Below are 288,358 nucleotides of genomic sequence, written 5' to 3'. Positions count from 1 at the left end.
GCACCGCTTGTCAGGCCATGCTGAGGTGGTGTCCCACACAGCACAACCACAGGCACTCACGGCTAGAATACACAACTGTGTACTGGGGAGCTTTGGGGAGAAGGAAAAAAACCAAACGAAATTGGCAACAGATGTTAGCGCAGGTGCCAATCTTTAAAAAAAAAAAAAAGAAAAAGAGAGGCCCCTGCAGTCTGAGATAACCTGGGGAAGCCTTCTGAAAGGGGTAGCCCTTGGCTAGACCTTAAGGAATGAGCAAAAATGCACTGCTGAGGATGCTCAAGGCGTGACCGAGGAGGGAAAGAATGTGCACATTCTGGAGACTCCGATGCACAGGGTGTCTCTAAGGTCAGTCTCTAAACCAAACCCACCGCAGCAGAGGCTGCAGGCGAAGCAATCAGGGATCAGAGGCCAGCATCTCCAACTCCCTGCACAGACGCAGTACCTCCCCCAGGCGCCCTTGAACGGTGCTGCTCCTTGAGTAAATCTGGAAAACCGGAACGCTGCGAAGTACAAGAGACCTGGAAAAAAGAAAGACAGACTCCAATTTAATCAGATTTAAAATTCTTTAGACTTTTTATTGGATAATATGGTACACAATTAACTGTAAGGTTGGAACTGCTCTGAATTAGGCACTGTTTTACATAAATCATTATCAGCGTGCGGAAGTTTTACTGCATTTTCTGTGCAGCCAGGCAGTCTGAGTTATTGCTGTCAATCAGGGCCCACCCGGTGCCCAGGTGATGCCCAGCCAAGCGAAGATCGAGCTCCTCTCCAAGCTTTACACCGTCGTGGTACAAACAGTTGTGCCACGTGCAGGCTCCAGCCAAGAAAGGGGGCACTGGCCATACGAACGGGATATTTCTTGAGGGGGCTGTGGGTGAAGTGCTACGTGATCTCTTCTTGGGTGGCCTGGAAAATATGTGCCACTGGGGGCACATATGTGTTCCTGAAGGGATGTCTCTGCAAACCAGACTGAACGGGTTAGGAGAGCTAGGCTCCACTGTCTGAATGGTACCTCCTGTCCTGTTTAATCTTTGCTCTTATTGTCACCTTTCTTCTAGGAGAATGATAGGAACACAAGGAATATATCAATATTACTTTCAACAGATGTCTAACAAAGAAAAGCTCTCCCCTATTCCGCAGAAGACCCCAGACCCCTCATAACTTCCTTGAGGGGGGTGAGAGAGGCCCCTTGCCCCCAGCTGCCTGCCCATCACTAATGAGAATCAAATACAGGCAGGAAGGTGTCATCACATGCGAAAAATCTTTCTTTTTACTTCTACGTATTTGCCCTAGATTCTTTACAAATAAAAATAGAACAACATTTCATTGGCGCTTCTGCATCTACAAATTCACTTAATGACCGTGATCTCATTTAAACTCATTTTGCAAACGAGCAAACATTGTTCCGTGAGTTTTATTGATTGCCTGAGATTGCAAAGTTGCTAAGTAATGAAGTCAGGCCCCAGTCTAGGACTTCTGCGTCCAACTCTGTCCCCCTTCAGAGCAAACACGTTACAACATAGTCACATTCCACAGAATATATAAATTTTCGCTGTATAATTTTTATAATTCCAATTTGGAGTTTTCATATAACTTATAAATGTTTTCCTGTGACTCAAACTGTCACATTTTTATGCAATCATACGTGGTTTGAGTTGAGTAGAAACTGGCTCATTGAGATCACGTTACATTTCACAGACGCTTAATTAAATATTTATTTCAATTTCAACGGTTTATTTTCATGTTTGGGAGCCAAAACATTTTTCTCAGGTCTGAAATATTGTCATGGGTCCTTGAGAGGTCACAGGCCCAGAGCACCAAGCCAAGAATGCCTTGTGGCAGAAAGAGCCATGGTCTGGCTGCTGCACCACCCAGCCTCCAGCACCAGGTTGTGAGCACAGGTTTAGCGGCTGGAATACAGAAGGCAGGTAAAGGTGGCTGTCCCAGACTCGGCTGGCTGCAGCACGAAGGACAGCATCCAGTCAGCCTCTGTCCTTCTAACAGCAAAGTCTATCTCCGTGGATCTTCTCTGGGGCAATCTGTTGCCTGCATTCTGGAACAGGCTGCGCCCTTATGGTAACCACGCTACTAACCCACAGACTTAAGCAGCATCCAGGACAACTTCAAAGACGATCAAAGGAAGAGTTTATTCTATATGTTAGCAGAGCTCTCCCTACATCAAACCTCACGGGATTCAGGGATACTGGTCCTGACTGACCTCATCACCCAAAAGTCCCAACCCCAGAGAGAGCTGGGATTGGAGAGGAACTCGGAGAGAGCAGAAGGGTGCCCCCCCTCTGTTGCCATGGGGACACCCAGACCCGCCCGCGCTTCCATCAAGCTCTGGATTAAAGCCGTTTCTCTTGAACCTCCCTCTGGCCAGCCTTGCTTTGTAGACAACATGTTCCCAACAATTCTAAGTTGAGTTTTTGTAAAATGCATTTTAAATGCACAGGCCAGGGAAACCTAACCATATAAGGGCATACTGCTCCAAATCCTTTTAGGGAAAAAACATCTCTAATAGTGTAATTTTTAATAATGTAACTCCCTAAATTCTCTCTTTGGATGTCCATATTTTTATGTTCGGCAGAGTTTTATTAAGTTAGAATATATTACCACAGTACTTGCTAAAAGTATATTGCATCAGGCCTTGGAATTTAAAAAGAAAACTGAGTTGTTTATGCCATGCCACTTTTCTTCCATAATTGAAACAAACGTGAAGATACAGAGAAACCTGGGGATTTGGGCAAAGCTCTGCACTAATCTATTCCTCTCGTTGCCATGGAGAATAACAGTTCTAAAGGCATCTTTAAATACAGTCAGACCTGAGCTGAAACCTCTCCTCTGGAGTAGAAAGAACACTAAGGGGGTGGGGGACAATCTGAGGAAGACGCAACTGAACCTTGCACTTATTCAGAAGAGAAATTCATGTGGGAGATGATGAGTCGTTCTGGGGCAGTGTACCCGTCAGAACTTTCCAGGGCCTCTTTGTCACACTCAGAATCCCGTTTCTTTTTTTTGATGAGAAAGATTGACCCCGAGCTAACATCTGTTAGCCGATCTTCCTCTTTTTCCTTGAGGAAGATTGTCGCTGAGCCAATGTCTTTGCCAATCTTCCTCTATTTTGTATGTGGGACGCCACTGCAGTGTGGCTTGATGAGTGGTGTGTAGGTCCATGCCTGGGATCCAACCCTGCGAAACCCAGGTTGCCAAAGCAGAGCACACAAACATAACCACTATGCCACCGAGCCAGCCCCTAGAATCCAGTTTCTGGTCCTCAGAGCTACCGGCTTCTGAGAACTGGTTCTCTTTCCACGTTCATCAGGCTTCCTTTACCAAATATTCTGGTTCTTCGTGACTATCGGTCCTGGAACTCCCAAGAACATGGTCCACCTTTTCCCATTGCCTACAAATAACTTCTTTTTGCCCATCTGTCCAACTTCTCCCTCTCCTGCTCTAAATTTCTCCTCGGATCCCTCATCCCCGGGGAGCCTCCTTTGCTCTGTTCACCTTAAGGAAGGCAGGGACTAGCTAATAATAACAATAGACATTCATTGAGCATCTATGGAACACTTCACATGGATTCTCGCATTTTATCTTCCAGCAACGTTAAGCTAGGTCCTATTTCTACCCTCATTTTACAGAGGAGGAAACAGTCTCAGGAAGCATGAATGACCTCGTCACACAGTTGGCAAGCGGCAGAGTGTCCACCTCGACAGCTCCACTCGTACTGTCTCTCCATCTAATCCTTCACTCACTTATCCAGTCAAGGTTTACAGAGGCTCGCTATGTGCCAGGCACTGTTGAGGGATTATAGCAATGATCAAGGCAAAAGAAGCTTCCGCCTTCATTGTTCTTTGATTCTAGTAATGGGGCGTAGATAAGAAATGAGCAAATAAGTCAGATAACTTCTGTGTGAGAGGAGCTCGGGAGAAAATACTTCAAGGATGGGGACTGAGCAGTGGTCTTCAAACTTGAGCATGCATGAGCTCACCTGGGGGCCTTGTTGAATCACAAATTGCTGGGCCACATTCTCGGAGTTCCTGGTCCAGTAGGTCTGGGGTGGGGCTTGGGAATTTGCATTTCTAACAAGCTCCCAGGTGAGGCTGATGTTGCTGGTCTGGGACCACACTGGGAGAACCACTGGGAAGGGGAGTGACGGGGATGGAAGCAGAATGGGGGAACCTCTCTGAGGATGTGTGGCATTTGAGTTGAGACCTGAGTGATGAAAATGAATAAGCCACTAGAAGATATGAGGAAAAAGGATTCCAAGCGGAGCATACAGAAAGTGCAAAGTCCTCAAGGTTGACATGAGCTGTGGGTATTGGAAGGACAAAACAAAGCCCCACTGGGTGTTGAATGAGGGGAAGAAGAGAGACAGGTGAGGGCCAGTTTAGACCCAACTCAGCTCAGTTCTTTCTTTTCCTCCTGCTCCACTGGGCTGTGTTGTTTTAACATGAAAATCAGAATGTCTTTAACCAACAAAATAGTGGCAGTTAGTTGATTTAAAAAGTAAAGACCTAGGGCTGGCCCTGTGGCTTAGAGTTTAAGTTCGGCGAGCTCCGCTTCACCAGCCCAGGTTTGGTTCCTGGGCACAGACCTATACCACTCGTAGGTGGCCATGGTGTGGTGGTGACCCACATACAGAATAGAAGAAGATTGGCATGGATGTTAGGGTGACTCTTCCTCAGCAAAAATAAAAATAAAGATCTAATACAAGATCACTTTAAATGAGTACCTCCTATGACATGTTTAAAAAATGATTCCAGCTGCCCTTCACTCCAATGCCATTTTCAATCGCATTTTTTCGAGTAAAAATTATCTGTTGTGTTATATGCAGCGTACACTGGTGTTGCATATCCTTTAATTATATATGTTTTTATCTGGGCAATTTGTCAGATCTGCAAGTTGTTACAAAAGATCGGATTTCATACCTTTTCTTTCCTCCTTCTGCTTTAGTGCTTTCCAATTACGAATGTGCCTAGAACTGAACTCACTTCACAGGCTCCCTGGAGAGGGCCGTTTAAAGGAAGAGTGATCTGGGCGAAACTCTTGTGCCTGCCAGAGCCCCTTGTCCAGCCCTGGCCCCTGAGGGGCAGGAGTGCCAAGCCAGGAGAGGATAAGGTCTAGGCTTCCTTTGGGTTCTCCACCAAGGCAAGCCTCGTCTGCGCAGGATGATTGGCTTCTCTCTTGCTCTCAGCAAACACAGCTGAGGCTGCTTCTGCAGCAAGGTAGTTATTGTCTTCCTCTGCTTTGATCTGCTCTGATGAAGCAATGATGTTCTGCATGATTGATGAAGAGAGCCTGTTCACCTCATTCTCAAAAGAAATGGGGGCCATCAAGCATTCTGAATCTCCTAAACATTGCACAATCGATAGTGGGCTGGAGCATCCAGAAATTTATTGTGGGTGAGCGTTGTGGACTGAATCGTGTCTTTTCAGAATTCATATGTCGAAGTCCTAGCCCTTGGTGCCTCAGAGATAGGGTCTTTACAGATGCAACTAAGATTAAATGAGGTCAGTGGGGTGGGCCCTGATCCAGGGACTGGGGACCCTAAAGAAGAGGAGATGAGGACACAGTTACACCCAGAGGTAAGACCACGTGAAGGCACAGCGAGGCAGCCATCCACAAGCCAAGAAGAATGGCCTCAGAAGAAACCAACCCTGCTGACACCTTGATCTTGGACTTCTGGCCTCCAGAACCGTGAGGAAATAAATCTCTGTTGTTTAAACCGCCCAGTCTGCAGTCCTTTGTTATGGCAGCCCGAGCAGAAGAATAGAGTGAGTATTTGTGTCTCAGATTCTTAAAAAAATTGTGCTATATTTTTCATTCCATGCTTTAAAATTTTTTATTCCTTTTATAAACTGTAAATTAAGAAAATCATGTCCCTCCTCTGGGCACATTTTAAGGTTTCTGTTCAGCAGGAAGCCTGTGGGCCAGAGGCAGAGGGAGGAGTTGGAACTCACGGGCCTCCCCCCTGGGGGCCTGGCCGCCCCTCGCCCTCCGCCACAACTTGAGTGCCTGCCTCTCCAGCCCTAAGACAGCACTATCGTTTGACTTCTGTTTACTGACTCCGCCCTGGTCAGCTGACAGGGCATTTCCAGGTTGTTGCTTCTACTTTGTATTTCATATTTGGTTGAAATACACCCAGACCCAGAGTAGTTCATTCAGGTTCTGAGGAGTGCTGAGAGGCAACAGGCCTTCTATATGCCAACAACAATGCAGCGCTGGGCACCCACCAGAGGGCAGCCAGGGTGTGGAGGGAACACCAAAGTTAGTCCCGTGAGTCCTTTGGGGGAACTTCCTCCCCGGATAAGTCAGGATGCTTTTGGTTGCAGGTGACAGACAACCAACTTAGGGGCTGGCCCGGTGATGCAGCAGTTAAGCTCACACGTTCCGCTTCTTGGTGGCCTGGGGTTTGCCAGTTCGGATCCCGGGTGCAGACACGGCACCGCTTGGCAAAAGCCATGCTGTGGTAGGTGTCCCAGGTATAAAGTAGAGGAAGATGGGCACGGATGTTAGCTCAGGGCCAGGCTTCCTCAGCAAAAAGAGGAGGATTGGCAGTAGTTAGCTCAGGGCTAGTCTTTCTCAAAAAAAAAAAAGAAAAGAAAACCAACTCAGTATAGCTTAAAACAGAAAAAGGGAGGGATGGATTTAAGTCAATATAACTGGGATGTTTAAGATATGAAGGCTTCAGGTACAGTTTGATCCTGGCTGCAGAGTCTGTCATCAGAATGCTGTCTGCCTCTCTCTAACTGGAGACTCTGCTTCCCTGTGTCTGGGTCTATTCTAAGACAAGAACACCTAGTGTGTTGGCAAAGATGGCCACAGATTTATCAGCCAAAGAGACAATGATCCCAAAGAAAAGAACATGTCTCTTTTCCCAGAGTTATAGCAAAATTCTAGGGTAGGCCCCTGAATGGTCCAGTTTGGGTTGCCTGCTAATATCTAAAGCTATCATTGTAGCCAGGATGATAGAGCACTCTGGGCTACTTGCCCACCTCTGGGATTGAGAAGTGGGGTGGAGGTGGTTGGCCCCATCCAAACTGCTGAGGAGTCAGAGGGTTGATTCCTCAGTGAGGTGCCTGAAGAAAAAAGTAAACACATAAAACATTAATCTAGTACTACATTAGGCTGGCTTATAAAAACGTCCGCACTGGGGCTGGCCCTGTGACCAAGTGGTTAAGTTCACTCACTCCGCTGCGGTGGCCCAGGGTTTCGCCGGTGCAAATCCTGGGCATGGACATGGCACTGCTCGTCAGGCCACAGTGAGGCGGCGTCCCACATGCCGCAGCTGGAAGGACCTGCAGCTAAGATATACAACTATGTATGGGGGGGATTTGGGGAGATAAAGCAGAAAAAAAAAAAAATTGGCAACAGTTGTTAGCTCAGGTGCCAATCTTTAAAAAAAAAAAGCGTCTACACTGGCTGGCTTACATAAAGTACTTAAATGACTAATAAAAAAGGGAAAAGTGCCTTTTCAAAAATTTGGAAGATTGTCACATGGACTGGAAAGAGGATGAAGCTCAAGATTACACAGAGAAGTTATAAAAGAGGCAGAGTTCAGTTCAATGCAAGGAAAAACCCCTGGAGAAGCAAGGACAAGAAGGGGTGCTTCTCGAAGCGGCGAACCCCTTTCCTAGACGCCCCTAGTGGGGACGAACGGCCGTCCGCCGTGGTGCAGAAGAGGGGGCTCTGAGTCAGGTGGGCTGAGGGACAGACCGATCTCAAAGACCTCTGCCAAGCTCAGGCTCCGATGATTTCCCAACCAGTTTCCACCGTAGAAAACACCAGAGCAGCAAAGAAGGGGCAGCCCAGAGGGAAGCAGGGCGGGCAGCACTGAGGTTTGGGGGTTTGAAGGTGACATTCCCGAGGCCTTTCTGTGTGCCAGGCACTGGGTAAGTCCTTGCGCCCCTTGCCCCATTTAGCCCTCACAGCAAGTCTCGAAATAAGTTTTAGGGACCCCCATTTAATGAATAAGGAAACTAGGGTACAAAGAGGTGGAGTAACTTGCCAACAGTGACACAGTAAGGAGTGAGGCTGGGCCCTGAATCTAGGCCAATTGTAATTGAAGCCCAAGCTCTGAGCCCCTTCGCTCTTGGGGTGCAGGCAGGCCCGCTTCTTTCCAGAGCAGTGTCCTACACCTCCCTCCGCTCACCTGCTCCCTCCTCCCTGCTCAGGATCAAGGTTGACAGGGTCCAGATGGCGGCAGGTGGGTCTAATGAGATGTGAAGGGTATTACTCACAGGGAGCCAAGAGTGGCTGGGAGAGAATCCCAGATTCACATCTCCCCACTTGAGATGTCAAGAGCACAGCTTATGGTCATGCATTAAGAACAAACACAGCAACAACAAACCCAGTGGTACCGCGAGCCCTTCCAACTCCAGTCCCTCCAGTTCCTTTGCTCAGCACATCAGTTAAGCTGGGCAGGCCCTGCAGTAGCTTTTATCTTCCTTCTTCATTTTCAGAACCAATAACATCGTCTTTCTAAGTTTTCTCCTTATTTCTCTCTTTTAAAAAACTAATTTCATCGCATGCTTAAAGAGATACCGGGGAAAAAACAGGTGTCAGGAAGAAAGTGGAATTATTTTCTGTTTTCGTTGACCTATTTGCTCACCAAGAATTTCTTTAGCACCTATTATGGTGCAAGGTTCCAGGTTTTGCAGCAAAGATAGATAATTGTTTTACGTAGCTGTTGAAAATACAAGTCTTCTCGAGTAAATAATAAAAGAATCCATAATCAAAAACCATCCTATTCATCTTGACCATTCCTGGCGGGCATCAGTAACTGAACCACCAGAATTCATACTCAAAGCTGTGAAGGTGCCCTGCCATTCTTTGAAAGGGCCTTCCCCAGACACATTCAGCATGGGGACCTTACAGCTGGCTCCTCAAATTGCAGGCATAAATGACGAGTCTTGAGCCTGCCTTCAGCCCTCACGACCCTTTAGCTGTCTATTACATTCTTTAACACACAGATCCATGCGCCTCACTAGTTTGCCCTGGAGCCAAACCGAGTAAGCAAGACAGCCTCCCGTATTCCACGCTGAACCGGCTCCCGTCCAGGCTTTCTCTAGGGAGCACAGCAAGGAGCCTCTCAGACACGGAGGGACAGCAGACCAGGACTGCTCCTCAAGTCCGCCCCTGGCCCGTCCCACTGTTGTCACCGCGCCTGGCGCCTGAGCCCAGCCGTGCCTCCAGCCCCAGCACCAGTGCCGTCCTTTGCGTCCCTCTGTGGCCCCGAGATTACCGACACTGGCAAACTCTTTAAGAACCACTTCACACACTAACTAGTAGGAAAGACTAAGAAGTAAACAGATAAAGAAAATACAAGAAGCATAAAACCATCCAAGCTTAGAGAGGACCACTTCCAGTCCTACTGCAAAGTTACTCATGGACCAGGCTCATAAGGTTTACCCCAACTGTTCTCTACCCTGGAAGCACATTAGAAGCACCTAGAAAGGGTGTGTGTGTGTGTGTGTGTGTGTGTGTGTGTGTGTGTGTGAGATACCTGTCTCCTGGGCCTCATTCTCCAGAGGTTTTGGAACTTGGCTGGCTGCCCTACAGATGGCTAAACACACTCCCACAGACTCTGATTTGCCTGTTCAGAGGTGTGACCTAGACACAGGTATTTTTAAAAGCTCCCAAGTGACCTCATGTCCCGCGAGGATGGGAACCACTGCCCTGGACCAAATGAAACAGAATGAAGGTAGACGCTGTTTAAAAACTTCCCAGGTACAGCTGACCGCATTTCTAAAGATGGTGCAGCAGCACCTCCTGGCCCTCACGCTCGTCCACAACGTGACCTTGACAATGCCTTCCTTTAAAGGCGGAGGCTGATTCCCGTCCCCTTTCACTGAGTGGGCTTGTGTGCTTCAACCAACAGAGCGTGGCAAAGGGAAGGCCATGTGACTGACTTCCCAGGCTGCATCATAAAGGCCACGCATGTCTGCCAGCTTTGCTCTGGACTCTGATGCAGTCCAACAACCGTGAGACTGCTGTGCTGGAAAGGCCACATGTAGGCACTCAGGTCATCAGGCCCAGGTCCTCCCCTCCAAGACACTACACAAGCGGTAAAGCCATCTAGGACCCTGCACACCAGCCCATCCAGCACCTGATATCACTGAGGAACTGCCACTGGAGCCAAAGAGCCACCAGCTGAGCTCTACTCGGATTCCAATCCGCAGACTCCACGGGTGTAGCAAAATGGTGGCTGTTTTACACCACTAAGTCTCGGTGGATTTATTATGCACGGTAATATTAACTCGAATACCAGTTAACTCTAATGTGCAGCCAGGGTGAAGAACCAGCCTCTCATTCTGTGGCCATTTGCCTATGTAAATGGCAGATCGTGGTCTGTGGGCAGGCCTCATCCATGGTCATCATTGCAAGGGCCTCAAGCCCCTGGGTGTGGCATGGGTCCCATCTGTCACAGGTCCCAAATTTTCACTCTCAGATCTCCACGTATGCTGTCCCAGTGTCCACACAGCCAACATTACCCACAGGCCCAGCTTCCACAGCAATTAGCAATATGTCTACTCCTAATAGAGTAACTCGGAAAAAACAGAAACCAGATCTTCTCAAGCCTGCGCGCTCAGCGACACTGACCCGTCAGCTCACTGCAGGCCCACTCTGGATGGTTTTACCCTTCTTTTCAGAGGACTTTTTCTGGATACCACTTGTTGTTTCCTCTCAAACTGGTGGCAAACCTCTGCTAAGACACTGAGACTTACCTAGGAATTTATATTGCCCTTTCTGAGAGAAGGCAAACCTTGAAACAAGACACAGACGACATGGAGGCCCATGGAGGACAATGGGCCCAAGTGTGTACTGTCTGTTAGAAAGGAGTGAGCAGAGCTGGCGCACCTCTGGATGCAAACAAGCACGCCGCGGCTGCTGCTCTGGGAGGGTCTGTTGTTTTCTTCTCCCACACTCGTGTTTCTCTTCCCCTCTGGGCCTGATGCTGATCATCAGATTTCCAGGTTGGTCACGGCTCCAGAAGTGTCACCGAAGCATGTGGCGGTCTGAGTTTGGAGTCCTTATTTCCTTTTTCATCAGAAGGCTCTGCAGTTAATGAGGAACACTTTAGCAGCCAGCTTCTCAAATCCTTGCTTCTGAAAGACAGCCTGCAATTGACAGGAGAGCTTGACAAAGGCCAAGGACACGGGCCTTTTCAGGTGAGCATGTGATGGCTCTGACAGGAGTACGTTTTGCAAGGTTAATTTCGTACCAAAGAGAAAGACAGTTTATTTCAAGGGCAGGTCTTACCTCAGGCCCACCAGCTTGGAGACTTGAACACAACAAAAGGCAACCAAGCTTGGCTCTTTGCAGGAGCCATTTGAAAGCCCCCTCCTGTAGATGTGAGCTATGTCCTGGCGGTCTTAAAGGGTGGATTCTGAAGAGACAACATCTCGTTACCGTGACTTTGAGCTGTGTTGGGGAAAATTGTGCAGGCACATTCTTAGAATATATCAATTAAATATAATAACGTGAATACTAGAGTTAAAATGAAATTCAAATTCCTTGCCAGTAGCAACAATAGCAATGACTCATCCTATTTGTCTTGAATAAAAGTTATATTTCAGTAAAACTGCATATTTTAAAACCACAGAATCAAGGGCTTGCTTTTTCATTCAGTCACCTAAAAAGTACATCAACACTATCCAGGAATAATAACATTGCACTTCAGAGACCTAACGTGATATTGTTAGCATGGGTTAGAGGGGTGGGGGGGTGTCACTGCCTCCTGATTTGTTCTTTGCTCAAAGCTGCTGCCAATAAGCTACTGCTAGAGGAGACTGAAAGATGCTTTTCTGTTTTTAAAAGAACTAACATGTTTTATCAAGAACTATTATGATTATTGGAAGGAGGCTTTACTGCAGCATCTCCATCTCTTTTTCTCCCATTTTCCCGAGTAAAAAACGCAGTTCTATAATTCAAGATCTAGTCACAAGAAAAAAGGACCTAAGATAGAGCGTGCTGTGCCAGCAATCAGGCAAATAGACACAATGCTGTCTTGAGTTTCTAAGCTTGGCTCAGTTAAAGAATAAAACTGTCGTGTAACATCCACAGGATACTTAAGGTGTGATTAAGGCGTGATTCCTACATGCGTCTAATATTTAAAAAAAATTTTTTAAACAAGATAAAATAAATCTTAGGTTGTTACCTGTTGTTTCTGCAGGCACCACTCTGTGTTAGAAGAAATAGCTGTGCATCTTCACAAGTTAAATACAGCTGAGAAATGGAGGCATCAGAACGCACTTGGACAAAGCCAGCTCCATCAGTTGTGGCTTTTTAAAAAAATTTTCAGTGAAGGTAATATATATAAAGAAAAATGCACATATCATAGGTGTTTGGCTGAATGAATTTTCACAAACTGAACACACCTGTTGAGCCAGCACTCAGGTTAAAAAAACAGTATATAACCAGCACCCCAGACACCCCCTCCTTCTCTCACCCCTAGGGTAACCAGTGTCCTCATTCTAACACCGTAGATTAGTTTTGCCTGTTCTTGTGCTTTGTATAAATGGAGTCCTACTGTGTGTTCTCTTTTGTGTCTGGCTTCTTTCACATAAGGTCATGTCTACGAGATTTGCCCATATTGCCACATGTGCCTAGAGATGGTTCACTCTCTTTGTTGGTGGATATTCCATTGTGTGAATACACCACGATTTATTTGTCTATTCTACAGCTGATGGACATTTGGGTAGCTTCCACTGGGGGCTGTTCTAAAGAGCCAGCTGCACGGGTTTTTACATCGGTGGCAATATGCTGGCACCCAGGACTCCTCCTAATTTGCATGAACACTTTGTGGAGCTGTTTGGAACAGCACCGGCTTCAGAGCTCCTGACGGCATTGTCAGTCTTGTCCTCCCACTGGCAGATGCAGACCTCAGAAGAGAAAGGCCACAGCTCCCCACCTGTGAAAACTGACTCTTGTTTTCATGAAAAAAGTTTTAAAAAAAGATCAGCAACTGAGAACAGAAGTAAGTATTGTTTGCATTATCATAGAGACTTGAGCAGCTGGCCACAGGGAATTTGGATCAGAGATAATAAGGTGACTTATCTTATTGAAACAGGATACAGCCTAACAATTCTTGAACAGGGAATAGAGCATGCCCAGAAGATAGTATAAGCTGAGAGTGAAATGCTGCCAAGAAAACTTAACTGAACCATCTCATCTCAACGGGTTATGAGTTTAAAACAAGGGCAAAAAGCCAAGAGTCTTCATAAACAAAATCGCTAGCTTAGCTCTTCCCTGAGAAAGCAGGGCTTGCATCTTGGCCCTGGGCCACCCAGGGGACGCTGCCCAAGCTCTCTGTAGAGTTCCTCCTCCATCTGTAAACAGGGGTCAAGGCAGCACCCTCACGGGGCTCTGGGGCCACGAGACATCAGGTGAAAGTCCTGGGAACGTCCGAGAAGTGCTGATCAAATGCCCTGTTCCCTCTTGGCCCCCAAGTGCTATGGTTTAGACAAGACTTATGGGGCACAACCAAGAGCTCGCACGCTTAAATGGGCTAGAATGTGGTCAGTTGGAGGAAAATCAAAAGATCGACAGTTTGCTCCTTTTGAAAATGTGAAAGAAAATCAGCGAGAAGACCATGGCGGTGCCAGGCCAGAGCAGGAGAGTGAGGAGGAGACCAGGGCTCTCTGAGGAGAGCGAGTGGTGGCCGAGAGGCAGGGTCAAGGGGAGAGGGTGTGACCAGGCTGTCCGCCTTTTTATTCTGCTTGGCTTGACTCTATGTGTATCAGACTGGTTACCAAAAGAAAGGCCTCTAGAGTTATTTGAATCTTGGAATATTCTCTCCTGTCCAGACAAATCCATCTTCTTCCGCACTCAACCATTTGGCCAGGTTAGCAAAGTGGGGCCTGAAGTCTCAGGATTCAGGGCAGCTCCAGGCGGCCGCTTCCCAGACCTTCTCTGTGTGGGCCTCAAGTTGGTGGCTCCAAGACAGCCCTTCATTTCCACTGCCAGTGGTAATGACAAGTTTGGTGAAATCCAAACTTGGACAAAAGACAATATTATCTTTGGAAATAAATGGCAGGCAACACAATGATGCTTTGGGGTCCTGGCGCCTGGCTGAGGCTGTGCGCAGGTTTCCACCAGGCTTGGAGATGCCTCACCAAGCTTTCCCCACAGAACAGTGGCTGCAGCAAACAGAAAGAGCGAGTGCCCTCGAGTCAGGCCGGCTGACTCCAACTCCAGCTCCAGCTCTGTTGGCTTCCCCACCTTAACATGAGCCAGAGGCTCCCTTTGCCTGTTGGAATACCAGCCCCTGGCCTGACAATACTTCACACTTACTCATGGATGCGATGCTCTCTGGTCCTCAAAGCTACTTATTTTATCCCAACATGAAAGAGATAAGGCAAATATCACTACACTTGTTTTACAAATCAGCTCAAACAAACCCAGAGATAGTAAACGATCGGCCAGTGTATGAAGAGCCATAGGCCATGGGTCCAGTTTTCCTAGGCATGCTCCCAGACCACACCCTCCAGAAGGATGAATGTGAGCCTCTGACACAGGCAGAAATGAACCCCTTTCACGTTCTGAATGACCAGACCCTGGATTCAGGAGTCACAGACAGTAGTGACTCTGATGCCAGTGTGGAGAGGTTTAGCTTGCTACTTCCTATGTAAGAATGCGAGGGAACAGACTGGAGAGATGTTTAGGTGGTGGAGCGGACAGGATTTGGTGACAAACTGCTGAGGAAGAGGAAAGTCACGATACCCCTAGATATCCGGTCTGTGGATCTGCACGGATGGAGACACACTCACTGGGCCAGCGACCCTGGTGGTCACCCTTGATTAGAGAGAATAACAAACTGGATTTCAAGAATTGTCACTCATTTACTGCAGCAACATGTGTTAATCGAGTGCCTCTATGTGACAAGCACACTGTTGGTTGCAGAATCACGTGGGGCTGGAGGAATTGGTATGAGTAATCAATTCCCCTGGGAGCTGATGGATCTGCTTAAAAGCCATCCATGGCCTCCTGTTGCATTTAGAATAAAATTCAAACTCCTTCCCGAGGTCTCTAAAACCACACAAGAGCTGACCTGTGTGGACCTGCCCACCTCATCTCCCCATTCTTTCTCTTACCTCCAGCCTGTGATCGCCTCCAACCCTTAAACCCTTCAAGCTTACTCTCATCTCAGGACCTGTGAATCTGAAGCAGGCCTGGAGTCCTCTTCCTCAAGATCCTCGAACATCGCCTCCTCAGAAGCCGCTCCCAACCACCCCGGGTCACTCTCTAGCCTACTTCCCTGGTATTTTTTCTTCACAGCAGTTAACATTATGAGAAACTACCTAATTGGTTTGTCAGTGTGTTTGTTAACCATTTCCCCCATCGCATTTTGTGTTAGAAGTTAGAAGACAACGGCCAAGCAGGAGAATCAGCCTGGGGTCATCCTGGCGGAGATGGAGAGACACGAGCAAACGCGTTTGAAAGGTGCCTAGGAGGCAAAGCTGACAGGGCTTGTGGGTAAAATGGATGGGAAAGAGGAATGTGAAGACACCTCCTAGGTCTGCATGGAGCATCGTGCCAGTCGCTGAACCAGGTTGCCCCGGAAGGGGGTCAGCTGTGGGTGTATAGGCATGAGTTGGGCTTTTCGCTTGCTGAGTCTGCGGTGCCTCTGAGCCATCCAGGAGGACCTGTCAAGAGTGCAGTTGATGCCTGGGTCTGGAGCTCAGCCCAGAGGTCTGAGCTGGAGATGTGATTTTGTGCGCCGTTTGTGTGTCGCTGGCAGTGGACACGGTGGGTGTGGATGAGATAGCCTAGTGAGAAGAGAAGAGGGAAACAGGAGAGGGCCTTGCAGCAACCCTGGAGGAGCTTCACAGGGAAGAGCTGAGCAGACGGGGGTGAGCTTGGAAAGGAATCAGAGGGGTGGAGAAAGAAAACCGGGTCACAGGAGCCGAAGATAGAAGAGTATGTGGAGGGGTGGATGGACGTGCTCGGCTCCCAGGCTGGACTCCCAGACAGCCAGTGCCTGACACATACATGTGTGTTGCACTGGACGTTCAGTCTCTCCAAGTGACCGTTACACAGCCTTTCCAAGTACTAAATCACCTAGGCCTTACAAGGATCCTACCCATTACTTTCCTCCATTCTTCAGAGGAAACCAAGACATACGGAGGGTAAATGACTCACCCAAGTCACACAGCCCGCAAGTAGCGGTCTCAGGATTTGACCCCAGAGTCCCCGGTCTGTATTACCACACATGCTAACACATTCCTCCATTTTTTTCAGCCTCCCCTTTTGACACCACTGATACATTATCAGATGATTTGCAATTGCCAAACTTCAACTTTAGTAATGAAAACACTAGCTTTGAATGCAAACACAAGGTATGAGCCAATCTCTTCTTAAGCATTTGGTTAAGATGAGGCAATCTTGATTCTCGAGTCTTTCTTTTTTTTTTTCCTTCCTCTATCTCCCTGAAGAATTGCTTTGTCACAGTCTGGAGGAGTTCCTGAGCTCTGGGAGGCTTCAGAAAAGCCTCTGAGGTCAGGACCCCTGCACAGGGACACTGGGTCATTCAGGCCTTCCCCTCCCCCTGGGGGTGGCTGGAACACCAGAGCCAGAGCACACTGGGGCCATTCACAGTGAGAGGGGCCGCTGGCTAGCCCGCCCGCCTCAGAAATCTGCACAGGGCGTCTCTCCCATGGCAGCTGGGCTTCCTGACTGGAGTCTAATTTGGGTCTCTTTCAGTTATGACCTGAGTCAGATGCCCTAAGTTATGGAGGACCTCGCTGGCTTGTGTGAGAGTTCCTCTTCTTCACAAGCTGCCCTCAGCATCACTCAGCCAGGCTTCCTTTCCTGTAATGGTGACGACCACCCCTTCTTTACCGCCATTCTCCTCACAAATGAGTCTCTTTAAACGTTCGAAAAACTGCATTTTCTTGATAAGCAACTAATCTTTCACAAGACTAAGCAGGAGTTTCTCTTTGGCTTCATAAGATCCCAGAGCAGCCAAGCTTGGGGTATATTTTAGTCACTTCGTATCCCAAGAACACCGTATGATCTGGAGAAAAGCCGTGTGTTTACTATCATGAACCATAAATGTGTTGAAAACATCAAACTGCTATTGTGCAGGCTCTTTGAGCAGCCTGTGGGAACTTCCCTCACTTCAGAAATGACACACTTTGGGGTAGAACTTCCTATTTTAAAAACCACATAAACTCCCCCACCCGTTTCCCTTCTAGCCCTTCAGCAACCCGATTAGGTTGCATTTTTGTTTTCCCACTGCGGCTGATGCTTTACGTCAAACGTTGCCGAGCTCGGAGGAACGCTGGGACTGCAGGCGCACGAAGGCAGAGTCACTTTGGTTACTGTTCTTGCTTTCAAGGTCATATATTCAGTATTTGGTCCCCAATTTGGCTCATTGCAATCAGGAGCTATCTGGAAAATATAGTATTGCCCCACGACCAGAACCCAGAGGGAACACGCCTGCCTTTGCAGTGATGTGACATTATGTGGATTTTGTAGTTTAAAAACAAAGCAACTTGGGGCTGGCCTGGTGGTGCAGCGGTTAAGCGTGCACGTTCCGCTTTGGTAGCCCAGGGTTTGCTGGTTCAGATCCCGGGTGCGGACATGGCACCGCTTGGCAAGCCATGCTGTGGTAGGCGTCCCACATATAAACTGGAGGCAGATGGACATGGATGTTAGCTCAGGGCCAGTCTTCCTCAGCAAAAAGAGGACGATTGGTGGCAGATGTTAGCTCAGGGCTAATCTTCCTCAAAAGAAAAAAAAAAAAGCAACTCGATTCTGCAACTGCATTCTTCATAGAAATCCGACCTTTGGCTTGGCTGACAAATCTCATCAACCCGTTAATCTCACACTGATGACCCTGCTCGTTCATTCCCAGCAACCAGCTGTAAGCAACACTTCCACGAAGGGTGGCCCACTCTCACCTGGGCTCTGCCTGGCTTCAGATCCTTCCTAGGATCTATGTGCATGATGACAGTTCTCGACCACAGGTCTGATTTGTTGGCTCTTCCTCTCTTAGCGCCAGTCTGAAGGGCTATGGAAGCAGAGAGACCCGGGCTCAAATTCTTGCTAAAAGCCCGCCATCTGAGCCAGAAACTTCTGTGCAGGGGCTTCCTTGACTTCTCCCTCTCCTTTGTCCCGCCAGACCCAGCCCATCACCAAGTCCTGTCACTTCTGCCTCTTCAATATCACTCGATATCGCTTTCCTCTCGCATCTCCACTGCTGCTCCCGGGCTCAGCCTCCATTGCCCTAGCCTCATAATAGTCCCGGAAGTGGTCCCCCTGCCCCCATACATGGGGTTCATCCATATAGAGGGTCTTGTAAAAACGCGAATTCGACTGCAGCACCCTCCTGCTTAAAACACCTCGACTGCCCACCATTTATCACCTCTGGATTAGAGACGAGCCACCTCTTTCTTACCTCGAAGCCCTCCTCCAAGACATGACCTGGCACTGCCTGCCTCCCCCGCTAGTCTCCCACACTCCTGTTACCGAGCCCTAAGGGACTGGTGACCCGCAAGTGGGTCCTTTTGCCGGGAGCTGCCCGCGCCAGTAGAACCAGAGCAGGATCGGAACAGCAGAGCAGAAACGCTATTCACTGATCAACGAACGGAGGAGGGAGAGCTCGCGTTCTCAACACCTTCTCCCCAAGGGAAGGCGAGCAGGCGTCTTATAGGATGTGGAGGTGGAGGCTTCTCTGCATCATTGCTCGGGGTGGGGGCTTGGGGGCATGCGCAGATCTTCCCTCCTAGCGCGAGGCACCTCCTGCAATGGCACCCCATCGCCATCTTCTATTTTTCTGGTTTGGGTTGGTTCTGCCATTTGGCCACCCAGCATGCTTCTGCCTTGGTACCTATAAGTGAGCACAACTTAAAAACAAAGCACGAGACAAGGAAAATGTTTTAGGGACTTCCCTGGGTGACACTCCCACTGTCACTTCCAGCCACCTCTCACAGCTTGAGACCCACACAATGTGTTAGTCCACAGTTCCATGTCATGTCTCTTGGCGTTACTTCTGAGGGACTTCTTTCTGCCCCTCTTCACCTGATTTCTGACGATCCCCAGCACAGACCGCTGGAAACCTGCTCTGCACCCTTGCCCTGCACCGCAGCCCATCCCCGTTCACTCCGCCGGGCCCCCAAGTGGCTGTCTCCTGAGCAACCTGAACACTCTACATTTGATGGAATTTCCCTCTGCGTCTACCTCATCTTCCAGGCCAAAGTCCTTGTGGCTGAGGGCCAGCTGTGTTCTCTTCTGCATCTCCAGCCCAGTACAGAATCCATCACAAAGCAGATATTCAGTAAATGTTTGTTGATGATGGGGTTGGGGCTCAAGGCAGTTGTTAGGATACTGGACTTCCATCTATATCCCAGAGAAAGCTCCATATAGGTTTCCACAAATATTTGATTCAAATTTCATTTTTAAAAGATTGTTTGGGGCTGGCCCTGTGGTGTAGTGGTTAAGTTTGGCACACTATGCTTCAGGTGCCCGGGTTCATGGGTTCGGATCCTAGGCACAGAACTATACCGCTACTCAACCATGCTGTGGTGGTGACACATATATAAAGTGGAGAAAGACTGGCACAGATGTTAGCTCAGGGCTAATCTTCCTCAGCAAAAAGAAGAAGAAGAAGAAGAAGATTGTTAAATTATTTTGCACATTGTAGTATAATAGATTCAAATATGTTATTTACAAACATATGACAGTGCAGATCAGCAAGCCAAGTGTGTTGCAAAGATAAATCATTTTGTAAAGACTCAGCATATCATTTGCTGGTTCCTTTAAAGAATATGCCAAAGTTATAAGGCTGCTTAGTTAAAAAAAACTGTTACAGTTTACAACCATTTATCTGTGAATTAGGAACTTTCTTATTACAATGTGACCAAAGCAAATGGCAGAAATAGACTAGACGCTGAGGCTGGCATCGGCTTGTAGTGATTTCCCATAACCCCAGTTTCTATTTTTTCCATTTATTAAAACAACTTGTAGTTCTCATTGTTTGGCTTTACAATGCAAGAGTATAATAAGTTTGAAGTTATAATGGAAATGTATGCTAATAAAATGTACCTTTCGCCATTTGATATTTTAGCAATTTCTCTAAGATGTTTGAAAGATGGGCTTAGCCATTTCTTTAAAAGTTTGAAAACTGCTGGCCAAGGGGAAGCAGCGCCCTGGGGCTGGGGCTGCCCAGAGATTCAGCACCCAGTTCCCAAGAAACCAAGGCAACCTCCCAGGGCCCGGGCCCAGGAGGGCCGTGAAAGAGCTGCAGGAGCTGGGAAGAACATTTCAGAGTTCTGCCGAGGAACGGGGAAGCGCAGGCAGCAGCTGTGGGTACCCTCTGCACATCCAGGACCCCTAATCTCAAAGGGCTGTAGGCCGGTCTCCTTGCCTACCTCACAGCGGCGTCTCTGCTCTGCTGGTGGGGAAGCCCTGGAGGAACAGATGCACACGCGCCTGTGTGCCAACCCCGGGGAGGACAGTCCCTCTGCCTCCGAATCTGCAAGGGGAATTCTGGTGGGACAGAGGTGAAGGGAAGCCAGGCCTCGGCTCTTTACAGGAACCTGGTGGAGCTAAACAGAGAGGGGCAGTCCAGGGGCTGCTGGAATTAGAGGGCAGCTCAAACGCCCCTTCCTTCTCTTTCCCCGGACATCATGGCAGGCCAGTGCTGTGCATTAGCTGTCCACCTGGGCTTTGTGCCCTTCCTCCTGGTGCCTGTGAGGTTCCTTCCTGCTCATGTAACAGATGGAGACTGGGCCCCCTGTCTGGGATTTCTCCAGCCACGCTTACCCGGGGCTTCCTAAATCTCATCCTAAAAAAAATCCTTCCTGCCTTTGATTCTGGTTGCTCCTCAAGCTGCTGTCCTGTGTCATCCCTACCCTTCAGACTTAAACTTCTGAATAATGAGGATTCTCTGCCCTAGATCATCACGTCACATCCCTGCAGCTTAACTGCATCTGGTTTTCCCCTGTGGCGCCAATGACATCGTTCTCTCAAAGGTCACCACTGACTTCCTGATGTTAAAATCCAGCAGCTTTCTGTAAGCCCTGCATCCTCACCGACAACGGGCAAGCGCCCTTCCTCCCTGAGATTCTCTTCGCTTCCGAGCCTTCACCTCCTGCTTCTCCCTCCGCCTCCCTGACCGTCTAGCCTGTCTCCAAGGGCTTTTCTCCCTCTTCTTGTTCTTCTCGAGGAAGACGGTCGTGTTCGCTTGCTAGAGCTGCTGTAACAAGGTACCACAGGCTGGCTGCTTAAACAACAGAAATTTGTTTTCTCACGGTCTTGGAGGCTGGAAGTCCAAGATCAAGGTGTGGGCAGGGCTGGTTCTCCCGAGGCCTCTCTCCTCGGCTTGTAGACGGCCGTCTTCTCCCTGTGTCTTCACGTGGTCTTCCCTCTGCGTGCGTCTGTGCCCTGACCTCCTCTTCTTATAAGGACTCAGTTGTATTGGATTAGGTCCCACCCTGATGACCTCATTTTAGCGTAATTACCTCTGTACTGTCCCTAACTCCAAACACAGTCACAGTCTGAGGTACTGAGCATTAAGACTTCAACATACGAGTTGGGGGGGGGGGTGGGGAGAGGTCACAATTTAGCCCATAACGTGATCTTCCAGATTCAGTTCTTGACCTTTTTTAAAATTTCTTTCCTACACCCACTTCTAAAGCTTCACATATTATTACTGAGTAAATGATTTTGTCAATTTCGTTGTTTCGAAACTACAAACGTAATATATCTCATTAAAACAAAGTGCATCATCCTTTAGTGTTTGAAGAAAAGGTTAATAGCAGGATACACTTGCCAAATAAATAACTATATTTCCAAGTTCTTTCCTGAGCTCTAAGACCAAATTCCCCACGTGTTTTGGAACACCTCCCCAGGATGGCTGGTGTATCACACACAGCATGTTCTCTCCACAAACACCATCTTACCTCTCACTCCTCATCTGTTCACCTAAATTCCCCACAACTCCCTCAGTTCCTTCTCTCCTCTGCTGAACTCCAAGCCAAACATTTTGTTGGGCTTATAGGTCCCCCTTTCAAGACTGGCTACACAATTTGGGAGACCCAGTTCAAAATCTGGGAGCTCTTTGTTCAAAATGTTAAGAATTTCAAGGCAGTGACAGAAGAGGATCAAACCAAGCAGAGGGCCCTTCAGAACATGGGCCCTATGGTACTGTGAAGGTCACAAGCCCTTGAAGCTGGCCAGGCCCCCTCTCCGTTATCGCTCCCACATCACCCTTCACTCCATCCCCACTGATGCCCTGGATTTCCACAGTGGCCTCCTGTGACCCCACATCTGTCTCTCCTCCCCCATCCCATCCCATCTGCCTGGTAGCTCCTACTCTATAGCGTCTGCACCTGGCATCCTCTGCTCAAAGCCTTTGGAATTTCCTCATTTCCTACCAAACTGGGCACGGACTCTTTAGGCCAGCATTTCAGGCCCTCATTTCCTGACTTGACTCCTACTCATGCCTCAACCGGACACAAAGCTCGAGGCAGATGTTCTAGTCACTTTCCCCTGACTCTTCTTCAAACAGCTTGACTTCCGAGCCTTGTCTTTCTGAAATCCTACCCTCTCCATCTGTGTCATCGGAACCTCTCCAAAGATCAAGGCGTACCTCTTCCAAGAAGTGTTTTCCGGCCTCTAACCCAGGTCTGATCACTTCTTTCCAGTCAGCCCCACACATTCAGGAACCCAGATAAGCACGCACTGCATGCTGCTCCTTGCCCAGGGCTTGTGTACTTCATCCTTTAAATCTTCAACACCCCCAGAAGCAGGTTCTATCATTATCCCCTTAGGGGCTTAGAGGGGCTGGCTGTGTTGCACAAGGTCACTTGCATTGGCAACTGGTAGACCAGGGTTCAAACCCAACAGTCTGGCTCAGAGTCTGTGCCTGTCTTGTGCTTGTGTGGCTGATATTTGTGCATTTCTCCTATCCCCACGCTAGACAATGGGCCCTTTGAAGAAAATAGATCTTTTTCATCTTACTTTTTCCTTGAGGCACTTTCTTTGTCTCCACATTCAGCCCATATTGCTTGTGTGATGGAGCAGGAAGTTTTGAAACACTGGGTTAGCCCAGGAAGATGCAGTGATCAAATATATTACCTTACATTTCCGAAAACGCCACCAATTAAGGATTCTTTGGAGTGACAACAACCCCTTTCAAAAGCAATGTACTTTGGGGGCCATTTAGGGAATGTGTGTTTGTCAGTCACACTTTTATGAATTGGGAGATTCAGCCCCACGTTGGCTTCCCTCCTTCCTTCCGACTGAGAGCCGTCCCCAGGGGATCTTTGACTGGAGGGTGGCAGCCCAGCTCCCCCACACTTACACTTTTGTTTGGTTTTGTGTTAACTTCTGTCTCCACCTCAAACTCCCTGCTCACCCAGGCTAGGCTATCAAAGGGGAAAGGAGGAAGCCATATTCCTCAGTCTCCCAATATTTCTTTTCTTCCCGCTGGCGCTGGGAGCCAACTTCTTCCAGAACGTCCGTGGGGCCAAATGTAAATGGTTCTCTTCTCTTCTTCTCAGTCCCTTTCCTGCCCAAGAACCAGTGCTTCAGAGCAAAAACTGAGGCAGGTTTCAGAGAGAGAGGCTCGTGGTCAACGAAAAGTTAGAGAACGTGCAACCATTAAATACATCGTAAAATAATAGTTAATGACATGGAAAATGTTCATCATATATTACTGAGGGGAAAACAGATTACAAAGCAATATGTGTAACAGGATCACATTCTTATATTTTTATATTTAAACAAATGTGTGTCTATTATACTTTATCCATAGACATTTGAGAAAATATGTATTGTAAAAAGGAAGATATACTTTCCAAAGATATTTGCCAAAGTATTTTCAGTGGTTGTATCTGGGTGGCAAATTTTGGGTGAAATTGTCTTACTTTTTTAAAACTTATTTTAAAATTTTTTCTACAGTTAAGGTGTATTACTCTGGGACGTGTGTGTTTTGTATTGAGTTGGAACCTTAGAAGCAAAGCTGCGTGTGACATTTAGGCACCACTCCTCTGGCGTCCATCTCCTCACCTTGCACAGTTCCCACCCTGGACGCTATCGGGAGAAGCAGGAGGAACTAGGTGTCACCAAAGGTCCTTTGCCCTCGGTCTGCAGGCGTGTGAGTGCCTTGCTGGGCAGCAGCTTGGTCAGGAGCATACCACTTCCCCTTCAGGCGGGAATTCCAGGGCCAAAATGGTGATGCGATTTGACCTAAGAGGGTGTAACAAGCCCAGAGGAAAAGGGAATTGAGCAGAGCGCTCCTGATTCACCGTCTTGTGTTTTCACCACAGTGCTCCACTTCCTGGGGTTGCTTTTTGCCACACTTGGGGACAATGTTGGCCTAGAACTCATTGGTGGTTTTCTTTCTGGGACCATGTGAGGTAGGGGCAGAGAATGACGGCTCAGGGGGGGTCCTTCCACCCCGCCAGCCAATGTCCCCTCTCTCTCCTTCGTGCCCCCTCCTTCAAAAATCTATCACCTGCTCTGCTCCTGACCTCTTCTCAGCTCACTGCAGTCTCCCACCGCAAGCTGGCACATTGTTGGCATTCTAGAAGTGCTGGTTGAGCAGCCAGATCTTCACACTCTCCGCACTCCACCCTGATTCCACTTTGCCCCTCACAGCTCTGCTTACAGAGAGACCTCTTAATAACTCCAGCCCTCTTCCATCCCATGATGGAAATCCAGCCTAAGGGAACAGAAAGGATATCATGTCAAAGAACACCACATTCCCCCACCTCATTCCCCAGCTTCAGAGAAAAAGAATGGGAGAGAAAAAGCATGAACACAATGAAAACAAGCCGAGAGTGTCTGAAAAGTTGGACACTGAGTCCTGTTTGCTCCTGACAGCACCATCAGAACTGAGACCTGCCTGGGTCCATGCTCTTCCACTTGTCTGACGTGGATGCTCTCCCTCCCACTTCCTCTGGCCTAGCCTTCTTTCCAAAGACTTCTCAGCCCATTTCAGCCCACAAAAGCTGTTTGTGACAGAGCTGGCATTATAATTTCACTGTTCAATTGTTTATATCTTAGCTCCTCTCAGACACCAAGCTCTTTGAGGACTGAAACCACATTCCTGGCCACAGCAAAGTGCATTGGTCTTGGACTGAGACCTGGGCAAAATGCCGGGCTCAGTTCCTTGGTGGTTATGAGTTGCTTGAACTGCTTTGAGGCTTCATTCTCTCATCTGTCAATCAGGCAACAATAATCTCTACCTCACAGGACTGGCGGAATGATGAAACGAGACAACGTATGCAAGAGTTCTGGTGATTTCCTTATTTCCCCAACATTGAACATCTGTCCATCCTTCACATCGTCTGCGAAGGGCCTTTCATGTAGTAGCTGTTCAACAAATGTTTGTTGATTGATTGACAGACAGTGAGTTACACTCCATTCCGCCCCGAATCTCATCCGTGTATCTCAGACAGTTGGCCCTTAAGAATGTGTTACGGGAGGGTTTCGATGTATACCTGGACAGCCACAAGAAATTAGAGATAAATATTACTGATTTTTATGTAACAATCTATCTATAAAGTAGTCTAAATATTTTTTATGCCATAGGCTTCCTATACCCAGAGAAAAATAACAAGAAAATAACGTGTTGGAGAAAAAGTCTGTGCCTACCAATCCAAATGGAGGACTTATATGAGCGAATGGTAATGTCTTCCAAAAGAGAGATTTAAGAAAACGTGATCTATCCAACAGAAGGTAGGTGTATGGCTCAGGGATCTGGCCAGAGACAGATGACATTCTCAAAAGAAGTAAGTGAAAGAGTTTGTTGAAGGGGCTTTTTATTTACAAAGGGTTGGAGGAGACCGATAAGGAAAGGAGAAATACTGTGGGTTAGCAACAATGGGGAGCTTTAGCTCTGCTAGACCTGAAGGATCAAAGGAAGCAGGAGTTACTGGTAAGCAGCAAGAGCTGTACCTGTCAGAGAAAGGCCACTTGACATAGGCTGCGGTCTCCACTAGAGGAACGCAGACCTGCAGAGAGCGAGCTGCTGGAACCAACAGCCTGACTTCCCTCTCCAGTGGTTCTTCAGTATCCTGCTGGGGCTTCCATTGGCTCAACCCAATGAAAAGCCAAAGGGGAGGGGGCTATATTGGTAGTCTATTGAGGTGAGCCCTTGGGCACAAAGTCGGTGGACAGTGGACCTGAAAGGCAAGTTAAGAGTATCCAGCATGATAGGAAAGGAGAAAGAGAAGTCAAGAGAAATTATCATAAATAAGAATAACAGCAAAAAATAAATGCTTGAAATAAATTCAAATATTTTGGTAATCACAATAAAGATAAATAGGTTAAAGAGAATCTCAGAATGAAAAGTAAAAAGATAAATTATCACAATTTTCATTTAAAGGAGACAGATCTTGAGCATAAATATAATGATAGGTAGAAAATAAATAGAAAAAGATATACCATGTAAATACTAACCAAAGGCAGCCTTCTCTAATCTCAAATGTGATATAATTTAAGGTGAAAAGTTTTGATGTAAATAAAGAAACCAATACACCACGAAGACATAAAAATCATGAAATCATACCTACTTAGTAATATAATCTTAAAATACACAACGCCAAAACTGATGGATTTACATGAGGAAATTGACAAATCTACAATCACAGCAGGAGATTTTAAAGCATATATCTCAGAAACTGACAGATAAAGCAGACCAAAAATTATAGAAAATTAAGATCCTCCAAGTATGAACAAAATATTTAAAACACGCTAACTCCGGTAGATAACACACAGACTCCCGCGCCTGTCAAATAAATAACACACATTTTTTTCAAGCACAAACGGAACATTTTCACACCTTGATCACACTAGGCCGCAAAGGAAGTCTCAACAAATTTCAATGAATCAATATCATAAAGGCCACATTCTCCGAAAGCAAGGTGATATTAGTGACGGTTAGAAATCACCACCAAAAAGATCTCTAAACCGCTTCTCACGTGTACTTTGAAACTAAATGGCATATTTCTAAATAGTTCATAATTTAACAATGAAATTCAAGGGAAATTATAAAATATTTAAAACTAATAGCTGTGAAAACTCAACATATCAACTCTTTTGGAATGCAGCTAAAGATGTACTTAGAGGGGAAATTAAAGCCTTAAATAGGTATACTAGAAAACAAAAAAGATGATAAAATAATGAGCTTGGAGTTAAATTCATGAAACTAGGAAAAAACAACAGTGAATTTAATTTTTATCTTAAAGAGTGCTACGTTTCAATGAGATGACATGTATGTAAATATATATCTATATTTTTTTCATCCATTGCGAGGCAAATCTATAAATGCTCTTTTTTTGTTGCTGTGGCTGTTTTGCTTACTCTGTATAATGAGTGAGTGGATGAGTGAAGGCAAGAAATTTCCTATTTTCTAGTAGCTACATTAAAAAATGTAAAGACACAAAACCAGTAAAATTAATTTTAATATTTATTTAATTCACTATATCAACATATTATTACTTCAACATATACTCAATATAAAAAAAACTGAGATATTTTACAGTCTTCTTTCCATACTAAGCCTTAGAAAGGCAGTGTGTATTTCACACTTGAAGCCTGTCTCCATTCAGGTGCCAAATTTTCATCAGAAACATTTGATTGGTTATTAGATTTCATAAAATTTACTGTTGAAAAGTATTTTCACATACTCAAGTTGTTTTAAACTTACTGAAAAGTTCTCTAGTAACTGAGTTGTCCATTTTTAAATTTAAATATTAAAATTAAATGAAAGTAGAAACTCAGTTTTTTGGGCACATTGTAAACGCTCGATATCCACATGTGGCTGGAGGCTGTGGGACTGGACAGTGTAGTCCTAGTCCAGATAGATATTCATGCAGCAAGGAACTGCCCTTTCCAGACTATTCCACCTTGACTTGTGTGCTAGCCTATGTTAGGATGTGGAACTTTCCATTCTGATCTCAGTATAAAGCAACTTTCCTGCCTAAACGTCTATGTAGAAGTAAGGTGGCCTTGGACTATCAAAGCACACCCTCCCCCGACAGCCCACAAAAATTTTTATTTAACAATAGCACTAATCATGCTGTTTTCTCTCTTGGTCAAGGATCAGTAAATTATACTTCAAAAAATATTCAAGTCTTTTGTAACGGAAGCATAGGGTAGTTTGCAAATGAATTCACAGCACTAGATCTCAGAGGGCCCCAGCAAGAAAGCGGTGAGAATTCCCCGGGTCTCTTCTCTCCCCAGTCTCTGAATTGGGTGTTTCTGAGAGTGAAATGGAAGGACAGCTCACGGCAACATTCTCATTGAGCTTGAACTCCCACCCTCCACCCTCCAGAGCTTCGGACAGGCCTGAGGCCAGCACGCCAGGCCACCTGTCTCCTCTCCCCGACTTGGATTGGTCACAAGGAGGACTTATTTCAGCTAAAGAAATTGAACACCCCAGTCAGGTGGTTCTTTGCACTTTGGCATAAATTCAAGACTTGCAGAACCTGGGGAGGCTCCTCACCACGTGGCTGCGCCCTCTTTGCCTCTCAAGGCTGGTCCTTCCAGCTTGCGGAAGGAGAAACTCAGAAAAGCAGCTTAAGGGCTCTGCTTGTATTGCCACTGAGTTGCAGTGAAACCTGGGCAAGTCTTTTTGGCTGAGCTCCTAAAATGGGATAAGAAGCTCTTTCCTACTTATACCACAGACTACGGTCAGGCGTTGCTTAACGGTGGGGATACGTTCTGAGAAATGAGTCCCTAGGTGGTGATTTGTCATCATGCAAACATCATAGAGTGTACTTACGCAAACTTAGATGGTATAGTAGGCTACACCACTAGGCGATATGGTACTAACCTTATGGGACCACTGTCGTGTGTGTGGTCCATCGTTGACTGAAACATCATTTTGTGGTGCATGACTGTACTTTATGCAACTAAGTATCATTTTTAAATCACTGGCTGCAAGTCTTCCAACATATGCCCAGGAAACACTGAAAAGGTAGGGAAGCCCAGCAGGCTTTCTTGGTTCTTGTTGGAGATACAAATTGGAAAAAAACATTTTGGAGGGAAATTTGGCCGTAGCAATCAAAACGTTAAATATTCATACCCTTGGAACCATAAATCCCACGTCTAAGAGTAACCAGAGAAATACTCACCTGTCGAAGATGTATGTACAAGGAGTTCGCTGCAGCATTGTTTGCAACACTAAAAATCGAAACCTGCCTGAAGTTCCAGCCACAGGAGGCAGAGGAGACCTGTGTGTATCTATGCAAATAAGGCCCTAAGGTGTTGATAGTTTATAAAAGCAGATTGCAGATGAAATGTATAAAATATAGCATAAATATATTGTTCATATTGCATTAAAACTATGGAAAACATCAGTAAATAACCTCTTAGGAGACGGACCTACGTAGACCTTTCACTTTTTACTTTTTGTTTCTATATTGTTTAAACTTTACATTGAACCTATGTCACTTTTTGATAAGCAAGAGCAGTAAAGATGTTTCCATCTTAAAAAACAATGAAAGAAAAAATTGTGACAAAAATGTGCTAGGCAGTGGGGATTTGAAATTATTTTAAAATGTGGTCCCATTTCCCTGAGGGATTCATAAATTGCCCAGGCGTGTTTAAAGAAAAGAGCACCGTCTTACTCTCCAAATCATTTCAGTTTTCCAAATCACTTTGTAAATTTTTATTTTTATGTGATTACGTGAGACCTTCCTTCCACTATTTTTTAAGTTTTTTGTAGCTTTTGAAGTCTCGGTATATACTTTACTTCACGTTTTCCTTTGTTCATTCAAGAAATATTTATGATACACCCCACAGCCAAGGCACTGTGCTGTGTGCAATGGAGGAACCAGAGGATTTCTCCATCTGACCTTGGGGAGTTGGCAATCTGATGGGAAACACAAGAGATTTGTACATAAAAGAGTAATGATGCGAGGGAGAAAATGACGATAAGTGCCCAAAGAGATGAACCAGACAAAGGGTTCTGGGGCCTCAGGGAGCACGCCCCAGGGAATGGAACAGGCAAGAAGACGGCGAAGGATTTGTAAGAAGAGTGCTGGACCTGGGCTGTGGAGGAGTGGTGGGATTTAGAAAAGTGAATACCACTTTCCAAATTTAGAAATGAAGTGAGAAATGTATAGTAGCTAAAGCAAGTGTTAAAGCTTATTCTGTCATTTGTATTTCCAATGAGTAAACCAACCCTCTTGCCACACCCCGCTCCTTTGTGTTATTCAAACAAAGGGGGAGTACACGGACTTGGTGCCCACTGATGGTCTACCACTCTCCCTCCTGGCAGGAGCGTGACCCGGGGACGGGCCTTTGGAGCTTTGGCTGAGTTTTGGCTATGCTGGTTCAGGGTTACCACCCCTCACCCCATAAAAGCAGCTCTTGGATAGATCTTTCTCGTAATTGGAAACCTCTCAGCAAACCTGATCTCTGAACTGAGTCAAAAGCCACGTCTGTGTGCAACCCACACTCCACCTTCTGCATATCAGGAGGCAGCTCATGTTCCCCGGGGCCCTGACACACAACCAGTGTGACTGGTGTGTGGAGCCAGTCACTGCCACGCTCCATGGAACCACACCCTTGAGCAAAATGCTCCTCTGTGAGACAGCAATTCTAATTATTTCCTCCGAAATCCTTATTTCAACATTCTAGAATGTCCCTCCATGAAAACACTCGTTTTCTTCTTTCTTTCTTTGTTCTCATGGCAGTTTAAGGAAAGCTTGCATGAAGGTCACCCCATCCTCTAGTAACAGTGTTGAGTCCTGGTAACCAAGTGGAGCCAGTCATATGGCTAGTGGCTTTGGTTGAGTAAAACATTATTCTAGGAAACATTTTGAGAATCACTGAGACTGTGAGCCACAGATGTTTGTAGACACAGTTAACCAGGATGGTTCTCTTCCATTCTGTCCTATAGACATTTATTAAGCAGTGAATTTGTCCCAGGCACAGGGGATGCAAAAATGAATGACCTGGTCCTTAACCTCTAGGCACCTGCAGTCCCGTGGAAGAGACATTGCTACAAATCATATTAACAACTACCATTATTTGGGGCCTCCTCTGGGTCAGACGCCATGCCAGTTTGGTTTCAATCATACTCTGCAACCCTGCAAAATAGGTTTCGTTAGTTTCTTTCCACAGACGAAGAAGCAGAGGCCTCAGGGAGCCCAGAGCTCAGGAGAGCCCAGGTAGAGGCTGGGATAGGAACTGTCCCACAGATGAGCTGGAAGTGCACACAAGGCCCACAGTGAGGAGCAAGCGAGTGCACAGAGGCTGGGAGTTCTGATGAAGCAGAAAGGACCAGAAGAGGTAGGCAAGCAGCCCTGATACCAGAGAGGTCTACAAGGATAGTCCCAAATCCATGAAGCTTGGAGAGACAGAGATGGCAGTGCTTGTGACCAGGAAACATGCAAGGGCTCTGCTTCCAGAGCAGAGATGGCTTGAGCTGTGTCTTCTTTCTTTCAGCAACTCCCTTCCCCTCGGTAGCCAGCTGTACCTCAGTCAGCCATCTTGGAGATTCAGGAGGACAAACACAAGAGAGACGTAAAAGGAGCATTGCTAATCTACTTTCCTGGAAGGGTGATGCTCCACTGGGAGTGACTTGGCAGAATCACCTCACATCAAGCAGAGTGCATTGGGTGTCTGCCACAGACCAAATACCCCAGTGGGAGGGAGTGGGCCCACGGGCTAGTCGAATTTGCACTGGTCCCAGAGATTTATTTATCTTTTCCCCCATTTCCCCAAAGCTCTGCTGGTAGTAGTCAAACTTGACCTGTGACGTTGGGCAAGACACACTTCCTGTAGATGCTTGTTGAATCATTAGTATAATGTGCAGGGTTGGACTTGATGGTTTGCAAGGTCCCTCCCTGCTCTCAACATCCACAAGCCCAAGTCAGCATTTTGAGAAGTAAGATGAAGTCTCACACCTCTCCATCTCTATTTGATGAGATGTTTTTACTGCAATAATCAAACTTTACACGTGAAAGGAAGTATCCTAAGTCTAAGAATATTGACAGAATACGGAAAGGTGGGTTTTGAAGAGTCTAAAAGCAGCTGTTGTCAGAGAATGCAGGTTTTCATCTAGGTTCTATCACCTTTTGGCTACTGAGCTTTAGACTCACTCTGCCCAAACCCCAATTTCTACACCTGCCACTTGTAGGAAAGCATCTTAAAGTGCAGAGCTGTTGCAAGGATCAAATAAGATGATGGATATAAAAGAGTTTTTGGAAAGATAAGAAACCAGACAAATGTATGTTAGGAATAGAATTTCCAGTATTAAATTCCTAATGATCCAAGATTTGGCTGGCAGGCAAAAGACAAGAGGAAATGTATTATGGGTGAATTTTGGCAACTACGGATCAGGGCCCATAAAGCAGAGAAAATAGCTTGTTGACGAAATGAGAATCGGGAAAAAGGTGATTTGATTTCAGCTGGGAGAAGGCAGAGAGCTATTGTGAGCATACGGAGTACTTCAGAGGAAGGATAGAAATCCATTAGGTGGTTCTCCTTTATGTAAATGTATCTCCTCCCACGGGAAACCAAGCACCTGGGTCGGAGAGGGCTGGAGTTCACGTTGCTTCTCAGATTGCTCACCTTGGGATCATCTGGCTGCCCCAACCATGGCATTTAAGGATGAGGAAACAGACCAGGGAAGGTGAGATGTTTTACCTGAGGTCACAGGAGTGGAAGCAAATTAAAAGGACTCTCCATCAGAAAGTGAGGGGGGCAATCATCTCCTGAGCTGGATCTCAGCTGGATTCTAAAGGATTGGAAAGGATCCCACCAGGAAAGGATTTTAACCTCAAAGATTGGAGTTAAGAGGGGGCTTGCCCAGTGGCGTAGCAGTTAAGTTCACATGTTCTGCTTTGGCAGCCCAGGGCTCACCGGTTTGGATCCTGGGTGCAGACCTACGCTCTGCTTCTCAAGCCATGCTGTGGCAGGAGTCCCACATAGAGAGGAAGATGGGCATGGATGTTAGCTCAGGGCCAGTCTTCCTCAGCAAAAAGAGGAGGATTGGCAGCAGATGTTAGCTCAGGGCTAATCTTCCTCAAAAAAAAAAAAAAAAGATTGGAGTTACGAGTCAACCTCTTGTGTGAGAGGCAGGCCAGAACCAACAGGGCACAGATATGTATCTTAAGCTGTGTCAAGCCAGCTTCAATGATAAAATGTAAGTTTATACATTACTTACCTCTATGCAGTACGAGTAGATTCTTCATGTTATCATGAAGTAACTTTGTATTCTACGTGGCTTCCTTGGACATAGGATACGCAAATGAGCCACTAACAACTGGTTCGTTGTTGTCATCCCCCCCATTAAAATGGTGGAAATTATTATTTTGTTATATTATTGTGGCTATTATTTACTCAGGGCTTTCCCTGTGTCCCATGCTGTGCTATTATCTGTATAACCGCCAATCTGCACAATGACCCAGTCACTTAGACACTGGCAGATGAGTAAACTGATGTTCAGGAAAGTTAGGTAATTTGCCTGAGGTCACACAGCTGGTAAATGGCAGAGCCAAGGTTTAAACCCAGTTATGTCCGGTTCCAGAGGCCAGCCAATGTTCTCCCCACCAGTGCATGTTGCTCTGGGCCACAGCTCTAGGCAGAGAAGCAATTGCAGATCCCAAACTCTGGACAGTCCCTGAATCAAAATCATTAAACCAGTCAAAAATTGAAACTTCGGTCGGCAATAGAAATCATCATTTCCACACTGTACTTAACCACTGTTCCGTTTAGGTCAAGACACCGCTTTCCAGGTTTGGTATAGAGAGCAAGTATGCCATGGTTGCAGGTAGTCCCGTTCACATAGGATCTCAAAGAAGATGAGGACCCACGTTTGTGGGGCGTTGAGCACACCACAGGAAAATATTTATTCTCGGGTAACAACAGCTGAGTCAATTCAACAGGCACTTTTTGAGCTTCGACACTTACTAAATCCTGTGTACCTGGGAAGGAGTGGCTTCTTCATAAGACCTACAGGTGACATGTAAGAAGACAACATCATTATATTTGACTAATACCTATTAAGTGTCTTTGGACTCTTTTTAAAGATAATCTCTATTAGCTGAGTCAATAATTTCATCCAGCTGGGCCACGTTAGAGAAATGATTAAAAGAGGCTCTCTTTTTATAACATGGTTTAGAGGCTAGAAGAGAAATGAAGAAAGAATTAAATTCAAGTGCTAAGTTTGGAGGCGTGAATCGGTGTCTTAGGCAAGATGAAGGGGAGTGTAGTGACCCAAGCAGAGCGCTAGTAACAGTGCCTCCCTGATGCTGCTGTGGGGGTGGCTGGCGCACTGCCATGGATGGCGGCCGCCTGCACCCCTTGTGTCTCCAGGGCACTCCTGTTATCCCTTCACGAATGTCAGGAAGCTGGGAAGAAAGATGGTAGGCAAGCCAAGCTGGAAACATTCTGGTGATGGTAGTACTGAGTCTAAGGGGTGACTGACCCTATTTCAGGAACCTCCCCTCTAAAAGTATCCATTAATAAAAACAATAACATTTATTAAATACCTACTAAGAGCCAGGACTGCAGCAATGTCTACAGATGCTATTTTTCTTTTTACCTACTATCTTGTAAAGTAGGTTTTAATACCTGATTTTGGGAAATGAAGAAAACAGAAACTCGGTGAGGTGAACTCGCCCAAGTTTACACATCCAGAAATTGTCACACTTGCTTTTCTAATTCCAGGACCCAAGCATTTCCCTCCATCTCATACAACCTTCCTCTCTTCAAGCCAACCAACATTTACTGACCCTTCACTCTGAATAGTCAGAAACTATCAGGGAGGAATTGAAGAAAGCGAAAAACATACTTTTGGAGAGCAGGGAGCTTGAAATCTAGAAGTGCAAACAGATTCTCGTAAGAAGATAACTCACACTACAACAGGACAACAAAGAGATAAACAAACGTATGAAAAGAGGGGCTGGCGGCTTACAGATGGAGAGCGTTACCCTCGGCAAAGAGGGAGCTGTGCAGGTTGTCCCTGAGTTGGTCTCGGAGGATTGAGTAGAAATTAGACAGGAAGAGAGGCAGGGAAGACTTTCCACAGTAAACGTCCCTGCTCCGGAGAAAGGAAGGACAAAACTCTTGGTGCTTCTGAAGTTTGGGGGAGAAACAATGTGAGCATTCTGGAGGCATTTTGAAAGTCTGATAAATATGATAAATATGAACACTTACGTGATCACCACTCCAATCAAAGTATAAAACATTTATGTTACTCCAGAAAATTCCTTCATGCCCCTTCTCAGTCAGTCTCCATGCCCCGTCCCTACTGGCGACCATCGTTCTGATTTCTATATCCACAGATTAGAACTTCTTGTGAAGAGAATTGTATAGCGTGCATTATTTTGCATCGGACTCCTTTTGTGCTGCATAATGCTCTTGAGATTAGCTCATGTTGTTGCATGTGTTAGTAGTTTATTTCCTTTATTTCTGAGTATTAGTCCACGTGTGGATGTTTTGTTTATTCAGTGTTCTTCCGTTGATGGACATTTGGGTTATTTCCAGTTTTGGGCTTCTGTGAACAAAGTTGCTGTGAACATGGTTGTTTACCCCAATAGTATAATAGTATTAAAATCCATTTTCTAGTCTCTTCTTTTTCTCTCCTTTGTTTATTTTCCGAGAATTCAGACGACATCCTGCTATAGACACCAAAAGTCCTAGAGCCAAAGTGCCTTGCCTGTTAGCACAATCACACACACGCGCCTTCTGTTCACACGTACCCACACCACATAGGAAAAGTCAATAATTTATGTTCACTTTGTTGTACTTATAAAGAGTTTTGATGAACTCAGATGAAATTATTTGCAAGAAACTTTGGAAATGTTTTACAGCTCACAATCCATGGAAGTTTTTAGCTGCCCCACATTTTAACTACTCTGCTTCTTCCTGAGCAATGTTGTAGTAACAATTTCCCCTATATTTATAGAAGGATGTCCCACCCCCACCCCCATCTATGAACCCATGCTGTTAAGGATGAAGGAGGTAAAAAAGCAGATGGTACTTACATTTCTCTTTCTCTTTCCTCCATTTGCAACAAATTAAGAGTCACTGAGGTCAATAAACTAGTTAAGTAACAAGAAGAAATTTGCCCCAGAATCACTTCTCTGTCCATATACCACTTCAGTCTTCCTTCTCCATCCCCCTCTACTCAAGCCACTAGTACCCTGCAGATTGGGAGTGCTCCATAAATGCTGAAGACTGACCACCTTTGGATGTGGCCATCATCCCACCCCTCAGCCACTCACATCCAAGGTGACTTTTTCTGTCAATAAACATCCATGTTTGAAGACCTTTCTCATTACTAGAATTTCTGATTCATTTAGGAAGGCCTCTAGAGGGATAGCTAGTCAAATACGGTCGACTGAGTCATGTATTTTCTTCCACTCCCTCCAAAACCCTCAATAAAATAATGGGCATGATAATTTTAAAAACGAAAAAGAAACCCACAAGGACACAGAAGAAGAAAGGAAACGACAGCAACAAAATTTTGGAGCCTGGAAATCATATGGGCTTGTGCTAACAGACTCAGCACTCTTGAGAAAGCTGAAATCTAACTAGTGGGAGACGAAACTCAGAAGTAGGCTGACTTGTGCAGCAGAAAGTCAGAAAGACTCAAGGATTCCCACTTTAAAAGTGGGAAGCCAAGTGAGACTGAAAACAGGTATATATGGCTGAAAGTCGTTTAAAGAACCAGTTACACCTGAATTTCCACTCTACCCTAAACAACCAGGCAACTGTTCCAGCCCCCCTGGGATAAGACCAGAGGTTTACTCTCTGGAGAGGAGGAGCTAGAGAGACTCTGGCCCCAAGGACAGCAGGAATGGTGGAGAATGGGGTTATCATACTGAAAAGAGGGTATTAAGTAAAGGTCAACACTTGGGAGAGTGACGTCTCTCATCCTGTCTCCAACTTGTCTCCAAGGACACAGACAGCCATGCTTATGTCTCCCAGGAGAAGGGGGACTTCCTTCCTTGTAGAAATAACTCGCCCGAGAGAAAACACCTACTATTTACAGCTGGGGATTTCCCAACAAAACATCTCAGCCAGATCACCCAACAATGAGGTCCGCCAATCAATAAGCGTCACATACCCACACAGAATTTCCACTCTTAGTTGTGAGTGGATCATGAGACATTTGAAGAAGGCCTCTAACATGAACCACAAGGGTGGAAACAAAAGGAACATGGGGTGGGAGGTGGAGATAAATAGGTAAAGAAAAGAAAAAAACATATATAATTAATATCCTTAAAGAGATATGTAAAGATAGTGCATCCAAGAGACAAGAACACGAGGTTATAAAAGAAATTTTTAAGAAGAGGGCTCTTAGGAATTAAAGATATGAGAGCAGATATTCAATAAAAGGGTTAGAAAATAAAGTTAGAAAGTATCCCAGGCACAAAACAGAAGGAGAAAGAAAAAAAAGCTGGAAAAAAATGTTAAATAGTGAATAAATGGAGATGGTCTAATCTGGAAAGGAACTCAAGAATGAACAAACAGCGCCGGCCCGGTGGCTGAGTGTTTAAGTTCACACACTCTGCTTTGGTGGCCCAGGGTTTCGCCAGTTCAGATCCTGGGCACGGACCTAGCACTGCTCATCAAGCCATGCTGAGACGGCATCCCACACAGCAGAGCCAGAAGGACCTACGACTAGAGTATACAACTATGTCCTGGGGGGCTTTGGAGAGAAGAAGAAGAAGAAGAAAAAAAAAGAAGATTGGCAACAGATGTTAGCTCAGGGGCCAATCTTTAAAAAAAAATTTTTTTAAAAAAGCATGAATGAACAGAGAAGAGCAAGGAGAAGAAATGAAGCAAACAATTTCCTGGGATGGAAGGATGTGCGTTTGTAGATGGAAAGAGTTCACCAAGTACCCAGAGCAAGGAAGGAACAGCAATGCACAGGACACATGAAGTTTCAAACAGCGAGGACAAACAGAACATCTTAAAGATTTCCGATGACTGAGAAAAAAAGACAGTCAAAGCCTTAGGAAAAGACTGGGAATCAGAGTAGATCAGACTCCTCATACGTGACATTGGAAACTAGAAATCAGTGATTATACACCTTCAAAGTTCTAGGGGAAATTATTTCAAAACCAAAATTCTACCAAACATCAGTGGAGGGTGGGGGAAGAAAAAAATTTCTGAAACTTAGCCTTACTTTCCACCTCCCCATTTTTTTTTTTTTTAAAGGAAAGCTGTGCTCTACCAAAATGAGAAAGTGATCCAAACAGAGGCAAACACAGGGTCCGGGAATGGGTACTCCAACTCAGGGGAGAGGAAGGGCACCCCCCGATGAAGGCCACGGTGTCCTTCCATGACTACAGGCCTGGAGCGCTACCGGTTCAAGTAGAAACAGGAAGACAGAGAGTTACAGGAGGGGTGGCCCCAAGGGGAAAATAAAAAAATGAAACTGATAAATTAGCTACTATATTTGAATATATTGAGAGGTAATTTACATTTTAGGAGATTAATTAGTGATGGGCACATAAAAATCTAAATAGAAAAATTAAGACAGTTGCTGTTCCCTTAGGAAAGCAAAGAAAAAAAAAGATTGAACGAGAAATAAAACATAGTTAATTACAGTACTTGACATGGCTAAACTTTAAGTAATATTCCCATAGTCGTACTAATATAAAAACTGGATACTGATTTCTACTGGACACAGGAGTGGAATACATTTATATTGGGAGGGAAAGGGTAACGTGTGAGAGCTAATTCTTCTCTCCCACAGAAGGAAGACAAAGCATAACATCAAAGCAGAAAAAGAAAGAACAGCCTAAGCAGGTTATTTTAAAAATATGGAGGAAAATTAAAAATAAACAGCTAAACTAATTGGAACTGGGAACCTCTTAAAGTGGCCGCCAAGAGTGGGGAGGCAGGCATAGGGCTGCTGCGCTTGTTACAAGCTTGTAAAACGACTTCACTTTTTATGTTTGTACATAACCTAAAAAATTAGAATTTTCTAAAGAAAAGAAAAAAGGTAGGCTTCTGGACATCTTTAGGTGCCTAGAGACATGAGCACATTGAGTAATGCAGGATCTGACGAATGTCAAAAACCCCCATCCAGCCGGACGCAGCCACCCACGAGTCCCCAGGGTGGTGTCTAAACCTATTCAAGGACTCTGACCTGCCTCTGGTTCCTCCTTCAAAGTTGTTTTACAGGTCACTAAAGGCAGATTGACTTCTCTTTGGCGGTTTACACCCAGTGACCAGAATGCATGCTATAGCCCCAGTATCGTCTTTTTTAGCATGTGAAAGAAATGCATAGGTTGCCAGGCGAATGAACTAAATGTTATATTTAGCTGGGAAGATAACATATCCCTAATGTTTGGATTTATCAAAACAAATTCCAGATGGCAAGCAAGCCAGAGAAAGAGGGGCCATCTGGTAGGTTAAAACAGGGCCCATTTTTTAAAAGGTGAAAGGTAGTAAATGTCAAAACTTCTTATGGGGAAACTGTATCTATCTGTTGCTACTACTGGAGAAGCAATCCCGAGTCCCACATCCTATACGTGCTAATTTAAATAAGTGTAACACTACGCTCTTTCAAATACCTGAACGATTAACTACTTTCAAAAAACACTTAGTGAATATAGTAAGGTTTCAACGTATACCTGCTAAATGTGTCTTGTATGGTGACAGCTGTAGGCATTAATAAAACCATTTAACAGACTCGACAATTACACAAATTCTTTGAGAGTATAAACGAATAAAAACTGAAACAATATTTTTCAAAATGATTTAAGATGTTGCTGCCATTTTTGATTCAGTTCAGCAGTGATATTTTTAGTCCGTCTTCTCTTTGACAAGATGTTTCTTGCACATATTTTCTCCTCTGCCCGTTCCCACTGCTCCCTCTGAAACTAATCATTACATGCCTGTATTTATTCACCAATTTCCCAGCCCCTCCCTTCGCCCCCCACCCCCACCCTGGCCCCACTTGCACACAACTGCCAGCTTAATCTTCTTTAAACATTGCTCTGTTTACATAACTTGCCGGCTCAAAAAAACAGTCAATACCTCTCCAATGTCCAGATAATGTGTAGGCTTCTGCTTACCAACACCCCCCACTTCCCCACCTTACCCCCTGCTTGTGAATCCTGCTCGTCTCCCCAGGCTGCAGCCAGGCTATCGTCCCCAAGAACTGGAGCTCTGTCCCCAGCCTCAGTGCATCTGGCAGGGCCCCTGATTCTCCCTGCTGGGCCTAATAGCCTTCTCCCCAAGGAGTATGGACACTACTCCCTCCACCACATACTAAATCCAACATGCTACTTCCAGCTTGAAGGCGGGAATTGCTCCAGTAGAGGCTTCTGTGGCTGAGCCCAACTCTGAGTCAGCTTCCAGGGGTGATGCCATTAGCCCAAATCTTATGTGATCGGAAATGTCACCCTCAGTGGTAGTCTCAATAATGACCCCCAAAGATGTCTATGTTCCAATTCCAGTGAATGTGGCAAAAGGGACTTGGCAGATGTGTTTAAATAAAGGAATCTGAGATGAGGAGATTATCTCAGTGGGCCCAGTGGGATCACAAGGGTCCTTACAAGAGGGAGGCAGGACGGTCGGGGTCAGAGAAGGGGGTATGATGGAAGAAGCAGAGGTCAGACAGAAAGAGAAATTTTGAAGAGGCTAAACTGTTGGCTTTGAGGCTAGAGGGAAGAGACCGGGGACCAAAGAATGGAGGCGGCCTCCTTAAGATGGGAAAGGCAGGGGATGGATTCTCACCCAGATCCTCCAGAAGGAATGGGAAGTCCTGCCCACGCCTTGACTTTACGCTAATAAGACTGGGTTGGACTTTCGACCTCCAGATCCGTGAGATAACAAATGTGTGTTCTTTTCAGCCACTAAAAGTGTGGTAATTTGTTCTGGCATCAATAGGAAACTAATACAGCCCCTGTGCAGGCTTTCCTGGTTCCAGCCCTGATCATCCCGGCTAGCTCTTGTCTCTCTGTTGGCCCCGAGTCAGGTCCCAGCAGGTTTAGGCTGAGATTGACATAGATTAAAACCTGCACTGTCCAATATATTAATCACTAGTCACATGTGGCTATTGTACTCAAACTTAACTTCATTAAAATAAAATAAAACATGCAGTTCTTCTGTTACTCTAGCTATGTTTCAAGTGTTCAGTAGCCACATGTGGCTGATGACTACCACCCTGGATAGAAGATACAGAATAACTCCATCATCACAGGAAGTTCTACTGGACAGTGCTGGTTATAATGACATGCTGTGCAACACTCGTTTTCATAAGCCACTGAGCCCTTGACTGAATCTGGTTTTACCTTTCCCCCGTGGGCTATGGGGTAGACGATATAAGTTCCTTGGGGACCTTCCAGGCTGGGAACACAGGGCTTAGAAGTGAAGGAAGTGAGCACACGTGGGCGAGTGTGCATCCTGGAACGCTCCCAGTTCCAGGGAGTGGGGGTGGATGTGGGGGCCTCGAATAAAGCCAGGGAGGTCCTTCCAGAACAACCCACAGTGCTGGGTCTTTAAGTTTCTTTAATTCATCTGAAATTTATTTTTGTGTATGATGTGAGGTAGTGGTCTAAGTTTCTTTTCCCCAATGGATAGCAAATGTCCTATCATTTTTTCCCCCGACTAATTTGAAATGCCACTTTGGTCATGTAATAAATTCCCACGTACCCACAGTGTTTTCCTATTTCTCTCTCCCTGGATGACTATCATCCTACTTTAACTGCTATAGCTTTGCAGTTCATTTTGCTGTCAAGTAGGGCAATTACCCTCTCATTGTCCTTATTTTTCAATATTTTGCTTAATCTTGTCATTTTCTCTTCCTGATGCGCTTCAGAATCAGTTTGCCAAGTTTCACTAAAATATCCGGTTTGAATTTTTTTTGAAATTATTTTGAATTTAGACTAATGACAACAATGACATCTTGAAAACATCAAGTCTCTCAATTTAAGAACAAGATTTGCTGTTCCATTTACTTTGGTGCTTTTTTTTTTTTTTTAAGATTTTATTTTTCCTTTTTCTCCCCAAAGCCCCCCGGGACATAGTTGCATATTTTTTTTAGTTGTGGGTCCTTCTAGTTGTGGCATGTGGGACACCACCTCAGCGTGGCCTGACGAGTGGTGCCATGTCCGCGCCCAGGATCCAAACTGGAGAACCCTTGGCCGCCAAAGCGGAGCACGCAAACCCAACCACTCGGCCATAGGGCTGGCCCCTTAGGCGCTTTTTTTTTTTTAAAAAGTTTTATACTTGTCTTCATTTCATTGCAAGTCAATTCTTTTCCCCATGGATTTTTTAAATTACTTAATATTAGTATATAGAAAACCGCTGATTTTTGTGTATGGCTTTCTGAATGAATCTTCTTTCTATTTTAGTAGTTTTTCTATTGAGTCTCTGGGATTTTTTAGATAATCATACCATCTACAAACCAAGACAGTTTTTCCTCTTTTGTTCTTGGTCTCTGTGTCCCTCACTTCTTTTCTGGGCTTAACTCATTGGGATATCCAGCATGATGGTGAATAGTGTGGTAACAGCTAGTCTCCCCTATCTTCCTGACTTTTTAATGGGACTACCACTATTATCTCACCATTAAGTGTGATGTTTACTGAAGGAAATTTCTTTTTCTCATTTACTCAGAAAGAGATGTCAAAATTTAACCAAAATATTGTTTTACATTTGAGATGATTATATTGTTTTTTCTTCTTTAAATTGTAAATATTGAATTACCATACCAGATTTCTTAATGTTGAACTAGCCTTATACACCTGGAATAAACCCTACTTGGCCAGTCACATTAGAGTTAGCCTTTAAATACACTGACCCATTTCATTTGCTGGTGTTTTATTTGTACTCCCATTTTAGGATTTTTGCATCTATATTTTCAAATGAAGTTCTTTTACAGTTTGTTTATTATTTATTATTTGAGTTTTGTCCAGGCAGGTTTCTGTTAGCCTTGTAGATGATTTGGGAAACTTTCCATCTTTTTCTAGCTTCTGGAATGCTCATATGTCCTAAAGGTCTGGGAGAAGGTTGCTGTCACTGTGTGAGATAGACCTTTCACTACCTTTCATTTCTTCTATAGTGATTGGTCTATTCTGTGTTTCTACTTCTTTAAAAGTCACTTTGGCTCCCATGTTCATTGCAGCATTCTTCACAGTAACCAAAATGTGGAGACAAACCAAGTGTCCATCAACAGATGAATGGATAAACAAAATGTGGCATTTACGTACAATGCGATATTATTCACCCATAAAAAGGAATGAAGTTGTGATACATGCTACCACATGGATAAACCTTGAAAACATGTTAAGTGAAATAAACCAGTTACAAAAAGACAAACACTGTATGATTCTACTTTTATGAAGTATCTAGAATAGGCAAATCAGAGACAGAAAGTAGATTAGAGCTTACCAGGGGCTGGGAGAAGAGGGGAAATGGGGAGTTATTTCTTAGTGGTTATAGAGCTTCTGTGCGGAGTGATGGAAGAGTTTGGGAAACAGATAGTGGTGAGGGTTGCACAGCAGCGTGCATGTAATCATGTCACTGAGTTGTGCACTTAAAATGGTTAAAACGACATATTTTAGTTATAATATTTTATCACAATAAAAAAATTTTGACCCACACAAGGTGCTTTTTGTTTCAAAAAATAGTTACTTTTGGTAATTTATGTTTTCCTAGAATGTCTTCCATTTCCTCTAGATGTTTAAATTTATTGCGAATTTACAGTTTCATCCTTTTCTTAATTTTATTTTTTCCTATGTCTTTCCTTTTTTGTTGTTCAGGCTTGCCAAAAACTCATCTATTTTATTGTCCTCCTCTCCACCTCAAGAAATAGGCTTTTGTTTTATTGATGAAATACGTTAGTTTTTTTCTTTTCTATTAATTCCTCCTATTATCTTGATAAATTTCTTTTTCAGGAGTTATTTCAATGTCTTTTTCAGCTTTCGGTTTTGTTTTGTTTGTTTTTCCTCACTGTCCTTTATTTCAAAATAACTCACAATTTTAATTTTAAAAGACTTTTATCCTAGGGAGTAAACATTTTAAAAAATTTGTTCTCTGCTACCCTTTTGTTGTTGCTCATTTCTGAATTGACTGCCTTGAGACTGGACAATGTCTTCCGCATGTGTGATTTGTACTTGTTGAACTATGTTGAGATTTTCTATGTGCCCTAATTCATGGTGGCTTTTGTGAGTGTTCTGAAGTCACCTGAAAAGAATGTATGTGAATATATATGTATGTATGTGCAAATGTATATACATATATGTGTGTGTGTGTTATTCAGTAGTTAATTTTATTATTCAAAGCTTCCACATACATACAGAATTAAGTTTTTGTCTGTCTAACCTTTCAGTTTCTGAGAAAGTATGTTAAAATGTCCCACTAGATTTTTGATTGTCAATATTTTTGCATATTTGTATATATATTAAAGCTTCATTATTAAGAGGGCAAAGGTTCATGACAATATGTTTTCTTGGCAGATAGTACTCTTTATCATTATGAAAGGTCTTTTCTCATTCTATCTAATATGTTAGCCTTAAATCCTATTTTGTCTCATATTAATATTGGCATACTTACTATCTTTAAACTATTTTCTAATCTGCATACATTTTAATTTATATGGGTATATGGTTTTAAAAATAAAATAATTTTACAAGACTTACAACAAAATGAATTCCTTGCTTCCTCTCTCCCACTTGATTTTCTCTCCCTAGAGACAACCACTAACTACTCTTTTTATTGTTTCTTCTGATAATTGCTTCCACATTTCCAAGTAATAACCTTCCCACTGTTATCTCATGAGGTTTCAGTTTTTATCTATTTCCTTTTGTGCAAAATTATTATTTAGCTCCCTTCCATGACTCCACCATATTCCCATTTTCATTCCCCACGTCCTCCCAAAATAGTTACAATTTTTGGTTAAATCAATATTCAATATTCATTATTATGTCTATGAAAATATGGTTGTCAGCCGAGTTACTTAGTATGTTATGATTATATATCCTTTGAGGTGTAACTTTCTATTTTCCCTGGAGTTAATACATTTTCCCCTTTGCCTGGTTGTTTAGATACCCATCACTAATTCATCCCTAACCCTTCACCAGCAGTCTAAATCTCCCAGCCACATCCAGGCTTCTCTCTGCCCCCTTGTGCCACTGCTGGATCTCAAGACCTCCTGCATGAGAGTCCTCCTCGGACTTCTTGGCATCCTCATCCTGGCCATTCCCTTGATTGTTCTCCTGTGTTTTTATTCGCTATCTTAATCCCCTGTCTTTTTTTTTGTTTGTTTTGTTTACTCCCTTGTTTTGGTATACCCAAAGCTTCTTCGGACAGTGTACATAAGGGTGGCCTGTGTGAAATGTCCTTATTCTACTCTTCCATCTGATTGACAGTTTGGGTTTCCAAATTTCCCAAATTGCTAGTTTCCAGCCTTGCTCTTGAGACACATGATGCCAGTCTGATTCTCGCTCCTTTGTCTGCGGTCTGTTTTGTTTCCTGGAAGCATTTAGGATCTTCCCTTTGTCCTGAGCGCTCTGAAATTTCACAAGGAGTTGCCTTGGTATGGATCTCTTTTCATCCTCTGTGCTGGGCATTAGCTTTCCATCTAGAAACTCACATCTTTTATTTCTGGCGGATCTCCTGAGTTGATGACTTGATAATTTCTTCTTCGTTTTCTGTCTGGAGTGCCAATTTCTCAGGATAATGAGCCTGCTAAACTGATACCCTGATCTTCTATCATTTCTAGTCCATTTTCATCCTCCTTCTTACTCATGCTCTTTATTTCTTCTACTTCCTGGGAGACTTTCTCAAATTTATCTTCTTATCCTTTCATCAAATTTTTCCTATGTGCTATTGTTTTTAATTTCCAAGACAATTTTTGAATGTTCCTTTGCTCATAGTCTACTGGTCTCTTTTTTTGTAGATACAACTAGCTTCTTTTACTTGTCTGAAAATATTGCTTTATTTTGCTTTCTGAGTTTTTTGTACTTCTGCATTGTTTCTATCTCCCCCAAATTTCGTTTTTCTCTTTTGTTGGTTTTTTGTTTTGTTTTCTGCTTTCCTGTGGAAGCTTTCTTCAAATATCTGGTGATCCTTAGATGATCTTTCACAGTCAGGAGTCACTTAAAAGTTTACTGGAAGGTCTCTTTGAGTCGCTGTGGCTTCTTTCCTGGTGGGTACGCTATGAGGAGATCTGGCTGGGCAGCACAGTTGGAGAACCCCAACCATCAATATTTGAAGGTCTTTTCTCTCAGCTTCCTGAGGGACATCGTGTCCAAAGCCTGGCAGTAATAGTGTAGACCACCAGCATTCCTGGGGCCAAACGGAGGAAGGAGACCAGCGGTCTCACTCTTCACACCACGTGGCATTTCCCTTAACCCTGCTTTGTTCAGTATGGTCCCTCATTCCTTGCATGAGCGCTGAGTTGTGTCACTCTAGTTCATTCTCTCTCTAGTCTTCTGTGGAGGTCGGAAGCACAACTGGAGAACTAACACATCATATACAGACTTGAATCAATCACCTCATTTTTAGCCTCACACACACCCCACTTTCCATACTCAGAGCGGTGCCCCCTGCTTTTGAGCCTTTCTGGTGGTTTGTGGCACAAAGCTGCCTACTTCCGGTTTTCCCCTACTGCCAAACAGTTATCAGCTTTTTCTGTTGTTTTTCTTTAATCATTTACTAATTAGATGTCTTACTACTTTCCTTTTCTCAAGATACTGTTGCATCTCTTTGTCCTTATGAGTCTATGCCTCCATATATTAAAAAAGAATTCCCCTCACTGTATCGTTAGTGGGCTTTTGAATGGGAATGGGAGCAACTTCACTCCATCATATTTAACTCAATTCTCCGTTTATTTTTATTAGTATTTGGTGGCTCTATCTTTGCTTGTTTTTGTGTTTTTAAACTTTAAACTTGTCGTTTTGTTTCAGCCATCTCCTGTAGTAATAATAAGAGCTAACATCTATTGGGCACTAATTGCTAGGCACTTTACATGGACTGTACACGTCTTGGAGCACAGGTACTGTGCACGCATTGTCTCAGTTATTACTCATGACAACACGGTGAAGTTCTCACGCTCACTTTACACGTACCTAGTGAGCAGTGTGTCCCAAATGGAAATCCAGAGCCTGTACTGCTGTACTAATCACTGTAGTACTACTAATGACATCTAGATTTTTTCTCTAATCCATTAGAGTTTTTGTTTTTTAATAGGGGAATTTCAACTCATCACATTTATTGGGATAAATGATACGTATGATTGTATTCTTACTATCTGCGGTAAATTGTATTATTACTAGTGAATATTCACTCTCTTTTCCATCTGCACGATGGTTATATTTCAGTGCCCCTTTGACAATGGGTTTAGACACGTGCTTTGTTTTCGCCAATTGAATGTAGACGGCTTCTCTCTCCTTTCTCCTCTGCCATGAACACAAGTATCTCTCAGTTAAGGGTACTCCTTCATTCCAAGTCTCAGAATGAGAAAACGCATGGAACAGACCCTCAGCCTAGAGTAGAGACATAGCAAACCCATGACCTCATGTAATAGGAGCTGGAAATAAATGTTTACTGTCACAAGCTACTGAAATTTTTGAATTGTTTGATACAGCGTCCTTTATCTTCTAATTTCTACAAAAACTTGTTTTCTTTTGCTGAAGTCCATTCTTGAATATTATCTCTCTCAGAAACCCTATGGGATATAAACTTCTTAATCTTTGAATGTCTAAGACTGTCTTTATTTTGACCTCCCACTTGAATGTTAGTTTGGCTGAGTATAAAATTTGAGGTTTGAAGTAATTCTCACTTGGAATTTTGAAGTTTTTTCTTTCTTTTTTTCCCTTCTCCTGTCTTTGCTTTCTAATCATTCCTTTCTAGATAACCTGTTTTAGTCTTTTGGAAGTTTTTGGAATTTGTCTTTATCCTTGGAGCTTTAAATATTTTTTTCCCAAGGAAGATTCACTCTGAGCTAACATCCGTTGCCTACCTTCCTCTTTTTTTCTTTTTTTATGTGAGCTGCCGCCACAGCATGGCCACTAACCAACGAGTGTTGTGATTCCATGCCTGGGAACTGAACCTGGGCCACTGAAGTGGAGTGTGCCGAACTTTAACTACTAGGCGATCAGGTCTGGCCCTAAATTTTTTTTTTCACATTGTATATACAGTTGCAATGGTGACCTCTTTCACTTTTTTTTTTACTAAGGTGTAATTGACATATAACATTATATTAATTTCAGGCGAACAACATAATGATTTGATATTTGTATACATTGTGAAATGATCACAACAGTAAGTCTAGTTAATATCCTTATAGTTACAAAAAAATTTTTTGTGATGAAAACTTAAGATTTACTCTTTTAGCAACTTTCATATATGTAATACAGTGTTATTAACTATAGTCACCATATTGTACATTATATCTCCATAACATTTATTTTACAACTGGAAGTTTGTACCTTTTGAACCCCTTTACCCCTCCCCCCCACCCCCCACTTTGCTTTGGGCAACCACCAATCTTTTCTCTGTATCTATGAGCTTAGTGTTTTGGTTCTTTGTTATTGTTTTTTAGATTCCACATGTAAATGAGATCATACAGTATTTGTCTTTCTGTGTCCGACTTATTTTACTTAGAATAATGCCCTCAAGGTCTCTCCATGTTGTCACAAATGGCAAGATTTTCTCTTTTTTTATGGCTGAATAATAGCCCATTGTATATATATATATATACACCACATTGTCTATCCATTTATCCATCAACAGACACTTAGGTGGTTTCCATGTCTTGGCTATTGTAAATAATGCAGTGATGAACATGGGGGTGCAGATATCTTTACAAGTTAGTGTTTTCATTTTCTTAAGGTAAATACCCAGAAGTGGAATTGCTAGATCATATGGTATTTCTATTTTTAATTTTTGGAGCAACTTTCATACTATTTTTCATAGTTGCTTCACTAATTTACATTCCCACCAACAGTGCACGAGGGTTCCCTTTTCTCCACATCCTCATCAATGCCTGCTATTTCTTGTCTTTTTGATAATAGCCATTCTAACAGGTGTGAGGTGATGGAGGTTTAAACTTAAGATGACATTTTGGAATTATTTTTCGTTTTTTTTGCTCAACATACAGTGGACTCTTAATTTTGAAAATTCATATTTTCCATCAGTTCTGGGAAATTTTCTTCAATTATTGATTTGACTATTTCTTCCCTTCTTTTGTCTCTGTTACTTAGGAAAAATGTTAATTTCCATGTCTTCCATGTCTTGTACTTTCTGTCTTATAACTGATAACTGTCATTACTTTATTCTTTAGCACTATATTGAGGGAGAATTTCTTGGGTCAATCTTACATTTTCAGCTGAATCCATTCTTCTATCTAGCCCAGTTATTTTAGTTTTTATTGCATAAATCATTAGGTGTTGGAGCCAGGATTCAAATCCAGGGTCTGTGCTATTAACTACTACACTACCAGTAAATGGTATAAAGACTTTTTTCTTTAACCCAATTAGAGTCTTTGTACTTTAATAAAGAATTTTTAACCCATGTACATTTATTGGGAAAATTGGTATGTATGAATGTACTCTTACCACCTTGATTTAAGGACATGAAAACTTTAAAAATTTCTCTGATGATATCACTTACAACGTATTTTTTTCCTTTCCTTTATTAAGGCTATTTACTCAGGGTTTATTTTTTCAATTTGATAATTTTTGATGCCTTTCTTTTCTCAGTGTTGCTTTTCCATAAATACTAGGTTAATCTTGGCTTTCTGTGTTCACATTTGAGATTTCCTCTTCACCTGTCATTGAATGTTTTGATTAGAATAGTCTGTCTCCTTCTGATTGTGGAGAAAGATGAGGATTTGGGATTATGTTGGTGTGGGAAGCTTGTCTTCTGGGTCTGCCTCTCCCCTATAGTTTGATAGTTCTCTGGAGGCCCAGCCTCACTACCTATTCTGTGGGTCTCCTCTGCCAATTTCCCACTTGGGAGGAACATTCTTGTGCTTTGGAAGAAAATACTGAGTCAGCTCTTTCCACCTCTATCTTCTGTCCTCCAATGTCTCTGTGAAGGTCTGGAGACACTTCAGAGTCCTCCTGTATCTGTCTTTAACCCCAAACTAGTGAATATTTCTCTTTTGAAAGCAGTTCTAAGGGTTTTAACCTGGGGACATGCTGCTGTCACCACTGGTGCACAGTGAAAGAAGGGGAAGGGGAAAGACTGCTCCAAATATAGTAGTTTAACTAACTGCCCTGACATTTGCTTGAAAGTCCAGGCCTGTGCTTTGTAATCAGTTACACTGAGTGTGGGGGAATTTTAGAACTGCTTCTATGGCCCTGAATTTTAAACAGGACTTTTGCTGTTCTCATTTTGGCACCAATGCAGTCCTATTCACTCTTTGTCTTCTAGGAATTCCTAAAATTTCTGGACCATGAAGATTTCTTTCATATTTTTTGTATTGTTGCTATTCTGCTTTAGTTATTTCTTTAATGGAGAGAGGGATAAAACATGTCTTCAGTTCTTCAGTTAGCAACTTGATTCAGTTGCTCTACTTCATTTCATTTAACTTGAATATTCAGAGTTGTCTAGTAGTCTACTTTCTCCTATATAGAAAATCATCTAAGACACTAATTTGCATTAAAAAGTTAGGAATTTAATATATTTTCCCTACCAGTAATATGTGTATATACTTTGAAAATGATGAAGGCAAGCAATGCTCACCTTAAGAGGTTGCTATGGACTGAATGTTTGTGCCTCCCAAATACTCACGGGGGTATGCACATGAAACAGGTTAATCATTTCTGATAATTCCCCCCAATCATTGGATTCCTCTTACATTGGGTGGCCAGATTCCATACCTCTCCTGCTACTTTTCGGTTTTTAACAACTCACTTCATTTTCATTTAATTGCTTTGATAAGCTTAGACTGGAGACCTCCAATCTACCGTCCTCTAATTTGAGGTTCTTTCCACTTTACCATTTTGATTCCTGTCAAACACAGCAGTGTTTGTTTGTTTTTAATTGAGATATAACACACAGTAACATGCTCTAATCTTAAAGTGTACACCATGATGAAGTTTTACATTCATACACAACCAGATTAAGTTATGGAACACACTAGCCATGACTGGGTAACCTAATGGTTTTACTTTATTAAGTTGAGAATGAGTAGGCGTACCACTGTAGTGTGACATAATATAAAATGAAAGAAAGCTTTGGAATTCCAATACAATTTGGAATCAGAAAGATCAAGATAACAGATTTGTTCTAATATTACTATTTTTGCATGATCTTTCCAGAACCATCTATGTAGGAACATCGTGACAAAAAACATTTTTAATGTTAATTAAACATGTTTTATTATATGCAAATTAAAATATAAAATATTAAAGCCCCTGTGTCAGCCACATTTTACTACTCATCCCCCCATCAGAGTCAGTTTCAGGGTTCAACATGCTATTCTCCTCTCCCGGGTGCTGGTCACGGTGACTTCCAAGATGCAGAGGCACCAAAACCCAAATAGCAGCCAGGTTTCTGCAGAGCTACAGCTACACTCACTCCTTTCACAAATCGTCTCATGCTTCCCATTCCAGCCCCACTTTAACACTGTGTAAGAGAAGTAGGTATTCGGTAAAGTTTAAATCGTGCCTCTGTGTGTATAACACATTAAATACATCTGAAATGAATAGGCAAATCTGAGACTACTCTCTAACGTTTCATTTTTCTTTGTCTTTAGTGAATTTAAGTTCACATCACACATAACGATCCGTGGCTTTCTTGTTTCAGCATTCCAAAATGGCGCACAGAATCACAGTTGGGGTTGAGCCTGTTTGCCTTTGTTCAAACCAACAAACTGGGCATTGTCTTTGCACAGTCAGTCAAAGCTCTAAATAGTTGTCAAGAATGTATAACCAGACATGTAATTACCCAAAGTGCCCTTTTACAGACCCCATTTTAAGTAAGCGCATTCCCCTCATTTCTTACATTTGCCAGGCTTGTTGGTTTCTCAGGATTGCAAGCCCAAAGGCTCAGGACCATCTGTGTCTAGGACAGCACCTATTATGTGGCTAGAATTCAGCAAATGTTGAAAAATAACAATAATTACTTGTAGAGCAAGTTCGAGGGTCCTTTAACATAATGCCAAGTATTTCCACTTGTCAAGTGATGGAATCTTTGACATAGAGGCCTTTTTCTTGAGAAGCAGCAGGCTGATGTAGGAAAGTAGGACAAGACAGATGTGGTCTGGGCTTCTCTGCATAGAGTGGTATGATCGTAAGTCACTTACCTTGCCTAAATCTGACCATGATTCTGTGCAAAATGCTGATGGTCATAAAGCTGCATCATTCCAGGGCTGTGATGAGGATCGGAGGAAACAGTGGGCAGGAAAACCCTCTGTAAACTAGTTAATGTCCCACCATCTTTACTACTCTTTGCTTACTCAGAGGCGGTAGTCTCATGCTTCTGAAAGACCAGTGAACTTATAGCCTTGAGCTGGGTAGGTAGCGCAGAGCCCTGATGTAACATCCTGTACTTCAGCCCTTCTCTGATGGACAAAGGGTTCTTCTTGGACCCCATGGGAGACGTCAGGTGGCTAGCCATAAGGTATGTCTTGAGAAGTGATGGATAATCTACATTCCCCATGATATGTCCCTTGAGAGCTTGCATTAGAACTTGAAATATCCACCTTTGAACCTCGCCCTCTGAGAACTTGCCAGAGCCTCTTTGGAGGGAGTTTGACAAAATACACCAAGAAATTTACAAACGTTCAAAGTCTTTGATTTTGCAGTTTCATGACTAGAAATTTATTTTAATGAAATTACTAGCATATGTGGTATTTAAAACAGTGACTGATTAGAAACAATCTAGCTACCCAACACCATAGGATTGGTTAAATAAATTATATCACAGTCAACATAGCCATTAAAAATTAGGTTGTAACAGGGTATTAAATGATGTGAAACTGTTCACAATATATGAAGTGAAAAGAAGCAGGTCACCAAACAGCACAACTCTGATTACATTAAAACACACACACACACACACACACACACACACACTCATGCTTAGGAAAAAAGACAAAGGAAATATATTGTGTTAATGATTGTTGGTAAGGATTAGGTGAATTTTATTTTTTATTTGACACTTCTCTGTATTTTCTTCAATTAATATGTATTATTTTAATTATCAGAAGACTGTATTTTTTTTTTTTAAAGTCCCTCTTTTGTGTTAGGGAATTGGATCTTCCAAGACTTGGTTAAAATTCACAAGTTACCTAAAACTTACTGGTCAAAAGCATGGGTTGTCCACATGAATCTGGTTTTTAATCCTGGATTTGCTCCTTTCTAAAGGTGAAATTATGGCCAAATTATTTAACGTCTTGTCTTGGTTTTCTCATCTGTGAAATAAGGATAGCACAGGGTTGTGTGACGATTAACTGAAATAAGGCAGGTAGGGTGCTGAATAGAGTGCCTGGCACATGGTTAATACCCAGTTAATGGTGGCTACTACTACTAGTAGCACTCGTGCTGAGAGGCTACCAATTCGGCTGCAAACTACCCATGTCACATCAGCACAGGCAGTTCATCGGGTCAATTTGTGGCCGCCATCTTGTAGAGTAGAGGGGACGGGAGTGGAAGAGGGTGAGCACCTAGCAGATCCAGAGCTGGTGGGTGCCCTCTGCCCATCCGGTCAGGTCAGCCCTGCCCACGGTGCTGTGCAGAGTGGGGAGAAGTATATTCTTTTGTAGCCCAATAAAATTCCTATGAGGACAAACTGTCCTACTTTGACTTTTCTGACATGTAATGTTCAGAGTAGCCGAATATCAGCTGCTGAGAAAAACAACAAATTCTGATTTCCTGACTTGTATGTAGTAAAGTTTCACTGTACTGACATAGCTTTGTATTTAATTTCCTTAGCTTTTTAGACACAAAGCATTCTTAACAAGAAAATGGAAATAAAAGGGAATAGCTACACAATGGAACAGACACGCTGATTTGAAGATGTCACTGAGGGTCTCATAATTACTCATTAAAATAGAAGCATGCGTGTAACAACTGAAATAAATATTTTTGCTTCCAAAGGCTTGCAGCAGCAATATAAGCATATTTTGAGAATATAAAGTCATGCTTGTCTTATCCATGCCACATTATATTCCCTTATTTATATTCTTATGTCAACCAACTCTGTCAAACTTAGCAAAAGACAGTATTCTTTCGAAAAATTAAATAAACACCCTTAAATTTCAATTAAAAAATGAAACTATTTCCAGCAACGCAGTGAGAAAAAGTCACAAAGAATGGTTCAAAGCTTGTAAGACGCTATTTTAAAACATTTAGCTAATTTACAAATATCCCAACCAAACTGCAGATTACTCAATGCTGAAAAAATATTCCTTTTGTCTTTAGAATAAGCAAAATTAATTTCTATTTGGATCTATTTCTACTTCAGTTGTTTCCCCCTTTTTTCCTATCATCTGTTATATGTTTGTAAAAAGGTCTAAGAAATTTTTTTACAATTTAAGTTAAAGATAATTCTTCATAGTGATTTGCAAACTGAAGTTATTCATTATAGTCAGTCTACTCAAAAATAACAATGTAAATGAAAGAAAGCAACTTGTAGCTAATGGTTAGAAGAGTTTTGTGTGATTTTTAAAAAAATTTTTGATAGATTAACACAGTGCTACAAACTCAGTATGTCCTAATAAATACATGTTAGATAACCAGAGGGGTGGCAAGAGAGAAGGTGAGGAAGTCATAGCAAAAACTATCAAACCACCACTTTCCTAAACTGTCCACGTGCTAAAACGTGGAAACCACTACATTGTAACGGTAAGAAAGAATAATGGTCTTCAACTTCTGTAAGAAACATCAAAATGGTTAAATTACTGTTATGGGTTGAATTGTGTCTGCCCCATCCCCCCCCAAAAAAAAGATATGTTGAATTTCTAACCCTCAGTACCTCACAATGTGTTCTTATCTGAAAATAGGGTCATTGCAGATATAAGTAGTTAAGGTAAGGTCATACCGGAGCAGGATGGGCCCTTAATCTGATATGACTGGAGTCCTCATCAGAAGACGGCCATGTGAAGACAGCCAGGCCAGAAGAACAACTTGCGATTGGAGCTATGCAGCTGCCTGCAAAAGCACGTCAAAGGCAGTGGCAACCCCCGGAAGCTGGCGGAGGCGAGGGAGGACTGACTCCCCCACAGGCTTCAGAGCGGGCATGGCCCGCCCGCACCTTGACTTCAGACTTCAGGCCTCCAGAACTGTGAGACAATACATCCCTGTTGTTTCAAGCCACCGGGTTTGGGGTACTCTGTTAGGGCAACCTTCGGAAACGAATACAATTATTTTATTCATTTTATTTTAATATTTGAGTTTATATTATAAAATAAGACGCTACAGAGGAAATTTATAGAACCACACGTCTTGAAAGAAGGAAAAAAATCACTCACAGTTTCATCGTCGAAAACCACTAAAATTTGATGTATTTCTTCCCAATTTTTCCTATGAATAGTTTTCTTTTTTTAGAGATTGGCACCTGAGCTAACAACTGCGGTCAATCTTTTTCTTTTCCCCCTGCTTTTTCTCTCCAAATCCCCCCAGTACATAGTTGTATATCCTAGTTGCGGGTCCTTCTAGGTGTGGCACTATGAATAGTTTTTAAAGTTTATGTAGCTTTGACTATAATCTCATACCCATTTTGTATAGATATTACATTTCTATATTATTACAAACTTTTTATAACAGCTTTTAAATTTTTTAATGTAAGCGATGCTGTCCAGATTATTATTGGGCAATTCTGTTTTATAATTCTACTATTTTCATTATTTCAATCAGTCTTTTGGATCAAACTCTGAGGAATTAAAAATGTTTTTGATTATCTCAGCAATTCTCTCTAAAATGTGCTGTGAGAAATACTAGGTAGGTTATCTAGTGAAAAACAGGCCATCAAATAGACTCTAATATACCATGGTCACGCTTAAATAGACAGGAACGGGGACACAGCTCATCCTCAGAGCTATGGATGGGGTCTAGCATGAGAGTGGAGCATTTGATAGTTAACGAACCAGCAGTTAGTGAATACTTGGTCCGGTGACACCAGGCTGGGTGATCTAACATTGCAACAGTGTAGGTTCTGCTAGAACTGAATCCAGAGGCCAGGTTTCCTGATTCCCACTCCTGCATCATTTCTACTTCTTTACTCAGGTCATGGCAAGGATTAAAAAAATGCCTAAAATGCTCCTTAGTTTTGAACTCAGCACAAATATGTGTAATAGATATCTCTGTCATATGATCACAGAAATCTTGGTTCTAAGAGCTTGTGACTTGCAAACTTTTCTTTGCAGTGGAAATCTTTCCTAATAAACTATTACTCATATTCCCACTTTAAAAAAACATATAAAAGCAGAACTTGTGTGCTGGAAGGAGAGAGGCCAGGCAGCGAGCTCAGCAGTTGTGTTACTAACTCCCTAGATCTCCCTTGGGAAATCCAGGAAGCCCCTGAACGACTCCAGGGAACCCTAGGGCTCTGAGGAACACAGTTTGTAAAACAGAACATACACCCTAGTTCTTCAACCCCTCTGTGTAGAATGGCTGTGCAGAAAGGGACTTTCTTAAGGTCTGATGTGTGCAAAGAATTAATAGTTATGAAAAATAGCTTTTCAATTTTTCCTAGGCCGCTGGTTCTCTCTTCTGAGTGACTGCTTTGTTCCCAGTTCCTGGAAATTTCAAAATAGATGGTGACATTTACAAGCTGGTGTACGCTGAGTCCATATCCAGAGCATTCCCTCTCCAGTTCCTCTTGCCATCTACTGGCATCCCACTTCCTCTGCTTTTTCTCCTCTCTCTATAACTGAAGAGCTAAGCTGTGATTCTAAAGACCATTTTTGTGTAGCACTTCTCCACAAGTACTATTTTAAATCTTAATACATTTTTTACAAGCAAAGCAGCTAATAGTGCTAAGTTATAATGCAATGAAACATAATTCTGTGAGAATAAGTGGTCCTTCCTTTTTGTGACTCTGAGTTGCATTTCCAGGAGTGGTAAAGACTTGTGCTGATCCAGACTCACTTTCTTGTCCAACTCTTCCTCTCCCCCGACACCTCCCCACTCTGCAATTCCCAATTAACCTCCAAGAGCTGTCTGTAGCTAAGTATTAGGACAAATCCAGGTGATCCATGTCAGTCACAGCTGGCCTCTCGACCTGGTCCTGACCATATTTTCTAAACTAGTTGGCCACAGAATATAGACTATAGATACAGAGAAGAAAATGGAGATAATTATCTTTGTTCAAAAGAAAGGAAAGGCCTCACATTTTATAATTCATAAATACGGCTTTTTCAGTTCACAGTTTATTGTTGGTATGTCATCACTTAATCTTTTATTACAGGGCATATTTTAGAAGATTTTGAGACTGGAATCACTATAATTAACAGAGAACAGCAAATCAATAGGACTGGCCAGCTTGCAGTATCACTAATGGAAGCCTGTGGTTCATTCATTTTTAAAGGGATAAACTTGATTATGATTGAACTCCTCTTCAATAGGGGTCCTCATGCATATTGGCCAGTATCTGATGCATTGTATTCAAACTCATAATTCTATTTCACTTGCGACACATTAAACGGCTGAGCATAAGAGGGGCCCACTGGTCTGGTCACTTCCTGAGATTTAGCTACACAGGCTTAGGACACAAGTATGTGATAAAGTGTAAATAAAGAAGTCTGTTATCTCTTTATCTAACAGGCCCAGAGTGGCCTTCCCTTGGCAGAGATCCTGATTCCCTTGTCCAACAACCTATAAAAATCAGACACACACAACAACAATTCAAGGTCCCCAAACAGCTTCTCCCAACCACTTCGTATGGCTCTCATCTTGATTTCCAAAGCTAGGGCTATCTCTGATCTCATTTCTGAGGCCTCTTGAGGATTTTGCAGATAAAGGACTTTTCATAGCTGAATTCAATGTAAGCAATCCTGATGTATGAAATATAAATTTACAAAAAGGATAAGTTAATGGCCAGTAATTCCCTTTACAAAAGATTTCAAATAGGTCTTTTATAAATAGCAAGTTCCTCTACATTTAAAATACTATTCTGTTTTTTTTAAAAAAATGTTTACAAAAACCTCTTCTGTGAACACAGGTACACATAAAGTAAGGTAAATTTATGTTTTCTCGCTAGAGAGGTACATCGAGCCCAGGGGCCCACAGTGATGACCTGCTCATGAACACACTCCTCACGGGTTCCTCTCCACTGCAGGTTTCACTTCCTCTTCTCCTTCACTTGTGCTTCCTGGGATCAGCTCCCAAATCCTTGTCTCAGGATCTGATCTGGGGAGACCCGAACTAAAGACAACTTCCTCATCACAGAAGTGACAACATCCACAGCCCTGGTAGCTAGGGTAGGATGTCTGTCTTGCCTTTGGTCTGCTTCTTCTTTTGTTGCCCTTTGATATGCTTCTGCACCCCACACCTTCCATCCTGTTGTGCACTAGAATATGTAGTTGCTTCCTTTTAATTCAACTGATACACTAGTTAAGAAAGGTTCTGAATGTCTCTACCAGTGCTCAAAGATGGCCTTCAAAGGGCTGAGCTTTGCTACTGAATCTACAGCACTCCTCATGTTCCATTAAATTCCATTGCTTTTGTCAACCCTCTTCCACTCTCGCTAAGAGGTCTGAACAGTTATAGGGCTGAGGCCAAGGTTATATAAATTAGAGTCTCTAAGGCCCTAAGAGGCCCTTTGATCATTTCCATCCAATCTCCTAAGCTTACGTGTTAGAACACTGAGGAGCAGAGAGGGTAAGCATTTGCTCAACACCTTGTCCTTGAGAGAAGAAGGACTGAGATCTCTGACCCCTAAGCCTATGCTTTTCCCTTTCTGAGCTTTATCTGAACACATCTCACCACTGTTTCCTTTGTTTGACTCAACTCCCCTTGCTCGTCACTACTTCCATCATTTATTTCTGGTTGACCTAAGTCCTCAGTGACCCTGAGCCTTTAAATTATATGGATGTAGTCCAGTTTCACAGCTCTGTGGCCCTCCTTGCCCTGCCCCATTCTAAGGCTGAAATCAGTTTCCATCAAGATTTTTGCAACAAAGAAACAACTAGGAAATAAGTAAAATGATGTACAGGGAGTTGTCATTATTGGCCTCTTGCACAATTAAGCTCCCCCTGGAATTTCTGTGACTAGGACATAAAATTTCCACAGCTGGGTGTGAGATGAGTGCCAGTCTGGCCCATCCTACCCTGGGAGGACGCACATATATGTAGCCCATGGCCTGCTGAACTCATGGCATCTTACCTCCCATCCAAGCTTTTGAAAGCCACGGCTAGGCTGTTTCTCCCTTGACTTAATTGATAATCTGGGTTCTGTTTTTAACCCCCATATTGCCCATGCTCAATTTTGTGTTCTTGTCCCACTTAACCTGTCTAGCTTTATCTCTCAGGGTCCTCCGAACTGAGTCCTCTGACCCAGCGTGGCCAGTTTCCTCATTATTTTAACTTCTCCTTCTTTGCCCAAGAGAGCTATTTTTTCCTCCAGCCTAAAATGCCAAATTAGTATTTATTTTCCAAATTGTTATCTTGATTATCTTTTTGGGTGGGTTTATTTTGTATTTTCTTTTTTTTTTAGATTTTTAATTTTTTTCCTTTTTCTCCCCAAGCCCCCCCAGGACATAGTTGTATATTCTTAGTTGTGGGTCCTTCTAGTTGTGGCATATGGGACGCTGCCTCAGCATGTCTTGATGAGTGGTGCCATGTCCACCCAGGATCCGGACCGGTGAAACCCTGGGCTGCTGCAGCAGAGTGCACGAACTTAACCACTTGGCCACGGGGCTGGCCCTATTTTGTATTTTCAAATAGATTTTGGAGGACAATGGCCATGACTTCGGTCTGCTTCCTGACATCACGTATTGCATAGGGCTTGTAATGGACTGAATGTTTGTGTCCCCTGATATGTGGAAACCCTAACCCCCAGTGTGGCTGTATGCTCCCAGAGATGGGGCCTCTAAGGAAATAATTAAGGTTAAGTTCATAAGGTCATAATAGAGGGGCCCTGATGCGATAGGATAGGTGTCTTTATAAGAAGAGACACTGGAGAGCTTGTTCTTTCTCTCTGTACTAGCACTGGGGAAAGCCCATGTTGAGCACACAGTAAGAAAGTGGCTGTCTGCAAGCCAGGAAGAGAGCTCTCACCAGAAACCAAATCAGCTGGAATCTTGATCTCGGACTTCTAGCCTCCAGAACTGTGAGAAAATACATTTCTGTTATTTAAGCCACCCAATCTATGGTATTTTGTTATGGAGCCTGAGCTAACACACGCGTGTTGATTGAGAACGTGGCCCCTACCCCTGGAGCTCAAGCAGAGTTGCAAGCTGGGCAGGTGTACACTGCTTCTGCATGACAAGTTAACCAACTTTGCACAGAGGCCAAAACCAAACCTCCCTCCGACACCACTCAGGCAACTCCTTTCCTTTCCTCTGTTCATGACAGCAGTCCCCTAATTGTGAACAAGGCTTTGAACCACAAGCACATCTTTTATCTCCTTGTCTACACTGCCTCTGGTATCCCATCAAATGCTAAGCCTTAAGAGAGTCTACTGGCCCAAGACCTCTTGCATCTCCTTTCTCCAGGCCTTGTTACCCTGGCCTGTGCTCTTGAGACTGACTCTTAACTGTTCTCTTTACCTCTAGTCTTCATCGAGTATATAGAAGAGGAAACAGAGGCTCAGAAGTTAAGCAACATATGCAAGGTTGCACAACTAATAAGTAATAGAACTAGGTTCAAACTCAGTTCAGCTTTGCCCCCAATCCAGGATACTCTCCACTAGAACTGTTTAGTGCTCTTTCCATCCAGCTAGAATTTACAATGTTCTCCCTTTAACTATGGCTATTTAGGAAACTCGTCCACCTATTGTCAGACTGTAAGCTCTTTGAGGGGAGGCTGTCAGAATCTTCCTTATATCCTGGGCGACGGCTAAGCCAGTGCCTTGCGCTGGGTAGGCACTTCAAGAAATGGTACTGAACTGACAGTAGGAAATGACAGTCACGAGGGTGATACGGGAAACAGCAGCATAGGAGGGAGATTTAGAGAAAGCTTGGAGGAGAAGGAAGAGACGGTTTCTGAGTTGAGCTGGAGGTGATGGAGAGAATTTGGCTAGGCAGAGGAGAAGGGTGGTCTGAGCTCGGCCTCAATGTCATGAGTTTAGAGCTGAGGCTACAAACCTGTGGAGGGACGCTGACTTGAGGGGCCTTGGCATTCCTGCGTTGAGTTAAGCTGTGCACACCTTAAGCTGTGAAGTCACTTAACTTCTTTAGATGTTGGTTTCCTAATGCACAAAGTGGGAAAAATAGGAGTACCTATGATTCGAGGTTAATGTGAAGAACAATGAGATCATATATGTAAAGAACTCAGCGTGTTGTCTGGACCCAACACATGTTATCTATTGTTAATAATAAACCGCTACTAGGGCCAGCCACGAGGCGGAGTGGTTAAGTTCATGCACTCTGCTTCAGCGGCCCCGGGTTTTGCCAGTTCAGATCCTGGGTGTGGACCTAGCACCGCTCATCAAGCCGTGCTGAAGTGGTGTCCCACATGCCACAACTAGAAGGACCCACAGCCAAAATATACAAGTATGTACTGGGGGGCTTTGCGGAGAAGAAAGAAAAATTTTTTAAAAAATTAAAAAAAAAATAAACCACTACTAAAATATTATTAGTAGCATTATGGTCTGAAGTTCACATGTGTACCAATCTAGCTCTGAGTAAACTGTTTAATTTACACTCATAGATAATGCCATTGCTGTTGATAAATTAAAAAACAAAAGCATTTAAAAACACTGCTAAATTCATAGGAACACTTTGGTTACTGTGATTTTCCTAATCAATGGATTCCAGGAGTCCCTGAATATATTTAGCCTCACAAAAGATTCTCAGAGTCGAAAATCTTGGAAACCAAACTGTTGGGAGGCAGGCGAGTGCTAACATGTTCGGGTAGAAGACTAACTTGGGGCATCAGAGACTGGGATTTTGGGAACAGGCTGACCTGGTGAGAGTCCCTGCTCCACCTCCAGGCTGTGCTTTAAGGAACTTAGTCACAGTCCGCATCTTCCAGTCCTTTGGTTTCCTCATCCCTAAAATGAGGACAGCATCACTCCAGGGCTACCGGAGGGATTAGACTGAATACTGTATTAAAGCAAGAATCGGTAGGTAATGATGACGGTGATGTGTGTGGAGCCTAATTGTGAAGGAACTGGATTTTCTTCCTGGGAGGCTCCTGTTCTCAAAGTGCGATCCCTTTATCAGCAGTGTTAGCACCATCCGAGAATTTGTTAGAAATGCAGATTCTCAGGCCTATCCGAGGCCTGAGGAATCGGAAACTCAGCAGCCCGGATGGGCAGTCAGTCCCTCCTGGTAATTCCCATGCACTCAGGTTTGAGAACCTGCTGTGAGGCAATAGCGAGCCATTCAAAGTTTTTGTCCAGTGAGTGATGTGATAAAAATGATTGTTGTGCACAGACGGCATATTCTTGTTCAATAGGATTAATCTGCCTAACTACTGACTAGCTTCCAAAGTTGCTGGACCTGTTGTTTACCAATTCTTAGTGATCTCTAGGCACAAAACTTGGGTTACTACTTATGGCCCCAAACACAGGGCTCACCTACTGAGCGAGGTAAGGAACTCAGCACAAGGCAATCAGAGAAGCTGTTTTGGATTCTGTTTCCACTGCAAGTGGACCGGGCAGCCAAGTGATGCTCAGCAAATCCCGCAACGACAACCGTGCCACAAATTTAGCTCGGAAAAGAAGAGAAAGGAAAAGAAGAGCCGGGAGAGAAACCGGAAATGAGGGTCTTAAGGGTGCAGAATCTGGTGGTGGGGGATGGGAATGAGACGAAGCGGGGCGAGAAGAAAGGGCGGACCCTCCTCTGCGAGGATACAGCCTCTTCGGAAGCGTCCCCTCGGAGCGGGGCGCGGCGGGCCGCCGGGGAGGGACACAGCCTCTCCCCGCGGGCCGGGCGGCCGGCCTCCGTGCGCTGGGGGCCAGGTCAATTTTCCTTCCTTTATTGTCAGCGCGAGGCGGGGCGTGTCCGTCCCTCGGCACCTGGCCGGGGACAGCCCCTGCGCGTCCCCTCTCCCCGGGCCGTCTCGGCGAGCGCCGCGCGGCCGCGCCCGCCGCCCGGCCATTGTTCGGGCCCCACCCCTGATGAATATTCACGCCGCGCGCCGCCCGCCGCCCGCCGCCCTCCCCCGGGCTTCGGCGGGGAGCGCGTTTCCGCCCGCTTTTCCTGCCCGGGAAGGCGAGGGGGAGCTGTTCGCCCTCCCCGGCGTCGGTTGGGGTGTCCCGTTTCTCCTCCCCGCGCCGCGCCCCCGCCCGCGCCCGCGCCCCGCCCCCGCCGCCCGGGTTATCTTTGTCTCGCAGCCTCGCGCTCGGCGCTCAGCTCTCGGCGCCGCCGCGGCCCCTCGCTCCGGGCCGTCCTCGAGGCGCGGCGCGGGCGCCGGGGCCGAGGCGGCGGGCGACGCCCGGGGGCCTGCCGGCCGCCCGCGCCATGGTGTGAGCGCGCCGTCCCGCGCACGCCCCGCGCGCCCCCGCGCCGCCCGGGCCGCCGAGCCCGCAGCCCGCCGCCCGCCGCCCCCGGCCTCGCGAGGCGGAGTCGGGCCGCCCGGCTCCCTGCGAGGCGGCGCCGCCGGCGGCCTGGCCTGGGACTGAGAGAGAGAGAGAGAGAGATTTATTGTGACTCTTTTCTTTTGGTGGAAAAAGGGAAAATGGCGAACGACTCCCCTGCAAAAAGTCTGGTGGACATCGACCTCTCCTCCCTGCGGGTGAGTGGCCGCGGCGGGCCCGGCGCGGGCAGCGGGCAGCGGGGCCGCGCCCTGGCCGCCGGGCGCTCGGGCGCCGCCGCGGGGGCCCCTTTGTCTGCCGGTGGCGGCGTGTGGGGGACGCGGGGCGACCCTCCGCCGCGCGCCCTCCCGAGCCCCGAGTGCCGAGCCCCGGAGCCCCGAGCGCGGCGCGGCCCTCGGGCGCTGGGGACCGCGCGGCAGAGCGCCCCTCCTTTGTAACCGCCCCGCTGGCTGGATTCATTGTTGTGCTGCCTTTCGATTCTAACCCTCCCTCCTTCTTCTCCAGGATCCTGCTGGGATTTTCGAGCTGGTGGAAGTGGTGGGAAATGGCACCTATGGACAAGTCTATAAGGTCGGTGCGGGGCGCCGTCTTTGTTTCCCGGGGCCTGCTGAAACTTCTTGCGGGGGGACGAGGACGGGGTGATGAACGCGCTGCTGACTGGAGGCCACGCCGCTGGGCCGGAGTTGGGATGGGGGTCTCGCCTTGCAGTCCCTGTGTTTTTCAACAGTTTATGTTCAGACTGGCCTTAGGAGACCTTGTTTCCTGGCTTTGAGATAAGGAAATAAGCTACGCTCTTAGGCATGCACTTTTTTCAGTAAAATGGGAGAGCATTTTTTCATAAGACAACCTTAATTTTGTATTTTCCCCCAAATCTGACCTCTGAGTTTGAGTGTTAATTATAGTTCAGTAGAGGCAGGCCTTGCTTTTGATGATCCTAAAGCTCTGCCTTGGCCGTCTTGAAAATTGTCATCGTGTTTCCTCGTTTGAATGCTTGCCAAGTGCTCACGGTGCGGAGTTTGGTGTTACCTGGGACTCCTTTATAACTCGATCATACGTTCTAGGCATGGATACGTATTTTGGGGAAGCAGGGAGGGGTATGTGTTTGGGCAACAGGAGCAGGAAGAATTACAGTGTGAGGATTATAAAGTCTGAATTCCAGGAATAACCTGTTTGACAGGTGTGTAATTGAAACAGAAATGGAGGAGAGCTGGGAGTAAAGAGGATGTCCAGATTGCACATCCACCCCGGGTCTTTCTCTCTTCTTTTACCCCCCGCTCCCCCTCCCCCCCCCCGCCTCCCCCTCGCCCCTCCCCCCCGTAAATGAACCTAACAAATCTGGAGACTTAGGAGTCCGCCCTGAGTAGCGGACATCTGATGTGACTGCTGTTCATTTTATCCACTGCACATTCTGGGGATTATGAAAGAGCTGTAGGCAGTGGAGGCGCAGGCCTTGAAAATTTGAAACAGAATATTAAATTCTCCTTGTCTTGATTTGTTTCTTATTACTGAACGTTTTCTAAAAGTTATCTGCACTGGGGGTGTTTTCTGGTTGTTAGAGTCGGTACAAGGTTGGGATGGAAGAAAAGAGCTTATGAAGCAGGGCTTTGTGGTTTCCCATGAAGAACTGTCATTGTCTCATTAAAAAATGGAGGGGAGGGGGTTGGAAGCTGACTGTAGATATTTTCTTAGGCTAAATTAAGTGTGGATCCTATTGTCTCTTTTCTACTTTGTGACTAGCGTTTATCTGTCACTTGAACGCCTGTGCCCTGCCCCAGCTTCCCCTGGCCTGGGCTGTGTACTGGCCTGTGGTCTGAACTTGAGTCAGTATTCTTAGGTGATCTCAAGTGAATTAGCCTGTGTTTTGTTGGTTAACTGTTGGGGCCGGGGCCAGATTTTTGAATTTGAAAGGGAGCCCTGTTAACTCAGCCTGCTGGGCTCAACTGAATTTGGAAGGCTTTGGAAAATTTTGGAAAAGCTTGTGTTGCAACTCTCTTGAGTGGCCTGGTAACTGGCTTAAAGGCATTCTCCTCGGCCCCAGTGTTTGTTTAAGCACCAGTGGGTTTTTTGTAACCCAGTTTTTCTGGCCAAATCTAAGTGGCAAGTGTGGTCTTCCAAGTGAGTTAGCCAAAGCTTGTTTTTGACCTGGTTACACAGTAGTTGGACTGTTTGTACCTTCTTCAGTCTGCATGGATGTGAAGGGCAGTGAAGTCAACTGGAAGCCAACAGGCTGTTTTTAAACTGTAAGAGAAAAGAAAGAATGAAACCTGAATGTATATTAGTTGGTTTGAGAGGTGGGAGCTCTTGATGGTAACACTTTGGGCACATTGGTTGTTAAGTGTTCCCCTCCTCGTTTCCTCTCGGGTTCCATCCTCTCCTTCCCCCAAGCTTTAGAAGTAGATGTGCTGAGCACTACAATTGGGCAGCCTTCGGGAGACTGGCAGCGACACAGCTCTCTGACTGCAAAGTCTGTACAGTTGAGGAGAAATTCTCAAATTATGCAAACCTAAGGAATTAAGAAATCTGTGCAAAGATGGCATATGATCATGAACAAAATAGTGCCTGAGATGTTGCTCGCCAGCTGTTCCATTTTATTATTATGGAAAATGTCAGACATACACAAGGAGGGAGACTAGATCACCCAGCTTAACAGTTAGCAGCACATGACTGATCTGCCTTCATCTGCAGTCTCCCGCTCCTCCATTATCTTACTGGAAAGCCTGGACAACCATCTCCCCCGTAAATACTTGACTGTGTCTCTTTTTTGTTTTTTAGATAATCACAATGCCATTCTCACACCTAAAAATTAATTCCTTAGTATCACATAGTCGGTGTTAACATTTTCCTGATTGTTTCTTACGTTTCCTTACTGTTGCACGAAATTCTTTAAGATTTGTGAACCGATGCTGGGAACTTTAGTCTTAGAGATGATGGAAATAGTAGGGGCAGTTAACCTCTGCATTTTCTTCTCCCTTTAAACATGTGATTTCTAGAACCATTTGCATTATGCTTAGGAGTTTTGTTGGCATGATTTGCATATACCGATTTGGGGATTAGATTATTAACACTCTAGTATTTGTTTATTGCTGCTAAACATCCATTAGTGTGAACAGCATCAGGGTTTGTAAATATTTGTGACTAATTTGTTATTTATAAAGATTTTTTTTTAAAAACATAATTTCAGGTAAAACAGCTGTAAGCTGAACAGCCTGTAGTCCCAATTTACTTCATTGTTATATTTTCTTTTTTTTCTATGAACTTTTCATTTTTTAGTGATAGTGGTTGCTTATTTTGAGGAGACTATATTTCTGTGAAGTGGATGAGTAGAAAGAGGGAGTTTTCTGAGTTTTGATATGTTCTATGAAAATGGCTTTTTTAAGGGATAGTTTATGATTTTCTATATCTCTGATAAAAATGGTAAATAGTCTGGGTATTGTTGAACGGTATATAGCTTTGTCTTAAAAAAAGGGAGTTTGAAACACAGGGTATATTGTATTTAGAGAAATCTGTTTTTTGCCTCAGGTTTTTGAGAGATCTTAAGGGAAGGATGCTCATAAATTAAAACTTAAAAACATTGTGAATTTCTGTTCACAAGGTTGCCTTCAGATTACCTTATAGTATTTATAAGAAAAGAAGTGTCTATGAGATAATCTTTTGCATGTTGAATAAATATGGTGAATTTGAATTATTTTCATCAAAGGGGGACAGTGATAGTGTGAAAAATCGAAACCAGAGAGAATAAAAGTTTGTTTTTGTGTTATTGGACTTTATTATTTTTAAGATTTGACCGTTTTTGTTTTTTTCTTGGGGCAGCTGCTGTTGTTTTGTGTTTTGTGAGCATGCAGTGGCTGGCGTTGGAAAACCACTTCCCTAGGAGGAGGGAGATCGTGCGTCTGGAAGGGCCCAGTGAGGAGTGAGAGGGGTTAGAATCCAGGAGGTGCAGTGTCTGGAGTCAGGGCTTACTGACGGGAGGGATGCAGCCTCCCTGAGGACTGAGCGCCTTGACCCTATCTGACCCTGTTCTTGGAGGAAGGGTAGGCTGTAGACCTGGGAGGCTGAGGAGGAGAGTACTCTAGGCCCAAAGATGGCAGGCAGAACCGACACTGAGAGTTTGCCACCTGTTGGGCACTGTGCTATGCTGTCCCCTCATTCATTGAAGAAGGCTGAGGGTGACCTTTGGGAATGGCAGGGGGTTTAGGGAGTAGTGGGCATCTCTGGGAGAGCTTATTTGCACACGAGTTGAGGAGGGACCTCATTCTTTGAACATTGAGGAGCCGGTGAAAGTTTTGTTGGGATTGGCAATCCCTGGGGGTAGGAGATGTGCTGGAAGATGTTGCTCTTCCTCGGAAGATGTTTACGGAGGAGCAGGTGAGATGACTGGCCCAGGACAGTGGTCCTGAAGAGAGGGGGTGAAGGGTGAGCGAGGCAGGGTAGAGGTGGTGATGGTAGAGAGGAAGAGGGGTGGGCTGGATTCTTGGGCATTCCTCCTTGCTAAGTTTGATGTGTTGAATTCACTTATTCCTTGCAGCTTTGGTGTGGCCCTTTAAATGGGTACACTGTTTGCCCACTGGCTTAGGAGGAGCCTGGGGATTTGTGAAAGTGCTAAAATTACCTTTGATTGCTCAGCAATCAAGTGCCATATAAATCGTGTAGCTTTTAAAAATCGTTAGTCTAACATTTTGGAGTAAGCACTTAAACTTGTGTGAGGGCTTCTCTAAATGTTATCGTCTAAGAGTAGCATCTCTTATTCTTAACTGGAGGTAAAGACGTCCCGTGGGGCACAATGAATTCTGTAGGGCTAGATGTTTTCATTCTGAAGAGGGTTGATCTGCTGCCGAGGGGCATGTACAGACTTGTTCTCAGATGGAGTTCCTTCATGCTCGAGGCATTCTGGCCTTGGGTGATGTGGGAGGAGGCCAGCCCTCTGGAACACATATTGGCGTGTAGCTCTCTTAAAAAATATCAACCCCAACCTTCGGAAAACTGTTGTGAAACTGAACAAAGTCGGGAAAATAAAAAACCTTACAGAAGTTCCAGCCACTGTTGGTCTGGGTGCTGAAGCCAGCTGTTGACTAGAGGGCAGCACTAATACGAGACAGCCGGGGAGGCTCGCTCCCCAGTGTAAGTACAGGTCTGTTACCAGCACGGAGGTAAAACGTACAAAAGTGCAGACTGTCTGACAGTTGATATTAGAGGCAAGGGCTTATTCCACAGTAAGGTCTCACAATCAAACACCGCTTATTTAGAATTTTAAGGGTTGAAACAATTTTAGGTCACAACCTTACCTTTTAAAATTGGTGTTTTAAAAACTTTGTTTCTCTCACAAGTAGATAGATATATAGTTAGTGGATCACAGGTCATCCTGTGAAGAACTTGCAAGTAATTGCTTTGAATATTTACTACAGATGTTTTTCATGAATTCAAGTTGGTTTCTGTAATACTAGTCTGAATTACCAGTGTTAAAATATTAAGATATATTTAATATTTAATTTAGGGCCAATTACTAGATTATCAGGCATTAGAGATTCCCAAGTACTTATTTAACTTTTGGAAGGTTTGGTTGACAGTTATTTTGTCTGATAATGTGATAACCCAAGAATTGAATCGGGGTAAATTTTTTGGATATTTGGAGGGATGGCTCGGAAGAGAACAGAGAAGGCCAGGGTAGTGTTACCAGTGAGCAGTGGGGCAGCTGTGTGCTCTTAGGTTTTATAATGTCATACAACTGTTCGCCAGACAGAATCTGACACTGTTAGGAGGCCGGGTCAGTAATGAAAGTCTGCTGGCGTTATTCAGAAGAGAAGTGATGTGTCGGAGGTAATGAGTTGGGAGGCACTTTTTTTCCATAAGAATTTCAAAAAGAAGGGCAGAAAAAGTTTTAGGACTTCCCAAGTTTTAAAAACTGGGATCTTAGACATTCTCACATCTATGTAGCATTATGAGGAACTTAGAACTCAGTTGGGGAGACAAGCTGTAAAATGATGAACCACACGGGCGGTCTCCTGCCACTTAACTGCTCACTGTGCTAGTACCCAGCTGGTACTGGCCCCGTTCTGTGTGTTAGGTAGACAGACAGAAGTGAAGGAAGCAGGCAATACTCAGGAAAGCCTGATGTGTGGGCACGAAATGCCAAACTGTGTAACAACTATCAGTCCTGTGATGTCAGCCTCCCCATGTGCTCCACCAGCGCGCTTGCTGCAGACACAGCACGTGCGTGGCACCCCGTGCTTTCTCAGCCTCGGCAGCGCTTCTCTGTGCTGTGAAGTAGAGTACAGACAGATGACTGGAAAAGTAAAGTGAAAAGTCAGACGTATAAAGAACCAGCCCAGATCTTTTTATTAATAGAGTCAAAGGAGAGAGTGTTAACCTGAATTTACTATGGAAGTTTTTAGACAGTTATTCTCAGGGGCTGCAATGATCTTGTTGAGGACCCCAGTGAGCGGGGCACTTGGAGGAGCACTGAACTGGCTTGAGTGGATCCTGTGCAGGGCTCTTCATGTGTTGCGTTAGCAAGCTGCGGAGCTGGGGGCCGCTGACCCCGCCCAGCACTTCTCCCACCTGGGGAAGTAGGGAGCCAGGGCACGAGCTGCTTAAAGCTTTGTGCTTAATTTGCTTTTGATCCCTGGGGCGTTGTAACTGTCTTAAGTTTGGCCAAATATTGACAAATTAGCCTATCAAATTTAAATAATTAAGAGAAAAAACCCCTACTTTTATGATAATGTCTTAAAAACTTTATTGTTATTATATGATAAATAGGGCCTTAAAAAACTTATCAAAGTTATAAATGCACATAGTAACAATCAAGTGATACTGAAATTCTTATATCAAACTTGGAGTTATCCTAGTCCCAAGAGGCATCAATTTTCGGTGTGTTTAGTTTCTATGTCTGAAATTTACTGCCATATTTTTAAATTATCTGCTTATGTCGCTATTTCTTATTTATCAGTTTTCTGCATTTATTGACTTCTTGTAGCAGTAGTTAAAAGTAGTTCTAGTTGTTGAATTACTAGTGTAGCTCTACAGCAGTTGAATACTTAGCTCTTATACTCGCCCGCTCCCTTAAATGAGTATATCATAGTTTTGGGTTAAAGTGTTAATTTTTTATATTATTGTGACTATGTAAATGCCATTGATCTCTGAGGCAAGCAGTCTAAAAAGATTACATTTCGTTTTTTAAACACTCCTTCCCCTTTGCATTGTCTTACTTTTTCATTTGAGTGGTTTTCTGTGTACCTGTCATACTTCTCCCCTCAAACGCCTGGCAAAGGTAAGCCTTTATCAGCAGTTTTTCCAAATGCTTAAGTACGTCAGATAATTTATTGTTTCAGATAACCTATTGATTCCACTTTTTTTCTCCTCGGGAGGTAGCTCAGAGCTGGCCAGGTATGGTCGCTGCCTAGACCTGGTGCATTGCTGTTGTCCTGGAACGTCTCTGTTTCCTGGATATTGCAGTCTTCTTTTTTAGTTTACTACCTTATTTTCCTGAAGCACATCCTTCAGTAGCTTTATAAGAAAGGGTGTAAGTGTAAAGATTTCCTAGGATGGCTGAAAATGTCTTTATTCTTCCTTCACATGAGATTTATGCCAGCTGGTGGAAAATATTCTAGGTTGAATATTCATTTTTCCCTTGGAATTTTGAAGACATTGCTCATTTGTTTGAGTGTGACCTGTTTTAAACTTCTTTGGGGAAGCTTTTAGGATATTCTCTTTATTCCTGATGTTCTTAGATTTTCTAAGTGTCTTTTGTTGTCATTCACCGTTCTAAGTACTTATTTCTTTTTATCTGGAGATGCCCTTTTTTTCCTGGGAGATTTTTTTGTTCTCGCCTCCAACTTTTCTGCTTTCTATTTCTTGAAGTCTCATTAGTCACCTCTTCAATTTCTTTTCTTCTACTATTAGGTATTTTATTTTTTGTCTTTTTGCTCTATTATGAGGTGTCTTTGACTTTATATTTCACTATTTCTATTGAATTTTTAAGTTTATCATATTTTTTAATTTATAAGAGCAGCTCTCTTTCACACTGTTTTTTTTGTTTTTAAAGATTTTTTTATTTTCCCTTTTTCTCCCCAAAGCCCCCTGGTACATAGTTGTATATTCTAGTTGTAGATCCTTCTAGTTCTGCTATGTGGGACGCCACCTCAGCATGGCTTGATGAGTGGTGCTAGGTCCATGCCAGGATCCAAATTGGTGAAACCTTGGGCCACCATAGTGGAGCATGCAAACTTAACCACTCAGCCACGGGGCCCGCCCCTGCGTTTATCATCTATTCTTTCATGGATATATCTCTTATCTCTCTAAGGATATTGAGTGTAGATTTTTCTGTTTGGTTCGCTTTCTTGTGCTCCTGCATTTTTTCCCTGTTTCCTCCAGATTTCATTTTTCCTGTTTGTGTATTTTGGCCTTTATCTCTAATGCTGAAAATTTTCCTTAAATGCCTGGAGATTTGTGGCTCTGCTCATATTTACGAGTAAGGAACTGGAAATGAATTGGAGGCTGAGTGTATATGGTCAGGAGGTTGTTGACTGGTGGTTACTTCAGTGTAAGGAGGACAGGCGGCCATCAGTATGTTCTCGTGGATGGGGAACCCCACTTCTAAATAGCTGTAGGTCTTTTCTTTGGGGTCAGTTTCACTAAGAAGAAGGCTCAGGCTTTTTCTATGTAGGGCCTATAGTATGTCTCTTTATTGGAGTTCTGGGGTTCAGGGTGAAAGAAGGAGGCTGCGATCCTACGGTCTTAATATCTTAACTTTTCAACCCACCAAAGTGTCCCACCACTTTGCCTCATGTCCCTTCATCTGGAGCGTTTCTCCTTCAGTTTCTTCAGGCACTAAACCTCTGGTTTCTTATGGGTGTGGAGTGATGTAGGATAGTCACCAGACTGTGTGAGCTAGAGAACGGGGACCTGGGGCATTCAGTCACTAAATACCAATTCTCCTGATTTTAGGTATTAGTTGCTTCCAAATGATAATCTTCTCAGGATTCTGTGTGGCAAATTGCCTGACATTTGGTGTCCTTCTCAGTAGGCACTTAGGTTGTACCATTTTCCTCTTTACTAAGTGAATTACCGCTCTATCCTTTTTTGGCTGTCAAAACCTGATAGAAATGATCTCTGCTGTCCTCACTTCCCCTTTGTCTCTTTATTATTCTGTTTACCTTAGATCATTTGTTATGAGAATTAACCCTTGTGACTCATGCTACCCCTTTACCAGACTAGAAGTTGTATCTTTGATTTTAAACTTATGGTTTTGCTCAGGTGTTTGTTACTTTTCATACAGATCAGTAACAATCACAAAAATAACAGCAACACAAAAGATGAAAACAGGAATAAAGCAGTGCCTTAGTGCGTGACCTCTGGGCTGATCCTTCATTTGGGAGATAGGAGCCCAGGGAGATGAGGACGAGGAGAAGGAAGAGTGAGACAGGATGCCTCGCAGTGCGATGTTCTGTGTTAGCAGGCTAGCTGCTCTAAACAAGCCTTCAGGAGAGAGAGATTTGTTCAACAGGTGTTTTTTTTAACAGGTTTATTGAGGTAAATTTTGTGTATCATGCAGTTCACCCATTTCAAGCCTACATTTCAATGATTTTTAGTAAATTTAGTGAGTGGTGTAACCATCACCACAAATCAGTGCTAGAACGCTTTCATCACCCTGGCAAGATCCCTCATACACCCCTTGACAGTTAATCCCTGTTCCAGCCCAGAGCCCCAGACAACCACTGATCTATTTTCTGTCTCTCTAAATTTGCCTTTTTTGAACAGTTCACGTAAATAGAATCATACAGTGCGTGGTCTCTGGTGTCTGGTTTCTTTCACTTTGCATGTTTTTGGGGTTCATCTGCACTGTAGGTGTGGTAGTTAGTTCCTTTTTGGTGCCGAGTAGCTTTCCAGTGTGTGGATGTGCTGCGTCTGTCTCTCTGTTCACCAGTTGGTGGATGGGGTATTTGTTTCTAGTGTTTGGCTCTTGTGAATACTGCTTTCAGCAGGTGTTTTGGGCTGGTATCCTGGACGTATTCAGAAGAGCTGCCTGATGGAACTGCACTTGGAGTCTTACAGAGGCAGGAGAAAAGAGTGGGGATTTACCTGCCTAGGTCTTCCCATTTCTCGGCAGTGTGACCAAACACCTCCCAGTTCTGATGACCCTGAATGCGTGTCTGCTTCCCTGAAGCCTTTACCTTCCCCACTCTCATTATTAGTCATCGCTGTGACTTTAAGTCATTTCTTTAAACATGAATACGGTTTCTTATCGCTGTAACGGCAAATGGTTCACTATCTGTGAGGTCACAGCTATCAGGAACTAGGCCAAACCTGTTTTTCCTTCTCACTGTTTTTTTGGGGGATTCCACTGTGTAATAGCCACTCATTCGCCATGTGATGCTAAAGACTGGAGTTTTGCTTTATCCCAGGCAGAAGCTGTTGACTCGCCGGGATTTAAGAAACAAAACAAAATCTATTGTATTTGGTCAGAAGGATATATACCAAGTTAAATACATGATTTGTTATAAGAGGGAATATGATTACTCATTTGATTTGCTTCAAGTGTGCCTTTTAGAGTATTTTTCTCATTTTTTTATTCTGAACTACTTTTATGATGTCATAATTTTATTAGGGATTTATTGCATTCAGATCAATTTAATAATTTACTAGTTAAATTTAATAATAGTATACTTTTTAAAAATTCTCATTCTTAGAGCTTTCATTCTTGCCTGCTTCTGATAGTAAGAGAATTCTGTTGATGACCAGAACCGTCCCCCCATCAGTTTGTCTGAGACCCTCTTTATGTAATTGCTGTGTAGTTTTATGACTATTTAGTTTGGAGATCTCAAGTCAGAGACGAAATATTCCCTGAGTTAGGGCTGTACATCCAGTGGCCATAGGATTTATTGGGGAGCCCAAGTTGGGCACCGAGCGTTGCCTGAAGTTGAGGATGTGTGCTCAGGTGATTCACTGGTGTGTTCACTCACCTGCTGGGACATGCCTTAAATCCTAGGGCCTTTCCTGTTTGACTTGGCTTTTTAGGGTATCTCTCCTCTCTCTCTGTACATATGTTCTCTCCTCTGTTCTTGTTGCTCCTTCCCTTAGTTCCCAGGGAAGATTTGTGGATGTTCAACTCTGCTCTTTAGTGGTTTGAGGGCTTAGTATCTGTTTTGTGTTTTCACTGTTTGTAGTAGATGTTTTGAGCCTGCTCTGCTAGGCAAGGTCATTTATTACTCAGCTACTTAATGCATACATGATATGTGCCAGGCACCATGCGGGGCTTGCTCACTGCTGACGATGACCAAGAAGAACAGTTAGCTCGTGCCTTTGTAGAGCACACAGCGAGCAATTTTAAGAGGATGATACTGCAGATGGGAAGAGCAGGGTCTATGGGAGAGTAGAACTAAGCTGGATCTGATAAAGTAGATATGGTGGTATGTACAGTGAAGCTTTATGATTTGAATTCAGATTCTCTGGATGAGGCATAGATAGGTGTGGATCAGTGAACAGCCGGCCTGTAGTTAATACAAGCCAGTGAGCTGACGACTAGTCGCCTTGGTTAATAGAACTTTGAATAAAGATAGGAGGGGTGTGTTCCATTGATTATGGTAATTGCTGGCCTCTTTCAGTTGCCTTGAGCCGTCCATCTCTTGGGAGGCCTTGCGTCTGACATCTGGTGCTGTTTTGGTGTTCGTTACTGTTTTGAATCTCTTGCATCAGTTGGGAGTTATCAGCTTATCCATTTAGAACCCTCAGCATCCTCTTAGAGAGGTAGCCCCTCTCAGAGTGTCCTGTGAGCAACGTCTGGAGTGTTTTGGTGAATAGATGGTCCAAAGTAGGCCACAGGCTGCCCTGCACTTAGGAGAGACCTCTTTATTCAGCTTCTTGCCCCTTGACCTTAGGGCTGGAAGAGATCTCTGTAAAATGGGAACAATGGTGTACAGCTTTGTGGTAGTCAGATAGTTCTTAATCACTTTCTGGAGTTCAGATTGTACAAGGAAATGACTTAAAAGATGAAGTTTTGCGTTTCTTTTCAGGCGCTGTGTGTTTGCCTTTTGATAATGCAGACAAAAGATAGTTTTGTTTTCTTGACCCTATTGAGTGAAATGGTTTTGTGGGCTTTTTTGAAAAAATTTGGTATTGAGTGAAATATTTCTACCCTTTCTCTAATTGTACTGGAAAGAAGGCCTTTTTAATTACCAGTGCTAGCCATCAAAGTGTGAAATTCTTTGTGTTTTAATTTTGTTTAAACAAGGCCTCTGTCATTCATCATCCCCAATTTGCTACTCAGTTGGCTGAAAATATATATTCTCCTTTTTACTTATATGAAAAAAGTGATTTGAAATGCTAAATTTTACAGGGGATGTTGATTTTTTTTCTCTTGACCTTTATTCTGTGTTTCGTTTCTTTCTGGCGCTCTGCCGAGGACTAGGTATCATTGGTAGTTTGTCTTTTTGCCTTTTTTTCTGCTTTGTTTTACATTAATTGTTTTTATGATTCAATTTTCTGCCTTATTAGCTATAATGTCTACTTATATTTTGTAGGTTGCTTTAGGGTTTATAGTACACACTTAACCTGTTACAGTTTACCTTCAGGTGATATATACTTCATGTATATATACATATATGTATATGAACATTAGATCATAGTATTACTTCCATTTCTTCTTACTTGGCCTTATAATATTTTTGTTATACATTTTACTTTTATATGTGTTACAAATATTGAAATGTATTGGTGTTATTTTTGTTTAAACAGTCAACTATCTTTTAAAAAGATGTAAATAGTAAGGAATAAAAACCTAATACATCTACCCATGTGTTTAGAGCACCTCTGGTGCTCTTCACTCCTTGTAAAGATCCGTATTTCTCTCTGGAACCATTTTCCTTTTTCCTGAAGAATTTTATCATTTTTTTGTAGGATAGGTCTGCTGGTGATGATTTCTTTCAGCTTTTGTATGTGTGAAAACTTTGTGCTTTCATTTTTGAATGATACTTTTGCTGAGTATAGAATTCTAGGTTGCTAGGTTTTTTTCTTTCGATATTTTAAAGATGTTATTCCACTCTCTTCTTACTTGCATTGTTTCCACTGAGAAAGCTGTCTTTATTTTGTTCCTTTGTATCTGTATATGTCATTTTTTTCTGACTGCTTTTAAGATTTTGCCTTTGTCCCTAGTTTGGAGCAGTTCGATTATGATGTGTCTTGGTGTACTTTTCTTCATGTTTCTTGTACTTGGGGTTTGTGAGCTTCTTGGATCTTTGCCTTTGGAGGTTGCCTCAAATTTGGAAAAGTTTTGGCCACTATTTCTTCAATTTTTTTTCCCTCACCTCCCTTTCCCCTTCTTAGGCTTGGAGACTCCCATTGCGTGTTTGTTAGGCCACATGAAGTTGTCTCACAGCTCAGTGATGCATCTTTAATTTTCCTTTTGGGCTTCACTTTGGCTAGTTTCTTTTGCTGTGCCTTCATGTTAACTTATCTTTTCTTCTTCAGCGTTAATTCTGCCCTTAATCCATCCAGTGTACTTTTCATCTCAGACATTGTATTTTTTAATTTCTAGAAGATTTAGGTCTTTTAAAATATTTTCTGGGTCTCTACTTAACTTTTTGAACTTATGGAATACAGTTAAAATAGCTGTTTTGTCTGTAATTCTGATATCTCTGTCAGTACTGGGTTGGTTTTGGTAGATTATTTTCATCGCTGGTTGTTTCCTGTCTGGTAATCTTTGAGTGGATGCCAGACATTATGAGTGTTACCTTCTTGGGTGCTGAGTACCTTTGTGTTCCTATAAGTATCCTTGAACTTTGTTCTGGGGTACAGTTAAGTTACATGGATCCTTTTGTGTCTTGCTTTTATGAGTTTTGTTAAGGAGGTCTGGAGGACTGGTCAGTCTAGTGCTGATTATGCCCTACTGCTCAGGCAAGACCATTCTGGGTACTCAATTCCCCGTGATTTCTGAGTTTTTCGTTTGTGTGGTGGGAACAGGCACTCTTCCCATCCCTGTGTGAGCACCTCTACTGTTCCTTCCAATCATTTTGGATTTGAATTTCCCCCAGCCTTGGGTAGTTTCCTCACATGCCTGTGGTGATCGTTACTTGGCTGGATACACAGAGGTCCCTCTGCAGAGCTTGGGAGTTCTTCTCTTTGTGCACCTCTCTTCTCTGGTACTCTCTCACCTAGAACTCCAGCTACTTTGGTATATCTGGACTCTCAGCTCCTTCTCCTCAACTAAGGGAGTATGCCAGACTCTGGGTTTTCTCTCCCTGTGTCATGCCCAAAAATTTTGAAAAGGGAGTAAGTCCAGGCAGTTGTGTGGCTCACCTCATTTGTGTCTTATCTCTCAGAGATCCCTCACTACTTGATCTCTGTTTTCTTGAAAACCTTTGTTTTGTAAATTTTGTATGGATTTGTTTTGGTTGTTTCAAGTGGGAGGGTAAATCCAGCCCTGTTTACTCCGTCTTGGCAAGAAGTAGAAGTCTAATAGTATATCCAGTCTTTCTTCTTTATTCACCATTCATTCGTTATGAGACATCAGCAACACGGCAAACTGAAAACAACCCTCCTCCCTTTTTGATGAGCGTGGTGGGGAATAGGAGGAGAAAAACCTTGGATTGTAAAAACACCGTTTTTTAAAAAATAGTTTATTGAGAAGTAATTCAAACACCATAGCATTCACCCATTTACAGTCTACAGTTCAGTGGCTTTTAGTATATTCCTAGAGTTCTGCAGTCATAGTCACATTTTAGAACATACTCATCACTCCAGAAAAGAAACCCCATACCCCAGTCCTCCTGTCACTGCCTCTCTCGCTTCCCTCACCTCAGCTGTGGGCTACCACTCATCTGCTTTCTGTGTCTCCGGATTTGCCTCTTCATGTAAAAGGAATCAAACAATACGTGTTTTATGACTGGCTTATTTCACTTAGCATGTTTTCAAGGTTCATCCATGTTGTGTGTGTTGGTACTTCATTTCTTTGTGTTGCAGAGTAATATTCCATTATATGGATATACCACATTTTGTGTGTTAATCAGTTGATGGGCATGTGGGTTGTTTCTACTTTTGGGCTATTAGGAATAACACTGCTATGAACATTTGTGTACAAGTTTTTGTGTGGACTGTGTTTCCATTTCTCTTGAGTATATATCTAGGAGTAGAATTGCTTGGCTGTAGGGTAACTCTGTGTCTCACCTTTGGTGTACCTGCTAGACTGTTTTCCAAAGCAGCTCTACCATTTTACATTCCTACCAGCAGTATATGAAGATTTCATTTTCTCCACATCTTTGCCAATACCTGTAATTATGTGTCTTTTTGATTATAACCATCATAGTGATATTTTATTTTAGTGGTTTTGATTTGCATTTCTCTGATGACTAATGATGTTGAGCATCTTTTCATATGCTTGTTGGCCATTTGAATATCTTCTTTGGAGAAATGTTATCCAGAGCCTTTGCCCATTTTTAAATTGTGTTTGTTTTTTAAAAATTTTTGAGTTGTAAGAGATCTTTATGTATTCTAGATTCAAGTCTTTTGCCAAATATATATATGTCTTGCAAAATTTTTGTCCCATTCTGTGGGTTGACTTTTCACTTTCTGTTTTGCTGGGAAAGATTTGCCCCCAGCTGACATCTGTTGTCAACCTTCCTTCCTCTTTTGTTTGTTTTTTCCCCCTCCCCAAAGCCCAACCCCAGTATATAGTTGTATATTCTAGTTGTGAGTCTTTCTAGTTTTTCTATGTGAGCTGCTGCCACAGCATGGCTACTGACAGACGAGTGGTGTGGTTCTCCACCTAGGAACCGAACCTGGGCTGCCAAATGGGAGCACGCTGAACTTTAACCACTGGGCCAGCAGGGCTGGCTCGTGACTTTTCACTTTCTTGATGGTGTACTTTGAAGCACAAAAGCGTTTAGTTTTGATGAAGTCCAACTTATCTGTTTCTTTTGTTACTTGTGCTTTTCTAAGAAACCCCTGCCTAAGCCAAGGTTATAAAGATTTATTCCTGTGTTCTCTTCTAAGTTTTATGGTTTTAGCTCTTATTTAGTTCTTTGACCCATGTTGAATTAATTTTTATAGATGATGTTGAGTAGGAGTGCAGCTTCCTTCATTTGCTTGGGGGCTATCCAGTACTCCTAGCACCATTTGTTGAAAGCACTATTCTTTTCCCATTCAGTTGCCTTGGGGCACTTGTTGAAAACCAATTGATCTTAAATATGAGAGCTTCTGAACTTTTTATTCCTTTTGAAACTTCTGGACTCTTAACCCTATTCCATTGATCTCTCTGTTTATCCTGTGTCCCATACCATGCTATCTTGATTGCTGTAGCTTTGTAGTAAGTTTTGAAATTGGGACGTGTGACTCCTCCAACTTCGTTCTTCAGAAGAACCTATTGACGTTACTAATCTTTTTACTAATGACTGACCCTAGCATATACTTCCGGAGAAGCTTTTTTTGCAGTTGCCAAAAGTTTTGTGAATTGGAACTTACTCCTCTCATGATTAAAAGCCCTACTATTTTGCAGACTAATATCTGTTCATACATATGTACATATGACAGTAGACACACTCCCCCATATTTGTGAGACAGTGTCTAGAGATATTCCTGAATCCTCTTCCCCCTGCAAATGCATTAGAGAATAATTTAATAATGTCTCTGATTCTTTCAGAATCTGATATCCCTGTAAGTTAAGTACCAGGTAGCACAGAAGAGGGACAATAAAAGATCTAAGGAAACGGAACCAAGTCACGATATCTAGATGCAGAATAGCTCTGCCTAGATTGTTTTGCCATTTCTTATAAAAATTTCACTGTAAAAAGTCTAGGGGGATCACAGACTCTGGCCCTGAACCACTAAGAAATAGTTTGCCTTGAACTTCAAGAGTTGATTAATCAAAAATTGCTGTTAAACCAAAATCTTTGCTATGCTTAAAATACTTCATCTAAGAGGAAAAATGTGCTTTGCTAACACAGTATTCCAGTTTGACAATGATAAATGACAAAGTTCCTAATCTCCCATCACCCTGACCTCAGGAAGAGTAACAAATACCCAGGGAGCTTTCCATTCCAATTACAGTCTGGAAACTCAGCTGGCCTTGTGACAAGAGCAGGTTGTTCACTATCTTTAAGAAGCTCCCTCACACGATACAGATAAATCTTGATCTAATCCAGAGCGTTCAAGAAACAAGGGGACTTGAATGCACTTTGGAAGCCTGACGGTACCACATAAATGCTAGATAATCAAGTCTTGTCAGGTGTAGTTTAACTTTGATTATTCTCATACTCAAAACATAGTTTTCATTTAACTTTTTCAACTGCTTGTTTATAAGCAAAAGAGGAACTACCCAGAACACAGATTTCATTCAGGCAACTTGTTCTGACTAAATTACAGGAAAGGAAGATTTTGCTAAAATGCGTTTTCTCTATGTATGAAGAAATTTCTGTTGAGAAATGAACTTTAACTCTGAGAAAATTATGCCATCTCTATGCAACATATTTATACTTGAGAGACATAATCGTCTTTTATTTCAAAAGAGCTTCTTTGAAGAAAGCTCCTCTCCTCCAAAAAAGAGTATAAAAAATATATTCTACGACTGTCTTAGATAACTAATCATAAGAACTCTGTCTTCTGTTTCATAAACAAACTATGGGAAAACGGTTCTTTCTGTGCAGTTCAACACTGGCATCAACCAATGCTGGATGAAAATGGCAAGTAAAACTCCTCCTTCAGTCATTTGCAGAACTCCTCTGCACATCCCGATCATTATTTCCATGTGTGCTCATTAAACCTTAGGGCTGGGAGGAGGCTTGACGATTATCTGGTTCAGACTCCGAGAAAGAGTAGATCTGAGGTCTGTTCTGCAGAGGCTGCAGGCCCCTTCCAAAATCACAGAGCTCATCAGTCACAGACGTGGGCCCGAAACCGACCTCCTCCTACTTAAAAATCAGTTCAAAAGATTACTTGCCATCCAACATTTCTTCTGTGAATCCCTCAATAATTTTTCATTTTTCAGAGATTGTGGTAAAAATATGGGGCCACGAGAACAAATGTGTGTGAACTCCACACCTGTATTGCTTTGCTTGAGCTCCTCTACCAGAATGCCACAGACCGGGGGCCTTAAACCACAGAAATTGATTTCTCACCGTACTAGTGGCTGGAAGTCCAACATCAAGGTGTTGGCAGGTTTGGGTCCTCCTGAGGCCTCTCTCCTTGGCTTGCAGATAGATTGCTGCTGCCTTGCTATGCCCTCGAGTGGTCTTTCCTCCCTGCATGTGCATCCCTGGTGACTTGATATGTCCAAATTTCCTCCTCCTGTAAGGATACCAGTCAATCCGAACAACCTCAGTTTAACTTAATCAACTCTTTTTTTTTTTTGAGGAAGATTAGCCCCGAGCTAACATCTGCTGCCAGTCCTCCTCCTTTTGCTGAGGAAGACGGGCCCTGAGCTAACATCCCTGCCCATCTTCCTCTACTTTATATGTGGGGCGCCTGCCACAGCATGGCTTGCCCAGCTGTGCCATGTCTGCACTCGGGATCTGAACTGGTGAACCCCGGGCGGCCAAAGTGGAACGTGCATGTTTAACCACTGCGTCACTGGGCTGGTCCCCTTAATCAACTCTTTAAAAGGTCCTGTCTCCAAATACAGTCACATTCTGAGGTATGGGGGGCTAGGGCTTCGACATACACATTTTTTGGGGAGAGGGGACACAGTTCAATCCATGACAATACTATGAAATTTTCTTCACAGTAAAGACAAAAAATAACTGTGTTCTTAAGTACTGAAGATTTATTAACTGATAAATTAAGAACTTCATTGTTTAAAATGAAATATATGTGGTCGTCTGTTCAGATAGATAGCATATTTTATTCAACGCAAAAATTCTACAGACTCGATTGTAGGTGGTGGAGATACAGAATTGGCAAAGAGACACAGCTCGTGCTTTCGTGGAGTTTAAGAAGACGGAAAATAAACATATCAGTTGGCCTTTTCTGGGTGACACACCGCCCCCAAGACTGTAATGGCTTAAAGCAGCCATCGTTTTGCTTGCTGGCGGTTCTGTGGGTGAGCAGTTTGGCCTGGCGCAGGTTCTGCGTGGTGGTTGCTGGTTTCCCCCCGGGACCTTCAGGCAGCTGCAGTCACCTGCCCGCTCCCCGGGAGCTGCGCGCTGTGAGATGGGCTGGCAGACTTCAAACACCCTGTCCTTTCCTTTGACCACTGTTTTCTTTGTCACATCTCACTTCTCTCTTTCTCTTCCTTTTGTTCTTCATTAAGGAATATTAAACAGGTTTTGGATATTGTGCAAGATTCTGTTTTTGGGGATTGAGATGGAGATATAATGCTGATCTTTTTTAGTATCTTCATTTTACAAAAAAAGTCTAATCATCATTAGTTGTGGTGTTAACACATGTCCTGTTTTACAAGTAGGATTTTTTAATCTATCTATTTGGATAGGGTGATAATAGCAAAATATACGTACGTCGTCAGTTGCTTTGGTTTAGGTGTTCGAGTGCCTGGATTCTCGGATGGCAGCACTAGAACTGCTTTTCTTGGCTCAGCAGGAAATGAGAGTGGGGCGCGGGCCAGAGGAAGCTTTCAGTCTGCAGGCTCCTCGTTGGTTGTTTAGGAGAGTAAGCGAACTTTGTTTCCTTCCCTAAAGTGTTGGTTAGAAGGAGAAATGAGATTGTCTCCAGGTAAACTCACCAGATTGTATCTGCTGCTTATGTGTCAAAAGATGAAGTTTGAAGATGAGTTTCCGTTCTTAGGCAGAATAAAACAGATGGTGAGATTTGAGGGTTAAGTGCCTGAGGTTAAGGCTCTCATACGGTAACTGTTAATTTCTTTATATGTAGGGAAAAGAACAAACTCTCGGCTTGAATTAATCAGTTATTTTTAAAATTGGTAGCCTCTTCTCGTTAGAGGAAAAGTTGACATGGGCTCCATTACCAGGTGATTTTTAGCTTCACTGGGTTGGGTACATGGGGAATGTCTGGGGTATCTGTCTACAGCGCACAAGCCATTTGTTTGACAGTTGAGGGTATTCACACACAGTGATTATGGTGGGTTTAGAAAAGAATCAAGATGTGCTAAGCTCAGTGAGAACTCATTAGCCTTTGATAATGTGATTATATAAATTAATGGAAATGGAGAGGTGAAGACTCAGAAGAGGAAAAAATGCTGACGTTGAGGGCTGGACTGATTTGTGGGAGTTTTGGAACCAACATGCTTTGTTTGAATTAGTAGAGCGCTCTCGGGTAGGATCCTAGGATCCTCTCTAGGATACCTTGAAAACATGATCGCCAACCTGAGTACTGACTCCATGAGATCTTTTATATACATTTCCTCACTTTTATCCTTATTTTACGTATGCATAGAGAGGTTAAGTAATTTGCCTAAAGTCACATAGCTGGTAAGCAGTGGAGAAACCAGATCTTGAGGACTTTCAGTCTTGACTTTCCAGTTTAGCACTTAACCTGTCAATACCCTGGGTTGCAGTCTGGCCAACAGTCGAGTTCACAGACAAGATGTGACTAGGAAGAGAGAAGCTAGGAGGGCTTGGGGCCCTGGATGACAATGGGAAGCCGGAGCAGGTGGCAAGTATAGGTGGGGTTGAGAGGCAAATGAGGGCAGCCCGCAAGTTTTCCTTTTTGCCTAGTTTTCTGTGCCTAGTTCAGTGCTTCTCAGACTTGAATGTACGCCTGGATCAGCGGGGGCACTTTTTAACATGCCGGTTCTGATTCAGCAGCTCTGCGGTGGGGCCTGAGATCCTGCATTTCTCATATGCTCCCAGGTGATGTAAATCAATTTTACACTTTGAATACTGAGGACCCAGGTGGGCAAAGAAGTTAGAGCAAGAAGTGTGGGTAGTTAGCAGCTGATTTAGACATTTCATTGGAGCGTGTCTGTTAGGGTGGCTTATTTGGGCAAGGATTATGTTTTATCTGTGTGGTGTAAAGTGTCTTGGGTATGTGTCAAAATTGATTTTGTGAATGCGCTGTCACTTTCAGTTGGGATTCTAATCTCTGAGAACCACAGGATGTTTATGTAGGGAAGACTGTTAGAGACTATGCATCTGGCTGCTTAGGTTACAGATGTGGCCTGGTCAGGTCCAGGGTCACAGAGGTCTGGGGGTTCCCCTGCCTCAGCCTCGAGAGCTTTCTGTCTGTCTGGGTTGAAGGCAGTGCAGTGGAGTGCTACCCCTCCCACCATATTTGATGACTTGGTGACATGACAAAAGTTAGAATAAGAAACTGATTATGAGTCTCATATTCTGTTTGTGTTTGTAGCGCACTTCCTGGCTCAAAAGTAAGTGTTTGAGAGAGTGAGTGAATAAAGGAATGAGCACATGGACGCCAAGGTTTCTGGGTGAGGCCATCATGGTGTAGGTCAGGGGCCAGGGATGGTATGCAAGCCATGGCAGTAAGTTTCTAGTGAAAATAGATGATGCCATTGTGGTGTTGTGGAGAAGGTTGCAGACCAAAACAGTGGCAGGCCTTTCAGACGACAGTTCTGTTGGGAGTTGAGAGAGGGAGAAAATGGGCAGGTGTAAATATAATCAAGTGGATAACTCAAGAAGGACTTTTAGGCATGCTTTTTGCTTCTTGATTACATGCTTTCTCTTGTTCCTAGGAAAACAGGCAGAGGAATAGTCATTGTTGGAATAGAAAATTCAAAAGCCTGATTGTGAGAATAAGGAAGTTCCAAAAGGGGCATCAAAGGATGGAAAGTAGAAAGAGCTTGAAGATTTAAAGTACTGTTGAGAAAGGAGTAAGGAACAAAATTGGTCTGGGGAGGGATTTGTATATCACAGTTGTACTTGTGTGCGGTCTTTTGAGGGGATAGTGGGTGAGGCCAGTGGTTTCTCTGTTGAAGTCTTGGAATCGTAGAATGGTAGTTTTGGAAAGAACTTCAGAGAACCTGTGCTTCACCTGCCCGCATTTTGCCTAGAAAAAGCCCCAAGGACCCAGAGAGATGGAGGGACCCAACGGCTTAAGATATTTGTCAGCTCTGTAGTAGACTGCCAAATGGACCTTTACATTTTTGCCTGAAATGACTTGTTGACACTCTGGCTTTCTCTCCTCTTACTCATTTTTTAAAAATACGCTTTTACTGAGCGCATTTTACTGTGCAGGCACTGTAATAAACATTACTCTTTTTATCATTTTCCTTTGAGTTTTAGATTGTGCTTTCTGAAAATTCAGATATTTAAGCTAATCAATTCAGTAATCTTTTGTTACTCTTTTCCTAATATGGGAATAGTTACTAGACTTATCTGTATTAGGCTTTAATTTAATGTGGAAAGCAAGTGAAATTATTGCTGAATTTCTGGCTTTTGCAGAATTGATATATTTTTGCAGTTTCTTGCATCAGGTTGATCTTTAGAGAACATTTTTAATGCTCGAGTTTTCTATGCGTCACATTAATAAATTAAACCACATTTAAAAATTTGTCCTTTAAAAGCACTACTCTGTAGCTGAATTGCCTTTAGCACTGCTCCTAGGAGTTTCACTAGTGTTAACTCAGATCTCTCGGTCATCTGAAAAGTGCAGAAATAACATTCCTGTTTTGTATGCCTTTGAAATTTAATTTCCATTCTAGAATATGTTAGTAGGCTCTGAGGTAAAAAAAATAAATAAAACCCGGAAGGTTTCAATACGTCAGGGGAGACATTGATATAAAAGTAATCCCTAAAACAGCCTTGAGAATCCAGCATCCACGTCTGAACGGCTTTGGCGAAGGGCGCTGTTTCCCTCTAGGCCAGTGAAAAACTGGTTCCTGAGAGGAGGCTGCCGGACTTCGACTTCGTGAAGTAGGGAAGAAAGGCCCCAGGAAGTAATCTGGATGCGCATTGTCTTTGAGCTGGGCGTGAAGAATGGGGGTGTTGTGTTGTTTTTCATCTTTTGTTTTTCGTGGTAATTTGTATAAAATACAAGAGTCGTCATAAAGCTGGCGTGATGCTTCCTTCAGCTTTCCCTGGCAATCGCCCAGCAGGCAGAGCCCTTCTCGCCTTCTCCTCTTCCCTCAAAAACCAGTAGAAGTCAGCAAGACAGTAGTAGGTCTGCCTTTAGCTGATGGCAGCTTCTTTGGCTAGTTTTGTTCCTTAACTCTTGCTGCACCCGGTAAACAGAGGTCCTGCTGAGACCTCCTTGTGGCCCTGAAGCACCTGACTACTGTTTCCAGCAAGAGAGAGATAGCAGTCATAGGAATCTGAAGGAGAAGCCAGGAGCTGAGGTTCTCAACCCTTGTGCAGCTGGGAATCTCCTTGGGGAGCTTTAAAGCCTCACCCTAAACCAGTATCCTTGTCTGCATCGATGTCACCTGAGGAGCTAAGAAGGAGTTGGTCACCGTTCTGAAACCCCAGAGACTAAGACTTGATTGTCTGGGGGTGCCACCTGGGCAGTGGGAGTTTCAAAATTTCCCCAGATTATTGTGATGTGCATTTGTGCTTCTAAACCGCTGAGCTTGGTCAGAATCCATCTGCTGGAATTGCTCAGTTTCTGCCCTGAGGCTCTGAGGGAAGATGAGTTTGGAAGTCCATGTGCATCTTTACCTTTCCTTGCTTTTGTTCCTTTTATCTTTGTTTACAGTAACCCTGTTTTGCGGAACACAGGTTCACTTGCTTGTGGAAATTTGCTCTTTAGCTAGTTTTATATTTGAGGGAAAAAGGTAAATCAAATTCTTTTTTTTTATTTTCACTTCCATCTCCAGAATGGAAAGGTCGTGAATTACTATTGATTTTTTGGACTGGCTAAAAATTTTCAACTAGGTATTATGTTGGAGCTTCTTCCTTTGGGAGTTTGTCTTTAATTTTCATGGTTTGTAAAGACTTTTTCTCACAGATGTGACTTTACTAGAGGAAGTTCCCTAGGGGATGCCTGCACTGTTTTTGGAGGAAGGCTGTTGAGGTAAGGCCTACAAGGGTTTCAGGATCATCTGTGTTTCTTACCCACGTCTCCATGTTCTGCAGAATCACACATGGTTGAGTTGATCCTGCATATATCAAACATTGACACTGTAGTTGGTGTGTACAGCATCTTGTCTGAGGATGTTTCCCCTAATTTTTTTTGCATATAATACAAACATCTTGTATAAACTAATACACTAGTAATGTTTTTTGTAAATACGTGTAGTAAACATAAGAGAGAGTTGCTGAAGATGTTTAATTGTATATAGTAAAAGTAAGAATAGGCTTTGGATAAGTACAGAATGTGGATAGAGCAGATTATAATGTGCTTTTTGCACAACCGCCGGAAAACTCTTAGAGTCACTGTTTCTGTTCTGTGAGGTTAGGCTTAAGAAAGCCCTCTCCCTTGTGTAGCTTGCCTGCCTTGTGTAGCTGAGACCCTGGGTCAGTCACCTGCTAAACAGAGGCTGTAGATTTCCCCTTGAGGAGCTTGGAAATGGTCTTTTGAAGGTTCAAAGGTCTAACTACTTATTTTAAAATTCTTTGTCGCCAGCCTCGTTTTGTTCTCTCACCTTTGTTAAGAGAAATTGAGAAGAAACCATAAACTGGCCTGGCGGAATTAAGTGAGCTCTTGATCATGGACTTGGAGAAGGAGCCGTAGGTTAACTAGTCTGTGCTTCCTCCTGCCCACATTCAGGAATCTCCCTGATTCCCACAGCACAGCATCTCTGGCCAGTCCTTTGTCCTTGTCTCTTGCAAACTCCTGGGGACAGGAGCTCAGGGCTACCATTATTTACATCACTCACAGTTAGAAATGTTGGCTGGCATTTTCTTCCCTACAGTTTCTGCCCTAGTGAGTGATGACCAGCCAGATACTGAAGACCTCACTCATTTTCCCTCAGGCTTCTTAGCTTTAGACTGAGCATCCTTGGTCCTTTCAGTGTTGTTTTCATGTTTGACACATCTCTTTGTGTTTGACGTGATACCTATGGGTGTGTTCTGGTTTGATAACGACCTATTTAAAAACAGCGGTGCTTAGGAATCGACCCAGTGTTGGTGCTGTCCAACCGGTGTGCAGTGTAGCGTTACACTTGCTTGCCAGGCTCTGGACACTGAAACGGTCTTAGGGGACTAGGAAAACGACAAAGCCATGACAAGGCTCAGTGAGTGACAGAGCCTTGAGGGACCAGGAGGGATTTCCTTCAGTGCTGCAGCGATAGGCTCAGTTATCTTGGGCTGGTCATTTCATCTCTTTGGGCCTCAGATTGCTTTTCCACAAAAGGAAGGGGTGGGCCAGTGTGAGCCCATTCATCTCAAATTTTGAATGCTTTCAAAAGGCAGCCCTTTGAAACCTCTAGTACCGGGATTCATTAGAAGGTGATTGAGATTTGTAGGTTCCACTCACAGGATGTCCCCAGACAGTGTTTTCTGTCTAAATCGGTTTCTTGGTTTGGTATTTCTGCCACGTTTTCCACATTCAGAAGATTCTCTTTTGGTAGAGAATGAAACAAAGTCAGCTTCAAGTCTAGAATTTATGGAATAGTTTTCTCCCAACTGTGCAAGATTTACCCTGAGAGATGACTGTTAACACACTGATTCCAGTATCCTACCCAGGCCTATGGCTGAGGCCCAGAAATGCTATTTTTTTTAAAGCTCTGCAAATGACTCTCCACAGCCAGGTTTGGGAAATACTAGTTTCAAGGGCATTTGCTTCTTATACACAGTGAAGTATTTGCATATGAAATGACACGTGTCTGGGATTTACTTCAAAATAGCCCAGCGCAAGAAGGGAGGCGGTAGGATTAAAGATGCAATAAGGTTGCCCATGCGTTGATAATTATTAAAGCTGGTGATAGATGCACAGGGCTTCATTCCACTACACTCTCCACTTTGGTGGTGTGTTTGAAGTTTTCCAGACTAAAAAGGTAAGCAAAAAAAAGTTTTAGTTTTTGAAACGGTTTACTCTTGCCTGTTGTGTTTGTTCTGTAGTCACAAAAGGTAAATGGCGAGGTATGTGCCATGCTCATCTCATCCAAGACTTACTTGAATTAGATTTCTCGGGTAATCGGACTTTTTCCTCAGCCTGTGCCTCAGCCTCTGCAAGCACACGAGAGCTGTTGGGTGTGTTAACCAGTGTAAGGTTGGAGAAAAAACTACTCATCACCATTTTGCTTCGAAGACAACATAACATGGAAAGAGACATTCTCTCACATAGTGCTCCTATGCCAAAATCAGCGTCTCAACACTGTTGGGTGTGAAAGGAAAACTCTGGTGGGTGGCACTTGTGGTTGATGATTTGGGGTGGAGCCAGGACACCTGTGGTCGTGTGCATTCGCAGATGGCATTCGGCATTCTGCAGGACTTGTAGTTTACGTTGTGGATTTCATCTTTTTCAATCTTGGCTTCTCCTTATAACTTGCTTCTTGGTGCCCACCTCATATTTCTTCTTGTGTAAGTCTGGATAAAAGCGAAGTGTCTTGATGAGTCCACTGACTGTCCAGTGACCTGTGCAGGGAATCTTTGACCTGTCCTTTTTTAACTTCACACCTTCCTCAGCTTTGGGTTTTGCTGTTAGAATTAACTGGGACTCTGGCTTGGGATAACTCATTTGGCCATTTCATCTCTTACACTTTGACTATGAAGATAAACCAATCACATCTATTTATATGTTCGAGAGTTGCAAATTTAAGAGTTTTGAAACGTCTTTATTATGTTTGAGGATTCGGAATTGTAAAGGGTCTTTGGGGCTTGCATTTATGTCTTGTGATTCAAGGACTTTGAAGGAATTATGAAAACTCTTGAATTAGTGTGGGGTTTAAACCCTGCTGTAACCATCGCTTCACTGTCACAGATTACATGGTCTGTTGTGGGTAGACAGGTGGATAGGGGTGCTTTGCCACAGAGAACTACCAGCAATTAGCTACTTTATGAGCCATTCCTCTTTAGTTTTTAAATTTTGATTTTATTGTTGACTAAAACCCCATTAGTGGGGCTGGCCCGGTGGCGCAGCGGTTAAGTGCGCACGTTCCGCTTCTCTGCGGCCCAGGGGTCACTGGTTCAGATCCCGGGTGCGGACATGGCAACGCTTGGCACGCCATGCTGTGGCAGGCATCCCACATATAAAGTAGAGGAAGATGGGCACGGATGTTAGCTCAGGGCCAGTCTTCCTCAGCGAAAAGAGGAGGATTGGTGGCAGATGTTAACTCAGGACTAATCTTCCTCAAAAAAAGCTCCCTTGGTTTTAGTTAAATATCAGTGAAATATTTAGTTAGCTAATCATTTTTGAGTGAGTTGTGGGCCTTTAGTGGTTGTTAGCGTCTTCTGTCCACTTTTCCGCTCTGCAGTTGGCCCAGCTGATGCTTTCAGTGCCATCATCAAGCCTTCAGGTTTACTTAGAACACAAATAACTTTATTTTGGAGTTAAAGGGGCTTAGTGGACAGAGTTATGGAACGTGTTCCTTAAACTACATGGGGAAGAGCAGAACGTTCCTGTGATTGGTGTGGCTTGGTTGTTTTACGTGAGACAGAAGAGGAATTCAGTTCCATCCTCTCATGACGTTCTAATAATATATGTTCGAATAGTCTGCAAATGATCTATAGAAGCACAAACAGAATAGCTACCGTTTTCAAAAAGAAAAGGATTTATTTCTGTATAACTCAGTGGCGTGTATTTTAAAGGTCCTGTGAGAGTTGACAAAAAAATATTGTTTCAACAAATATTGTTATCTCAAAATACCCAGAAGTATAAAGAACCTTGTATAGTCAGTAAGGTTGTCTTTTGATTATAATTGTGGGGCTCCTTAAAGATAAAGCCAATTTTATTTATTTTATTGAAGTAAATATTTTTGTCAGACAGCTTGCAAAATAAATGGCCTGGGTTTTAGATTCTAAATTTTTTTTTGCAAGCATAGATTGATATAAAAATGAAAGAAATAGGAAGCACTTAATTGTTTGTTGATTTGGCAGTTAGCTCTTGTGCTAAAAATTGTAAAATGAAAAGACAACGGTGAGACCAAATAAAGAGCACATTTCGGACTCCATGTCGAAAGTGTGTGGAACCAAAGAGCGAGAAGATTGTCAGGTTCCACTTGCTCTCATTTAATAACTGAGGAAACACTCAGGGTTGGTAACTTTAAGATTACTGCCCAGATAATCTCCTGATTTCCCAGTCTAGAACACTGTTGGGCTTTTGATTCAGAAGAACTGACTGTGGCAGCAGGTAGCAAGGTCATGATCAGTGGTTCTCCTCCCGTGGAGTGCTTGTTAGGCCCAGATTGCTGGGCTCTACCCCCAGGGTCTGGTCGAGTAGGTCTGGAGTAGTGGGACTGAGAGTCTGCGTTTCTAACCAGCTAATGGCCTCTGTGGAAGCTGCTGATTCAGGGTCCACACTTTGAGGTGATGTCTCTATATTATCACCTGGGGAGCTTTCCTCCCAATATTTATTATGAAAAATTTAAAACTTACAGAAAAGTTAAAACTATAAAAATGTATACCCATGTATATCCACCTCCTAGATTTTTTAATGAACATTTTATTATATTTACTTTCTGACATAATTATCTACCTGTCCATCCATCAGTACATCATATTTTTTAGACTTTATTTTCTTATTTTTTTTGCTCAGTTTTATGCTCACAACAAAATTAAAAGAAGATACAGATATGTACCATACCTGCTGCCCCCACACATCCATAGCCTCCCTTGTTGTCAACATCCCCCCAAAGTGGTTCATTTGTTACAGTTGATGAACCTGTATGGACACGTCCTTATCACCCAGAGTCCATTATTTAAATTGGGGTTCACTCTTGGTGTACGTTCTATGGGTTTGGACAAAGTATAATGACATGTATCCACCATTATAGGATCATACGGAGAGTTTTCACTGCCCTTAAATCCTCTGTGCTCTGCCTGTTCTTTCCTTCTGCCTGCAGCCCCTGACAAGCACTGATCTTTTCACTTCTTTTTTATCTTTTGCTGGGAAAGATCCTCTCTGAGCTAACAGCTGTTTCCAGTCTTCTTTGCTCTCTCTCTTTTTTTTTCCCCTCCCCAAAGCCCCAGTACATAGTTGTATATTCTGGTTGTAAGTCCTTCTAGTTCTTCTGCGTGAGCCACCACCACAGCATGGCTACTGACAGATGAGTGGTGTGGTTCTCCACCTGGAAACTGGACCTGGGCTGCCAAAGCGGAGTGTGCTAAACTTTACTGCTAGGCTGTCAGGGCTGGCACTCTTTTCACTTTTTTAAAGTTTTACCTTTTCCAGAATGTCATATATTGGAATTAGATAGTATGTAGCTGTTTTATTTTTAAGGCATTTCAAAATAAGTTGCTGAAATCAGTGAAAGATTTTAGCTTGCATATCATTAAAGGGAGTGCAGTGTTTGCTTACAGTTTTTTTTTTTTCCTTTTAGGGAAAATTTACATGTAATGAAACGCACAAATCTTAATGAGTTTTGAGTTTGTAGAAGACAGTGCAAACACCTGTTTAACTCAAACCCTCTATCAAAGTATAGAACATCACCATCATACCTGGGAGTTTTTAAAAACTCAGCTGTTTCCACGGCCCTGTTGATTAATCTGGAGTGGGGCCCAGGCACGATATTTTTAAAAACAAATCCACCTGTTGATTTTAATGTGCAGCCGTGTTTGGAGACCACTGCTCTACATTCTTCTGTATCTTGTATGTGAAAAAAGTGATTCATATTTGAAAATCTGGCAAAATTAAGAAATAAATCAATCTGTGACATGAAGAAAACTGATGAGTGTTGCACAAATGCTCTTAGGAATCTGTGAAGGTACTAAAAATGAAGCAACAGATGAAAGCAGAAGCAACTCAAGCGTTATGGCTCAAAAAATGATTTGTTGATTTTACGTTTGTATCCCTCTCTCTCTACCCTTTTTTTCTTCAGGATTTTCTCTGAAAATACTCTGTTTGACATAGGAGACATTGCATTCAGAAAATATAGTTTTTGTTTAGTATTTGTTTAGTATAAAGGCTTATAATGTCTTGTCCTCAGTTTCTGCTTGCTTCCCATAAAATGGCAAAGTACGACTATGTTTCTCTAGTTATGGGGTACAGCCCATTAGTGGGTGGTGCAACCAATTCAGTTGGTTAAGACTGTTATCTTTCTTTTAGTTGAATAGAAAAGAGTGCATCACATATTCTCAGGGTGAGTGTTTCGTGGAACGTTTAAAACCCTTTATTTTGATTAAAAATGTGTGTTATGTATGTATTGAGTGGTGGTTTTAAATGTATTTTTTGTGATAGGTTGCAGTCAAGATGGTTTGAAAGCTAATGAACTGGGAGATGCTAGGTTCCTTTTAGCAAAAGTGGGAAATGGTTAAAAAAAAACTTTTTAATGACTGGATAGACGTTTCTATGGAAATGAAATCCAGCCACGTTGCCACACATTGTTCTTTGCGCTGCGATCCGCATTTTGTTCTGTTCTACCCTGGCCCAGGACTGCACTGTGCCTACACCTATCAAGATGACTTTCTCTTACCCACCTTTGTTTGGCTGCTCCGCAGCCCCACTGAAAACCCAGCACCACCTCCTCCACTAGTGTTCCCTGTCACTCCAAGTCACAGGTGTCTTTCATGAAGTCCCAGCTCCTGTCTCCTCCATTGCCTTACTCTCTTTTGGTACTCATGGTGTTTCCTGGCTTGAGGGTTATCTTAACTAGTGTTGAGGGCATTTCCTGCATGCCTCAGCCTTAGATGGTATGCCGAAGATGACTGACAGAGGTGGCCGGAACCTGTCCTTGTTTCTCCTCCCACAGCTCCACAGGCCTTTGTGGATGTCCTGGCACGTCTTCCCTGGGGAGACAGACTGGGAGCTGGACTGGATCCAGGGGACTCGCCCTTTAAAGTGTGTGTGGACCTAGGGTAGGCAAAAGAGGAAAGGCTTATTTGGTTTGGATTGTGCTTTCTTCATGTACTTTGCATCTGCACCATTTTTTCATGGTTCTTGTTAGTCTTCCTTATCATTTGAAATGGTTGCATGGCATTCTGCAGATTTCCACTGGTGTGATATTATAGAACAGTTGGGTAGATGGTTTATTTGGGGATTAGGGTCATAGTTTAAAACTACTTTTCTTGTTTTTCCTCTGTTTGTGAGAGATTTTGTGATGATATAATATTGAGTCTGGGGTAGAGGGGTGTGCAAAGTTGAATAGTAGGCCAGCTCTCCATGACTGAAGGGCCCACCCTTCTCTTTCCTCCACTTTTTAATGATGGGGGGAACAGTCTTTTAGACCATATGTTGGTTTATAGCATAAGAGAGCAGGAGTAAAACTCATGGCTGGTTAGTACAACTGCAGAGAAGTCCTTGTTTAAGAAGATTAGGTGGGGGAAGGAGCTGGTCCTGCTGGCTTAGCCTTTGTGGTCCCAGGGGGTCACTGTTGCGTGTCACAGACTCCTGATCGCTGACTCCAGGATTCTGGTGGGACAAGTGCCCATGAGCACTGGACATGGCTTCAGTAGGGGCTGTTCCAGTAATATTCAGAATGAATTGAAATGGTTCTAGTATGGTTGAAGTTACTTTTTTTCCCCTGAAAGATATCATAACTTATTAGAACTTAATTCCTGTCGATTCACTTCAACTGAGAAATATGTTGAAGAGTACATTTACATTGATTTGAATGGGACAGTAAGTTTTTTAAAATTATAAAGCATAGAACAGAAAATAACCTCTTTTACAAATGAAATGACGTATGGAGGCTGGGGGAAAGGAAAGGATTTTGAACATGAACCTGACGTTGCACCTTGTTCCTGTTTTTTTTTTCACTCGAGATTCCTTTGAAATGCAGTAAGTTTTGGTTCCTTTTGGTGGATTTCACCTTTCTTCCCTTCCTCCAGAAATGACTGGAAAATTATTCAAAGTCCCGTAATCTTCTGTGACTTAAGAATGTAGTGACTCCTCCCCTTAATTTTGAATTACGCTTCAGAATTGGGGAGGGGAAGCTGGTTCTGCTAGTTTCTGTGGTAACATGTATGGTAAAACCGACATTGAAGGAGTAGGTGTAGATTTTAATATAATTTATTATTAATTTTAAACTCAGTGGGAGATGAAATGGGCTCGGAAAGCCCACATAAGTAGCTGGTGTGTAATTTACTGTGGCCCTGGGGCTGAAGTAACCCACACACCCTTCCTTCATAAACTTTCCAGGATTTATTTGTTTTATGTTGATTTTATTCCTTTGAGAGCTGATTACCCCTCAGGAGTGTAATCAGGATGGGCTTGTGTTGGGTGGGGCTGAAGGGAAAATGGCAGGCCAACCATCTCAGAAAAAGTGGTTTTACCGTCTTGAGATTAGTAATGTTTAAAGTTTAGCTACTCAGAAGTGGGATGTTATACAATTCAGGGGGAGTTTTCCTCTGCCTAGTCTCCTGTCCCCTCCCAACCCCATGCAACTGCATTTCGCCCTTCTCTGGCTGTGTTGAAACAAAGCAGAGGGTGGTCTGTCCTTCCTGGGTGTTGTAGAGTGATTGCCATCAGCCCTTAGTTGTCTCCCCCCCCACCCCCACCCCTTACACGCTGCTGGGTGGGGAAAGGCGAAAGTGCAGTCTCTTAGAGCCATCGTCCTTGGTTTGTTTAGGATTTAGCAGCCATCGGTCTTCCCTGCCCCGGGCCTTGTGTCTTGTGACCTCTGAGTCAGCGGTACAGCATCCCAGAGAAGCCTTTCGGGTGACTTTCTTTCGGGACTGTGGATCGGAACTGATGGATGCTTGTGTGGTGAAATACCCCACTCAGTGAGCCCCAGGGATCTGAAAGCCAGCTCCGTCCTCACAGGCTTTCAGAGTGCCCCTGCCCCGGCGTATTCGGCATCTGCACGGTTGTACCTGACCCTCTTTGATTGAGGAAGGAAGTGACTCTTGCTGGTGACAGTCAGGGATGGTCAGGAAAGGCCTTACTCTTTAGAGGAATGATGAAAGGAAAGGGATGTCAGGAAACCACTGAGCATAAGGCTTGTAGAAGACACTCATGGCCATCTGGTCCATTAGCCTCATGGGGGGTTAAACTGCTTTCATGAGGTCACCAGCAAGTTGGTGTCAAGTCTTGAATTAGAACTTGGGTCTCTTTGAAGGCTGGCAGTAGAGGGATGAGGACTAGGCATTAGGTGTTGACGGTTGTTGTAGGAGCAGGAGCAGGTACTCTGATGTTGAGGGAGAAGAGAGGAGTCGGGGAGGTGTAGGTGGTTGGCCTGTCAGCCCTGTGGCTCTCACCTTATCAGGCCAAAGGGCAAATGTACGGAGAGCTCATGGGGCAGTGGGAAGAACAGGAGTTCTGGAGCCAGACAGACCGAGATTTGACTATCCTTTCCACCTTACTAGCTTGGAAACCTTGGACAAGTTCCATAGACATTCCTTGAACTTTCATTTTTCTTCCGTTAAAAATAGAGATAATAATGCCCTGCCCATCAGGCTTTACTTTGGAGATGAAAGGCGCACAGGCAGGTGCCCTTGTACGATGCCAGCCTGTGGTAGTGATCAGTACTTAGTAGTCTGTTCAGGGCTCACCAGCTCTAGGATGGCCAGTCCCCTGGACAAGTGATGAGCTCTGCTATAGAAAGAGCAAAGATTTGGAGCGATGTTTCTAAGCCACTACCATTTCTTTCACAAACCCACTATGTGACCTTAAAAACGTCACTGGCCTCCTGGAGCTTTATTCCTGAACTGCAGCCTGGGAATGGTAATACTGGCCTCAGAGGGCTGCAGACTAAAGGACGGACCTGGCACAGCGTGTGGCATGTGGCGGCGTTTCATAAATTTGCCCAGTCTGTTCCTCAGATTCAGCTCTTTCCAAGAACTTCCGAGGTCACGTTACTGCACACACACCACTGACTCTTGGGCTCTTTAAGTGCAAGTTCAGATGAAGCCTTAGAGAAACTTGCTTCTCCCCAAAGACAGCTCTTCCCCATCTTTAGGCGATAAATAATGTTTACTGAAGAAACTTCTTACAAAGTCTAACTGCAAGTTTAACCAGACACTAGACTGGGATGCCAAAAGGACTGTCAAGAACTTAAAAGGAGTTCTGAAAGACCTCTTGCCCTCAAAGGTGTCTGGTAAGAATTTCTTTATCTTTTTTCCTTTGTTATTATTGAGACTGTTGGTAGAAGAGAGATCCTGTGAGTGAGGAGATTCGTTATCCATTATATAGGGAATCATGCTATAGTTTCTTTAATAATAGAGAAGATTGAAATATTGAAATTACTAGCCTGAAAATCTGTGCAAAATGAAAAAAATGAGCTCGTAAAATGTTATGCCCACCTCCACTCCCTTGTTTTTTCTTTTACATTGTAGCAGCTGATTGTTACATGTACAAAGTTTACTATTGTATTAAAAAAAAACCTATCAAAAAATTTGCAAGATAAATCTGAGTCACGTTAAGTATCTATATGATGGCTATTATGCTGAGTGGTAATTTAGTACAAATATCAGGTAGTTTACTTAAAAGATTGCAATTAGCCTTATTTATAATGGCAAGCCAAGATTTATATATATATATATTTTTCCATTTCCATTCTTTTGTGTAATCATGCACCAGTTCATCCATCATTAGTTTGCCAGGTGGACAGTGTTTGGTTGTTATACCTTCACCTGTGCAACAATGGCCAACTCAAGGACCTGGGTGTTGCTTTCTGAGGACTGGCTTGCCTTCCCCATGCTCCCATGGCCTTGCAGCTGGAGGGCTGGCTGCTGTGACTCTGTGCGGCCAACTCTTCTTCCCTGCCTGCCCTCTCGTCCTGCTTCCTAGGGAGAGGTTCTGGGTCTGTGCACTGGTCGTGCTCTCCAGGGAGCAGCATGGTCTCCACGCTGTGGTCTGGCTGGAGCTGAAGCTGGGGTGGTTATGGAGAAGAGAAGGCTCCTGAGAACATGGGCTCAGAGTTCCTTCGCATTCAAGATTCTTAGAACAGATACTGCCGATGAGATGACTTCAGCATCTCTGGACCTGGAGGAAAGAGGGTGGTGGGAGCCAGAAGGGGCTCAGCCCAGTTAGCTTATGTTTTGACTTGTGTTTGTGGGCAGGGTGTTGTTCAGAAAAAGAGAGAAGACGAAATTATACCACCTCCCCTCTCACTGGCTAGAACTTAAGATTTTTTCCTTCGGCACCAAAGCCCTTTGTTTTCCTTTTATATAAGGTAAAGGCTTAAGATGCAGATTGTCCAGTGTAGTGAATTCCAGTTGCTGTATGAATGAGACCCTGTTAAGATGGCAAGGAGGGGTTAGGCTGCAAAGCGGGAAGGTTCTAGGGCAGAAAGGGGGAGTCGAGAGGGACGTGGGGGACAGTTTTGCAGGGACGCATAGGGTCACCCGTGGCAAACATTTCAGAGTAATAATTTTTGCCAGGGCCAGCCTTGTTTATTTTCATCTCTGTACTTGTCAGAGGGCGAAGGTCTTTATTTCTCGGACAGTGTCTGAGCAAAAGGCTTCTTGAACAGCGCAGCCAGGGCAGCAGCTCGGCCCTACCTGCTTTATTTTATTTCTCGGACAGTGTCTGAGCAAAAGGCTTCTTGAACAGCCCAGCCAGGGCAGCAGCTCGGCACTACCTGCTTTATTTTATTTCTCGGACAGTGTCTGAGCAAAAGGCTTCTTGAACAGCCCAGCCAGGGCAGCAGCTCGGCACTACCTGCTTTATTTTTGTGCCGGGGTTTCCTGCTGAGATGAAATGAAAAGTCTCTAGGTTTTGGAGTAAACATTTCCTAGAATACGCTAAATTACTCTTCTCTGTCATCTGCTGGGGGAGGGACAGGACCAAGGCAAAAAGGCAGGCAGCCAGGGGCCAGCTGGCCCATAGGAGGACCTGTGCGTCAGGCCAGGGAATTCAGGCTTCATCCTGAAGCTACAAGGAGAGTTTGAAGCAGGAGAGGGATGCTGTTGGAATAGGAGCCAGAAGTGGAAGTAGAAATGGAGGTAGATAGAAGGGTGTAAATTTGAGAGTTGCATGAATATGATCAGTGAGTTCTGGCTGGACAGGTCAAGTTGTGATAGTGACACTAAAGTCTCTGAGCAGCTTTGAATGGTCGCTGACAGATCTCTTGGGATGAGTGATGCTGCTTCTGCAGTCCACTTTTTCAACCTTCTATTTACTAATGATGTTCTCCCTGTTACACTTCTCAGAAGTCTATCATTTACAGGTGTTTTATTCCACCAAAAGCAAGTTGCCATCAAATACTTTTAAAGCTGAAAATTCTAGAGCTGCTGCTGCTGCAGTCAGAATTCTTTCTAACTTGTTTTCACATAGTCCCTGGCAATAGCCTTCATCCTAACCGGTCTCTCTACATCTGATCTCTTCGTTATAGTTCAAATGACCTGTTCAAAATGAGAACCTGATCATGTCACCCTCCTTCAGTGGTTGCCCAGTGCTCATAGGATAAAGGCCAAACTCTTTAATATGACTTTAGGTCCAGGCTGGTCCAGTCCCTGACTTGGTCTAGGTCTGGTCCAGGCCCCACCAACGTGCCATGATCCCCCTTCGTCTTTGTGTTGCCATCATACTGGCCTTCTGTCAGCTGCTGCTTCTTGTCCCACTCCCACCTGCCAGGCACGTAAGGCTTCTGGAAGTCCCTCCCTGATGTAACCAGCTGGTGTCTTGTCACAAATAATAGGCACTTTTAGCACTGTCTCTTGCTGTCATAGCACTTGGCACAGTTGATTTTACATTGGTTTGTATAATCTTTGATGAGTGCTAGAGAAGGATCACCAGTGTGTGCCTGGCTCACGACTGCTCTTGATGTGTTTTGAATTCAGCTCTGGTGCATTGTAGTAACTCATTCTGTTGTAGACCCTCCATCATTCAGAAAAGTCATATTCAGTGTGTTTTTTCTGATTGTCCTATATAAGATAAACCCCTTTGCAGTGTGTCCCTTCGGACCCTGTTCTAGCTTTGTCAGCCTCCTCGCATTTACTCTGATGAATTGTTGGTCCCTCCTGCTAGGATGTACACTCTGTGAGGGCTGCACAGTTAGGGCTCTGACACTGACAGTACTTGGCACCTGGTAGGTACTTGGTGAATGAAGGTTTGTTGACTGAAAAAACACTTTAGAAACATATCCATTAAAAGTAATGAAAGCTCTGGTATCAGAAGGCTAACCAATTCCTCTCTTCCTTTCCTCTCCCTCTTTTGCCCTCCCTCCTCTTGTGACAGCTCATTTTTACTTTCACAGTAGTACGTGCTTGCTGCGCTATCATGAGCTGTCCACACACAGGAAAAAGGGGCTCTTGGGCAATTTGGAGTTTTGATTATGAAAAGTTAGTCATTATGACAAATCCGTGAAACACAGATGATAAAGCTGCTAATAAAATGTAGTCTTGTAAAATTATCTGTCACCTGGAAGGGCTGCCCTTCTGACATTAGTGCCTTTTCTCTTCTCTGGGGTGTGTGTATTTCTGTTGGTCAGACACTGAATGGTATTTAGTTTCTGGGTGATGGGAAAGTGGGGCCCAGGCTGTTGATTTACTCTGCAGTGAGAAGTTGTCACCCTTATTTGGTAATGAGGGTTGTGCCCTCTTTTTAATTCTTGGATTAAATTAGGTTGGTTACATGGTTCCAAAGAACTTATGAATGTATGTTGTTGTTCCAGATTACTTAAGTTAGTTAGGACTTACCTAAGGTGAGGTTTTTTTCCCTACTACTTATTGTTGTCTCTTTGATGGATCTGAGTATAAGATTGGGAAATGTTCAGTGGTAATATGTGGAAAAAAGACAGGTCTGGAGTAGTCTGGATGTCGGGCTGCTTCATGTTTTATTAAACACGCTGATGAGTGCACACATTAAAGATAATGGGCGTTTCTTTTCCTTTCTCTGCCACTCCTTTTGAATTGCTCAAGGCCAGGAGCCTGTGTCTGGAACAGGTGACTCAGATGAAAGAAAGTTTAAAAAGGAGAAAAGCTGTCATTTTCTGGTTACTCACTATCATTCAGGCCCAAATTATGCGTTTTCTCTCTCCTCTCTCCTCCCTTCTTGCTCCTTCATTTAGATTTCTTTTTTTGTTTGTTTTTGGTGAGGAAGATTTGCCACAAGCTGACATTCATTGCCAATCTTCTTCTTTTTTTGCTTGAGGAAGATTAGCCCTGAGCTAACATCTGTGCCAGAATTCCTCTGCTTTGTCTGTGGGTTGCTGCCACAGCAAGGCCGATGAGTAGAGTAGCTCCATGCCCGAGACCTGAACCTGTGAACCCGGGCCACTGAAGTGGAGCATGCGAACTTGATCGCTACACCACGGGGCCAGCCCCCATTTATATTTCTGTCTTGTTAACCTTCTCTACCCTTTTTTTCAAGTTTGCTAGGAATGAATGGAAATGGAAAGGAATGCCATGAATTGATATTTTTGATCTCCTGCTCTGTGGCAGGCTCTGGAGATAGGAAATTCAGGGAGGTTACCTTCCATGCCAACGTCGTGTGCCTCATAGGTGGCAGAACTGTGCCTGAACCAGGGTTTGACTCAGACCTCACTTCTGGGCCATGTTGTCTCTACTGCCTTCTCCCTACTAGGGGAGGTGGGCCTAGAAGCCAACAGTGACAGCCACCTTGGCGTGCCCCCAACCCCCCCATAAATAAATTTTTAAAAAATGAGAAAGCCCTTTTTAACTTTTTCTTCCTTGAAGTTACTAAAATACATTCCCAGATAAAGACTGGGATACTTCAAACACCAAGGAGTATCTACTTAAACTTGGATCCTCTCTTAATCCGTTGAACAAAAGAAATTAGAAAAACAGCTCCTGACCAGAAACTCACTTGGACTCTTAATGAACACAGGAACCTGAGGGATAAAAGTGTGTTATGCTCAGTATACTGAGAAAGAGATGCCTTCAGTCAATACTAGAAGTAACTTACATGCAGATTTCTTTTAAAAAGCAGTAGGATGTCTTTTTTTATACAGGGCAATTAAAGTCAGTTTCAGCTGAAGGAAATTGATAGTAGTTGCCTCTGGGAGGCGATTTAGTGCTTTGAGATTTGTGGAGTGAAAGAAATAGGATAATGATCTGCAGAAGGCTTTATCGGTTCAGTGATTTTTTTTTTTTGTAGACATCTTGAATCTGTCTTATTCCCCCACGAGTCTTCTGTGCTTTTGAAGGGCCCTGGGGACCTAGACTGAGGCACTGTCTTATTGCAGTGTCTTTGACCTCCCTTTCCTTTCTTGGCCCTGTTGCTCTGCCTTGTTTCCGGGTTCTCCTGTCCTTGGGCCGATGTGGTTTAAAGGGAAGTACCAGTGGTGGAAAGATCACTGTCTGCCTGGGCTGCCACCAAATGGGTGATGACCTTGGGAAAGTGACTGAACCTAACAACCCATGTTTTCAGCTGTAAATTAGGGCTAATCACAATAGTGCCTGTTTCATCAGGCGGTGGTGAGGAATGCCACAGGTGAACAAAGCCGGACACTGAAGTGGTAAGGACGGATTTTAATCTGTAATAACTGGTGAAGTTGGGAAAAGAGTGAGGCATGAACTGAACTCAACCTCGATTTGTGCAGAAGTGACTGGGCATTTTAAAGGGAGAATGAGGAAGGGAGTGGGGTGAGCAAGGCCTCAGTGAGGCAGGGAAGTAGGGGTTGGTCCACGTGAAACCCGTCTGGGCTTGCTAACTAGTACTTATTGGAGTTAAGCTCCTGCCCTCCCACGACCCTGGGAGACAGGGCCTGTCTTCATTCAAGCAGTGGCTGGAACAGTAAATTCTTTTGGCAGTTTGAGTTTTCTCAAGCTTTAAGGGGGCTAGGGTCATGGTAGGGATGTGGCCTTGGGCTGTTAGAAACTGTGTGTGTGTTCAAGTCTTTCTAGGCCAAGGTTTAAGGCCTAGTTGAGAAGAGGGCTCAGAGGAACCTGGCTGGAGTTTAGTCAAGAAGAGAATCTTTGTCAGGGTTAAGTAAGAGTGTGTTCATGAAGTGACACATGTAGGTGATTGCTGCTGGCTGTCATATTCCTCGGAACCTCTGGGAGGGCAGTTGCCTTCTTGTTCTTGTTATCATGTTGTCTCCGGTTACGTTGTCGTTCCTGGGTGGCAGGATCGTGGCTTAGAGATGGTGCAGGGCCTGTCGGCAGGGAAGGCGCTGAAGCCACTCTAGTAGGCCCGCGACAGGTTTCACCTGTATCTGCAGTTGACTGCTCGAGTCACGCTGGCGTTCAACATAGTACTCTTCTTCCTTGCACATAGTTGATGTTCTGTAAATAAACAGACACATTCAATGAGGATGGTAGTGCCTTTTAAAAATGTCAGTGAGGGGTATAGATTTCTGTGTGGCACCAAATCCAGCCCCCAGGACTCTCCCTGTACTTATCAGTGCTGTTGCTTCTGTTGGCTGGGTGTCATTCCTTTTGCCTTCAGTTGCAGCATGGATGACCCAAAAGGGAAAACATTTATGAAGACATTTCATATAGGATATAAATGAAAACGTTATCTTCTCCATGGACAGGAGTGCTAAAGTGTTTTTCCCCTGAACTATCGTTTGATTTTGCAGGTTTTCTCCCCATTTACTTTTGTAATAGTTAAGTACAACTTAAGAAATATAAAGCAGAGGATGCTTCTGTAATAGTTGCTGTGCTGTGCTTTGCGTCCTTAGTGGTTGTAATTTCAGTTCCCTGGAGTTTGCTCCCTCCCTTCTCAGCTGAGCACTCTATGCGTTACTGAATTAGAGTTTATTGTATAGATGTACTTTTCCTAAACTCTGTTGACTAGAGAAAGGTTAAAAAAATAAGTAAAGAAAGCTGACTCTGAAAACTTGTTTCCTTTACAACATGCGGGTAGGAGAACTTCCAGTGACTCTCTAAACTCCAGAAGCGAGTTCAGAATTTACTCAGGTAGATGAGACTTGTCAGTTCCTTGTTTGGCCAGCTTTATTGGAGAAGTCAAGGGTGGAAGTATTGCGGGAACAGCCTTGGCACTGTCCCAGTGCCTTCTGCTTCTTAACCTGTCGGTGGAGAGGGGCCTCTGACTCTCCTGTTAGCAGGGGCACTCCTCTCCTCCCTCCTTTCGACTGAGGCTCCGGCCTTCCTTTGCTGTGTGTGGATTGTGGGCCCCAGGCCACGGACATCCGGGGAGGATGGAAAACACTTCTGAGCCTTCTGTGGAGCACCTGCCTAGGTCTTTGGCTTCAGAGGTGATTTGTATCACCTTAATTTACTTTCCCCTAACCATCATAATCTAAGGCCTCCTTTATTGTCTTGTGCCTCTAATTTATTGTATGAATCGAAGCTCCACACAATTAAGGTCATTTACTATCTCTAGCAGAATCCAGACTTGAAGCCATGCCTTTTGGCCTTGCTGTCTGCAGTAACTGTTCTCTCCAAGCTTGCTGTGAAGACAGAAAGGGATGTTGACATTCAAATGGGAAAAGAAATATTTGAAGATGGGTTTTCGTCTTCTCGGTTTGCATTGTCAGCATAAGCAAAGCCCCTTCTCTTATTTGCTTTGAAAAGAACCTTATTTTTAGAGTAAAGGAAGGAAACATGTCTGTTCAGAAAACCTTGCTAAGTTTTGTGGAAGTGGAAAATTCTCTCCTTAGTCCTTCTCTCCTTTTCTCTAGCTAATAATAACAGCAGCGATTACCGTCAGCATTTGAGGGTTTTTGAGCCGGGCCCCGTACTGAGTGTTCTACCCTGAAAATACCCACGTTAGTTGTTATTCCCGTAGCCACACATGTTGAGACTGAGGCCTTGAGGTTATTTCTCCCATCTAAGATCATCAAGAGCATTTTAAAAAAAGAAGGATCTGAGAGTCAAATCCAACTTTGTGGCTTGAGGACTCGACACTATTCTATTATAAACTTTGTAATTTTGATTCTCCTTCATTTTATAAGGGGAAGTGTGGAGGGCCGTGGATCTTTTCCTGCCTTGAGCACGTGTATCACAGATTCCATGTTAATGAGGGATCCCTTGCCTGTTTGCTAAGTTAGGTCAAGGGAGTTTGACTGTTTCTCTCCCTTCTCCCCTACTTTAATTACTCAGTTTTAATTTCTAATGTGGCAAATATTGATGTAAGTCACCTAAACAAAACCTCTTTGGAGTTTTTACTTTTTATGAGTGTAGAGAGATCCTGAGACTAAAAAGTTTGAGAATGCCTGGCCTAGTGGTTACAAGTGTTGGCTTTGGGTCGGCTGTTCCTCTTCTAGCCTTTACTAGCTGTGGGCCATTGTGAAAGTTATTTTTCTGAATCTCAGTGTCCTTAGTTGAAAAATGGGGCCGGTGGTAGTAACTAATAGGGTTGTGCGGATTGCATAAAATAATACTGCGTGCCAGATGTTTGCCTTAGGGGCCTTAGTAAGTGCTGCCACTGCTGTGCTGGTGGTAGGGATACGGAGATGAGCGTCGGTCTGCCGGTCTTTAAGGAGTTTACAGTCTTTGTTTGGAGGGAGACAGACGTGTAAACAGATGAGTAAACGTGTGGGTGGTGCAGCGAGGGCTCGAAGTGAAAAGCGTGCTGTTTGTATTGATCTTTGGCTTGGAAAAGAATGTTACCAAATGCATAGGGGAGTTGCTGAAATGGCTCAGGGCCTCTCGCCCCAGTGGGTTTGCCATCTGGGCAGTAGGAAGGTTATTAAGTATCCTTCCAAGTCCTGCACTCTTGGGCTGGGCTCAGCCTGACTCGTGAGGTGCCGCCCAGCAGTGAGTCTGAGCCCTCACTTCCGGCATGTGGGATTTCGTTTGGACGCCTTGCAGGCCGGTACGGACAGGTTCTGGCCTTGATTATTTTTGGCAGACTGAGGAGGCCGCAGCCCAAGCCCGTGGAGCTGTGGACTGGAAGCTGACAGGTGACCTAGGGAGTGCCTCTTCTCTTCAGGGACCTCTTCGGACTGCTGCTGTTTCCTTAAGCCTTTACAATAATTGTTTCTTTCCTAGTCCTGGGTTCCACCTGCCCACCCTCCCCGGCCCTTTGCTTTCTTCTCTCTGTCTCTGTCTTCGCCCTCCCTCAAGGATGTTTATGATAAATAAGTGTGTGCCAAAGAGAGTGAAACCCCCTTTAATTTAGTGCTAACTTTGGCCTGAATAAAGTGAGTGAGAGCTAAAGCAGTTGAGTACTCCTTCCCCGTTTCCTCCGCCCCTGCCTTCTTTTCGGGGAGATGTCCTGGCCCTGGTTGTCTTTGAGCAGCTGGCGCTGGGCGTGCTCAGCGGCCTTGCTCACCAGCCTTCTTCCTGCAGTGGTTTCATTGTAAGAGATTCTGACTGATGGGGAGACGTTAGGGTTTGGCAGGTAAAAGAGAGGGGACACTTTGTGACTTCTTAGGGCACACAGATGTGCTGCTGCGAATTGTATCTTCTGAAATGGATGAAGGAAGTCTTAGGAATTATTAGTCTCCATGAGTGGGGTGGTGAGAACTAGCTTCCACCTTTACCCCCGTAGTATGTAAGTTATATTTTAGAAGCCAGATTTTAAATCTAAAGTGAAACGAGAGGCTTTCCTCCAGCCCAGCATCCCGCTCCCATTTTTTTAAAGGAGTTTTTACTCACTTAGATAGATTCTTAAAAATAGAAATCTGTTTACATTCAGTTTTAACTTGGCCTCAAGTGTTCTGCCTGAGTGGGCTGGTAAGACTAGAGCAAGGTAAACTCCATCTTTGTGAAATTCGACGAGTCTTAGGGATGCGTGGTGGTGATCTGTAGTAACCTGCTGTTAGCGTATCTTAGGGACAGTTGTAAAGGGAAGGCTGCCTTAATTTTTAGGGCTATAAGGTCACGTGCCTCCAAAATGTGTATACTGATCTGAGAGGCTCTTTTAGGGTTTTCATTTGGTCAGCAGTATTCCTAAGATGGTGAAAGCGACAAAACAAAGAGTTCTTTGTAGGAGAACTGTGGACTTTGTCTCAGTCAGTGACTTGTAGTAAGGAATAGTGTTGATTGGGTTGTTTTTGGATCTAGTGTTTGTTAAGGCCCCAGCTCTCAGCAGCAGTGATCCTTTCCAACAACTGTGTGTCTGTTCCCTGCCATGTGACAGGACTGCGTGTTGAGCTCTTCCTGGGGACTTGGCATTTGCCTGACAAGATGCTCTGACCCTTTCTTTCTACTCTACCCTGCCACTGGACAGGATAACCGTTTCTACCAGGGATAACAACACCCCCCATTTTAAACCACTCTCAGAAATGGATAATACTTGAAAGAAGAAAACCTCGAGGAAGGGGAAGGGACTGCCTGTGTTTCTTAAGGTGTTTCTGGCTCTTTTTTTCTTTGCCACTCTGCTAAGACCTATGAAGAATCTGGCTGTTAGACTGTGTAAAATTTGTCAGTGGAATTTGTCTTAGCATATTGGAACAAAAGAACATAGAGGTCTTGAAGTGGCTCCTGAAATTGCCAGAGCAGATTCAGAGCATTTCATCTTTTTATCACTCAATGAAATTTAGTTTAGTTTTCTTTGTCTTACTGAACTGTAGATGTTAGATTTGCAGAGCCTGTCTTTTGACCAACACCAGAGGGTGCTGATGTCTCCTGCCCCTGGGAGGTGTAGCTTTCTGTGAGGAGTGAGGAGGCCTGAGCTGGGCCGTGGCCCCCTCCTTGGGCTGGGGGTGCACGGGGAGTGGGTGCTAGTGCACCTCGTGGCAGAGCCTTGGCCGGTGGGCCTCCCCTCCCCTTGCAGAGGCCTGCTGCCTCTTGCCTCACTTTGAAGACACAGGGGCACAGGGGCATTTCTGGTCATCTGCTCTTTGCTGATCTCTTCCTGAGAATCAAGTTGGGTGGTTTAAAACTTGAGTGCAGTTCTTAGCATGTGGTTCTGAACCTCCGTAAGCATTTGAAAAAGGCAAGAAATGAGTTATTCTGAGTAGTCAGTTTCCCAGAGAGCAATTCTTTAAGCACCAGAGGTTTATTTAGTAGCTTTTATGGTGGGAAGACTTCTAGCTACTTTCGTCATCTATACGGGGGTAGAAAATTTTAATTTCACTTTATTGATAGTGCAGTAGTACCTTTTTAATATTTTACTATTTCACTGGATGAGTAGCCACTATAGCAGGTTTAAATAGTGTGAAACCAAGAGTTGAACCTAGATATAATAGTGGCATTGGGACTTGATTTGTTGAAAAAGCATTTGATGATATGTTCTTTTGGTTATTTGCATCTTTTTCAAAGATGAAATACAGCATATGCAGCCTGTGTTTCTAGATTAGGTATCACAATATTTCTTCTATAATAAGATTTCATATTATTAAATAGATTGAATCAGAGAAATATTAAAAGATAGAAAAAAGTGAAAATACCCCCCCACCCCAATACTACTCCCTTCTTTCCCCCCAAATAGTACTACTTAAGCAGAGTGGTTGCTCTGTGGTTGTTTCACACACACAGTGCATAGTATCATTTGCCCCCAGGTAAAAAACAAAAGTAATAGAACCCACGTCTTCTGACTATGAATCCTGAATTTCTGCTATATTGCATAGCTATCTTTGGGCCGTGAGTTCTGAGCTTTTTCTCATTGCATATGTAACTCTCTGATGTGTCTACATTTGAAATGCCAAACACACGTGCGTGCACACACACATATACACATGCACACCAGGCTTTTTAGAGTACTGGGTCTGAAGCGCATTCCAGACATGAGCATAGAATGTGTGCAGACACTTAGCCATCCATAGCTAAGTGCCCAGCTGAACACCTGTGTGCTAAAGTCTGGTTAAAACTACCTTTTAAATTGATTTCTGGAGCCAATAGCTTGGGAAACAGCCCTAGAGTGTAAATAAACCCTCTGCCCACTTTTATTTTGTTGCCTACTTTTTTTTTTTGAGGAAGATTAGCCCTGAGCTAACATCTGCTGCCAATCCTCCTCTTTTTGTTGAGGAAGACTGGCTTTAGGTAACATCTGTGCCAATCTTCCTCTACTTTATATGTGGGACACCTACCACAGCATGGCTTGCCAAGTGGTGCCACGTGTCTGCACCCAGGATCTGAACCGGAGAACCCGGGGCCACCGAAGCAGAATGTACAAACTTAACCACCGTGCCACCCGGCTGGCCCCTTTTTTTCCTTTTAAGTGGGTCTGCTCCTCAGAGTCTTACTTGTATTGGCCCCCACCTGGTTTCTTTGCCTTTGTTGCTGCCGGTCACCTACACTCATACTAGAGTATTTGAAATCCCATTTTCATGTGTCCTTTGATTTTTTTTTCTTTTTAAATAAAAGTGTATGCTGATATGTTTACTCTAGTTGTGATGAATGAATACAGTTTTCATTGCTTTAGAGCACTTGTGAGAAATGTACTTCAAATTTTTTTATTGTTTTAGAGCACTTGTGAGAAACTTCCTATTTTCTAAGTCTAAGAAGTGGCTTTTATTGTGGCTTAATTGGTTGATCTGCCACAGTAATGTATGTTATATTCATGCTGCTCACACCTGAATCACACGCAGGGAGCTGATTTCTACATCCTGTCCTCTGGAATTTTAATTTTGTGGGATTACGTTTCTCATTGCAGGATGAGAGCTTGCTATAAAAATGCTGTTTTGGGGATCTTGTACATTTTGGACTGTGCCTTTAACTATAAATATTTATTTAAGGAGACTTAAAATCATATTAAAACTGAATTACATTTCACATCTGAGAGCAGTGCAGACCTTTGGGGAAAAAATTTTTAGGCCAAATGAGGACCTGTTTCCTTAAGTATTTTTACCCTTTCTCTGGGAATTTCTATTTTTAGATCCATCTCATCTTGTTTTTTTTCTTTCTCCAGTTCTTTATAGAACCTGAGATTTCTAGCATAGAGTGTATTGTTGCTAACATAGGCAATATTGAGGAATGCAGGTTTTACTCAAAGGGTTATTAGCAACTACCTTAGGTAAACAAAACATAATACCCTTATGTGCCCACCCTTTTTTCCTCAAACCCTTTTTGAGGTTGGCATCCAAAGATAGAGTTAACTGTGAGAGGTTAGTATGAGACTAGGGGAGAAGTCGTAAGGCTTGTCCTGGGGCTGCTTTTGTGTACACACCTGGGACGAGGTTGGAGTTTGTTTGTGCCAGGTTTGAGAAGGGGAGGGAAGGGATATGACCCTGGTTCCCATAGCAGGGGTGGGCATTCCAAGGGTGGAGTAATTAAAGGCTTCTTTAAAGGAACAGATATTCTCCCTTCTAATTAGAGGTCTGCACTGCAGGTGGGCGCAAATTAAAGCAGCTCAGTTGGGACAGAAGATTCGATGCCATGTTCCAACAGCCTTATTCGTCTCTTCTTCCTTCCAAGGGAGTTGTTTTCCTTCTCAGCCTTCAATAAGGGATTAGGAAAGTTGTCTGAGGAAATGAACTAACTAACCAACAAACACAAAATTCCCAAAATGTCGTTTCAGTACTGGTTGTGTTCACTCAGGTACAAGAAGTGGGCTTGGTGAATTTCACAGCAGCCTTTGAAAGTGACTGGAAACACTAAGGAGGTGAATTGCTTGCATTTGTTATTCTAGTGGGAAGATGCTTTGGATGCACTCAAGAAACTGGAGCGGTGATTAATAGTCCTGTCAAAGCTGAGGGTAGAGTGATTTCCTTCAGAGAAGCATGAGGACTTTTAATGTCTTTTTAGTACGTTGATATCTTGGGTATATTATAGTGTGTTTTCCAGATCACATAGTTCAAAGGAGCAGCCACACCCGAGTCTTTGGTGTAAAACAGTATCTTAGTATTTTATGGGGTTTTCCAGAGAAAGTTGGTGGGTACTGTATGTGGAACAGTTCCCACTGTTCTGCTTTGGGTTTGAAATCAGAGTTATTTACTATCAGATGATGAATTTATTGAAGAGGTTTCATGTGTTCACTTAATTTTTTTTTACTGTTTCTTGACTCTGAACTTGGAATACATGAGACTGCTTTTAGAAGTAGGGAATGAAGAGAAGCAAGTGTCAGCAGGATGGTCTCAGTGAGCGGAGGGGTCCAGGGCTGGTCTCTTCTGCTGTAAGCCCTCTGCCCTTTGATCTTTTCCTTTCGCTTCCTCCAGGCCCGCAGCCTGGGAGCAGCTCTGGGCTGACGCTGATGCCTGCTGCCGCGGGAGGTAGCTCTTCTCGTTGGGTTTGTCTGCCACTTGCACCTCCCTGTTGGTGTGTTGGAAAGTATGACAGAGTTTTAATAACAGTGTTTCAGTGGTGAATTAGCATTTCTGCAAAGAATTCAGTGTTCTGCAGTTGTACACGTAAACGTTCTTATCAGGTAAAGGGGCATGAAGTCATCTAAAAAAGGAAACGAGAAAACAGACTTCAGAAATTGGTAAAGTTTAAGTAGAATATAATAAAAGGCTACCAACTTTGTAGAAATGCTCTTCCCCTTTTATTTTTGTACAACTGAGAGGCAGAATAGTTGGACAAGACAGATTTTCTCTGGCTTCCCAGTGCTGCTTCCAAGTCCCAGCTTGGTGATAAGAGAAAACGTAGAGCTGAACTCCTGGAGTCTGACATGGCTCATCTGCAAGATGGGGCTCAGACCAAAGCCCAGAGGGGGTGTCATTCAGCAGATACTTATTGAGGACCGCTGAGTGCAAGGCACTGTGTCTGCAGCTATTCAAATCTAAGTTAACAATTGGAACAGATAGTTTGGTACGGAAAACGGACATTAGACAACTTCAAACTCAATGATTACGTGACATGTAGGTCGAGAGTCTGGTAGGAGGGGCTGAAACTGAAACTGGGACTGACTTTTATTAAAAGACAGGTGAATTGCCCTTAGTTAGGGGCCTGACTACAGGCAGCTCTAGATAAAAATGACTAGAAGCAGAATCTGGAAGCTTTGATGAGTATCAGCACCCGTGGAATGTGTGTGTGTTATCCTGGTCGGGTGCCCAGTGTTGGCATGCATCTGAAGTTTCTGTGTAAGCTGCTGTTAAAATGGAGGTGTTGCTGGAGTTCTCAAGGTTGGTCAGTCCTAGTCAGTCTCTTACTTCTGTCTGGGTCACTTTGGAAGGTTCCTCTTTTCCTAAATGGCAGGCCAGTTAGTTTTAGCTGTTGGACGGACTTCTTTTTGTAGACTTTTGTTGTTGTTGGTTTGAGACTTGATGTACAACTTGGGGAAAAAATATTCACAGCTTCAAGGAGAGTTCTAGCCTGGGAGAGTTGTGTTGAGGTCATAAAAGTTGTGCTTTGAAGTGAAAATGCTGCAATCTGTAGAGCTAAATCCGCTTCTGTAAAAGGGTTTTCTTGTCAGAAGTCTGCAGACAGTTGTTTGTGAAGTATCTGCATAGATGGAGGGCTGTGCTGGTAGCCTGTGGGAAGGCCCCACCAGTGTGACAGGACTGGGCCAGGCATCTGTGGGCCAGGTTCTTGTCTTAGGAGTCTTGGGGTAAATGACAACCTCATAAGTCTCAGTTTGTACATTGGACATGGTGAAGATGAAAACACTTGACTTGTGTGCCTCTCAAGGATGACCAAGGGACGCAAGGGACATCAAGTGGAGGAGCTGTGTAAGGAGCATCGATGTGTGAAAGTGATCATTGTTATCTGGAGCCAGCCTCTTCCCTATCCTGGGGTTGGTGGTAGTGGTGGTCTGGTAGTTCTCTTCATTGTCACAAAAGCACAGTGATTCCCTCTGGGTCCGGGCCTGGCAGTATCAGCAGTTATATGTATGGGTTGTGTTCATGTGTTGTGTTTTTAAGTCTTTAAGTAGCACAGGTACAAAGCATATTTCTGAGGAATAACCTGTGGTTTGGTGGAGTTGGGGGAGGGTACCATTTGTCTGGCTTGAGTGGACTGTGGTCAGGACATCACCCAAAGCGTCTGTTCTTCTGACTCTTGTCCTGTAAGCACGGGCTCCCTGGCCTGGTACTTCTGTGATGCGCACTTCTCAAAGCGTGTTCCTTTCTTTTTCGTGTCCCTGCTTGGAGAACATGGGAGAAATGGTCAATGGAATAGGCAAGTCATCCTTTTTTTTTTCCCAGCGTCTTTTGTTGTTTTTTAAAAATGTATTTTCTTACCTACCTTCTCCAAACTGGGTTAGGCTGGAGTTGGGTGAAGTTTGGGCAATGAAGGGGTAGAATAGAGCAGAGGGGGGCACATTTATAGCTTATTTAAGAAGTGCCCTTTAAATTGCCTTTTCATACACTGAACGTTTAACACCCTCAGATGTATGAATCTTGACAGTGGTGTGGCCGGTGTGTATCACAGGTGCTTATACCCTTGGGTTGCTGTCCATTTGTACTGGGTGCTACCTCAGTCTGGTCACAAAGGAGCTAGCACAGGGGGAGGTGTCAGCGCTTAGTCAGTCTTTCCTTCTCAGGGCTGTTTACTGCCTCCTCACAGGACAGGTGACCTCAGGGTCTGGAGAGTGAGCCATGGGGATGTTCCCTGAGGGTGCTGGAGAACAGCACTTTCTAACTTTTATGGTGTTCCCTTCCGTTTGATTTCATTATCTTTTTCTTCTGAGCCTCCCTTCCTTCCAGGGTTGTAAAGTGGATTAAAATTAATTTTACATTGAAGTTGGAAATTTTATGATATGTCCGAGGGTAAATGAAGTCACTCCAAGGTATTGAAACCTTGATCTGTGAATGAAAGGTTGCTCTAAAGTCAGTAAAAATAAAATGGCGTAGGAATCCCACAGCCACACAGGTTGAAATTTCTTAGGCTGTGTTCACCGTGCACTAGCTTGTCTTTTATTGAACAGTTAGTTTCTCAGTGATTCATGTTCTTATCTGGAAGCTGGCGTTATCTCTATCTCATTAGTCCAACTGTGTGTTGTTTGATTTTTGGCTCTGGAGAGAATGCCACTCCCTATGTCAACCTACATTTTCTCATGTCCTTATTCAGATAAAACCCAGCCCATTTTCTGATTATCACAGTTGACAAGTTTACGCCTTATGCCAGAAGGCACTTAGGAAGTTACAAGATAAAAGAGGAAGGAAAGAAAGGATGATATTTATGGTGCACTGAGCCAGGCACTGTGCTAGTCCTTTCACCTGCAAGGACTAATTCAGATAATGTAATATACCCATTTAGCTGAAGAGCAAACTGGAGGCTTAGCAAGGTTAGTTAGCTGTCTGTAGTCGTACAGCTTGAAGGTGTGCTGAGTTGGAATTCAAGCTCATCCCACTGAACTGCACTAAGCGTTTTACCAGCCGTGTCCACATCATTATCACTGCCGGCCACTGCCCCACATTCACTTAGGAAACCACGTCGGTCTCAGGACACCCAGTCCTGTTCTTTACTGGTGCCAGGCTCCAACTGCAGGGAGTGTCGGCAGCCTTCCAGAGTCATGGCATTCGAGGGTAGCAGCAGACCGTAGGACAGTGCCAGCTCTGTGCTTGCTGCAAAGTGAATGATGATGATACCATAGCCAGTGCTTATTGTGTGTTTCATGCATGCCAGGGGTTACTTCACCTAGCTCCGGGAGTGCAGTGTACTTGTACTCACACTCTCTCTAACCCTTCAGATGACTGCCATGAGACAAGCACCGTTGTTTCCACTTTTTAGATGATGAAATTGAAGTTTAGAGATGCTTTTACTATTTGCCTGAGATTGTATAGAGGTAGTCAGTGTGGCTGACCTATGATTTGACTTCCTTCCTGAGCTTAAAAGCCTTCTCAAATTTGCCTTTGATTAAAACAGTTAAATCACTTTCTACAGTGCACCCCCCCAAACGATTTTTCAAAGACAGTCTTTGTTTGAAATAAAAGTTTTTGAAATGTGCCTTTGGCATTTTGAACATAAACATTCTCATTGTGCTGCTTACAGGAGACTGTGGAAAATGCATTCCCTGGAGGACTTAGAAAAATGGGGTAGATATTCATCTTTTTATTGAGGTCCTGGAGTCTGGGAAATCAAGGCACTGGTATCCTAAGGTCCCATCTAGCTCTGATTTATGAAACAGTGATATGGATTTTAGCAAGTTTGTGCACCGCTTTTGGCATTTCTCTGTATTATCCTTCCAAACAGTTTTGTCTGCAAGGATCCACTGAGTTTTGTTTAATCCAAATGCATGACTCTAGACACCCAGTGAAAACATTTCCAAGCTCCAGTCTGAAAGATTATCCGTTTGTTTCAAGCAATACTCAATTATAGAAATTACTAACACGCTATGGGATTTTGGTGATTCCTTTGGATTTAATCATTTCTGCACCTTTTAAACAGTTACGTCAACCTTTTGTGGTTTAAAGAGTTAAGGACCATTCATACCAAGATGGTTTAACTCTTTAAACCACAGAAGCTTGAGGCAAAATGTTACTGTGGGCATCTTAGCTCCTGCTGCTTGGGGATTTCTCTCTGGGCCTTGCAGGAGCCGTTGAAGCACAGCCCCCAGAAGGGTGGACTGCAGCCCTTGGGTGGGGGGTGTCTTTATTATTAGTTCCTATTTCCAGTGAAACCAAGAGGAGGGGATAATTGACCAGCCAAGGGTATATGGCACTTTGTTTTCTTTCTGTTAGTTGGGAAGGCTCAATCAAAGAATTAATTGTGTTTGTTTTTCAGATGTTAACATCTAACACTGTTGGCATCTTCTGTTTGTGTGAATGTGAAATGCTTTCACGGGGAGAGAGAATCTGCAGGGCATCTCTAGCGCTAAATGAGTTTTCATGTCTCTGACCAGAGTCAGGATCTGGTTGCTGCCCTGTTGTGTGGGAAATCCCTTTCTAGTGTAGGTTAAGACATGGTTCTAGTCACAGTACATTGGAGGCTCTGAGTGGGGAGAAAGCATTGTTGGTGCTTAGTGAAGTTTTCACTGAGCGGAGTGAATTAAAACAAAGCCCAGAAGAGTGTATGGTGGCATATTGGCTTGTACTAAAAGTGTCACAACTTCTCAGTCCTCAAGAGCTCCTTGCTGGAAAGGGAAAGCCTGATGATTTTTTTGGTTTATGAGGTCTTATGAGGGAAAGGTACGGAGATGGAAGGAGGAGAACGTGAGGATGAGGGGAGAGGTCCGGGATACTGTTTATAATGGCTGCAAAACCCAGTGAGTCATGTGCTGTCTCAAGATAGTGAACTAAGGTGGCGTGGGTAAGTTTGCATTTATTTATGCCTTGCTCCAGGAAGAATTTAAGGTGACTGTTTACTACTCAGGTGAACCTGTTGAGGTAGTGAAACGCTTATGGATATGAGCAGCTGCTCCCTTTGGAGTATTGTGTTAGCTAAGAAAACTTAATGAGCAATTGACCTCCTTTGCTGGATTGGGAGTCACTAATGAGTAAGAGAGTGTCACGGTTTGTAAATGCTTTTTTAAATTTTATTTGCTGTTTTGATATCTTTTCCTCTTTTTTTCTAGGCAGAGTGAAAACTTCTTGTATTCTAGGCTGAAATTCTTAAAGGTTTTCTTGTGAACTTCCTGGTAAAGGCCCTTTGTGTGTTCTGCAGACGCTGAATTCACATGACGGGTGCTGGGGCATAAATAACTGCTTAGACAGAGCGAAGGGAAAGGCTGGCCCAGCTTCCCGCTCCTTTCATACTTGTTTATTCTCCATCCCTCGCCCTGCGCACATCTCCAATTATCCCCGTCCCCAAGTCAGACTCTTGTGGAAGGAAAACTTTACTCATATTATTAGTAGGCGGCCAGAGACAACTGTTGAAGGAACAGAAACTCCAAAAGATGATGCTTTGAGTATCTTCTCTGTGTGTACAAATTAAAAGTTTTTGGTCTCTCTGTCTCTTTCTCTCCCAGCTACCCACTTTTTGTTTTCTTTTTTTTCATTAATCTCTTCTTCCTCACTTCCTCCTCATCTGCCTCTTAAATTTCTCCATTAAACAGGGTAGACCGTTTCTGTCCTTGAAATTGAGAGCTGATCTGGGCCTGTGTCTCAGGCTCTTTTGCGGTTTGTATGAACAAGTGCCTGTGTTTACTGCCTTTTCTTTTACTAGATGACTTCAGTAAGTGAATATCTGTCTGTAGAAGCTTTTGTCATATTTCTGTGTATTGCAGGGAAACTATTCGTAGCGTGAAATCTTGCGTTGCCCGTTCTCTGTATTATTTTCCTTTTTTTGTGGGCCACTCTTCTGCTCACTTTATCCAAGTTGTATGTTAGCAGAGTCTGTGGCTCTAGGACTAGACTTCCAGCTAATGAGTTTTCCAGACACATTTTCTTTGCATCACCCTTCTAGTTTTCAACAGTTTTAGATAAAGTGTTTATTTCTAAATAAGAAATAAAGTGTTTATTTTTAATTTAGACCTTCTGATAGATCAATTTGCTTTTTTTGAGGCAGATTCTTTAAATTTATCAGGAGAGTGATATGAAAGCACGTAAAACTTAATTGTGTCCCTTAAATCTGTGAGCTTTGTCACTAATCTTTGAGAAGGATTTGATTTTAGCACGTTCTTAACTTAGACCCCTTTTCTATAGTAGGAAAGAGGTATTAAAATACAATTCAGCATTTTTTGTTGGAAGGAAAAATATTTGTCCATACGGACACCTTGGAGCTTTGAACCGTAAGTGCCTGCATGAAGTAACAATTCTTGGCACTCTTCCTTAGTTCGTTGACTGAGGCAGACGTGAAGCAATTCCACCTGGCATTGCTTTTCTCCTCGCTGTGCTGTGAGGTGGATTTGGTAGTGTGCCTTCTTGGTGCCAGGGCTAGAATTACACATGGTGAGGGGGTGGGAGTGGGGTGTGGATTCACTTTCTTTTTACTGTGCTGAGTTGGATTATGTGCCTAGGCTTTTGGGGAACATAAAAGTAATTTCCTGGGTTTTGCTTGCCTTGGAGATTTTGTTTAGTTTGTTTTTGGTTGGGGTGGGGTGAGGAAAGGCAGTGTCGTTGTGTTGATGAGGTTTAAAGTAGGCTTGCTAGAGTGAACAGTTTTGAGGAGAAAGGGATGCTCAGGTTCAGCCTAAGTTATAAGCAGAGGAATGCACACCACCTTTACCTGTTTCTGAGTCAGCGGTGTTTCAGGAAGTCATGGAGACACCTTGATTTTAATGAAACCATGGGACCTCAAGTGCTGCTGCTTAGTCCTGTAAGATTTCAATGTGAGCCTTAGTAAAAATCTAATCAAGCCAGGAGGGAATCCGGGAGCTGAGTAGATGCTATCTGGTCCAAACTGCTCCTATTTTGCAGCTGGGAATACCAGCACTTGCCTCATGGCAGTTGAAAAATATTGTGGAAATATTGTTGAAAGTCAGGGATAAAGAGGTGGTTATTGACAGGATCAGAATCGAGTTTGTATTTTCTGGGTCCCAGTTCATCTTTACCCCAGGTGCATTTTATTATCAAATGGCCTGCATCCCTTACAAATGAATTATCCTGCTCTGCTCTGAAAAATGTCCACCCAGGTATTTATTTGGTGGGTTGTGTTTGGGTAAGGTCCTTCATGCCGCTGCTATTTCTTCTCCCATTTTACTTCATTTAGAGTGCAGCGGCACAGGGTTTGTTGAACTTTTAAGATCTCATTCAACTCTTGAGACCTCTTCAGAAGTATGTGTGTCTCCCTTTGGGGTAAGGGATAAACAGGAGGGGAACTTCTTTCCTTTGGAAAACTTACAGCATGAAGAGCCCCGGGACTTTGTTTTATATGATTACAGTGCCATTAAAAATGCATTGAAATAATTACAAATGCCTTTTGAAATAATGATATATTAACCTTATTATTTTTAGATCACCCTCTGTTGGTAACCGCAGAATACTTTGTACACGTTTTTAAAAATACTACATATAATCTTTGTTTATGTCTCTGTCTTTGTCTCTCTATAAAATGTGACAACGCCTTACTGGTAAATAATAAGTAAATAAGAGTAAGTGAATAGATTGGATCTACAGAAAAATAATCTTTAGCTTGCAGATGGTAGAAATCAAGACTTGGACCCAGTCCAAAAATTTTTTTCAGTACATCAGATGTATAGTAGTATTCATAGATCATATAATACAGGCTTCATGGGAAAGCAAAACTTTAAACATAAGTTTTTATAGTAATGAATATAGTCATGGAGCCCTCTATTCTTGGAGGATGATAAATCAGAGATATATTTGTGTGTCAAAATTGTAGTAACTAACTATTTTATATCCTTTGTTTGAAAAGGGGTGCTGCAGAGGGACGTATTGAACATTGTCAGGGACATCTTATTCTGCGTTTGTTTATGGCTGAGATCAGGTCAGTGATCAAGGACAAAGTTCATTATTTACTAAAATTCTCCCAGTTTTGCTGTAGATGCTCATCCTCTTAAGAGGAAAAATGTGGCCTGAAGAAAGGAGAGAAAACCTTTGAGAAGGTTGGCAGAGGTCAGGAATATAAGCATTGGAAATAATCACACAACACTTCACGGGACATGTTGTCTTGCAGTTAAATTGACCTCTCTTGGGAGTTTGACACTGTGAAAAAGGATTGCCGTTTTCACTTTAGAGATTTTAGAGTTCTTGCTTTAGTGTTCAGTAGATCGTAACGGCTTATAAAATTAGGTTAGGCTTCTCTCTATTTGAATAAAGTTTGTTTCCTTGGGCATTTTTCTTCTAGAAAGAGGTCTTATCTATTTCCCTTTTCCTTAAGGAGTTTGGTATGACACCATCTCTTTGGCATTTCCTTTGAGTTTGCTGTCCTGAATTCTCCAACTAGGAGGAAGGGTTTGTTTGTGAAGGGGAGCTGGAATATAAGTGAAAATTAACTGAGCTTTTTCTTTAATTCCTTTGTTAAAAAAAATTAGACTCTTTCACTTAGGCCTTTACGAAATTTCTGGGTTTTCATACTATCTGGGTTCTTAAGCTGGCTCCTGGGCATGCCGAGACATCTGTACATGAACTAGAGAAGATGTTCTACTGAAAAAATAAAAGCGGTGGAGAGGCAGATGTAAAATACTCTTTGTTAGAATAATACAAAATTTCTTTTTTTTTAAGCTCAAAACTGGGTCTTTTAACTTGTTGGCAGTTGCATAATAAAGACTGGCTTGAATCCAACCAGTGGACTTTTTGTCTTTGGGATTGTAAGTTCTCTGGGAACAAAGTAGTGTTTAAGCAATAATCACTAGAGTTTTAAAGTGAAGCGTTTGTGTTTGATGAACTTGCTGTAGAAGTTAAAGGTACTTTTCACTTGGTTTTGGTATAAATCAGGTGTTATTTCATATTTAAGATTATATAAAATAAGGTTTTGAAGTTTGCTAGTATTAGACATTTTTTCCTCCTCTTTCTTTCTTTTATGGCTGTGTAGATTATGTAGACAGTGATGATGCTGGACCTTTTCCAGTGACTTGCCTGAGATTTTGCGTGGGCCCAGCACCCAGCAAACGTAGATCCAGTGTGCTTTGTGTGTCTGGCATCATGCTGGGTGCTGGGGGTATAGAAATGAGCAAGAGAGTCAGCCTTTTTGCTCGAGATCCTCCTGTTTTGTAGACAGATAAATTACAGTGAGCATGAGAGCTCTGAGGAGGAAGCAGCGCTTTAATCCTCTGTTCAGCTCTGATCCCCCCTCCGTCACCAGGTTGCGTGCAGCACCTGCACAGAGCCAGGGCCTGCGCATGCCATCGTCCTAGGGAAAGGTAGGTGACGGAGGAAGCGTGGCTGGAGAGCAGCAAGGAGACAGACTGTGATGCAGAGACCTGGGTTGACCCTCAGGTCAGCAGCTCAGTGGGTCTGTATGCCCGGGCAGGGTAATTAACCCCTCTCAACCTGTTTCCTTGGCTGAAAAAATTGGGCCAGGAGTGCCTGCCAAGTAAGGTTGTTTTCAGGACTAGAAAGGGTATGGAGAGTGGATTGACTTTCAGTTAAGCAATCAGTAAATGGTGTTAGGATTCAGGTGATGACCCGTGCATCAGGAATCGTGTAGCCCGTATCGAGAGGTGCCTCATTTTATGCGCCTGGAAGAGATCCTCCTCACTGAGAGAATATGGAGTCTGGCAAATTGCCACACCTTGATAAAATGCTAAGTCTAGCCTGGCTTCACGTGGTGACAGATCCACGACTGGCACAGGTAGCACAGTTGGTCGTGTCCCCTGCCCCCGTACCCTTTGGGATGTGGAGGTTTTCCCTCGCAGTGACTTGAATTCCTGGGCTTTAGAATGTCAGAGGAGTTTTCAAAGGAGGTCCTTCTGAATAGAACCTCTGTCCGGCCCAGGCCCTCATACTCCCATTCAGGCCTGAGTACAGAAGTACTTTTGATACCATCTGCTGAGTTGTCAGCTCTTGTGGAGGTAAAACAGCTAAAGTGGCACAGGGGAAGATTATTAAGGGCATGGCCGTCTAAATGGGAGCTCTTTAACAAAAGTCTGGCAGCAAACGGGATTTCCTCATTCTAAATTGCTGTGAAGAAACCCCCCAAGCGTGTGTTGCACAAAGCTTTACTGTTGTCTCACTGGGGCTAGCAGAGGGCTGTGAGGCTCCCTCTGACTTGATAAAAATCCCCTCCTCCTTGGCTTTTCAGTGGTTGGCCCTCCCTTTGTGGGTGTCACTGGAACTGAGAGAAGAAAGGATTATGGAAAGCAATAGTCTGCTTTCTGCTAGTTTCCAGCAGCTGTTTTGGGCTGGTGGGGGCTGGGGTGTTGTGGAGAATTTGAGTGGCTGCCATTTGTGGAAACGTGAGATCTAATCAACAGTTGATAGGTAGCGAGATGAGTTTCTCATGGCAGCCTGTCTGTCCATCTCCTGGGGATGTGAATGTGAAGCCAGAGTAGTGTAGTGGCTAAGGGCCCAGACTCTGTAGCCCCAGACGGCTGGGTTGGAACTTACTAGTTGTGTAACCTGGGTGGGTTGCCTGGCAGTGTAGGGAGCAGTAGGTTTTGGTGGCCAAATTGGTGGGCTTGTAAATTTTCAATTAATTTCTTTTAGATTGAAAAAATGACCATAGTTGTTAGAAGAATGTGAAATGTTAAATAAGTCCTTCTTTGCATCCTCTAGCTAAAGAAGATGTGGGTAAAGTAACCATTTTGAGAAGAGTTTAAATCCACCAGTAGTTTTGGCAGAGAAGGCCTTAGAGTGGGTGGACTCCAGCAGCTAGTGAGGCGAACTGACTTGAGAAATGTCTTATCAAAATTTCTATGAGAAGCAAAGGAGAGGAATTAATAGAATTCTTATATTTCTGTATAAAATAGGGTTATTTTCTGATTTTGGGAACTCCCTTAACTTAAAAAGAACTCTTGCTATATTTAACACATAATCTGGCTTAAAAAAAATCAGTGCCAGGCAGAGTGTGCCAGCATCAGGTTGTAGGTGGAGAGAGGGCTGGAGAGAGCTGGACGCAGAGAGGCTGGGCTGTTTTGCCTGAGCGAATGGGAATTGATTACAGCAGCACTGTCACATCTTTTATTCTTTGGGGCTATAGTGATACAAATTTACTTATGTGGGAGCTCTGTGTTCCGTAAAGAGGATTTAACATTTTATAAATACTGTTTACTCAAGTAAAGGAACACCAAGACTAAAAGAACCGTATATTGTACATGTGTATGTGTATATGGATAAAACTGTACCTTACATAGATAAACCACGAACGTTGTGCCTGGATAGCATTGCACTGTAGTATTTTTCAGAAACACACACATAAAGGAGTTTCTGAAAAATTGCACCCAAATTGAACCTTGCGTTAAATCATAACTCATTTTATTAGAAAGGTCATTATACTGAGTGTCAGATGACTTGAATTTAACCTGAGTTTTAACACTTAGTTTGACACTGTGATCTGCTGAATCCTTGTCTTGGAGCTCAGATTCCCATTGGTAAAATGAGCATGAGAACATTCCTGCCCTGCTTACCTCCCTGGGGATGTTATAATCACCCATTGTGTGAATATCTATATGGACAGGCGGGTTTGGAAAGTATGTGTTGACTTGGAACATGGTATGCCATACAAAATGCATTTTAAAACATATTTTAATGGTCCCTGAGGAATTAGTTATGTGGGTAGTTTTGCACTGTTAGTAATCACCTAATAATTGTGTCTGCTTTAAAGCTCTTAGGTTTTTCTAAAGCAGATTGTACCTGAATACTACAAACCCTTCACTTTCTGGTCACGTTTGTCACTCGTAACTGAGGCTAATTTAGTTGAAGTAAATCAAGACCCTGACCTCTTCCGTATTTTGGCTTATCTATTTGCCTTATTTTGTTAATTATTCTCCTTTTCTTTCTCCTGCATTCTCCCTTACTGATAATGTCTGTAGAGATCCTAAATGCTTTTAAGTGAAGTAATTTCAGATTAAAATATTTATTTCACTACTTAAGTGATCAAATTTAGGATTACAAATAGTTGGACAAGCTGACATTGTGTAATCCCTTGCAATTCTGTAGAAGTATAAAGTGTCATCCATGAGCTATTGTTCCAAAAAAATGTTAATCAGAATCTAAGTAAGGTAGAATGGGGATAGAGGAACAAGTTAACAACACGAGTAATATAAAAGAATAATCAGATAAATCTAAAATGAGAACCTTCTAGGAGGCAGCTGGCCTAGTTTCTTCAAAAGGTCAATGCCATGGCTATCAAAGGGGTGAGCGGAGGGATTGTAGAAATGAGCTAAAAAATGGGGAGAGGGCATTAGGAATATTTGAATGTGGACTGGGTATTGGATAATATGGGGATTGTTGTTTTTCTTAGTTCTATGATAATGGCGTATGATAAGGGCGAGAGGATACTCTTACCTGTACTTACTTCATTTATTTTTAAGTAATCTCTTGTATGCTTTTTTGGGGGGGGAAGGGGGGCGAGGAAGATTGGCCCTGAGCTAACATCTGTTGCCAATCTTCCTTCTTTTTTCTTCTCCCCAAACCCCAGTACATAGTTGTTTATCCTATTTGTAGGTCATTCTAGTTCTTTTATGTAGGATGCTGCCACAGTGTGGCTTGATGAGTGGTGTGTAGGTCTGCACCCAGGATATGAACCGGCAAACTCTGGGCCGCCATAGTGGAGCACATGAACCTAACCACTTGGCTGCTGGGCCGACCCCCTTACCTGTATTTAGAAATGAGGTCTTCTGACATCTACAACTTATTTTGAAATGGTTCAGTGGGGAAATCTGTCTTATTAAGAGAAACAGATAAATATGTGAAAATGTTAACAAATGTTGACTCTAGGTATTGGACAATCAGATATTCATTATATTTAGGACCATTCCTTCCACTTTTCTATATGTTTAGAAATTTCACAATTAAAAGTTAAAAAAGAGTATTTTCATTTTTGAGGCAGTTACTCTACAGGCTCTATGTTAAAATGTAGACTCACGTGAATTCTTCTAAAGGTTTTTCTTTTCCATAGCAACTTTTTGCTTCTTTTTGGCTTAATTTTTAATTTAATTTTTTCTTTTTGAGGAAGATTAGCCATGAGCTAACATCTGCTGCTGATCCTCCTCTTTTTTGCTGAGGAAGACTGGCCCTGAGCTAACATCCGTGCCCATTTTCCTCTACTTTATATGTGGGACGCCTACCACAGCATGGCTTGCCAAGTTGTGCCATGCGTGCACCCGGGATCCAAACCGGCGAACCCCAGGCCGCCAAAGTGGAACGTGCGCACTTGACCACTGCGCTACTGGGCCGGCCCCTTCTTTAATCTTTGGTAATGAAAGATTGCACGCCCTACTCCAAGGCATGGGAGGCTGTGGAGGCTGGGGAAGTGCTGGTAAATGCTCTTGATAGCTCTTGGCTCTGGCACTGGCCCTGCAGGCTGCCTCCCAGACCCATCTTTGCTGTCACCAAGGGCAGTGGGCCCTTTTTACCCTCCACTTCTTCTGGGAAAACTTTCTCCCTTACCCAATACATTAAACTAAGGTGAGCACCCGGCCCTTAGGCTCTAAGAGTCTTTGAAATTACAGAAAAGTGAAGTTACTGGACTGGTCGTTCCTCCCCTTTTGAGTGAGTAGGGGCTGGACAGGAGGGAAGCTGGTTGTGGTCACACAGGCTTAGTGGGAAGGAAGTCACATGTGAGGTTTGTAAATTAGGAAAGTTGTTGTGATTTTTGCATAATGATAAGAATTATCATAAATGTCTTAAAGTTGGACTGCGGGAAGGCCCTGGAGGCCTGGAGCAGCGCCTGGCTCACATAGTCTTTGGGTTGTGGCTCCAGTCTCTTTAAAGTTACTTACTTCTCAGCAGTGTAAATCTACATGCAATTTGAATTGATTGAGTAGCTTTGAAGGAGATTAACCTTAAGCCTCCAATTTCTAGCCATAATCAGGTTTAGAGCCTTATTGTCTAAGAACTGGGTGTTTTTTTCTTTTTCATTTCAAAGTTTTCTTAAAAAAAAAATTTAAACATTTCATGTTTTTTCCTAACTTGTTTCCGGCTTCAGGATCTCTAAGCTCATTTCCCTTTGTTTCCTGTGTTAGGAAATAATTCTTTCAAACTCTGTCTGGTTGCATAGGTTGAGGCAACTTCTTTCCACTGGAGAGGTTTGTTGATGATAAAAGGGGATGGCTGGGTGGAACAATGGGGAAGTGAGCCAGTCTGGTGAGACAAGGCCACAGGGACAGATCTGGGAGACTCCTGTAGGAAGACTCAACCAAGAACCATGCTACTCTGCAAACAAGTGACTCCCTGGGAGTTGGGTGGAGAGCTCCTATAATTTAACCTGGTTTTTATAGAAATTTTTAAAATTTAAAATAGTGAGGACTTCTCCCCCCAGTCTGGTTTTTCAGAAGCTCTTCAGTTTGGAATTCAGAAGGAGGTGGCTCTGTTTTGGATGCTGAGGTTCTCCTTGGGCAGCTTGCTTTGGCCTGTCTTTGGCTTTCACTTGTACTGTAATGGGTTGTCTCCACAGTGACCTTGTCCTTGAACCCTCAGAGCTCGGGGAAGAATGCCAGAACTAAGCATTTCGCGTGAAGAAGCATCTCACCTTTGGAGATGCTTCTGCCTGTTTTTATCCCCAGGCAGAGTTCCTGGGCTGCTGGCTCCAGCCTGGTCTCGCAGACAGAGGTGCTCCCTGCCGGGTGGCGCTGTCCTCACCATGCGCTGCATGGCAGGTCACCTTGGCCTTTAATCAGGTGGGAAATTGATTTTAGTAATCGCTGGGATAGCTTGGCTGGCCAATGACTAGGTTGGAACGAGCTGTAATATTCTGTTGCTTGCACTCAGATTTACTTTTTTTCCTTTTTCTTACTTTCCCACAAAACCACCTTTTTGATTTGGCGGCTTACTATAAAGCAGTATGGTTCCAATAAAAGACTGGATTTCAGACTTTTTTGGAGTAGCTAATTGAAACAGGTTTTCTTTATTTTTTTCTTAGTTGTTACTTACGTGTGTGCTTCTTCACACGTGGCTTATTATTGCAATTACTTAAGCTGCCTCTCTAAGTATGTGATTATCTTGCATCATGATCATAGTGATATTTTAATATCCTAAAGTGACTTTCTGTTTGCATTTCCGCATCCAATTGAGGGGTATCCTTTGTCCTTTTCAGTAAGATTTTGATCTGTTTCCTCTAAAATTGACCAGTGGGCTTGAGATATAGATATAGAGAATGTTAGTATATTTAAAGTCTTGTTTGTTCTTGTGTTATCTTTTAAACAAAAAGTAGAGTGAGTTTCAGCTTCTTTTAGCAAATATTTACTGAGTATGCGCTGGGTGCTGGAGTTGTATAGTGAAAATTCAGCAAGGTAAGGTCCCTGCCCTCCGGTGCTTACAGACGCTTGAGTCTGTTCTTAACTGAAGGGGAGGATGGTCACGGCGGATAGAATTTTGAGAAGAAATAAGGATAAGTTAATGGGAGTGGGGTAGGGTGGGAAAATCAAGATTTTGTGCTCTGTGCTTCTACATTATATTGAAATGAATCGAGTTTTCATGCTTGAATATTAGTAATATAGTGTGATTATGGTATTATACTCATCAAGAAATGTGTTGAGATTTTGCGTCATGATTTTGAGCCATTTGGGGATTGTATATTTAAAGGAGTGTCTGGAAGGAAATAGGGGATGACTGACAACTCTAACAACTGATTGGTATCAGTGAGATAAAGTTTTCTGGCTTTTATTAATTTATCAGCAAAATTATATTCCGTAAACTAATTTACCAGGAGGATGAACTAGCTTCATTCACATCTCTTAGTGACTGTTGGTGTATCATATCACTTGTTCTCCTTCAACAGATAAGTTTTGTCCTTTAGAAAGGTGCTGGCTGTTTATTTCATATTAACAAGATGTTAACATGTATGTAGTTGGAAGCCCTCAAAGGTGACGGTTAAAAAATATGTTTTAGGTCTAAATTTCACAAAACGTTATATTTTGTTCATTCTTATTTTTGTAACTGCATCTTTCAAGATTGAATATTTGAGCCCCACTTACAGCATTGTGGCAGGGGTTTACTATTGTTAAACAACTAGAAAAAATACCTTTAAAAAGTGATTAAATAGTAGTTGGCTATGTCACCATATTCACATAAATAGGAGGTCTTAATGTTATCACACTGAGCTTTCCAAGCTGGTTTTCTCTTTGGCGTGTTTAAGACTCGAAGCTCTGAACCTATCCCCAGGCTGGAGCATGGTGGAGGAGTCATTCCTAATATCTGGAAAGTCTTTGATCTACACTAAGGAGGAGATGCTGATACTGAATTGGGTGAGCAAAATGGGGAAAGGAGCAAAAGCAAACCTTGCTCCTTCCTGGAGTCATGATTAACTTAGTGGGGAGAACTTTTTCTGGAGCCCTAGGATCTGCAGTGAGATGAGGAGATGGCGTGGCCGTTTTGGTAAGTTACATCCCTTTGCTGTATCACTTACACTTAGGCCCAGGTCTTATTTAAACATCCCTGAACCATCCCTTTCGTGCTGTTGAGTTGTGTAAGCCATGTTTTCCTCTGAGCCAGCTGCTCAATCTTCACTTAGTTTCATGTTCCTGCTGGAAAGAAGGGGGAGCATTTTTCCACCTACCATTGTTCCTAGCCCTTGACCTCTTTGCCTGAATTTCATTCCTCCCTCTGTATTTGAAACTGCACGGAGGCTGTGCAGATGGCAGACGAGTAGTTTAGCTGTGCTGTGGCTCTGGTTAATGAGGCCAGACCCACCATTTCTGTTCCCTCATTCACATGGTGATTTGAGAGGCACAGTATTTCAGGATGGACACGATCATTTGAAGAATTGGAAACTATAATGAGAAGATGCCTGACTGACCCCACTCACTGTCATTCTTTAAGTAGAAGCAAAATCTCTACGTAATTTACTAGAGTTCTAAGAGTGAAACGCAGTATGTTGCTGCAGGATTGATGGTTTGGAAAGCTGATTGCTGGTGGTCCTGACACTGTGGTCCATGTGGGTCAGCAGGGCTTTTCTGTGGGCCTTTCATGTTTCCCTCAGCCTGGTAAGGCGAGGCCTCCGGCGAGACCTGCCCTCCCTGTGCTGTGTGATTGCTCTGCTGGGGTTCATAGTTCTGTTGGCCAAGTGTGTGTTCAAGGACATTGCCCAAATAAGCAGTGTGGCGTTTGGCCTCTGCTTTGGTGTGACCCCTGATGGAGAGGACTGGGGGAGAGGCCCACACATTTGTACTCAGCATCTCAAACCCCTGAAAATCATTTGGAAACAAATTCCATGTTTTTTTATTCCCTGAGAGTGCAAATTGTCTCCCCTGGGCTTAGAGTCAGGTGTCCCCCATTTTAAACATACTCTGTATCTGAAGTTGTAGTTCACATGCATAAAACAGGACACCCAGGGGCCGGCCTGGTGGCTCAGCAGTTAAGTGCACCCATTCTGCTTTGGCGGCCTGGGGTTTGCCGGTTTGGATCCCGGGTGTGGACATGGCACCGCTTGGCAAGCCATGCTGTGGCAGGCATCCCACATATAAAGTAGAGGAAGATGGGCATGGAGGTTGGCTCAGGGCCAGTCTTCCTCAGCAAAAAGAGGAGGATTGCCAGCAGTTAGCTCAGGGCTAATCTTCCTCAAAAAAAGGATACCTAATAAAATTTCTTTGAACTGTAGTGAATGTCGCAAAAAATTCTTTACTCTAAGTACCAGCTTTAGGAACACACCTACTGACTGAGAAGAGGCATAGCTATAGAAATATTTGTCTCTAAATGAATTTTGTTCCTTTTGAATTGTGGACTGTTGTGACTCCCCTTCCAAAGATCCGGATGAGATTGTTTTGTGTGTCTCCATCCAAGAAAGGACGAGAAAGAAAAGTTTTCTCAGTTGGCCCCTAGTCTCGAACAATAGCATGCTTCACTTTCAGCGCTAGATGGGAAAAGTGTATGAAACAAAAATGTGTGATGAAATAAACAAAACAAAAAAGTGTATGAAACAAAACTAGTGAATGAAGTCCTGTTGGCATTCATGTGGCATAGTGTTTCATCGGTTTCATATAATGCAGAGAATTGCTCGGGCAATCGTGATAATTAATGTTTCTTTATCTTGGCATGTGCCTGGCCCTGTGCGGGGCTTCCCACACACATCCTTTCTCTGTCCTTGTCTTCACTCTGAGCTGTAGGTGCTGAGGAGGGGGTTGGGCTCCCCAGGTTGCTAACACTGCTCACTGCTTTGTGTGTTTACTCTGCTTTGCTGTATCTGGGTCGGCAAGGTTCAGTTTTTTTGCACTGGGTTTTCAGAAACTGAGTACACCTTCACTTTGGGGCAGAGTAGTGCTTTGTCAATGCTGCAGAATCTGAGACTCCTTTTTTTGTGATCCTCTGTCCTAATGGGCCCTTGGTGACCTGGGGTAGGAATTATACCTGTCCTGGCTTTGATATTTGCCCACACCCAGACGCTGAATCACAACTTTGTTGCATGACAATGTCATAAGAATAGGAAAAGTGAGGGCCAGGAGGGGGAGGGAGCAAAGACAGTGCCAACAAAGCAAAATCCCTCAGCGGATGTGTCTGTGTGAAAGGCCCCTCACTGAGCAAACAGGAAGAGAGGCCAAAGGGCCCAGAGGTGTCCTGGGTTTTGAATCATTCCTGCTTCCCTTCAGTTTTTTAATTTTATTTTAAAAACCATCATGAAGTAAAGTTGACTTTTGTACTGGTGTACACGTCTGTGAATTTTTTTTTTAAGATTGTATTTCTTTTTTCCTTTTTCTCCCCAAAGCCCCCCCGGTACATAGTTGTATATTCTTCGTTGTGGGTCCTTCTAGTTGTGGCATGTGGGACGCTGCCTCAGCGTGGTTTGATGAGCAGTGCCATGTCCGCGCTCAGGATTCGAACCAACGAAACACTGGGCTGCCTGCAGTGGAGCGCGCGAACTCAACCACTCGGCCACGGGGCCAGCCCCCACGTCTGTGAATTTTAACACATGTATAGGTTCGTGTAACCACAGTCAGACGTGGAACAGTCCGTCAACCCCCTCGTGCTGTGCCTTTCAGTTCAGATTTTGAGTTCAGTCTGTGTGCTGAAGAGACTCACACTCTTCCTAGGCAGCACTCCTTGGTGGGACCCAGGAAGGGTTGTGGAGGGACACAGGTGCGGCGGAGTCTGGGCAGCCCCCAGGGCTTCTCCAGGGGCCTGGAGTTTACTGTCAGCAGGCTCCAGGCCTCCCCCGGGAGTCAGCGATGGTGTGTGGCCATCCTAGGTCTCGTTGCTCGTTTTATCACATTTCGATTTTGCTTAGTTCTAATGAACTAGGGTTTCCTCTTTTCTTTTCTTTTTTTAAAAAAAGGTCTGGACGATGGTTGTTGGCATTCATGGGTTTTGTGGTCGTATTTCAGGACTTCCTTCATCAGTCTTAACTCTTCAGGCTTCCTGCATGTTGTTGTTGCATGGCTTTCCAGGGCTGTTGTCAGGTACAGCTTTGGAGGGTAAGCTCCTGGGGGCAACTGGTTTATCTGTAAAGAACAACGTGGGGCACCTGGCCCCAGAAAAGGGCGAGCCTTGTCTACCCAAGAGGCAGGTCGGAGAGAGCTCTGCCCCTCAGAAGTGTGTCAGCTCTTGGGTCATTGGCCTCCTCCATTTGATTGTATTTCTTGTGAAGAATTTGTGTATCACCAAGTTTGCTCCTGGATGGTCTGTTGAAGTGGGAGAGTCCTCTGGTGGACTTGCCAGGAAGCCTCTGAGGAGAGCTCACCCGAGAGATTTGAAGGTTGTGCCTTCTGTTAGAGATTGTTTGTAAAGGTTGTGTTTACAAATCACTGAATAGATTCATCCTGCGAGTGTCTGCACCTACACTCATAACTTGGTCTTCATTGGCCTCCTGATTATTCATTGGAAAACCATTTACTGGGGCCAGTCCGGGTTAAGTTTGCGTGGTCTGCTTCCGTGGCCTGGGATTTGCCGGTTTGGATCCCGGCTGCGGACCTAGGCACGACTTGTCAAACCATGCTGTGGCAGGTGTCTCACATATAAAGTAGAGGAAGATGGGCACGGATGTTAGCTCAGGGCCAGCCTTCCTCAAAAAAAATATTGGTGGATGTTAGCTCAGGGCTAATCTTCCTTAAAAGAAGAAAAGCCGATTTACTGAGGACCTGCTCTGTGCAGGCAGTAGCCTAGGTGCTGGGGGTGTTAGTTTCCTTGCCTCTAACTTAGAATCTAATAATTAATGATTCGCCATCTGGGTAGTGTTTTTTTTCCTCTCCTTAAAACAAAAATTCTTGAAGCGCAGTGAAGGGAGGGTGACCATCCTTCTGTTTGCCTGAGGCAGTCCTGGTTCACACCTGCTGTCCTGGCATAGTTATTACCATGCCTCGTTCATTCTCAAGTGTCCTGTTTGGATGATAAATGGCTGTGGTCACCTCAGTGCAGGGGAAGGAGGCGGGGTGCTCGGCTGGTTGGTTACCAGTTGGTATTTCTGTTGGAGTGTTAGGTGGCGTCTGCTCCTGGGCTTCTCCACGCCATCGGGCTGCACTGGTTTGTTTTACATGTCCAGGAGGTAACAGCCATGCATTTATCAGCTACAGTATGGGCCTTCACTTATTATAACGTGCGATCCAGGGTGATGGTGTTTTGGGGGATTTTTCATTTCTTATTAAGAACGTGGGTTTTGGTGGTGCATACTGGAGTCTTTCTGACATTATTCCTCATGGGGCCATAGTTGCAGCTATTCTGAATTATTTAGGGCAGATGACAAAATACGGATGCTCAGGCCCCGCTCCTAGGGATTTTGATCCAGTAGATCTGGGTGAGGCCCAAGCATGTGTACTTATACACAAAAGGAAAAACAACCAGCAAGGATAACAAAAATCTCTTCCCGTAACTAATTGTCAGCTATAGCCCCTGATCCAGGACACTTGGCCCATGCCAGTGGGCCGTATACAGTACTATGTGAGTATTCCTAGAGGCGAGAGGCGTGGGGATTGCTGGAGGGCTCCTGCCCGTCCAAGGGCGGCAGCCTCTGCTCAGCTCAGCTTCACACATTGTTTCCTTGGGCGTAGGGACCCAGCTTTAACAAATCTGTTTTTCAAGAGAAACAACGGGCGGTCTCTTAATTTTTGAAATGTTCAATTAAAAAAGAGACAAAAAACAACACCCTCTGCCCCTCGTCACACACATACAAACCACTGTAGGAAAGGTGATGTCCAGTTTAGTCAAGGAATTGCCAGGGAGAAGAACCTCGCTGTTAGCATGGTTACTGGCCTTTGAACTCACCAGAATTGCCTTAATAAGATGCCAGGGTAATCCGAAATGGGTGCAGTGCAGCCATGACAAGACAACACACAGAGGCTGTTTTTAATGGTCCATTCATAGGCTTTTGTCATTATTCACTAATTGAGTTTTGTGAGCTCACAGGCCAAGGTGCTGCTCACCAAATATTAATATGCAGCGATCTGCACCAGAAATTTAGGGATTTATTTGTCAATTAAATACATTTTTTTCCCCTCTGACTGTTGTCTTTACAGAAGAAAGGGAGACTTTGTTTCAGTGCTTGGTTCGAACATTGTAGCCTGGCTCTGTCAATAGAGAGAGGCCTCAGACCTCAACCTAGAGGAGGAATTTTGCTGAAGAGAAGCCATGTCGTCAGGTGGTGAATCTTGAAGAAATCTTGTAGCTTTTTTTGGCCAGAGCCTCTGGTTTTCCTCTTGCAGCCCCCTCTCTATAACCCAAGCTTGAGCTTTGCGTGAGGCAGTGGTCAGTGTTGAGAGTGGCTTGGCTTGCCCAGAGGAGTCCTGCTCTTGATGTGTGCTGGGCCGTGCCTGTTTTCACAGAGACACGCTGGGGCGCTGTGTCTGCTGTGACAAGAGGGAGCGGAGCAAGTCACCATTGTTGAGGCTGACTAGAACCAAGCTGCAGAGGATGATGCCCTGGCCAAGGCGGTGGGAGTGCAGCGCACCCTGTGGCGCCTGCGAGCTTTTGTGTAGATGAATTGTGGCTCGCGAGGCCCTGCAGGGCAAGTCATTCACCTCCTCCTTCAGCTTTCTGCCCAAATGACAGGGTACCAGAGAGGGCTCCCTGACCACCCAGTATAAAATAGCAGCCTCTCCCAGCCTGGCACTCCCTCTCCTCTTTGCTCTACTAGGTTTTTCCCTGTAGCTTTTGTTTTTTCCCCCAGACCATCAGGATGTATTCACAACAGCAGCAAGTGTCTTCACCTGTTTATTGCTGTGTTCCTCTTTTAGAATGAGAGCACAGACTTCATCTGCTTTGTGCAGGTGTGTACAAAGCACCTGGTCTGTAAAGCAGCACCTGGTAAATCAAAGTGCTGGCCTGGTGGTAGACCTCAGAGCTGGGAACGTTTTATAGTGAGATGGCCACACTTCTGAGAAGTTGAGCCATTCATTCAAGGTCATAAAAATGTTTAGTGGCAGAGTGAGCAGTTGACTCAGATGATCAAAATTTCTTTTTACCTTTTTTTTGAGGAAGATTAGCCCTGAGCTAACATCTGCTACCAATCCTCTTTTGCCGAGGAAGATTGGCCCTGAGCTACTATCTGTGCCCATCTTCCTCTATTTTATATGTGGGATGCCTCCACAGCTTGTGTTGATAAATAGCACGTAGGTCTGCACCTGGGATCTGACCCAGTGAACCCCGGCCGCCGAAGCAGAGCACGTGAACTTAACTGCTGTACCACTGGGCCGGCCCCTCTTTTTACTTTTAATGTCATGAGTTTATTTTAGGAGGTTAAATTTTGGTGTATTTGTGGCTTCAAGAGTTTGAATTCTGTGTTCTCTTTCTACCTACCGTTCCGTCTGGTAATTGCAGATGCTTGTGGTTGTAGGTTGAAGAGGGTGACTTCCCTGGAGCAGCAAGCCCATTGACAGACTTTTTCTCATCAGGGGTTTGATGAAAGGGACCTGGTGGGATTGGGCTGATCCACAAGGCAGACTCTCTGTTCCTGGGAAGAAAGAGTGACACTGGGCCTTTTTCCTGCCATCCCAGTTAAGTCTGTTGAAAGACAGAGCTAATTAGGCAATTACAGAGATTTGTAAGTGCTCTCGATCGCTTCTCCCTGATTTGCTTGGCCAGCACACTGTGTGGGGCCACGGCTTCTGCTCCCCCAGGCAGTTGCAAAATCTTAGTTCTTTCTCTGTTGTATCATTTTCTGAGTGGTGCCCTTTTGTACTAAGAGCCCCAGCTTTGCCTAGACCCCAATAACCGTCCTTAGGAGTTCTGCAGGGTGGGCGCTGGATAGGAAGTGTTTGTGGGGGTAGCACCAGCGCTTAGGGGTGGTTTCTTGGCAGCTCTCAGGTTTCTTAAGGTGCCTTGGTTGCGACAGCCGAGGCTGTGGAACAAGTCAGGGGTTGACTGAAAGGTGGAGCTAGGGTTAAGAGGAGAGGCCTTTCATAAAACAGCCCACTGAAGTATCCCCTTGCCCGAGGGGCAGGCAGGGAAGCAGATGAACTTGTATGAAGAGACCTACCATCCCCTGACCGACCCGAAGTGCTTCTTACTCAAAGGTTCTGCAACCTGACTCCCACCGGCCCGCTGTCGACAGTTGCTGAGTGGGCTGGGACAGGTTTTGGAATGCACATCTTTAGCTTTCAGTCCCTGGGGCCTGTAAGGAAATGTACAAATCCACATCAGGGATTCAGGTACCTGGAGCTTTGAAGACAGACACATCTGAGCTAGAATTCCATCTTCCCTCTTTCTAGCTCTGTGACTTGAGGCTAGTTTTTTAATCTCATGGAACCTTCACTTCCTCTCTGTAAAGTAGGGATGCTTGTCTTCTCTGTAAGGTTGTTGTGAGAACTTGCTGGTTTACGTATTAGTCGTACACTTGTGTGTGCAAGGCACAAAACTAAGTAAATATTAAAAATAGTTGTTGAAAGAATGGACACCCAGTGGGTGCTTCTTTATCCTCTTTTCTTTGTAGGGTGGGAGAGGGGTTTATTTGTTGGCAGGAAGGAGGAGCAAAAGAGGAGACAAAAGTAGAGGGAAGCATGCATTTCATCACACTTTCACTTCATTCAGTTATGTAATGTGATCCCTGCACGGCCTCATCTTACAGAGTGGTCCGGGAAGGTGGTTAGAACACTGACTTTATTGGCTCCACTAGGTTTATTTAAGCCTTAGTACAGTTATAAAACTGTTCTTTTATTTTATTTACTTATTCACAAAGTCTTTCATTGTGATTCTTACTGTGAGAAAGCTGTAATGAGTGTGTACAACTCAAGAAGAAATGTTATGTAACACTGAGGGAAACTCTTCTGTTTTTATAATGTAGTTCTTTGTAGTAGATCATGATTTTTAACAAGGGATGCTTTGGGGAGAGAATTTTCTTTTTCAGATTTTTTTTCATGGAAATACCTTTTAAGACATCAATTATCTTTTTTTATTTTGACCAAGTTAACTTTTATATGGACTTGATATTAGTTTGCATGAGGATGCTTTGACTTTGAAAACTTCACTCGATGGCATGGACGCATCATTTCTGGTGAGAGTACTATCAGATGGAGCCGCAAAGGGAAACTCTACAGGCGGGTTTTCTCTTTCACCTCTTTTTTAGTAGGAATAGGGGAATTATGAGTAATGAATGAGATGTCTTATGATTCAGCACAGGCAAATTAAGAGTTTATACAGAACAACTCTTTCACCTCCTTTTAAAGGAAAAATAGTGGAATTATAAATAATGAAATATCTTATGAATATTCAGCACAGGCAAATTAAGAGTTGTGTACAGACTTTGAAAACCAGAAGGAAAACAAATACTGCCCTTCAAGACCACATGCCAGGGAAGAATTATACCCTTAAACGGTGCCAGTGCCGAGGACACAACAGCAGAAGTAGGTTAGGTTCAAAAACCAGATTATACTTGCATTTAGAAATTGTTCAGGGAGACACCAACTTGCTTACAGTTTGACTTTATATAAATATTGTAAATATATCCAGGTTCAAGGCAGTGTTATTTTAGGGTCAACTTCTTAAGGTGCTGAGAAAAAGGAAAGAACAATTTGAAAACCTTAATTGAAGGTCGGGTTGGTGATGAGTAGGAAGGCCCCTGGGTGCATCCAGAGGGGAATCTCATCCTTTGCATCACCTGGTCTCTTGCCTTTTGATTTGTCTCTGAACTTCTCACGTTTTTCTCTAAGCCAGTGAGAAGAGTTCAGTTTGAGTGCTTTAGTGATACTTTAAATGATATTTCAATATTGAAATTACACCGTGGGTATAATTCTAAAAATAGAGTGTACTGTGAAGTCCCGAGGGAGAAAGGTAGGAAAACTTCTTGGTGGGAGAGGGGTTAGTGAGAGCTGAGAGGAGGACGAAGGGAACCCTCGGAATTGTGTGTTTCATCTTTTGCTCTGGGCAAATGTTTAGCCGTTAGAATAAACAAACTTTTTATTAAAATTCACTGTGTTTTGTATTCATAGGTGGAATCAGAGGATCGTAGGACTCTTGGTTCCAGTTCTGTGTCTGCTCTGGCTTCACAGTGGGTGGTGTAGTTTACCCTGTGGATTATGTTGGGTTCTAACACTGGGTTCCCCAGCTGGGCAGTCATGAGGCCCCGGCTCCCTTCCTTGATTCTTTCTTACCTCTTCATGGAGAAACTCAAAAGTTAAAACTGTATATAAAAAAAATAAAGAGAGGTTTCCCTGCTTTGCAGTAGGGGCCTGTGGTTACCTTACATATTTACAAGTGAAGGCTGAAGCGAGGAGTTCAGAGTGAGAATTATATTATAGATTTACATTGATCATTAATCTTACAATAGTAAAAAACAATGTAACGTGGTATATGAATTGGTTTTAAGTGAATAAGAAAACATATCTGTTAGTAGTTACAGGTGGTTTTAATTTGTATGAGGTCTCGAGAAAAATTCTGGTTATATATTTTGTTTGAAATCTGAATGAATAGACATCTATTATTTTGTGATTGTGTTTGTATAACTAGGTTTATCTCCTCCCTCCCCCCTTGGTGATATCTCACATTGGAGGGAATCACGGAGCCACTCAGGGTAGTTTTGAACTTAGGCAGGTTTGACCGGGGAGGACTCTCTCTCTCCTGCTTTTAAAGCTGGTCTCTCGGATAGCAGACCTGTGGTAAGTTGTGCCCGTCCTTCCCTGTTGGTGCCTCTGTTGCACTCCCTGCACTCCCAGTCATGATGCTGTCTGCTAGGGCCAGGTCTGCTACCTTGGTGTGTGTTTTTTATGGTTAACAGGACCTACTGCAGAGGGTTGTTTTGTCACCATTGTACAGAGTAAGAAAATGATGTCTAGACAATCTGGTGAAGTAACTGGCCTGAGGGAGCTCTCCTAGTGTATGGTGGAACTGAGCTCCTGATCCAGGGCTCATAATAGAGAAAAGCGGAGAAAGGTCAACTCACTATCTTTAGGAGCTTCAGACAGTCAGTATATAAATATGAAAAAATATATTTTATGTGCAGTTCTTGCTGTGAGCGCAGTGAAGTGGGGAATGTGTGTTTTATGAGTTGTGTGTGTATCTCCATTGGTCAGTTGTCTTTTATCCAGTGCTGACTTAAATTACCTTCAGGTGTATAGTATTTTAATGTATCTTGACAGAGGCATATGATTGAATTTCAAGTCTAGTATTACCAGATTACTTCAGCCTTTGAATGTGGTATGCCTTGTAGGGGAGAAAGACAATTTCCTCTGCCCTCTAGGTCCTTCTGGTTGATCTAAGAATTAAATTGACATGAGACAGAGTAACAGGAGAAAATCAAACAGAGCTTTATAACGTGTATACATGGGAGAAACTCGGGAAAACTGAGCAACTCACCAGAATGGCTGGAGCCACCACCTTAAATACCATCTTAGCTAAAGACAGAGGAGGATGTTGGGGGTAGTGGTTTGGGACCTCAGAGGGGAGGAAGGCAATTCACAGGGAGATGGAAATGCAGATGTGTTTGCTGGGCCATCTATGGACAATGTGACCTGAGAGAGAGAACTGTGATAAAAATGGGCGTAGCAAGGACTCTCCTGTTTTCCCAATACCCAGAGTTATCTATGGTGATGGCCTGTCCTGGAACAGGCCTTCTATCCTGTGTTCTTTTAGGCAGTTTGGAGGAAGGTCAAAGTTTCTTTCAGAATCTTTGTTCTTAAAAATCAAGCTAAAGAGACACACTTTGGGGTGGGACACACATTCTGATCCCGCATAGCCTTATCTTGTAGTGGCTAAGGTAGAAGAATAACTTTATACGTATGTTTGCCTGTAGTAAAGGATTTGGAGTTTTACGTGCTATTAAACGTTCTTTTGTTATTTTAAACAAAAATTGCAGAATCAGAGTCAGTTGGGTTTTTCAAGTGAGTAGAGGAAAAGGCAATTGCAAATGAGTGATAGCTGCTTGCAGAATCTGAATTCTCCGTTGTTTCGGGTGACATGAAGGTGATATGAAGACTTGCCAGTGCCTTTTCTTTTGCTATTAATATAAGAATAGATATGCTAATATTTTCCCTTCCTTGTATTTTCCAGATCCTTTACTGTTGGTGCTTTTTAATTTGCCTGTCTCCTTCCTAAAATGTAATTCCTCATGCTTGATACTGTAGTCCAGACACCGGCTCACATGGGTACCATACAGCAGGGCTGCTGCCTCCCTTGAAAGGGGCACCATCCCATGGCAGCATTTCTTCCCTTGCACCTTTCGCTTACGTGTTCATCCACTTTTTCTCCACTTCTCAACATAAAGGTGGTTTTTGCTACAGTGATAGCTCACCTAACTGGAACTTAGCTTGCTGTCTGGCCGTCCCCCCCCCGCCCCCGGTCTGTTCTAGAACACAGCTGAAAGTGATGCAACCAGCGTGCAGAGCCCAGATGACTGGGCCCTTTCTTGTAGGAGTCAGAATATTACTGCCTGATGTAATGTTCCCTGAGGCTGTCACCTAATTGCAAGGACAGGATAGTAATTGATGTTCATAATGATTTCCCTGAGACATTAAGAAAAGCATCTTTAATGTACTCAAGGTTTCAGGGTTTAGAAAGATTTCCATCCAGATTGGTCTCTTAAAGAAAAAAGATGTAGTGCATAAATTACTTTACTTTTAGCTGTCTGCTAACTCAACTATGCAAAATGACTCATTTATTGGGGGCTGGGCACTAGGTAATTAGTCTTTACCATGCTGTTTTGACTGTTTTTTTATTCTTAAGAGAAGTTTGGGCAGTAGGTAGTTAGTCTTTACCATGCTGTCTGTTTTGACTGTTTTATTCTTAAGAGAAGTTAAGTGTACACATTCTTTGCTATTGAAGCATAATTTTCCTTAAAGGGAGTGTTGTTCCAAATAAGGTAGCTCCAACCTGAGAACGGCATAATTCTATATTGAGGCCTTTAATTTTAAACTTCAGGGAATAGAAGCACTGTCTTATTAAATTGCAAGTCGTGACTGATCTCATAACACTTACATGTTCCTGTGCTGCTTCTCTCTTCCTGCTCATCCACAGCCCTGATCATGGGAGAGAGGAGGAGGTAGACAAACAGATGTTGATTATAGTAAGAAATAGTAGTTGCAGAAGTAAAATGTGCAGAAATATGAGCCTGCTCCCCTCACCTTGGTTTGGGCTTTAGAGGAGTGTGTCAGCTGGGTCGTGTTGCCGATATTCCTGCTCTGTTTTGAGGAGCTGTTGAGGAGGCGGCGGTGTTTCCTGAAGTGCTCTGAGCCATCTCTCTCCCAAGGTAATTATGTGGTTCCTTATCTTAGATGGCTCCCGGAGTGCTGTCTGGGTAATATGCCCTCCCGCTTTGCTTGAATTCTGGTTTTTTCGCAGACGGTTCCTGGAAGAGAGCACTCACAAGTGGGGCCTGTGGTTTTGGGGATTACAGTGCAGGATCACTTAAGCTGGCCTTTGCCTTTGGGGTAGATGGATGTAGAACCTTAGAAAGAGTGGTCAGTGGATTGCCCTGGGCCTAGCCCCTGCCTTTTCCCACATGGTCCTGTAGGTTCCATATTTGCTCTTAAAAATAAGGAAATTTACAGGGGAGTGGATTGTAATTAAAAACATTTTGTTTGAAGACAGTTTTTTCAGAGTAGTTTTAGATTCATAGCAAAATTGAGAGGAAGGTACAGGGATTTCCCATATACCCCTTGCCTCCAATATATGCATAACCTCCCCCATTATCAGCATACCCCACCGGAGTGTGGTACATTTGTTAAAATTGATAAACCTGCATTGACACATCATGATCACTCAAAGTTGGAATTTTACATTTAGGGTTCACTCTTGGTGTTATGCATTCCAAGAGTCTGGACAAATGTATAATGATGTGTATCTATCATTATAGTATGATGCAAAGTATTTTCCCTGCCCTAAAAATCCTCTGTGCTCTGGCTGTTCATTTCCTTTCCCCAGTTGGAATTTTTAAGTTAAATGATGAGTGACATGAATGAGCTATCCTGGGGAGAGAGTTGACACACCAGGTTTGGCTTAGCCACTGAATATGTGTCCTTATAGCTCTCTGGGTTTACTTTCTCATCTGTAAAATCACCTGTTGTGTTAAAGTGGGCTTGCCTGTCCTTTCAACTCTTGAACATTTCAGAACATAAGTTACATGTCTTTATGATAAACATAATTGACATAATTGACATTTGTTAGAATTTACTTGTTACAAATCTAACCTTCATATACCAAAAGCCCCAGCTAAGACAATGAGTGCATATATTATTGTAATAAATACTATATAGTCCAAAAGGCATGTGAAGGATCGAATTTGGGCTTTTTAATAAAACCTTGGAAAAGTGGTTTCCAAACTTGAGAATGCATAAGAATCACCAGAAACTGAATTAAAAAGTCATGGATTTCTGTAGCTCACTTAAGGAATTCTCCTGTTTGGATGGGGTAAACCCTGGAAGTCTGCAGATCATGGGTGAAAGTCAGTAACTGAACTTGCTTAATAGAAAAACTTAACCATGCCCCCCCACCCCCGCCACATCCAAAATATCACATCTCCAAAACGGCAAAACACCACTAAGAAAATCATTAAGATAAAGGGACAAAACTTTCAAGTTGGATGGGAATGAGGAACAGCCAGATCATTGCCCCTTCTGCAGCAGAGACACACACCATGTCACGATGGAATGCCCTCTTCCTACTTAGTGGCAGACTGGCATCTTCTTGGGCAGGTGCAGTGTATGATGAGCTCCTGTTGTCCTTACATGTCTGGAGAGAGGTGACGGCAGTTTTGTGACACAGCTTCTAGTCCTGGGTGAATCATTGAGTTCTCCCCTTTTCTCCTGGCCTGTTCATACCTGCATACCTGTCCTTTCTGTGGTTTGGTAGGGACTATTTGCAGCTCAGATCTGAAGGGATCCACATCCTGTCCTTTGATAATCTTCAAGGCTATCAAGACAATCTTTGAAGGCTCTGCCGCAGCCTCCTTGGTGGGTCTACACTGCTAGCCCCACAGAGATGTTCGCTTTAACAGCGCCTTCAGCATTTCATACCAAAGCCGAGCAATTGGTTTCACCCTGTCCTGTTTCCTAAGTGTTTCTGCTAGAGAGTACACTGTTTCTCTGCCACCATGTAATGCTCCTTCTTGTGAATTTTTTTTTACACTCCTCTAAAGTATAAGCTCCCTGAAGGCAGGTGTGGTGTTTTATCCCCTAGGCAGTGTATGGTGTGTCCTGGGCACTGGTTAAATGTAGTGTCTTCAGCTTGCTGAGATTTGCATTGATGGGCTTTGCTTAAGCAAATAGAAAGCCAATTTCAGGCAGTTAATCTCTAAAGTTTTTGTTTTAGATTAAACTCAGCAGAAAGGAAAAGCATTCTGATCTCCAATATTTATTGAAAGAAAATTTATGATGAGATGAAGGAAGAAACAAAAGCACATTATCGGTTTCAGAAAGTCATGGATGAGGGCCTCTGAATGTGCTCACACATTTCTTCAGATGCCCTAAAGAACTTCTTTGAGATGTTCTTTCCTTGACTTTTTCTGATTTATCATAGGAGAGAAAAGCCCGAGGACTGGAAATAAGTTCTTATTATTGGTTACTGTATTGCCATGTTGATTTATGTTGTAGAATAGTATACTTGGCAGTCCCTATGTAAGTTGATTAAAAAGGACATTTGTGGTCGTTTCTATTTTAAAGTCCACAATTTGGTGTAGGGAACAAGTCTGGGTGTGAATCTTGAGCTGGTTATCTTAACCTTCTCAAAGCTTCAGTTTCTCCGTCTGTAAAAGGGCATAATGAAAGATGTGTTGGGTTGTGTGAGGAGTAAATGATAATGCATACAAAGCGCTTTGTTCACTAAATGTCCCAGGAGTGAGGACATCATGGTGCCTGTGTCCTCCTCTCACTGCCTTATCTCCAGGACTGGAATGCTCCCCAGGTGTCACAAGGGCTGTGCTTGCTGGAGTTCAGGCTCTCAGTGTGCACTCCTGGGTTGTTGAGGGAAGAAAATATTTGTCATTCCTAAATTGTGATTACTCACCTTACATAGTGTCATAAAGTTAATGGAATTTCTTCTCTAATATTCTGTCCACTCTCTCTCAGCCTGAGTGAGCACAAAAGCTTTATGATTTGGTGAAGAAAGGGGAGATTTCAATAGAAAGTACTATGAGCAGAAGAGGTGCTGTCAAGTTGCACTGCCCTTCCTCGTTAAGGGATGAGCTGGTGGTACCCTGTAATAGTGAGGATATGCGAGGGAAGGTTGGAGGAGGAGTGGTGTTGAAGTAATTTTGATCGAGTAATTGGTGTTGAACAGGGACGGGACTATCCCTTAGGATTGGAGTCCTAAGTTAAGGGCTCTATCTTTCATTTCTTTGATTCATTCGCACCCCGTCTAAGTTTCCTCTTGTGAATGAGACCACCAGAACTTGCCTCTCAATGAACATACTTATTCATCACTTTTATTTTAATGGAGTTATTGGGGTTCTAGGTAAAGATTGTGAAACCTGAGTTAGTGAGCTAGAACTTGGTGATAGTAGAAAATTTAGGAAGATAGGAACATTGCCATCTTTTTCTCTTGGGATTTAAAAGCTTCCCTTAAATGCTGTTCCTTCTCCTGCTGGGCTCCTCTCTGGGCGTCAGGGACAGACTTCATCAGAGGCAGGTAGACAGGCTACCACACTGCCCTGCATTTTACAACCATGTGGTGCGATTTTTTTTTCTTGGAATGTGTGTCAAAGGTAATTCATATTTACAAATACAGGGTGGCAATTTTGACTCTGTAAGAAATGTGAAGGAGAGTTGAAAATTAGGGTATTTTCCTTAGCTTGGACATCTGCCAAGAATTGTTTAAGTTTTCCTTTTAAAAGAAGAAATGCATTTTCCTCATTTAAAGACTAAGCATGAATCAAGTGCCGTGACGGTTACTGTGCTGAGCGGGACAGTTCTGGGTAGTGTGAGCCCGTCTAACTTTGCGTGAAGTAATATCAATTGCAGTAACCATTTTAATTCTAAATCATGCTCTGTCTGCTAACATTTTGAGAGCATTGAGGGGAAATAATTTAAGCTGTTTCCTTAAAAACAAGAGACTTCAGTAGCAGGAATTTGTCAAGTTGGTGGGAACAGTGGGAGTCCATCTCTTGCATGTGGAAAGAAATCATTGTGGCAAGCGGATCCTGCTGCCGTGGGTGATAACTGAATAATAAATTTCCATCAAAGTTCTTCGTCTGTGGAATAGGATGAGGACCTGCTTTGCTGCCCTCACAGGATTTTTCAGGATCTATCGAGAAAATAGCTGGGAATAGTATTTGGGTGCTTTTCATCATTGGATGTCTCATAAGTGCAGTAATGTTTACATGGTGCTTCATAAATAAAGCAAGCCATAGACCTTTCATCTCTGCCTTCTGGCAGTTTATAAGCCTGTATGGGACGCCAAATCCAAAATGTAGGCAGTGGGACAAGAGAGTCAAGTTCGTAACTGGATGTTAGGTATGTATATTTAATACTGAGCAAGTCATTTACTGAGGTGTTTTAAGAGTGGATGATCCAGTGGAAAGAAAGGTCCTATTAATATTAAGTTTCACGTCTCTCCATGTGCAGGTCAGGCATTTCAGTGATCCGGCATGCTGGGTCCAGAGTCAGGTGAAGGAGGGTGTCATCTTGTTCATCTATCGTGAGCAGACTGCATGAAGCAGCCTTTAAGAGACAAGCACAGAGGTCAAAATGGAACGATACAGTAGAGATCTCAGACCGCAGTGAACGATGCCTTTCCTGGGTCCTTGGGTCCCTAGCACAGTGCAGTTGGTTACAATTGTGTGTATTTTCTCTTCACTTACTACTGAGGCCATATGAAGGAGGGCTGTTTGTTCCAGCTGAAGCGATGCCAAGGGAGCATAGATGGAGCCTCCCTCATGGGTTGGGGCACCTGGCTTTCACAGACTTAAGCTTGCACTCACTTTGAGAGGTGAGTCATTAATATAGTGTCTCTTGGGTAGTGTTGAGTAAATCACAGACAAATTTCTATCCTGTCAAAAAACTCTCCATGTAACTGCTTTAGCACAAGATTACACGCATATTAACGTTCAGTACATTCAGTCCCAGCTTTAGGTTTCTTCCCTCAGGCTGTTTCGCTGGTGATTTTGGTTCCTTTACACAAAGATGGCCCATCTCAGCAGATAATTACTTTTGTACGTTTCAAATTTAGAGATTTTCTTTCTTTTTAAATAATTAGAGAAGTACATTACTTCACCCCCGCCCCATATTGGCCATGCCTTTTGAAAATGCGAACGGGCCTCAATCGACTGAGTTTGAGGTAGTTGCAAGCTGAATTAGGGAGAAAGGCTTGGGAATGCATTGGCTTCTCATGGGAGTGGAGAGAGAAGACTCTCATCCGAGGGCCCCCCATACGCCAGGTATGATGGCCAGGGCTTTATGTACTCTGCACTTTGTTTATCACCTGTCTTGTTCTAGAAAGACTTGAGGTGCCTTAACACAGTGGATCCTACAGCAATCTTGAGAAGCTCGTAGAAGTTAAGCAACTTTCTCAAGGAAGTACAGTAATGAGGTGGCAGCGGCGGAATCAGAGCCCAAGGCTGCCTGAATACCAGATTCATTTCTTCCAGTATGTTGTCTTGTTTCTCAGAAAGGAGGGAGGCAGAATTCTTAGACCGTTTTCTGATTTAAAGCTAAAATGGACATAATTTTGGAAGACCTAATATGTGTGAATGAAGACTAATGCCTTTGCGTGGTCTGTCCTCTGACACAAAAATAATTGATTAGTTGTTAGGTCCTGATTCTATAACCCCTGAGTAAGAGAAAATTATCTTCTATATAAAACAAATACTGAGTGAATTCACAACCCTCAGCTTTTATGCCACTGTCAAACTGCAAAGTCTTGAGAATACACTTGTGGTCTTAAGTTCAGGCATAGAGGGAACAAAGGAAGATGCTGCTGTTATATAGCCATCTGGAGAGTTTTTTCATAGACTCATGGATTTTTCTTGATATATAGGAATCTTAAGTGTTACCATATCAGATACTCAGAAGACCCCCCCATCTCACCTAACACATTCCCAACACAATACTGCTTATCTCTTGAAAAGAGGGAAATCTCGTGACTTTCTCGCATCACTTGGTTCTGTCAGCAAGAAATTTGCTTTAGTAATTTGGAAGTAACTTCACTGCAGGAAGAGTAATAGGTGTGTGTTTCCATATTTGAGGGCTGACAGGGTACAAAGGGATGATCTTTGTGTCCCTTACATGGAAGGTATTGGAGGATTACTTAATACTCTGTCCTCTTGAATTCTACTCTTTGTTCTTGGATTCGGGTAAATCATCATTTGGCTTCATGATTGTGTTACCAGTCATAGTCATGGGGATTGCTTGATACTGTGCTAATAAATTAATTTTCTGTCATCAATTGAAGGGAACAAGATCCAGTGTATTTTATTACCAGAGTTGTGCCTGACCACGTGCCATGCACTGTTCTTTGCACCTCGGTTATTCTTCATAATAAACTTTTGAAGTGGGCACTGCTATTACCCCGTCTTTGACAGGCGGGAGACTGAGACACTGTTGTGTGCCCAGGTCTCAGTTACCGAGCGGAGGAGGTGAAGTATGAATATAAGTCTTAGACCAGAGTCCATGCTCTGGATCACTATCTGTAGCTGTAGGATCCTGCCAACGCCCAAGACATGAAGGATAGCTCCGTTTCCCGTCTATTAATGCTTAGCACAGAGCTGTGGGTTACAAAGCTAAAAGAAAGCTGAGGTTACAGGGCCTGTAATACACACAGGTAGAAATTTTAAATGAGCAGTTCAGAGGTGGACACCATCAAAGGATACTGAATCTTGGACAGACAAGTAGTAAAAAATGGCAGTAAGAAACAGAAATATGGGAGCCCTTAGAGTGTCCACAAATTACTATTTTCCTGACACAAGAGTTGTATTCTACTCTATGCATCCCTGCGATGGAGCGCGTAAAGATTTCACGTGGCTTCTTAGCTTGTTTAGCGTGCTGTGTGGTAACATATAGAGTGGACAACTCTTTCAGGATTGTGGGTTAACCAGCTGTGAATGCAGAAAGAGTGCCAAACTGTTCACCAGGGCTCCGTGGAGATGTTAGAGACGGGGTGATAATGGTGCACTGAGGTGGCAGTTGAGGTCTGTTGAGGCTGGGCATTCTAGAAAAGCATACTTGTGGAATGGTAGCTGGGAAATAACTGACAGGGCAGGAGGGCAGAGTTCCTTGGCACACGGACCAATGTGGGATAGCCCTACCTGCCTCAGACGCGGAGCTTTAGACTGTTTGAACTGTGATATATGTGATGTGGGAGGTATGCCCACACTCACATGGCAGCACTTTTGAAGACTAGGAAGGTAGTTCACGTTGGAAACAGTGGAGGGAGGTGGTGGTGTCTGTAGAGAGTTGTAGAGAGGTCTCTTTAGGTGCTTGTCCTGTGGATTTTATTTGTCTTAGTTTCCTGTAGGGTAAGTTGTTGCACGGTTCCTGCTTGTGAACTGCTGGCCCATTGCTGTACTCCATCTCACTACAACCACACATAATTGAGACATAATTGTAATACAGTGTCATTTTCATGGAGCCGTTTAGTCCAAGTTGTAACTTGAGTTCCTGCATAACCTTTCTGGAGTATGTGGAGAGCTTTCCTCAGGTTTCACGTTCTAAAGTTCATAACTCTTTTCATCATGAGACCGCAAGGGATGCAGGCTCTTGGAAACTATGGGAACGTTCTTTCTGTTTTAATGGGTTGCAGAAGGACCATTTTTCATGGTCCTTAAGTAGTAGATCATGTTTAGGGTATCTGGGTAGCTCTTTGTTACTTGCATGAGAAATGACCAGCAGAGCATTGCAAAGAGTGGATAGAGAGGAACTAGACTGACAAGAATTAAATCCAATACTCCTCATCTAGATGAGAAGAGAAATGACATCAAATTTGTTTGAAATACCTAGGGATATAAATGGATAACAGATCTTTAGATCCTAGGTCAGGAGTTACAAAGTGACTGTGAGAAAGTATGCACGTGCGTGCCCTCTGTTACCACGTGCAGGCGCTCTGTCACCCCAGTCTCTGTACACTCCCTTTATTCTGGCTAATTATTCTCCCTCTTCCCTGCATTGGGACTTCAAGAAAGCGTCAGAGAAGACTCTCAGTGTAACTCTTTTAAAGTCAAGTAATGGATATTGAGAGTACACCAGGGAAAAATGACTATTATCCATTTTTGACAATAAATATCTAGAGTTTTTTTGGGGTCATTTCCTTTAGGTGGAATGTTTAAGAAAGAGTGGTCAACCTGATGTGTAGAAGAAAACATTATTTAAGTTGCTTAATGGGGTAGTGATGCATCAGTTAAACTTGGGAAAGAAAGAGAGAATTGATGCTTTGTCAAAATTCATTTGTTCTGCTAATAGTTTTGTTTATTAAGTGTGGTTCATGGTATTACAAACCATATTCTGTTTTATCATCACTTTTGGGAAGAAGTATAGAAGAGATGATGGTTTGAAACTTGAGCCGTTCCGTTTCAGTGATTGTGTGAAACAGTGGTGCTGATTATTGTTCTTTTCTCTGTTTTTCAGGGTCGACATGTTAAAACAGGTCAGCTGGCGGCCATCAAAGTTATGGATGTCACTGAGGTAAGGTTGGACCACAGATGTTTTTAAAGAAATCATTAGATAAGACACAAGGATCCCCCTGTCCCTCTAACCCCCAATGTAAGAGTATTATTCTGTTTGGAGAATCGATCTTGAACAAATTGCCCTCCTGTGACATTGTAGGTTCATAAGGTCCAGTCGACTAGTTGGCTTAAATTGTTGCAGATGGTCCCCAAGTAACTAAGAATCAGTAGCATTTTCTTTAAAAAAAAGCACATCTGAGTGATGTCATCCTTGGCAACATAATGGACCATAATTGGAAACATCTTCTCTAATGGGAAAGAAAAGATTTGAGAAGGGATCATGGAGGTCACATGAGCAGGGAGACTGAGGGGTGTGGGGTGGGGAAAAGCTTCTCTAGGGTATTAGGCCACATTTGGGCCATTTCTTTTATTTTTAACATGAGGAAAGAAAGCAGATCCAGCCAAGTTCCCAGAGGTTTGAAAGCAGAAACATCTGCTAGAATGCTGAGCAGATTGTTGGCAAATTTAGTAGCAAAAAATAGTTCTCGAAATGGTCACATGAGGATTTACTGTGTAGCTTTAGATGGGAAACAGGAGAGATGAACTCAGACAAAAAGTGTATGTGTGCCTGTGTGCGTGCATGAACATATATGCGTGAATCCATATTTAATATTTAAAAAATAGCCATAGAGGGGCTGGCCCGGTGGCCGAGTGGTTAAGTTCTCGCGCTCCGCTGCAGGCGGCCCAGTGTTTCATTCGTTCGAATCCTGGGCGCGGACATGGCACTGCTCATCAAACCACGCTGAGGCAGCATCCCACATACCACAACTAGAAGAACCCACAACGAAGAATATACAACTATGTACCAGGGGGCTTTGGGGAGAAAAAGGAAAAAAAAATAAAATCTTTAAAAAAAAAATAGCCATAGATTATAATGAACTAAATCCATCTAATTTTAAATTATTTTCATCTGAAATTTTACTTTGTACTTTCATAGTTGCTTCTAACTTGCCTAATGACGAATAAGACTTAGCATCATATATCAACAGATCCTAGAGAGGGTTAAGCAGCAGCCTCGGAGATTTGGGATATCTTTAAGTCAAGCCATAATCTCCCCAAATCTGGGGTCTGTCGAGGGAGATGATGGCTAAACTGATCTCAGGTCTACAGTTGAGTAATGGAGAGATGTCTCTGCTGCCCTGTCCTCTCCTTGGTCTCTGAGAACCCGCTCATCTCCACTGTGCACTTTTGTCAGTAAGAATTACCAACCATTGTTGTCTCTGGACCACAGGACAACTGATAGAGCTTTATGCAAGCGTTCGAAGATGTGACGTTTTATGAGATGACTGCTCTCTTTTCTCTGTCAATGAGATAATGGAGACTTTCTAATGAAAAAGTACCATTGCTTGGTTGAATGACCAAAAGATTCTTGTAACATACTGTGATACGGACTATTCTGTTGTGTTGTAGTGATCCTCTCTTGGTGTCCAACTCAGTGGGAAACTAGATGCTTCAGTTAAATATTATTTTTAGGGTTCTTTTAAAGAGTAGTTAAGGAGCAGCGAATTCTAACTTACTGTAATTTAAATACAATAGTCGAGTTATTTTTGAAGTGCCTCCTGTGAATGGAATGACCAGCGGCACCTTCCTACCGAGTCCCCGTTAATGCTGCTCTGCATTTTGCTGGTGCTGCATTGGGAAATGATACAGCTGGAGCCTGCATTCTTTGACATTTATTAGCACACTTCCTGACTTATTTACTGACAGACTTGTGGATGCCATCTTAAATGTAATCTTTTGGAATTTTGTGAAGCATTTGGAAGTCCTGAGAGTTGAGTTTCTCTCCTCACTTCAGCCTGTGCTGCCCTGGCTGACACAGCTGTTGTGGCTAGCCAGACTGTTCCCTTTCACATCTCAAATGGAATCTAAATGACGTTTGTCTTCTCCAAAGAGGTCATCTTCATCTAAACCTGGCTCTGATTATAAGTATGCAATATATGATCACTGTTTTAAAAAAGTGTAAAATATGGAAAAATATTTTAAAAAGTTAAATCCTTCCACTTCCACCACCTTAAAATAACCATTGTTGGTGCTTTGGTGTATTTCCTTTCAATCATCTCTCTATGAGCATAGCTATAAAATGGATATCTATTTGTATAATAGGTGCTTTTGTATTCCACTTTTGTTGAGTTGTATACCAAAGGTATTTCCTTGCTGGAAAAATCAGGCAATGTTGGACAAATGCATTTTCACGACTCCTTTAAAAATAATTATGCAAAACCCATGTGTTCAAGTAAAATGAAAACCATATGGTGAGTCTTCAGAACAAATACAAACCCAATCAACCAGTGACCGTGTTGGCCTCTCAGTAATGTTTCTTGTGTGCTCTTTTCATACAGTGTCCTCAACATTGTGTGACCTCTGTGCTGTAGCTGGGGGCATAGTCAGGACGAGAGCAGGTGTCGATTACGAATAGAGGGCGTTTTGCAGCTGCCACCCCAGAAAACATGTGCTTGCCTACCCCTCACATCAAGGGCGTCTCAGCTCTTCTTGTAAAGTTGTAGGCATTGGCCTGGGTGGGACCCGGGAGCAGGAGGGACCAGGCTGGCATGAGGGAGAATTTGGAACTGATGTTTCTGGTTTCAACTCCAGCAGGAAGGGCTGTTGGAGAGAGGATTCTGTTGAGGAGAGCAGGATTCTGCCTGGTTTTTGACTTCTGCTCAATTTCGTCTTAGGAGCAAAAAGGTGTGAATGCTTATTCTTGGGAAAATCACAGACTCGTCTTAACTCTCGAGCCTACTCTTTAGGTGACATTGAGGGGCAGTTACCAGGCTGCTAGGTCTTCCTCAGGCTCAGAAGGCCAGAAGAGCAGCAGGTGTGGGAAGGTAAATGGTGTGGCTGCTCTTCCTCCCAGACGTCAATTATGGGCAGCCCTGAATGAATTGCTCTAGGCTGGCTGCTCTAAGTCCACTTGACCTACTTTTATTTGATTATGTGACCCCGGAAAATAAAGCCAACTGAGAATTCAGATTTCACCCTAGGATGAGGTGGCAGGGACTATGTAGGAAACTAAGGGGTCTGGAAGGGAGGCATTTATTTGCAAGAGATGTACAGGTCTGTATATTTCTTCTGGGACTTTAACCAATCTTTACAGTTTTGCAGGGCTTTTTTGTTCCCCCCTGAGGAAGATAAGTGCTGAGCTAACATCTGTTGCCAGTCCTCTTTTTTTTTTTTTTCGCTTGAGGAAGATTAGCCCTGAGCTAACATCTGTGCCAGTCTTCCTCCACTTTATATGTGGGTCACCACCACAGCATGGCTGATGAGTGGTATAGGTCCACAAACCTGGGCCACCAAAGCGAAACACGTGAAACTTAACCACTATGCTACAGGACCATCTCCTGCAGGGTTCTTTTTAAAAAAAGCTTGTCATTTATCTGATTGGTTGTAGGAAGAGTTTAAGGAGCAGGTTAAGAATAGGTTCACACTGGACGAGACCAGCACATGAGATCTATAATGTGTTGTTCTTGTTTTTGAAATAATTACAGATTCAAATGAATTTTCAGAAAAGCATATAGGGTAGTCCCATATACCCTGCACCCAGTTTTCTGTAGTGGTGACATCTTGTATTAGTGTAGTACAGTATTAAAGTCCATGCATAAAACAAAGCAAGGCAGTGATTGCTTTGACAAGCTAAGGATTTGACGTGCACCTCCGTGTTAGATTATAGCAGATGAGACTGCACCGTTAGACTGTGTCTGCTTGCATGGCTTAGCACCAAGGCAGGCCCCTGGAAACTGCGATTGATACAGTCTGCAGAGCTTATTCAGATTTCCCAGTGTGACATACACTCATTTGTGTGTGTGTGTGTGTGGTGTGTTTTGAAGGCTACCTGAATTGGTAGTTTGAATTCTTGATAGCCCCTTCATTTCACTCTTTGTGTCTTAATGTCAAACTTGCATTATTGCTCTTATACATGAGAAACTGATAGTTTGTTTCTGCAGTTTTGGGGTGTCCCATTATTCTGAGTTAACACTTTGGAAGGTAAAAAGGTAAATAAGCGAAATCAGGAAGTAATTCTCAACTTGGAGTCCATAAACTCTATGAGTAAGATTTGTCTCAGAATTAAATTTTATGCTTTAACTTTAATAATTTCCCCCAAACTTTTTATTATGAAAATGTTCATAATTGCAGAACTGTTGAAAGAATGAACACTCTCTACCCTTTGCTGAGATTCACTAGTTGGTAACATTTTGTGCATGTGTTGTATGTGTATTGTTGGCACCCCATGACACTTCACTGGTAAATACTTGAGTATGCTTCTCTTAAAATAAAGACAGTCTTCTGCATAATGACGATCCCACCCAGGAGAATTAATTAATAATTCCAGAATTTTACCTAATGTTCATCTATATTCACATATCCTCAGTTGTGCCAAGAATATTTTTATAACCATTTTTTCAAGTCATAGTCCAGTCGAGGTTTTTGCAGTATGTTTGATTATCTTTTAACTCACTTTTCATCTAGATCATTTCCTCTGCACCCTCTTTGCGCCCCGACTGTTTTTGTTTTTTTTCCTTAAGAGATTGACTTTTGGAAGAATCTAGCCAATTGTTTTATAAAATATCCCACGTTCTGGATTTGTCTGATAGTTTCCTTGTGTTGTGCTTTAATTTATTCCTCCCTGCTATATTTCCTATAACTGGAAATTAGGTTGAGAGGCTTAATTAGATGCAGATTAAATAGTTTTTGGCAAGACCACCTCATTGGTGGTATTAGGTACTTCATATTGCATCACAGCAAGGGCCACATTCATTCCAGTTGTCCCACTATTGGTGAAGCCAAATTTGGTCTTTTGATTAAAGAGGTGACTGCTAGAGTTCTCTGCTATAAAGATGCACTGTTAGCTTTGCACTTTGTAAATAATCTCGAGGGTGGTACTTTGGCACTGTGAATATTCTGTTCACAACACTTTTTTGTTTTTCTGAGGAAGACTAGCCCTGAGCTAACATCTGTGCCCATCTTCCTATTTTATATGTGAGATGCCTGCCACAGCATGGCTTGACAGGAGGCCCGTAGGTCCACACCTGGGGATCTGGACCAGTGGACCCTGGGCTGCTGAGGCGGAGTGTGCAAACTTAACTACTGTGCCGCCGGGCCAGCCCCTCACCAACACTTTTTTAACCAATGGTTTTGGCATTCATTTGATGATCCTTGGCTGAGTTAGTTATTACTGTGAAATGATGAGTTTCAGATTTTACCTTCTATATTTATTAGTTAGCGTTAGTCTACAAAGAAGAATTTGCTTTCTTACCTGCTCCCACCCTTCTTTGTCTTCTCTCTTTTTCTGGCTATTGCTGTAGACATGGGTGATTTTATGTAGTCAATGTCTTTCCCTCAGTTAAAGCTGCTGTCGTTATTATTATTATTATTATAATAATATAAACAAATTGTGCCAAATTTGGCCATGGGAGCTCTTTCAGACTGGCTTCTGTAGCCCTTTGACGTGACTCCATTACTTTTTAGCACAAGTGGATATTTGGAGCTCACCTGCGTGAGTGTGGAGTCCATTCCTCTGGGGAGCCTTGGTTCCTTTCAGTGGGAGATGTATTTGGAAACCAGTACCTGGGTGCCGAGTGTGCTCGTTGCCGCTGAGGTCTTGTTGCTTCCAGACCCTTTCAGCAGCCAGAGCATGGAAATGTATCTTTCAACAATCAGTTTTTCCTTAATTTCTTTTATCTAGTGTATTTTATATTTCCTTCTCTTTTCTCCTAGACTGAAGAATCTTCTTCCTAGTAAAATAATACATTTATTTACTTGCTTTTTTAACTTTTTTTAAATTTACTTATTTCCTTTCAGTGAACATAAAGTCATCTCGACTACAGTAACAATGTTATCATTTAACAGGAGACATGGAGGGAGGTTTAAGATTTCTCTGAAGTTCTTTTGTCGTAGAATATATCTGTTAGGGATCTACAGTCAGTGTGCTGGGTTCAGAAGTTACTTGAAGTAATCCTTTTCTCTGTATGGTTTATTAATTTGATATGTAGCTAGATTCAGTTTGTATTTTAATTCATTTAATAGGGTTTCTTTTTATCCTGATTAAATTTAATTTTTGGATGTGTAAATCATTTACCTGGTTCACAAGTCAAAACTATATAAATAGGTGTACATTTTGATGAGGAATTTTAAAAAGCTTAGGCTAGATCGTCTGGATGATGGGCCACCTGGTGCCCGAGTGTTGCCGTGCAGTCTCAGTGCCCTTAGTTGTGTTTGTTAGTGCTTTGGGCAGAGTGGACCTAAACATTTCTTTGGTGACTGCAGAGAGAATAGAGGCAAACTTAGCACGCGGTGGTGGTTGTTGAACAGAGATGAAATGGTGCTCTGTGGAATGCTGTTTCACTGCGGCTCGTCACCACAGAGTGGAGGAGCTGCGTTCAGTCCAGCCGTCTCTGGCTGGTCCATGTCTTTCCTCCGCTCGGCCTTCTGGCATAGGATGGAGATAAAGTAGTAGGTTCTCCAAATGTGGTCTCTGGACCCACAGTGGCACTTGGGAGCTTGCTGGAAGTACAGTGTCTCAGGTTCCGTCCCAGACGACTGCATTAGAAATCCTGGGCTGGGGCCCAGCAGTCTGGGTTTTAACAAGCCCTCCAGGGGACTCTGCTGTACTCTCAAGTTTGAAAACCCTGTCTTTAATGGAACCTTAGGAAAGAAGCTGCCCCCTCATGTCGACGAGTGAAGAATTCCAGTTCAGAGACACTGACACTTCCTCCTCAGGACTACATTGCTAGTTAGATCTCAGAGATTAGAACCCAGATCTTTGATTCTCAGCTTACTGAACCTTTGAAAGAATTAACAGTTTCGAACATCAGGTTCTAAGTAGGCTTCCTGAGAGAGCTGATTTGATTTGGACCTTAGAGAATGGATGGATCTTGACTCTTTTTCTTCATTCTGAAGTTTGTTTTTAGCAGATTAGCCAGAGCAGACTTTCTTTTAGTCTTACAATCAAAATGTTTGTGATTGGTAATTGTGGCCTATTCCTTGGAGGGCAAGAGGATGCTGGCCCTGATGCCCATTGGGGTGTAGGAAGCCAGTTAGCAGATTTTATTGATTACCCTCCATATTCTTTGCAATGTGCTTCTAGTTATGTGAGAATAAAAGCAGTGTAGAAACTTGGCCTTGCCTAGAACAGGCAGTAAAAACCTGTCCTCTGTCTATCATCAAATTGGAGAGACAAGAACGACAGAAGAGACGATCCCTTGCTAAGCAGTGTGTATCACATCTAGGGGCAGGTGTTTGAGCCAGCTGAGCTAGGTCCACGGAAGAGGGGGACAAATTTCTTCCTCTCCGGGAGTTCATGCTCTGACGAGAGGGGACAAAACAGGCTTACTCCAGTGACAAAGCAAGGCCCTGTGAGGCTGAACCGTTTCACCACTTTTCACTTGGATGGCGGCACAATGTAATGAATGTGCTGTTCTTGTCTAGACTGAAAATAAGAACAAAAGGAAGGGAGGGAGAGATCTCTGTGGTCTGTGACCTGTTGTTCCATCCTCTTGTTCCTCAGAGGCCACTTAAATGCTGCAGGCCTTACAGCTTGGTACAGGCTTCTTCCATTTCAGGCAGCTGGTGGCACTTTGTCCCCGCCCGTCCGTGGCTCTGGCGGCCTCAGTGCAGGCTCAGGCAGGGTTGTCGGGGAGAACAGGAGACCACACTCAGCTGTCTGTGTTTGACAGCGGTCCTCTGTCCTCCCTGCCCCCAAATATTCTTTCTCGCCTTATCTTCTTCTGCTTTTTACCCTTCTTAACAAACTGCCTTCTCTCTCTTAGCGACTGAGAGAGAAACTGGTGAGCCAACGCTGCTGGATGCTACCTCTCCTTATCTAACGTCTTCTTACCTGAGATAGTGTCTAACTTCATTTAAATGGTCTTGATCTTAGATTTCAGCTTCCTAATTTGGATTGTTTTCTTTCTCCCTTTCTGTAGAGTAAAGGTGACAAGTTGTACCTCTGTATTTTTAAAAAATATTGATACAAGAGAAGTCCTTGAAGAAAAGCTCTTAAAATCAGTTAGAAATTGATTAAATTTTGATTTATTTTAATGAAAAAGTATGGCAATGATTTTTGGAATAGTTCCACTGAATCCTCATGGCACACAGCAGTGTTTCTCTACCTTATTTTCGTTACCACCTTCCTAAGAAGCCTTTTAAGATCTTTTTTCCTCATCACCCCTATGAAATTTTATAATCTGTGTGTATATATATATATGTTCAGGTACTGTATGTATATCTTTATGCTTTATACGTAAAAGTGGTAATTCCCCCCCACCCCCACCTCCAGGAAACACTTTTCATCCCTGTGGGGGTGGTGGTGATATCACCCCCATTGAGAACACCTGGTATAGAGTCAGATAAACGACTTTTTATAGGAGTAAGCTTTGTCCTATTTCTAATATTTTCCTTTTTTAAAAAGTTCACTAGATATTAGAATTAGTCTCCAGTGATGAAGAAGCCCTGCTAGCTGGGAAAGTGTAGCGTGGCTGGAGTGCACTTCTGTGTTTTTAAGGACTGTGCCAGGCATGGCGCTGGGTAGGGTACAGGCAGTGGCTTGAGTTGGTGCAGCCGCCTTTGAGACAGCTGTGGTCATCCCCTCCCTCTAGATGAGAGGACACAGGCTGGGGCTCAGACCCAAGCTTTTCTGATTGTAAAGCTTGCTTCTCTTTCTCTGATCCATTTCTCCTTCTTTTCTCCAAAGTAATGGAAAGTTAAATCAGGGTAAGGTTCAACTGCTCAACAAAGAGGCACCTGTTGAAGGGTTTTAAAGATAAGTATGCTGGGGATGATGTGACAGTGACATTTTTTAAAGGGTTAGTTTTTTTGTTTTTGGCAGGAATAGAATGTGTTTCTATTTTGGATTAATTCATTCTAATTTAAGAGTGCGACTGGGAATTTACAAAATAAAATTCTCCTGGTTTATTCTTGTCTATTTAATAAGTAAGCAGAGGAAAGTTAAGACTAAGTTAGCTGTATACCTCAGACATTTTATGCTTTTCTTGTTGAAAGCCTTCATTTTATTTATGGATGACAGCAGTTAATGTTCCGAAAGGTGATTGACCTGCCCAAAGTTCTGTAGCGCGTTGCGAGACTAGCATCCCAGTGTTTTCATTGCACCGTGATGTCTTCTAGTTCATTCTAGGAGCAGAGCAGTGGTATTCTGTAGTTGGGTTCTAATGTTGTGGCACGTAACAAGTTGCACCGCCCTGTGAATTGTGGGTACTCAAATCTTGTATGAATTCAGCAAGTTGTACTATTTTTGGTGGATACTTGGAGAAACATGTAACAGATAGACATTATTGGTTTCATTGTCTAAGAAAACTATAATATATTATTGCAATTGAGGACTGTTGATGGTATGATCATGTTTTATAGCTTTCTCAACTTTTTGTAATAAAAAATATTAAAAATAATCGTAGATGTACGTTAATCATAAGTAAATAATAGTAAGATCTGCTCTTCACACTTAAATTTCATCCCTCTAGGAAAGAAAATAAAGGAGCCCTTTAAAATTATTAGTGGTTAGATAGAGAGTACATTTATGGGTTTTGTTTTTAGAATTGTCACTGAAATAATAAAAATGATTTATCTTTTTTTTCCTCTTTCCTGTGAACATAAATTTGAGGCCTATAAATATTTTTAAGGTGAATTTATAGTTTATGAGTCTCATAGAAAGTTGGCTTCGTTATTTAATAGTCGTGTCCTGGCATTTACCCCAAGACAGTATTAATACTCTTTGTTAGACCACGACCTAGAATTAAATTTAATAAAGCTTCAGTTTCCTCATCTGTAACATGGAATAATAATTCCTACCTCATACGCTTTTGTCAAAATTAAAATTATATAATGAATGTGAAGTGTCCAGCACATTAATTTTTACATGGTAAATGAGGGTTTCTTTGTTCCTTTCTCCTCATTAAAGATATTAGAATAAAATAACGCTTTTCCTAAAGACTTTTTAGCACCCCCGGGTGCCGTGCCCTCCCTAGCAGCTGTTCTCATGACCTCTCCCGGGCGCCTCTCCTCTGTCTTTCATCCCTCCAGGCTTCTGCATCGGGTCACTTCTTTGTCTCCTCTGGTTGTGGCCATCACTGTCTGGTCCTTGGCAACTTCTTTTCTCCTGCCCTGTGAGCTGTTTTAATGACTAGCTAGAGGATAGGTTTCCGCATGTTCATTTCATGCTTGTGCTATTCTGTACTAGATCATAAACTCTGTGGGTAGGAACTCTTCAGGGCTCTCCTAGCCCTTCCTGGCTGGTGACAGAGCCCTGCACGTGGGTGGTGCTCACCTTGTATATATTGTTTCTAAAGCAGGTCCTGGCAATTTCAAAGGAGAATTTCCAAAAGTGTTTGGAGTATTGGTAAAAAATATATATATAGATCCCCTTGATAAAATTAGTCCACCCTTATTTTATTATGTATATGTTAGTATATTTTTTATTATATTACTTTATAATCATACATTTTCTCTATTGCTTTGTGCAATAGTTTTAATTAAAAAGGAATAGAGAAAAATAGTATCATTCATTCATACTGAAAATATGACCAAGTTCTGATTGCTTTGCAGATGCAGTTTTGGTTCATTGGAGCTAGAAATGGCAAATGTCAACCATGGTTTGCAGGTTTTTTAAAAAAAATGCTATTCATTAAGTTGCACTAATTCATTCATTTAAACAATTACTGAACACTTACTCTTTTTAATACATACTGTTCTGAGATCTGGGGTGGAATAAAAAGATTAGTTCTGCTCTAGAAGGAGCTATTCTTGATTCTCTTGGTAAAATAAAACTTGCTGTGAAAGGATGCTCGTTGTAATTGTTAATGAGCACTCTCCAGGCAAAGCTTCCACAATTTCTTAGTTTCATTCCATCCCTTCATGAATCAAAGCATTTTTCTAAGTAAAATAAATAGTTGAATAAAAAAAATTTTGTCTAACCTAAACTGCTATTTTTTTCAAATATGGACACTGTTCTGTAACAGTCTCATCCCCTCTCCCTCCCAGGTGGTTCTTTTTTTTTTGGGCTATAAATGCAAAATTTTGTTTGTCATCCTGACACCGCCTTTCTTGCTTGCATTCCCAGCAAATTTATTGAAAAGGATGTGCATTGCAGGTTCTCAAGGCCATACTCGGATTCACTGATTCACCAGGAGGACTCAGAAGACTTAGCATGTAGTTGTACCCTTAGCTGTGATTTGTAAGACAGTGGAAGGACACAGGCAAAATCAGCAAAGGGAGAAGGCACAGGGATGAAGTCCGAAGGAACTCGGGCACAAACTCCCAGGAGTCCTATCCCAGTGGGGTCATATAGGACATGCTTAATTCCTCCAGCAGTGAGTTGTCACCACACATGTGAAATGTTGTTGACCAGGGAAGCTCATTAGAAACTCAGTGCCCGGAGTTTTTATTTGGAGCTGGTCACATAAGTACTCTGATGTTCCCAAAATTTCAGACTCCCACCAAGAAAGTAGGTGTGCAGCATAAACCACATTGGTTGTCCAAACAGTCTAGGAGCAGAGAGTCACTCTGATCAGGTCTTGGAGTGTTGGAAACCCTCCCAAAATCCGAGTTCTAGGTGCAAGCCGAGGGCCAACCTTACAGGCAGGCCTTTCTAGGGATCGCAGTCTCAGGCCTTGGGACCAGACTCTTCTCCTGAACCCTGCATTTGTTTATCATCTGCCTGTTCAGCATCCCTAGTTGGATGTCTGATAACCCAAACTGAGCATATCTCATGTGAGTTGCTAGTCTTCCCCCATAAACCTGTTCCGCCTGCAGCCTTGCCCTTTCTCACTTGGTGGCAACTCCAACCTGCTATTTGCTCAGGTCAGAAAAGCCTTGGAGTTCTCTGTGACTACTCTTCTTTCTATCGGATGCCACTCATCTCATCTGTTAGGAAATCCTGTTAGTGCTACCTTCACACAGTATCCAATTTGTGTCAAAATAATCTTGGCCAGTGAGGGGAGTAGGCCAGTTAGCAGTTGACAGTCTGGATTATAGGTGCAAGTGAGTTATACTCCTTTCTCTGCTTTTGTTATTTGAAATTCACAGCAAGTTGTAATAGTCTGTGAATCTGTAAGAAAATATCACACACATGAATCTGACCGCATCTCACCACAATCTCTACTGCTCATACCTACCACTCTGGTTTCAACTGCCATCTTCTCTTGCTTAGATGTCTACAGGAGCTCCTGACGCTTCTTCCTGCTTCCTTGCTTGTTCTCTAGTCTTTTCTCAGAACAGCAGCCCAGTGATCCTTTTGAAACAAAGTCAGATCAGAACCTTTCCTTGCTCCCTACTTAGAGTAAAAGCCCAGGTTCTTACAGCACCCTACTTGACTGGCTTCCCACTCTGTTGTTTCTCAGACCTCCTCCCCTACTCCCCCCACCCTCATTCTCACCACACAGGCCTGCTCACTGTTCCTCCGGCCTGCCAGGGTCTCCTGCCTGAAGATCTCTCCCTTGTTTGTGCCCTCCTCTGGAATGCCACTCCCTCATGACTGTGTGGCTTGCTCCCTCACCACCTTCATGCCTTGACACGATGAATGGTAACTTCTTACTCCTAATGTTCTTACCTTGTTCTCCACTTTTCATTTCTATACCACAGTATGTAACTGGCTTATTTATTATACTTAGTGTGTATCACCTGCCTCTACCGTTGTTCCACTCATCCCCTTTTCCCCAGGAATGCTCCATGATGACAGGGATCTTTGTCTGTTTTTTGTGATGCATCGTCCCAAGCACCAGTGCAGTATCTGGTGCATAGAAGGCATTTCATGAATATTTGCTGAATGAATGTGTACTATGAGTGCTGGAAGGCATATTGGAAGTCTGCTAGAGTGCTCCTTCTTTCTTTGTATATGTGAAGAACTCAAAGAAGTTATAATGGTTGGTTGATGGTTTGTGTGATCATGTGTGTATATGCACAGGTGTTTTTGTTCATGAAACAATTTGAAAATTAAATTTTTAGTAATCTTTAAATTAGGTACGATGAGATACCCTTTGAAATGTGGTAAATGGTGAAGCGGTCCAGTTGGAAAGAAAAGGTTTCAAATATCCTATGCCCATTCCATTGAAACACTTCACCTTTTTAAATGGGAAAGCCTTTTAAAGGATTTCATTAGTACTCCTACCCATGTTTTTCTAAATATAATTCCAGTAACTTCCAGTAATTATGGGACCTGAGTATAAATTCATAGCCTAAACTAAACTGCCCATATGATGAAACTTACTGGAATTGCTCACTTTATTAGTCTCTAGATGTCCAGTGAAAATCTATCATCAGAACATACACAGTATCTTAAGTTTATACGACAATGAAAGAGCTTTTAGAATAAGAGCTTTGATTGTTTAATTGGAGAAACCTTACCCCTCCGTCTCGCATCAGCGTCGCATTCTGAGAGAAGGAAAGTGAGAAATCTGTAGTGACAGAATCCCTATCTTCTAATTATTCTGATTTTTGTACTAACCCTATAGACAAGAGGGTTGACTTTAGTGAGATTGCTCTAAAACAGGTTTAGAGAGCCAGCTGGTTGATGGGCTCAGCTGTCAGCTTCCACATCTGCAACGTTGTGGGTGCACTGTGAATCCAGAGATGGCCCTTATGCAGTGCAGGCAGCTGGGCTCTCTCTTCCCGTCATTCCCCGTTAGTGCCCCATGACGGCTCGGCTGTGCCATGGCCTAGACTCTATCCCGTAGATTTTAACTCTGCACGCTAACACGGCACGACGAAGTCTGAGTTATATTCTGACCGTCATCCTGCCCCAAAGCTCCTGTTTGTTTTAATTGTTAACTTTTACGGGTTCACACTTGGCTCTGGGAACCTTGGCCATTGTATGTAATGCAGTATGTGTTAGAGGTTTCAAATGATCTTTAGAATCGTTAAATTATTTCTCTTTTATTTAAAACCATGGTGAGGTGAAAGGAATTGATCTCCTGGCTCCGAATTGGTCTCCCACTCTGATGCACAGGGCAGGCCCTGACTAGATGGAAACTTCCTCCGAGCCCAGACTGCTGCTCTGATCTGATGGGGCCCTGGAGTCCCGGGGGCTTTTCTCCTGGCCTGGGGACCCTGTGCCAGTTCTCCTTTACCCTCGCTTATGTCTAAACGTTCTCAGGCACTTTTTTTGTCTCTCCTAAACATATCTGTGGTGTAGCAACAGAGCCGACAGGTTTGGAAGAAACCACTTCTCAAGGGTATCTGTGTCTACTTAGCTTTGTCTGTATGTGAAGTTTAACATGTATATAGAAAAGTGCACAAATTATAAGTTCAGTAAATTGCCAAAAACTTAACACACCCTACAAGTGAACCAGCACCTAGATCAAGAAACAGAACATCGCCAGCACCCCAGGAGTGCCCTTGGTGCCAACCTTCCAGTCACTAACTCCTCCTGCCAAGAGTAACCACCATCCTAACTTCTAACCTGATAGATTATTTTCGCTTCGTTTATACTTGATGTAAATGGAACCATATGGTACTCTTACGCCTGGCTTCTTTCACTTAACATTGGGTTTGTGAGATCCATTCATATTGCTGCGTATAGAGAGAGTTTATTTATTCTCATTGCTTTTAGTATCCTCTCGTGTCCTACTAGCTTCCAGGTGAGTGCCTCTCTCCTGTAGAGTGTAGAGCTGGCCATGCAGCCTAGCACTGTCTGCTAGGTGCTGAGCTGAATTGCTGGAGAAGTAGAAGGAAATGTGCTGAGTGTAGGAACTTCTCATTTAATGGATAAGAGGTACTGAGGTGCCTGTTTTAGGGAAAACCTTCCCTTTATTTCTCGTGTTTTGGGCATGATTAAATATTTCTTTGCTGATTTAATTTTATTTGCTTAACTGCCAGAGTCATGAGAAGGAGTAGGTAATGTTGCTAACTTTTGACGATTAAAGTATTACTTAGGAACTTCTTTCAGAACTCCCATCTTCGTTGGCTTCAGAGCTTTTCCCACTGTTACTGGCCTTCAGCAAAGAGTTTTTACGCAGCGCCCTGGGGGATTCTTGTGTGGCACGCATCTTAGCAGTGACGTCACACTGCTGTTGAGTTTTCATCCTGTTTGTGCCACTAGTTAGCTTTCCTGCTGAGCCTGCTGCACGGACAGCGTGTCCTCCCCCTCCTCCCTTAAGGTGTTAGAGGTTTGGAGTGAACTACGGAGGGAGAAATGGAACCAAACAAATAAAATTCCAAGAAGCCTGTGTTCTTGCCCCACCCTGCGCCACTCACCGGCCCGTGCTCCCCTCTCACCGTGGTACCTCACAGACCTTCCCTGAGGCCTCTCGCAGGTCTGCTTTCTTGTTTCCAATGACAGGGATGTTTTAGAACAACCAAGTCTTTGGTCTGACATTTTGTCTTAACTAGGAGAGCCACAGTAACAGTCGTAACTGTTAGGTTGAGGGAATCTGTCATTTTCTGGTATTTCCTGATGATGAATCACCTTCCCATGAGGCCCCTTGGTGAACACTTCTTGTGAAGGAGTGAGAGAAGGTGTTTGTACAAGGGAAGGGTGGACACCTTCTTTGTCGCTGTTCCACTTTCAGTGTGCCTGCGGGACTCGGCAACTTGGAGTCTCCTCTCACTGTTGTTCATTACTGAAGATGCTGGATTTTTTCCCCTGAGGCTTCAACTACAGAAGACTCCCTGATTATTTGTTCCTCCTTAAAACAGTATATTTGGAAAATGACCGCACAGATGTTTTTGTTCAAAAAGGGAAAGGAAGAGAAGGCTGTTGAGGAAGAAGAGGTTACTGTTTGGAGCTGCAGGGTGGAGCAGCGGCGTCCGTCTGAGTCTGTGAGGACGGTGCGCTGACTGACCTGATGGATGTGTGTGATTCGGCACACGCGGAGCGGTGCTGCTCACACCGCGCCGGCAGCCTTTTCTCATCTTCTCCCCTCGCCTTTCTTTTAACCAGACATGGCGCTTCCTTATGATAGTTTGAGTAGATTGACTAACGTCGTGTCTTGCTATGTTTGTCTAAGTGCTTTATAATATACCGTGGTTTCAGGATATCTGTGTGTAGGGAGAATGTTAGGGTAACTGCCAATTTCGTTTAGTGATTCCAGAGACAAAAGGAACAAGAAAGTGGTGACACTGATGATCAGAGATGCTTCTTCATAATGAATTCCCACAAAGTGAGTTGTTATTTTCCTCAAGATAAACCCACTGCCTTACTAGTGACCACCAGTTCTAGTTATTTTCCTCTGTGTGTTTTTGTTTTCCTTGCTAGGAGGATGGGAAGTAGATACTCATTTCCCCTTACTTTGCTGGTGGGGTTGGGGATAACTAGAGATGAGTACTGAATGGTGTGGGTACGTTATGTGTGGGGGTTGTGGCCAGGGAGCTCGTCACGAGCGATTGCTGGCCTCGTACAGATGCAAGGACTCTGCATCTTCTCTTAACCCGTGGAGCCCGTGGCTGGGCCCTACCCTTGGTCCTGATAACAGCAAAATTCATAGCTGGTGCTGCTTCGGGTAACGCTGAGGTCATCACAGATGGTGAATGTTTTCTTAACTGCTCTTGTCATGATAGCTTAGAAGTACGAGGTCTTTGGGGCCTTTGAATCTTACTGGTTATTTCTGCTTATCTCGATGGTAAGAAAATTAAAATTTATCTCCTCCTTCCCCCAAGAAAAGTTTAGTACACTTATAATGGTGAGTTTTATGGGATATAAATTATAGCTGTTGAAACAAAAAGTTTAAATGACTTCTGGAGTATTGTTTTTGTTTTTTTAATTAATGAAATGTAGATATTCTAGGGAGAAAATATAGAGAAATAAAAAGTTAAAAACGCCTTTCATAATTCTGTTATGTTGGCTTAATTACTGTAGCCTTGTCTAGTCTCAAACGTAGACTTTGTATAACTGATAACCGCCTCACAATACTCTCCCGCCTTTAAGCTTGTTAATAGTGTGTTCACACTCTTTCTGTTGCTGTAGTGGTTACTTCTTCTGTCCGTATGCTTTGTTTGGGCAGTGTGGCCTTCAGATTGGTAAACTGCTGCACAACAGGCCAGTTGAAGTCACTTCATAATACTGTGTAACTAGAAGCACTTTTTGTTTTTATTGTTTTTCCGGTTGGCCTACAAGATCTTGAAAGGTGGACGCTAATTGACACTGTACATAATTAGTTGTTACTTAATCAATATTTTCCTTGACACCTGCTCCTTAAATGACAAGATATTTGTCATTACCTTTATTATTTCAACTCATCTGAATATAGAGAAAACTGAAGTTAGGGAATGGAAGTAGTGTATGACTTACAAAAAGTCTGTGACTGTTTGAAACTGATATACTGTTTGAAACCTCTTTGATAGATTTTGTGTATTTCTGCTGATACTCAACTTAAATCTTCCATCAGTTGCTTAATTGAGTTGGTTCAGTCTCAGTATTTGTTTACATATCATCTTCAGCATCTGTTGCTGCATTTGTGTGGAAGGGAAGATAGCCGGCTGCCAGCCTGTCTGTAAGCTGGACTGTGACATCATGTCTGTGATCGATGGACACAGCTGTGGGGTTTCCATGTATGCTTGGCGGCACCAACACCCAAAAACATCTGGTCTAAGAATGCAGTTCTCTTGTCTTGCAACTATATGAAAATTATTTGGTGCATAATGGAATAATGCCAATATATATAGATATAGAAGACACAAGTGACTCACGAGCCCAAATGGTTTTCTGTGCAGACTTGAAGATTTCGGTGATTTGAAAGTATCATTGTCTTATCGTGTACCTATAAATCACTTAGTCCAGTGCCAATGAATGCATGCTAATTTTCTTCATTCTAAGTTTAAGAAATGGCCATTTTGGTATAACAGGTAGCAAAAACATCAGTGAAGACATTGGCCAATCAATCAGTGAATTTAGTTTGATTCAAAGCTCACAAGAATTCCTGTGTCTGAGATGCATTTCTTAGCAGCTCCTGTACATTTTTAGAAGGACTGTTTAGGGAAGATTCCATAGTACCACTGTGGGGTTTTCTCTTTATATAGATATTTAATGTGTACATTAATTTATTATATTTATATTATATATTATGAATTTATACATATGATAATTTATACACATAATTAATATGTAATTAACCTCCATAGCTCTTGCACTGGCACTTGTAGGGAAGTGCTTTATCTGGATTGACACTTGTATTTATAATATCTGAAAAAGTTCACAATACCATTTAAAAACTCAAAGGTCAGGCCGGCCCGGTGGCTCAGCATTTAAGTGTGCATGTTCCATGTCACTGGCCCAGGGTTCGCCAGTTCGGATCCCGGGTGCGGACATGGCACAACTTGGCAAAAGCCATGCTGTGGTAGGCGTCCCACATATAAAGTAGGGGAAGATGGGCATGGATGTTAGCTCAGGGCCAGTCTTCTTCAGCAAAAAGAAGAGGATTGGCAGTAGTTAGCTCAGGGCTAATCTTCTTCTTCTTCTTCTTCTTCTCAAAAAAACCACAAACAAAAAAACCCAAAGGTCTCCAGAATTTATTTATTATATTCCTAAGATTTTATGATTTTTTTTCCCCTAAGTAATTAAGGATATCATTGTTGTCAGTTAAAATTAACCATTGAGGGGATCTTAGCTCTGAATAGCAAGCCCCAAGTTAACTTTTATTTACTCTGGACTCTTAAGAGACATTTCTTTTTCTTTCCTTTGATTTTGAGGTTTTCTTTTTAAAATTGTAAGCCTTAGAGAACCTTAGATTTTATTTATTTAATTTTTTTTGAGGAAGGTCAGCCTTGAGCTAACATCTACCATTCCTCCTCTTTTTGCTGAGGAACACTGGCCCTGAGCTAACATCCGTGCCCATCTTCCCCTACTTTATATGTAGGACACCTACCACAGCATGGCTTGCCAAGTGGTGCCATGTCCGCACCCGGGATCCAAACCGGCGAACCCCAGGCCGCCAAAGCAGAACGTGTGCACTTAACTGCTGCACCACCGGGCCGGCCCCAACCTTCAATTTTAAACTCAGTCTTTCCCCCTGTTCTGTATCTGTGCTCTAGTTAGATAGATGGATCAACCTGATTAATTCTGCACACACAGGCTGCAGTACTCTTGTGTGCCGGTCTTTGGCACGAAGCTTAGTACTCAATAGAAAGACTACCCATTGCATGTACACAAGTGTGTAAACATCCATGCACAGTGAACGAGCACTGTTGATGGACTCGTGAGGTTGCCAGTTTGTGCTGAGCCTGTCAGGAAAAGGGGATTTTCTTGATTTCTCTTACAGACTTGTTTTGTTTTATTGATAACTTAGTCTAGGCTCTAGGAGTGTGAAAGTAGTTGTGCTGGCCTCTGAGTGTTCTTGCTTCATCCTGTATACTGCCTGATTCCTCTCGTCTGGATTTCTTTTATCCTGGCTCTTCCCAGCCCCCTTACTCTGTAAGATCTGCCCACATGCACCTCAGGAGGTCTTTCCTCGCTCTCCAGGGCAGCTAGTTAGTTGCCCTTTCCTGACTCTGTCACCAGCCATCCATCTCCGAGTCCTGTTCCTGCGTTCGCTCTTTCCAGCACCTGCACAGTGTCTGTTAAGAAGAGGGCTCTCAGAATGCTGGTTGAATGCACGTGCATCAGTGGATGGGCATCTGCAGCGACGGGATTCTTGCTAAAAGGCTGTCAAGAAAAGTGACATAGCAACTTCTCAGCCTTCATTTTTCGGGTCATGGCAGATGGTAAATTTGGTGGATTGTGTTGCTGGTTGGAGGTGGATGAGTTGGGCAGGTTCCAACATGATAATATCCTGCTTTGGGTTTATGAGTTTGGGTTGGTGAGTGACCTTTCAGGTCTTCATTGGAGGAATTTGTTTGAACGTGTAACTAAGAGGTTTGCATTTTGGCCTCTATAAATCAGTGTGTACTCTCAGAGAAGGAGATAGCATGGTATGTGTGTTCGCGATAGTGATGGTTTACTTTCCTTCCTTCCTTTTTCCTTTCCTTTTGTGCAGAAATCCAGCCCCCTGTTACCTTGACTGTAGGCTTGGGGTAGTTTGTGTTCCTTTTTCTTGCCCTCTGTGCGAATTCCACTTTTAAAACAATTACTGTGACTTGGCCAGCCTGACTCAGGAGGCACCACACAAGCTCTCTCCATGTGTTTTGCTTCGTAGTCATTCAGAATGCAGGGAGGACTGTAAGGGAGGGTAGCGTTGTTCTTGAGGGAGTGGCATTGTTTGACTGTTGCCAGACGGATGGCATCTGTAGTGTCCCCAGGGCTGCCTTTCTGATCTCTCTTCCAGGGACTCGAGCCTGCAGTTTATTGTCTTGCTCTGTGTGTGTGTGTAGAAGGAGGAAAAATGGATTAAGGGATATGATCTCAAGTTAATGAGCTATTTTTATACCAATATGGGTTCTTACAATTTTGTGAAATGTAGTAGGTAGTAGACTGCCCTGAAGTTTTATATAAAGTGATTAATAACAAAAAGTTTGCTAATCACTTATCTTTTTGGTGATGTAAAAAAAGAAATTTACACCTTTCCTTTCTTTCCATAATTGCTCTGCAGCTGGCTGGCTGCTGATTGGGGCGATGGGGGACTGCAGGAGGTAAAAGGGGCAAGGTTAAGATAGGATATGGACTGGTGTCTGCAAAATGCGTGGAAACTTTATTTTTGTTTGCCTGTTTAAATTGGGTTACTTTAATCCTATATTATTGCCTTCCACTCTAAAATTAAAGATTTATTTTCTGGAAAATAGTTTTTAATTCCTGCATGCAATAAAATTCACATTTTAAACAATAACCCTTGTGTATCTTTTAAAATCATATTCAAAAGAAAAATTATTTTCTGATAAAAGACAAATAGTACTATCAGCAGTAATATGTATTGTGTTCAGAGCATGTCTCGGAATGAAGACACTAGAAATGAAGCTGTAGCAGCAGAGTGAGTAGGAGCCCGTGGGAGCGATAACATTCCTTAAGGCTTCAGAATACAGTTTATTGACATCACTCTCAGCAACGAATCTTCCTATTTCTAATTGATTCACGTATTGAAGATAATTGGTTGTCCGTCCCCTCCAATCTTTTTGGCATCTGAATTTTTGGCATCTTTTCACGTTTTTCCAAGAGGAGCGCCCGCAGTTTATCACTGAGTCTTTGTGTGAGCAGCGGTAACAGCATATATAGTTCAGGACGCAATTGCTAGTTATTCTTCAGCGACACAGCTAACCTCACTATAGCAGCCAGGAAGGAATAGGTTACGGTGGTGTTGACGGTTTTGGTGGCTGGCTGTTGGTTTAATTGATGGCTGGCATCCTTGCTTTGGTCTTCTTAGCCCATCACAGCAGTGAGTTGATAAGCCTGGCATAATGTGTGCTGATTGCCTGTCCACGTCCTTGCTCCCAGAGGGCAAGTGATGCCAGAGTCACGTGGTCCGAGTTTACCAGGGCTGCTTCAGGAATTCTTTGTGTTCAGAATTGTATTAAAGGCTCAGTTTATAAAGCTAAAGATAATTATAGTTCATTTTCCAAACATCATATTTGAGTACCTACTATGTGCTTGGTACTATGAGGGTCTTTGCATGTTACCTAAGTTTTTCATTCACCCTCTCTAGATTGTGACTCATGAGCCGAGAATGGATTAGAGCTTCCTCATCTTGCGTGTAAGGAAACTGAGGCTCAAGGATTTACTTTCTTTTTCTTTTCTTGAAGATCACCTATCTTACCAGTATCCAGCTGTAAACGGTTGTACACATCTAGTGTGGTGGGCACTGTCAGGGGTACGGAGATGAACAAGATAGAGTCCCTGCCTTCCTGGGGCTTATGTTCTCATAGAGAAGGTAGATTTTGAACTACTCATTGTAGGACGATGTGTGCTGTGAAAGACAGTACCTGTCTGTCTGCAGAGCATGTGACTTTTATGCTACTGAATGTTTCTCTTTGCCTTTCTGGGTTCTTCTGGAGCTTGAGATGTGCGGTTGGCATGGCTGTGGTGCAGAGGTGGAGGGAGGCTTTTGGAGAGGAGGGGGTTTCTCCAGCTTGGGGGCAGGGGACACATCTTGATGAATTTCTGTGGCAGAGTGTAAACCATCCAACAGGACTTTTCCCAAGAAGGCCCAATGACCCAGTGGGCTGTAGCCGAATATACTGGTTTGGTTTCAGAACAAAACTTCTCTTTTGGGTTTTTTTAAGTGATAGGAGGTCAGTTTACATATCTGGTCTAGTGCAGATGGTGCCCTGTAGAACCAGATCCCTCGTAGGCGGATTCCGTGGGGTAGGTTTCCTGTTGGGACGTTGAAGCTTCTGATTCTGTAGTCCTCTCATTTTCTCTCTTCACATGATTTATGTTTCTAAAAAGTAGAGAAAATTGGGAGGGAAAGATTTTAAGTTATTTTCCTACTTGGAATTGAAAAATAAGCAGGTGAGGTTTAATTACTGCAGTCACTATTGCTGGTGCCATCCTATAGCTTTCCTCTGCGCCGCAGTAGTGAGAAAAGAAGTGTTGGAGTGGTCTACACTTGCGTGCTAAATCCCCTTCCCAGAATATCGAGTAGACGCCATGTGACACTGCCAAATGAAGGCTCTTACGTGAGTTTGTCACCTAAAATCTCTTAAATGGGTGTGTCTGTCAGGAGTTGGAATATCTTGATTCTGTTTTCTGTTTTATGCAAAGATATGTGAAACTTAGTCATGTCTTCTTGAATGACTTCTGTGGAAAGCATCTTTGAATACTCAGAGCTGAGGGAACGGTTCTTCATTTGTGGTTTTCATGAGAATCTTCCAGAGACTTCTCCAGCACGTGAAATATGTTCAGAGGTCACTCAGTTGTATTTGAGTGGAGATGTCCATTTCAGAACAAAGAGGGGGATTTCTCTCCAGAAATGCGAATTATCCAGAATGAATAGAATTATTTGAGAGTAACAAAATGGCAGTGTACATACATTTAAACTACAGCTTATCTCCTTGTTGTCATAACTGGCACACCATAGCAAATTCCAGTTATGCGGCAAGCACCAAGAGCCAGGGTGGAAGTTTTTGGTATAACACTATGACATTTGAAAGATAGTTTGCCGAGGGAAGATTTTATTGCTTTTCTCTAGGTGATCATTGGTTGATTTCTTCTTTTTCCTTTTTTCACTCACTTACTGTGGTGTATCATGAAACATGTCAGCGTAATATAAGCAGAAATTAGGATAGTTTATGAATTAGGGGGAAGTGGGGCAGACAGGAAGAGTGAGAGAAAGATTAAGGTAAAACTATGAGACATTCCAAGAATCTTTGCGTGGCCGCTAAATATCCTCAAGGTCAGAATTAGAAACTCACTGAGCTAGGTAAATACTGACCGTTAGACACCGTGCGCTGCTAACCTGGCGGTGAGCACTTCTCCACGTGTGCTCTAAAGAGTAGTTGCTTGCTTCACTCTGGCAGCTTCTGTACTTTTGATTCTGATTCAGGCATAAGCTAATAGCTTCCTGATAGCAGTTGAGATCAAACAAAAATTGTTTTAATGATCTCATCAAAAGTAGGGTGATTTTGCACATTAGCTTCGTTCAGGTTTTTTCCTATGAGTGATTTAAGTTTTTTTAAAAAATTATGATTATATTCTTTTAGTGATGAGAAAGTGGAGCAGATGGTCTGTGTGATGTGTGGCGTTTTTACTTTGCCGCCCTGGTTGAGGAATTGGAACATTTGTAAATCCACGTTGTTGCTTTCTAAATGCTCTGGGTTCTCATTTAGTGGACCATATGAAACACACCGAGTGTCACATTCCTTCAGAGGCCAGTGCCCGAAGCGTGTGGTGGGGACTGCCTCCTGAGGCGCAGGCACAGGGATAGGGGGTCTAGAGTTGTCCGCTACTTGTGTCATCTGTGTCAGTTCTGGTTGATCTCCCCGCCCCGTATTTGTTTCTGCTCTCCTGCTCCTTGCAGGCCTGGTAATTTTTAATTGGATGCCAGACGTGTGAGTTTTACTTATTGGGTATTGGATATTTTATATTCTTATAATTTTCTTGAGCCTTGCTCTGGGATGCAGTTAGTTACTTGGAAACGGTTTCATCCTTGTAAGATTTGTTTGTTGGGATCAGATCAGAATTTAATCTGGGGCTGATTCTGCCCCACTGTTGAGGCAGGAGCCTGCTGAAGGCTGTACCCAAATTCCCGTGAGTGGTGAGATTTTCCAGTCTGGCCAGTGCAGCAGGCACTATTCCCTGTCCTTGTGAGCACGGGGTGTGGCTCCCCCTGCTCCTTTTGGGGGGTTCTCTCCCTGACCTCAGGTAGTTTCCTAATGAGGATGTGTGGAGCCGTGCCTGCAGAGTATTCAAGGGGCATCTCATCTCCAGAGCTCGCTCATGCTTTCTGTGCAGCTCTCTCATCTCTGGTCTTCTGTCCTGCAAGCTTCTAGCCGCCCTGGACTCCCCAGCTTCTCAGCTCTGTATCCTCAACTCTCAGACTCTTCTGGGCTCTGATTGGGTTTCCTCTCCCTTTGCTGCAGCTGGGAAAATCTCTCAAGGCAGTATGCTTGGGCAATTGTAGGGCTTTCCTCACAGTTCCCATCTCAGGCGTCACTGTCCTTCATTCCTTGATGGCCAGTGTCTTAAAATTTTTTCATTTGTTTAATTTTAGTTCACATGGGAGACTAAATCTGGTCTTTTTTTTGAGGAAGATTAGCCCTGAGCTAATATCTGCCGCCAATCCTCCTCTTTTTGCTGAGGAAGACTGGTCCTGAGCTAACACCTGTGCCCATCTTCCTCTATTTTATGTGATGCCTGCCACAGCATGGCTTGACAAGCAGTGCATAGGTCCACACGGGGGATCTTAACCGGCGAACTCCGGGCCACTGAAACGGAATGTGTGAATTTAACCGCTGCGCCACCGGGCCGGCCCCCACTTCATTCTTTTTAATTGAAGACTTTTTCCGGAGCTCAGCTTTGTCTGACTTGCCATGTCAGATTTGTAAGCAGGAGCTCTTGTGCATGTGAGCACACAAATGGATTCAGAAGAAACGCACAAACATATGCTGTTTACCACATTCATACCTTCTTCAGAGCCCTGTCCCTTGTTGCCATTCCTTACTTGGGCCTGATTTTAAGGTTTTAAGCAAGACTATTCACTGTGCAAGTATTCTTTCCCTGCTTGCACTATGGGAAACTTCATGGGGTTTGCCACTGGCTTAGGGCAGGGTAGGAGTGGACTGAGGCAAGATTCTCTTTAAGGGATCCTCTGGCAGGGCGGGAAGTGAAGACAGCATGATGGGTGATCCTGGGCTCCATTTACCTTCTCCTTTGCTCCAGGAAAAACTGTAGCTTGGAAATTTCCGATCTCAAGAAGTTACGGGTCTGGATGGGTACCATTTAGCAAACAGGAAGAAATGATCATGAAAGCCAGAGCTCTGTGGTGCCACTGGCTCAGCAGAAGGCAGATTAGCCAGTAAGCTTCTAGTTCTTCAACCTCCCTGCACAGCTAACCGTTGGTGGACAGCAGGGAGATGGGCAGTGACTCGAGAATGGCAAGGACGGGCTGAGGACCCTCAGTCCAGGGAGACGGGGAGCTGGACCATATGAGTTGCCAGAGAGAAACTCATTTTGAATTCTTATGGAGCCAACTCCTTTATCCTAAACTCTTAAGTTTTTTTTCCTAATTAGAAAAATAGTACATGTCAATTGTAGAAAATGAGTTAAGGTAAAGAAGAAAGTATCTATAACCCAGAGATAATCTTTGGTAACATTTCTTCTTCTTTTTTCTTTCTGTATACTCATTAAAACATGTATGTAGTTATCTAAATATTCTTGCATGCTTGTGTTTGAATGGCAAAATGTTGATGTCAAGAACATATTATTTTGTTCCCTTCTGAGTATTTTGGATTACTGATCTTCTTTTGGTCTTATAATATGATTTCAAGTTTGATTATGTAGGGAGGAAAAAGTCTTTCTACCCTTCTAGTTCTTGACCAGGGGCTCTGTAACAAGACAGGTTAGATAGGAAAACAAACAGAAGTTTGTTAACGTGTGTATTTCATATATACGCAGGAGCCTTCACAAGAAAAATGGAGAGCCAAAGAAGTGGCAAACCCAAATGCTTTTACAGTAGGTTGGACAAAGAGAGGCAATTGTGGAAGAGCAAATAAAATATATGGGGAGGCTAAAGGGAGCTAAGAGTTATTTTAACAAGGTTTGCTTGTACAGAATTCTCTTGGCCTTGACTCCCAGTCTCTGATAAGAATGTTTTTTTCCAACTGGTGCAGGAAGGACATCTTTCACAGGGGAGTTTTATCTCTTGCTTTCAGGAAAAAAAGGGGAGGTCAGAGCACTCTTCTTGCACCTGCTATTTTTCAGGTGCTTTTAGTTCAAAATAATCCTCATGTCAAAGAAGCACATTTTGGGGTGACATATTCTAGTTTCCTTCAATTACAATCAAGTGTTTTGGTGGAGGATTTGATTTTGGTCACACTGGCCCTTACCTGGTAGATCTGCTTTTCATTTCAGTCAGGATCTAGGTTTCAGGTCCTTGCTTTATTTAGGGTCCCCAATAGCAAGTACTCTGTGTGTGTAACTAATTCCCTAATGGAGGAGGAAGATGGATGGATTCTAAAATTGAGTAGTAACGTGAACTATTTCCAGTTACAATATCGAAGCCACTCGTTCCCATGGTATTGTGTCCTGTAGATTGGAGCTTGACAAGGCAACTGTCAAGGCAACTTAAGGCAAAATATATCCCATTGCTAAGTGACACATGATTGTATTTTCATTCTAAGTGTATATTCATCTATACATTTTAGTGGTGAAATCTGCCAGGGATATTTGCATATCTCATTTTGTCAGTCCTCTCTTCAACTAACAAAGATAGAGTGAGTAATGAATTGCCCTTCCTTTTTTGTTCAACTCTGAGTGATTAGACTTGATTCTGTAAAGAGAGTACGCTGGGAACAAAGATGATGTAGTTCAGAACATTTCCCAATCCTCTTGGATCCTCCCAGGTAGCTTACTTAAGGTTGGCCTGTCTCCTTACGTAGTTACGGCCATCAGTTGAAGGATAGAGAATTTAGGTAACAAGAGTTTAAACAACATTTTAAGGAGTCATTACAAAAAAAACCCCCACTAATAATATGCACTCTTGTATGTTCAGGTGGTAGAGTGGGCAGGGCTTGTCATATGACTCATTTACAAACCCATAGCTGCTTTTGAAAATTACCACTATTCAGATGTTCTCCCCTCCCCCATCCCCTAGCAGCCAAGGAAGGCAACAGAAGACTCCTGGCCGAGTCACATCCCAGCCTGAGACAAAGACCTTTTCTGTGGGAGTTCACTCCCACTGGTTGGAATCCAAAATGCTAATTGGCATCAGCTGCATTAAATCACTAAGTAGAGGCTAGCAGCTGCCTCATCTTTGGAGAAAACCAGGAGGGAGCCTTCCCTTTCTTAGCAAAAGGTCCTCTCTCCTCTGTTGTTACCCTTAATTTTTTTTTATTTGTATATGATTGTGGCCTCCTAAAGAGGAGAGTGAAGGGCAAAGTCATTTGGACTTGGCCTAGACACATGGGATATAAAAACTTGTGTGATGTGGTTTTGCCAATTCCACTTTCTTTTCATAAGTGGGATTTATCGTTGTTTTTAAATTTCAGTTATAGCCTGCTGCCAGGTCTGTTTCTGCTGTATCTTCTCAGGTTAGAGGAGGTATTTGTTTTTGGTGGTGGTGGTGGGTGTGATGTGTATGTATTTAAATGTTAGAGTGAGACCACCAAACTTGTTTTTTAATGACCAAAGGGAGATTTGAACTCAGAAGTTGGTTCATTATTACTGTACCCTAAAGACAACATAAAACACTGTATTATAAACATCAGTCATAATTAGGGTTCCAGTTGTAGTTGGCCCAAAGCCGTTGGCAGATTCTGCACTTCTGATGCTTTTTCTCCAAGGTGGGCACTCTTAATTAGACAATAAAGGACAATTAGTGCTGCTAAATCCCTTTTTATTTTATAAGATGTGTAATAGTTACCTATTTTAAAATCATAGAAGCAGGAGAGGAATGTTCAAGTGTATATGAATTTTACCCTAAAAAGTAATTTGAGAGGACAGTATGCTTTCCTCTCAGTATCTTTTGTAGTTCAGTTTCATACGCTTCCAGGATTTGGCTACTTAAGACCTCGGAAATAATTCTGGTAAGCAGCATTGATCTGATTGCTGTATTTCTGGAAGATATTTGGATGGTTCAGTCATATTAGAAAAGGTATTGCCAAACTTGATTGTATTTAAGTTATTATAATATTTCGTTGATTCTAATATGCAGCCCAATTTCAAGGATGTAACGATGTGTGTCTTATGGTTGATGGTGAATCATAATTTCATTACGTAAAGTAATTGTGTGTCTCTATCTAGCACATCTTAGATTTCAGGGAAGTACATTGTGCCATGATAATCAGCCAGCAGTGTTTACCAATATGCAGAGTAAGTGTTCTTCACACCAGTGTACAGTACTGAATTTAAGCCTATAAGAATTTTTAAATGTATAACATGTATAAGGATTTTAACTCAATGGGCTCTAAAAACATCAAGTGCCTGTGGAAGCTCTTGATTCTTTTTATAAAGAGTGGTGAACAAGTTAGGTTCTAGAAGACATTGGTTTGTGTCACTAAAAGAAAAAAAATATTGAAACTAGTCAAAATATGTCATGATCCTTAACTCTACCTCAAGAAACTTCTCACGGGAGAATTGTAGGTAGCATTTGCTTTCTGTCAAGAAGTGAGAAGTACTGGCAAGATTGTAGGGAATAATGACCCTTGGAGGAATGTAGCGGGTCTGAGGAGGGCGAGGGCTGGAGTTCGGGACCAATCCATACAGCGGAGTCTGTGCCATCCAGTAGGACGCAAAGTGATTCGCTGCTCTTAGCAAAAAACAAAATTAAAATCAATATTTTCATTTTTCCCTATTTAGTTCAACATTGTTCTTTGTGTTTCTGTGTAGTCCTTATACCCCAGGTCCTTGTTGGTTTACTGATTTGGGACAAAAGGAAAAAATCAAACCTTTAGTTCACTCTGTAAACACCTGGTTGCAGTCCAGTGTATGGAAAGTGTCTGTTTGACTTTTTGGGGCCCAATATGTTAAACTGTGGGCCTCGTCCCAGGAGTAACACCACGTGCCTTTCTAACAGCAGCATGTTTATGACCATAGGCACGTGTCGGTTTTTGTTAGGAACCTGTAAGTCTTGACAAGCCTCATTAGGCCTGTCCCGGGCTGCTCAGGACCCAGAGATAACTGTCGGGACCGACTCAAGAAAGAGCAGGCTCCGTGTGCCCTGTCCCAGCACGTTGTGGTCACTACACACGATGAGCACGAATGTGATCGTGTGGAAACAGCATAAGATAAAGCTTTTGATGAACTGGGCTTTCCAGTTCTCTTTGGGGCATGCCTCCTTGTGCCTTCTGTTTTACATTTTAGTATTTTAAAGTTCCTGTGAAGAAAGGTTCCAAGTAGAAGTGTGTTATCCTGTAATACTAGCCAGGCTAATCACTCGCTTTGTTTAGAATTAAGATAGTTATCCTATATCTCATTTTTTATTACTACTTTAAACACGCCCATGTTTAAATCACAGATTGAAATGATACTCATTTGGTGTGATTTTCGTATATACAGGGTTTGAATGAGAATTATTACACAGACCATTGTATAGACTGTACTTGGCCATGTGGCTGTGCTCTGTTTGCGGTCATCCTCTGCCAAAGTCCCATGACAACTGTGCCTGCAGCATGCGGGCTGACGTTCTAATACTTACGTCTCGGGGCCAGGCTGGGCACCACCACCTGGAGAATCACTGTTCTAAGATGATTACATTTTTTGTTATCTATTTGGTTTCTAAAGCAGTAATGTACAACTAAGGCTTGTATTTTAAAAGACGATTTCTTGTTTTATTTGGTCTCATCATTAATATTAACATAGTGAATGGTGTTGCTGCCTTTGTCTTAAAGAACAGTGTTCGTAAACCAAACTTACGTTAGGCCTGTGAGGCCTTATGTGCAGGTTTTGAAGATGCTAGGCTGCAACAGCAGGTTTCTTCAGTGTGTGTGTGTGTGCGCGTGCACGCGCGCGTGTGTGTGCGTGCGCGTGTGTCCTGTGCGCTCGCTTCACCTTCTCTTCTCTGTTAACGTCTTCCTTATTCCCCTCCCATGGTGTGTGTGTGCCCGCACACCTGGACACTGACAACGCAGTCTCTTTTTCCTGTGTGTGTACACACGCGCACCTAGACTGCTCAGAAGCCCTCAGCCTTTCCTGGAGAGGGAAGAACAGTCAGATGTGGAATGAGGATGTGACTGTAGGGAAGTCAGGAAGTGTTAGGAGCCAGTCATCGTTTCCTTTTGAAAATGTATGTAGTAAAGGGAATTCTAGAGATCTGCGTATCAGATTTTTCTCAAAGATGCTCTTTGTCTTGCCTCGAACACTGCTTTCCTAACCAAGCCTGACAGTCTCTTTTCCTGCACATTTTCTCTTTTTTCTCCCTTTAATTCTGCTTTTCCCTCATTCTCATGCTACCTGTAAGTCTTCCTCAGCATCACTCTTTACAGGTAGTTTGGCAGCATCCTCTCTTTGTGCTGTGTTTATGCAACAAGGGACAGGATGCCCGTGTGGGTGCTGCTTCTCCCAGGGGTGTGGGAGCGAGAAAGGCACAGACTGGCAGCCTTCAGCCTTCACGAGGGAAGCTTATTTTTGTTTTCCAGACCTGTGTCACCATCTGTTTCCTTCATTCCCCCTCTGATCTTCTCACACAAACTCTGTGTTTCTTCCTCTGCTCATCTTATGTTAATAAAGCAGGAGGCTGGGGGATGAGCCAAGTCTGAAGCAGCCCGCTGTCACCGAGTGATGTTTTGTTACTGGGGCTTGCTGGACTCACCTGAGTCTCTTCGGGTAGCAGCTTCTCGTGGAGCACGCTGCCATCCAGGGCCCACCGGCCGGTCTGTGGTCCATTCCCTTGCCCAGGCCTCGCCAGAGGGCGCTGCTCTTGTGCGAGGCTGTTAGAGGCGAGCCTTCTCTGCCTCGGGTCTCCCAGAGGATTTCTGTTGACAGATGTTTTCTAGACAAGAAACCGCCTTTCCTGGTAATTAGTTGAAATAGTAACAGTAAGTCTTCTCCCCCCATTTTTACAGGTGAGCAAATTGAGGCCCAGAGAAGTGGAGCAAATTCCCTGAGGTCACATAGTGGAATAGCTGGGATCCCAAATGCTCTGTGCTTCCTGCTGCTTCCTTTTTACCTTTTATACTTCATGCATTTCTTGCATAGCTTGTAATCACCTTTCCAACAATGAGTCGCGTTAAAGTTCCCAGTTCTTGGCATAAGGATGAAATGAATGTCTCTCTCTACCTTACTGGAGGGACTGGACATTTCTATTATTGCCTGTGTGGGGAAAATAAAATGATGTATGTCATTCAAAAGCCACACATTTTATTTTTATTTTTATTTTTTCTTAAGGATGAAGAGGAGGAAATCAAACTGGAGATAAATATGCTGAAGAAATATTCTCATCATAGAAATATTGCAACATACTACGGTGCTTTTATTAAAAAGAGCCCTCCAGGACATGATGACCAACTCTGGGTAGGCAAATGTTTCCTGAGTGTTTTGGGGGTTTTCTCTGGTTATATTAAAAGAGCATTCAGGACCTTCCAGAGGGAGGGGAGAGAAAGGCAAAGAAAAAGGAGTTAGTGTTAGGGACCTTCCTTGGCCCTCTTGGTTGAAGGTGTACTCAATGTTTATTTTCATGTTGATTTCACATTGTATGGAAAGAGTTAACTTTGTGTTTCAGGAATCAAATGTCATGTTTTAAAAGGAGTATAACCAAATAGCAAGGAAATTAGAAGCTTGAAAATAAAAGCAGTAGAATAAAAGCTTTTCTTTATGAAAAACATGGAAGCTCAGCTACCACTTGGAAGTGAGGGACAAATCACAAGGATACCAACTTACGTCAGTAATTTGTTAATAATATTAATGACAATGGTTAATTAAAAACCGTAAATTCTAGAGAAATTTCTAGAATTGAAACATTCAGCTTCATCTCTGTTGAACACGTTTCTATTCAAGATGATGACACTGAGATACTGTCAGATCTGTGGTTATCACATCAGTTGTGCCAAAGGTGCTGAACTTATAAAGCTGGAAGATAGATTAATACTTAAATTTTTTTTTAAAAGCCATTGTAGAAAATTTGCAAAATTAAGAAGGTAAAAGGGAAACAATTACCTTTATCTTCATTGCCCAAATCCAATCGTAGTTAAAATTTTAGAAAGTTCAATTTGTTTTCTAGGCACTTTAAAAAATATACTTGTGTTCATATTGTTCATTTAGATATTATAAATGATAATATTTTTAAAAATTATGTACTGCTTAAAAATAGCATTTCTCTTTTGTACTAAACTCAGTTAACATAAAATAGTTTGAGAATGACAGTGTGTGAAAAATAGGACATCTTTGACTGGCAAATGAAGAAGAATGTTAGAGAGTATTTCTATCAGATTTCTGATAGTTGGGCATTAATTAAGAACAAAATGGTCCTCCCATAGGCGTGTGTTTATGAGGGAGAGGGAGCGCTTCAGAGCCTCCACGTGGGTGATGTGCTGTAAAATCTCAGAGACTCTCAGTCTCCTGGAGTGAATAGACATAGTGGACAAGCTGGATGGTGAAATGAGCGCTCAGTAATTTGGATGCCTCCAGAATGATCATGTGTTCCTGTCTTTAGGAAAGGTGGAAGGGCTTGGGCTGCTCTCCCGACTTCTCTGGGGTGTGTACTGAATCTGTATGCTCTCACTAGCTGCCGGGATGTGTTAGTCACAGTGTCTTGTCTGCCCTATAGCTTGTGATGGAGTTCTGTGGGGCTGGGTCCATTACAGACCTCGTGAAGAACACCAAAGGGAACACGCTGAAGGAAGACTGGATAGCTTACATCTCCAGAGAGATACTGAGGGTAAGGAGAGGGCGCCGCTTTGGTGCCCCACACGTAGTCTTGTGTTTCTGTTTACATCCTAGTCACAGGTGTTTCTTGGCATTAGTTGTAACTGTACAGATTATTCTTTTTGTGACATCCAGGGGCTCTGTATAGCTAGTTAGCTTTGATAGTTTAAGCTGCATCACAGTTTTGACTCTGGCAAGCACCTGAAGAAAGTAGACTTAAACAAAAAATGGTTTTTCTGTATTTCCCTGAATTCATCCTCCAGGCATTAAAAAGAAAATCAGAGTGGAGGGGAAAAGAAATAATCTCTAACTATTGTTTTTATAGGAATCCTGTGTCTAAGCTTTTAAATCAATATTGATGGTGCTGAATGCTGGCTTTCAAAATCATTTTGTGGACTTTGGCGTTAACTGTTAAAATCTGTTGTAATATTTTTGAGGAGAAGTTCTAATGTTTAATGTTATTTCCAGCCAGTTGGAAAGCTGGCTTATGATCTTAAGAGTAAGTTTCTGAACTACTGTTTTAGCAGCTTCTAAATAATTCCTTCTAGTAGTAGAGCCATCCTGACAGCACGGGCAGAGGGTTTTAATATTTACTATTTGAGAAGTGCATGTGAGTGGCCAGGGGGCCTCTGTCCTTTGGTCAACCATCACGGTTTTTCTCTCTACTGCTAAATTACGCACTTAAATTATTTGGTTGGATTTCATTTACACAACATATTTTAAAAATAAAGACTATGGAGTTAAACTGGAGTTTAATTCTTATGCTTCCCTCACTAATGAAAAAATATATTGTTACTTTATTTTTCATTTATGGGTAAATTTGCCCCAATTTTTATATTTAAGTTTCATAGACAACTGTAGGTTTGAAAAATGCCATGTAGAATTCATAGAGATAAGTTTTAATTTCTTTTTTATTATTTTATGAAGCCCTTGAAAATAGGCAATTCCCTTAAGGCAGCTAGTTGTAGGAGGTGAGGTGTAGAACCGTCTTTTTATGGTCATACTCAAATTTCATTATTGAAGTATCAGGATCCTATCTTTTTATGATTGTTATAGGAAACAGACCCTAAAAATGGGAAACTAGGTATCTTGGCCTACACTGCTGTGATGGAGGCGAATTAATGGAAAGATGTATTTGTTATATTCATAACTTAAGACTGTTAGCGTGGCAGGCAGGAGAGAGCAGTGGCTAAGAGTGTGGACGCTGGAGTTGGTCAGAGTTGGTTTTGAGGCCTGCCTCTGCTACTTCTCTCCTACACATCCCTGGCAAAGTCAACTTTCAGAACTTATTTTCTTTATCTGCAAAATTTAGGTACCAATCCTATGAAGGAATCACCACCGTTATTATGAGAATTAAATGGGTTATTGTATATGAATCATTTAATGTAATGAGTGAGTACATGACTAATTCTCAGTAAATGTTAGTTGTCATTCTCTCTTCTAAACATACACTGGCACATGCTTTTCCTATATATAATTCCAGTGTAGGGTTTCTCAAGCAAAGAACTAAGTTTCAGTATACAGTCATGCATCGTTTAACGACGGGATGCGTTCTGAGAAATGCATTGTTAGGCAATTTTGTCATTGTGCGAACATCATCGTGTGCACTTAGACAAACCTAGAAGGTATAGGCTGCTACACACTTAGGCTATATGGTGCTCGTCTTATGAGACCACCATCACATATGTGGTCTGTTGTTGACCAAAACATCATTGTGCGGTGCATGACTATGAATGTCCTAGGTGTCAAATGTATTTCAGCCATCAAAGGCAATTATACATGTTTTTATGTACACAGGCAGCATTGTTTACCTGTCGTATGCAATAAGTATATTTAGCTGTTTTACCACCACTGGTCTCAGGCAACGTTTAAAAGAATCCCAGGTTGTTTAAAGCGCCTGATTGACTTAAATATAGTAGCTTAATGGACATCTTTTTGAGATGTAGCAGATATTTTCCATCTGAGTGGGTACCTGAAATGAGAGTTTCCTTTATTTACGTTTCATCTAGAATGGTCTGGAAGAGTCAGTGTATTATATGCTAGTGTGTGTTTATCATGGGAGTTACTAAGGGTCAGTTTTGGTAAAGAGAAAGCAGTGGGAAGGAGATGAGCTCTCCTGGGAAAGGGAGGCAGCTGCCCCCAGCCGATAACCTCGGTTCTCCAAGACATGGCTGGGCGCAGCTCATTTCTGTAGTGGGAAGACTTGTCCTGACTTTTTGATAGATGTTAGGTTCAGATGCCGCTATGTTAAGATCCTCAAAAGGTTGAGAGTCTTGAGCATGTAGGCCTCAGACACCAGTAGAAAAGCCCTCTTGGGCCGGCCCAGTGAAACCCTTGAGACCGAAAGGTTTACCAACAAAGCCAGCATGTTCATTCCAGCCCCCTTGCATGTTCAGAGTATGTTGCAGTTTATGCATTTTGGTAGAAACCCATATTTCATATTCAGTATGGGCACTCAGAGCCTTTCATAACCAGTACTGAAGGACACCTTTCTCCTTTGTTGTGAATGAGACAGAGTTACAGGAACAGTATTTCCCAGGTTTGAAACGTAGATTCATTGCTCTAGGATGGGTATTTACTGTGTATTTGGACTCGTCTCTGCTAATCAGGAGTAATTGTGGCTTAACTTTTGGCGTGGGAGTAGTAATGCACACACATATCTCCTCCCTCCCTCCTAGGTACTTCATCTAGGGAAAATGTAGTCATTGTTGAGGACAGGCGCACCTCAGGTTACCGTGGTTCAGGAGCTGTTCGCCGCCCCTTCCGCAGGTTCTCGTGCAGAAGCAGCAGTCCTAGGGCAGTGGGACGGGGTGGACATTACTGTTTACTGCTCCTCAGGAACAAGGGAGCCTGCGGGTCACATTGGAGAAGATGTGGATATGCATGTTTGCTAAGATAATCCTGTCAAGTGTGAGAAGGGGGTTTGTGAAAGCTAGAGAGTAAACAATGAACTGAGGTAGTGAAAGTAGGCATTATGGAAGAATTAGGGAAGCTACATGTTCTGGTCTCTTCTTTTGCTTTTCAAAGTTATACCATGCAGAAAGGAGGGACTTTTCTTCCTAACTATAGCCCTAAGATACCGTATATTTTTGGTACTTTTTCCCCTAGTCAGTGCTTTGTGGCATAACCCTGCACATCCTGTGCGGTGGGAGAATAAACAGTCATCACATCAGCTCTGTTCTGTTTCACAGGCAGACCAGTAGATGATTGTTTAGAAACCCCCTGTGTTAGAAAAATTGGTGTTCTAGACCAACTGTTGTATTCAACTCATATCCTACAAACTAATAACAATAAAATCCTACAAAAATCAAACAATCCCCTTATTTCTAATCTGCTTTTTTTGAGTTGAGGCATTTCACAGTAAGTGGGTTGCTTTTAAGGAGGCAGGCTATAGATCGGGCTTCTCTAGCTGAAGATGGAACAAGTTAATAAGTTGTGAGAATGGTGCATTTTTGTCGTCAGACCGTATTTGGATGCAAAATGTGTTTTTGTTCTTCTAGCACCTCTCATAAGAGACACGCACTTTCTTGGGCTTCATTCCAGATAGAAGGTCATCAAAAGTGCTATATGCCCAGTCGGGTTTATTTCCTTAGGAAAGAAGGGTATTTTATTTGACCATAAAGCTCTTTGGATGGCAGAAGTGTTTTACACTTGGGGTGGAGTGGGGTTGATCAGCAGTCAGCACTTTGTCTCTGGGCGGGGGGGCAACTAGGCGGTGTTCCAAAGCCGAACTTGAAACCCTGCTCTAGCCCTTCGCTTTTCCCCTGGGATGTGTCTAGTTCAAATATACCCTCGGGGTCACCCACTGAAAGACAGACGTGTAGCGTGGGAAAGGAACCACCCTGTACACAAATAGCACAAATTACAGCGGAGAAACTGCAGATGGTAATCTGAAGTGTGTCTTCAGGGAGCAGCTAGAAAGTGGTAAAGTTGCTCACGTGGGGGACCTAACCCGCTGGAACGGGGGCGTGAGTGCTCTTTCCTGCCTGTGTGGTATTATTGGTGATGTCTTGCTGGAAATGCACTAAGATTAAATTATATATTCTAAAAATCGTTCACAAAAACTTTTGGCATACATGTGCACTTAGTTATACAAGGTGTGTTTGTGGCTATTTACTTACAGCGACAAAGACCTAAAGTTCGGATGTGTCTTTCCTATTCAGGGACTGGCACATCTTCACATCCATCACGTGATTCACCGGGACATCAAGGGCCAGAATGTACTGCTGACCGAGAATGCAGAGGTGAAACTGGGTATGTGATGAATGTGCCACGGAATCCAATACTTGCCCTGTGCAGACCAGCAGTACCCCTGCCCCATTTGCATTTAGCTAAAAGTTCAGTCTCTTACCCATGTTTTCTGTTTCTGTTCTATTTAAGAAGTGGGAGCTGGGCTTATTGCTTAGCCTGGCTCCCATCTCCCTTAGCCCTTGCTCCTCCCCTCTGCTCTGTTCTCCATATAGTAGACAGAATGATGTTTAAATCAGATCTTGTCACTTTCCTGCTTAAAGACCATTAATGGCTTCCTATTTCACTTTGAATAAACCCACATTTCTTAGCATGGCCCATAAAAAGCCGTGGCCCCTGCTACTTTCCAGCCTCATTTTGTGACCCTCCTCACTTCTCCATTCTTTCTCAGTCACTCATTTTTAACTTTGTTGATAATTGCCTCAGGGCCTTTGCACCTCCTCTTCTCCATTAGGAACACTTGCCCTCAGTTTCAAAGTTTCAATTTTTTCCTCATCCTCAGAGGTCTTCTCTGACCCTCTGATCTGTATTGGGTGTCCCACTGCTTGTTTCCTCCAAAATACTGATCACAATTTATAATTATATAGCTATTTGTTTACTTATATTTCTGACTCCTTTATCAGAGTATAAGTTCTGGGAATGCAGCTGGTAGGATTGTTTTACTTACCAAAGTGTTCTTACCCTGCGCCTAGCAGAGTACCTTGAAGGTAGTAGGTACCCAGTAAACTTATGCATGGATGGGTAGATGGAACCCATGGGATCTTCCTGGAGATGATTTTACACTGGTTCTTTTATATTTCTTGTTTCTCTTACCTGGATCTGATCATATTCCCACCCCATTTTCATATAATGGTTCTGTCAAATGTTTAAACAGAATTAGCAGTGAGTTTTCTTCTACTAAGGTATCACACACACACAAAGTTCTTTATGCTTATAAGAATCTAGTCCACCTCTCAAAAATCTTAGGCGCAGTAGTTACGCTTTAAAAATACAATCTTCATCATTGCTTTCTGGCGTCCTGCCCGCAGTTGTTGGTGTCTGTGGAGAAGTAGTCTGCCCAGCTGGAAAATCCCCTCAAAGCTCAGATAGGAGGCACTCAAATTGTCCTCATCCCTAACGACTCAGCAAGCTTGTGTGTTCCCTGCATTGACCCCCATGGTGCTAGCCTAGGGTAGACCCTTGGGAATCCCTTGGTGATCGGTCCTGCTGCTGTCCAAGTTGCCATGAACCGCCCTGACTGCCTGGCCTGTGTGTCTTTGTCTCAGGAGCATTCACACGTGGCCCACTTCCAGGCCAGGTGGTTTTCAGAGCATGTTCTGCATACACACATTGAACCTCTGACCCTGCGGGTGATCTCAGCCCTCTGTAAGCTCTTGCGCATGAGCTCCTCCACTGTTGTGCGCTCCTGCTGGGGGTGATGGCCGTGCGTGTAGTGATGATGTGGCAAGCCCTCATTAGAAATGGTGGTCTTCTTGCCAGCTCTGCCTCCCGTCCTTGGACTTTCCTGAGACCACCACCATCATCAATGGGGTGGGATGTAGGAGTCACTTTGAAATGTCAGTAGGTGTCTCAGGTACTTTGGGGGTGTTTCTTAGTGATTTAGCTTGATTCTCTTTATTTAATTCAGTGCTGTGTTCTTTCCAGAAAACCTTTGTGGTTTCTTCTCTTTCTGTGGTTAGTGCTGCTTTGGAAGCTGAGTCACATGGGTCTCAGTCAGTTCTCTTGAACTTGGGGCTTTCTCTGACATGATCTTGTTTGTGGCAGACATGTTCCTGAAAGCACTGACGATCCCTGCTTGTCCAGAAGTCCCTCTGGTGGCGCTGTCAGGGAAGCTCAGGCGGGTGGCCAGGGCCAGGCTTCCCAGGAGCTTCCAGACTGGTGGAGGATCTTGCTGTCTTGGTGGCCTTGCTCTGGAAGGGGTACTCCTTATCAACGGTGGTGGCCTGGAGGAGGTTGTGTCCATGGAGGGTTGCTGTTTCAGTTTGCTCTGAAGACACGGCCTCCTCACGTTTCTTTGTCGTGTGTGCGTGTTTGTTAATTTTGTTTCCCTTTTCCTTCCTTTCTCTTCCTCCCACAGTTGATTTTGGTGTGAGTGCTCAGCTGGACAGGACGGTTGGGAGGAGAAATACCTTCATAGGCACCCCCTACTGGATGGCTCCTGAGGTCATCGCCTGTGACGAGAACCCAGATGCCACCTATGATTACAGAGTAAGAGGCGCCTGCTGGCTGGGCCTTGACCGGGTTCCTGACATTCCTGAGGGATGGGGGCTTTGATTACAAACCACACACCACTTATCCCTTCTCGCTTTTTCAGTGAGGATGACATGCACCCTGTTGCAGGTACAAATTTGCCAGGATAGTATTTAGATGCTGTCTTTTTTTGGTCCACTCTGCACCACCTCTGTTCCCCTTACTAAGCAGTATACTGCTTTCAGGGTGGTGCAGCTCACTTCATTGTGCATGGGGGAAATTAAATGCTTTTGCCCTGCTTGCTCTCCCACTTAACTTGAAGAATGTATTATAATTAGATATTTATTCTTCTGAAAATATTGTCAGAATCATAGCTTCATCTATGTGAAGCTGTAAAGTGTTGGTAAAGGGCTTTGCAGCTGTAATTTGGTACACAAATATATGTAAGTTATTAGAGTGACCTCTAGGGACTTGTATCAATAATGCGCTCTTTTGGTCTCAATATAAAATCCATGTTTGATCAAGTTGAATTCAGGTTGAATATGTTTACAAAAACTATCTTTAAAAAAAATTCCCTTGCCTTAATTAAATGATTCAAAGTGGTTAATGTACCTTAATGATATTCCAAATTGAGTACATATCTTAACACTCTCTAGTGTATTTCAGTATTCATTGCAAATACCAAATTAATGAAACTCAATTTAAGCCTATGGCGCAGAGGAATTTTATTTTTTTATATACTTAAGTATTTTAAAATAGATTATAGACTTTATGACTTTTCACTCTTTAATACATCATTACATATCTCCAAAATTTGAAAGCGTTTTCCAGCATACCCAAAATATTATCATACCTAAGTAAATTAAAAATATTTCCTTAATGCAAAGTCTGTAATTAGACTCAGCTAGTTTACACTTGATTTGTCCAAATTAGTATTCCGTATAGGATAAAACATTGTATTTTGTTGTTTGGCCATTGAGTATCTTTTAATTGAAAATATCCCCTCTCCCCTTTTTTTTTTCATGACACTGACTTGCTGAAGAGGCATTGGTGTACCCTCCAGATTTATCTTACCATTTCTGAATTTAACTTTACGATCTTTGTAACGTCATTTAGCTTGTTCCCTATAAACTGGAGAGGCTCAGTACCAAGAAAAACCTTCTTAGCAAGGTCACCTCAGAGGAGATGGATGTGGTTCATGTTGTATCACCTGTGGGGGCACAGAACATCTGCTTTTCTCACCACTGATGCTGCTAAGATTTGTCACTGGGTTAAGGTGGTGAACCCCTCCTTTGTGCTCCTACAGCATAGAAAACTCCTTAAGAGTAAGGGAGAAACTCATGGGCTTATCCTTATTCTAATAATCAAACATGCGTTTGAACTCTGTAAAATACTTATAGGTTATTTAGAAAACCCTTAAACTGAGCAATTTTAATTCCTTCACTAGGATAGCATATAAACAAAAGAATGCTAATGACAATAACCATCCATTATCTGCTTTCAAAAAAATCTTGTTTGGATTTTAAGAAATGGGTGATAAGTATTCATTCGTTCATCAGCCAATGTTTATTGAGTGCCTACCACATGCTAATCACAATTCCAGAGATTCAAAGGTGAATAAAAGAGACAAAAATGCCTGCCCTTGTGGAACTTATATTTGAGTGGGCTGTAAGTTAAAATTCAAATTTTAAAATTCATATTTCAGGGGGATCAGAAAGGAAAGAGTCCGTGCACTTTGCTTACCCCTTGCCTTCTTGTATTGCTCGCCCTGATTGAGTTGCAGGGAGGGTGCGAGGCTCAGCAGCGTGGTGCGGGGCTGTGGGCTAGGCTGGGCTGGAGCAGTTCACTTGTGGACCTTCTGTAAAGGGCACTTCCCAGCCTTTCAACTTTCAGCAGTTAAATTGGAGAAGTGAACATATAAATGAATATAAATCTGAGCCAGGCGTCTAAATTGTTGACTATTTGTAAAGAAATGGAGAAGCACATTGAAGAGCGGAGCATGCGGTAGACAGACAGAAGCTTTTACGTGGACCGTTTCCAGTTCGTTCACAGAAGTGAGTGAAAGGTTCTAGTGAACAGATCAATTTTATCTTTATTTTATTATGCATTCATTCGTTGGGAATGCATTCTTAGAAATGTGTTTGTGCTTTTAATATCCTGCAAACGTCCTTTCAGTTTATACAACAAAGAACACTTTTATATCATTTGCATGAATAACCAGCAATGGTAAGTTAGTGGTTTTATAGCTAATACAGTACTCGTAACATACTGTTTTATTTTTGCAGAGTGACCTTTGGTCTTGTGGCATTACGGCCATTGAGATGGCAGAAGGTGCTCCCCGTAAGTAACATTTTTTCCTTTTTAGCCCAGTTATTATATGTACCTTATGCCTAGTTTCAAGGCTTCAAAAAGAACAGTTTCATACATACAGCCATTCCTGGTGGGGCATTTAGATGAAGGAATCATAAATACAGTGACATTTTCGATATAAAAGGAATTCTTGGCATCCGCTATTCCTTTTAGAGCTCTCACTGAGGTCAATAGGCACATTATCTTTTATTTAAGTTGTGTTCAGATATGTGTCCTGAAATTAGGCTGACATCACGTAAGAGGCAGTAATTTTTATTTTTACAATTTAAACTTAATATTCAGTGAAAGTGGTCCTCAACTTTGAAATTTTAATTTTACCTGTGTTTGACTTCACATATAGAGGTGTAACTTTTTATTTGTATAATAATTTTTGTGTGTGTTACCTATGAAGTTTCACTTCTTTGGGTTAAATCAATGACAACTTCATACAGTCGATTTTTGATCAGGGACAGGGGTAGAATTGCAGAGAACAAAGGAAAAAAGCAGCGTTTTCTGCTGGTCCTTCTAAAAAAAAAAACCACAAAGAATGTATAACTGTCTGGTGCATAGTTACTGCTCAATAAATATTTGTTGAATGAATGAAAAAAATTACCAACAGCTAAAAATTAGTTTGAAATGCAGAAATGGATGTCTGTCTTGAACACCTATGTTCCTGCGTGTTTCCCCTGAGGAACTGAGACAGGGAAGTACTGCCTGATACTTTGTCTCAGCTTTCTTTCACAATGGGAATAGCATTGTCTTCTTGGGCCCCCATTTCCCAGCTGCCTTGTAAGATTCTCGAGAAGGTAAACAAACACATGAAAATGCACATTGCCTGTTGTGACATACTAATGTGTACGTGTGCACCCAACATGTCTTTATTGGGCAAGTGATAGGAATATAAACAGTAATTGCACAGAATTAAACAGTTCCACTTTACTCTCACATTTTTGCTCTTTCCTAGTAGTACTAGCTATAACAGTGAACAATTAACATTGCTGGAGGGCCAGCCTGTGCGTGCACAGTGTTGCAGGCATAGTGGGAAGGCCGTTACAGGTCGGGTCTAATATAATCCTCACTACAACCCTCTGAAAATAAAGTGATCTTCATTGTAATCTTATTGATGGTTTGGAAACTTAAGCTGTTAACTCCTTTAAAGGCTTTGAATCAGTATTTATCTTTGATTTATGAGAACTTTTCAATGTCTATTTGAAATTGTGTATTCTTCTTGTTGCTCTCGTCCTCCTTATATTTTGCTAAATGGGAAATTCAAAGTATGCCCTAGGATTCGTAACGAGATGTCTAAACTGCTTGACATGATACGGCACAGCAGTCAGATGCTGGGCAGAGCGTTGGATATTATGAGTGAGCCCTAGAAATGGAGCATGAGTAACATAAGTGCCATACTGATCCGCCCGTCTCCTCTCCCCAGCTCTCTGTGACATGCATCCAATGAGAGCACTGTTTCTCATTCCCAGAAACCCTCCTCCCCGGCTGAAGTCAAAAAAATGGTAAGCATGTATGGTTTTTTTTGTTGTTGTTGTTTTCCTTTTTTTTTTTTTTAATTGTTTCTTTTTAGTTTTACTCTGAGACAAAATTCTGGCCACTCTAACTCCAGAAGAACACAAGAGCCAGTGCCCCAAAACACCAGTGAAAAAGTGTATTGATTTTTTTTAATGTTTTTTTCTTGATAATTCTCTTTGAATTACAAAATAGTGACAAGTGACCATATGAAACACCATAACATGGTTAAAGAAAAAAGTTCCATTTGAATATCTAAACGCACTTTTATGTGTAATATATTTCTGAACATTTTCACCTTAAAAAAGCAAAGCTGTATTTACTTCCAGTTCCTCAGGTGAAATAGGATTTTAAAATTAATGGAGGCATTTACTGTAATTACTGCAGAATATTGAAGTCAGACTTACCCCTTTTCATTCCAGAAGAACACATTAAAGGAATGGTCCTCTCTGGGCTGCCACCTTCCCTTCTTCCTGCAGCCCTCATAGATTTGCTAAACAAAAACTGACATTCACGGGGGCCGGCCCGGTGGCACAGCGGTTAAGTGTACACGTTCTGCTTTGGCGGCCCGGGGTTCACTGGTTTGGATCCCGGGTGCGGACATGGCACCACTTGGCAAGCCATTCTGTCGCAGCCGTCCCACAGATAAAGTAGAGGAAGATGGGCATGGATGTTAGCTCAGGACCAGTCTTCCTCAGCAAAAGAGGAGGATTGGCGGTGGATGTTAGCTGAGGGCTAATCTTCCAAAAAAAAAATTTTAAAAAATGATATCCATGGAGGGAGATGATGATAACCGTCACTGTCCAAAGAGGGAGATGATGATAACCATCACTGTCCAAAGCCTCAAGCATTGCAGCAGTGTGGGAAATGCTGGTGTGGTTTAGTTTTAAAATCTTTAGAGGGCAGTGCTTTGTTTTTTGCCTGAGAATTTTGCCCACTTGTTCCCTCTTGAACTTTTTTCTGAGTCCTTTTCTATCTGTTCTCGTTTGCACCCAGTCTCCTCATGGATGGGGGCCCTTGCTCCTTTTTCTGTTCCTGTTTCCCTGGGCTCATCTGTCTTATTAATGTCTACGTACTGTGGGTTTTTTTTCCCGTTCTGAAACTGTTCTCACTAGTTTTCCAATTAATGTTGTCTCCTTTTAGGTTCTTGGCTCTAATTTTGAAATACGCAGAAGATCTCAATTTTAAGCCTTCTATCTGGCTTTCGTGTTTTAGCTGTTGTATCTACTCTTTTCTTCTTGGTTGCTCATCTTCTGATGTTCTTCAGTTTTCTTCCCCCGTCTACGGGTATATACATGCTCACACAAATTTTCACTAGAGTTTCTTTCATACTCTTCCCTGTTTCTCCCTCTCCCTTTCCCCTAACACGTTTCCCCGTCCTTTCTCCACCTTTGTCCGCTGGTAAGATTTTTCTCATTCTTTTTTATAGTGTCTTTAACCACATTCAACGCTAGAGAACTGAGGTTGTCTAACACCACTTAGCATTTCTTGGAGAGGTTCTGTAAAGCTGTACAGTTGCTAAGCTTTTAGCCCCAGTTGGTCTTCTGTATTAACACATAAAACTCTGGGCATCCATGGGTGGCCAACCCTAGGGAACCAAATGCATATAATGGACATCACCAAGGAGTAACTGTGGGACTTGGGTAACACTTTGAATTATGCTGAACAATACTCCATTATTCCGGTTGGAGTTTATTAAAGGGGGTTTATGCTTTATTCTTCAGGGTACCTCAGAATTTACAACTGGCCCACTCCAATTATTCTGTCCACTACTCGAGGTTTTGGATTAAGCACTCTGCGCATAGCACAGTGATGCAGAGAGACAGATGCAGATGACAATACACCAAACTTTGTCTCACTAAACTTGATTAGATGCATTTTCATCTGTTTACAGCATTATTCCCGTTTTACCAAAGTATTCTCAAGGGACAAGATGAATGCATAGTTCTTCTTCCTTTGTGACTGCTGTCTTCCTGTCCACCAGGTGTAAATTTCTACTACTGTTTTTGGAGAAGTGGCTTTCAAAAGATGATCAGTGAACTCTCTTCCAGCAGAACTTTTTAAAAGAATATATGTAGATCGTTGATTCCCACATGTTCATCTGTAGTCATGGTACATGAGAATCCCTTTGGAATCTTTTAATTTAGGGCCCCAACCTCTGTTTCTGGCTTGTTAGGTCTGAAGAGTGATCCAGGTATTTGTATTTTTAATAAGCTCCCAAAATGATCCTTGTGGGCAGTGGGGTTTGGGAATCTCTGTGTTAGAGCATTCAACTACAGCTGTCTGTAGAGTCTGCCACGTTCCTCATTAACCACAGAATACAGGAACAGCTTCTTTGAGTGACTCTGATGCCCTTCTCAGAGCTAACCCTGACTGAGTCTTCCATTCTTTTCTACTTGTCGTGCTAGCATTAGTAAACAATTCATCCTTCCCTGATACTTTCCTACCTTTGTTCATGTTTGTCCTTTCACTCTGGAATGATGTCTTCTCTCTCCCATCAACCTACTTTTTCTTGCTGTCTCACCTACTGTTAACAGTTGTTCTTTTTCCTTCCTGAGTTTGATTATACATCTGCTATTGTGTGTACATAAATTTCCTCCACTTTATTTCCTATGTCTGTTTCTTATAGAGCCTAGCATAAACGAATGTAAATCATTGATACATAAATATTTGTTGAATTGAAAAAATAGTAAGTTTGAATGGAAATAGAAGACTATACAAATCGTTCTTAAAAGCAGTGAAGTAACTGGAAAAAACTGAACTAATTTTCTGCATCACATTTTTAAAGACTGAATAACTCATTCATTCAACAAAAATTTATTACATTCCTATTGTTGTCTGCCATGCTTAGTGTTGGGCATTGCTGGCAAATTGAAAAGTAGGAACCTGTACCATTTCAAACCAGCAGGGGGGACAGAAACATGGAGTGTACAGTCTGCTAAATGCAGACAACCCCAGAAGAAGGGCTCCTAGCTGGGGGCACGTGGTGGTGGAGTGTTGCCAGGAAAGGCTTAGCAAAAGAGACGATTCCTGAGCCGAGACTCAAGGTACTACTGTATTGAGTGGGTAAGAGTGTCTCGGCTAAAGCTAGAGATCGATCGTCATGGACCGGGCATGGAGGAACAGGCGAGAGTGAAAGAGCCTCGCAGGGTAAATGTTGGTGACCGAGTCATGCCCCTCTCCAAACTGTAATTTCTACCCCTGTACATTAAGCCTGGAGAACTGATAGCTAAACCAGTGTGATCTCTGATTGAAATGTCATGTTAACAGGTTCAAGAGCCCCTGGCGTTTGGTCACTGACTGCCTCCTTATCTCTTTGTCTGTCCTTGTCTCCTAGGTTCCAGTCATCTATCCTCTGTCTGCCCTTGTTTTAGGAGAAACCTCCCTCAATCCTCTTGCTTCCTCCACCTCATGATTAAATGATTAATAAGCAATATTAGATTTAAACCCACTTCATTTAGATCTCGTCCCTTCCTAGCTCTCTATTTGTGGTATGTTGTCAGCGATGTGGTATGACTCGTAAACCGTGTTTAAGTAATGCTTCTGATCCCCAGTGGCCCTGAGTGCCTATTTATGTTCCTTAGAATATTCCTATGCCTTTTAGAATGTTCACAGTGAATTCTGAAGCTCTTCTTTGTTTTTAGGCTTATAAGTTACTGATATTTTAGAGCTTTGCTCTTTGTGGTAGAAATTTGATGATCTTTTTTTGCTTCCTCTTATAGGTCAAAGAAATTTTTTAGTTTTATAGAAGGGTGCCTGGTGAAGAATTACATGCAGCGGCCCTCCACAGAGCAGCTTTTGAAACATCCTTTTATAAGGGATCAGCCAAACGAAAGGCAAGTTAGAATCCAGCTTAAGGACCATATAGACCGGACCAGAAAGAAGAGAGGAGAGAAAGGTATTAAACCGGTTTTTATTTTCATCTTCAAATAATATTTTTTTTAGGTTTTTGCCAAGTGGAATAGGTTACTCCTTTCCCAGCCATGGGCTTGTGCCCGTCTGGCCAGTGCTGGAGTAGTGTGTCTGCTGTGCACAGGCTCCAGCCTGGCTCCGGGCGGAGCTCACCTGAGCTGTGTGGTATGTCACCAAGCTGACGCTGTTAGACAGACACCACGGCCGGTCAGCGTGGCGGGACGTTTTTCCTGTCCTCTTCTGGAGACAACTTTGTCGCTATGCTTTTTACTTCATGGTGGACGTTGTGTTTGTATGTGTCACTCTGGGTTTATCGAGCACCAGCTATGAACGTTGTCATTAGCATGTGCGTCGTGTTACTCTCCTGCTCCAGAGCCCCGGGCTTTCTTAGCACTCACTGCTGCTGCAGGTGCTGTGGTCCGGCCTGGGCCACACGTGTGAGCTGACTGCTCCACATGGATGTGCTCTGAGGAGAATCACTTCGGGTTCCTTTCTGTTCCCAGTATTGGTTTCATGTCTTTACACGTTCCGCGTCCGCCTGCCTGGAGTGTCCTCTGTTTCCTTCTGTCCAGCAAGGTTCATCACTGTCCTCGCTAAAGCTGCTTCTCCAGCTCACATTGATCTTTCTGTTGTGTGACTTCTTACAGTAAATTTACAGAACAAGATTTGGCTAACTGCCATCCCATTAGTGAATTTTTTTGACAATGAAATTTCAGAGACAAAGAAGCAGCTAAGAAGAGTAAGTTCAAGGCAGTAAAAGTCAGTCATCTTTGGAGACCTATACTGAGCTTTTCACATGTTTATTTGAGTCTTAACACGACTTTGGTACTCTGAGTTAAATCATCGCTGGTGTTTACAATAAATCCTTTGCCCTCTGATATAGTCTGTCATTAAAGTAATTAAGTTTTGTATGTTAAGCTATGCAGTTGTAACGAAGTGCGCTAAAGTTTGAAAGTAAAATGAGACTTTTTTTTTTTTAAAAAAAGCTATTTGTACAGTGGATCATTTCCCCATTACTTTGCTAATAGTAGCCAACAGTCATGGGACATCTGCACTGCGCCAGGCGTTTCCTCGGTGGTTAACCTGGAGCGCCTCACGTATTCCTCATCCTCCACCTTGTGCAGATGATAACAGTGGAGCACTTGACCTGCGTTTCTCTTATCTACAAGTCACAGTGCTGTCTTGTTTTTCCTCCTTGCATCTACTTTCCCCATACCTTCAGCCTCTCGTCAGTAGCTTAGTAGTTCACAGTACGATATTTTAAACATAGCAGAGTACCTGTTTAAAAGATTTCAAAGATTATTCAGTTTGCAATTTCCCTTGCAAGCCAGCATGTATCTATATGATCGTTAAAATTAGAGTTTTGATTGTCTAGCCTAGAAAAGAACTAAAGTCACATATATATGTGTATGTATATGGGGGCGGGGGAGAGAGGTTGTGATGAATTTGTCCTGAACCATATTTTACGTCCTCAGACCTGTTTTTCTTACTGGTAAACTGGTTTTCAATTTGTATATCTCTGCAAAATGTTAGAAATGTATTTTTATTTGTGAATAGACTTTGTTTTAGAAATGTCTTCTTCAAACTTTCTACTTTTGATTGCTCTCTCGAGTGAAATTGCTTACTGAAAGTCAGGTGCTGACGTTAAAGTGCAGGGCTTAACAAAATGGACTGTTACTTTTGGGAAAATGGTATAAAACCTGTTGAAGTGAAGATAAGTTATTCATGTTGAGACTTTTGCTTAGTCTGGTCTAAGTAGAGCAACTTTTGTCTCTTGCTGTGTGGTTTCATCAGTTTTTCCCTGGCTTCACCTTTATAATTTGTGGGAACATTTGATTTTGTTTTTTCTGCTCTAAGTACCTACCTAATGTTTCACTTTTTGTCAGTCCAGCGTACTTTTCTCTCTACTCCACTCTGTGGATCCCCGAGTGCTAAAAATAACCAAATAAATTCTTTCAGTTGATCCCACAACTAGAAGGACCTGCAACTAAGATATACATCTATGTACAGGGGGTGATTGGGGAGATAAAGCATTAAAAAAAAAAAAATTCTTTCAGTTGCCTTAGCTAGTTGGGGCAGTTAAATCTCTTTCTTTTGAATTTTGGCACCGAGGTGGCTTTCTGAATTTGCTGACGCCCTTGAGCCACTTTTGTGTGTCAAGGACTCTGGAGCCCCTCTCACAGCCCTGCTACTCCCTTAGCATTTCATCCCGTAAGGAATTGTCTTGAATGCAGTGGAATCTGCTCTTCCATGGAGAGTGAGCCCAGCCCAGGACATTGCCACCGTTCACTGTGGGAATTTGCTGTCGCACTCCTCCTTCCCCCAAGTCCTCTGTACGTGTGTTATTTTCACAAGGAACGTATTGTTTAGTTTCTGCTGTAATGCGCTTGGAGATGCTTGCCTGTACATGCACGTGTCATGATTTGTGAGCTGTCCCATTCATCTTGTCCTTTTCTTTATAGATGAAACGGAATATGAGTACAGTGGGAGTGAGGAAGAAGAGGAGGAAGTGCCTGAACAGGAGGGAGAGCCAAGGTAATGGGAAAGCCACTGGTCAGCTCCCTCTTTATGAAGTTTCCTGTTGATGCCAGGGTTTCAGAAGATCCTTGTGTAGTATGAAGGAAGCTTAAATTATTTCGAAAGTGCCTTAATATCTTCCATTCTTTTTTTCTTTGAAAGATTCCTATAAATGTTTTCCCCCTGTGGATCCCCTTTCCCAGTGGTTCTTTACCAGGATTGCGTTGTTTCCCTTCCCCTAGTTGTTTGGTTGGGTCCTGGGGATGGGGAGCTTGCCGCTGGCATTTGTTGCTCCAGGAAGCATGGATGGTTAATGTCTTGTGGTATATAGAACAGGCCTGCTCATCGGCCAGTGGGGCCTCCATTGAAAAACATTTCAGTGCTACCCAAAACGTGTTTGTTTGTTTTGGTTTTCCCACAAGTGTGGTTTCCAGCCTTTCATTTCCTCTATTAGGGTATATTCTGTCCTGATCCATTTTATATTCTTTTTTTTTTTTTTTAAGATTGGCACTTGAGCTAACAACTATTGCCAATCTTTTTCTTCTTCTTTTCTTCTCCCCAAAGCCCCCCAGTACATAGTTGTATATTCTAGTTATGAGTGCCTCTGGTTGTGCCATGTGGGACGCCGCCTCGGTGTGGCCTGATGAGCGGTGCCATGTCCGTCCCCAGGGTCCGGGCCCGCCAAACCCTGGGCCGCTGAAGCAGAGCATGCGAACTTAACCAATCGGCCACGGGGCCAGCCCCATTTTGTAGTCTATGTTTTGGTTATCTCTGGCTCCCCAAGGTACAGTGAAGTGGAAGGTTGAAGATTTGGTAGTGTGAACCTCATGGTAACTAATTAGTCAGGGGATAGAGGAATTTAAAATTTTGCTGACGGCCTTGCCTGCCGTCGTTCATGCTGCAGCTCCACGTAACTGACTGAACAGGAGACGGAGGGGAGTAGGGAAAGGCCTGTGGGGACCCATGTGCAGAGAATGGGAGTTTGAAGACAGCATGTGAAGAGATGAGAATTTATTGAAAAAACTATAATACCTGTTTCTTCTTGCATAGGAGAAAATTTGAATCCCTTTGAGACTAAAAATTTTAGAGTAATTTGAACTGGTTTCATGAGCCATGTAGTTGTTTTTGAGTAGGAGCGTGATATAATGACAGAGGCGATTTAAGGAGATTTATTTCCCACATTATTCTGGGTGTTCTTGGAAGTGGAGAAGTGACTCAGCAGGGGGAGCAGCTAGGAATGATGCTGTTTAACGAGCGTGCAGTGGCTAATGCGTGGGGCCCACGTGGGCTCAGCTGCTGACCCTGGAAGTAAAGTAGGAGGGAATACATGACAAGACTGGCGGACCAGATGAAGAGGAAGTAACGGTGAGTCCTGAAGATTGCTCTGAGCTTTCTGTCCTGGCAGGCTGGGAACATGATGGTGCTTTTACTGATAGGAAATCAGTGATCAGAGAGGGACTAATGACGTGGGAGACGGTGATTTCAGCTTCTCGTTTGACAGTTTGAGTTGATGTGCGAATCCTTAGTAGAGATGTCTTGTCCAGCAGACATCCAGGACAGACTTTGAAGATATTTGTGAAGTGGATAAGAGAAGATACAGTACTGTTGAGTTGTAACTGTAGTTATTCCCGCGGATTATTAGCTGAATCCCCGAGTGGGCGCACTCGGTAGGAGAGTGACTGTGGACACGGACTGGCGAGCTGGGGCTGCCGTCTCAGTTAGGGGACCTGACGCGCCCTGAAAGCCCTCTTTCTCCCACAGTTCCATTGTCAACGTGCCTGGTGAATCGACTCTGCGGCGGGATTTCTTGAGACTGCAGCAGGAGAACAAGGAACGTTCGGAGGCTCTTCGGAGACAACAGCTCCTGCAGGAGCAGCAGCTCCGCGAGCAGGAAGAATACAAAAGGCAGCTGCTGGCCGAGAGGCAGAAACGGATCGAGCAGCAGAAGGAACAGAGGCGGCGGCTAGAAGAGGTAAAAAGGACCATGTCCAAGTTGGTTTTCTCTGTCTTTCTTCACGTTGGTGGCTGGACCCTCAGAGGAACATTCTCAGTAGCCTCCTGAGGTAACACCCTCCCCCGGCGCAGCTCTTCAAGTAGCTTCTGAGGGAAAGCGGGTGCTCTCGGACTGGCAGGCCTTCACGTTCCTGGAGGTCTTAGAAAGGTTTTCTTTGCTTGTAAAAACTTTAAGGACCTGCCCCCCAGTTCCTCGTCCTCACGTTGTGTTAGCTGAGGAGCGGCAGGGCCCCAAAGACGGCCTCCTCCTGGCCTGCGAGGGCCGGTCCCACTGCGGGTCGGGTTGGCCGGTGCAGACTTGGCCTGATTGCTTTTCCACTCATGGCCTGTACGTTCAAGTTGATGTGTACCTATTTTTCTGAAACTTCAAAATTTTCACAGGAAAAACGTTTTTCTACAAGTGCCTTAACTTCAGATATTTTTTATAAATGCCTTAACTTTAGGTACATTTAAGAGTAAGGGATGAAGAAAAGAAGTATCTTGGGCGTAGAACAAATGCTGTTCTGGAATCTAGTTGTTGGTATGGGCTTAGTTAGGTCCTGTGGGGGGGAAATGGGTTTTGTGCTGCCTGCTCATTGACCTCATCAATAATGTCAATGTTGATACTGTGCAAACGAACAGCTTTTCATTTTTACTTCACAGAAACATTATCTCCCTGTATTTTACTTGGGATTCAAAAGAGTCTGCTAATTGTCTTTTCTGATTGCCTTTTGCTATGTATTTCACAGCTCCAAATTTTTCATTTATAATAGTTTCCATTTCACTTAATTCATGCACCTTATCGTTTCACCTTTATCTTTCTGGCCAGAAAAGGCACCCAGAGCACTCACAAAGCCCTGGACTGATACTGTACAGTAGAGTTTAATTTAAACAACGCCACGCGCTGGCACCCAAGTTACTTAAGAGCACATCATGGGGGGAATCTTTGTGTCGTTTTGTGTGTTTGTAGTCTAAATTTTGAAAACTGTAGTTTGCCCCTAGTTTAGAAAACCAGTCCCTGTCTAACTAAGGAGACTAGAAACATTCAGCCAGGACTCATGGAGGAAAGCATCACCCTCCTCTGTAGGGACAGCACTGCTGTTCATGGAACTCTTTTTGCGGTTTATTTGCAAACTCTTTTTGTGCTGTTTTTAAGACTGTTCTCAGTGCTCTTTGAACATGACTGGAACCCCGAGTGGGTACTGAGGTTTGTTCCAGTTGCATGTTGGCCATTTGGACTTAATGAGAATGCTTAAGTTCTGAGGCTTTGGCTGTTTCTGGTTGTTTCTTTATGCAGTATTCTCCATTGTCCTTCTAGCCCTGGGTTCTAGTTTCCTTAAGCATGTAGTACAGGTTGGTTTGGTGGTTTATAACTTGGAAGTGCCAAGGACCGGGTCAGCTAGAGCTCGTTTGTAACACAGGCCATGGAAACTGCTTTCAGGCCAAGTGGCAGTGAGGTGAGCGTCCATTTTCCTGTCTGTACCCGGTAGGGAGTGAGAATTGCAAAGTGAATGGCTCTAGGTGAGGAACTGAAGTTTTAAAGCCATTTTGTTTCATTAGCTAAGTAGAGGCAAGAGAATTAGGGATGCCTGTTAAATGAGAACTTTCACTTCCCTTGATTCAATTAGCCTTTTAATTTCAGCTTCTCAGTAAAAGTTCAAATCCAGAGTCACCTCTTTGAACCTCTTCATCAGGAAAGATGGAGCTGGGTACTGAAACGGGGAACGTTTGCATGAGTAGAATCCACTGATCTGGATTCTTCATGATCTGCTCCTTTTTACTAGCCTGGGTAATTGGGCGTTGTTTGCACTCTGGCTCCCAGAAGGTCGCTGGGGAGTATTTGAGCCATGAGTGGTTTGTACCCTCTATTGCCATTACAGGTTCAGTCAGAACCTGTTCAGGGAACAGCATTCCTTTTGTTATTAACAGACGAAGTAGATAAAGATGGTCAGCCTCACTCCTAAGATGAATGACAGTTAAAGCTGAAAGGAGATAACAATTGGCAAAAAAAATAGTGCAAAAGTCAAGGTTGTGGGAGACACGGTGCAGATATTCCTTTCTTTGCAACTGCCACCACCAGGCCCGGGGGCTCGGGACTCCTCTTGCCACCCGGCTCCTGTTTCTGAACGCTGTTCCTGAAGGTCCTTGTCTTTAAGAGCAGTCTGTGTGTGGACACTCCCCCCTGCCTTTCGTGCTCTTTGGAATTTGCTGCTGCTCGGATCTCTCTCCTTTGTTTTTCTCTGCTTCCTCCTCCTTGCCTCCTGTGTGAACTGGAGATCTTGAAAGTCCTTGAAGGTATTTTCGAATCTTTCTCCCAGTTTTGCTGAAAATGAGGTTTATGTTTGTTTTTTCCATTTTCCTTGTTTCTTCTGGACGCTCCCAGGACAAAGAGGGGAGAATGCTGAGCCCATGCGGCCAAGTTCTTACCGGGCATTTCATCTCCTCTGCCTGCCCTCATGGCTCTTCAGATGTCTGAGTGTGCCCCTCAGTCTGTCTCTCCTCGACTCTCTCCACGTTTTCTCAGCTTGCTCTGAGGGAGGCATCCAGGTTCAGAACCGTGTAGGATAGCGATCTCCCCGCGTCAGAAGTTTGATCGTCACTGTATTATAGATGCCTCCTCACACCTTGGGCTCGTGTAGAACTTTGCCTCTCACTAATTTTTTTCCAAGAAATTGTACACAAGACAGCTTTTTCACCCATTCTGTTCTTACTCATTCTTCATTTTTTCTGCCCCCCCCCCCAAATTTAATTGTGTTGTCACTTTATCCTCCTGGTTTTGTCTTCTGTTTTCATTGAATCTTGATTTGGTACCTATTAACTGTTTTTCCCTGCTCCCGTGACATCCACGTATTTGATTAGCGTGTCTTCTCGTTCTTCATCTAAGTTTAATAAAAATATTGAATGACATGTAATCTAAGTTGATTACTATGTTAGTTGGTGTACTCTGGATATGTTTTTGGACGTGTTACATATTTAACTAAGTTTCCTGTCTCCTAGTCAGTACTTCTTCATTTTGATCTCATGGGTACTGTCAAATTATTGGTAAAAACAAGATATATTTGTCTGTGGTTTGGTGTGCTACTTTAGTAAACTTCAAAAGAAGAGAGAATTTCTTAGTGAAGATTTGTTTTTGGCAAGCCTAAAGTGCCATCATAACAACAGCACATTCTTCTTCTTCTTTTTTTGGTGAAGAAGATTGGTCCTGAGATAACGTCTGTTGCCAGTCCTCCTCTTTTTGCTTAAGGAAGATTGTCACTGAGCTAACATCTGTGCCAAACTTCCTCTACTTTATGTGGGATGCCACTGCAGCATGGCTTGATGAGCAGTAGGTCTATGCCTGGGATCTGAACCTGCAAACTCTGGGCTGCCAAAGCAGAGCGCATGAATTTAACTGCTACGCCGTGGGCCAGCCCCTCACATTCTTGTTTTTTAAACCATGAGAAAATGATCTTTTTACTATAGATAGGAGTCAAAATTAAACTTTTCTTTTAAGGTTAGAACTTAACCTTTTCTTAAAAAAGGAAAAGGAAGAACCCTTCCCCTCTCCTCCCAGTCTCCCCTTTTGCAAAGATGACCGTGGTGCTTGTGCTCAGTAGACTTAGACACTTGCCCTCAGATCCAGTCACGGACTTCACTTCCAGGCTAGTCCCTGGCTCTCCCTCTCTGTTCTTGGAGACTTCTGATAGGATGTTCAAGGCATCCCCATCTCAGAATCTTCCTGAAGGTTTTTAAAAATAATCTCCTACTTTACCATCTCTCCTTTCAGAGTTTTTAGCCCTGGAGTTGCACTTGCCACTTTGTGGTTTGGGCTTCTGCTTCCTTTGAGTGAGTGTGTCCCCACTCTTGTTAGTGTGCTCCCCAGTGGTGTCTTTTCTTTGCCTTTTCTCACCAAGAAGGCACATGGTTACATTCATTTCTTTCATTTCTACAAATTCCATAGTGACTAAAAGTTTAGAGAGGTGAGTGGAAGAAATTGCAAACAAAGGAAAGCAAGAGAAGAACTATTTTCTGTGTGAACCTGGATTGGTACTGAAGCTAAATTGTAACACTAGGAAAACAGAAGTTTCCAGGAAAAAAATTAGTAAACCGTACATGTGTTTGTTGTGGATTTCTTGGCTCTGAGATCTTAGAAGGAAGGCACAGTGAACTCCTTCACCCCAGCATGTTCCCATGCATTTTAAAGAAATGGGAACCGTTTCCTCACACTTCTTTGCCTACACAAAGCCCTTTGTTTGGCAGATACTAGTATCTATCATCAAGAGTACATGTTAGCACAGTGCTGCCTTCTTATAGTTGCAACTTAGTGCATGCGGTGATGATGGCGTCGGGGTGGCGAGGACCCCTGCGGCTGGGCCTGGCTTCTGTGAAGTCGGCAGCTCCATTGCTTTGCAGAGGGTAGCTGTCTTGTCTTGTGGAACTCCTAAGGTCTTAAACGTTCTTTTGGCATCCCAGTGTAGTATCTGGTTGTACTTATAGTTAAGATTTTGTAAGAATTTTATTCAACGTTATTTCTTACCTAAAGATGAGGAAGAGCTGTCTTTGGGGAGAAGCAAACAGTTTCTCTACTAAGGCTTCATCTGAACTTGCACTTAAAACACTCAAGTCAGTGGTGTGTGTGCAGTAACATGACCTCAGAAGTTCTTGGAAAGAGCTGAATCTGAAGAATAGACTGGTTTATTAAAGTCAGTTTCTACTAAAACCAGTAAGCCCAGTGGAGTGTGTTTAAATGGACCTCACTATTATCAGTATGACCTGTTTAGAAAAGTTTCTAGAATTGTGAGATGAAAGCACTGCTTTTAAGTACCAAACTAGAAAGGGAACTTAAAGGTAATTAAAGCGTAGTTGGAAAAGTGCATGTTTACTCAGGCGTGCTTGGAGAAATGTAGGTAATAAGGAAATCTCTTTTTAATTTGACAGGTTTGGAAATCACTTTACAGCATCGTGCAGTTTTCAATTTGTTTGACTTTGTTTTTGAAGAAAGAATGATTTAAGGAAATAACGATGACATTAGTTTGCAAACATTTTAAAGGATTATATCATGTTTATATTCTTAGCAGGGTGAGCCTGGAAAGGCACACTCGTTAGAGTCTCTTGGGTTTCGTGATTTGAAATCACAGGCATAAGGTTAATCCAGTAGGGACTGATGGGACGTAGTTGATGGGTGATGGTCTATGTGTTTTATTTTTGTCCATTTTCTTTTGAGGTTCTATTGCAGGAGGCCAGCTTTTCACATTCATCATCTATTAAGATGTGTTTACTAAGAGCTTTCTTTAACTCCTCCAGCTCACCCCCGCAATTGAGGGCCTGTTCTGACCCTAGCGGTTTTGATGGTTGGTAGCTTAAGTTCTTGCTCTTGGTCCAGTTTACAATTTCAAGTATTAGAGCATAATGTGGAGGAGGGATTGGTAACTGCCTTGCTCTTGCCTTGGCTGTTGGTCTCCCAACCAGGACTAGCTTAGTTGACTAGTTCTAGTAAACTTACTACTTTCCACATTGTCTTGTGGAGTTTTTAAAAGTATATGACTGGGGGTCCAGCCTGGTGGTGCAGTGGTTAAGTTCGCGTGCTCCCCTTCAGTGGCCTGGGGTTCACAGGTTCAGATCCTGGGTGCGGACCCACACACCGCTCATTAAGCCATGCTGTGGCAGGCGTCCCACATATAAAATAGAGGAAGATGGGCATGGATGTTAGCTCAGGGCCAATCTTCCTCAGCAAAAATTAAAAAAGGGAGGAGCATTGGCAGCGGATGTTAGCTCAGAGCTAGTCTTCCTCAAAAAAATAAAAGTACATGACTTATCTTACCTACAAGAATAGGGGGAGAGGGGCTGTGTCTAACTCATCTTTGTGTGCCCATGGTGCCTAATAGATATTTCTCAAGTAGATGAATCAGACATTTGTAGTCCTAGGTGTATCTCGGGGAAGAAAGGGCTTGTTCTTGAGATTTATGCCATTCTTAAGTGGACCTTTGGCCTGAGATCTCTCATTTGAGTTCCAGTGCCACCGTAAAGGACTGTAAAGGGCCTTGTAGAATGTCCTGAGGCATAGAGAGTGTGTTGTGTAAAGTGTGAGGCACTATCCAAGTGGAAGACTTCCTGTTGAGCCTTTCCGTACTTACTAGGTGACCTTGCAGAGATGAGATGACTTTGTGATGTGGTTGGACCGTGTAGGCCCTGGAGACATGAGTGGATTCTTTAGTCTTTCGTTACTCTAAATGCTGTTTGGAGATCAGATCAGATCACAGCACTTTTGGCTTGGACGTCATGTGCTGGGTGTGAGGCTTAGATGTAACTAAAAAAGGGATTTATTGTGATATTTACTACAGGGGGGAAAAGATGAGTGAAGCATGATTCCTGCTCTCAAGGAGCTTATGGTCCTTTTTTGTGTGTCAATCAAGTAACCAGGAGCGTGTACTTACACAGGAAACGGAGGAGAAGTTGTCTTTCAGAGGCCTCAGTGGTAGCCGGTGCCTGTTAGTGAGATGTTTGCTTAATGTTATTTAATCATGTTATTTTATGACTTACTATAATAATTTTTAATTATTGTAATTAAATAATTACATAATAATTTAATTATTTTGACTTTGGAAAACAGTTGAACACAAACAACTTGATGCTTACCTCACTTTCATTGAGAAATCCCAGTGAAATGCCTGAAGAAACAAAAATGGTGTAAACAACAAGGCCAGGGAGAACAGGAAAGGAAACCAACTTGTGGAAGTTCGGTAGTGCATGAAGGGTGAAGACTGTACTGCCCGTCCTGGAAGGGAGGCAGGAATGGGAGGTAACAAGTGGGGCTAAGATGTGTCTGTGCAGCACTCAGCCCCCCTCCTGTGCGGCCAGGCTGCTGTGCCCACTCCTCGGCAGGCGCCGACGTGGAGGCCTAGACAAAGCTAAGGCAGAGACGGAGACGTGGAGAGATCAGGCGCAACTGAGTGTGTGGAGGGAGAGGTACTGAAGACAGGGGCGTGAAGTGGAAATCCGCACACCAGTCCGTGGGACTGCGGGCGTGCTCGCCTCACTAGGCCCCGCAGGGCCGGCAGCCACGCTCATTACAAACACCATCTCCTCTTCCTACACCCTCTCCTCAGCCCAGGCAGGGTATTGGGAGGATTCCCAGGATATTGCAAAGAGTCCTCTCTGGAGATACTGGTGGTGGTTCCTTAGAAGTTAGGCGGCGCTGAGTGTCTCAGTAAAAATGGTGGAATAGGAAGCCACGCTCGCCCCTCAGGACAGAAGCTTCCGTGGTCACCTCTTCAGGGAGAACGCTCCTGTGGTTTAAGCTTTAAAACTGATTGACTGAGAGACTCTACTTGGCATTTCAGCTTCAGGTGTATCAGAAGGCTTTTTGTTTTATCTTATTTTTAATGTATTTTTACTCAACAAAAAAGTTCAAAAGATGTTTTCCTTTGGAAAACGTGGCTAGTCAGGAATAGCTGAAGGAATTAAATAATTTCTACTTAAAGCAAAGAAACCTATGTTTCCCAGTTGCAAAATGTAATGATTTTATTACCAGTGTTAGAGAAATGGTCATGTTCTTAGCTATTGTACACTTATTGTAAGTGATGTACTGGGGAAATCCAGTCTGTTCTTTTTGCTCCTGTATAGAAAAAACAAAAGATACAAACTAAAAGATCTGAGCTTACTTTGCTTTGAAGAGGAAAGGCTCCAGTAACACTGCTTGGGTGTGATTCTCAGGTTTCTGTGTAAGGTTGTTACGGAGGCCCGGGGGGGTGGGGAAGGTGGTTTTCTTTGTTTTCTTTCCCGGTAGCTAATTTTTATACGGAAAACCCTCCTTCCTCCGAGGGTGGAGGGCAGGTGCCTGTGCGCGCTCCCTCCTGGCCCTGGGCGCACACCACCCATGGCGGAAGACGGTGGCATCAGCGCAGAAAGCCCCAGCTTTCCAGGCCTTTGGTGCACAGACAGTTGCTCTCAGTTGTTCTCCCTAGATTTGGTTTTGAACAGACTCTAGTGTCTTATTTTTCTCTTTTCTTAAAACTTAAAAAAAGAAGTGTAAAGACATTAGGCCAGCAAGCGACAGGCAGCACGTGCATCATATGGGGACAGTGTTGGTGTTGGGATTTAATAAAGAGACCTCGGCCGTTTAAGTTGTAGTTTCTAAACATCAGGACAGGAACTCAGCTCTTTTTATGACCCCATCCCGTGGGAAACTTATGAGTACTGTGCACTGAATTCTAAAGGTAGACAATGGGAAAACACAAAAACGGAGTAAGACAGGAGGTGGGATCCAAAACTGGCTCAAAATGTCATTGAGCATAGTGGTGATGTAGCACTCAGCTAAGAGAGACCAGATACCAAGTAGTCGTTTCTCTCAGTTATTCCACATGTGAGACATTTCTTTACGTTTCCCAGAAAGCCGTTTTTAAGTGTCTACCTTCAGATTGAATGTTAGTCGAGAGTGGGGGGAAGGCCCAGAAGGAATACTTAAACTGTAATAAATAACCTACTTTGTATACCCACTATAAATATTTGTGTCTAATATCCCAATAGCTTTACCCCAAACTTTCTTGTTTGTTTAATAATCTCAGTGTCACATTAAACTTTGCGGTAATAGTATCGGCTTCCTGTATCTTGAGAAATTTGATGACTGTTGTATTCCCCAGAGCTGTGCCATCCAATACAGGACCCGCTAGCCACGTGTGACTATTTAAACTTAAATGAACGTCAATGAAATAAAATTAAAAACTCAGTGCCTCGGTCATACTGGTCACATCTCAGGTGCTCAGCAGCAGTATGTGTCTAACGGCTACTGTTCTGAACAGTGCTGAGATGGAACATTTTATCATGCAGGCGAGCTCCGTTGGACAGCGCCAGTCTCAGAGGCCTGTGTTTTTCATATTCATGGGAAGAACTGGTTAATTTTATGCCCTGCACTGCATGAGTGCTTTATTGACAGACGGATGTCTGGGACTGGATGAGACAAGCAGCCAGATGAGTGTCCAGTGTGTCGCACGGCTTTATGTTGTGGAGTTACATCGAGCAGCCTGGATTAGGAAAGGCTGTCAGAGCAGGTCTCCTGATTCAGTATCATCTTTTGCACCTGTTGCTGGGATACAGGATGGTGTCTGATTAATAGTATAGGCTTTAGAGGTAAAGGGGCCCTTCCAGCTGGGGGCTTGCCAGCTGAGTGACGCTTGGCAAGTCATTTAACTTTTCTGAACCTGTTTTTTCATCTGTAGGGTGGGAATGAAATACCTACTTCCTAGGCTTGTTATGAGAATTATATTAGGTAAAGTAAATGGAATGAAGAATATCAAATACTTAGCACAGTGCTAGACACATAATAAGTATGTGCTCCATGGCAGATTTTTATATTCATAGTAATAATAATGGCATGTTTTATTTTTGTTGATGTTAATTCCTCTTTTCTTGATGTGTGCTTCTTTTTTTTCCTGTTGATAATTATCCCTCTCTTTTCTTTGCCCTATTTCTGTTCTCCTTTATTCCTTTCTCTTCTGTCTTAAGGGCCTTGGGTAACTCTGTTAGTGATACTCAAGGATAAAGAATTCCCTGTCTGCTAATTGCTGTGGTACAATGAAGAATGGGGAATAACTGACCTCAGAATGAAACTAAACTTGGTAAGGAGTCACAGAAATGCAGCACCTTTGACCAGTACTTTTGAGGAAGCTAGTCTTTATGGGCCTCGGGGGCCCCGTGGAAATAATTGGCCAGTAGAGATGGGTCCATGAACTCTGCCTCCTTTGCATCTACCTGAAACTGGTGGGCAGACTGTCGTGAGAGCTGTAGCCAGAAGATGCCTGCTGATTGTATGTCTGTACTTATGCAGCAACAAAGGAGAGAGCGTGAAGCTAGACGGCAGCAGGAACGTGAACAGCGAAGGCGAGAACAAGAAGAGAAGAGGCGTCTAGAGGAATTGGAGAGAAGGCGTAAAGAAGAAGAAGAGAGGAGACGGGCAGAAGAAGAAAAAAGAAGAGTTGAAAGAGAACAGGTTAGTTCACAAACAGTCTTCCAACCCTGAATTTGTGAAGTTTGGTACTTTGTAGAGTTGGGAAGTTGGGAGCAAAAAGTATATACCCATTTGCGTGCACATATGTATTCAGGACTTTAGAGGTTTAAAAATGCTGAAACACAGTTGGAAGCACGCCAGTAGATCAAGTCTCTTGGCTTTACAAAGGGATATATAAATCAGAAACAAGCTAAGTGATCTCCAAACAGTAGGACACCTAGAAGATCTCTGAATGTGGCTTCTCGGGTTTGGCTTACATGCTTCTAACCCCAAATATCTGGATGATAGGTAACCCTTTTTTAATGAAATTAAAAACCAGCCATAAGAAATTACTTATGAGAAATGTTTGAAGTATCCAGTGGCTAAATGAATATTATAATATATATTTGCATATAATTCAGTATATACATGTGTGACATTAGAAAAATGAGTAACACTGTTTTGTTTTGCCAAAAAAGGATCAGGTTTTAGTAATATTCATAGCATTTTATTAATGCCAGATAGAGTTGTCTTTAGAAATCTCTTTTTTTCCTGAACCACCAAATGAAAACCGACTGCTTTTTGTTGTCTGTATTGTCAGTGCGAATGCCATCACTAGCTTCTTCGCCTTTCGTGTCTTTGAATTGATCATTCTTCATTATGAACTCTGAATAAAGAAGAAAGATATGCATGGGGACCAATTTAAATGATACTTGAAATTCATACTTAAAATATTTATAAACAATGGTATTAACTTCCAAATATGGTTAGTTATCTACTACGCTTGATACTAATCATATGCCTTGGGTTTTTCTGAGACTTGGGTCTGCATACTTACCAGTTTTTCCTAGAAATTTAAGTGATACTTTTTATACCTTTTTGACATTATTGGCCAGTTAACTATGATGTGTTTTGTTTTGTTTTGTTTATGTTCTAATTTCTGCTTTGGGACTGCGAAGAGGAGAAAGCCTGTAAGCTTTTAAAAATGAAATCATCCAGGGATAATTCTCACTGTTTGATTGCAAGAGGAGGGTGTGAAAGTAATACTTAATTTTTAATGTTCTGATGGCAGTTATTAGCTTTTGTGTATAGCAAGTATTCTTCACCTCTTCTTTTAAAGAAAATAGCTTCAAAAATCAGTTTTATTCTACTTTCCCTATTCCTTAAAGTAATTTTTCCCCATGTTAAAACAGTGTTGTAAGAAACATGTCATTTCTGCATAAGTGTACATGTTTGTGTACATGTATATTTGTGTTCTGTGTGTTCAGTGACTGTATGTTGGGACTTCTGTGATTTGGATAAATGTGAATTTTCTGGTTGTCCCCGTGTTTTGAAGGCAGAAAATAAATGAGTGTACTAACTTGATCTTTCAAATTATGGTTTAATTCTGTGTAGTTCAAAGAAGAGATGAGTTGGGAGTCAGATTCCTTTCTCTGCCATTGCTGGGGAAGGCCACACACCATGCTAGGGCAGCTCTTGGCACAACTTGTGTCATGGAGGGTTAGACCTAAATACATGGGACTTGAGCCCAGGCTGGAATCGGGGTACCTTTGCCAATGGCCTTATGGATATGCTTTTCCCCAGACTGACTTTTTTGGGCAAAATTTGCTCTGTAAGATAAAGGTTTCTAAGGAAATTTGTATGTCATGATTTCTCTTATTCAGCATTCTCTCAACCAGAATTATTGGTTAAAACTGCTCAGCCTGGATATATGGCTGTTTTTATTTTAAGGTGTGTGCTATGGTTCAAGTGGATGGTCAGCAGTAGACACTGTAAAGGAATAATCTGAATTTCAGAAGCAAATTTCTCATAGACTCCTTAGTCTGTTCCCCTTCTAGAGTAGTTGGCTTTTCCTCTGCTGAAAAGCAAGGAAACTTCTTTTTGTTTGTCAGATGTTCGTACTTTTTGAAGTTATCTTATATCTATCTTTCTCATATTTGAGCCTCACAAAACGTCCTGAGTGTTGGGAGAAAATATTCCTGATACTCATTTCTCAAACGAGGAGACTGGAAAATGAGAAATTGAGGGCCTGCTAGAGGTCATAGATAAGGTTTCTTGATTTCCTAGCCCATGAAATATGCATGTAACTTGAAGGTTGGATTTTTCCTCTTTACATATTTTGGATGTGTTTACCTGTTTTCATTGTTACAGAGGTTTATCCTCTTCTCACTGAGAACAAATCATCCTCACCCCCTCTTCTTTCTCTCTCTCTGAGACACACACACACAGCCTCATCATGAAGAGTCTGGGCCTGTTCATTTGTGAGATGTGGCCTGAGTCTGGTGTTCCCAGACCATGGCTTTCAGAAAGTAATCATTCTAAGTCCCTTCTGTATCATCAGAGAAAACACAAGTCATGTTTGTTTTATTTTAATATTAAACAGGTTTTGGGTTAAAAAATTGGCAATCCATGCTTGTTATAAATAATGACTAATAACCAGACGTTTATTAATGAGAGCCCTCTGGTTACCTATCTAATTAAACTCTTGATTTCCCTGGCATCTACCATGCTTAAGAGGAATATCATGGTCCATTAAAATGCTGCATTTGTATATAACAGCTGTGTTCTAACAGAAAAGCTCTGAATACCTTTAAGTATATCATTAGAGTGCATGTCATTGTTTATGAGACTCTTTAGATCTTAGTGGCCAATTTGAAGTCCTTGGGAAAAACCTTAGCATAGATTTTTTAGATATTCATCACTGAGTGAATTACCACTAGAGATGATGGGGCAGGTGGTTCTCGGTGCTCCATTCAGGTGCTTCTGATGCTCTCCTTTGGGATAAATTGATTGCTGGGTGATTTCTGTGTGACAGGAGTATATCAGGCGACAGCTAGAAGAGGAGCAGCGGCACTTGGAAATCCTTCAGCAGCAGCTGCTCCAGGAGCAGGCCATGTTACTGGTAACGCCCCGCGTCTGTCTTGTTCTGTAGTGTCAGCACTCGTTCATCTGTCCCTCCCCTGAGTTGGGCATAGCTGTGGTGATCACCAGACCATTTTGGTTAGTGTCGTGGGCCAACAGGCTCAAATCGAGACGTCCTCTGTGGTCAGACTGCTTTGGGCACATTTCGAGGTGGCTTTTATTTATTTCCCATTAATGAGTTCACTGTTCTCATTTGGTAGATAGACAAGGTTTTGAACAGAACTTGGCATTCACTGAACCAGCTAGAATGCTAAGGGCTGAGGTTCAAAGCACACGCCATGGGATTTTTACCTGGGATACTCTAAGTATCTTTTGAAACCACCGAAACCAACATGTAATGGAATTCTCTCTTACTCTGTCCAGTGATATTATGGTTAGCAACAAGCTGTCAGATTTTTCCACAGGTAATATGCTATTTAAAATCCCAGCCATTTTGCTTTGTTATAAAACAAGGGGGGAAGAAACATTGTCTTTAAAAGAAGTTGAGAATGAATCCAGAGAGGGGGCGAGCTCTCCAGTGTCCCGTAGATTTAGTGTTCTCTCCCTCTCCAAGGAGTGCCGATGGCGGGAGATGGAGGAGCACCGGCAGGCAGAGAGGCTCCAGAGGCAGTTGCAACAAGAACAAGCATATCTCCTGTCTCTACAGCATGACCACAGGAGGCCGCACCCGCAGCAGCCGCCACCACCGCAGCAGGAAAGGAGCAAGCCCAGCTATCACGCTCCAGAGCCCAAGCCCCACTACGAACCCGCTGACAGAGCTCGAGAGGTATCTCCTTCCCTGTGTTGCCTAGACATCCATCCTGTGGACTGTTCCCTGGAAAGTGGTTTCAGGACTCTTAAGAACTGTATGATGTTAACGCTAGAGGGGGGCCTGGAGGTCACCTGACGAGCCGCCCTCTCGGTTTCCTAGCTGAGAAATGGAGCTTGAGAGACGTTAAGGGGCTGGCCCATGGTCTCTTATCTACTTAGTGTCTTTTCTATAAAGGACCAGTGTGCCTGTGTTAACAAATCTCAGATCGGTTGAACACTAAGATAAATAGAAAGGGAGATGGTGGAATCGTTGTTTAAAATGTAAATGAGGGGGATGGCGGCCTGGGTAACTAATTTTCCAAAACTGCCATGAGGATGAAGTGTGCCTATGGCCCGATTTACTGGCTTTTCACTGATCATGATTTGTTACTGAATTAGTGCATTTGGGCTACCCAGAGGCTTAGTAAGGATGTGGCGAAGCAGTAACGTTCGGGAATACCAGGAAGATAGCGAGCGAGCTGGTTGGCCTCCAGAGGATGTTGAATCCTGGCCTCTAGGTGGCACCCTTCCACTGTGTTCAGCCCTCACACTGAGCAGATTCTCAGAACAAGTGTTCTACTTGTTCTGGAATGTCTTTATTTTTGGTGGAATAAAATGTGTTTTGGATTTCCGATGATCTTTTAATCTGTTGGTGTAGTTGGTTGTGACAGGTTAATTTTTTTTTCCTTGTTTATCTTCATGTACAATCCTAGAATTCTTGCCAGGAGGAGATTTTAAAGGCTGACTCTTAATTTTTGTCTCCATAAGTGTTTCTTTATCCTGAATCGAATCCTAGTCCTGCTTTATTTGCCTCCTCCCTTTTTAATCTACTCCTCTCTTTTCTTGTAGTTGAAGAAAGCAGAGAATTCTCTTTGGAGTCCTTCCACTTTCAGGCTTTCTTCAGTATCTCCGCTTTTCCCCTACTAACACTGAGTTGTATCTTCAATTCTCTGATGCAGGTGGAAGATAGATTTAGGAAAACTAATCACAGCTCCCCTGAAGCCCAGTCTAAGCAGACAGGCAGAGTATTGGAGCCACCAGTGCCTTCCAGATCAGAGTCCTTTTCCAATGGCAACTCCGAGTCTGTGCATCCTGCCCTGCAGAGACCAGCCGAGCCACAGGTAGCAACAGCCAGCTGGCCGCGGGTTGAGGAGACTCACGCGAGAGCTCGCTGAGCCATGGGCCTGCTTGTGATACTCAGTTTGGTTGGTTACCGCATTTAGGAAGAGAAGAGACTAGCAGGAGTGATTTTAGACAAACTTAAAGAGAACGTACGCTGAGTTGATAGGGAAGAATAGGATTTTTTTGGTTAAGATTTTTGTTATACTTAGTAAGAATGTCTAGATGCAGTGATTTCTCCTTTTAGTCTAACTTTTTGCCCTCCCTAACTCAGATGTTCCAAACAAGTGCCTGCTTACTCTCGTACAAAGATTTTTCAGTTTAGTTTTCAGGAAGTTAGTATCACAAGTGTATAGAGGGAGAACCAGAACCTTTTCTTAGCCTGTGGTCCTCGGCTCCTGGCCAGTTCCATGTGTGGGCCTTAGAGAGCCAGGGAATGCCCTGAAATTCCATGTGGAAGTTTTTAGTTTGTCAAAATGTACATATTTTTCTGGGAAAAGGGCCTTTTACCAGATTCTCAACAAGTTCAAGATCCAAAAAAGGTTGTGATTCAATGGGTTAGGTGTGGATTTCCCTGAAGTAGGTCAGGGTAAAGATCATGGCCTCTTATTGGGTTGGCCACAGCATTCTGCCCTGTCTAGGTGAGGGAGCACCTCTGGGCTGAGTGCTGTGTGGTTAAGAGAGAACCATCTGCTCTCTGGAGAAGAAACTAGATAGCAGAGATTACCCATATCAAAGATCTTACAGGTCCTTAAGACACTAATTCCCACTCTCTCACTGAAAGTAATTGACTTTTAGATGTTTTGCTCCTTGCAGTTGTTAATCAAGAATATTGGGAGCAAGTTATTAAGCCGGAGGTTACTTGTCACTGATGTTTGCTTGTGTTGGGGGACAAAAGTTCATATTCTTGTGATAGAAGTAGCTGTGGTGTTCTAAAAAACAAATTCAAATGAGGATTTGAATGTACTTTACAATAAATAATCCCAGTATGGAGGAATTAAAAAAAAAAACCAGGACCTAAACAAAGGGTGTGGGAGGAGAGAGTATTTACCTGGCATCGGCAGTTGCTTGATTCACAGAAGAGCTGGCCCACAAGCAAACCGGCAATTCTAGAGAGTGGGGAATGGAAAGACAAGTAAGCAGAGGAGAGCAGCGTACAGGGGAGGGGCGGGAAGAGGGCCCAGGAATAGGTTCGATGACACTTGTACGAAGAGTCCAGGGTTGAAGTTTTTATTCTGAAAGTTAAACAACCATAAATAGAAAATCTTTATCTATTTGGCCACAGCAGTTTAGAAAATAGGAATTCCTGAATTAGGTAGCCTACTTTTTATATTAGTTAATTAATGTAGTGCCTGGAAATAGTCTCCCTCCTCCTCTTTCTATCTAAACTGAGTTTTGGCTGAAAAATAGAGGTATGACAACATTCTTTTTTTCATGTAGGAATCTATTTTAAAGCCCACTTTTCGTTGCAGTTACAGATCATACTTTCAGTTATTACATGCTTTTCCCTCTGAAAATTTTAAACATTTTAGAGGTCCGGGCATATACCAATAACTGGAATAATAACCCTGACCTAGAAATCATAGACCTGGCACTAATTCTGAATCTTGCATTTGGAAAGGTTGAACCCATTATGATTTGGTACTTCCATTTTTCATTCAATACGTTGATGTAATAAGTATATAGCTAGAATTATGGAAATTGCAGTATTGGACAGTTATTTTTGAAAGATAAAATTAATTTAAAGAAAATCCAGATTATTTCAGAGATTGTTTTCCCAGTTTTAGAGCAACCAGATAAACTCAGTTGACAAGTAATTGTCGTATTTCTATAATTGTCAGTAGAAGGAATACCCCAGCAGCAGTCAATTTAGGGAATCGTAGTACTGAATATTTCTAAGAAATTCAAAGTGCTTTTTTTCATATCTAGTATGAAGACTTCTGGAGACATGTAGGGTTTGAGTGTTTTAAGACTTGGGAGAAGAAAGAAGGAAAATTGTTGGTGTGTTTGAAAAGTTGATTGCTTTTAAGTTATACTGTTGCAGTCTGTCAAAACATGAGGGGTTTGTCTTTGCTCATTAAATGTGTTGTTTTGTTGTTACTTGGTCTGAAATCTTACACTGCCAGGTAACGTGAGGATGGAGACAGAGGTTTGCATGTATGGCTATGTCTGCCTTGTGGTTTTTCTCCCTCTCTGCCTGTCCAGTCTCTGCTTTGACATGGATGTGCATGTGGCACGTTGTCCCCCCTTTCAGGACAGGAAGGCTATAAGGCTTCTTCTGTTGTTTTTAATCTTCATGTTTACTGCTATCTGTAATGTTTGTCTGGATATTAAAAGAGTTTTCCTTGTAAATGTACATTTGTTCTTTTCTACATATTGTTTTCCCCAGGCCATTTCTTCACTTAAAAGTATAACTGTTTTACTGCTTGGCTTACCTAATACTGTACCTCCCCAGTTTGCATTCCCCCAGTTCCTGCTTTGGATTTGGTATTGACCAGAAAAGCATTTTATGCAGAACGCATTGAATGTTTTGTGTTTTGTTTTCTTGTAAGGTACAGTGGTCCCACCTGGCATCTCTCAAGAACAATGTTTCCCCTGTCTCGCGATCCCATTCCTTCAGTGACCCTTCTCCTCCCAAATTTGCACACCACCATCTTCGCTCTCAGGACCCATGTCCACCTTCCCGCAGTGAGGTGCTAAGTCAGAGTTCTGACTCTAAGTCGGAGGTACCTGACCCCACCCAAAAGGCTTGGTCTAGATCAGACAGTGACGAGGTGCCTCCAAGGGTAAGAAGCAGAAAGACAGACGTGTGCTTCTTTTTCCTTTTTGTTATTTTTTAAAAAATTATTTATCTTAATTAAGGGTATGGTGACTTCACCAGAATTAAGGGGCAATGAATTTCTAAGGAACTTTTTACAGCGGGGAGAGAGTTCCGTAGTAAGGCAGTTACCGTCAGCCATTGGCCAGTTAGCTTGTCATTGTTGGTGTTAACTCTGTACTTAAACACGAGGTAACAAAACGATGTGAGAGTAAGTCTGTAAAGAATGTGCTTTTAGGACAAATAGAATTAAAATGTATTTTAGCTGTTGTCTTGTAAGTTTATACAGAAGCTACAAATTATTTTTATAAGGAAAAAAATTAGCATAAAAATGTCAAACGAAATTACTTTTTCTTTTTAAATTGAGGGATTTTTGTTTTTATTTGGGTTTTTAAAAATTTGGGGTTTTTTTGTTTGCTTTTGGTAATTACTTAATGATGAAATTAAACAAAAAGGTGCATTTTAGTTTTTTTTTCCTCCACTTGGAATTTACTTCCTCTAAATATTTTCTTGCTTCTTATCAGTCTTTGTTTCCTGCTGATTCATTTGTAGACCATTGTTTGGTTTCTCTGAGTTTATTTTCCTGATTCTCACATTATCTCAGCACAATGCTTTGTATGTCCCCTGCCACCAGGCTTCAGTGCAAACATCGTTTAAATGTTACAGAAGCGTAGGAGGGCTGTCCATCCTGGCCTTTGATGCCTTAGACTGAATTTTCTCTTTCTGTTGTATTGGTGGAAGGGCGGAGGAGGATCAGGGACGGGGGTAGGTCGGTAATAGTAAGGCCAGTGACGTGATTAGGACTGCTTTGAAAATATATTTTGGTAGGGAAATCTTTTTTCTCCTTCTCATATGTTCAGTAGTTTAATTGCTATGTTTTCTACCCCAAGGTCCCTGTGAGAACAACGTCTCGATCCCCTGTTCTGTCCCGTCGGGATTCCCCACTGCAGGGCAGTGGGCAGCAAAACAGCCAGGCGGGTCAGAGAAACTCCACCAGGTAAAAGAAGAGCGCAGCTAAAGAGCAGGCTTCCTGCATGGTCTCCTGCAGCCCTTTGTCGTCTGTTTTCGTAAACGTGGGAGTTCTGGGGCAAAGAGATTATCAGTTTATAAAAGAAAAACTGCCATAAATTCCGTTAACATGAATAACACGAAATTGATGTGTAGTGAAAGGAGAGTGTAAATCTGATTGTGTATTGTGGCAGTTTTAAAGTGAAAACTCCCTGTCTGTAAGAGTAAGTGGAAGGAGCAGCAGGGAGCGGGAGAGAGGTCCTCAGAGAGTTGTAACCTAAGGGAGCTTACTATCTGCAGGAGGTGCCGGGGCCTTGGGAGTGGTGTGGAAATCACCACCAGGCTACTAAGGAGAGAGTCAGTGGTTGACTTAGAGTCTGCAGTAAACAGTGAATTAACCAAAGAAAATTTTAGGGTCTAGAGCGATTCTGTCCTATACAGTAGCTGTTAGCCACATGATGCTACTCAAACTTGAATTTAATGGAATTGAAATTAAACGAAATGAAAAATGTCCTTAACTGTCGTAGCCACATTTCAGGTGCTCAGTAGCCACATGTAGCTGGTGGCTACCATATTACACAGCTCAGCTCTAGGACATTTCCATCATCTCACTAAGTTCCGTTGACTAGCACCATTCTAGAGGACACAGAGATCATTATGTTGAGTGTTTTGTGTCTTGATCGTCACTAAACGTCTGAAGTTAGCCTTTTGCACATGGAACCTTGGTGTAACTTGAAGCAGTGAGGTAGATGAGAGCTCGGGAGCGGCAGGGCGCCTTCTCAGTCCTCAGGTGATCAGGGCGGACTGTGGATGTTCTGTAACTGAGTCTGCGCATTAATTCTGACCTGGGTGTGTCCATGTGGGGATGCATTGAGCCCATGTTCCCTGTCGTATTTCTAACAGCTCATGCAAAGGAGTATATGCATAAGTGTCAGTTCTTGAGAGCAGTGACGGATGGGTGAGAGCAGCAGCCTGGAAACAGTATAATTTTGTGTGTAATTATATAAGGGGAATTTTTGATAGTAAGAAACTGATTTTGTAGCTGTGACAGAAATAACGACACTTCTAGACCAAACAGTAGCATTTCCTCTCACACCTCATAAAGATTTTGGGTCTACTAATGGTAGAACATCATTTAGCATTTTTGGTTTGTTAAGGTATCTTAGATAAAATTCATGAATAATGTCATTATAACTTTTGGAGAATTTTATGTTAAATGCTGTTTGTGGGTTGTTTTTCTCATCATACCTACGTTTCAGAGACATTGATGCACACACCATGCGTGTGTTTATTATTTGATACTACACCTTGGAATAATGCATTAGCTGTTCTCTCCTCTTCTTTCCTAACAGCAGTATTGAGCCCAGGCTGCTGTGGGAGAGAGTGGAGAAGCTGGTGCCCAGGCCTGGCAGTGGCAGCTCCTCGGGGTCCAGCAACTCAGGATCCCAGCCTGGGTCCCACCCTGGGTCTCAGAGTGGTTCCGGGGAGCGCTTCAGAGTGAGATGTAGGATGCCTTTCTTTTTTTCTCTTTCCCTGTAAACGATATTAGGCTATGATTAGGATATTGGAAATCCTTTTCAGTCCTGTAAAAAGACCTGTGGTTTTTACACAGCTGCATAATCACAAAACAATGTTTGAGTATAGGTTGCTCATGACACTAATCATCCTCATAATTTTAATAATAAAGAGCTAACTTTTGAGAGCTTGCACATGCCTAGCATTGTGAGCACTTTACATACATTGTCTCATTTAATCCTTATAATAACCCCATGAAATAGATAGATACATTGTGTCTCCATTTTCAGATTAAAGTAACTGCAATTTAGTGAGATTAAGTAACTCATCCAAGATCGTTAGCTAAATGTCTGAGCTGAGATTTGAACCCACTTCTTTCAGTATAGACTCCATCAATATTGTCATCAATGTTGGTTATTTTATCCTACTTATAAAAACAGATTAGTGAAAATTCCCTCTACTGTCTTACTGACATACCATAACAAGGTATTGTGAACACATGTTAAATAGAGTGTGTGATGAGGGAGCATTCTAAAAGAGAGGAGTCAGAAATGCTGCTGGAGATTCCAAGTAAGGAGTCAGAAACCCTGGAGTTCAGACCTGCGTATGGAGACCTGGCCATGAGTGAGGCTAACACAACTGGGCAAGGGTGAGGGGGAACAGAAGGCCAGATGGGCTCGACCAGCTTTATCTATCTCTGTCTCTCACACATCTTTATGTTTATATGTGTCTGCCTTTCTGTCTCTTTTGAACAGCATCGTCCAAATCTGAAGGCTCTCCATCTCAGCGCCTTGAAAATGCAGCAAAAAAACCTGAAGATAAAAAAGAAGTTTTTAGACCTCTTAAGCCTGCTGTAAGAATTGCACAAAATCAGTTTTACCTATTTCAAGCTCGAGTCAGATCTTTCTATAAAAACGTGTGGTTGAGAGCCTGCAGTCCTTTCTGTGGGGCCCCTCACAGTTGTGAGGAATTAGAAGGAGTGCTATAAACATCAGACACATTTGTGCCCCCACCTTGTCATTTAAAAAAAATACAAGCGAAAGAAAAGCCTTTTTATCTCTTTGCTTAACAGTAACCTTTATGTATTCTTGATGAGTTGGGCATGCGCAATACTGGCTTTTAGAATAAGTTTTTTACATCACTTTCCTAAACTCACCTGTTACTTAAATTCTGCTTTTTGATACCTGGGGTAGCAGTTGTGACTGTTTCTCCTTCTTCTTTAATCCTTATTGCCTTAACTGACCATGGAACTGTATACATTGTTGGGTTTCAAGCCTGTTGGAATTTTGATTTCCTGCTTGGATTGATTTCTGTACTCCCCTGTCTCCCCTTCTTTCTCCCTTGTGCTGTGCGCTCTTCATCATCGATGACCTCTCTGACTCGATCAAACTGCTGCTGGACTGAAGGGTGAAGTGGTAAGCCCCATCTCTTGAAAATTCTGTGTCAGAGCAGCATTCTAACTGCCTTTGAAACGTAGCTCGTGTTCCATCTACATTCCTTTTCCTTCCTCAGCTTGCCTTTTGCTTCTTTTCTAGAATTAAAAAACCCTAAACTTTAGCTTCATCTTTGTTAAAACACAAAATTTGCTGCATGTGTTTCTTAATCATTATTAAATACAACTTTTTAAAATAACTTCTTTAAAAAACCACCACTGTAATCGTGATATTGTTAGCAAGGCTCAAGGTCTAGCACTTGGTATTTCAGAGATTGAAGCTCAAAGAAAACAGCTTTCTTAACTGTGGAGAGGAAAGCTCTATTGGAACTAGTACAAAGGAAAAGGAAAAATGGCTACATAGCCTGCTTTTTAAAGAGTCCTTACTTCTAAATACAATTGCCAAGTAGAGAAAGATATACTTTGGACTTCTATATGAAAATGTAGAATGTAAATAATAATCACGCTTGCAATTACATTTGGATAATTGATTGAGTTTTAAAATATCTCAGTGTAGAAGAGTGAAAGGAAATGAAGCCCTTTTTGAATAATCGCTTTGTGGATTTCTTTTCTCTCTGTTCACATTCGTTGGCAGTGTGACGAGGCAGCGATGGAGGGCTGCCTGGCCGCCTGCCCACAACAGCACGCGCTGTTACCCCTTTCTTCAGATGTCATGAACTTTTTAAAATGAATCTGGCAAGTTGTTAGCAAGCAGTGAAGCAAGATATGAATGGTGTACTGGTGCTCACTTCACTCTTTCACTTTTCTGTAGATTTGAAATTTTTAAAAATAAAAGTTGGAGTTAAAAATAAAAACTTCACCAAATAAGTACTTTAATCAGCCCTATTTAACTAGAATCTTGCTTTCCGGATAATCTCCTTAAAAGAAGACTTTGTCATACAGGCCTTTATCTCTGTGATAAACTCCAAGGATCTATCTGCACACATGTCGATCGGGACTTTTATCTTTTAGTTGGAAAAAACCCACTATCAGCCTATCATAAGCAGATTATTATGTTTTTTATTGTGAGATTTGAACTGTATACAATATCTTTGATGGGTTTTTTTGGTGTTTTCCATTTTTTGTCTATATTTTTACTTTTCTTTGAGTCTTTTCTGTCAAGAGCTTTAAGAGCTCACCTTCATAGGATGCTGGCAAATACTCTACAAAACAGTTGACAGAGCTGCCATCGTGGCTGTCTGTCAGGAGTTAGACGAAGAACTTGTTGTTGTCTGCTGTTTCTGCCCTCTTTCCCCTGTGCCTGACTCTCTTTTCTGTCCCGTGGATTAGGATTTGACCGCACTGGCCAAAGAGCTCCGAGCAGTGGAAGATGTGCGCCCGCCGCACAAAGTGACCGACTACTCCTCCTCCAGTGAGGAGTCGGGGACGACAGACGAGGAGGACGATGACGTGGAGCAGGAGGGCGCCGAGGAGCCCAGCTCCGGACCAGAGGACACCAGAGCCGCGTCAGTCCCGGGTGTATTTTAGAGGATGAGAGTGTCCCCACTGGGCCTTCTTTCCACTTGGAACCAGACAGTTTTTTCTCAACCGGTCATGATTCTGTGAACAGATTTACCGTTGAGTTCATCCAGTCTACCAGTTTACTTGGTTGTCTTGAACGTTTGGTTACCGTGGACTCGGCAGCAGGCAGCCTTTATGTTTCTCCTCCTCCTCTTCGTTTGTGTGCATGCGTGTCAGTGCTCCTCCCCAGTACCCTGATGTGTATTTTATTATTTTTTTAAATTTGGTAACATGATAGAAGGGAAAGTTCAGTTCAGTTTTACTACTTTAATTAAGCATAAGCGTCCATCCTCATATTTTTGCTCAGAAAAGAACCGCACTGGCAGAGAATTCTTTGTTGAAGGGTAAAAGCTAAGCATTTGCTTTCCTTGAGGAAACTTTATGCCTGTAGCCTAATCTCGTTTTAGGACTGTGAGAAGGTGAGAAATCTAAGCAGGATGTCCTTGACACCTGGGATTATGACGCTTGACTTTGGCATTTTGTCTGAATAGGTCATCTCTGAATTTGAGCAATGGTGAAACGGAATCTGTGAAAACCATGATTGTCCATGAGGATGTAGAGAGTGAACCAGCCATGACCCCATCCAAGGAGGGCACTCTAATCGTCCGCCAGGTACCTGTGTCTTCTCTCTGTTAGAGGCTGAGCTTCTCCTGTAGTCATTAACCCACTTGCTCATTCACTCACTCATGCTGTTTCTACATCATCATCTGTTTTCATGTTAACAAGACCCCGAGGGTAGAGTGGGGCTAGGGAGGCAGGTCTGCGCTGCATGCCAAGAAGATAGCCAGCAGTCTCCACCCCACATTGCTGCTCCTCTGCATGTTTTGCGGCAGCCCTCATTCAAGCACCACGCTGAGTCTCACAGTCTGTCTGAGCAGTAGAAGAGTCACAGGGAGTCCTTCAGCAGGCTCACAGAGCAGGGAGGCCGGTCCCAGGCCGTAGCAGAGCAGCTCTCCACTCTGAGAGTCCGCAGTGCTGCAGGGGGAGTGACGAGTCAGGCAGGACTGCCGAAGAGCGGGCGAGCCTCGCTGCAGTGGCAGGGAGGGCCTCGTGGAGCAGAGGGTTGGGAGCGCCCGTGTGTGTTCCAACATGTTAGTTTCTCACATGTTGAAGATTAAATGTGTACCACCTGGATGTGCTCAGTTTGGATTACTAAGTTTTACAACTCTGTTCATTTCTTAGCTTAGATATAAGAAAAGTTATGTTTTCATTTAAATAGAACAGGGCATCTATCTAGTATTTTGGACTTCTTCATGAGTGTGTTTCATGCTCTGGCAATGCATTCAGATGGAATGTGGGAAGAACATGGAAAAGACCACGATTCAAAGAAGCGACAGGGTACTTTCTAAAGCTTTAGACAGAAAAATTTAAAAAGGAAAACACGAATGGTGGTTTTGACAACAGCGGCTAGTGTAGCAGGTGAAACACTGCTTGAGTCCTGCAGCCACCAGATGAGGTACTTTGAAACCTGTTGGCTCAACTTAAGCATTTGGCAAGGAAGTGTGAGCAATTCAGGCTAATTTCCTCCGGTCTTTCCTGGATAATTAACAGTTTGAAAAGTCAACACAGCACCTTGAACAAAGTCAGTTGTCAGTAGGGTCATAGGCAATTTCAGCAGCGCTTGAGCAAGACCAGTGTGCCTGTTTTTTCTGCAGAGTGCAGTTGACCAAAAGCGTGCCAGCCATCATGAGAGCAATGGCTTTGCCGGTCGCATTCACCTCTTGCCAGATCTCTTACAGCAAAGCCATTCCTCCTCCACTTCCTCCACCTCTTCCTCCCCATCCTCCAGCCAGCCGACACCCACCATGTCCCCACAGACACCCCAGGACAAGCTCACTACTAATGAGGTATGTCTCGCACCACAGCTGGCTGCTTTCCTAGGGTTAGACCAGCACTGCCTAGTAGCTAGTTTGCAGAGGAGACCTTTTCACCACCCGTCACCCCTTCCCTGCCCACCCGCTTTCTTCTGTCACCTACCTTTCTCCCCAACCCCCAAGTAACATGTTCCAGATCTGCATACAAATCCCTTAACCCTAGGTCAATTTCCCTTCAAACTTGCCAGTTCACTATTTACTTTTCTCTAGATAAGTGTAGTTGCATGGCTTTCTTTATTCAGTTTATTTTTTGAAAGTCTAAATAAAATGATTGCTGTGTTCTCAGATCCATTATGTATCTGGCATGAAATTTTTGTAGTCATTTGTGGAATCTACCTTTTTCGTTCTTTTCATCCAATAAATAAAATAGAGAAAAATTTGGTTAAGCAGACATTGCCTTGTCTGGACAAATCTGTTACCCTGTACAGGAATCCCCTGGATCGTTTATTGCATTGGTTTTTGTTTTTTGGGGTGTGGGAGTACTGTTGGTTGGTTACTCTTACTTGTTTTTGCCAACCCTGTTAAAAGGGTTTCTTTCCTTGAGATTCACAGTCAGTCAATTTAAGAAGAAGCCAAATGCTTTTCGGGGAAACCTAGAAAATTAGGATGTTAAGCAGGAAAGGCAAATGTCTGAACATGCTTGTAATTTAAAATTTGGAATGGGAAATCGTGTGCTGGTCCGAAGGCGTGGTGCAGTGCTCAGTCTGGGTGCAGTTGGGTGATTCTTTGCTCTTTGGAACAGGGTTATGCCCCCAGTGCAGTGACAGAGGCCCCCGTGAGCACCCTATACTTAATTAAACAAGTGGTTTGATTTCATGGGAGGTTTAGTCTAAATGCATTTGTCTGACAGTTGAAGGAGGTGGAAAATGGCACCTTCTCAGTGTAAACATTTAACTGCTCGCCCGCCCCCTGCTCTTGTTTTGGTTCCCTCGCTGGAACGAATCAGGATAATCCTCTCCCCATGAGGAGCAGGGGCAAGGCGACTGCTTCCAAGGCAGGCTTCTGCTTCCAAGGCAGGCTTCGCATCAGATTGGCCATCGGCTGGATCGAGGCAGGGCAGGAAGCCTGCCATCAGGCAGCCGAGTCGGGTGGGAGGAGAGAGCCTTTGCTTCAGAGGGCACGGGCCCCAGGATGTGGTGACTCTCACCTGCCCCAGGTGAAATGGGGCAGGACGAAAGCGCTTGATCAGACGTGTTCTTTTTCCTCCAGTGATATAGCCCACCTCCACTCACATTCCTCCTTATATTTATATTTAAACCTTGCTCCATTTTGCTCTGATGTACAGTATTTACTATAACCCTTAACTCACTAAACTGGCAAGTTTATTTTTCTGTTTGTTTTGTTTTTAATTGTCATTACATTTCCACTTAACAATTTGTTTCACTTTCTTTGTGTTTTTTTAATCTTAAATTACATTATTAACCAAAACACTAGTGCTCCTAAAAGAGCAAAAGGATGTGCCTTATTTTGTCGTTTGCACCTTTCACTAATGAGCCCCTGTTTGATATGGTTTTAATGATGATGCATCTGAAACGATGTAGCCAAAGCTTCTGTAGCTTTCTGGCAAGAGGCTCACTTTGAAATAAATAATATAAAATTAAGATTTGCCAATATTCTAACATAGATTAATTGGACTTTTTTGTGCGGGAGAGTAAATTCAGCAATTAATGAATTGAGATCAAGAAATGTCAAACCTCTTTTAGGAGTCTTCATTATAATTAATAAAAATAAAAAGCTAAGAGCGTGAAGTGTAGACTTGATTGGTAGTTTGCAGCATTCCTGTCTTAGATGAGCAATATTTCCGAAAAGAGATGTAGCTCTTTCATTGGTTCCAGGTGAAACAGCTCGTTGTTGGGGTGTGTTGTGCACACGCAGAGGCACCCTCGAGAGCATTTTGGGGAATAATGCAGGAGATGCAGGGCTTTGTCTTGGGAAACAGTGCAGTATAGCAGTGGATTGAAATGTTTGATGTTCATCTTTTTAATGTCGTTTGTATTAATGAAATTGAAATTTACATTGCAGACTCAGTCCGCTAGTAGCACACTCCAGAAACACAAATCTTCCTCCTCCTTTACACCTTTTATAGACCCCAGATTACTACAGATTTCTCCATCTAGTGGGACAACAGTGACTTCTGTGGGTAAGTAAAGCAGCAGCAAGAAAGCAGCTGACAGACAGGACTGGGTCACTTTGCGCTGCTCTTTCTGGTGGCTTAGGCATGGCATGGCGGTTGTTGCAGGCACAGACTTGATACAGGAACGCCCATCCTGCTTGCATCGCCTTATTTGCAATGAGCTGCACAGTTGATTTCCTTTTCCATATACATTTCTTACAAATTTCTATTCCTTGACAAAGAGGTGGTTATGACATGTGAATATTTACTTGAGGTGTAGTGGGGGAGGGAGAGAGGCGCAGTGTTTGTGTATACAGAAAATAATTTCAAGTGTACTGTGTTTTAGTGGGATTCTCCTGTGATGGAATGAGACCGGAGGCCATAAGGCAAGATCCTACCCGGAAGGGCTCAGTGGTCAATGTGAATCCCACCAACACTAGGCCACAGAGTGACACCCCAGAGATTCGTAAATATAAGAAGAGATTTAACTCTGAGATTCTGTGTGCTGCCTTATGGGGTAGGTATCTTAATGGCTACTCTGACCCTTTTATTTTTATTCTGAAGAGTGTACTGGTCTCTTAGAGAACTACTATTTTGGATAGTGTGGGGATTTTTTGAAAAGTTGTTGACAGATAAGATGGAAGGCGTCTATGATGCCCATCCTTGTACCTTGTCCTATAGAATCATGTAGGTACACATGCATGCCTGCCCTTGTTTCAGCCATCAGGTATTGGAAACAATGACTAATCTCCATTTCTTCATGTAAAGGAGAAAAATAAAAAGATGAGAAAGACATTTGATTTGATCCATTTTTATAGGGAGAAAGAAGAAATGTGTTGAATTGCTTTTCTTTAAATGTTTCAGTTTAACATTTTTTTCTTTGATCTTTGTCACTTGGGTCTAACATCTAAATGAAGCTTTTAAAAGCAGTCTCCCACTGGCCAAGAGTCTGCACAAGGTGCCTGTTGAGGTGACTTTACCTATTGAATACCTGCAGTGTTGGTGTAGCATCTTCGGAACTTAATTCACCATGTGAGGATATTCATGGAGAGTGTGTCATACACAGAGCCTTGCCATCTTACCTTCTGAGACTTGCCTTTCTATCAACCCTGGTCCATCACTTTCCTCACTCCCGTAGGTAGATGCTGCTTCATCCCTGGTCCATCACCTTCCTCATTCCCACAGGTAGATGCTCTCTTGGCCTTACCTTGTCTTCCAGTCCCACACTTTGTTTTTGTTCTCCTCCTCCCTGAACCCTGAAATTGGCTATTTTTAACAGGGATCCTGTTTCTGCTCAGAAAAGTTTCTTTATCCCTTGGCATTGCAAGTATAAATGGAGACATGGAGTCCACTCATTGGTTTGAGTCCATGGCACATCCTCCTCAACATGATTATTCCGTGAATGTCAACGACAGCCTCTGTATTCCCCACAGGGACTGCATTAGCTCTCCTCTCCTCACCCACTTCAGCCCCCTCCTTCTCAGCCACTGACATTGCCCAAAGCAGCTGAGGCTGGCGGGAGGGCTTTGGCATTCGTCTTCCGAACCTCCAAATATTCCTTGTCATTGAAGGAGGAGCCTGTTACATGATAGAATTTCCTCCTCGTCCACCCTTTGGACGTGCGTCTGTCCATTGACTTCTCTCTTGCCCCTCTCGTAAGCTCCTGCTCAGCCTCTCTCCCAGGGTTTTGGAGGAGTTCTGTCTACCATGGCACACACACCTGCTTTCTCTTTTATTTCCTAAGATTGGGATTTCTGTCCTCCTCACTACTGAGGAGTTTAAACCGCGTCATGAGTCGAGGCCGTTGCTTTTTTAACCTCCAAGGTGGAGGCAGCCAGAGTCGTTTGGGGGATTGCTGGGGTCACAATGTGGTCATGACATGCTCCCGTGCTCAGTGCATGTCAGTTGTGCTCATTTCAGGGAGCTGAGTTCCATCATTTTCATTCATATTAAAGGCCTTTCTTGGAGGTGTTTACGTCATCAAAAATGGTGGTATTCAGTGTCGAAATGTGTTAAATATGTGACTTCTTTGGAATCTGGTCGAGTAATTTTTATCCAGAATGTTTGCACTTGGTAGCAGTCTTACACTTATTTTGTATCCTCTAATGTCCTGCAAAGTTCTGGTCCCATTCTAGGTGACATTAACTGATTTTTTGAAAATTAAAAGCCTTATTTTTCCTAGTTAACCTCTCCAATACCTCTGAGAAAAACAGCATATCTTGAGCCTATGTTTTTGAAAGTGCAGTGCAGCTTCCATTTTATCATTATGTTACAGAAGAGATAAGAAGATGACTTAAAGTTGAAATACATCTCTATAAATCCATGTATTTGAGTCGCTCCTCGGCTAGGGGCACATCGGTGGTGGATTTCCTTACATTGCTTGTGATAGCTATCATGAGTTATCTTTTAAGTTAAGTTTAAAAATAAGCCTCTTAAAGACTTAGACCCAGAAAAGTTAAAACATGTACTTTTAGATCGATAACTCAACAAGAGGAGAAAATTCAGAGGACACTATAGTGTTTTGAGATGACAAAAATTGGCGCATTTATGTTCTGCTGACCAACGTTAGGTAGGTTAGTTTTTTGTGTGCCTTCCTAGAAAATGCTTGCAGCAAGCATTTTTTTAAATCACCTTATATATCTGATTTTTGTTCTGTAAATTGCTACGTAATTATTAAATTTTTTTAATAAGGCAGTTCCCCCTGTTTGCAGCCAGGATTATTTTAACACATCCTTTGAACATGGTTGTTTCCATTCTTGTGTTCGTAATGAATTGTCTGCACTTAGCGCAGAGCTTTTCCTGTAGTATCAGAATTGATCATAGGATTTAAAGGAAATCTTACATCACGTGTTAGAGAGGGCTTAGCCATTTTCCCACCAGCCTACACCGGATTCCTGTGAGTACAATTCCAATTCCTAGGACAGCTTACGTTTGAACAATTAGCGTTATAAATGTTAATTATGTCTAACAATTGGAAAGGTTTAAAAGTATATTTATAAAAATTATTGCAACGTGCAACTTAATTTTGTTCATGGGCCTGTAATTTCCAAGGTGGTTATTTTCCAGTGACTGTCTACATTCCTTCGACTGCTAGTTCTCAGTACTTTACAAAATTACACAGTGCTTGAAAACATATGATGGAGAATTAGAAGGCAGGGTGTAAGTGCCAAAATATCTGCAGTTTTTATGTATATGAAGAGATTTTTTTAAGCTTTATCTTTTATTCTTTCATTCTTTCTTACTGTTAGATCTTGATTGATGTTTGAATGCTATTTATTTTTGGAAACCACATAATAGAAAGATTTCACAAGGCTCATATTTTGCATAGTTCTTACCAGCTTCTTGACTTAGATTTTTTAGTTACTTGATCTTGAAGATTGACCAGGAAAATATTGAAATATTTTTATGAAATGAAACCTTTGGAACGGACTCTTTGTCTGGCAGCAGCTGGATCAGTTAATGTTTTGTTTTTTTCTGCTGCAAGCAACTTTAAAGCTATTTAGAATTCTCACCTAAGTATGTGGAGAGAAAACACTAAGAATAATGTCCAAATAAATTCTACCTTGATAGGGAGGTAGTCATGGCAAAATGGCCAACTCAGAAGTAAAATTATATGAAAATGAGTGGAGCATTGCATAACCATTGATTTCTTTTACACTGATCATCTGTTTTTAAACTGGACAGTGATTTTTTTCCCTTAGCATTGTCATTATTTGATGGGTGTGATATTTTTATTAAAGAAGAACTTCTTTTTTGTAAGAGCATAATGGCTTGTTGAAACCTTACAAAGTGTAAGGCCATGAGTGCTAATTCAAAGCAGTGATGTTGCCTGATTAATAAAATACCAGGATCATCCATGGCTGCACTGGCTGTTATGGTAGCCATTGGCTTCATGTGACTATTTAAATTTAAATGAATTATAATAGAAAATTCAGTTCCTCCGTTGCACTAGCTACATTTCAAGTGCTCCGTCGCCATATGTAGTCCATTGGCTATTGAACATCACAGTAGAAAGTTCTATTGGATAAGGCTGGTCTAGATCTTAATTACAGATGATAGAGGAAGCCATATGCATTTATAAGTCTTTTTCCTTATATTGTACAAATGATCATATTTTGCGGGTTTTGTTTAAGTATCACTCTAGATGAGTAGGGAATGTTCAGGTTTTCTCCTTTTCTCCAAAATTCCAGAGGTTTCCCTCACATTTTCTTAAGTTATTTTGTGGCATATCAGGCTCTAAGAGAATGTCTCCAGAATGCACCTGTGATTTGGTGGTGGCATCTGTGGGGCAGCATGCCCTGGGCTGCTCCTGTAGCACGTATGCTGTTTCTATAAGGGCCAGACACAAACTTGCATTGTATGCCTAATGGATGTTCAATGGGGGACTTTTGTCAGGTCACACTATTAGGAACTGTAGTTGTGTATCCGTAGAATTCATGAGGATTTCCTTACACGTTTTACATTTTTCAAGGAATTATGCATTTGGGTCAGTAAGTGAATGATAGGGAGGGAGAAGTAAGTTGGCTCAAGGGGCAGAGAGTTTTGAATGTTAACGAGGCATTTTTATGCTCCTCTATATAGAGTGTGTAGCTTTTGAAGATACAGTATGACTCAGTATATATTGTAGGAAGATGAGGCTTGTTTTGGTGTGCAGTCATGAGAAAGTAGAAGGAGACTGTTGGAACAACCTCAGTTAAGGTCTCTATCCATCAATTACAAGGTGGCCAGGGCCTGAAGGAGGGTGAGAGCAGAGTAAAGGGAAAGGACGGAGGTCTCCTCAGGGTTTGCTGGTTAGTGTAGCTAGTCTTACAGAGCAGTTGTGGGAGAGGGGATGCTGTTGATAGAAATGACAGAGGTGAAGTAGAAATTTATAGCGGGTAGAAAAGCAGGGAGGATGGGGTATGGAATTAGGAGTGATGGTTCTGAGGTAGTCCCCCAGCAGACAGACAGCAAGGGAGAGGTCTGTAGTTAAGAAGCAGAGAGGGTGCGTGGGGACAAGGAAGGAGACTAAGCGCAGCTGGAGAGAGTGGGAAGACCGTGGCGGCGCATAGTCAGCCAGGATGCGTCCCGGGGGGTCACAATATTTTAATATTCCTGAAAAACTGAGGGACAGAGGACAGAGTGCAGTTGTTTCTTTCTTGATGATGGAGAATGGTCTTTAAGAAAACTTTAAACTGAGTGATAAAGCCAGATCAGTCATAAACTGTTAAGGATTTAAGTGGGCTATATATAGCTCATTCCGGAAGTTTGCTGGTGAAGATAAAGACAGAGATGATAAGGGATAAGATAAAGAGATCATGGTGTCAGGTGAAGGTTTGTGCTGGTGTCTCATGTGGCTAATGAGATGTAGAATCTGTAATACCAAGGAGATGGCGAGCTCAACACGTTGTGGGGGAAACTGAGGAAGAACTGGAAACTGGGGGATCAGGGAGGACATGGAGGGGATGAAACTTGCTCGTTTTCCCCCTTACATCCTTTTTTATATCTAAGTAACTAGTTCACCGTTACTCCTCTGTGGTGATTGCTGCAGTTCGGTTACTTCAACCTCTGACGGTACTAAGGATTTCTTTTTGTGGGTGAGTTAAGGAAACCACTCTTGTCCAGAAAGGTGTTGTCCTTTCCATATAGTGAGGCTGTTTTCCAAGCACAGAGTAAAATTTAGGCTTGTCTGTGTTCTTGAAACAGGAGTGAATTTGTTGGTGGGGACAGAGAGTGGCCTGATGCTGCTGGACAGAAGTGGCCAAGGGAAGGTATATCCTCTGATCAACCGAAGACGATTTCAACAAATGGATGTCCTTGAAGGCTTGAATGTCTTGGTGACAATATCTGGTAAGTATTTGTTTAGTAAAGCAGGATTATAGCACTGTTTAAAAACATCGTACTTCCCAGCACTAAACTTCAGTTAGCTCATTTTCTAACGTAATGGCTGAATGAGATACAGCCGTAGCGTGATTTTAAAATAATGCAATAGATGGGGCCAGCCCGGTGGCACAGCGGTTAAGTGCGCATGTTCCGCTTCTCAGCGGCCCAGTGTTCGCCGGTTCGGATCCCGGGTGCGGACATGACACCACTTGGCACGCCATGCTGTGGTAGGCGTCCCACGTATAAAGTAGAGGAAGTTGGGCACGGATGTTAGCTCAGGGCCAGGCTTCCTCAGCAAAAAGAGGAGGACTGGCAGTAGTTAGCTCAGGGCTAATCTTCCTCAAAAAATAAATAAATAAATAAAATAAAATAATGCAATAGAAAAATGTATTCGGATGTGATCCACACGTGCACACGTAACCTAATGGCTCCTCTAAAGAGCAGTCTTGGGGCTGGCCCGGTGGCAGAGTGGTTAAGTTCACACGGTCTCCTTCGCCAGCCCAGGGTTCATGGGTTCAGATCCTGGGCGCAGACCTACACACGCTCATCAAGCCATGCTGTGGCGGCATCCCACATAAAAAATAGGGGAAGATTGGCACAGATGTTAGCTCAGAGACAATCTTCCTGACCCAAAAAAAAGACTTGAAAAGCATAGGACCGTGCACTTTGTGATTGACAGATCTCCCACATGACCCACACGCTCCCCTCTTGTTGCTGGTGGGTTTACTTTGGCTCATCCAGTGTGTAGGTTTGTGTTGTCCACTTCCTCCCACAGGACTCTTTCATGCAAAAGGGATGATTCTTTGCCATGGTGGCAGAAGTATTGTGTTCTGTTTTCTCCTTACATCAGTTAACACTTACTTTAAGTTTCTTTTTAGAAAGAGCATTTTTTTAGTATAAATTTTATAATGTATGTTCATTATAGAAAGTAAGAAACTACTGCAGAAAAGCAAGTAGGAGAAATAAAAGGAAATCATTCAGAGACAACATCTATTACTTTCCAGTTTTTAACTTCTAATCTTTTAAACGTATGCACACTTAAAATACACACTTGGGGGGAAATCTGCATAAAAATGGTTCTGCAGTATTTCAAACATAGAATAATAATGAGAGAATAATATGATACCCACATACTGACTAGCTGGTTTTAGCACATGTATTTAGTTAAATACACTGTCATACATACAGTTAGCATCCCCTCCCTGTCCACCCGCCTGTGGTAACCACTGTCCTGCAATTAGGGTGGATCCTGTCCAGTCCTGTTTGTCCAGACCATGTAGCCTGCTCTTGCCATGTCATTGAGCATTCCACCATGATACCCATTTTACGTGCCTACAGGATGTGTCTTTGTATAAATGTACTAAAATTTACTCACTCATCTTCTGTTGTAAGTCTTTCAGTTTACCCTCTTTTATCCCTCTCACATAAACATTTTTCACAAATTATCTTTGTAGCTTACTGAACATGTTGCATAGATCACAATTTACTAATAATTTGTATTGCTAGGGTCAAAGATTATGCAAAATTGTAAGATTTTAAATAGGTCTTATAATTACCAGCAGCAATTTTGATTTAATTATTTGCTAAGTCAAGCTTCTTAGTTTATATGTAACAGATTTCTTGCAGTTATTTTGGTCTTCAAATAGGCTTTTGGTTGTAAGTAAAGACATTTGCTGAAATGCAGAAATTTCACCGTCTCATACTTAAATGAGAAAACCATTTAAAACTTGAGTGTTGATGGGAGTAGGGTTTAAAATTGGAGGAAAAATAAATCTGCAGCTAAAAATGGTTTAAATTTCATTTTGTGATCCAGTGAGCAAGATGATTCCTGGGTATCAATAATCAGCTGATACCAGTGACAATGTATTGGTCTCTTTTCTGTATTCTTTTCCCTTTAGTAGCTTTTATTGGTTTTCACAATCATAAAAGTAACACATGTCAACTGTAGGAAGCTTCAAAAATAGAAAAAATTTAGGAAGAATAAAACAAAGTGTTACCCCCATCTCAGAGATAACTCTTGTTAACATTTTCTTATATTTCCTTCTCCTCTTTTCTATAAATGTATCTCACGTTACGAGAATAAAACACTATACATAAAACTATGTGGTCTTTGTTCTACTTAACGTATTATCTTGAGTATTTTCCCACACTCAAAAATTCTTAAGAACTTAAAATGATTGAAGTATAAAATGTAATACAGAAAGTCCAGAGATGCTCAGTGAACTGTCACAGTTAGAATCCATCCCCCATGTAGCCCCCGTCCTGGTGAAGAAGTGGAGCAGTCCCAGCACCGCAGAAGCCACCCTGGGCTGCCTGCCCACTGCCTCCCGGTCACTGTCCCCTCCTCCCCAGAGGGAAGCACTGTCCTCACTTGGAACACCTTAGGCTGGCTTTGCCTTCATTGAACTGAATTCATATAAATGGTGAAATGGAAAGTGTTCTTTTGTGTCTGGCTGCCTTCTTTCTACAGTAGTTTTAGGTTTAGAGAAAAAGTGAGCAGAACGTATAGGCAATGCCCATCTTACCCCTCTCCCCCAGTTTCCCCTGTTAGCTTTCCTTAGTGTAGTACATTGTTACAATTGATGAATCAGTATTAATAAACTATTGTTAATTAAAGTCCATGGTTTACATTGACATTCACTCTTTCTGTTGCACGGTTCTGCCAATCGTGTAGTTATCCACCATTACAGAATCACAGGGACTAATTTCACTGCCCTAAAAATCCACTGTGCTCCACCTGCTCATCCTTCCCCCAAAGGCCCTGTGAACAACTGAGTTTTCTTACTGTCTGTATGTTGCCTTTTTCAGAATGTCATAGTTGGAATTACGTAGTATGTCGCCTTTTCACACTGGCTTCTTTCCTTAGCAGTATGCATTTAAGCTTCCTCCATGTCTTTTCATGACTTGATAGCTCATTTCTTGTTATTGCTTGAATAGTGTTCCATTGTATGGGTGTACCAGTTTGTTTATCCATTCACTTGTTGAAGGACTTCTTGTTTGCTTCCAGGTTTTAGCAGTTATGAATAAAGCTGCTACAAACATTTGTGTTCAGCTTTTTGTGTAGTCGTAAGTTTTCAACTCATATATTTGTAAATACCTGGGAGTGTAATTGCTGGAACGTAAGGTAAGACTACATTTAGTTTTGTAACAAATTGCCGACCAGTCTTCCGAAGTGGCTGTATCATTTTGCCTTCCTACAAGCAGTGAATGAGAGTCCTTGTGCTGCACGTCCTTGTCACCATTTGGTGGTGTCAGTGTTTTGGGTTAGTGTGGTGGTATCTCATTATTCCTTTAATTTGAAATTCCCTGATGACATACGATGTTGAGCATCTTTTCATATGCTTGTTTGCCATCTGCATGTCTTCTTTATGACGTATCTGTTAAGGTCTTTTGCCTGTTTTATAATTGGGTTGTTTGTTTCCCTTTTGTTGCGTTGTAAGAGTTCTTTGTATATTTTGGATACAAGTCCTTTATCGGATAGGTGTTCTGCAAATATTTTCTCCCAGTCTGTTGCTTATCTGTTCATTCTCTTAACAGTGTCTTCTGCAGAACAGAAGTTTTTAATTTTAATGAGGTTTGACACCAATTTTTTCTTTCATTTATCATGCTTTTGGTGTTACATCTAAAAAGTCATTGCCAAATCCAAGGAGATTGTACCTAGATTTTCTCCTATGTTACCTTCTAGAAGCTTTATAGCTTTGCATTTTATGTTTAGGTCTATGATCCATTTTGAGTTGATTTTTGTGAAAGGTTCCAAGTCTGTGTATAAATTCACTTTCTTTTGCCTGTGGATGTCCAGTTCGAGCAACATTCATTGAAAAGACTGTTCTTTCTCCATTGAATTGCTGTTGTTCCTTTGTCAAAGATTAGTTCATTACAGTTGTGTGGGTCTATGTCTGGGCTCTCTATTTTGTTTCATTGATCTATTTGTCTTTTGCTAATACGATGCTATCTTGATTGCTGTAGCTTTCCAGTAAATCTTGAAGTCAGATTGCGTCAGTCCTCCAAATTTGTTCATCTGTTTCAATGTTGTATTGGCTTGTCTGGCTCTTGCCTTTCCATATAAACTTTAGAATCAGTTTATCAATATGCATAAAATAACTTGCTACGATTTTGTTTGGGATTACGTTGAATCTATAGATCAAGTTGGGTAGACCTGACGTCTTAACAATACTGAGTCGTCTTATTCATGATCGTTGAATATCTCTCCGTTTATTACATCACCTTTGATTTCTTCATAGTTTTGTAGTTTTCCTTCTCGGGATGTTGCACAGGGCTATTTTGTTAGATTTATAACTAAGTATTTCACTTTTTTCTTTTAGTGCTACTGCAAAGTGTACTGTGTTTTTAATTTCTAATTTCTTGTTGTTAGTATATAGGAAAGCAATGGACTTTTGTCTGTTATCTTTGTATCTTGCAACCTTGCTATAATCACTTATTAGTTCCAGGGATTTTTTGCCAGTTCTTTAGCATTTTCTACCTTGACAATCATGTCTTGTGCAAACAAAGATAGTTTTATTTATTCCTTCTCAATCCGTATACCTTTTCTTTTTTTTTTTCTTATCTTATTGCATTGTAATGGGAGTAATGAGAGGGGACATCCTCCCTTTGTTCCCCATCTTCGGGGGGGAAGTATCTAGTTTCTCATCATTAAGTATGATGTTAGTTCTAAGTTTTCTGTAGTTGTTCTTTATCACATTGAGGCAATTCTCCTCTATTCCTGTTTGCTGAGAGATTTTATCATGAAATGGGTGTTGGGTTTTGTCAGATACTTTTTCTGCGTCTACTGATGTGATCATAGGACTTTTCTTCTTCAGCTTGTTGATGTGAGTGTCTGATTTCTTTTGCTCAACATCATTCTTTTGTTGCTTGTAGCTGTAGTTTGTTTTTCATTCCTATGTGTGACTACACTACAATTTCTTTACTTATTCCACTGTTGATAAACGTTTGTGTTGTTTTCAGTTTGGGGCTAATATGAACATTGCTGCTATGAGCATTCCTGTTCATGTATTTGGGGCTCATACACACACATTCTTATTAGGAGAGAAATTACTGGATCATAAGTAGAGTATACGGATATCCTACTTTAATAGTGCCAGGCTTTTCAAAGTGGTTCTAACAGTTACAACACTAGTCTCTGGAGTTTCTAATTGTGCCATACCTCCTCTAGTTTTGGGTATCATCACTCTTTAATTGTAGGCACTCTGATAGGTGTATAAAATTGTATCTCCTATGGTTTTAATATGCATTTACTGTTGACTGTTGAGAGCAAGTGCCTTTTTATGTATCTTATGTTTAACTTCTTTGACCTGTTCTAGTTGCTTGCCTAGTTTTCCATTGGATTGTCCCTCTTCTAATTGATTTATAGGCGTTCTTTACCTATTCTGGATGTGAGTCCTTCGTCAGCTCTGTCAGCTGCATACATCTCCAGTTTGTGGCTTGCCTTTTGCTCGATTTGAGTCCCTGCATTGGGTGATTTGTTCAACCCTTCTGTGCTATCAAATGGGAAATAATAGCTACACTGGAGGGTTTTTGAGAATCAGATGACATAATATTGTGAAAGTATCTTAGAAACTCTGTTGGTTGTATTGTTGTGCACGTGTGTTGTGTGTCTTATTGATACTGTACATCTATATGAGTTCCTTATTCTTCTAAAATCTTCCCTTCTAGCTCAGGCCTACACTTGGTGATAAGTCTATAGGGGTTTTCAAAGTCCATCTGAATAGCTTGAATTGAGTTTCTGGTAAAACTCTGATACAAAATGGTTCCCTTAGGGGCATTATATTTATTTATTGAAGTTTCTTTTGGTTACTATTGTTATTACTGATGATAGGTGCTTTTGAATATGTATGTGAAGTATTTGTATTTGTTTTGCTAGGCAAAAAGGATAAATTACGTGTCTACTATTTGTCCTGGTTAAGAAATAAAATACTTCACAACGATCCAGAAGTCGAGAAGAAGCAGGGATGGACAACCGTGGGGGACTTGGAAGGGTGTGTGCACTATAAAGTTGGTAAGTTCCAGGAGGCTCATAAGGGTTTTTTGTCCCCCAGGGTTTAATTAGTTTCCATTTAAAATTTACATATTCTTTGAAGCTTTTAATAATAAACTTGTGTCTGATACCTGTAGCTCATTTCTGTTGTGATGTTTCTAAGGCGTCTTCTGCTAATCCTGAAGTCTCGTCTAGACTCATGGTGCACCTTTAGGCATAACCCAGTTCATCCTGCTGCGCACTCGGTCCTCCCTCTGTCTCGTCCACATAGTTTGTCCTGTGAGAGTCTCTCTTTGACAGTCCGCATTCTTCTCTAAGGTGTTGTTTGAATAACCATGTTAAAGAAGTCTTGCCAGAGGAAAGTTGGCTGGTGGATTCCTCCTTTGTGCTCCAGGTTTATTCTCCATTTTGAGGATGAGGCCTCTGGGTCCTTGCCAGTCACTGATAGAATGTTTGAGAGTTTGCCTAAAGAGCTGTTGCGTGTTGTTTTAAATTAACTGCACTGTGCAAAGCTCCTGTGCTCTTTACTAGTGAATGTATCTAGCTGGCTAGTGAGTGTTTCATGGCAACTGTGCTGTTGTTTTCTTTTTGGCATGCATGCTGTAGTTCTTGTGAAATAAGATGTTGAAAGAATAAAACCAAAACTTTTTTTTTTTTTTGCTGAGGAAGATTTGCCCTGAGCTAACATCTGTGCCACAGTCTTTTTCTATTTTTTATGTGGGTTGCTTCTACAGCATGGCTGCTGACAAGTGGTGTAGGTCCATGCTCGGGAACTGAACCTGGGCTGCCAAAGCAGAGCATGCCAAACTGAACCAATAGGCCACAGGGCCAGTGCCCAAAGCAGATTTCTTTGTGTATGAAAAAAACCCAAAATTCTGATACTAATGTTAGAAATAAAGAAGAAATAATGGAGCTTAGCCAAATTAAAGATTTATGGGAGAGATGGTATACTCTAATGGAATTTGAAATGGGTAGTTGAGAACAATACCAAATGGTCTGTGTGTACTTAAGACTGATTAACATAAGGGGCCTATTGAAAGTTGATTTCTGCTTATATGTTTTCTTTTTTCTATGTTTATGAAAGTACGTAGCATATACTAGAGTCAGTTCCTCTGCTCCCAGGGCTATTACAGTCCTTGACGTTGTCTCCTTGTTTATCTGATCTGTTCGTAACCCTCAGCTCATTGGTTAATGATGACTGCGGGAGCCGCCGCAGTACTGGAATGATTCTGAGAGGTACTGGAAAGTAGTACTGTCTCCTTGGTGTAGATTTGGGGGTTAGGATTTTCTGTGTTGTGTTTATGTGAAATATTTTTATCTGTTGAAGTGTAACTAAAATCATCTAAGGCTGACTTTAATCAGAGTTCATAAGATCTGAAATGGTCATGAGTAGATTATACTACAGGGGGAGCTAGAGGCAGATGTCTTAGACCATCTTGGGCTTTTCCTCCAAAGGAAACAGTGGTCCTCAGGCCTGTCATTCTTCCAGAGACGAGTGTGTAATGCCATTCTTTGTTATCGTTATGCTTTTAGGAAACTATTTGCAGTTTATCAGGACCTGTGCTGTACAGTGTGGTTGCTATCAAGAACGGGGGCTGTTTAAATTTACGTTTAAATTAATTAACATGAAATAAACTTTAACATTTAGTTCCTCAGTAGCACCGGTATGTTCCAAGTGTCCTCTAGCCACATGCAACTACTAGTGGTCCTCACATTAGCAGCACAGATATAAAACCTTTCCATTATCACGGAAAATTCTATTAAACAGCCCTTGTTTGGACAACCTCTTATAATCCTTTGTGTCTTAATCTTAATGTCAATGGTTTATTTGAATAGTGACAATATATGGAATTTAACGAGAATTATCAAGTTAACAAGCCATCTCTCGTGTACAAAGGAAGAATCAAGTAGTAGTGTGCTATTAGATAGCTTAGAAAGAAACCAGTGGGTTTGCACCAGACCAGTAAGTCCTGTGTGGTCAGGGTCCCTCAGAGCATGTTTTAAAGCAGAGTGGCCTGGCTGTAAGACAATCAAAACAGCTGTGTAAGGGGACATCTTTTAAAATGTGTATATAGTTGAAGAGAGATTTCCTTTGCTACTGCTCTTTTCGTACAGAACTTCAGGGGGAGTTCTCACAGTCACTACCTCTAGATCAGGAAGTGGTTTGAAGTCGGGCTTGGTCTTGTCCAGAGAAACAGATAGAGGTCACACTCAGTCAGTGAGTATTGTGGTATAGCCTTCTGTGTTCCTCAGTCTGTAGCCCTGTGCAGGACTCAAGAAAAGCCACGTGGGAGATTGGACCTCTTGCTGTGACTTGAGCCTATTGGCTGATGAATCACGTCCTTCTGAAGTACTATAATACTGTGCCCTTGAGACTTTAGGGTGGTGTCGCTGGCACGGTCTTGATTATTAAATACTTGCAAGCTGAGAAGGTTAGGAACATTGGTGAAAGTACTCATTGATGGGAACCAGCGTATTGGAGTTGAGTCCAACGGAACATCAAGAAAGATGGGGACAGCCTGGATTATACATGAGAGAATTGGAAAAGGAAACTGTGAGGCGTGATCTCTCTCAACATGTTTCCCCTGTTGGTTTGGGTGAAATAATAGAAGGCGTATTTATTAAGTTTGCAGAAGACCCGTAGAAGAACATAGAGTTCCATGTTGGTACTGACCTGTGCTTCTCTTGTTTTGTGTTTGTTTTTTCAGTAAAATATGAAAGAATCAAATTTCTGGTAATTGCTTTGAAGAGTTCTGTGGAAGTCTATGCGTGGGCACCCAAGCCATATCACAAATTTATGGCCTTTAAGGTAACAGTATCAAGTGCACTTAAAAGTAGCATCAGCTGCGTATGCTGTGACCAAGAGCCAGCGAAGAAGGTTAAAAACTCTGCACAGTTACACCTGATCCTTTACAAGCTATGTACTAACATAGTGTAGAGCCTTATCGTAAGAGAGGCCATTTCTAATGTAATAAGCCTAAGCTGTCTGCTTTCTGCGCTCTCCCAGCATAGGAACGAGAGAGCTGAATGTTGGGCAGGCGCTTTGATGGATGTGGCAATGTGGTAACAGAGGAAAAGACAAAATAACACTGCCTCCACTTAAAAAGCAGACCTTGACCTTCTACTTAAAATCACAGATGTGTGTAAAGATTTAGGTATATTTTTGATAACCAGAAATTATCCAGTAATAGGCAGCTTTATGGTATATCTGTTCAATAGAGTACTAATTAAAAACTAAACTACAGAAATTCTTCATGACACAAGGAATGTGTATTACACATTAAAAAAGTAAGTTAACAGGGGCTGGCCCCGTGGCCGAATGGTTAAGTTCGTGCGCTCCGCTGCAGGCGGCCCAGTGTTTCGTTGGTTCGAATCCTGGGCGCGGACATGGCACTGCTCATCAGACCACGCTGAGGCAGCGTCCCACATGCCACAACTAGAAGGACCCACAATGAAGATATACAACTATGTACCAGGGGGCATTGGGGAGAAAAAGGAAAAAAATAAAATCTTTAAAAAAAAAAAAAAAGTAAGTTAACAGTGTGTGTAATATACCATTATTGTTTTAGAAAAATATTAGAAGTTATTTTTCTTTTTATAATTCTAGAGTTCACACTAGATACAAATTTATAATTAAATTTATAATTAAATTCTTAATTAAAAGTGATATTACCATGACATTAGGTATTATAAATAACTTAACATCACTTCTAATATTAGACACAAAACCTTAAGCATAGCCCCTGGGGATGTTTTAGTGCAGGGCAAGAAATTAAGAATTTTTCATCCGAAATGATTCTATTTACTAATTTTTTAAAATAGTTTTGATGTATTTTATAAGGGTAAACTTCAATTAGTTGGAAAATTGACATATTTAGATTGCTTATTGCTGGTTCCCCAGTAAAACAGGATAGATGGGGTGACAATATTTGCTTAAAAAATAAGCCCACATATTATTGACTAAAAATAATTGGTTGTAAAATTACAATTATCCTCTGAGATCTGGTCTTAATATCCTTTATGTACCAGGTACTGTTCTGTTTGCTTTTATAAATATCTTATTTCAATCTGTCTTGTGAGCTGTAGGTGTTGATATCAGTGAAGAACTGAGGCCCTCCAGTATGCTAATAGGCCATCCAGGCTCTTACAATACGTTACAGCCTTTCGTCACCATATCATTCTAGTCAGAAAATTAAAGTACCAGTCTATACAGCTTGAGTAGTGACTGCTGATCATACTGATCCAGTTCTCAGTATGTGACTCCTACAGCTCCTCGAGGCTCTCTTTCCGTCATCTGCATTTGAATAGTTGACTCAATGCTACAGAAAGTCCTCATTATTTCACGTTAGATGTTTTTCTCACCAAGACAACAGAACTGTAAGTGACAGAGCAGAATTCCTGGGCTAGGTAGGGGGAGTCTGGGACATGCTTCTGGAAGGATAGTCTTCCAGATACTGGTTAAGAGACAAATCTTACTGTATTACAGACTTGTTTTATAGGGTATTTTTGCTTATAGTTGTTGCCAGGGAGGCTTAGTAATTGAATAACTGAGTACCTAGGGTCTGGCTTCTCTAGTTTGATCTAGTATTAGAAATAAGTTCTACTTCGTCTTACTGCTTCTCTCTTGGTTACTTCTTTGTAGTCATTTGGAGAATTGGTACATAAGCCGTTACTGGTGGATCTCACTGTTGAGGAAGGCCAGAGATTGAAAGTGATCTATGGATCCTGTGCTGGATTCCATGCTGTTGATGTGGATTCAGGATCAGTCTATGACATTTATCTACCAACACACGTAAGAAAGAACCCACACTCTATGGTTGGTTGACTGGCTTCATTTTGTTTTGACTTTTTTCTTTACTCTGCTTAGTGAACTAACACAAGCAGGGATTTCTTACTTCCCCATGGTGTGGGGGTGAGTATTTAAATGATGTGTCATTTTCAATAGCTCCATGCTCTGAAACAAGTGGAAATCCACTCTCCTGGCTCTGTGAAGCCTTCCTGAGAACCTCTTAGCCCTGGCTTTGACTAACATGGGATGGATTTGGGGCAATTGCTGGCAGATCAGAACATCCCTGGGTTGGGAGTGGTTTAAGGAACATAATTTCTTACTTAGAGCCCACAATCCAATTATGTTCCAAGGGCCTCACAAAATGTGGACTAGTGGAGTTTGTGACCTTACAAGGTAGACTTTGGAATGTATAGCTCATGTAGTTTCCAAAATGTTGTCGAATTGCTGTATATATCACCAGGAATATGAACCAGAGCTTTCACCAGGACAGTCTGATTGAGCACTTTTGTGGGGATAGCAATAGCCACAAACATGCTTCCCTGCACTTTGTTCCTCTTCTCTAGATCCAATGTAGCATCAAACCCCATGCAATCATCATCCTCCCCAACACAGATGGAATGGAGCTCTTGGTGTGCTATGAAGATGAAGGGGTTTATGTGAACACCTATGGAAGAATCACCAAGGATGTGGTTCTGCAGTGGGGAGAGATGCCAACATCTGTAGGTACGCATCACTCACAGGAAAAGGTAGCACTTAGAAGAGTGGAGCCGCCTCTAAAACGGCATATATTCATCACACTAATTTTCTGTGCTGTTCAGACCTTTTGACCATTTACCAGAGTGGTTGGCAATAGATTGTGAAAAGTTAGATTGTAGACTATGGGACTGACCATAGTCTATTTCACAACAAAATCCAAGTATTTATTTAATATTTCTTAAAACCCTGTCGTTCACAATCCTTCATTTAATCCTTAAGACGTCCAGGGAAAATAGGACAGGTGGTGTTGTTAACTCACTTGTGGAAAGTCAAGGGACGCAGAGAAAGGTAAGTGATTTGCTCTTGTGAGTGGCAGAGCCACAGCTGGAAACAGCCTCTTAATCTTGAGGCGTGCGTCAGCAATGAAGGCTGGCATCTGAAGCGTCCGTGGCTTTATGTTGGTATCCCCAGCCTATTCTGATTTTATTGCTGTTAGGTCACTGTCTCATCCACTTTCTTTACTTGTTCCTACCTTCCTTCGTGACTGGTGTGATGAAAATCAGAGCACTTAACTGTAGATTCAGTGGTTCATTGCTCAAGATAAGCGTGATGTACCTTGGGAGTTAATAGAGTCACCCGTTGACACAAACTCCCACTTCCCAGGATAGAGCAAAAGGTTGCAAAGGTGAAGTTCAAAACAAAAATCCTTAAATGTTAGATGTTTGGCGGGGGGCGGGGCGGGGGGGGGGGAGGGCACATAAGCAGCATCTTTTCATAGCAGTTTCCCTATCTAACACTATGTGTTTTTCCCCTCTCTAAAAGCATATATTCGATCCAATCAGACGATGGGCTGGGGAGAAAAGGCCATAGAGATCCGATCTGTGGAAACTGGTCACTTGGATGGTGTGTTTATGCACAAAAGGGCTCAAAGACTAAAATTCTTGTGTGAACGCAATGACAAGGTAATGGTTCCTTATAGGTTCTTTTTACGTGCTATCATCTTTGAGCAATGGTTTATTTTCCATGGAGTTTAGTGAAACTTTTCCTTGGGATTTTGATAGATTCCAAAGTAAATTCATCAAGGAACTTCTTTTTAGGCCTGTTTAATGAGGGTTGAGGTATATTTTATTTTGATTTTGCTGTGAGGGGGTGGAGATACTTATCTCTACAGAAATCGTCCTATCTTGGCTTTTTCTTTTTTAACCCCATTTGGTGACCTGTCTAGGCTATGTTTGATTTAGGGCTAGGGAGGGTTAAAACTGCCAATTTAGATGGATGGGATCTCTTGTGATTAGAAGGAAGCACCCCTGCAAGTTTGAGTGCAGTAAGTTTCCTTTGCCCTGATGGGTATCAGAAACATACCACTTGTTAGTCTGCCTTTTGAGTAGTGAAATAACTTCATAGTTGCAGGTCAGAAATGCCTAACAGTATAAATCATTTTATGCAGAAGCTCGAGCACCTCCTGCAGCTGAGACCTCAGGGCAGCAAAGCCCCACTTGAAACCTTTGTTTTTCAATCTGGCCACGTCCTTGTGTTCTCCAGGGCCTACTCGCTCCCCAGGAGTCCCTCCCCAGAACTGGCCTTGGACAGAGCAGATCGATGACCAGGGGTGTTGTCCATCCCGGCCTGCTTTGAAAAGGACGTCAGGGGGTGGAACAGATCATTGCAAAGCCCAGCTTTTTCTCTCTCTTCTGTCCACTTGGATAAAAACATGTCTAACTACCTGACGCAGCCCACTACAACCTTAGAAGCTTGCCTCTTAAGAATATTTCCACCTCTTGCTTCATGATAAAATATATTAAACATCCTAGTAACCTGCCTGCAGGTCGACTTCTCAGATTAAATTTAAAAATTCATCGTGACAAAGAAAAGCTTTGCATCTTTTCTTGCAGCTGGTCCTCTTGCCTGCCCACCTACGTACTCAACACAAAAGCCGGGTCACCACTGACCCACTTTCTCCTGCAATCCTATAGCTCATTTACTGTTAGAGTTGACTTTTTTTTTTTGCTACATAGTATCTCCCAAATCTTTTACCTTGAAAATCCATACAACCTTAGAGCTAATCCAGGATTTTGCCAGCCTTTTGGCTTATCTTTTCCTAAGTATGTATTGTAGCCATAACTGTAATATTCTTTGAACTTTAGGCATTTAAATATTTTTATCATCCATGATCTCATATCCCTTAAGGTTTATTAACAACAGGTACAAAAGTAACTTATGTTACTTTGGCTATAAAGTCATATCACATAAATGATATATTTAGCTTAATTTCTTAAGAGGAAAATTGGGTTGCTGAGTCCTCCCCGTTGCTCATTGAGTTTTCCAAACACATTTATTGTGTAGCAGGTATTAGCAGTGAGATAAAAAGAAATAACCCAGTTTCAGAAACGTCACTTTTTTTCTTTGCGTTCTCACAATATGGCAGTGTGTACAAGGAGTTACCTACTTAGCCTTCTCATTTATAATAAAAATTGGCTACAGGTGATCACTCCTTGTAAATGATAAAATGACATCATCCCAGATTTTCTTTTGAAAAGGGCCTTTGGGCTTTTAAGCGTCCTGCATTTGGAGGCGTCCAGGTTGTTGGGGGCTCTGGGCTGCCCGCCCGGGACCCGCAGGAAGCGTTGCTCCGCTGGCTGTGCTGTTTCCTGACCGCTCCCTCTCTCTTTTGCCTTTGCAGGTATTCTTCGCCTCTGTTCGGTCTGGTGGCAGCAGTCAGGTTTATTTCATGACGTTAGGCAGGACTTCTCTTCTGAGCTGGTAGAAGCAGTGCGATGAGGATTGCCGGCCCCCAGAGTCTTCAAGATCCTGAGAACTTGGAATTCCTTGCAACTGGAGCTCGGAGCTGCACCGGTGCAGTCCAGGACAGCTGTGGATGCAGACACCACGTGTGGGGTTCTTTTTCTCCTTTCCTTCCTGCTTCTTTCTTACCAGTTTATCCCCATTCTCTTCTTTTCCTTACTCAAAAATAAATCAAGGCTGCAATGCAGCTGGTGCTGTTCAGATTCTACCCTCAGGTGCTATCAGTGTTTGAGATTGAGCATCAGACCAGAAAGCAAACACCTTTCCTTCAGCTCCAGAATTCCTTGTCTCTGAACGACTCTGTCACATGGGTGTCTGAAGGCGGAGACTATGACCATGCCGCTGGTGTTGGAAGTGGGCACAAGGAGGTGTGAAGTGGTGGTCTAACAAGCAGTGTGCTAAAGCAGAGAGCAGATTTAATATAGTAACATTAACAATGTATTTAATTGACATTTCTTTTTTGTAATGTGACAATATGTGGACAAAGAAGAAGGTGCAGGTTTAAGAAGTTACTATTTATAAAATGTGAAAGACACAGTCACTAGGAGAACTTTTTTGTGGGTGGGGCTTGGGAGGTGGGGTGGGGTGGGTTAAGGGCGCCCCATTTTGTTTCTTTGGAGTTTTTTTTTTTTTTTTGGCTTGGTCAAGAACTCAGTCATTTTTCTGTGTACCAGGTTTTGCCTAAATCATGTGCAGAGGGTTCTTAAAAAAAAAAAGGAAAAAGAAAATGTGTGCATTTGTCTAATGGCCAGAACTTTGTTGTGTGACAGTATTAGCACTGCCTCAGTTAAAGGTTTAATTTTTGTTTAAACCTGGAAGTGCGACACCAGTTTCACCATAGTCTGCACTTAACAGAGGAAAAAAATTTTTTTTCAACCACATTTATTTTTTTGCCTACCTCATTGTTTTTAATGCATTAAGAGGTGGTTTAGTTTATATGTTTTTGGAGAAAGACATTAATGTTTAATTTAATCTTAATACCAAAACTATCAGATTGAAGTGTAACTGTTCTTTTGTCACAGGTCTCAGTAGGCACAAGAGAAATTGTCCCTGAAGACAAGAAATAGCCATGTGGCTTTATCATGCTGATTAATGCAGCCTGCTTTCTAAGTTGAGAGAGCAGAATGCTTTGTTTTCACCATATTCACCATTAGTGGCTGATGGGCAGCGGTAGCCTACAACACAAGGGGCCTCATTGTTCTCCGTTGGGGGTTTGGTAGCAGACAGGTGGTCATATTAGAATAGTCACACAAACTGTTCAGTGTTGCAGGAACCTTTTCTTGGGGGTGGGGATATTTCCCTTTTTTAAAAATGCAATGCACTAAAACTATTTTAAGAATGTAGTTAATACTGCTTATTCATAAGACAGCATCTTCCTGTGTTTTAGGTATAATATCAAAGCCCTGGCTTTTCTTGTTTGCTCACTTGCTCTCTTGTTCTCTCTCTGTTTTTTAAACCAGTTTTACTTTATGAATATGTTCATGACATTTGTAATAAATGTCTTGGGTAATAATTTGTTTCATGGCTTCATGGTCACTCAATTCCTCTGAGGACGTTAATCTCTTGGTACAGGAGCAATGCCCAGTGTCCTGGTTCTCCTGTCTTGCTTTCCTCTTGTTGAGTTCTGAGTTGGGAATGTTGTGTGATGGCTACTTTAAACTTTGTTCACCAGACAGAAGCTTGGTGTTTCATAGGTTTAATCCTCCTTTGTAGTTAATTTTCTTTTATAACATGAAAGTGGGGAATTTTCCGCCCAAAAATGTAGTAATTATTTGCACCTATTTGCCGAGGCTTTGCCCAGCATTGTCATCCCTCTTAGCATCCGTTTTAAATGCTGTCATTCTCTTCCTCCTGGTTCAGCATTTTTGCCAAAGGCTCTCTTTTGAATTACAAAAATCTAGTGAAAAATACATACACTCAGAAATGCATAAATGACAGCTGGTTGTGCATACCCACAAAGACAAGATAAGCTGAGAAAGCTTTCCTCTCTTTTGGAAGGACAAGGCCATGGAAATGGTTTTCCCATGTGTGTGACTTTAGAGTAGTGCTCATGTCCAAAGCAGAAAGAACTAGATTTTTCCTACAAATTTGTAGTTAACATAAAGAAGATTGAAGAGTTAATGCCACCTTTGGAGAAGGGACTTCTGAGATAGGCCAGATTCCATCACCATAGGACTTCAATCAAAAATCAGATTTCTGCTGGCGATTTCCTAACATGTTTGGCTTTGCAAGTGAGATGGCACGTGCCAGTGAACACGTGTGCATGCCAAGAGGAGAAAGAATTGGATGGCTTGATCGATTGTAGCCCCTCCACGGCTTTAGAGAGAGGTAAAAGTTGGGCAGGTTTCTTTGGAAAAATACTGAACTTCTGATACCAGTGTGGAAAAAATAAAAAAGAACGAGGTATCATGATCTTAATTATCCACAGACTTGAAGCTCAGTGTCTCTAAGTCAAGATGTGTTTCACAAATAATGCAAGTGGTATGTCATTGGAGTTACTGAGTATTTAGAACTTGACAAAGACTGGCCTTATGAAGTGATGGAGTCTGTGCTCAGGTCAGAGTGGTCCCGTCCCACGTGCACAGTACCAGGCCCCACCTGGCATCTCTGGGTGTTTGAGTTGAACGGAATCGAGTCCATTGCTGGGCATCACGTACTGAGGTCGGAGCACCGTTTGTCCTGGCGCAGGCTTCTGGCGTGTGCTGTCCCTGGCTGTGGTGTCCTTCCTTCCTCGCCTCACCCTTGTTAGCCAGACTGTGTGCTGCAGCTTGAGGCAGGCGCCCAGTTAGGTTTCTTTGTACACGATTGTGACTTGTTGAGATTTCGTTCTTCCACAGAAGGGATGATTCTTTTAACAGGGTAGTGACTTCCCAGAAGTGCCAAGATGGCAGAATTACAGAGGAAAACAGTATTACGATGATACCATTAAATATGGAACATTGGAAACTAGTATAGCAGTGCTCTTCAAAACACAGATGTGTCTCTAGGTTTAGTCAAAGCTTTAATAAGTAATACCTTTCTGTATTTAAGTCAGAGTAACTCTGTATTGAGTGCAGTGTTTTTACTTTTTTCTCATGCACATGTTATGTTGGAGAAAATGTTTACAAAAATGGTTTTGTTACACTAATGTGCATCACATATTTATGGTTTATTTTTAAGTGATTTTTTTATGGGTTTTTTAGGTTTTTGTCTTAGTTGTAGTCCACTTATGGTGATTCATAATCCCTAATTTTGCCAATTATAAATTTGCTAAACAGTAATAAAAATGACAAACTGCATTAAATTTACTAATCCTAGAGCTGCAAAGCAGACTGGTGGCAAGTCCACAGCCTTCTTTTTTCCAGTGCTGATTTGTCTTCTGTGTATTATGAAAATTACTGTGTCCCTCCTCCTCCCCCTTTTTTCCTTAAATAAAGTAAAAATGACACCTATCTTATGTGGCATGAGTTTCAAATATATTCTGATCCTTCAGAATGTTTCCCTCCCATGAGGATCCGTATTTCGTGTGTACCTCCTTCTGCAGTGCAGCCCCGGCTCGAGTGGGCGGCTCCCCTGTCCCGCCATCTCCTGTGACGGGGATCACCAAGATCTCAGAAGGAAATTGGTGGTGAGCTCTTGATCACCATGTTCCTGAAGCCAGAAACAGAGTAAGTTGATCCTTCAGGAAGAAATAAGGTTTTACTTTTCAAGTCTGAATTGGATCAAAACATAAAACAGCAGGATATCTGTACCTAATAAGATAATGAAAGTAGCCCTTTTTCAAATTGGCACGTAATTACTAACTTAGGCCTAATTGTTGGAGCTCCTTCAGTGTAAGGTCATTGTCGCTAAGTCCTTGGGGTGGGCCCCCTTGAGTCCGGCCCGGCAGGAATGACTCCCATTGGACAGATCTGGGGCTGTGTCCTCCGCTCAGCACCTTGCCCAAGCCTCTGGGGTTGCAGATGGGTGGACACGCTACGTTCTCATCCGTTAAGTATGTTAATAAACTAGCTCCCTGTGCTTCAAATAGAAAGATGTTATTTACTTAAAGGTGAAAATAAAATCCTAAATATCTAGGCCACCAAAATGAGTAAGTTTTTTCTTTTCCTACTTGATGTTTGTTGCAGCTGGTAGATGATTAGGAATAAAAATCTGGGGAAGTGCTAGTTAACTGTCTTGGGACCATCGTTCATTCCTCCTGTTCCAACCTTCCCTCCGTTGGTTGAGATTCCACTTACAGGAAACAACCAGAATAAGATCAGCCCAGTAACTGACACCAGCTCTGTGTTTTGGTGTCATGTTCAAGGGGGCAGTGAAATTACTGCTTTCTCTGCCGTCTGTGACTTTAAAAAATATATAATGTCCATGCTTCATTTAAGAAGTAGGTGTTGTATTTTATAGTAGATGTTGTATTTTATAAAGTAAAATGGTTAAGGAATTAAAAGTTGGGAAAAGTATTTGTTGGATTTTCTTAAAGGAGAAGTAACAGGTGCTCAAATACTAGGTTCTTATAGCTGGTCTCCCTCTCTCTTCATCTTAAGGTTAATCGTATTCTCTCCGTGTTTCAGAATCTTCCATGTTTGCCTCTGCCTTGCCTAACTTCCCTGTGCGTACAGGTACAGCCTCTTTTATTCTCTCCTGTTCCCCCCTGACTGGACGTGGTATGGTTTTGTCCATTCTTTGCTTCCATCTGAATACAGAGCCTGCACATGAGCTGAAGTTGGTTCTCATGTTCAACCGTTTATTAAATCCTAACCTCTCTGCTCCTCAGAAACAACCAAACATGTTGCTGGCACTGAGCAGCTCTCAGAAATTCCCGGTTGTTTGCTTAAGTAGCATGAAATTAAAACCCTGATGTTCATCCAGGGGAAAACCAGCACTCCATGCTGTGTGGGGCTTGTGAGGACGTGCACTGGGCCCCAGGAGGGGTGTGGAGCTTTGCTCAGGCTGGGCCAGGAACAGGCCCTGGTAGCAGCGGTCCCCGCGGCTGCAGCGTGGCTTGCTATAATGACAGTGCAGGACCCTTGATGCCTAAGTCCTGTTTCCTAGTTTGCTTGGTTATAGGAAATTTGAATTTGATGGTGCAGCATGGAATGATAAAGTCTTACTTCTGTTTTGGTCTCAGTTGTAAAATTCTGGCAGCATGCCCCAGGAGTTCTGCGGAGAGATGTAGGCAGAGCTTGAGCAAGCTAATTCTGCTCCTTCCTTAAACTGTTTGCAAGTTGGACATAACCATAAACCTTAGAAACCAAGATGAAACAACTTTCCCACAATAAATGATATTAAATACTTACTTGATTCCTCTTCAAGCAGCTTTATTGAGGTAGAATTTACATGCTATACAATTCTCTCATTTAAAGTAGGCAGCTCAGTGACCTTGAGTCTCTTCAGAGACGTGCCTCAGCACCACAATCAATGTTTAAACATTTTTACTACCCCAAGAAGATAGACCACACCCCTTTGCTGTTAGCCTCTTAGTCCCGCACCTCCCCATCCCCCTAAGCTTTAGGCAAATGCCTATCTACTTTCTCTCCATATCTATTTGCCTCTTCTGGCATTTTATATAAAATGGAATCATAAAATGTGTGTCCTTCATGATTGGTGTCTTTGATTTAGCTGAGTCTTTTGGGGTTCATCCATGTTGTAGCTTGTTATCAGTACTTTGTTCCTTTTTATTGGCATCCTTGGTTCTTAATCTTTGTCCCTGGTGCCTTCCTCCAGCTTTAGGACCAAGCACCTCACTGATGGCCAGCTAGGTCCCAGGCTTAAATGAAAGCTGCAGAATTAACCTTCCACCCCACAGAGGAAACAGCCTGACAAGCAACCCCAGAAATGGATTCCTCCTGAGATGTGTTTTTATTTTGAGTTCTTGGGAACCCAGTGATCCCCTCCCTAAGGGAGATCTTGATGCTAAACATCAGGTGCATCACAGGTCAGGTGCAGGATGGTCAAGTTTTGGAATGGGAAACTGCTCCAGAAGCACAGCTGCCATGTCTGCAGGCACAGGCTCTGCCTGCCAGTGGAGAGCAAGCCTCCAACCCCAGGGAAGGTTGGGACTGGTCGGCGTGCTCGCTTGTATCCAAGGCCTAAATTGGTGCTCAGGTTGTCCCTGTAACTTAAGGACCATAAAAGCTGGTCTTGTTGAGCCAGATCCTTTTCTCATCCTGGGCAAATACGTACAACTGTCACATTTCTGAAGGGCCTTGTCCTGTTGGGACCCCATGCGTATCTTACTGGCATCAAGGACATTTCCTCATTACTGCCTCCTGGAAGGCCTTCTAATTGTCCCTCAGTCTTCCTTGGCAGGGTACATGGTTGAGTAAGTGTGGACGCTAGTAAACTTCTGGGAAATTGGTGGCATTTTGGTCTAACAAATTGAGCAACCACTGGGTGCTGAGCAGTCTTGAGATATGGTCCTCCTCTGGGGAAATGCAGAGGAGCTGTCTACAGGGGCAGCTTTGAACATGGTGCTTAGTGTGTTCCAGATGTTAAAGCAGAGCCTTTGGTAACGATGCAGGTGACAAAGATCTACACCTGTTAGCTAAAACAGCAGTTGGCTGCCGAAAGAGCTGCTGTGAGTTTGGACTGATTGGATAAAACTGTGCAGTGAGAGAAGATGGTACCTCCATTCTAGTGAGGTCCCACTCGGTAAAGAGCTGCTGTGAGTTTGGACTGATTGGATAAAACTGTGAAGTGAGAGAAGATGGTACCTCCATTCTAGTGAGGTCCCACTCGGTTGGCCACACTCGTCCTGGGACGTAGACCATCTGCAGCCGTGGCAAAGGAGGTTCTCCACTGGGAAGGGCTCCAGATAGTACCAAAAATATTAGGAGAAGTAATTATGTAAACTTCTAAAGATTGTTCAACTAATCCATCATAGTTTGTGGTTATTAATGATGGTAATAGCAAATACTTGGTGTGTATTTGCCATGCGCCAGGCGTGTAGTAAGAGCTGTTACACATAGCCTCTCAGCCTGTAGAAGAGAGGACTTGTGGTACCCACTTGCTGACTTTATTTGGAGAGAGATCAAGTGCAGGAGGGGCTGCTCTGTAAGACGCCAGGTGGTAGAGCTAGGACAAGTGGTTTGTCCCCATAGACGGAATCTGCCTCGAGCATGAAGGGCGCATTTGAAATTGTCCAGGAGAATGAAATGGGCAACTTACATGATTGGCCAGGTCTATGTCCTTGAGGCTGTCCATGTTGGGATGTAGAGGGGGTCCCTTGAGGTTTGTTGGGACTAGATGTAAACAAGGCTGGTAAATATGAGCCATTTGAGAGCATTTATGAATCCACATACAAAGTGGATGAATTTTTAAATTTAAACTGAATTTTTGAGTAAATAGATATTTTGGCAGTAATCTGAGGAGTTACTGTGTCTGCAGCAGAAATGGAATAGGCAATGGCATAGCTGGGAACTTCCTCCAGGACACATTGATGTGATCACTGCTCCACAGAGCTCCCCTTCCGGGCCTCTGGAAGGCTCACTGTATTTGATTCCTCTTTCCCAGTAACGTGGCTGGCTCCGCAGTGAACCCTACAGCCACTAAGTAGGACGCCTGCAGACTTTCCCACCACAGGAAATGGGCAGGTCTGCTGCATCTGAGACCAGGGGAAATTGCTCCGTTTGGTCCTGAGAGCTTTCTGTATTACGAAAGACAAATGATTGCATGTTCCCAGATCCAAGTCTGCCTCAGATTTCCCCCCTTATTTAAACAATGGGATGCTAATCTGTAAAGCAGAGAAAAGAAGTATTGGTGTAGATATTAAGTTTGAATTTAGAGTATTCTTCAAGGATCAAACAATGAGAACTGATACTGCCTTGCTATTGGAGTTTTTGGATAACTTCTGTCAACGTCAGTCTCAAATTTATTTTTCATTTTTAGTTCTCTAATATAGACATATTTCCCGACAAGTATATGATTGCAATTTTTAAACAGCTAACCTTGCAAGAAATGAACCTAACAAGTGTATGAAGCCAGCAATTCGGGGATACTTTTTAATGACTTGGGTAAAAGCAGAAGGTTTTAAGATATGCACAAAAAAAGTTAAACTTGGCAACGCAAACTACTGTTTTGTTGGTCTCTAGTGTAAGATATACACCTAATTGTGCACATTTTCGTAATATGTTTTATTTAACTCGGTATATTCCAAAATATAATTTCAACGGATAATTTATTTTAAACAATAGAGTAGTTTGCGTTCTTTTTTTCGTACTAAGACTTTGAAATCTGGTATGTATTTCACGTAGCACATCTCAGTTCTGACTAAGAGTATTTTGAGTTCTCTATAGCCACATATGGCTAGTGGCTGCCATTTTGAATGGCGCAGTGCTAGAGGCTTTGTATACCTGAGCACCGTTAATCCACTGTAGAATCTTTTGAGGTAAATATTGTTGCTACATTATACTAAAGCTCCTAAAAGTTCAGTGACCTGCGAGGGGTCATCCTAGAAAGTATGAAAGGAACAAGGGAGGGTTAGGACCTAGTCTGTTGGTCTACAAGTCTGGTTTTTCTGTACCTCAGTGGGCATTATTTTGATTGATTTTTTAAAAAATAGTTTGAAAAGCGCTTTAATTTTTTAAGGCAAATTTCCACTGTTATGTTAACTGGGATGGGGGTAGGTGGGTGGGATTCTGATTTATTCATTCTTATTTTCATCAACAATCCTGGATTATAGAAAATTGATTTTTTTTTTCATTTACAAAGCTTTTGTTCGCTGGTTCTATTGAAGTAAATGTGAGAGAGTCCAAGAAAGGCAGACCACATAATTGGCAAATATCAAGGGACCAATGTGGCAATGCCTGATGCATAGGAAAACCACATTCTTCCCTGTGAGACGGACAGGGTGTGCTCCGACACTGAGTCTCCCTGCCTCGGTGTTGCCTTCATTTCCTAAGGCCTCGAGGAAGAATGCTGTCAGCTGAGGGTTTTCACACACCCCACAGGAAGTCGCGTGCTGTAGGATCTGTGCAGCTGGGTGGCTGCTGTTCCCAGGACAGGTCAGCGTTTTAGACAGAATGTCCTGTCCAGTGCCTGGGAACGTGTTCAGTCAGGAAACTCTTGGTTCGGGTGACAAGAGCAACTAGTACCTCATTCTGCTGAGAAATGAGTTTGTCAGAGACATGCAGTTGGGAAAACCCATTCCTCCTCACATCCACACACTCTTCGCTGCCCTTGTGTGATCCATGAAAGAGTGGGACCCATGTGGGAGAAACCGAGAAACGGAATGGTAGCTCTATAACTTGATGCACTCATGGCGTATTCATAACCTAGTCACTGACAAGATTTTAAGAGTGTTCCGTCCTTGAGTCATCCATGCTGTCGAGAAAATGCAGGATAGGCAAATGTCTCCTAAGAGTCCAGGCCAGAATTTCCCTTGTGTTGAACCACAGCCCCTTTTTTAAAATGTATGCTCTTATTGCTCTGGCACAGTTCTCGAGAACGAGCTGCAGGTGCTTCTGCTGCCTTATTTCTGTTGAAGCCCTTGTTCTTGTGAAGTGGGTGTAACATAAGAGTGCTCATCCTGGAATCTGCCAGAAGTAAGGGCTCATCGTGTAGGACCAAACTCTTAAGACAACGTTCCCCCAACATCAGCTATACAAGTTTAGCATACTTTTAACCTAAAAATATGTTCTACATAAAAACAGTTTTACATAAAACTGAACATGAAGCGTCTGCATCAAAATAAGTTTTATAGTTGTATGCACTAAATAATTCACCCATTCAGTACATGTTTATGAAGTACTGTGCTTCGAGTTACTGTGTTACGTGCTGGGATTATTGCAAAAAGTGAAAGAAGAGGATCTAATTGTAGCTCAGATTCCAAAAGGAAGTTCATTATAAGGAAGTAAAAAGACAGCGGCTTCCCCACAGTGTGGGGAGAACCCTGGGGGATGCCAAGGAGAGGGCGGCCGGCCTCAGAGAGGAATGGCAAGAGTCGTGTAGATGAGTGGTTCCAAGCCTTGGACATGGGTCGGTTCACCTAGAGGGCTTGTCAAACGCAGACTGCTTAGCCTTATTGCCGGAGTTTCTGATCCAAGAGTCAGAGGTGGGGCCAGAGAATCTGCATTTCCAACCAATGTCCAAGTGGTGCTGATGCTCTTGGTCTGGGGCCACGCTTGGAGAACCACTGTTCTATAGAAATTCATGGTAAAAATAGGAAGATTAAGAACTCTGGAAAATGCATAAGGTCAGCACAGTAATCTGAGCCAAGTTCCAACATCACATAGAGAAGCTCAGAGAACTCCCAGAGGAGATGGTTCAGACCGGAGGGGAGAGAGGCTGTCTCTTGCCCACACCTCTTAAGCCTCATTAGAAAGTCCCTTAATGAAAAGGCATCAGAGACAGACACCTGAATCTGTCACCATCCTGTGGCTTATTTTCCATCTGTGCTTTCATTGACGGAATGTCTGTTTTGCTCTTGCAGTGTGAGAAATACAAAAAGGGCTCCAATGGATCTTCTCACCCAGGGCAGCCAGGCCTGGGCCGCCCCCTTCCCTCCGGGTCAGTGATGGGTTAGCATTTCAGGGCCAATATAAGTTGCCGGGCACCTGGAAGACAACCGCACTGCCAAGATTCTGTTTAAGAGTCCAGGGCCACTGGGGAAGTTTGGTGGAGAGGGACACAAGAGGGTTTTGTGTGGACTGAATTGTGTCCCCCTAAAATCACCTGTTGAACCCCTAACCCCCAATGTGACTGTACTTGGACACAAGGCCTTTTTAGGGGTAATTACGGTTAAAGGAGGTCGTCAGGGCCGAGCCCTAATCCAATGGGATGAGTGTCCTTCTAAGAAGAGGAAGAGACATTGAGTGCCCACACCAACAAAAGGCCATGTGAGGTCACAGTGAGAAGGTGACCGTCTGCAAGCCAAGGAGAGACCTCAGGAGCAATCATATCTGCCAGTACTTTCATCTTGGACTTCAGCCTCCAGACCTGTGAGAAAATAAATTTCTGCCGTGGAAGCCCCACCGTCTGTGGTCGTTGGTTGTGGCAGCCTGAGCAAGTAATACAGGGTGCAACCAAGGTGAGAAGGTGAGCTTCTGGAAGCCGGGGAAGCAGAGGGGTGGAAAGGGGTCTGCGAGTGGAGATGCGTTCAGGCCCTTCAGGTGACGGCACCTCTGAAAAGGGGAAGTGTCACGAGAGGTGAGTGCCAGAAACCGAGGGTGAAGGAGGTAGAGACAAAGATTCCCGGGTGACTGAGACTCCATAGGCTTGAACAGTGAATGTCTCCTTGGGCCAAAGACTCGAGACGCATCTCCTCTTATCAGATGACACATAAGCTCCAAAGATTCTCATAGAATCCTACCGAGAAGCCATCCCCCAGACATGATTTAGCTTGAATTTCCCAACATTTTAACCAATGGGGTCTTAGAGAGGATTGGATCTGACTTTAAAAATAATATGTCAGGGGCTGGCCCCGTGGCGCAGTGGTTAACGTTCTGCAGGCTGCACTTCAGCAGCCCAGGGTTTGCAGGTTTGGATCCCAGGCATGAGGACCTGCTCCACTCATCAGCCATGCTGTGGAGGTGTCCCACATACAAAATAGAGGAAGATTGGCAATGGATGTTAGCTCGGTGAATCTTCCTCACCAAACAAAACAAAACAGCAACAAAAAATGTCATTCTTTGCCCTGAATGTTGTGGATTAAATTCATATCTACTGTGCAATGTCTAAATAAATAATAAGCTAGGCTTAAAACATTTTTAAAACTTTATTATGAAAAAGTTATATTTGTACGAAAATAGTAGAAAGATGTACCCCTATGTATCCACCACTCTGCTCCACCTGTAATCCATATAATGCCATCTCTTTATTCTTCCACTCTGCTTTCATCATAGATTATGTTGAAGCAGTCACAGATGTCATATCATTTGATCCATGAATGTTTCAGTATCCAGTTCCAAATCTGCTAAGTCATTATCACACCTAAAAAGCCAACAAAAATTCCTTAATTTCTTCAACTATCATTCAGTCTTCAAATTTCTCTGATTGTCTCAATGATTTTTAACAGTATCTTCGAATCAGAATCTCTGTAAATTTAACACATAAATGGTTGATACATCATTTTTTCTTAAAGTCAGGATTATTGATGCTCAAACGGTTCCAGCTTTGGTCAGTAGGTGCCTATTCGAGTTGGTTCCAATTGAGTATTTTAAACACGTCTGTAGTGGTCTTTGATAGTTGTGCTTTCTGGTATTACAAGTTCCAGACTCATTTTGTTCATTTTCTACCCAAACCCTGGAATCTCCCCATTTCTCCAAGAGATCTGAGTTTTCTAAGTCTTTTCAATGAAAAGAATTTTTTTTTTAATGAGAGAAAATGCATCATGAATCTATACGGAAATTCAGGATGATAGAATTTTTCTTTAAACTCTTTGGTCTCATCATCTTTATCTCCTTTGCCCCATCCTGAAAGTCCTCCTTCTAGATGGCACCAACAATATCATTCATTTGCTACAGTATGTACACCAAAGGCTCAGAAGAATAATGTCAACACTGTCACCAATGACATAAAACCAATTTAAGGTTTGTAGGTAGGTTTTATTTTTGTTGTTTTCCCTTAGAGTGGTCGTGCCACCAGCTTGGTTTTTCATTTTGCTTTGGATTTTTAGGGATTGCTTTTAAAATTTAACTTTGTTTTATAATTGTGTAGATTATTACCTTGTTCTAAGTCAAATCTGCAAAACAAAATCTATTCAGAGCATTCAAGCTTCCCTCCCTCCTCCACCCAAGTTCCCCCTTTCCTTTTATGTTACTATTTTTATTAGTTTTTGGTTTATCCTTCCTTTAAAGAAAAAAAAATATGTATATATATGTATTATAAAAGCAAGTGTGTTTGTGTATTGGTATTCACCTCTTGTCCACCTCACTTTTCTCCACCTTGTTTTTTCATTTAGTTATCCCAAAGATCCCTCCACAGCCACGTATAAAGATATTTTTCATTTTTTAGAATACTTTCTTGAGGTGTAATTTACATACCAAAAATTTCACCCATCTGAAAGTTACAATTCGGCGAGTTTTAGTATATTTATACAGTAATGCAACCATCGCCACAAGCCAGTTTCCCCGGAAATCCACGTCCATTTCCCCAGAAAGCCACCTCCTGTCCCCTTGCTGCCAACCCGCCCTGGTCCCAGCAGCTGATCTCTCTTTCCATATTGCTATTGACAGCTGCATAGTGTCCCATTGTGTGCATGGGCCATCGCTCATTCCACCAGCCCCTAAAATCCTTCAATGAATAACCTTGTGCACATGTCTTGTTTGAATTTTCACCAGTGTATCTTTGGAATAGATTCCTAGAAGGATTTCTGAGTCAAATGGTCAATGAATATGTAATTTCTCTAAATAATACCAAGTTCCCCCTCTGGAGGAGTTGTACCATTTTGCGTTCCCACCAGTGCTGTATGAGACTGTTGATTTCCCCATGGCTTCACCAACAGAGTAGATTGTTAAACTTAGACATTGTCTCTCAACATAGTTTCAGTTGCGTTCCTCTTACTGTAAAGAAGGTTGAGCATGTTGTCACGAGTTTCAGAGCCCTTTGTGTTTCTCTTTCTATGAGATGTCTGCTCCTGTTGAGTTCTTCTCAATGTTCCTTGTTTCTCTGGGATCTTAGACTCCCAAATCTTGGCTGCTTTCGTAGCCCCGACATCTACATTTTGTCTCTCCAGTTACTAAGACACTCGCGAAAGCTCAATTCAACTTCCCAGCCTCTTAGCCAATATTTCCTGCTCTTGGACCTACACCACTTTCAGATGAGCAAATCCCTCAAGGGTAGAAGCACTATGGAATACTGGGCTCACCTGTCTGCAATTCCTTCTCTATAGCATCATGCCCCTTTAAGGCCAGCCTGCGTTAACCGCTCTCTAATGCTTTCAAACTGATTTGATTTCTGTTTTTTATAGCATTTCTAGATGTTCTCAGTGGTCTGTAACATGCTGTTCTATCATTACCTGGTCCTTTGCCTGCACATAAAAAAGAAACAAGTGTGATTGCTAAAATGAAAAAAATCAGTACACACACTGAAAGTCAAAGGCAAGAAAAATTAGGAAGTAAGAAGAAAGACAATGTCAAACACTTTCATTAAAAAGACAGAAAAAATGAGACAGTCAATCCCCCAGGTAGAACACTCACCTAACAGGAATTCCTATGATGTCAGAGTTAGTGAAAGTGGGGAACAAAACAATAGGAAAAAATGTCCCAGAGTCAAATAAAGTCACCAGACTTCAGACTGAAAGAGACTACTACATGGATAATTGAAAAATAATGCAATAAATGAAAAAGGACTTACGAGTATTCAGAACACCAAAGATAAAGGCAAAATCCTAGATGCTTCCAGAGGGGGAAACCTTCAAGTACCAAAGAATGCGAATCATATTGATAGAGATCCTCACATTAGCAACAATCAAATGATATAAGACAATGGAACAATACCTTCACAATTCTGGGAAATTTATGTTAATATGTAGTTTTATTCCTAGGCAAACTGTCAATCAAATATGAGAGATGGAACAAATAAGAGACATCTTCGGAAAGACAGAGACCTAAACTTTTTCTGCTCACGTACCCTTTCTGAGGAAATTACTCAAGGGTATGCTTCAAGAAAATAAGGAAGGAAAACAAGAAAGAGAAGGAAATGAAATACAGAGAGCAATTAGTATAACCCACACAGGAGAAGGGCAGTGACCAGTGAAGAGAAGTCCCAGAATGAGAACTGGCTGGCAGTCCTAGATAGCAACCAGTCCAGGCCAGAGCAGGAAGTTGTGATGGCCCACAAGGGGTGTGTCTAAGAAAAGTGGACTGTGTCATATAGGTGCTGTCAGGGAAAGCCTGGGTGACTTGGAAGGTAAGATGAAGACATCTTTCTTTCAAGGGACTTTAGGATTCTAGGAAAAACATTCTACTTGGGAAAACCATGGTTAAAATATGAACCATGGTTTCAGCAATAAGAGCACAGAAAGAGTCTGTTTGACCCAGATACCAGAAATACCCTCCTTTCAGTGGTAAAGAGCTCATAACATTTGACTGTAAAGGAGGAGAAGTAGTTCTTGCCATGTTGGACTAGCAGAGGATAACACTTGAGTTGGCATAATGTAAACACTGTATTTTTTCAAATTTCAGAATCAACCCATAGACAATGCATGGAAGACAACTATAGTAACAGAACAGAATTCAGACATTATTAGGTGTGAAATTGTGAAAAAGAAAAATTACAGAGGCACAATTTGAGAGGTAGAAGATGGAAAAGAGTGGTAAAGGGCAGTCATCATACTCCAGGAGGAATTAACACACTGGACTAAATTTGATGCAACCAAAATATTGATGTTTACATGTTGTTTATTTCTCTTGTGCTGGTAGTTACATGGGTATATAATTTTGTCAAAACTCATCAAAATGTACATTTAAAATGTTACTTTTTATTGTATGTAAATTATACCTCACTAAATTTGATTTTTAAAAATTAATCATTAAATTTAAAATGCAACCAATAGAAGAATAAAAATCTACACTTCTGAAGATCTGGGGAGAGGAATCAGAAATGAGGGGTAAATTAGGCAAAGCATTGTTTTTCTTTTTTTTTTTGTTTTTGAGAAAGATTAGCCCTGAGCCAACTGCTGCCAATTCTCCTGTTTTTGCTGAGGAAGACTGGCCCTGAGCTAACATCTGTGTCCATCTTTCTCTACTTTTTTTTATATGTGGGACGCCTAGCACAGCATGGCTTTCCAAGCGGTGCCATGTCCACACCTGGGATCTGAACCAGCGAATCCCGGGCCACCGAAGCAGAAGATATGAATTTAACTGCTGTGCCACCGGGCCAGTCCCAAAGCCTTGTTTTTCTTAACAAGGAGTTAATAAATATTTAAGTAGATAAATAAAAAAGCATTTAAAAAAATTATGAAGTCTCTATCATTAAAACAGTGTGGCATTTGTGCATGAATAAACAGACTAATGAAATAAAACAAAATCCATAGTGCCAATTATATACACAAATTTAGTATATGATAAAGACATCATCTCAAATCATGAGGATAAGCTGAGGTTTTAAAAGTGTTATGAGGAATCAAGATAACCATACAGAAAAAGATAAAAGCCGGGCGCTGGCCCCGTGGCCCAGTGGCAAAGTTCGTGTGCTCCACTTTGGTGGCCCAGGGTTTCGCCGGTTGGAATCCTGGGTGCGGGACATGGCACTGCTCATCAAGCCATGCTGAGGTGGCATCTCACATGCCACAACTAGAAGGACCCACAACTGAAAATGCACAGCTATGTACTGGGGGGCTTTGGGGAGAAAAAGGAAAATAAATCTTTAAGAAAAAAAAAGATAAAATCAGGTTTGTTCGTCACACTGCACATCAGAATAAATCCAGTGAAATAAGAAAATGAAATGGTAAAAAAAAAAAAAAGCTATACCAATACTATAAGCAAATTACTCTGTAACCAGGATTGACGAAGCTTTACCTGACTCAAAATCCATATGAAATAAGGGGAAAGATTGATTGTTAAATACATTAAAAGAAAATGCCTATCCAGTGTAAAAAAATAATTTAGAAAAGTAAAATTGAGAAAAATGTTTGCAACTTATAACACAAAAACTATCCCTAATGTATAAAGATGCTAAAAATAGTAAAGAAGAGAGAAAATTGCAACCAATTTTCTCCTCAGACATTTGCTGATTCATAAGCAGCAGGGGTCCAACAAGCTAAGAAGCTGGGGAACTAAGCAGAGCTTTTGGCAGTCTCATGAGTCTGGGGAGGCAAAAATTTCAGGTAGTGGCGCCCTAAGCAGGAAAAGCCCTGGTGAACACCTCGGCCTTCCTATTGGTTCCATGGAAAGGCTGCACTCTAGGATTAAGAGCAAACCAGGAAAAGACCAGCCTTCCCCAAAGAGTGAAACTCAAATTTGAATCAGTCCAGTCCCATACCGATTAAGGCGATTTGCCTCTACTCTAACTGCTCTAACCGCAGAAAACAAAATATATTCCCCATGGAGGAAGATAACATTAGTGAACCTCAAATTTTGTCTACAAGTTTTTATATACAGTGTCCAGCATGCAGTAAATTATCAGACATTCTAAGAAATAGCAAAATAGAAACCAAACCAGGAAAAAAAATATTAATTTTAGAAAGAACCTACAGGTAATGCATATATTGGAGTTACATTGGAGCGTTTAATGATCGTGTTCAATAAAATAGATGAGAAGATTGAAAATTTCTGCAGAGAACTGGAATCACTAAAATAGAATCAAATGGAAATGCGATAACAGAAACCACTGTTAAGAACTCCATGGGTGTGAAAAGACAACCTACAGAATGTGAGGAAATATTTGTAAATCATATATCTGGTGAGGAGTAGATATCCAGAATATATAAAGAACTCCTATAACGGAACAAAAGCAAAAAACTCCAGTTAAAAAGTGGGCAGAAGACTTGATATTTCTCCAAAGAATATGCACAAACGGTCAATAAGCACATGAAAAGATGCTCAACGTCACTATTCATCAGGGAAACACTCAAAGTAGAAGTACAACTGTGATTAGAACAGATCAAACAATGGTGTTTGATACTGGGATATGAAATCAAACCACAATGTGATACCACTTCACACCCATCAGGATGCCTGTTATTACAAAATAGTAAGATGACAAGGATGTGGAGAAACTGGAACACTTGTGCATTGTTGGTGTGAATGTAAAATGATGCAGCTGCTGTGGAAAACAATATGACAGTTCCCCTCCAAAATTAAAAATTGAATTATCTTGATCCAGCAATTCCACTTCTGAGTATACACCCGAAAGAATTGAAAGCAAGGTCTCAAAGAGATATTTGTACACACATGTTCATAGCAGCATTATTTACAACAGCCAAAAGGTGGAAGCAACCCAGTGTCCACTGATGGATGAAAGGATAAGTAAATGTGGTGTGTACATACAATGGAATATTACCTAGCGTTAAAAAGGAAGGAGATTCTGAAATGTGTTGTAATATGGATGATCCTTAAGGACATTACTCTAAGTGAAATAAGCTAGTTACAAAAAGACATACACTGTATGGTTTCACTTAGATGAGGTACCCAGAGTAGACAAGTTCATAGAGGCAGTGGTTGCCAGGAGCTGGGGGGAGAAGGAAGTGGGAAGTTATTGTCCAATGGGTACAGAGTTTCACTTTTGCAAGATGAAGAGAGTTCTGGAGATTGGTTGCGCAACAATGTGAATGTACTTAACACTATTGAATGGTACACTTAAAGGGCTAAGATGGTAAATTTTGTTATTTTTTAAAATAAAATAGTTTTTTAAAAATACTAAAAGACTTCACCACAACCAAAAAATAATTCCACAGATGAGTTAAGCCTCTAACGGCAGGTTAGAGACAGCAAAATAGAGGATTAGTAATCTGGAAGTTAGGTCAATAGAAAAAGACCTAGAATGAATGAGAGAGAGAAAAGGCATGGAAAATACAAAAAAGAGCATAAGAGACATATGGGACGTAGTGTAAACGTCTAACGTGGAGACTGGAGTCCCAGAAGAAAAGGAAAGTGAAAATGGGGCAGAAGCAGTATTTGAAGAGATTGCAGGCAATGATGTTTCCAAATTGATACAGACTTTAAGTGACAAATTGAAGCAGTTCTGTAAGATGGGAGCAGGAAGAGAAACACAACTAGACATATCTTTATGAACCTATTGAAAACCTGGTAAAGAGGAAATCTTAAAGCAACCTGAAGAAAAGGATAAATTAGAGTCCATCGTCATTATTTTCAGTTTCCATATTTGTGACGTTGTCCACATGCTAAAATTTATTAGTGACCTTAAAATCAATACCTCTGGTGCCTTCACAGACATGCACAGAGCAGGGAAAAATTTGAGTTTCCTTGACGCCCCTGAACTTCTTGCAACCACTGATCTTTTTACGGTTGCTATAGTTTTGCTTTTTCCAGACTCTTAGAGTTGGAATCATATGGTATATAGCCTTTTAAGGCTAGCTTCTTTCACTTAGCAATTTAAGATTCCTCGATGTCTTTTTACGGCTTGATAACTCGTTTCTTTTTATTCCATTGAGTGGACGTACCACCGTTTGTTGATCCATTCCCCTATTGAAGGACATTTGAGTTGCTTCCAACTTTTGGCAGTTATGAATAAAGTTGCTATAAACCTTTGTGTGCAAATTTTTGTGTGAAGATAAGTTTTCAGCTCGTTTAGGTAAACGCCAGGGAGAGTGATGGCTGGATTGTATGGGCAGAGTATATTTAGCTTGTAGAAAACTGCCAGACTGTTTGCTAGAGTGATTGTTACCATTTTGCATTCCCACCAGCAATGAATTAGAGTTCCTCTTGCTCCACATTTTTGTCAGCATTTCGTCTTGAATATTAGCCGTTCTTACAGGTGCTAGTAGTGTCTCATTGTTAACGATGTTGTATTTTTAAGTTTGGGTTCTGCAGACTTACTTTTTGTACGTAGAAGTGTGATTGATGTTTGTGTGTTTATCTTGTATCCTGCATCCTCTCTCAACTCACTACTTCTAGAAGGTGATAGCGTAGATTCCCTGAGGTTTCTATGTGGACAACCATGTCCTCTGCAAATAGAGACAGGTTCATTTCTTCCTTTGGAATCTGTATGTCTTCTCTTTCTTTTTACAGTCTTATTGCAGTGGTTAGAGCTTCCAGTACTCTGTCAAATAAGAGGTGAGAGCGAACATCCTCGCCTCGTCCCTGATCTTAGGGGGAACGTGTTCAGTCTTTTTACTGTTAAGTATGGTGTCTGTGAATTTGTAGAGTTCATCATCAAGTTGGACGAGTTTCCCTTTATTCCCACTTGTTGAATGTTTTAAATCATGAATGGGTTTTGCTAAAGCAATGTTTAGAGAAAAAAATGTATAGTAGTAATGCTTACATTAGAATAGTGTCTTCCACCCTAATGAACTATAAAAATAAGAGCAAATTAAACCCATAGCGTGCAAAAGGAAGGAAATAATAAGGACAGAAGCAGAAATCAGTAAAATTAAGAACAGGAAAAGAGTTGAAAAATAATCAATGAAACAAAAAAAAACTGGAAGGCAAGCTCATTCTAAATGTGTATGCACTGAAAAACCAAAGCCTCAAAATAACGGAAGCAAAATTTGATGGAGCTGAAAAGAGAAACAGACAAAGTGACAACTATGTATAAGTTGAGGATTTCAACACTCCTCCCCACCCCGAAATAGATATAACTAATACACAGAAATTCAAGAAAGATATAGAATAACAAAAAATCAGTAAAATTGATAGACCTCTAGCTACACTGACCAAGAAAAAGAATGAGAAACAAACTATTAATATCAATAAATAGAAGATATCACTAAGGACCTTGCCAACGTTAGAAGCATAATGAAAATGTCCTATGACTAACTCGATGACCGTAAATTTGACAACTTAGATGAAATGCAACGGTTTTTTGAGAGACAAAAACTACCAAAACTCAGGAAGAAACAGAACAACCTGAGTAGTCCTATATCTACTAAAGAGACTGAATTTGTAGTTAAAAGTTTTCCCACAAATCAGAACAACCACCAAGAAAACTATACAAAATAATACTCTCAGAATCACTACAAATAAGTCAGGATAGAATCCTTAAAAATATCTTTAACCCATGGGAAGGGAAGAAAAGAGAAACAGAGGACCCAAACAGTAAGCAATAAAATGGCAGACAAAAGCCCTAACATCAATGACTGCCTTAAGTGTAAACGGTCTAATTATATCAGTTATAAGACAGGAATTGACAGAGTGGATAAAAAATCATGGCCCAACCATATGCTATTTAAAAGAAACTTAAAATACAAAAAAAAAAAAAAAAAGTTGAAAGTAAAATAATGGAAAATGATGTATCATGCAAGAATTAAAGAAAGAGTAGCTATGTTAGTATCAGATATAATAGGCTTCAGAGCAAAGAAAGTAACTAGGGACAAAGATGTAGGCACATTACAGAACGATAAAAGGATCAATGCACCTGGAAGACAAGAGGATTCTAAATGTGTATTTACTGAAAAACCAGAGCCTCAAAATACTTGAAGCAAAATTTGATAGAGCTGAAAAGATAAACAGACAAACCCACAGTTATATATAAGTTGCGGATTTCAACACCCTCTTCCACCAGAAATAGATATAACTAATACACAGAAATTCAAGAAGGATATAGAATAACTAAACACTATCAACCATCAGGTTGATCAATATGTATAGAACATTCCAGCCAGTAACAGCAGAACACACAATCTTTTCAAGTGCCCATGGAAGATTTCCCAAGATAGGTCCTATCATGGGCCATAAACTAAACTTCAACAGATCGAAAAGAATTGAAATCAGAAAGAGTATGTTTTCTGACCATAATAAAATCAAACTAGAACTCAGTAACAGAAGATAACAGAAAAATCTCAAAACATTTAGAATTTAACACACTTATAAATAATCTAGTGTCAAAGACAGTTTCAGAAATTTTAGAAAATACATTTTAACAAAAATGAAAACAAAATATGTGTGACAGTTAAAGCAGTGCTGGGAAAGAAATCTATAGCACTAAATAGTTGGTTTAAAGAAAAGATTTTCAAATCAATGATCTAAATTGCTAACTTGAGAAGCTAGAAGTAGAAGAGCAAAGTAAACCCAAAGCAAGCAGACAAGAGGAAATACTAAAGATAAGGCAGGAAGTCAATGAAATTGAAAACAAAAACAATAGAAAACAGTCAATGAAACAAACAGCTGTTTCTCTGAAAAGATCTATGAAATAGGCAATCTTTAACAAGAAAAAAAAGAGATGGTCATTACCAATATCATAAATGAAACATCAATACAGATTTAGTAGTGAGTAACAGGATAATACGGGACTACTAAGAAAAACTCTACACACATTAATTCAACATCTTAGATGAAACGGACCAATTCCTTCAACAGCATAAATTACCAAAAACTCACTCAATAGAAAGTAGATCATTTGAATAGCCTTATAACTATTAAAGATATTGGATTTCCAGTTTAAAAACTACTAGAACTAATAAGTGAGATCAGCAAGGTCACAGGATACAAGATCAACATACAAAAATCAATCATATTTCTATATACTAGCAATGACCACGTAGAAACAAAATTAAAAACAATACCATCTACAATCTCTCAAAACAAATAGAAATACTTAGGTGCAAATCTAACAAGTCATGTGGAGAAATTGTATGCTGAAAACTGCAAAGTACTAATGAAAGAAATCAAAGATCTAAATAAATAGATGTGCCACATTCATGGATTGGAAGCCATCAACATAGTAAAGATGACAACTCTCCCCAAATTTATTTACAGGTTTAATGCAATTGCATAAAAATCCCAGGAAAATGTTTTTGTGGATATAGACAAGCTTATTCTAAAATGTGTATGGAAAGATAATGAGCTAGAACAGCAAAAATAATTTTAGGGAAAAAGATGTATAATGTGGGAAAAGTAGCTCTACCTGATTTTAAGACTTTCTATATAGATCATCAAGACAGTGTAATATTGGCAGAGAAATAGACAACTAGATCAGTGGAACAGAGTGGAGAACCCAGGAGCTGATTCACAGAACGACGCCCAGCTGATTTTTGACAAAGATGCAAAATCAATGCAACGAAGAAAGGATTGGCTTTTTGACAAATAGTGCTGAGGAAACACGACATCCATAGGTAAAAAAAGATTTTTGATCTCAACCACACTACTTATACAAAATTTAACTTAAAATGTACCATGAACTTCCATGTAAAACATAAAAAACAGCACTTTTGGGAGAAAAACACTGGAGACAGTCTTTGGGACTTAGGGATGCGTGAAGAGTTCGTAGTGCCATTCATGAAAGAAAAAGTGATAAGGTGAACTCCATCAATATTACAAACTTTTGTCTGCAAAAACACCTCTTAAGAGGATGAAAATACAAGCTTCAGAATGGGAGATAATGTTTGCAAACCATATATTTTATAGAGAGCTCACATCTAGAATACGTAAAGAACTCTCGGCAGTAAAAACACATACCATCCAATTGGAAAATGGACACGAGACTTAAAGAGACATTTCACCAAAGAGGATATATGGCTGGCAAATAACTGCATGAAATGATATTCAACATTATTAGCCAGTAGGAAACACAAATTAAAACTACAGGGAGCTTACACTAGACACCTATTTAGAACTAAAATACAAACTAATGGCAATCGAAGATTCCGGTGAGAATGTGGAGAAACTGGATCTCTTATACGACTGGTAGCAATGTGAAGAGGTTGTAGCCACTTGGAAAAGAGTGTGGCAGTTTTTGAAAGATCTTACATCCACGGGGCCAGCCCAGTGGCGTAGTGCTTAGGTTTGCACACTCCGCTTCGACAGCCTGGGGTTCACAGCTTCAAATCCCAGGCACAGGCCTACACACAGCTCATCAAGCAATGCTGTGGTGGCATCCCACATACAAAATGGAGGAAGATTGGCACGGATGTTAGCTCAGGGCCAATCTTCCTCACCAAAAAAGGGACAACTTGTGTCCACAAAAAAACCTGAATGCAAATGTTCACAACAGCTTTATTTATAATAGCCCCAAATAGGAAAGAGTCCAAATGTTCTTTGATGGGTGAATAGTTGAACTGTGACACATCCACATCATGGAATGCTGCTCAGCAATAAAAAGGAAGAAACTATTGATACGGGCAATGACTCGTATGGATCTCAAAGGCATTACACTGAGTGAAAAGAAGGCAATCTCAAAAGATTATGTACTGGAGAGGACAGTGCTTGCCAGTGTTTAGGGATGTGGGAGGTGGGTGTGACTCTAAAGGGACAGCATGAGGGACGTCTTTGTGGTGATGGCACACTTCTTGATTGGGCTGGTGGTTACATGAATATGCACATGTGATAAAAGACATTTAACTGTAAACACACACAAATAAGTGTATGTAAAACTGTGAGATCTAAATAGATTCGGTGGACTTCCAGTTTTGATACTGTATTATAGTTAGTTAAGGTGTTATCATTGGGAGAAACTGACTTGAAAGGTACATGGGACCTTTCTGTCCTATTTTTGCAACTTTCTGTGAATCTATAATTACTTCTAAATAAAAAGGTTTTAAAAATCAATTCTATTTCTGTTCAGCAGCAAAAATCTCAAACTAAAAAAATTTTTGACATACTATTTACAATAGCTTTAAAAAAATTAAAGTCTCAGGAATAATTCTAATGAAAAACATGCAAATCCTCTACACAGAGAACTTTTTAAAGATTTAAAAGAGCTGAACAAATGAAGCGATATGCTATGTTCATTGATGGAAGAATGAAAAAGATATCAATTCACCCCAAACTGATCTATGTGGATTTAATACAGACACAATCAAAATCTTGGCAGGGAGCCAGCCCTGATGGCCTCGTGGTCTAAGCTCTGCACGCTTGGCTTCAGTGGCCCTGGTTCAGTTCCCAGGTGTGGAACCACACCACTTGTCTGTCCGTAGCCATGTTGTGGCAGAGGATCACATAGAAGGACTAGAAGGACCTATAACTAGAATATACAACTATGTACTGGGGCTTTGGGGAAGAAAAAGAGGAAAATTGGCAACAGATGTTAGCTCAGAGTGAATCTTTCCCAGGGAAAAAAAAAATCTTGGCAGGTTTTTTCTCTTTCTTTTTTTTCGCCTTTGATGGAAGTAACAAACTGACTCTAAAATGTATATTGAAGTACAAATGGTAGGTATAGTCAAAGTAGTGATGGAAGAAGAAAAGTTGGAGTATTTCCAGCCCAGATATCAAGACTTATTGTAAAGTGACAGTGTGGTATTAATACAAGAATAAGCAAATAGACCAAAGAAGGAAAATGAAGTTCAGAAATAAACTCACACATATACGGACACGTTAATTTATGACAAAAGTCCAGAGTAGTGGGGAAGAGAGTTCTTTTCGGTAAATAGAACTGGATCGCTTTTATATTCATATATGAAACAATAAACATCCACCCATACCTCACACAGTACACAAAGCCAATCTGAGATGACTTGTTCCTGACACGATTCTCACATATTGAGGTCTACAGGGTAACTATTTGAGTTCAAAACTGATTCAGCTTGACCTACGAAGCCTGACTTATGGCCTATCAAACACACATTGTACATCTGCTTATCCATTAAAGTAAAGAATGCACTCTCAAGATAAAAACTCATACTTCCCCTCCTATGCCCTATTGGTAACGTCCTATTGGTAAGGCTGGATTAGTCCCTTTCCTGACATCAAGGTTATGTTGACCTGCTAATTTGCAACTGAACTCTGCTTTGAAATTTTGATGAAAATGTATCCTGGGTGTGTTAAATGTATGTTCTTTGTTCTAAAAAGATATAAAACTGTACTGAAACCCTGCTTCTCTGGAACACCTTCTAAGGCCTTCCTGGGTTATAATCCTCACTCTGGCTCATAAGAAACTCACCCCAATTCTGCGTCAACATTCCACATGTGAAAGGTAAGACAATAACACCTCTAAAACATAATAGGGAAGAATTTATTTTGAGCTTGAGGCAAGTAAAGATTTCTTCAACAACATGTGAAAAGCATTATATATTGTTTTCTTGAGCTCTTTATAGATTTTATTCCTTCTTTATAGCATCTTCTTGTTTTATGGATGTAATATTTTCTCCATGGTGATATAAATTAGAATCTCTTAATTCAGATTTCTTGATTTTCTAAGTTCACTTTTTTGCTTGTTTACTTTTCCGCATTCCTGGCGTCCACATTTGTCTGATGACTCTAAGTTTTCCTAGGACTCAATTGCTAATAGGTGACTGACGTAAGTTTCCTCTGTCGTTGTGTAAGTAGGTTTGTTTCCTCATTAGGTCTCAATGGCAAAGCTGATGGGGAGCTCTGGGTACATGGCTGGATGGGCAGCCCTTTGGCTGGGAATCTCTGAAATGCTAGGATTCCTAAACCACTAGCCTATCCTCACCCAACCAGGTCCATTTTTCTAGAGAAAAGCTCCCTGGCTTCTTTGACAGGCAGTGCCTTGGAACCTGGCCATCTCTGGGTCTGAAGTCCCTGAATGTCTCCAGGAAGCTCTCCTCCCTGGCCCCCGGAGCCCTCTTTGTATATAGCCTTCCTCTGGCTTCTTTCAGCATCATTCTCTCATCCACTTTTCTTCTCCCAGAAGTGTGTTAAGATCTTACTTCTTTTGTTATTATTGTTGTTATTTAATGGTTGTGAGTAGAGAAAAACAGATGTTTTCAGTCTACCCTGTTCAAGTGGAACCTTCTAACTTGTCCTTTTAACTAGCTTAACTTCGTGTGTGCCTAAATTACTTGGAGGTCCTACCCTGTTAACATCCAAATGGAACATGTATTTAGAAACAGTATTATAGAGAGATTTGAGGGCAGCATGAGAAGGTTGATCAATCTGACTGTGAGAATAAAAATCCTCGTGTCCTTTATGAAGAAACCCAGGTCAGCATCCCCACCTGTGGGGTTTTGATTGTACCACCTGCTTCAGCAATGCGTCTTAGGCATCCTGGTGTTCACAGACTCTGGGGTGAGAAATCTGAATCACTGAGCGCTTTTCCGAGTGGCAAAGTGAGTCCAAAACTGCTTCAAGGGAAGCTCATGTTCTGTCCACTGGTGCTCAGTTCTCTTCAGGGCAAGACGGCTGGTTAGGTTGCAGAACTTTACAAAAGATCGCCAACTCCCTATTCGCTTACCGCTTCTCTTTGTGCACCCCTCTGCCTTCAGCCAGCCGCGTGGAAAAGCAGAACACTGGGCCCTCCTCAGAGAAGAGAATCTCAGCCCGTCAGCTGTGCAACTCTTCTCAAAATCCAGGCTGAGGAAAAACCATCTTAAGAAAGATCATTGAAAGCAACATTTCCCAAACAGTGTTCCAGGGAGCACTCTTCTGCCCGATGTCAATAGGTCTTCATGGAGGAAAGAAGTTCCACGGTTGACCAAATGCACATTTGCATATTGAAGGGTCTGAGAAGGAAAACATCATCAGGACCAACCTGTTTAACTTGGTTCAAGCCAGCCTTTCCTTACGGTATCTGACTCGAGAACTCTTCCTGGGGGTTTTTACCAGAAGCACACGTAGGAAATCCACTTCTCTATTTGTTACACAATGCTGCTGGAAACAATCATCTCTTGTGATACTTATTGTCCAAAATGCTCCAAAAACAAGTGTCCTTCTGACTTTGTGTGGAGGAGTGGTGGGAAGCGGGGCTTTGCTCTTTCTGATGAGCAGAGCCGTGTAACTTGTTGTTCCCCTTTTGGCTCAAGGAAACTCTGAGTCAAACTTGATATTCAGTCTTAGTAAAGATATCTTTCTCTGTGATTAGCATATTTTCTTCCTTCCTCTTTCCATATTCTTATTGTTTTGAGTTTATTTAACCCTCTGTTACTATTATCTTTTGGCAAAACCTTTCAAAAACATTTGAGGAACAGTCAAGGTGGAAATGTGTTTCAGAGGCAAAACGTGGCCAAGAAAACCTGCCCAGACTGTGACACTGATGTTGATATGTGATCGTGTAATATCCATGATCACACAGATTCAACAACACAGTCATAGTCTAATCACACAATGTGACAAGTTCCCCAGATATCAAACCATTTTTATTTTCGATTTCAATGAGTTTCAATTGTAAGAAAATATTTGGCTCTACAATTATCACTACCACGTTCTTGTGCCCTGGTGAAGTATTTGATGGCAAAAAGGAAATCCTTAGGGAAACTATAGTTTTACGATTCCAGTTCATGGGGGAATGTGGACCACATTTAACTAACAGAGTAGTTTAGACGTGTTTTATTTCAAAATGCAAATTCATCAGAGGAGGAGGGGCTGTTCCCTGGGCTTCTCTTGAACACATTACCACATACGGCATGCACACCGAGATGTTCTTAGGAAATTTCTTGAGTTGGCTTTTTGAAGTGACAGTGCACAGTCCTGGCTAGTGGGGGAAGGGAAGCAAGGCGTGAAGAAGAGGACTCGTGGCTGAGGCCTTCGTGACAAACATCTGCGGTCCTTGTCTTAGACTTTATCTTGAGTTCAACAGACCACATTCCCCAGGACACTGACTCATGGGCTGTGGGGCAGAGGAAACTTAAACATCCGGGAATATGAGACTAGTCAAATAGCTTACAGTGGAACACTACCAAACCAATAAAACTGAATTACATAAAAATATTTAACGGCAGCTTTGACGCAGCTTTGAGCACTCGTGAATTTGGAACAAGATATATTTAATCTTTCGATTTAGTCAACATTTGCCATCCTCAGTCAGAGACACAGAAACAGAAAAGTTAAAATTTATTACTCTGAATTCGAAAAACTAAAGTATGAGAGAAATTTAAATAAATGATGCTATTTTGTAAATCTGTAGATTTCTACTTCTGCCTTTAAAAGAGCTAAAACAGCACGAAGACTTTGGGACACGCTGAGTTATTTATTGAACACTGCAGGCTACTAACAGTGTACACGGGGTGTTTCAAATTTTGTAAAGCATAACATATGTCTGTATATTCATAGAAAAAAGTCTACAGAATTATAACCATGCATATTTACACAGCTGTTTTCTCTCTTGTGAGATTTTTATTTTGCGTGTTTTTCTGTGTTTTCCACACTTTCTGTCAACATACATAGAAATTTTAGTATGGAAGGAAAAAAAATCTTAAAAATGAGTGTGGTAAATTGGATCTGAGGAGACATTTCTGGTCAGCCGTCCTTTCCCCTTCCACACTGAACTGTTGTGGTTCAGATCTGTGACCACATGCCACCCACCCACCTCTGGCTGGGGCTCCATAGGGTGAGGGTGCCCCATTGACCTCCAGGTAGGTGATCAAGAATGTGCATGTGGCTGACTCTGAAAATGAGACTTGTGGGCAAGTTTGCTGGAAGTTTCTGAGAACAGTGTCTTCACTTCTGAGCAAGAGCTGGGGGAAGAAATACTGCTTTCTGTTCCTCCGATGTCTTTGCTGCTGCTTGAGAGGCCTGAACCTGATGCTGCCACGGATGAAGCCAGCACCCAGGGGAGAGCAGCAGAGGCGCTCAGAGAGCAGGCCAGGGCCTCAGGATCAGCCAGCACAGACCACCGGACTGCTGCCTCCAGGTGGGAGACCCAACACCTGTCCTCATGTGCAGGCCAATTCAAACTGCGATTTCTGTTTCTTTCACCCTAAAGCATCCTGACAGATACAGGCTCCTTCTGAAATCCTTGCTGAAGGAGTTTTCCTTCTTCAGTCCAAACCGTCTGCTCCTGGCAAGTGAGCAAGGCTCGGTTGATTTGAGGCCAGCAAGCAGATGGTGGCTCTCAGTTTTCCTTCCTGAAAAATATGATTACTACGTGGAGCTTAAGGTTGTTCATGTGTTTTCTGTTCGGAAGAAGGGTGTTTATTTTTAACACACTGAGGGGAGGAGTAAGAAGGCCCAGAATCACTTTCTTCAAATGAAACTTCACTCTCTGAGCTTTTTCCTTTACACTAACATCAGGTAGTCCACTTGTGCTCTCATCCGTCGGGAGCCCTAAATAAAACTCTTAGGGAGCTGAGCGTCAGCCTGCGTGCTGTGGAACAGCACAAACTCACATGTCCGCAGAGGCCGGCAGGAGAGCATCATGGCGACAAAGAGCTGGTGCGGAGGTGCCGGGGATCACGGCCCACCGTGCTCCATCCAGAGCAGGCAGCCCTCCTCCTCCTCAAGGGCAGCTCAGAGTCCCCGCATAGTGATGCCTGGCCGGCCAGCCTGGGCTGCCCCAGGCCTGCTCGTATTCCGACACTGCACCCTAGACGTGTTCCAGCAGCGAAGGGCCGGCCGAGTCTCTTCCCTCCCGGAATCTGAACAGTGTGCTGTTAACAAGGCAGCCTGTGCTCGCCCCGTGGACTGTCTCTGAAGTTGGGTTAGCCAAATCCCCAAGGTTTTTTCCCTCCAGCTACCTTCAAGCTGGCCTGTCTCGTCCTGTGCATAAACAAGTGGAGAAAAAAATAGTTGCCCTTCTAACCCCTAACTGCGTGTCGACCTATGTCATAGTAAGGTCATTTAACGGTTATCCAAAGGATAAGTTATTTTTCTGCATGTGTCTTACTTGTTTTGAATTTGTGTTAGATACATGTCCCAGAGAGACTGTGGGGCTAACAGCATGGACATTCTGTCACTCTCATGTGGGTACACTAGTGACTCTTTTCATCTGCCTGCTTAGTCTTAAATACAGGACTTGGTAAATCCCATCCTGTTAGTTTAGGCCCATAACGCTAAATTATAAAAAGTTTTCCCACTTCTGAGTCTGTTGTTCACTAAAGTAGCTATTGCTTTGCGTCATCTGTGTGTTTGAGAAATAAGGATGTTCTCTGGTTTTGAGGCGGACCTCAAACGAGTTTGCTCAGGAGAGGGTCAAGGGCAGAGCTCAGAGGGGTGCCAGCAGAAGCCCCTCCCTCACTGTTTAGTTGATAAAACCCATCCGAGGGGCCTGTCAGCAGGTTCACATCTCTCCAACTTATCCAAAAGGAGGACCTAAAAGGCTTAATCCAATACCTTCCTGCGTGGGCAGAACACACTTGGCTCATCCTGGAGCCCAGTCGCAAAGCGAGGGGAGGCTGCGTGCCCAGGCCCGGTGCGAGTGGCTAGTCTGTGTCAGACTCCATTGGGCTCCAGCTGCCAACTTAGAAGGAAGATGTTCTTGCTTGAGGAGGTCTTCTAAACCCCTATGGTGTAAATAAGATTTCCTGCATGTTCTTCTTGGATTTGTGTTGTTTTATTTTTTATATTTGTTTTAATTCATCAGGAGTTTATTTTTGTATATAGTGTGAGATAGAGGTAATAGGCAGTTAAGCTAGTATCTTCTTTTACAGATAATTTGGATAATATTTAAATATTAATTAAAAAATATTTCCGGGCGCCTACCCTGTGGCATAGTGGTTAAGTTCACATGCTCCACTTTGGTGGCCCAAGGTCCACAGGTTCGGATCCCAGGTGTGGACCTAGCACGGCTTGTCAAGCCATGCTGTGGTGGCATCCCACAGAAAATGGAGGAAGATTGGCACAGATGTTAGCTCAGGGCCATTCTCCCTCACACACACACACACAGACACACACACACATACACACATACACACACACAAAATTTCCATCTATCTTCAAATAAGAGATAGTCGTCTCCCCTTTTTATCATTGTTATTATTGTTATAAAGTTTTGTATTAAAGTGATGCTAGCTTTGTAAAATAAATTGAGAATATTTTCACACTTCTATAGTCTGAAGTAGATTAAATGACATTAGAATTAACTGAGAAGTGGGACTCAGTTGTGAAACCATCTGGTCCCAGGTACCCTTTCAATGGTATATTGTTCATTGCCTTTCAAGTTCATCTATGGTAATTGATTTATTTAAGGTTTCTACTTCTTGGTTTAATTATGGTAATTTTATATTTTGCAAGGGAACTTGTTTCCTGGAAAGTCTGTTTCCAAGTACGTCACCATCGGGTTCTAAGTCGTCTTCTTCGAGAGCAGGCTCGTCTGTTCCTGTATCTGCGATTATCTGACTTTCTCATTCTACTCATGTGCACTTTGTGTATCTTTTTGCCTTTATCAGTCTCACAAGAAGTTTATCTATATTACTGGTCTTTTCAGTGAAATGCTTTTGGATGTGTACATCCTGTCTACTGTGTTTTTGTTTCTATTATATAGATTTTAACCCTCGTCTTTATTAACTCCCTCTTCCAACTCTTTGTGGTTTAATTGGTTGCTCCCTTACTTGTTTCTTAAAATGAGAACTGCTGTGGGTTGAGCTTTGTCCCCCTTTTAGGACATGTTGAAGTGCTAACCACCTGTGCCTCAGAATGTGACCCTATGTGGAAATGGGGCCGTTGTAGATGTGATTAGTTAGGATGAGGTCTTACTGGATATGGGTGGGCCCTTAATCCAATGTCACTGGTGTCCTTATACAAAGATGTGAATACATGTGAAGACATACAGCCGAAGGGAGAACACTGTGCAAAACAGAGGCAGAGAGTGGAGTATTTATGCTGCCACCAGCCAAGGGCCACTGTGCCCACCAGAAGCCTAAAGGCAGTAAGGAGGGATCTTTTTGCATAAAGCTGACTTATATTTCCCAGGGTAACCACTAAGAAAAAAACAAAAAAAGAATATTCAGAAAAAGAAATGAGAACAGAATTAAAATTGTACACTAGAAAAAAATCAGTTAATCACAAACAAAGGCAGAAAAGGGAGAATTGAGGAACAAGAATGATATGACAAATAGAAAACACATAGAAAAATGACAAAAGTAATTCTATGTCAGTAATTACTTCAAATGTAAGTGGATTATATTCACCAGTAAAAAAGGCAGAGATTTGTAGAACTGACAAAAAACCATGATCCAACTATGTACTACCTATAAGTGACTCACTTTATATCCAGACACACATAGGTTGAGTGTGAAAGGATGGAAAAAATATTCCAAGTAACTAGTAACCCAAAGAGAGCTGAGCTGGCTATTCTAATATCAGACGGAATAGACTTTAACACAAAAGTTGTTGCAAGAGACAAAGAAGGACATTATATATTGATAAAAGAGTCAATCCATCAAGATTTAAGCATTGTAAATATATATGAACCTAAAAAGAGGGCCCCAAAATGTGTGAAACAGAAATCGACAGAATTGAAGAGAGAAATAGTTCTAAAAAAATAGTTGGAGACTTTCACTCTGCTTCCAATACTCCACTTTCAATAATGGATAGAAAAACTACAGCGAAGATCAATAAAAAAAATAAGACGAACAACACTATTAACTAACTAGACCTAATGATCACATACAGAACACGCCGCCCAGCAGTAGCAGGATACACATTCTTCTCAAAGTATGTGGAGCATTTTCCAAGAAAGACCATATTTTAGGCCACAAAGTGAATCCAAATAAATTTATGAATGTTGACATCATGCAAAATATCTTCCCCAACCACAGTGGAATGAAGTTAGAGATAAAAAACAGAAGATAAAGGGAAAATTCACACATCTGTTGAAATTAAACCCACACATTAAAAAAAAAAGTGGGTCAAAGAAATTGCAAGTGAAATTAGAGAAGAAAGACAGATGAAAAGACAATATACCTAAATTTATGAGATGCAGTGACGGCAATGCTCAGAGAGAATTTATAGCTATAAACACCTACACAAAAAAAGAGGATCCCAAATCAGTTACTTAACTTTACACTTTAAGGAAGTGGGAAAAGAAGAGCAAGCTAAACCCAAAACTGGCAGAAGGAAGGAAATAATAGACATTAGAGTGGAGACAAACAAACAGAGAATAGAAAAGCAATGAAGAGAATCAATCAAATAAAAAATTTATTTTTGAAAACATCAGCAAAATTGACAATCCTTTAACTAGACTGACCAAGAAAAAAAAGAGAAGACTCAAATTACTAAAATCAGAAATGGAAGTAGAGACATTATTCTAGACTTTATAGAAATAAAAGGATTATAAGAGCATACTATGAACAATTGTATGTCAAAGATTGGACAAATTCCTAGATACATACAAACTACCAAAACTGACTCAAGAAGAAATAGAAAATCTGAACAGACATAAAAAGTAAAGAGTTTGAATCAGTAATCAAAATCTCCCAAAAATGAAAAGCCGGAAGTCTTCTCTGGTGAATTCTGCAAATTATTTAAAGAAGAATTAATGCCAATTCTTATCAAACTTTTCCCAAAAAAGTGGAAGACTAGGGAACACTTCTTAGTGCATTCTATGAGGCCACTATTACTCTGATACAAAAGCCATATAAATACATCACAAGAAAAAATCCTATAGACCAACACTCCTTATAAATATAGATGCAAAAATCTTCAGCAAAATACTAGCAAAACAAATCCAACAATATATTAAATGGATTATAGATCATGACCAAATGGGATTTATCCCAGGAATGCAAAAGTGGTTCAACATATGAAAATCAATCAACGTAAAAACCACGTTAATAGAATGAGGGGAGAAGAAACACATGATCATCTCAATTGATGCAGAAAAAGAATTTGACAGAGTCCATCACCCTTTCATGATAAAAACACTCAACAAACTAGGAATAGAAGAGAACTTCTTTAACATGATAAAGGGCATTTATTAAAAACCCACAGCTAACCTTATATTTGGTGGTGAAAGATTGAAAGTTTTTCTCCTAAATCAGGAACAAGCCAAGAATGCCCACTTTTGGCACTTCTATTCAACATTGTACTGGGAGTTCTAGCCAGAGCAATCAGGCAAGAAAAAGAAATAAAAGGCATCAAAATTGGAAAGAAAGTAGTAAAATTATATCTGTTTGTAGATGACATGATCTTATATGTAGAAAATCCTAAAGAATCCACAAAAAAAGTATTAGAGCTAATAAATGAATTCAGCCAAGTAGCAGGATATAGGATTAACCACAAAAATCAATTGTATTTCTATACATTAGAAATGAATGATGCAAATATGACACTAAGAAAACAATTCCATTCACAATATCGCCAAAATGAATAAAATACCTGGGAATAAATTTAGTTAAGGAGGTGCAAGACTTGTATACTAAAAATGGCAAAGCATTGCAGAAAGAACTTAATGAACACAAATAAATGGAAAGACGTCCTGTGTTTGTGACTTGGAAGAATTAATATTGTTAAAATGGCAATACTACCCAAATTGATCTAAGGATTTAGTGAAATCCATACCAAAATCCCAGTGGCTTTTTTTCTTCAGAAGTGGAGAAGCTGATCCTAAAATTCACATGAAAAGCAACAATAGCCAAAACAAACTTGAAAAGATGAACAAAATTGGAGGACTCACATTTCCTGATTTTCGTTCTTACTGCAAAGCTCCCATAATTGAAACAGTGCGGTAACGGCATAGAGACAGACGTGTAGAGTTGAGAGTCCGGAGATAAACTCACAGATCTATGGCCAGCTGAATTTTTGACAAGGATGCCAAGACTGTTCAAGGACAGAAAGAGCAATCTCTTCAACAAATGGTGCCGAGACAAGTGGATTTGCACTTACAAAAGAATGAAATTGGATCCCTACCCCATATCATATACAAGAAATTAACTCAAAATAGATTGAAGGCTTAAATTTAAGAGCTAAAACTATAAAGCACCTTGAAGAAAAGTGCCAAATCTTATGGATACAGCTTGGTGAATTTTCCCAAACTGAACACATCCAGGTAACCAGCACTTAGATCAAGAAATCTTAATTTGCTGGCACCCCAAAAATCTCCCAGTGACTATCCTTGTTCCCCATAGATAACCACTATTCTCTTCCTAACACTACAGATTAGTTTTGCCTATTTTTTCCAACTTTATATAAATGGAATAATGTGATGTGTAGTAATTTTCCCTGCCTTCTTTCCTTCAACGTTATTTGTGAGGTTCTTCCACGTTGGTGTATAGAGTTCTGGTTCATCCTTATTTCTGTATAATATTCCATTGTATGAATAAAATACAATTTGCTTATTCATTTTGCTGTTAATGGACATCTAGGTTATCTTTTACGTTATTAATATTTTTTATTTTATATGTTTGTCTAACAGCCAGCCCTGGGGGTCTAGTGGTTAAGATTTGGCACTCTCACTGCCGTGGCCTGGGTTCGTTCCCAGTCAGGGAACCATACCACCCATCTGTTGTTGTCATACTGTGGCAGCTGCATGTTGCTGTGATGCTGAAAGCTCTGCCACCATATCTCGAATACCAGCAGGGTCTCCCATGGTGGACAGGTTTCAGCAGAACTTCCAGACTAAGACAGACTGGGAAGAAGTACCTGGCCACTCACTTCCAAGAAAATTGGCCATGAAAACCCTGTGAATAGCAGCGCAGCGTTGTCTGATACAGCACTGGAAGGACAGAGGATGGCGCAAAATGACCAGACAGGGTCCGCTGTGCTGTCCACAGGGGCGCTAGGAGTCGGAATTGACTCCACGGCACTAACAGCAACAAATATTTATCTAGCATGTTGTTTAGGATGTACAGATAAAATCCTACTATATCTTTGTGGTAGGCTGAAGAGAGGCTCCCTGTCAGTGCATTTGGGGTGATGTAACAAAATGCCAGAGACGGGGTGGCTTATAAATGACAGACATTTGTTGTTCACGCTTCTGGAGGCTGGGAAGTCCAAGATCATGGCACCAGCAGATTCAGTGTCTTGTGAGGAACAGCTTCCTGGCTCATAGAAGGCCATTTTTTGCTGAGTCTTCACATGCCAGAAGGGGCGAGTGAGCTCTCTGGAGTCTATTTACAAAGGCACTAATCCCATTCACGAAGGCTCTGCCCTTATGGCCTAATCACCCCCGGATATCCTGCCTCTGAATGCCATCACAGTAGGGGTTAGGATTTCAACATATGAACTTTAGGGGGACACAAATATATAGTTCCCGCCCCCCACCCCCCATCCCCCCACCCCACACCGCCAAAGATGTCTATGTTCTAATCCCTGAAAACTGTGAATGTTATCTTACTTGGTGAAAGAGACTTTGCAGATTTCACTAATTTAAGATGTTACTAAATTAAGGATCTTGAGATGAGGAGATTATCTCAGATTATCTGAATAAACCCAATGTCATCACAAGGGTCCTTGTAAAAGGGACCCAGGAGAGCCAGAGGAAGGAATGTAAGATGATAATGGAAGCAGAAGAAAGGGGTTTGAAGGTGATGTGTTGCCGGCTTTGAAAATGGAGGAGAGGAGCAGAGCCAGCAAAGGCGGGCAGCCTCTGGAGGTTAGAAAAGGCAAGGAAACGGACGGGCTCTGGCTGAAGCCTTGGCAGGGAGCCAACACCTTCATTTTGGCCCAGTAAAACAAATTTTAAACTTCTGACCTCCGAACTGTAAGGTAATAGATTTGTGTTGTTTTCAGCCACTAAGTTTGTGATAATTTGTTATAGCAGCATTAGGAGATTAATGCAATCTTCTTAGGAAATTTTGCCTTCATCGTTATATAATGTTCCCTTTGCTCCATTTGTCCTGTTTAGTACTTGTAACCTCAAATCCCACTGTTTCTGATATTAATATTGTAACTGGGGCTTCCCAAGACTGTCCTCAGACTCGCTGACTTGCTGGAAGGACTCACAGGACTCAGAAAATCCATTATATTCATAGTTATGGTTTATTACAGTGAAAAGATCCAGATTAAAATCAACAAAGGGAAAAGGGTCATGGCACAAAGTCCAGCAGAAACCAGGTTCGAGTTCCCAGGTGTTCTCTCCCGGTGGAGTCGTGCAATGCACTTAATTCTCCCAGCAGTGATATGTGACAGCACATGAGAAGGGCTGTCTGCCAGGGAAGCTCGTCTGAACTTCGGTGTCAGGGGTTTTATTGGGGTCAATCACATAGCTAAGGCACACCCGTGTGACTGACCCCAGCTCCTCAGACTCCAGCTGCCCCAGAGCCAAAACAGGCATTTAGCAAAAATCACACTGTTAGCATAAACTACCTGATCCTCCTGGTACCATGAGGCCCAACGGTCGGGAATATGAACTAGGTGTCCGCCACACATCACGTTGTTACCATAAATTATCTAATTAGACGAGGATAGCATGGCCCAAGGCCCCAGGTGCACAAAACTACTCATCAGGCAGGGTGTTCAAGGGCTCAGAGCTCATCTTCCGGGAGCTGGCTAAGGGCCCGTCCTGAAGAGCCTTTCCTGTGAAGGTGCAGGGCTCCAGCTACCCGGGTCTGCTGAGTTAACCCTTTCCTGAATAAATATGTCCTCATCTTTTTTGCTTGGTTGCATTTTTCAGGTTCTCTCTCTCTTTGCATTTGGAAGCAGCATATGGCTGGGTTTTGTTTTTCATTCAAATTGATAAACTCTCTTTCCTCTGGAGAAATCACCTTATTTGCATTTAGTGGAACAACTGACCTATTTTAGTGTTTTAATGTAGCTTTATGCTTACTTTTTATTTTACTCTGTTGTTGTCTATTTCTCCTCTCCCTCATGTTTGCTAGTGTGATCTCATAGATGTATATTTCTCTTCCCCCTTTGTTAGTTTGGGTATATTTCCATTCTACTGGTGTTCCCTTTACCTACCCTGACATCCACAGTCAACCACATTTCTTTATCATGTATGAAATGTCATACCAACTATTCCTTCTCCAAGATCTCCATTTCCTTCTTCGGCCAACCCCAGGCACGAGACCTTTAGAATACACTCCCTCCTTACCCTCTCCCCACCAGCTGAGGTAAGATATTGGGAATGCTTTACTCTGCCGTCTGTCCCTCCAACCCCTAACTGCTCTATTTTTCTGAAATCATTTAGTAATTCCAATTTCAGAATATGATTGGGACTTCCCTGGAATGTGTGTTTTCTATTTCAAGAATTCTTTTTTTTTCTTCTTCTTCTTTTCCCCAAAGCCCCATAGTACATAGTTGTAGGTCGTTCTGGTTGTGCTCAAGAATTCTTATGTGCAGACTCTATATTATGAATTCCCAGGCGGAATATCATATTATGATTTGCACACACAGACCTCCCACCAAGGTTTATGAGTCACCACCAATTCCCCTGTCATTGGAGGTGGTTGTCTGTGTGATGTCTCCTCCTCGGGTGGGGTAGGTGCTGATGACTTCTTCTCTTCCTTGTGTATCTGCAAATATCATTCTTTCACTCTCGTGGGTGACTAACATCTTGACTGGGTGTAAGATTCTCGGCACATGGTTCTTCTCTCTCAGTAATTTGTATCAGGTTTTCCATGGTCTTCCAGCCTCCAGCATTGCAGACAAAAGGCCCAATGACAGTTGATTTTATTTCTTTATAAGTAATCTGATTTTTCTGTCTGGAATCTTGTAATATATCTTCTTTGTCCGTGGTGTTCAGGAGTTTTACCGGGATACGCTTGGGCATGTATCTTTCCTGATCAGTCTTCACTGTGACTCATCGAATCTTCTCATTCCACACACTCAAATCCCTTTTCTCCTCAAGGAAATGATTCTCCATTGTCTGTACATCGTCTTTCTCTCATCTGCTCCCTTTCCTCCTTCAGGAACTCCTATCCTGGATCTGTCCTCCAGGTCGCTCTTGTTTCCCTTCATGATTTCCACCCTTCTTCATGTATTTTGGTTCCATGGTTTGAGCTGTGGCTCTCATTTGGTTTTCCACAGCACTCTTGCTAGCCAGCTCACCTGCTCTAGGTCCCAACAGTGACTATAACAGTGACTCATTTAAATCATCTACTGAATTTTTGGCTTAAATATATGTTTTTGTTTTTTTTTTTTTTAAAGATTTTATTTTTTCCTTTTTCTCCCCAAAGCCCCCCCGGTACATAGTTGTGTATTCTTCGTTGTGGGTTCTTCTAGTTGTGGCATGTGGGACGCTGCCTCAGCGTGGTCTGATGAGCAGAGCCGTGTCCGCCCCCAGGATTCGAACTAACGAAACACTGGGCCGCCTGCAGCGGAGCGCGCGAACTTAACCACTCGGCCACGGGGCCAGCCCCTTAAATATATGTATTTTTAAGTTCTAAGATATCTTTTTTTTGTGTGTTATTCTTGAAAACCTCAAGGTGCTCTTATTTCTTTTTTTGTCCAAGAGGTAGCATAGTGTAGTGGTTAAGACCATGGTTCTTGGGGGCTGGCCCCGTGGCGAGTGGGTAAAGTTTCACGCGCTCTGCTTTGGCGGCCTGTGGTTCACAAGTTTGGATCCCGGGTGCAGACCTACACCACTTGTCAGCCATGCTGTGGAGGCATCCCACATAAAAAGTAGAGGAAGATTGGCACAGATGTTAGCTCAGGACTAATCTTCCTCACAAAGGAAAAAAAAAGAAAGAAAAAAGTGTGGTTCTGGAGCCAGCCAGACACACTGCCTGGGTTCAAATCCTAGCTCAACCTCTTACCAGCCATGTAATCTTTAGCAAATTATGCGTCCTCTTGGTGCCTCCATTTTCCTATCTGTAAGACAGGTGTAATAATAATGGGGTTGTTATGCCAAAAACTGTAAATTCTTCACAATCTCAATTTTGTGCATCTTGCTGTCTGACCACAACTTCTGTCTTTGCAGTTGACTCTCACTGCTATCACAACCCTGATGATATCCTTGGGCCTCACTTGTCTTCACTCCACTGGAAGCTCCTATTTGAGCTTCAAGACTACTGGAAGGAATTATACCCCCTCCTTGCATACACCTTCCATCCCCCTGCTCCTCTCAGTTTTTGGCTTGCTTTACCAAATCACAACTCTGGTTATACGAAATTCTCCTCCCTTGCACTGTGCATTTGACCATGGGTGCAGAAAACACACGTCCAAGCTGATGGGCATCACTCTAAATGCTATCCACAGACCTCCGTGTGCCCTTCCCCTGCCTGGCATTCATTTGTACTACACTTTCCTCCCTGTCTCCCGGCCCTCCATTCTCACTTCCCATGTAATCATCCACAGTGGCGAAGCTCCCATGCCAGCTGCAGCAGATGAATGAGCACCGTGGTTTGTGACAGAGTTAAATTTCAGAGCTCTTCCTGCATCTTAGGCAATTCGATTTTGCCCCCAAGTCCTGAAAGGGCCTGAGATTAGAAAAGTGCTTAACCCGCCTGGATGCTTGATTGTTTAATTCAAAGAAGAAAAGACTGTTTGAAAATTTCTGTGCTAGACAGCATTCCTGACGGGACTGCTCCTGGTTCCCTGCGCTAGGCTTCAAGGAGCTCATGGCGATGGGCTACGGAATCGGTCTATCAGTTGCGTTTGCACAGCTTTCAGGGAAAGGTCTCAAGTCACCTATGTGGGAGCAAAACTGACAAGTGGTGGGGTCCCCAGCTCTACCAGGAAGAAAGACTAGGAGTTCAAATGAAATTAGCTTCTCCCCGCGAATGCTCTCGTGAGTGGAATGTGTTCTGTGAATCCAGGAAATAGAGTTTGGGGGTAAACTATTTCTCCTACTCTCTCTCCAGGAAAGGAAAGTCAAGTCAAGCCTTAAAACAGCCAGACTTCTCAGAACTGAGGTCATGCTCATTGACAAATGCGTTTTTACACTGGGATTTTTATCTTTGTGTACCTTACTGTTTTCCAGAATGCGTCCATCAGCCACTCCCAGTTGGAGGGGGATTCCCTCCGTGTGAACAGCCTTCGTGTCCAGGAAGTGGTCCCAGAGGAAGAAGGAAGAGCTAGCCCACCTTGGGCAAAATTCTCAGGGGCTTATGAAAAGCAGGTGTCAAAGGGCAATCCCAGGGAACTTACTCACTGGGCACCGTGACCTCGGAACTGGTTCTGCCGAATGAGTCCCTGGAGTGAG

At 42.5% G+C, this 288,358-nt stretch overlaps 1 protein-coding gene and 2 long non-coding RNA genes across 52 annotated transcripts in view; 1 reads left to right on the top strand and 2 right to left on the bottom strand.

The window, feature by feature from the left end:
• The window catches only part of LOC139075681 (uncharacterized), a 7,058-nt gene extending 1,582 nt beyond the window's left edge, over nt 1–5,476 (bottom strand). Inside the window, exons 1-2 of the long non-coding RNA XR_011526324.1 lie at nt 4,938–5,476; nt 1–518 (exon numbers count right to left, since the gene is read on the bottom strand). The exon at nt 1–518 is cut by the window's left edge and continues 1,582 nt beyond it. This is a non-coding gene — a long non-coding RNA (uncharacterized lncRNA). The remainder of the gene's footprint in view (nt 519–4,937) is intronic.
• Nucleotides 5,477–10,105: 4,629 nt separating this feature from the next.
• Nucleotides 10,106–19,667, bottom strand: LOC139075680 (uncharacterized). The gene is made up of 3 exons (XR_011526323.1): nt 12,170–19,667; nt 11,272–11,433; nt 10,106–11,067 (listed from the first exon to the last, which is right to left on the bottom strand). It is a non-coding gene; the product is annotated as an uncharacterized lncRNA (long non-coding RNA).
• A 43,711-nt stretch (nt 19,668–63,378) lies between these two features.
• On the top strand, nt 63,379–250,626 carry MAP4K4 (mitogen-activated protein kinase kinase kinase kinase 4). 50 transcript variants are annotated; one of them, XM_070573408.1, is made up of 32 exons: nt 63,379–63,742; nt 64,047–64,112; nt 148,341–148,397; nt 179,778–179,903; nt 181,156–181,266; nt 185,417–185,507; nt 187,579–187,709; nt 189,977–190,031; nt 191,473–191,551; nt 195,284–195,459; nt 197,936–198,008; nt 199,752–199,962; nt 209,785–209,946; nt 212,759–212,845; nt 213,419–213,631; nt 214,614–214,775; nt 217,326–217,559; nt 218,482–218,588; nt 219,952–220,103; nt 220,870–220,967; nt 222,837–223,012; nt 223,559–223,679; nt 224,723–224,914; nt 226,964–227,081; nt 227,401–227,571; nt 232,740–232,883; nt 238,795–238,929; nt 241,617–241,717; nt 243,551–243,724; nt 244,261–244,420; nt 245,216–245,355; nt 247,074–250,626. In XM_070573408.1, exons 1-32 carry the CDS (start codon nt 63,686–63,688, stop codon nt 247,155–247,157), a joined length of 4,164 nt encoding a protein of 1,387 aa, XP_070429509.1. In that variant the 5' UTR covers nt 63,379–63,685; the 3' UTR covers nt 247,158–250,626. The 50 variants fall into 50 exon arrangements, with proteins under 50 accessions (XP_070429509.1, XP_070429515.1, XP_070429518.1 ...); XM_070573410.1 differs by having other exon boundaries at nt 63,381–63,742; nt 219,955–220,103; nt 243,551–243,700; XM_070573409.1 differs by having other exon boundaries at nt 63,382–63,742; nt 243,551–243,700.
• The last annotated feature ends 37,732 nt before the right edge of the window (nt 250,627–288,358 follow it).

The sequence above is a fragment of the Equus przewalskii genome, chromosome 14 (assembly GCF_037783145.1).
Source record: "Equus przewalskii isolate Varuska chromosome 14, EquPr2, whole genome shotgun sequence".
Classification (NCBI taxonomy): Eukaryota; Metazoa; Chordata; class Mammalia; order Perissodactyla; family Equidae; genus Equus; species Equus przewalskii.
This window is presented reverse-complemented; position numbering and strand designations above follow the sequence as displayed.

Bases quoted from the DNA above. Each gene is read 5' to 3' on its own strand.
- MAP4K4 (XM_070573408.1), top strand. From the start codon at position 63,686: ATGGCGAACGACTCCCCTGCAAAAAGTCTGGTGGACATCGACCTCTCC. The intron at 217,560-218,481 runs GTAAGAAGCAGA...TTCTACCCCAAG, and splicing joins GTGACGAGGTGCCTCCAAGG to GTCCCTGTGAGAACAACGTC. The intron at 224,915-226,963 runs GTATGTCTCGCA...TTTACATTGCAG, and splicing joins ACAAGCTCACTACTAATGAG to ACTCAGTCCGCTAGTAGCAC.